Raw genomic sequence first — 257403 nt, 5'->3', positions numbered from 1 at the left:
GGCCACACGAAGAGCAGGGGAGGCAGCCCAAATCGCTGTCACTCGTGCAGAGGGGCTGCGTTCAGCGTAGCTGCGCTGACACTGATACGGGCAGCGATGCCAAAGCCAGAGGAGCTGCAGCCGGCGCGGTGCGTGGAGCACGCTGGCAGCATGCTGGGCATACCTCAGCCTCCAGAGATTGGTTCCTGCCCCTCGAGCTGCCCCGCCAGCCCCGGCCGGGGAGGGGGAAGCTGAGGCTGCAGTCTGACAACACACTTATTTAGACCTTTGGGTTCTCAGTGTGGAGTAAACATACCAGTGGCACGTGATGCGAAACACTGACCTGGGCTAAACTCCCTCTGCCAGGGAAAACATGGGGCCAGTCGGCTGCGATGGACAAACTTCGCACCAGACACACACACGCTGTCAACGCTGCTCTGTCTTCCTGCTCACCCAGTCTTGTTTGTCCTTCCACAGCTGATGTGGCAAGATAAAGAGACCCAAATACCAAACTGCAAGTTCCAGCTAACTCGGCAGAAAAGCCCACACCAATGCAAATTCAGAGGGCAGAGATCTGGCTGCATCACTGCTTCCAGATGCCCAGGGGACACCACCTCTGCTCTGAAGGATGCTCAACAGCCAACACAGGACTAGAGAGAAAGTATTTAGGTATTAGTGAAAGTTTTCCACAAGCAACTGCAAAAGGACTTGTGGAAACACTTGGTTGGGAGAAGAGGAAAGCAAGTGCTACACAGAGTGCCTTTGGTGACAGAAAGTGATTTCCATAGAGAACATCTCTAAGCAAATCAGATTTCCGATGTATGCAAAGGGACTGGGGTGCATAAGGGCCAGCAGGCTGTAAATATTTCCCGCAAGAGCAGTCATTCTTTGGTCAAATCCTTTTTCATTTCCAGGAATGCAAACTCACAAACCCAAACCTCCTTTGCCTGGTTTCTATTTTGATTCCTCATCCTCCAAAACAGCATAAAGGCACCTCTTAGATGGCTGCTGAAAATGGTACTTATCCCTAACTCACAGAGATGCTCAGAAATTCATCGCAGCCATATTCCCATTCCTCTCTACTCAACACATTTCAAAAACCTGTATTTGTACCACACACGTACATGCTTTCCTGAGTCAACAACATGTTGCTGAGTCCAACTTAGCAGAGTGGAGTATCTCCAGATTTCTACAATAAATACCTGGAAGATGGTTGTTCTGTCTCAAATCTTGCAATACAGATTTCTGCTTAGAACACAGACCAAACATAAGAATATTGCTCAGGGTGTGATGGCCATCGGTCAGAGTATTTAGCTCACTTGGGAATGTCCTGTTGACAAAAATGCTCAAAATCTGGGCAGAAGAAAAGTCTGTGGGTAAAGACTCATTGCCCAGCTATCATTAGAGGGCTCACAAACTCCTGCTCTCCATCTTCACATCCTCCACAGCAAAACCAGGAAAGGCTTTAATGTTGTGAGGTTACAAACCAAGTAACTACCACTTTCTGCAAATGCATCTTTTCAAAGATTGTTTGTTTTCCTACCCTCTCCAGCAGCAGTTCCCATCCAGCCGGTGGACGGAGGCCCGGGGACAGCAGGGATGGGGTTGCTGCCCCAAACGAGCGCTGCGGGTGTGGTGATGACCTTGCGTCTCTGCCAGCAGTTTGAGCCAACGCTGCAGCCCGCGGGGAGGAAGCTCCTTTAGCAACCTCCCATTTCCCCAAGGATTTGCACAACCACTGGCTCTCTCCCTGTCGGGCCTCTCTCGGGCAAAGCCGACACGGGGTATCTCCCTCGCACTGCCGCATTGCCTCAGTCAATGCCCCTCACTCATCTGTCCCCCAGCTAAGGGGTCCTTATGTCTAAACAAGAGGGTAGCAGCAGGCTCGGGAGCTGGGAAGTGCCAAAAAAATCCCACACAGGCTTCCCCCTCATCCTCCTCCCCTGCAGCAGCTTTCCGCAGGGTTTCTGCAGGCAGGTGCTGTGTCTCTGGCCCTGCTGACCCTTCGCAGGAAGCCCGGTGGAAAGTCCCCTCTTCCTGGGCAGTACCTCTGCAAAGGCAGCCGTGTGGAGAAACTCTCCCTCCGCAGGCTGTGATCTCCCTTGGCCAGGTTAAATTCCCCCATGCAGGTCCACGCCTGCCCTGAAACCTCTCTCCCACCCCAAATCCACCGCAGCCCACTGCCCTCCCCATGAGTAACGCTGCCGTCTGGAGACCCGGGCAGGAGGCACAGAAACTGTGTGGGAGCCCAGCGGCACCTCCCGGGATGCATCAGGCAGCGGGGTGCAGGACTCAGCTGAACATCATCCAGGGAAGGGCAGGCTGGCTATGGGCTGCCCTCTCAGGCAGAGGGGTGTCCTGGGGTGTCCTGGGTTGTCCTTGCTGGACTCAGACCAAGCAACACCCTGGAAATCTAATAACTCGGCTCCCCAAAAATGCCATAAAGTCACCAGATCTGGGCACACACCAACACTTCAGACCGCAGCCAGCACATCTCCCTAGGATGCTTTTGCTGCTGTCCAGACTGTGGGTTTCCCCTGGATTTGGGATGGTTAAGTCTGTCCTTAGTCAGACACTGAGGCCATCGTGTGCTGCTGTGCCCATGGCTGCAGAGGCTCAGTCGCCGCGGCTCTAGGTGGGCTCATTACTTCCTTCTCCCCGTGTTCACATAATGACGGAGCTTCACAGCCCCAACAGAGCGGCTCGGTGGCCTCTCCCTGCTGCCTACACCGCTTCAGAGGGAAGGGGAAGCAGGATCCACCAAAAAGGGAACGTGCTTTTTCTCACTGGTTCCCCCCGCGACTTGTGTTTTTCATTTCTCTGGTGCAACTCAAAGGATACTGAAAGATTGCTCAACACCACCTGAGTCCAACCCTTGAGAAATGAAAATGGGCCATAGACTTCAGTGGCAGCAGATCTGACCCCAGATGTTCCCCTTCCACCTCCCATGTAGGAGGTGAAAATGTAACCTTAAATGACCCAATCTGGCCAAGTGCCAAAGGTTTCCTGGCCAGCTCTGGGGTGGAAGGGCTCCAGCGCTATCCCACTTCTGGCAGGCAAATACTTGTCTGATCTGCACTTTTCCATTCTCCTGCCCCATGAAGGACTTGGGGTGCCTGGAGCAAACCCCCGCTAACTCCTGGTTCTCTTCCACCTCTTTCTCAGGTGCCTTCTTCCACAGAGAAAGTCTGATCCTGGTCTTGGGAGATCATGGCTCAGCTCCCCTGACTGCCACTGATGCCCTAGGGAACATTCAGCCTTCTGTGCCTCAGTTTCCCACCTGTGAGAAGGTGATGCAGTAGGTCTCACCCTGGCTGATTCATCCTGCAGCCCTCAGGACCATTTCTATTTTAGTCTCCGACTTTTACATGGCTCAAAACCACATGGATGCTTGCTGGAAGCCATTCACGCTTGTCACAGGGAGAAGCAAGATGAGTAAAAGTCTGGGTAAAACTTTGGTGCAGTAAAAACAAACATTTTCCCCACTGTAATATTAACAATTATAGTGGTCATTGTAAGAGAAGGAGCCACACACCCCTCCTGCCCCCATGGCCACATCACGCTGTGGTTTGGGTTTCCGAGCCAGCCGTGCATTGCTATGCAAGCAGCCAGTGCTCTTTCCAGGACACAGTTTGTAGCTGGCAATGAGTGAGGCAGAGCTCTGGAAGAGGATAGGGTGCTCTTTGCCTACAGGAGAAACAGGGAAGAACAAGAAAGGGGTGCAGAAATCAGAGCTGGGATGGAAACAGGAGAGTGCTGGAGCCCTGCACCAAGGCAAAACGGCTTCGCAGCCATTGCTGCAGACATTTGGCTGCCCTGTTCTGGAGCCTGCTGAGGACAGGGGATCTGCAGCATCCCTGGCAATGCCAGCATGGCTCTGTCCTTACTGCTAGAAAGCCTTTCCCTGTGCCAGTCCTAACCTGCCTGAGGCTAATAATTCCCGTGACTTCTCTTATTGTCTGTGGTTTATGGAGAAGACCGCTTCATCACACTTTGTGATGACCATTCCTTTGTGTCAAAACATCTGCCTTGGCTCGGTCCTCCCGCAAGCACAAAGCCCCGGTGCTGCCGGGTTTCCCACACTTTGCTCACCTGACTTCGCTTGGCCACAGCACCCAGATGGGATGCAGCACCATGGGGCCGTTCCCCAGCACGGAGCTGAGCTGAGCAGAGGGTTGGTTTGCACATCCTCCTGCCATGCCCCTCCGTTCAGCTCGGTGGGCATTTGCCCTCTTGTGCAAGAGCACGCTTTAGCCGGCAAAGATGCTCGGCGGCTCCAGCTGTGCCCGCTCAGCTGCTGCCCTTTCACCTGCTCCAAGAGCTGCATCCTGGCTTTACTCAACGACTGCTTGAGTAAGATGCTGCTGCAAAAAGTCCCCTCACATGCAGAGCTGGCCCTGTCCCAACCTTGCCTGAACAAAAACCTCTCTCCCAAAGCTGGAATCCCCTGTTCCTCACATTTCAGATCTTCCTCGTCTGCTCCAGTTTCCCCAGGCCTTTGCAGCAGGGTGATCCCTGGGCTGGATCGCCCCCCCGGGCCATCGGGAGCCCGGGCAAGGCGGCACCGGGCAGGGGCAGAGCCCTGGGAAGGAGCCGGGGCTGGAGCGGCTCTCGCACGGGCTGAGGTTTCCACCCTGTGTCCTGTCGGAGAACTGCAGGGATGGAGCGGGGCTGAGCGCCACTCGGGGGGTGGGGGGGCAGCTCAGCTGTCCCTGGCTGCACCCAGCTGGGCCATGCACCCCTAGAAGGCACCTCCCCAGGGAGGGCTCTGCCTCTGGCAGCTTTCCTGGGGTCAGCCTGGAGGAGAGACGATGTGAGGCCGGTGGGAGTTGGTGGGTACCGTGATAGCTGTGACCATGGTGACACTCAGCCCAGCAGCCTCTGTCCCAGCTGCCTCTGAGCCTCCAGAGCCACCTCCACCTTCCACGTACCAGAGCGCCACAGCTCCTGGTGAACCCCTCGGCAGCGATCAATGGTGCCAAAGCCTGGATTTGGGAGCTTGTTCTGGGCACCACAAGTTGAAGATGTAGCCATAACCAGTTGGCCTTGTTCTGTAGCATGATGGGGCTGAATAAACCTTCTGGGAAACCACCAGAGCTGGTTGTACATCGGCGATGGGCTGTGCTGCCCCCAGGCCTGGGGAGAGCCAGCCGCGCTCCTGGGCAGCCCACACATCCGGGTGTGGAGGTGGCAGTTTAAAGGATGCTGTGAGCCCAGGGCATCTGCAGTCTCTGCTTCTTCCCTGCTCACAGCCCTGACACCCAGGGCAGCCACGAGGTCCTCGAGGCAGCACCCACCCAGCCATGCCCACGTCCCTGCCACCCCTGCTGCCCAAAGGCAGAGGCACATCCTGAATGCACATTTTATGATGGACGAGGAAGGCATCAGGTGTGAATCTGAAAATCAGATCAGAGAGTAGAAACCACAGGTGCCTGTGTCCCTCCAGAGCTGGGCTCTGCTTCCCCCAATACAGGTGCCAAAATACCTCTGCAAGTCCCAGCCTGGAGGAGCAGGGGACAGCCAAGCTCCTCAGCCGGGATCCTTGGGGCTCTCCAGTGGTTTTGCTCCCAAATGAGCCTGCAGTCGGATCCAGGGCAGCGAGGCCAGTGACTTTGCCCCCTTCCCAGCAAGCGGGGGGGGCCCCTCCGCCCGGGGTGGGCCCCATCCCCGTCCCAGAGCTGCGCCGGGGGCTCGGCGCTGAGCCCCGGTAGATGGCAGCAGGGCCTCAGGCTGTTTCAGTGGATTTTTTTTTTAAATGAATTTCTTTATTTCTGTTTGTTTTAAATAAAAGTAGACACCCCCTGCAAATCCTCTGCAGATGCATCTTGGGATAAGCCAAACAGGGAGAGGGACATTTGTCCTGGTCGGCTGCGTCAGAGTCACCTATCCAGGTGACAAACTCAACATCCCCTGCAGGCATCTGAATTATGTGCCCAGATTAGCAATGAGGAGAAAATGGTATTTGTAGGCAGAGTTTATCTCACCCTCGGGTAGATGACCAAAATGGGAAGAGATCTCACCTTCTGGACACCCAATCCCACCCAACCCGACCAAAAGAGGCCCAAAGCGGGACAGAGCTGGCCTGTGCCAGCCAGGGGAGGGCTCTGCTGCGCAGGGATAGCTCCGGCTGCCTCCGAGAGTGAATTGGCGGCACAGAGCCAGGTAACACATGTAAAAGGAGACATGAAGGTAACAGCAATGCCATATGAGGTCACTGCTGTCTTCGATGGGAAAGGTTTGGGGCCATCCTGCTTCATCCAGAAGGACAAAGTCCATCAGCCAGAGGTGCTTTCAGCAAAGGTCTGGGGGGGACCTGACCTGACAGGGGCTGGGAATATGCAGGGGTTGCAGAAGGCAGGGAAATGCCAGTGCCCATCTCCTGAACAACTCCTAGCACATACCCTTGGAATGCAAAATCCCAGGGGAAACCTCCCACAGGCAGTGAGCCCTTCCCATGCTGGGAACTCAGCTCCCACTCCAGCACATGAGCCACTACTGAAGTCACACTGACTTCAACATGCATTCAACCATGTATTTAATGTTAGGTGTGTGCTTTAAGGGCTTTTCTGGAGGCGTGCAGGTGAAAGGATGCTGGGAGCTTTGGGGAAAGCAAACTGTGACAGTAAGAGCACCTCACAAACCTTTCAGAGATGTCCCCCCCCCAGCCTGCTTACCTTTAGCCCTCAGTCTGGAATAACTCCCATAAAAATAAAGGGAAGGGGACAGGGCAGGCAGCCGCATGCCCTGTGGACAGTGACTTGCAGGTCCTGGGCTGGGAAAAGCTGGATGTGGCGACTGGGAAGCTGGCAGCAGAGGATGCCTGAGAGTTGCCCCAGCCAGTACAGGTTCAGCAAGCCAGTCACCAAAACCGTCAGCGGCCTGCAAGCTGGTGGTGATCAGAGCAAGGCTTCCTCAGGGACACCGCGAGCGAGTGGCCGTAACCACAGCATTTTCCCAAGCCCTGGTGGAAACGCCATTTAACTTTTCTCCTGGGCTGCAAAACTGCATCAGGTTCACTGAGGGAGCACACAGCTTTTGGGAGCCTGTTATAAAGATACTAGAAAGTTGGCTCTGCCAGGTGACCCAGCAAAGCCCCTGGAGCAGCCCCTCGGCAATTCTCCTTTGGGGGCAACAAGGCAGGAGGGTCTGAGCAGGCAGGGTGAGGGGAGCCGCGCGGGTGGGCAGCGGGTAGCCCTGAGCAAGGACCACAGCAACTGCAGGACATCTCCAGGCAGGAGACCCCCCACGGACACTGTGCTGTCCTTAAATCCTTAAACTTCAATCAATTTGTCACACACACCCCCAGGGACTAGTTTCATCTTGATGCTCTAATTTTCATTTATAGTAAAGCCACTCCATACTCGGAAAATCCTCTGAGGTTTCGTTGGTGTTTCCAGGCTCAGATTTGCAAACTTTTGTCTTTAAACGAGATGATTATAAAACCAAAACCACTGGTGTATCAGAGGCCAGCAAGGGTGGATGTGTTACGGATATTTCCATGCTCTCCGGGTCTCAGGCAGTGCAGAGTTGTGTACCTTCATCTGTGTGTTCTGGGATGGCACAGGAACGGCTTATGCCGTATATTAACTCTCACAGCAGTAACATTTTATTACATCTGTCACCACACACCTATCAATGCCACCAAGTGACCAGGAGACCTGTGTCAGGGGCAGAAGGAGGGAGCAGTGGCACAGGCAGTGAGGTCCTGGTGTGGCGTTTGATGGACATGAGTTGGTCAGAGCTGGAATTCGTCCTCTGATGGGTGGCGTCTGCGTGCATTGACTGGGGAGACGGGGACAGGCAGGACCCTGGAGATAAGACTGTTTTCCAGCAGAATCAAACCCAGGCAGTGTGCTGGGAGAATGGTTTTTCTTTTCTCTAACACATGACAAGCACTGAAAAACAATAGGGGATTATTGAAGCCATAGAGGGTAGGGATGGGGCATTAGCGTGCCAGGACAGAAAAAGCAGCTTTTACCTCCTGCTACCCCTTGTTACTGAGGCATCTGGGAGCAGGGATGAGAACTGCAACCACCACCGGCTTCAGTCTGTAGCAGCCTTTGCTGCTACATAGAGCAAAGAGCTCTATAAAGGGTGAGAGCATCATTCCCCTGCTTAATATCTGGGGAAATTGAGGCTGACCCAGAGTTGCCCACTTGCCTTCTCTCACCATTGCCTCAATCCCCATCCTTCACACTTCTCAGCCCCTCTCCCCGCCAGCAGTCCCGGTGCTCGGGCACGCCGGGACGTGCGCGGCGGGGATCAGCTTGCAGGCGGGCGACAGTGCCGCTGAGCAGCAGTCGACAGCGAGGAATTCGGCTCGGCAGACAAGCGCTCCCCAGCTGCTTTGCCCTTGCAAGGGAGCCAGATGAGACAGGGCGGTGCCCGCCGCTGGGCACTGGCACCCGCCGCGCTGGGGCAGGGGGTCTCCCGCATGGGTTTGGGATGGTGTGGACCCCCCAGAGCACGGGGACGATGTGCGGGGAGTGCCGTGACAGGGCAGACATGGTGCCTGTTGGCTGTGCTGCCTCAGACGCACCCGTCCCCCACCGCCAACCGTCCCATGGGTGCAATGACACCGCTGGAAGTGTGGAGACAGCCCCTAGATAAGGCTCTGGAGCTCTGCCCCAGCACTGGGGTGGGCAGCCCTGTGTAGCCGGGGTCTCTGCGTACCCCAGCCTGGGGATGGAGCAGGGCCAGGGCTCTGTGTCCTCGGGAGGGAAACACAGGCAGGTTCCTCTGCTGGAGCTGCTGGTCCCATCCCCAACAGGCCGTGTCCAGGGCTCACGCAATGCTTCACTGCCTGGCCTGAGCCGTGCTCCCGCTGCCTGACTGGAAGTTCCCCTATTAAAGGGTTATAGCCACTCGAAGGCCACTTCATCCCAGCTTAATACATACTTAATTATAATTAGGTTAGGACAGCTGCCAAAAAGAGACCAAATTCTGCAAAGCACTCTGGGTAAGGCTCCTGAAAAACATGTTTCCCGTGGTCCTGCCAAGGTGACATGTCATCGCACAGGGCCAGGCACAGTCTCAGCAGCCTCCCTTTGCAAAGGCGGGTTGGGGATGCCAGGAAGCCCCCCAGCACCCGCCTCATGTCAAGATGATACTCTGCTTAAGGAAGGTACAAAACCTGTATGGCCATTTGCATGACCCTCTTTGCCCAGACCCATGGATAAACCCAGCTGTGCTGGCTCAGTTCCTACAGATCCCCCACTTCTTCCCCAAGGGGACAGGATGCTTTCTGGAATTTTTTTTTTTTTGTATTTTTAAACAAAGAAAGCAACGAAACACCCATCACATCGTCTGTGATGCTGAAATAAAAGTCTGCCCCAGGACTGCCACATGGAGCTGAGCCCCATGAGCCCACTCATCACTGCAAAGCAAATGCTGGAGAAGAGTTAATTATTTGGCAAAGGGAGTTACTAGGTGGTGGGAATTCAGAAGCTCTGGGGACCCACGTTTCAATAATCCTGCCCCTTAGGTAGCTGAAATACACCCAGTCCTGCCTGCCCTGGCCCCAGCCTCAGCCATGCACCCTCCCTCTCCCCCTGAAGCTCTGCCCAGGTTCCATCTTTACCTTACACTGGCTTAAGAAGATCAAATTCCTTTTCACAGCTCTATTCTGAATCAGCGGGGAGGAAAATTCCCAGCAAGAAGATCTGTGTTTCAGCTCCCCAGCCTTTCAGAAGTCCCATATGAAATTATGGTTTTGGGTTCTCCTAAACAGTGTCTGTCGAGGTAGGAAGTCTCTACATAGGCCATTTTCTTACACCAGAGACAAAGAGCACTGGACTGATATCACCAGTGTTCATTGTGTCCAGCAAACATTTCTGTAATGTAGGTGAGGAATCATCTCTGCTCAAATTAATTACTTTAAAGGAACATTAGTTATTTTAAAGGAACATTTCTCACTGTACATTGCTCACTGCCGTGTCCCTGCCCTCTGCAAGGCTGTGGTTTCACTGTCCTGGCTGCTCTCTCTTTGCTCTGGGCAACATTTGGCCGCTGCCATAACACTGACCAGTTTTCTTCTCCCTCTGGGTTCCCTTCGCACCAGAACTCTTGTGTCTGAGTTGCTGCTCAGATTCTGCTAAAGCGAGTCAGAGCAGCGAGTAAAAGAATCCATTTTCTTTGAGTAATACTGCTCTAAACTCAAGAGGAAGAGACTTTGCTGTTATCCTCCCTAAACAGGGCCCAGGGGCAGGTGCTTCTGAATCAAGGCTCTTTTCCTCCCAAAGGGACAGGAGGCAGCTCATGGCACCGGTGACTCCGAGCTGCCGTGTCAGGCAGCGCCGGTCAGGCAGGGAAGCCCTGCTTGGCTCTCGGCTCTGCTTTGCTCCCTTTCTGCAGGAAGCAAAGAAACTTTGCTTTGCTCCCTGCAAAGCCACTGCATGTGCAAGAAAAAGTAGTAATAATTAAAAAAATGAGATGTCAAGGGCGATTGATGTCTGTGGAGGTCAGATTGCACCCAAGGATCCCACCCTGAGTGTCTTCCCTTCTGCTCTGTTTGCTGCCAATTACCTGTAAATGAGAGTGGGGACGGGCAGGAGCAGGATCCCTGCCAGGCTCTTCCTCAGCGCAGGAAGGTCATGGTCACCTCGGGGCAGCCAGTGCCAGGGCGGTGGCATCCTCTGCCCCAGGGACAGCCAGGGACAGCAGCTGCTGCAAAAGTGCTTGAGCCCACCAAGCCTGGGTCATCTCCAAACACCACAGATGGGAAAGTCGGCACATCCCAAAGCCTCCTTCTGCCGGGAGCGGAGGGGCGGCTGGAGTAGAGACACTAAACCCCTGTGCAAAATGCATGGTGCAGTCAGAGCTGGGTACCTGGGGCAGGGATCCTCACTTGGAGTCCCAAACTGCCTTAAGGCAGGGGACAGAAGCTGAGCTGAGTGGTCTTAGGTGGGGTCCTCGGGGAGGTCTGTCTCCAGAGACCAGGGACAGCAGGGATTTGTGAATTGCTCTGCTGCCTCTCTGAGTCAGGCCCACAAATACAGAAAATAGTCCTAAAACCAGCAGAAAGTCTTTGCAAAGTGTGGGCTTGCTCCCAGGTCCCCTGAGATCCAGGTGGATGTTTTGATCATCTAAAAATGTCTGCAGAATGGCTTCTGCTGCACTGCTAAAGATGTGCGGGACAAACCCTGCTCATTTTTGTCCTACCATCTCTTCCCAAAGCCCCACAAACTTGGCAGAAGTCTCTCTGGATGAAATATTTTACTGAATAATTCAGCTGTCCCTATCCCCTCCACCCCATGCAGATTCCCAGCAAATTTTGTGCAAGAATCCGCCTCCTCCAAGCCCAAACCTGTTTTTGTCACCCTGCACGTCCCATATCTCAGCCTGACAGCAGAGTCTCCAGATCCATGAAAGTGGGGACACACCGCCTGTGCCCAGAAACATGCAGGGTTCCTTCCCTCCATCGGTGCAGGTGGTCCAGCCAGGCCTCCATCAATTCATTGTGGTGAGGTTTCTTCAGCTGTGCCGGGGCATTCCCAGCAGAACGAGCTCCCGATTCACTTCTGGTATTTTTTTCCCATTGAGCTCAGAACATTCTTGTAAGGTCACTGTGCTCCTCTTGTCCCACTCTTTGTAATATATTGCTCAGAAGAGTAATTTTACCTTGGAAATAGCTTGAAAATACAGGGTAGCCTTCTTAGGGGTGCATGAGCAACTGAAGTCTGGAGGGTCTGTGTGTGTTTCTGGGCTATGCCATGTAACATCCACTTTTTCACCTCAGCAGTATGTCTAATGTATGTCAGCATTTTCCGGGCTAAGCTGCATTATTTTTTGTTCTGCTACATCTGCACCCATCCAAATTAAACCATTGTTTCTGCAGAGAAGCACACAAATAAATCACAGCGTTTAACAATTTTACCATCAAGGAGCACCTCTGTTTCCTTGGGTATATTTGGTCCCTGCCCTGCTGTAACTCTCTGCAGTGGCTGAACCACCTGCATGTCCCCAGGAGTGCATGAGCCATTTGGGTACCCACTTGGTATGGCCGGGAGCTCCCCAGGCTGCTGCGTGTCAGGCTGGTCTGCTCCAAATAAATCAAATATTACACACAGAGCTTTCTAGTCTGCCTGCCCTAAAGAAAACATTTTGCAAGAGAAAATATACTATTCCAGAGGCTTATCTCACTTGGTGGCAATTCTGGGTGTATAATTGAAAACCAAGTTGATCATTAGAGGTTCACAGAGATGCTGAATAGCCCAGTGTTCAGTGGTCTCTGCCAGCCACGGCCAATTTACATTAAAGGCTTGATTCCTTCTACAGCCCACTTCTCAGCCCCTGGGAAATCTCTTCGTTGCTTATTCCTCTTTTGCAAGGACTGTCTAGTGTAAGGAAAAGTCTTGCCTAGCTCTGCTCTCATGCTGCCAGAAGTTCTGCCCACGGTTTCGACAGGCTCAACCGGGATGTCACTGGCCATGTGCATTTGCTGCAGAAGATTCAGCACCAGCCACATGCCCACCTGTCCCCCCACCAAAAGTTGATAGGCAGGCTCTACTCACTATTCCCTAAACAATTTTTTTGCACAAAATTTGTGCAATAGTTTGCAGAAATGAGAAGAGCCAGAGGTGTGCTTTCCCAGGAAGTGATGAGAAAACTGGATTACAGGCCAGGGATCTACAAAGCGATCAGGGGTTTATGACGAGCTGCACTTGTGTGGGAGGCAAAGCCTAAATATCAGCACAACAAGAATAATGCTAACTGCCTGCTGAGAGCCAAAGAGCTTTAGGGTGGGGAATTAAATGTCATGTGCAAGTGTTGTGATCTGTGCTGGCAGAAACATCAGTCCGGGAAGAGCCAGCGGTGCCTTCTTGCCTAATTCCCTTGGGACATCCTGGGGTACCGGCCAGCTCTTCTCTCCTTCCTGCGCGGTGTTTCTGTAACGCTCCCCCCACCCCAGTGCGGGCCGTGCCTCTGCACAGGGGCCCTCCGAAGCAGCATCCCTGTATCCCTGCATCCTCTCATCCCCGCATCCCTGCATCCCCGCATCCCCGCCTCCCTGCATCCCTGCACACATCCCTCGCCCTCCTCCTTCCCCCTCGCATCGCAAACCTCGCCGGCCCGCAACGAGCGACCGGTTGGTCTCTTTTTGCATCCCCGAGCGGCCCTTTGGAGCTCAGGGAACCTGAAACTCCCCGGGCTCCCTCCGCGGCGGCCCAGCCGACGGCAAAGAGCCGCGGCCGGCGTGGGGCGAGTCTGGCCGGGGCCACCGGCCTGCCCCTCCTCCGCCCCGGGGCCAGCGGGCGGGAGGCGGCGCGTCCCGCCGGGAGCTCCCGGAGCCCCGAGCATCCGCGCGAGGGACCGCGGCTGCGGCTCAGCCCTGCCCAGAAGCCCGCGGGGCCCGGCGGCCCCGGAGCCCCCGCCCCGCCGGAGGGAAGAGCTGCGGCAGCCGGCGGGGCCGTGCCGGAGCCGGGGAGGGGGGAGCCGGAGCAGGACCCCGCGGAGTCTCCTCGCCCGCTCCGCTGCCGCCCCCGCACCTGCGGAGTGAGGCTGGCGGGAGGCACCCCGGCCGCCCCCGGTGCCCGGGTTTAAAAGATCGCGAGATATTTTCACACCTCAAACCGCCGCCCCCCCCCCCCCCCCCCCCCCCATCCCCTCCAGCCCCCATCGCCTTGATTTAGCCCTTGGTAATTATTTGGCATTTCAGAATAGCTACTGGGCTGGATAATGGCCTCATCATCTCCCCAGCCTAATCTGAACAGAATCTGGAAGAAAAGCTTTCAGAAAGACAGAAACTGCCATTCGGCAACTGCTCAAAAGAACTGTCACTCCAGGGGAATAAATCGCTCCTGATTATTTCAACCCGGGTCTTCTCTGCTTTTCCAGCCGCTCCCGGTCCCCGCCGGGGGGACGGCCCCCAGATATTTGAGGAGGGGAAGATCTGGTTGGGTTTTCCCCCTCCCTTCTCCAAAACGCAAGGCCGGGCGGTGGCAGGGGGAGGTGGGCCCGGGGCAGCGCATTGTTCCCGGGGAGGTGGACGAGCTCCGGCACCCGAAGCGATTTGACTTTTAAAACAGGCTCTGAGCGCCGGGGCCGCCTTTCCCGGCTGCCCCCGGTGGGGCTGAAATAAAGCCCTTCTCCCTCCCGCTCCACCGGGGCTTCTCCCCAGCCAGACTCGGGGGGAACGGGCCCGGGCCCGGCCTCGGACTGCCCCGGCCGGTACCGCAGATACCGGAGATCTCCGCTCCCGGTGCTGGTACCGGCGATGCTCCGGCCCCGGTGGGAGCGAGAGCGCAGCGGGGTCGCAGCGGGGCTGCAGCCGGCGAGGATCCGTGTGCCCCCGCCCCAGCCAGGGCAGTCCCGGGGCTAGCTGGTGGTTAATGAACGGAAAATCAAACCCGAAGTAGGGGGCGAGCCGGGGGTGGGGGGCACGGCCCGGTGGACCGAGCATCTCCCTTCCTCCATCCCTCCGGGACGGCCCCAGGCCCCCCTGCCCCGGGGGGGGACGGACAGACTCGGTCCCGGGCCCCGGGGAGCTGCACCTCGTCCCCGCGGAGCTGCTTACATGCATTTAATAGCTCGAGGGCGAGGTAATTAGAGGAAAGCCTCAGTAAATCACGTTAATGACCGCAAGAGCCATTACAAACCCCGAGGGTTGTGAAACACCGACCAAGCCCGGCGAGAAGGGCAGGAGGGAGGCGGCAGCCCCGGCCGCCGGGCAGCCCCGTCCCCCCGCGCTCGGCAGCGCCGAATGGTTCTTAAATTAACACCCTGCTAATGAGATTAAGCAGCGCCTCGGCTTTGCTGGGGAGTTTCGCGTGGGTCGGGGTTTTTTTAGACACCCCCCCTTATTTTTTGCTGCGAGGCGGTAAAGACCAGTGTGGGCTGGAGGGGCCGGGGGGGGGGGGGGGGGGGGGGGGGGCTTTAAAAACTCTCACAGATTTTAAAGAAACGCGGAAATTTCTGCCCTGCCCTGCGGCCGGGGCCGGCGAGAGGGTCGCGGGGGGTCGGGGGCAGCCGGAGCCAAACCCGCATCTTCCCCCGGGGGAAACGCGGGTCCAGGCAGCGGCACCTGCCGCGCTCCCAGCCGGGCCCCGCGCCCTCCCCCCGGACACAGGAGCCGGTCGCTCCGTCCCTCCGCCGCCCCGGCACGGCCCGGGCACGGGCGGACGGAGATCCCGCGGGGAAGGGCTGGCCTCGGACACGCGTGGTCGGAGGAGAAGCACGGGGCGAGCAGAGAGCGAGGGCTCAGCCACGACGGGCGGGGATGGTCAGAGCAGGCACCCGGGGGGGTGACGGGCCCGGATTTGGGGCGCCTGGCTGGGCAAAGCGGTGCCGGGGGCCCGGCAGACGCACCGGCTCCGGCGGGTGTCACCTGGGCAGGCTCGGGGGGCGCAGCCCGGGCCCGCACAGCCGGGGCCGAGCCGGGGAGAGCCCGCATCGGGCGGCCGTGCCCCCGGGGGCCTCCCGCAGCCGCTCCCCGGGCCTGTCCCCGACGGCCCGGGACAGTCTGGTCTGAATTCCCCCCCCTCCCTCCTTAGAGCTTCTCCAGAGCTGGACGGTACCACCGGCACCCCCCCACCATCCTGCAAATCTGTCCGCAGTTCAAGAGCGGGGAGAAAAATCTCTCCGGGGCTGGGATCCACTGGGACTGTGCGTGTGAGTGACCCGGGTGTGCCGGGCTGCGTCCCTGGGCGGCTCGGGGGGGACCAGCAGGACTGGGACCCCCCCAGTCCCGGGCCGACCGCATCCCCATACACAGCCCCCCCTCTTCCTTCGGCGAAGGAACAGCAAAGGCACCGGGAGCAGGACGGAGGGGCCGTTTCCCGGGGAAGAGTTAACAAATCTCGTCAGTGGCGGGGCTGGGGGGGGGGGGGGGGGGGGGGGGGCGGGGGGGATCCGGGGGGAGCGATGGGGGCAGGGAGGCTGCGGAGCCCCCGCTGCCCTGCAGGGAAGGCGGTTGCATTGCCAAAGACGCCCCGCTGGGCTAGCAGGCCCGGGAGCAGATTAATCAGGCACTAATTCAATTTACAACAACCACTTTTATTCAGCTCGGTGGCAAGGAATTCAAAGCGGGGAGAGGGGCGGGCGGAGGGGAGGGGGCGGAGGCCGGCCTGGGGCTCGTCGCTGCCCGGGCAGCCCCGTCCCCTCGGGCCGCCCCGCCGGGGCTCGCCGGGGAGGGGACCGAGCCGCCGTGCCAGGGCCCGGCCGCTTGAGTGACACGGCGTGGGCAGCGCTCCGAGAGAGGGCACCTCCGTTGGAAAAATAAAAGTGCCCTTTTAATCAAGGAGGGAGGGAAGGGGGGCGAGCAGGGCGGCCGGGAGCCGCGGGAGGAAACCTCTCCGCGCCCTCCCGGCACCATCTCTCCGGGACCTCGGTACCGTCCGCCGGAACCGGCACGTCGGGGCGGCGGGGTCCCCCCGGCCGGGATGACCGAGCCGGAGCGGATCCGGAGGGAGGCAGCCGTCGGGGGGGGGCGGCCCGCCCGGCACCGGGGGGGCCGCTGGGGAGGGAAGGGGAGCCCGGGGCTGGGGCACGGCCCGGTGCGGGACAAGTGTCGCCCTTTAACCCCTTCCTCGCCCCTTCCAGCTGCGCACTGAGGGGGAGCGACGCGAGTCGCCGCGCAGCCCCTGTGCCCGGGCTGTCCCCGGGGATGTGCCGGGGCAACCTCCCCTTCACCGAGATCAGCCCCCTCAAACCACCTGCCGGGGGTGGCCAGGCCCCTTAGTTCCCGTGTCGTGCCTAAGGACTGGAGATTTCCCCCAGTTCAACTTCCCTGGCATCGCGGTTTCTTTCCCAGGAGCGAAGGCTCCGGGCCGAGACCCGCCGGGAGCCCTCTCGGAGGGGGCCGGTGCCCAAGCGGGCTCCGGGCTCCTGTACTGGACGGTGGCTCTGCCCCAGCCCCCCCTCCCAGTCCAGCTGAGGGGGTCAGGCCCTACCTGGCCTGGTAGAGAAGGGGAGGCCAGCAGCGACCAGCTGGGAGTGGGCCCGATCCTGTCCCTCTGGCGTCCCCACAGGTAGGCGGGGGGCTCCTCCCGGCCGCTCCCCCCCTCTCCCCGCCCCATGCCCCGGAGCATCCCCAGCTCCTGGGGCGGGGGCAGCCCCGGCCTCCCCCAGCCCCGTCGGGGCCACAGAGGGACAGGGGGCGGGTGGGGGGAGCAGGAGGACCCTTCCCCATCTCCTCGGGGCTGCTCGGGAGCCCCGCGGCGGCGCTGGCGCCCATCGCCGCGGTGTCGGGGCGGGCTCTGTCCCTCTCCCATCCCCCCCCCCGCCCTCCCCGAGGCCTGTGCGTGTCTCTGGCTGAGCCGCCAGTGGATGTCGTTGTTCTGTTCCTTGAGCGCGATGTCACTCCTTTAGCATGACCTCAAACGCGGCGGGGGCTGGGACCGCCAGTCATTCTCCGTGCGAGAGCCGGGGCGGGAGGCAGGCGGGACCCAGCCCCGCCGCCAGCCGCACTTTTGTGGTGCCGCCGCCGCCGCGGTCTCCCCTTTCTCCGCGGGGCTGGCCGCGGGGCGGGCGATGCTCCGGGCTCCCTGAGCCGCTGCACCGCGTCCGTCGGCCAAGTCGCCCCGCGGAGCTGCGCGCCAGAGCGGCGGCTCCCCTCCCTCCTCTCCCCACGCCGCGCGGAGGTTGCGCAGGATGCCGCGGAGGGGCGCGGAGGCGCCGCTGGCCCTGCTGCTGGCGGCGGCGTGGCTGGCGCAGCCCCTGCGCGGCGGCTACCACGGCGTGAGCATGTTCGCCGTGCAGACGGCTCAGCCCGACCCCTGCTACGACGAGCACGGGCTGCCCCGCCGCTGCATCCCCGACTTCGTCAACTCGGCCTTCGGGAAGGAGGTGAAGGTGTCGAGCACCTGCGGGAAGCCGCCGTCGCGGTACTGCGTGGTGACGGAGAAGGGCGAGGAGCAGGTCCGCTCCTGCCACCTCTGCAACGCCTCCGACCCCAAGCGCGCCCACCCGCCCTCCTTCCTCACCGACCTCAACAACCCGCACAACCTGACCTGCTGGCAGTCCGACAGCTACGTCCAGTACCCCCACAACGTCACCCTCACCCTCTCCCTGGGCAAGAAATTCGAGGTGACCTACGTCAGCCTGCAGTTCTGCTCGCCGCGCCCCGAGTCCATGGCCATCCACAAGTCCATGGACTACGGCAAGACCTGGGTGCCCTTCCAGTTCTACTCCACGCAGTGCCGCAAGATGTACAACAAGCCCAGCCGCGCCGCCATCACCAAGCAGAACGAGCAGGAGGCGGTCTGCACCGACTCGCACACCGACGTGCGGCCCCTCTCCGGCGGGCTCATCGCCTTCAGCACCCTGGACGGCCGCCCCACCGCCCACGACTTCGACAACTCGCCCGTGCTGCAGGACTGGGTGACGGCCACCGACATCAGGGTGACCTTCAGCCGCCTCCACACCTTCGGCGACGAGAGCGAGGATGACTCCGAGCTGGCCCGCGATTCCTACTTCTACGCCGTCTCCGACTTGCAGGTCGGCGGGCGGTGCAAGTGCAACGGCCACGCGTCGCGCTGTGTTCGTGACCGCGACGACAGCTTGGTGTGCGACTGCAAGCACAACACGGCCGGCCCCGAGTGCGACCGCTGCAAGCCCTTCCACTACGACCGGCCCTGGCAGAGAGCGACGGCCCGGGAGGCCAACGAGTGCGTGGGTGAGTCCCACGCCGCGGGCACGGACGCTCCGGCAGACGCGGGGGGAAGGACGGGGAGAGGGCGCTGAGGTCCCCGGAAGGGCCAGGGAGAGGGAGGGGAGAGCCAAGGACGGGACAGGGGACGGGGAGCGAAGGGCATGGGGACATCCAGGACCCGGCAAGGGACCTTCAGGGACAGGTTGCGAAAGGCACGGGGACACCCAGGACCCGTCAGGGACAGGGAGCGAAAGGCCTGGGGACATCCAGGACCCGTCAGGGACAGGGAGAAAAAGACCTGGGGACATCCAGGACCCGTCAAGGACAGGGAGCAAAAGGCCTGGGGACACACAGGACCCGTCAGGGACAGAGAGCAAAAGGCCTGGGGACACACAGGACCCGTCAGGGACAGAGAGCGAAAGGCCTGGGGACATCCAGGGACACGGAGAGCAGCGTGGGGACATCCAGGGACACGGGGAGCGGGACAAGGACACGCAGGGAGACGGGGAGCAGGACAGGGCTAGGACATGGAGGTACCCGGGAGCGTAGGGCAAAGGAGGGGACATCCAGGGACCCAGAAGCGCGGAGCAGGGGATGTGAAGGCACTCGGAAGCGCAGGGGATGGGACACTGAGGCGCCCGGCAGCTCAAGGCAGGGGACACTGGGGCACTCGGGACCGCACTGGTGACAACGCCGAGGGAACCCGAGGTGCAGGGCAGGGGGCACGGGGAACTGGGGACCACGGGGCAGGGGACAGGGAGGCACAGGATTTTGGGGCGGGGGATACCGAGAGAACCGGAGGCGTGGGACAGGGGACACCGAAGCACCCGGGATCACAGGACGGGGACAGAGGGGGACTCTGGAGCGCAGAGCAGGGGACAGCGTGAGACTCAGAAACTTGGGACAGGGGACAAGGAGCTCAGGAGAGGGGAGAAGGGGCACTCAGGAAACCGGGGAAACACCGTTCGTGTCCGGAGAAGCGCTGAGGAGCCCTGGCTGGCTGGGAGGGCTCTCCCGTCCCGGGCAGCTCCCGCCGGGGGTCCCGCGGAGCACGGAGCGGGGTCCGGTGCCGGGATCCCGGAGCTCGCCGGCAGCCCTTCTCCCTTTCCCGGGACACAGGCGCAGAGCCCCGCCGCAAAGCCTCCAGCTCGCCCGAGAGGCTCCGTCCCCGGACGGGACGGCGCCGGGCTCCGCTCCTCCGGAGGGAGAAGGCGGCCGGGCGCTGGGGAGAGCAGCTCGGCAAAGCCTGCGGCTCCCGTCGCTGCATCCTCAGGGGGGGCGGGCGGCCCCGGGGGGCGGCGGCGGGGATTCGAACGAACCCCAGGGCCAAATGAGAACCGGGGAGCAGCCGGTTCGCTCCGTCCTGGGAGAGAAACGCGCGCGGTCCTGGCTGAAGCGAGCCCCGGCCTCCGGGCTGTCCACGAGGGGAGACGGGGAGTCCCTCGCCTCTGCCCGGGGTGGCCAAGGGTGGAGGGTTTAGGGTGCTCTTCCCCTTGAGTCCCCGCACATCCCGCCGCCGGCTCCTGCCGATCTTCCACCCCCTGCTCCCTAGTGGGGTCCCCGTGAGCTGCCGGTCCCCTCCTCGCCGCGGTTTAGGGGGCCGGTGCCAGCCCCCGGGATGAGCCGTGTGCCGGGGGCCGGCGGTGACCCAGCCCCGGGGTCGGGGATGCGCCCGGGCTCGGCTCAGCTCTCCGCGCCGGGACCCCCCGGCCCCGCCGAGCGCGGCGCCGGCACCACCCGCCGCCGCCTTGTTTACGCGGAAAGCACGGCCCCGTCTTCCAAAATATTTGCAGCTCCGACGATAGGAAAAAAACCTCGCCGAGCGGCCGGGGTTGGGCTTTTTTTTTTTTTTTTCCCTTCTCCTTTTTTTTTTTTTTTCCTTCCCCCCAAATCACAATCAGATGTGCCCCTTGCAGAGAGAGCAGTTTCTCCGCCGGCGCCTTCAACACCGAGGCACGGCCAAGCCTGGGTTATCTGGCGGGGAGAGGGGGGCCCGGTCCTGCAGCCCGGTGGCACCGGGACACACGCGGTGGCGGCGCCGGGGGAAGGTGCGGGGGTCCCGGCGGCGGTGCCTGCCCCCGGGGCGATGCTCGGCCCCGCTCCGGAGCTGCGGCTCACGTCGGGGCGAGGCGGGCGCGGCCCCGGGGCGGCGGGAAGCGGCGGGGAGATGCCGTTCGCGGCGGGGAAGGCGGTGGGTGCCGCTCGGATGCGCCAACAGCGCCGAGCCGGGGTTCATCCCGGGGTTTGTCTTTCTCCTCCCCCGGCGGGGTCCCTCCGCCCGGCAGCGCTCGGGGACGGGACTCCGCGGCTTCATTATTTCCCACCGCCGCCCCAGGGCGGACCCAGCGCTGCCCCTGCGCCAGCAGCAGGTCCGGGGGAGCGGGGGGGGCTCAGCTCCCCCCAGGCCTCCGTCCAGTCTCACGGCGGGGACGAGCTCCCTGCGTGCAGAGTTACCGCTATGGGCGATGCCATAAAAATTGGTGCGATCTCGGGGTGCCGTTGGACCCCTGGTCTACTCTGCAGGGTCCTGAAGTCCTCCTAAAAATGCTTCCGTTCAGTTCTTATGCTGGCCCCGTGCACTTACCATCCTTCTCCCTTCCAATTTACTTCCAATAAAAAGGAAACAAGTTCCCAGTTTCCAGTAACGTGTGACTTTTGTGCCAGGCTTTGCACTTCAGACCATGCACAGTCCTAGCCACGTCAGACTTCTGCAAACGAAAATCACTCCGTTCCTTCCTTTTGCTGGGAAGTGAGTGTTTTGCAAGGATGAAGCTACCGTAAAATAATTTTTCTCAGCCCGTTTCGGCTGCACATTCCCTGGGGCCATACCTATCAGTCTGCAAAACCAACCATGGCCAAACAACTGCGTTGCCCTGCCAAGCCCACACTGCCTGGAATAATCCCCCTAGATAAAGATCACAATAACCCTATTCAGCTCCCACCCACTTGCTCATGACCATCGGCCCACCCTGGTTTCTCTCCTAAATCCGGAGAGAAAGTCAGGCTTTGCGGTCTCCGTGGGCCTCGGACCCAGCCCTGGCCAGGCAGAGGCAAGGGACGAGCGGTGAGTTGGTGGGGATGTTGCCGGCTGCACACTGGAGGGATCTTCAACCGCTTGAGCAGGAAGCCAGAGGAGGCCAGACCCTCCCGCGCAGCAGCACTGAGGGGGAGGTGAATTAGCCAAAGTAGCTGAATTTGCCTCAGCCAGTGGTGTGAGAACTGATTACATTTTTTTCACTGAATTTGCTCTTTTTTTTCTGGAAAATTGTTTTTTTCAACCAGGGAGAAAAATGATAGAATGTGTCTGCTCTGCTTAAAAATTTGGGTGTTTTCTTTGGTAAGCCCATTCCCCCTGCCAAAACCGAATCTTTGTTCCTATTCATGCTTATTTGGGGCTGAAAAAGAAACGCGCTGGTGTTTCTGACAAAAAGTCAAAATTTCCCACGGGAATGTTTTTCGCGAGCCAGATCTAATTTTTCTTTATCACTTCTTGCTGCCTGCATGAGCCCGTGCACTGCACATGGGGAGAACAGGGCCTGGCCCAAGGAGATGCTCTCCGGGGACCTGCTCCTGCAGAAGGAGCCCGGCCAGCAGAGCTTTTCACAAATTCAGGTTCCCATCAACTTTACCTGGCAAATAACTCATCCACGTAGAGCTTGGCCTTACAGTCCGGCTTGGCCGGGCGCCTAGGAACTAACATGCTCCAGGGAGGACACAGCTTGGAGACAAGCTTGGAGGTCTGTTCTCCATCCTCCCTCTCTCCAGCGCTGTCAGGCCGGCTCCATTTGCTCAGCGTTGGGCCAGCCCAAGCCCTGTGTCTCCAACCCAGTTTGTCCTGATGAAGCTTCCAGCTCCCCTGTGAGAGGAGACTGCAGCTGCAAAAGGCCTGAACTAAAATGTTGTAAGAGCTCAACTGCTGGTGAGCTTGTGTGGACACATGAAAATGCAGGCAGGGGCTTCGACCAGATTTAGCGATCTCAATAAAACGCAGTTGACACCATTCCACAGTTTCTCACGTTATTCTGAGTGCTGGAAATGAACCTGGGCGAGCACGGCTTTTGAATACTCCCTTTAGTTTGTGTAAAATACCTTTGCATTTGCCTTGGCCGGAGAAAGCGCTGCGAGACGAGCCCAGGCTGCAGCCCGCTGACAGGCACTTTGCGCACGACCTCCAGGCTCCGGTGCCGGCTCTGGGGCTCCGCAGCCCTTTTCCCCCGCGGGGCCGGGAGATGCACCGGCACCTGCACGTGTGTCTGACGTCAGTGGCGTTTGCAGGTGCTGGGCGCCTCTCGGATTTTGGCCCTATGTGATGCCTGGAGAGCGTTTAACAATAACAAGTGCGATTGCAGTGAGAGAAAGGAAACATATTGTGTTTTCAGATATGGGATTTGGCACAAGGCGCGCGCGAAGCCTGGTGTTAGACAGGCTCTGCTCCGCGGTGTGCGCTGCAGTAGGGTTCCCAGGCTGGGATGTGTCTCATGTCAGAGCAATTTGTGAGCAAGTCTCTCCTCCAGCTAAAAGGAAACTTCATCTCAGACACAGAGGGGACCAGGAACTACCAGAGAACAGCCTGCCAAACACTCCCAATGAAAAACTTCCTTCCAGACAAACCTGGGGTTTTATCATCTCCATGGTGGTCTAGGGAGGTATTTGCAGGGCAGTGCTTACTAAAACGGCTGGTGGGCTCCCCTCCACCCTCATCACAACCAGGGAAAGCAAATCCTTCCACAGCAGCAACTCTCCTCACTCTGGTCCTGCAGAGAGATGTAAAGACCATAGGATTTCCTCTCAGGGAGTTCCTAGTGTCCCCTATTAAATTTAGGTGATCTCCTTATAAAATATCGGTGATCCCTTTTCTTAGCCCGCATTTAGCATCTCCACTTAAAAAACCCTCCACAGTTCTCGGCCTGCCTGTAACCGTTTTCCACAGGGCTGGCACAGCGGGGTGTGGGGTAGCCCTATGAGATGGTTTCTTCCCATTCCCCTCGGCCTCCAAATGGGACAAGGAGTCAAGCTGGTGGTGACTGATGGCTTCAGGCCCACCAGAGCAGGTCTGCAGCCATTGCTCAGCTGGGTGAGCAGCCCCCAATGCCTGTCTGCAGAGTCACGCAGCAGAGCGGGAAGTCAGGGCAATCCCTGGGGCCACCAATGGGTGACAGTGGTTCATGGTGGCTGAGACCACCTATCAGGCCAGGAAGGACTGGGCTGGTGGGGGATGTCCTTTCTGTTGTCCTCTCCTGTGGTGATTTGGGACTTTGCAAATGGTCTGTCTCAGAAGGGGACAGAGGAAGAGCAGGCTCTCTCTGGGGCAGAGTGGGAAGTGGAGTGGGAGGAGGTAGGACCAGCAGAGCTGGCAGAGACCTGGTGGGACAGGGGCACATCCATTGCACCCTCTTCCCCTTTGGTTCATGACACCATGCTGGGTCAGGAGTCAGACAGAGGACTTAGGTGGTTTTGTAAATCCCTCTGTGAGGAGAAGGGGCCATCTGGGTATCCCTGGCATTTACCCTGCCTATCTCTTCCAGAGGGAGGGGGAAGTTTGCAAGCATCCTTTCTCACCTTGTGAAGCAACGACATTTCTTATCTGACCAAAGAGGCTCTGAGCAGCATTTCCGAGGTGCCCATGCAGGATCCCCAGGGTGTAGCACCCTCCACCTGTCCAAGACAGATGCTGCTGCCTGGAGCTGGGCAGCACAGCATGACTACGTCCCTAGCTTGAGCCAGCCAGGCAAGGCTGACAGGTGGGTTTTGGAGCTGCTGTGTGCTGATACTACCCATTACCTTCTGAGGATACTAGCAATAGTCATAATTTCTGATATCCAGGCTTGCCTTGTCCCCCTGTGCCTCAGTTTTCCCATTTATAGAGAGTAAAGGGAGGGTGTGCAAAATGCTTTGGTCTTGGGGTGAGAAAGGCGTGAAGCGGTATCATCACATCCTTGTGTCTAGGGAAACACTGCAGCTGGGGCAGCTCCACCAGCGACGTGGCACCAGCCAGCGACTGGAACAGGCCCCGTGCAGGCTGGACCTCTCGTGGGACCACGTGCTGTCCATGGAGCTGCAGATCCTTTGCACCCCAGTCCTGGGTCAGCTCCCGGCGGGTTGTTCTGCATGGGGAATTGCACGGGCTGTGGGTAACACTGTATTGCTGAGCAGATGGGTGCTGTAGCCATAGAAATATGGGCCCATAAGCTGCTGAGACTCCCATTGTAGCCTCCCAAGTGGGCCTTGCATGGGCAGAGCTTTCTCACAGGCTTTTATTCTCAGGAAGCTTAAAGTTAAACTGATTTCCAACAGAAAGGTTTTTACACCAACAAACAAACAAACAAAAAAGCGCAGTTAAGGCTAAAACAAAACCAGGCTTGGCACTCTGGGTTGGACACTTGCCTTCCCTTGAGCTTGTCCACGGCTAATCTCTGCCCTCCTCTTTCTGGGCCAAAGCATGTCATCCTTATTCAGCCTACGCTGTCCTCGCTTCGGCAAACTCCCCGTGACCGCCCGGGGGGACGTGCTGCCTCTCCCAGGACAGAGCGAGAAGCACACAAGGGCTCTTAAATCCCCGCTGCCTGCAGAGATCCTGCTTGTAAAATCACCCCTGGGGTTCTGGTTTTCCTACCTGGCTTGTGAAGTGGGGGCAGCTGGGATGTGTGAGCCTGTCTTTATATTCTTAATGTATCTCCCCTTCATCCTCGGGGATGGGGGACGGACTTTCTGACCACGGAGTGTTGCTGTCTTCTTTGGACCCAGGTCTCTTCTGCCTCCCTTTTGGGATGCCCCATTTTTCGCACAGTGTTTTTGGAGGCTCTTGCACTTACTACGGGCTATTGCACGCCAGGGCTGGGCTGTGCAAGCAGAGTTTTCCTGGGGATATTTTGGATTATTTTGGGGTGCTGTGATGTGTTTCTTCCCCAGCCAGTTTTGCCTTGGGGGACATGCAGGGCAGAGAAGATCTTGGATCAGGACAACTGGAACCAGCTGGTTACCTTCATAGGTTGCAAAGTTTGCACATCATTTCTCCCTGTGTTGCTGTCAAACAGCAGAAATAAACCCAAACCAGCCTCAGGACACACCAAATACCACATCCAACCTTTCCTAGAGAGCACTGACACAGCTGCCTGCAGCACAGGATGCACCAGCCCTCGATATACCGGGGGGCTTCACAGCCCCCAGACCCGACTCCATCTGGATCATTTATTTGTGATATGTTCATGAATGCACCAAACACGTCCCCCCGGTTTTTCAGGCAGAAGCAGAGGAGGTAGAGGTTTTGCTGCCGGGATCAGCCTGCACAGACAGCTTAGACCTGGGGAAAGGGCTCGGCAGTGGCAGAGCCCAGCAGTCACATCTGCTTCATCCCCAGGGTGTCTCCGGAGCGGTGGCTGCCGTTTGGCCTTTGCCACTGCCATCAGCAGGGGACGTTTCCTTTGCACGACCCCAACTCCCCTCCCCGAGCATCCCTGCCAGATCCCCGCTGCTCCCCGCAGGGCAGCGTGGCAGAGCTGGGGTGCCTGGCATGGCCGCGGGGCTCAGCCTAGCTCTGTAGCTGGGCGTTATGGGGAGATGGCGCTGAGCCTGAGTGGGAATCAAAGCACAGCTCATGAAAAACCAGGCCAGCTCCTCACCTGGTGCAAACCCAGCTCTGTCCAGTAGCACTGTCTCACCCCCTCTAACCACGCTCCAAAAAAATCCCCTGATGGCTGGGACAGGGCTGCCAGGCTGAAGTGATGGGCAGGCTTTTAAAAAGATATCTGTATAATAGCTTCCATTTATACGGGGATTAGGGTGCCCTGGGGACTGATAAGGAGACAGGGAGGCTTTTCCTGCTCTGAGCCGGTGCAGTGGTGGAGGCTGCTGAGGGGAGCGGAGCAGGGAGCTCGGCTGCTCTTGCTCCATCCCAGGCGGGAGCAGCCCGTGTTTGCAGCAGAGATCAGCGGCACGGAGGGGCTCAGCCACACGCCGGCTGGGAGTTTGTGTTAGGCTCAGCAGAAGGCAGGGGATTAACTCATGGAGAGGAAAAAATCTTGCAGTTTTTTTAGTGATACTGAAGAAGCAGGTTCTGACCTGGGAGAGCACGGGCACCTACGTCGGCAGCGCGTTGGGAATGGAGGAGGCACACAGCTCAGCTTGGTTTATGGATTTATTTTGAACAGCGCTGGTTTTAGTGGAGACTGGAGTTTAAAAACTGATGGAGTGATGTGGCCAGAGAGACGGTTTCGTCCCAGGGCTCAGCCAGGGGTGGTGCTGGGTGCCCTGAGGACTCAGCTGGCACTGGAGGGGACTGCTGCATCGACAGCACAAACTAGGCACAAAACTGCTGCTGCTCACAACGTGCATTTCCTGGGCAAAGTGACCGCTGCATCGCTGGGGAGTGCAGCAAGCAAAGAAAGCAATAGATGGGGAAGAGCCCGGTTTCATGTCCCACACACAGCTGTGAGAGCAGGGAGGGTGCAGGCAGGAGTTTTCCTTTCAAACTTTTTCAAAGTGTCTTATAAATGATGGGAGGATTGAAAATCCTCTCTGCATCTCCCTCCTTGATTGAGGGTTGGAGGATGGGGAAGGAAAAAACCCTCCATTTCACTCTCTCCTGGAAGTGCAGGATTTTTCTAAATTATTTCATGGAAGGTTACGGGCTGGCAGGGGACCTCTGGCTTTGCCCACCAGCCTTTGTCACCCAGGCTGTGGTACCACCCGGAGAGGGATCCCCTCTTGCGCTGAGCCTGGTACAGGGACAGGGTGCTCCGGGGTGCTGTGTGGGGAGCCGCAGCCCCCAGCCCCACTGCTGTGATGTGCCCCTGGGGATGGAGGAGCTGGTAATGGCCCAGGAGACCTTTGCCATCTTCTGTCAAAAATGAGCAGTGAGGAAGAGATTGTGTGGGCAGGCGAGTGGGAACGCTGGTGCGGGTGGGGGCAAGCAGCCTTGGGGCTCCCTGCTTGAGGGTGAAAGCTGCTGCATCTCCCCTGTTTGGGGAGAGGAGGGTGGAGAGCCAGAAGCCTACAGCTATCACCCCCAAATTCACTTAGAAAATGGCAAAACTGACATGAGGAGCAGGAGCAGCCGGGGTGCTGATGCAGGCTGTGAGCAGCCAGGCTCTGCAGGTTTGTTTCACAACAAATTTATTCTTTTTGACCTGCTGCGGGGAGCTGCAGGGATGGGAAATACTTTCGGATTGCAGAGAAGTAGACACAGTTTCGATGATGGTACTTGATGGAGCAGGAAGAGCACTCCCCAATTTCTCAGGGCACTAGGGAGTGGGGGGGGTTTCTTTCCCCCCACCATTCCAGGTGGGAATTAGAAGAAATGCAGGAGCAGAGCTGCTGGCTCAGCAGTCCCCGTTTTGCGCGCTCGCTCTCCGGGCTGTGTGCCATATCCATGCTGGGTCTGCGAGCTCCCAGCTTGCGTGAGGCGAAGCCCAGCTGTTCCGTCCCTGATCACCATCTTTACACATGCTTGTGTACTCCAAGTTCACAGATTTGGATGGAAAGATGGATGAGCAGTCCATGTCATCTTCCCCATGGTATTTCGGAGACATCCATCACCCAGATCCCTACCAGGCTGCACTCTGCAGCACTGCGTGGATTATGATCTGTGTTTCATTTTGACTGAGTATGACTATTTTCATGGCAGCTCCATGGGGCAAATTAATGTCCCTTAATGTCAGCCATTCTGGGTATTTAGGGTCCAGTCTTAGGCAGTGTGACCATAGTGGATGAAGAGAGCAAGAACAGTGCATCTGATCAGAAAAAGGGATTTTTTTACATCCACTGGGGATTACCCAGTGCCCAGCAGACCAGTGCAGCACCTTGGTTTGCTCTCACAGCTCCAGAAGTACTTTTCTTCAGGGTCCAGCATATGATCTTTGGTCAGGGGATGCTCTGGGAAGGGCTGAGCCACGTGTGCGGGGAGGTGGGAGGGGGTGAGGGAGACAGTGTGGGCAGGTGAGACCTGAATCTCCCTTTTCTCAGCCTCCTCTTCTTCATGCTAGACCTTCCCTAGACACCACTCCCCATCCAGGGAGGCTTCGGCTCTTCTTGCACGACTGGCCACTGCGGCATGTATTAATGCATAACCCGAAGGAGCTTGTCCCAGAAGCAAATGCAGTCCTGGGGATGTACAAGAGGTATTGGGACACTGTAAATGGAACAGGGAAGAAGGAAGGTAAAGGATGGGTAGAGTTATAGATGGGAGAAAATGGTCTGGTTTTAAAAATCTGCCATCGCAGCGCATGAGGTGAGCAGGGCAGCCCGTAGAGCATCCTCGGGATGGCTAAAGCCAGCTGCTCCCTCCTGGTGCTGGCAAGAGGCTGTTGTTTTCCAGCCTCATCTGATAAGCGGCGCAGAACCAGGCAGGCAGCCGTCATGCATCTTGCCTTCCTCTGGCATTGCAGACTGTCCCGAGCCAGGCTGTTTACTCGGTCGTCCACCCGCCCTTTTGCAATAGGGAGTCAGTTCTGGTTAATGTTGGAGATTGTAACGTGATTACCGAAAGTCTCATGAAATTAAATCACTTTGCTTCAAAGCGGCCGGGGAGGGGGAGCGTCTCTCTGGCAGCAGGGATGGCCGAGCGGATATTGAAAGCAGACTGGTAGCCAGTATTGCATCGCACACAATTGAGCTCTGACAGTGTGAAGGCAAATACAAACAGCAGCTTGTGTTTGCACACAAAGGCTCTGTGCACCAGTATCCCCGGCCCTGTACTTTACACCCTCGGCTCTTGGGCAAAAAGTCCTGGGAGGGTAGGAGGGAGGGAAACTCCACTGAATATTTAGAAATGAATTGAACTGTGCAAACATGCCATTGGGAAGCTCTAAGTGTAACGCTTTGGATCAGCTACCCGCCGGGGCTGGAACACAACTGCCGGACTTGAAAGGGCGACTTTCACGCTGAAGCAAAACTGGACAAAAGAAGATAAATGAAATGGGCTCCCGGCGGGGTTTGGTTTGTTTGTTTTTGTAACTCGGCTAATATTCCCGCATTGTTCAGCCCAGCAGCCCAGTGCCTGTCCTTCACACGCTGCTCGTAAATCGGGGCTAAGCAGGCAGCGCAGGCAGCAGGCAGTGTGGGGCAGGGAGGGGATCAGCTCCTCCGGCTCGGGGCCCTGGGGACCGTGGGGTTGTCCTCTGCGGCTGCCGTGGTGCAGGGAGTTGGATGCTCTGTGTCTACAGGGTTACAATCACTCTGCGCCGTGCCAGGAAGGTCCCAGCCGCAGCAGTGATGCCCAGCCCTGTTAATTCCTAGGTGAACCTGGATTTAGCCCCTGGCATTTTTGGGCACAGTGCATCACCTAGCCTAGCAGAGGCGGGATCAAGGGGGTCTGAGGGCCAACATAGCTTTGCTAATGGTTTGTTCTGCAGCTGAGTGTGGCATGTCCTAATGATTTTCATGGAGTTGGCAACAAACCTGCTGTGATTTGCCCGAGTGGGGACCTCCCAGACGAACTGTGGGTACTAGTGGTGATGTGGCAGCTGTCTCCATCCCGTGGTCCAGCAGCAGAGTGAGGAGCAGTGCTCACCCTCCCTGCGCCGTGCACGTGCCCAGGGATGTGTCTCTGCTGAGCTCGGAGCCATCCCGGGGCTGGGGGGATGCTGCTTTCCTGGGATGGACCATGTGTGCAGGATCGGGGCATTGCAGGGTCCCAAAACCGGCCCTGGTGGACACAGCCAGGTTAATACAGGCACTCAATTGATTTTAAGGTGAAAGGATCCCCAGATGTAAATGTCTTGAAAATTCACTTGCCTGCAGGATTTTAGGCAAAGAAGCAGCTCTAATACTGCGATATTTCTCTAGTTAGCACTGAGTCAGAGAAAGCTTAATAATTGGCTGCATAAAAGTCTTGATCAAACCAAATTTCAAAAATAGCGATGCCTTTAAAACATTAAATAACATTTAACATGCTCCGTAGCATTTACTTTTCACAAGCCTCTGCGAAACCACCAAATGTTCACAAAAATTTGGCAAACTGATTTCTCCAGAAATCCAGCCCCCCAAATGAGCTATTTGTTAGTCTCCACTTCACGAAGTTTTACTCAATCAAAAAAAAAAAAAAATCTCAACAAAACCCCAGACAGCACATCACGTGCTTGGGGCGACCAAAGAAATCCCCCGATTTGGGTTGACCAATGAATGTCCCCAGTAATGAAAAGCGAACAATTTGTCGGCAGCCCATGCACTTGAAAACGAATGATCCAAATTATTCAGCAAGTCTCCCTGGATAGTGAATCCATTGAAAGGGGATCGAGACAGAGCCATAAATTATTCATTACCCAAAAGAGAATGCAATGCATATAATCATAACAATAATAATAACAACAACAATCGCAACACTAATAATAGCAACAAGAATTCAGCCAGCTCTGCTGAGAGAACCAGGGAGGCATGAAGACTCACAGACTTTACTTTCCCTTTATTCCAGCAGCCCTTCAGAGCAGCTGTGTTAAAGAAAGGAATGTAAAGCGGGTCATCATTTGGAAGAAATGTATTTATTGCCAATAATTTGATTCTCTTGCCTTGACTAGGGGTGATGTAGTTTGTACTCTGGTCCTTGGCAGTGAGGAGGTCCATGAACTCACACGCATCACTGTTAATTGCTTAATATAATGAATTTCTCAGGGTCCTGGACTACTTCTGAGGAGTCTGTGGAAGTGGCTGCAGCAGAGACGTGTACTGTGCCACTGTCCCTGGGAAATTTATAGGTCTCCATGAACTGAAAGAGAAGTGGAAAGTGCTGGCCTAACACATATCCCTAGGATTCGACTCTTCCTGGCTTGAATGGGACCTTGATTGCAGAGTCACCCGGGACCCATTGAGGCAGTAAGAGAGCTAAGGAGAGGCCACAACACTTGTCACACAGCCCGTGAGTTTCCTGTTGTCGCTGGCACGCATGTTTTTGGCTGGGAAAACTCTGCTGCAGATACGCCGTGTGCCTGAATTTGGTGTGTTTCAGCTCTCCATCATTTTGCCGCCCTTGGGACCCGAGGTTTCATTTGGGCATCTTTTATTTGGGACCCTCTTCCACCAACCCCCCTGGAGGGATTTTCTCTAAGGGGAGTGCGCTGCTGGGCCGTGGCCGGGCAATATTGAAGATTCAAATACATTTACATGCTTGCACCGTGTTGTAAAGCGCCCAACTACAACTTTGGCATGCAAATGAATTCCTGTTCGCAGCGAAGGGGCTCAGCCATGGCACTCGGCCATCTCCCAACGGTTTCCCACAGGTTGCCCCCTGTTTGCAAGGGGGGGGTCGCAAGGGCTGTAGGGTCCCTTTGCCACCATTGGGCTTCCTCAGAGCTTTCTCCACCTGCACTATCAGCAAGGAGAGGGGAGGTGTCCTGCTGTTTCATGTACGCAGGAAAAAAGTGGTATTTTTTAAGGCTAGGAAGGAGCAGGTTGGGGCAGAAAGGAGCAAAGCGCTTTCCCCATATGGCTCCAACAGCTTTGGGTGCTGTGGTGGGTGCTCAGCACCAGCATGGTTTGGGTTGAATAGGTCAATGCTGCAGCAAAGTGGGGCAGGTTCAGCACGACAGAGCCAGCCTGTGGCAGCTGTTTTGGAGAACGGTGTGTCGAAATACATAGTCCTAGAGCCTGATTTCTATTTGCTTGCTGAAATAATCTGCAATTCAGGCTCAGCCCTGCTCAGGTGGGGGAGGTGTGAGAGGATGGGGGAGATGGGGGAGAGGCAGAGGAGGGTCTGGGGCTGGCAGGGGGCTGGCAGGGGCACGACGGGGTGCCCATCCCCTGAGCCTGGTGCCAGTGAGCGTTGGGGTTTCGTGGTGTGGTGGTGCCTCTCCCCATGGCTGTGGCAGGAGAGCCAAGCTCATAGATCCTCTACTGAAGGGCAGCTGTAATGCAAGAAGGAGAAGAAAGAGTTCCTGCTGGCATTTTTGTTGGAAGTCGACTGTGTATTAAGTGGAGCACGGTTTTCATTACCAGCTCCATTTTGGTATAATAAATCAAGAACTAGAAAACACACTTTTGGCCTAGATTCTGCCCTCAGTTATGAGTGGCAGTAACCAGAGGCAAAATCCAGCTTCGGCTTCAGCATTGCAGCCCATATGTTCACCTTTTGGAATTAATTTCTTCTGGTAATTTCTGTGTAATTATACAGCATTGAAGGCTGATTATATGCTTCCTCTCATGGGCAATTAATATTGCTGATCTAGTGCCAAGGGTGCACTTTGCACTGTACAAACCCATGAAGAGGGACAAGTTCAGCCTCCAGTGCCTGCTGCAAGGTGACAATCTGGACCCTGTTACCTTCAGCGAGGGGACTCTGGACCACCCCACTCCCCCCACCGAGTCCTCGGAGGAGATGGGGCCACCAGCTAGCAATTTAGCACAGACCAAGCACTTGCTGTTCAGCCGCAGAAAGAACATGGAGTGTTTGTGTGAGCTCCAGCTGCTGCTGAAGTATTTGGGAGGTCATTTCTGCCGAGCGGGCTGGAAGAACCTGTAATTGCAACAGATGCTATCTGACGGTGGTAGCCCTGTGGGTGAGCAGAGCAGCTCATCTCCCCAGAGCAATAATCTAATTTTATATCTCATAAGACAGTTTTATTTTTCTCAGTTACCAATGCCTTCTTCTGCCAGAGAACTGGCAGATCTGTGCAAACTCCCTGGGGCTTCGGCCGCAGCCCTTGCTCCTGCTTGAGACAGGGGGAGTGGAGAGTTGTAAAAGAAACTTCTCGCATCAGGTTATGGTGCCTATAAAATTAGCCCCGTTAGAAGCTGGCTGCCCATTTAAACAAGCAATTTAAATGGATAACAAAGGCATCCCCTTGCAGCTTCTGTAAAAAACCTGAGTTTAACTAGATGTAAAGGAGAACAGCAATAGGTTTGCTTGAGTCAGGATTCTGCGTGGCTCAGATGCTGCTGTGGCGTTTGGATTTGTTTGCTTCTTCCTGCATGCAAACGGCTTCAGTTCTGATGACGGAGTGAGAAAGCAAGTGGGAGGAGGAGAAATCATTTCTAGTTTCACCACTGGTTTCCATGGGCTTTGGACGAAGCCCTGCTCTCCCTCTGTGCAATTTGTTCTCCCCGCCTGGGTTTGGGCAGAAGGTCGGGCTTGGCTGCATGTGGGCTTTGCTCGCACTGATGAATTTGCTCCTGTTCTGCCAGATGCAACAACATAACCCCGAACGGGAGAGTCTGAAACCAAGCAGGGAAGGGGCTGCCTCCAGGAGTCTGGCTGCCCTGACTGCTGGGGTGTGGGGTTGTCCTTGCAACCACTCCTTTGCAGAGGGAGGGCTCCCCCAAAGGCAGCCCGCAGCATTTTGCAGGGCAGTGGGGCACGGGCCACGCAGCCACCAGCTCCCCCGCGGCTCCAGCTGCTTTCTTAGGCTCCTCAAACGGGAGAAGCAGCAATTTCACCTCCCTTGCTGGTTCCTGGGGCCGGCTCTGCATCCCAGGCGCAGGGAGACAAAATGCACTTGGATAGCAGTGCCCTTTCTGCTCACGCCTTGGTATAGTTCCTCAGCTCAGAGAGTCACTGTCAGGGGAAAATTAATAGAAAAATGTGGAAAAAGAGGGGAATTTTTCTGCATCTCCCACACATCCAGCAAAGAGCAGCTCTCAGAATCAGATTCATTTGGTCAGAGGAGTGCAGCCTCATCATGTACACACTCCCACTTCTGCGGGAAGTATTTTGTAAGTCACTCTGTCACATCTGTGCTTGGGAGCTTAAAATAAACTCCTCATGCTCAGTCCCAGCTTGAGATCCCAGGCAGCAAATACTACACAAGCCACAAGTTGTCAGTAGGTTTGAGAGTGAACGCTCCCTTGCAAAGGCGACAGCAGCTTGTCCCTGCTAGCTAGTGCCACCTGTTAGCTGTGACAGCATCACCCATTCTCAGATAGCTTTCACCCGCCTCCCCAGACCTCAGTTCCCAGGTTCACAGGCTCATATTTTCCTTTACTCCTTCCTCTCACGGCAGCAGAGAGAAGCTGGGAAAAACAGGTGCTGAAACCCACATATGGCAAGCAGAAAAAATGACCAAACCATCTCATAGGAGGGAAAACCAGTTGCTTTCACCCCACAGCAAGGCCGTGCAGCCGGGTGCTAAGACGAAGGGACAGTCCGAGGTCTGTCCCTGCCCTGGGGTGGATACTGGGGAAGCAGCCACAGCCACTGAGCATCTCTCCAGGCTCCCAGCTTCTGAACAGCCTCCTGAGAGTTTAATTTTTGGGAAGCTTTAACATCCCCAGCTTACCAAGCACTGAAAGAAAGGTCAGCTAATCCTTCACAACGTCTGAATGAATTCAGGCCCAGAAGTGAGATTACTAAACAGGGGAGCGGGAGGCCGGGAGAGCTGCATGGATACAGGGACCCTTCCCATAGTCAGGCCTGGCTTTCTAAAGAAATGGACCTTTTATTTCAGTTCTCATCCCCCGGTAGGAGGGGAGGGGGGTGGGCAGACATGGCCAAAGCACCCAACTCCCCTCCCCCAGCAGCAGTCTTGCAAGTGCAAGCGCTGGCAGGGCTTGGAGGGGAGCCCCAAAAGAGAGCTGAGCAAGGGTCCCCTCAGCTGGGGCAGCCGGGGTGTCCTGTGCACACTGAGCAGCATCCATGGCCTGAGCATCCCCACTGGATACCCTGCTCTGGGTCTTGGTTCAAGCATTTGGGAAGAAAACCCTGAAAAACAGGGTCCCCGGGTCCCTTCTAGCTGCTTCGTTGGCTTTTGACTCGTGTCTCTGAAGGCCCCAAGGTCCCAGCACTCCCTTTGCCAGGGCAGCAGGCACCCAAACGTTTGATGCTAACTGAATGGTGATGCTAACTGAACCCATGAATTTAAGGCAACGTGGCCATTTCTGTGCCCTCACCACTTGCTGCCGTGCTTCAGGTCCCCTTTGTGGGACACCCATAGAGAGCACCCAGGGGACCGAGCTGTGTCTGAGCCTGGATGAGCAGGGCGAGGTGGGTGCCAGGTTGCTCCTCGGTGCAACACCCCTTCCTGGGGTGCCCATGGGCGGTGGGTCCCTGGGCCATGCCGGGGGCTGTGGGGCAGCACAGGCAGCCCCTTTCTGGGCTGCACCCACACTCCTTTGTGAACCCCCAGGGCGATGACATGACAGGACCACTAAGGACTCGCTTTTCTTCTGCAAATCAACTGTCCTTCTCAATGCTGGAAGAGCGGAGCCCATTCAATGCAGGCAAGAAGCAGACCCCCGGGGTGTGGATGCACTGTGGATGAGCCATGGTAACCTGGCTACAAGTGTGACAATGCAGACACCCAGACCCCGAGCCTCCCTGCCAGGCTCTCGAGTCTCCCCAGATTGGGTATTCAGGCCACAGGGTTTTCTCTATTGACCTCAAAACACTGTTCTGCATGGGAGAATTTTCTTTCTTTCTCTCTTGGTAACTGCAGAATCAAGTGTTTGCAGTTGGAAACTTTTGCTACCACAACGGCAAGCCGGGCTTCAGCTGGGAGCTGCTTGCCCAGTGGTGGGCCTTCATTCTCAAGGTCCAGGGGCCAGCTAGGAGAAAATGGACAGGATGCTTTTTTCAGGCACTCTGTGATGGCTCCAGCAACATGGGATGCTGCAACACCACGAGCAGAGCACCCAATACCATCACGTCATGCAGAGTTGCCAGGTCCTACCCCCGTCCTGTCTTCCTTGAAAAGCTTTGGGTGCCCTTCCCCAACTCGCTGGGGATGTCTGATGGAAAAAGCCCATCCAGCCAACGGAGCTCCAGGTGAACAGCCCCAGGTCAGACCTTCTCCATAGCTTTGTTTTTCTTGCAGATGCCCTGTAAGCAGCTGTAGCAGTGGCTGAAATCTTGTCTGGCCATGTGATGTCATCAGCACTGGGTGAAGTTCATGGGTGCCACAGGTTTTCAGGTCCCATGGAATGCTCAGCACTTCCCAGCTACTCCAGGAAAAACGACACTGGGAGACTGACATCTTAGCCCCCTCTGGGACTGCACGGTGCTCCCTCGGTCCTGGCAGATCCCCCCCGTAGGGAATAAACTCCTGGTGCTGGGGAAGAAGGACCTGTATGATGAGATGTTTTAATAACAGCTATGGACACAGTCATACAGATCCGTTCTAGATGTAGCTGTGATGCTGTGAAATGCAAAGTTTAATTACATGGCAACTTGGATCCTGAGACTCCTGGACACTAAATACCCAAATTAGAGCTAGGAAATACTCAGCCCCAAAAGGTGGCATTCACTGGCAGGATCATGGCAGGGGTGCAAAAGGGCACTGGGATGTGCTAGAGCCACCAGCCAGGAGCAGTTTTCCCTTGGGTGTGATACCTGTCACAGGCAATAGGCAATAGGCCCGGTGCCACCAGAAGCATCTTTGAGAAGAACCTGCTGGGATTAGCATGTGCAGGCAGAAGGCAGGGGCTCATGCAGAGGGAGAAAGGTGTAGGGCAGTCATGAGCAGAAGGGTTAAAATAAGCCCCATATGTCTTTTGGGGAGATGTTTATCACTTAATTTGTGGGAAAGCTTCCAACTGCAGTCCTGATTAAAAACCAAACTGATGCTAGGGTATCTGAGCATGACATCTGGTGTGACATTGCACCACATGTACAGTACCTGCCCCGAGGAAAATGAGGCACAGGTCGGGGAACCAACCAATTAGCAACGCAGTGGCAACCAGAGAGGCTCTCTGGTCCTAATTCTCTCTTCTTTAACCTGATCCTGCACTGATGTTACTCAAATTCTCGATTAACTGGAAGGGAAGAGAGAGGAGATTCATCATCACTGTGCTGGGGAGCATTAAAGTGAAGCTTGAGGTACACGACATTTTGGGGGGTTCACATTTAGCTCAGCCTGATCTCAGACTGGACTGGTTTCAGGTATATCTGAAAATTTCCATCTGCCTCTTGCTGTGCCTAAACAGCTATAAATGTTAACCACAGGCATCTATGGGAGACACACAGCGAGTCGCCTATCATGAGAGGAGGGTGAGAGGTGGGGAGGGGATTGCCAGGGGAAGAGGAGAAGAGGACAGCTCAGTCTTAGGCAAGATCAGAGGGTCCAGCCCCTGTCCATGCCCCGTGTGAGTGTCCCCTCCTGTCCAAGCCCCATTCCCAGCCTCCCTGTCAATCCCCTACGCAGCTACCGCGTCCTCTGCAGACGTTGCCCCCAGCTATTCAACCGTTCTCCGGATCATTAAACATATTGAGCAACATCAGTCCTGTGACTGGTTAATTAGTAAAGAGTTGACTAATTAGTTAATCATGTTTACCAAGTGCTTTGAAAGTGCTCAATGTTATTATTTTTAATTATGACTCTGCCCCAGGCACTGTTCACCTCCCCACATGCCAAGCCTTGCAGGGTTCAAACTCTTTGTCTCTGCTACCCGAGGCTAGTTTTAAGATGGGAATTTGCCTCTTATCCTCTGGTTACCAGGTTTCCTTAACAGCCTCTTGTGTGGGATTTTAGAAAAGCCCCTCACAAAGTCTTCATATACCCTGGCACACTTAACTCGCTCTTTCAAAGCCGTCTTATCCATTAAGGAGGCAGGATTGGCTCTTGCAAAGCCGTACACAGTAGTGCCTTTGTGCACACCTCATCTCGCATCCCTCTCCTGACCTTAATAAAAGATCAACTGATATCCAGACTCGCTCTCCCATCCCAGCCTGGGAGGCTCCAATCCGCAGTGCCATGGACGCCTCTGTTTTGGGAGATTCCTGTCCTATGTGAGAGAAGCCAAAGTTTCCCACCAAAAGAATAACAAGGTTATTCCCACATCTGACTTCAGGCTGAACAGGAGAGGACAATTCTGGTGGAGGTCAGGAAGAGAAAGTGTACTGCAAAGATTTCATCTACTGAGAAGAATGAGAAGGGGGTTTGTTAGTCAGGGGAGAGTCTTGGCATCTCTGAAGAATCAACAAGTCTAATTGCCCTGGGACTTTCTTCATTCGTAAAAATGTCATCAGCTCATTAAACAATGTCATAAAGAGCCCGAGCCACCTCTTATCACTGTGCAATCTGAAGAGGAGTCTTCTAGCACCAGCTGCAGAAATAAGACCCAGCTCCACATAGCACTGAGATAGAAGAAAATCTGGGCCTTGAGCAGAAAATAAGCTATAAAACTCACACAAGGCTGCCACGGGAGCAGGGTTTGGGAATACTTCTGCCTGCGTGAGTTGATCGGGGGGCACGTGGCCAGCTGGAGTATATTGTATGGAGACTACTCCAGGATGTGGCTGCTTGGTACTGCTGCCTTCATCCAAGAACTTGCAGTCCCCAGGTTGCAGCTGGGAGCTCTTAGCTTATGCTCTCTAGAAAGTGGTATGTTGTCAGGGCTTACCATCTCCAGGTAAGGCTCACTGAAATGACTGCTGCCATCCTTGACCCGTGCTTGTGGTGATGTGGCTGCAGAACATGGACATGTTGGTTGGGAAGTGGGAAGATATTTCCCCTTGCACTCTGAATTTCCTTCTTGGAAATCCTCCCTCTTTTCATGGCTGCTAGTGAAGCCCAGACCAGCCACATGACTAAAATGGGCATCAGTTAAAATGCCAGCAATAAGTGGGGATGAATCCCAGTCTCAGGATCTGTAACTGGACCATAGACTGGCCATACTGGTCAGAAGAAAAGACCTGTTGGTGCAGGATCCTGTTTCCAACCTAGCAGCACCAGACTCCCTGAGAGGGAGTTTGAGTACGGGGCAATCATGTGGCAATAGCTGGCTGGTGTATTCTCTGTAATTTAGAGGTTTCTGAACCAAAGATGACATCCTTGTAAGTAGTTTCAGTAGCATATTAGTAGTAATAGTAGTTCAATGGCTTTTGCTTCCATGGATCACACATCTGGGACATTTTCAAGTTCTTTATATGAATTAACTGATATGGGATAGGGGCTTACAAGTGGTTGGGACCATTTGGAGTCCAAAAACTTGATCCTCATTTGTGTTGCATTTTGTGTACCCTTTCATAAAGGTCAGAAGGCTCTAAGGTCCCCTAGACTCTCCATTTATGCTACGGCCCCTGCACATTATCTGCCTTAAGAGTGACTGCCCATGGGGCTGCACAGCAGAGACTGTATTAGTGGTTGTATGGGGGCGTGCAGGAAGGGCAGCAGCACTGGACCTCAGTTTAATGTCTTGCCACAAGGTCAGCTTTCCACCTTGTCTGATCTTCTCCCCAATACCCTCCTCTCAGAAACCATTTTTCTGCTCCATGAAGCTCTTCTTGCAGCGAGCACCAGGAAACCTTACCCATCCTCCCCACCATCTCAGTGCTGGGATAGGGAAAACTCATTTTCTCTGAAGTCCTCCTGGGGCAAGGCAAGACCTCCAGCCCCGCTCCTCAGCCTGGACAGTTGATGGGGTGGCTGGAGTGCCACAGCCAGCCATCCCCCCTGGGTGTCAGAGCAGTCCCTCTGGCCCATCCCAGTTGTTGCCTCAACATTTCCATCCAGGAGGAGAGCCTGCTAAATCTCTTTTTCTTCAAAAAGCGAGAGAAGCCAAGGAAGTCTGGAAGGGAGGGGAGACAAACACATCTGCACCTGGGAAATGTCATGTTTGGTTTTTCAACTCAAAATGGGCAGTGACAGCAGCTCCGTGGGGGTGTAAGTAGAGGGAGCAGTGCAGATTTATAGCTGTGGGTCATGCTCAAGCTGAGCCAAGTATTCTGCCTAGCATCAGTTTTATGAACAAGATGAAGTGCAGAACCTCAAATGCAGGCGGCCTATTAGAGGAAAAACACTGGGAGAGGAGGAACAGGGAGAAGCCATCCTGCTCCTCTCTCTGCTCTGGTCTGGGTCTCTCATTTCAAAGCTGGATTTGGACAGGTTGAGGATTGCAGTGACCAAGCATGACCAGGCCTTCCCAGGTCCTGGGTTTGGTGCCACGAGCCCGTAGAAGTCATGCACTGTAAGCCATGAGCAAAGCAGCTGGAGTCTGAAGCAAACAGGAGTCAAGAACTGCCCTCTTTCAAAACAAAATAAAATTCACAGCAATTCCCAACCCCACAGGAGGGAGTAATGCTAGACCAAGAATTGAAACCTCTTAGACAACTTGAAATTCAACACCCTGTTGGGCATTGAAATTACCAGTTCAAGGAGATGCTGTAGAGATTGTCACAACACCACAGAACATAAGGACCCAAATGATGCCAGGGTTTCCCTTTCTGGCCAGATACCCAGACTGAATCTCTTGTAAATTCAGAACCTCATATAAAAGATTAAGCAAAATTACCGGAGGCTCCCAGTTCTCACTGAGATAAATGTGGTACAGACCTTTTTCATAGATGTGGGCGAGATTGTCACTTCATCACAGTCTTGTACTGAAAGCTGTGTTTCAGCTGGGCTTTGACATATAATTGATGAATGATGCAATGGTGTATTGTGACTGTAATGCCCCCAAATTGTCTTCTTTGGCAATGCCTTTTGATGTACTTCTTCAAAGAAGTGCGGCAAATCCTGCCCTTTCCCATATGAAGCGGTGACCAGGAAAGTCTTTGCAAATATGGAGAAAGTGCCTCTGGCATTGAGGCTGATTCTTCTTCATCCTAAGTCTTTAAACTGAGGCAGGTGATTTTTTTTGATTGATACTTTTGCTGTGGCTCCATTAGACCTTGTGCAGTTGGTTTAGATGTTGTGGTGGGGAACTCTGCCTTTTGATTTGGTCCTGGAGTCCACTTTGGTGTTTAACAGTCAGTGAATCTATGCAAAAGGCCTCAGCAGATAGAAAGGACCAGACTTAGCAGGGTTAGGGCAGTGTGGCACACTGTCCGATTCTGTATTTCAGTAGCTGTTTCAGAAGTTTCTGCCAGAAGAGCAGTATCTTGGTGCTACCACCAGAGACGGCTCTAGTGCTCAAATGTTCACCCTGAAACAACTATGTAAGAAACAAATATCTTTGAAATGGGAAAAATTCTGCACGCTGAATACTTGTACAAAACACAGGATATGTAGGGTTTCCACAGAAAGCTGAAAGCACCCCCTGAATTATTAACAGCCAAAGCTTGGATGCTCATGTACCCCAGTGTGGTGTGGTCAGGAAGCTGCCAACAGTGTTTGACAGCTCCCAGTGGGGGGGGTCTTTGTTTCCTCCAGTCACTGCTTGGGTATCTGTTTCTCCACTCTGCTAGCTGTATTCGTTCTTGGTTTATGTTTGGTGAGGTTGGTTTGACATAATTTGTCTGTGAGAAATGGTGATTGTTTCTACTGGAGTCGGAGGAAAGCAGTGTTGGCAAGGGCAGGAGGAGGCAACCTCATCAGCATTGTTGCATGTCAGTCTGTAACAGGGTGACACGGCTGTGGTGTTTCCCACCGCTGCCTGGACAGCAGAGCCCCATGGCCACATCCCTCCAAGGGAAACAAATCCCAGCCCAGCTGAAAGCACCTCTAAGTGCAGTGTCTGTCAGCGCGTCTGTCAGCTCTGTCCATGCCGCAGATGCTGGGCAGAGGCCAGGAGCGACTCTGGTTTGTTAGCTCCCTCCCTCCCTCCCTTTATTTTGAGGGTCTCCTGCTTCCAGCACCTCTCTGTTCACAGGGTGTTTCCCCAGCCCTTCTCTTTACTGTTCTATGTCTCTTCGTGTGGCCTTGCTCCCGCAGGGCTCCACAGCTCCCTATAGGTACATATATATTCCTATAGATAGAGGCTTACCCCTATATCTTGGCCTTCCCAACTTCTCCCTGTACCAGTTCTTCACGTGGCCAGTTTTGGATGCAAGAGCTGCCTGGGCTCTGCGTTCTGAACACCTGAGCGTGCAATAATGTCCAGGTTGGACGTTGAAGCTGCCTTAGAGTGAATTTTTCTATAGGTGCCCCATAACCCTGTGCCCTGGGCCCAGCTGAAGCTTCCCTGCAAAAGGTGGCTCATCTCTGGAAGGACAAAGCTGTGCTCTCCTCTGTGTGGTCTCATCACGGGAGTCACCCACAACTTCCCACATGCAGAAGTGGCGTCTCACCATGTAAAGTTGTGGGAGAATCAATTTAGTTGTTTGCCATTAAGTGCTTGATACCCACACAATATGCTGGGCAAACGAAGGGCACAGTGAGTCAGTTGTTAAGGAGTTAAAAATCCTACGAGCTTTGATGCAAAACAATATGAAAATGCTGTTATTTATTTATGGGCTTCTAAAGGCTTGTTCCGTGCTGGATAAATCTGATGGGAGAGCTGATGGCAGTCTCTCCTCTGGAGTTAATTGAAGCATCCCCATTGATCACAGTGGGAGCAGGGCAGAGCCCCGAAGGGAAAATGTCAGTGCTGGGTTACCTGCGCAGCTCCCACCATGCCAAGGATAAACAGAGCGACGTGTCTGAGCAGCGCCTGCTGTACAAACCGCAAAGGGCACAGCTCTCCAGGTGGCCCGTGGAGGTTTCCAAGCCAGCTGAGAGACTCGACAGAATGGTTTTATTTTCCGAGGAAGCCTTAGTCAGAGCTCAGTTCCCTCCAGCTTCAGTTTTAGCTTTTACTCTCCGTACCGCCGTGGCGCCTTGTCAGCACCGCTGACCTTCTGGCTCAGCGAGGCCGGCAAGGACCTTCATTCAGAGCCTGCCAAGGTGCTCTGGGGCCGGCCAAGCAAGGCGGCGATGCTTCTCCAGCCCAGCCAGGGCGGGTGGTGGTGCTCCTCCTGCCCAGCCGGGCAGGACAGCGATGCTCCTCCAGCCAAGCTGAGGTGGGTGGCAATGCCCCTCCAGCCTGACCAAGGCAGGTGATGATGCTCCTGAAGCCTGGACAACACAGGGGGTGACGCTCTTCCAATGGCTATGGTGGAGGCTCAAGAGCAGCCACTTGTCATGCCCCTGCAGCAGGATTTGAACCTGATGTGGGTGGCGGGGTTTCACACCCCCTGGACCTGTTTGACAAAGCCTGACCTGTGCAGTGAATGGGGCAGGGACAGTCTGTGTGGCTGGGGAGCTCATTTTTAAGCCTTCGAGCCATGTCCCCTACCAGCACCTGGAGTGGGACACGCGATGGGTGGATGCTGATGGGGCAGGATGGGAATGTGTGGGACTTCATGCAGGAGCTGGACGAACGAAGCCAGTAGGATCTTGATCCAAGTCAAACAGAAGGAGGTCATTCCTCCAGCACCGTGGGCAAGCTAGGGAGCTCCTCACCCTTGGTTGCAGTGGATGATAGAGGTTTTTATGGCCTCAGGGGGAGACTGTGGGGAAAAAGGGGTTAGTTTAGATGCTCTATTGACATCTATAGCTAGCCTGAGTCTCTCATTGTGTTTGTGCTGTTAGGAGAAAATTGAGCATTGTCCGCACACCTTGAGATTGGGGAAGGGGCCGGCCAGTTCAGCCTTGTTCCTCAGGAGCAAAGTCCAAAGAGGACTGTTAAGCAGAGGAAAACCATGTCAAAGGGGGGATATAATGGCAGATTACAGGGAGTTCCTGGGGTGGCATTGAGCTGACCAGCCCTGGTCAGCTCAGGCATTAGCATGCATTGTGCTGGCCATTCCCCCCAACCTCTGCCTCACAGGAAAACCTGAGCTGCCCCTTCCCCATAACCCCACCATTTGTGCTGGCATGGAGTCAATTGACAGGTTGCCCTTTTATTCACATGATCAGCTCCCCAGGAATGTTTCCGTAAGCATTTTGATCCCACAGCATGTCAATGGTGGCCCGGAAAGGGATGGACCCTGCCCCAGGGTGCCTGAGGTCTGGGAGAGCTGAAGGTCTATTCAGCTGAAGAATACCCCAAGCCAGCAGGTGGGACACGGGAACCCTTAATCCCAAATCATTTTTCTTTCTGGCATCCTTTTTTTGTTTTGAATTATTATTATTATGGTCAGCAGTGAGGCGTGGGCTCACTGCCTGGGAGAGCGATATTATTCGCCTCCTTTTGTGCATGGTACCATGTTTGAATTGAGAAACAAAGCTGAGCAGCTTGTGCGTCCTGTTGGAAGCCTTCCTATCTCGCTGGGGATCCGGGACCTTTTCATCTTAGCCCATACACTCCATAGGCTTCTGCTTCTTCCCATCTTTAAGTCTTTAGTAAATATCATAAAAGAGAAAATAAAGGCAATCCCCAGGGCTCAGGAGTCTTACCTTCCCTACATTAAAAAGAGGAGAAAAAGAGAAAGCAGACATTTAGCCTTATTTTATCATTTTTCATGCAGAGCTTGCAGACAGTAAATAGCATTTAGCCCCATTTTGCAGGCTGGAGGCACTTTGGAACAAGGTCTCTTTTACTCTTTGTGTATGTGCCCAAATTTTGGGGCGATTCAGACCCTGATCCAGGCTCCTGTGCCTGCAGCAGAAGTCATCAGATGCAGCTGTGAGAAGGAAAGCAAAGCACTGCCAGGCAAATATCAGCTTGGGTTCCCCCAGCCCAGCGATGCCAAGGCTGCAGGCAGGGTGGACAGGGAAAGGGGGTGCTCAGACCACCTGGAAACCAGCTGGAGACAATTCAGCTTTAAACCAGGCACCCTAAAACCGACCCAGCCGTTAGTGAAATGACAGCAGGCAAAGCAGGGGAGGTTGTGTCCTGGTGCTGGTGGGAAGGAAGTTACATTGCTGCTAATAAAGGAGCTGTTTGAAAACATTCAACTTCTTTTAATTTACTGTTTCAAATTGGATGTGAATGTTTGGAGGAATCTCTTCCCTTTCCATGAAGTTTTTGATTATCTGATGGAAGGCAATTCAAAACAGGACAGAAATATTTCCCTTTTTTTGTTTTAAATCCAAACTTTTGGCTTGGCTTGGCTTTCAAAACCCCAAATGAAACCATTTCAATCTGAAATAAACCCAGAAATGTTTCTACTACATTTAGATGTTTTTCACTGGAAAAACAAAAATGCTTCCTCCAAGAGTCTCCAACAAAAGGGTCACCCCTGTGATTTCTGTCTGAAGCACATATACTGTGTAATCAGTTTTAGGTTTGACACCCAGGCAGGTTGGCAAAAGCCATAACTCAACTTCCCAGCTCTGGTTGTATGCTCTGACAACAACTGCAGTTGCACAACTCCTTGTTATTTCCTATGCAGAGGAACTTCATGGCAGTAGGTTTCTTGGCACAGATATTGGGGATGGCACTTCTTTGTATGAATAACGATGTTCACATGTGGTTGTTGTTCATTCTTTACTCTGTAATACTTCCTTTCTTTCAAAGACATTTCCAGGCCAGGTTTTCAGTTACATTCATCGGAGATAGAGGAAGAGTCTGTCTGCAGAGCAGTTATTGTCCCTGGTTCTGCTGTGCCTGGAGAGTGGTGGAGGTGCTGGGTGGCTCAAGGTGGGTCAAAGGACCTTTTGAGGGACCCTCACCCACAGTGCCATGTCCCCTCTACAGAGACACACCACCTAAGGGATATTCATCTCCTCTCCAGCAATGTCAACAAGCTGGGGACTGGTCCCCAGCTCCAGGACAGCCTACTGCAGGAGATGTGGGGGAGGTTAGGGATAGGGTAACTGGCAAAGAGAGCTCTCCTGCCGGCACTGGGGCAGGCGGAGAGACACGGCAGCTGACGGAGGTCACGATCTCACACCTCACCAATATCCAAGCCTTGAAGTAAGCACACAGGGTACAACCCAGAAGCCAAAATTTGTCCATGAAAATAGCTGTATAATTAAGAGCTCACAGAAAAATAGTCCATTCCCAAGAAACCCCTGAGGAGCAGAAGGCCTTAAACTCCTCATGACTCTTATTTTCAGTACCTCATTCAGCTGGCATGAGCCCAGATCTCCACTGGTGCAAATACAACTGGAAAAGAAATGGGTTTACTGCCCTGATTGCTTAGAAAAGTTGCAGGAGAACACATCTTGGTCTGTGAGAGCACAGGAGGAAATCAGTGCTTGCTCTCTCCTGTTATCTGGCTCTCGCTACTGTGAGGGACAGACACCGTCAGCAGCACTGTCCTGCAGGAGATCTGCAATGCGCGGTATTGCTAATAACAAAAGCTATGCTTGCTTTAACTTAAAAAGTTTGCCTGGTATCGTTGGGTTGGTTTAAAGCTTTTCACTTGGGGTGTGTGGGCGAGGGTTCATGTGTGAGTGTTTACCAGTCCAGCAAGGAATGTAGCTTGAATGGTTTCTCTGAAGGTTTGGATACAGCTCACTAGAGCTCTGCAGGTTCCCCGAGGACTCTAATAATTGGTACATTTGGTTTGCTTTTCCTCATTATTTCTAAGTTTTCCAGCTCTAACGCCAAAGGAGCCTGTATTCTATGTAATTATTACTCAAAACTTTGAAAACATTAAGTAGGAAAAATAGGCCATTAAACAACTAAGAAGCAAAGTAACAAGTGTGAATTATGGCTCTGCCCTGTGGTTTGACTGTGATGGGTTTGTTCCACCCATGGAGAGATCTTGGAGAAGGGTAGGTTGAGTGGGTTGTTTTGCTTAATCTCTCTGCTGTCAGAGTTGCAGTCCCTGGAGAATGCAGATCTATAGAGAAATGTGCCTACCCTTTGAAACGCAGCGCACATGCCCAGCTTCCAGCAAAGAACTTTTGTTCTGCTCTGATTTATACAGTTCTCCGGGGCAAAGAGAAGTGGCTGTCATGGTTGCAAGGATTACTCGCTACTAGAGGGAAGGGTGGACTGTGCAAGAATAATTTGTTCTCTTGACTGGGCATGGAAATCCCACTCCCCCTTCCCCAGTCTCCATCCTGCTGCCCCCCGTCCCTCACCCACAAGGGAATGCTGGTCCCCAAGATCCTGCATGCTGCCCTGAGGCTGGCCAGAGCCGGCTCTGCTCCCTGCTGTCCGGGGGGTGGGAAATGCCTGACACAGGGTGATCCCCTTCCCCTCGCACTGAATGATAACCTGGGGACATCCCTGCCCCATGCTCAGGGCTGAAAGGGGGATATCGGGTCCGAGCATCTCACCCAGAGTGGTGCAGAATGGCTATTGCAGACAGCAGCTCATTGCACCCCTGAGACACCTGCCCAGGGGTGAGGTGCAGCACCCTGGAGGTGGCTGCTCCTCCCCTGCGACTCTGAAAGGGAATTTGGTGGAATGTGGTGAAATCTAGCTCAGACATAACCCACATGGCTACCAAAACACAGACTGTAAGGCATGGGGGCTTTCACCATGTCCACAGTTTTCTTATCCACTAATGCATTTAGTTCAAGTTCTCCATGATGAGCATCTTCTAAATATACACAGTGCTCAGCACAGTGTGGCCCAGCTTGGGCTGAGGTTTCTAAGAGCTACTTCAATGCAAGGAAAGCCTGTGGGCCTGCTCCTGGTGTAGGGATGTCCCAGGGCTCTCCTGGAGGACCTGAGCCCTTCTGGCCATGGTGGTGGGTCCGTGCCCACCCCATAGAGCATGAAAGCCTCAGAGGGCTCAGTTTATCTGTCCGAGGGTCACTTGCCAACAACGGTAACTCGTTCACTCCAACGAAGGACATGACTTCACGTATCTGCTCCCAGGATTTTTCTGCTTGTTTGTTTTGTTTTCATCATCCGAGGAGGACAGGGAGGGTGGTGCCTCCACATGCACAGGGCCAGTCACCTCTGAACCCCAGCACCAGAAGCCCTTTTCATGCTCTATAAATTTTATTGGAAAATCTGTTTCGCTTGGGGGGGTTTATTTTTTTCTCCCCCAGTAACGCACCATGAAAAGGCTCATTAAAAAGTGAGCTCCTCGTTCTGATTAATCCTTCCAAGCAGGCCGAGGTGACACATGCTAATGACATTTGCAGCCGGGCTTGTCCCCTGAGACGCCTGCTGCTATTGCAGGCCGAGTACTGCCGAAGGAGACAGCGTGTTGGACGTCGGAAAGGTTGCTCTTGGCTGCAGCATTCATTTGTAGTGGAGAAATGCCTGCGGGAGCCAGGCAATTTCTGTCTCTCCAGCAGGCCTAGGAGACTTTGTTCTCCAGATGCATCTCGCTGACTGTCTTCCTGCGGACATAGACTGTTCACGGCCTCCAGAAGGGCTTGGGAAGACGAGGAATGGACATCCCTGGCGTCTGCAGAGATCCCTGCGGCACGTACCGAGCTGCTGACTGAGGACTTCTCCAAGGCACCAGAGCGCCTGTCTACACCAGGTTGTTTTGTTAACCTCAGACTGCTGCTTGGGCCCTGCCAAAGCTCTGATGTTCTTGGAAGACGCCAGGCTAACGAGACGCCTTTCCAAAACAACAGCTGACTTAATGAAGCAGCCGGCCATTGGCTTAGCAAGCACTGATCCCCAGCAAACGGGAGTGAGGTGGATCTCCTTGGATCTCATGACATTCCCTCTCCCCATCACTGCCTGGGTTTGGCGATAGGGAGGTCTACCTTCACCCCAAACCCTTCTCCACTACTTTCCTTACAAGCTAAACATGACTTCTTGTGAAGGTCCTGGTATGCAGGTCCAGTTTAAGTGTGGTGAGAACCCAGACTTGAAAATTTATTCTGCCCCTTCCTGTTGGAAACCAAGATCCCTGTCCAACTGGAGAAAGGAACAACCAGGGATGTTCCCAGACTGGGTCATGGACATGCCTGGGGCCACCCAAGGTGTGCCGGATGGAGGGCAAACCCTGTTCAGGAGATGCCAAGCAGCCTGAGGTGTGCTGACATTTCTCCACTTGGACCCAGCTCCATAGTGACACAAGGCAGAAAACCATCAGAAGAAAGCTCTCGCATCCTGCCAGCTTCCCCTGCCCTTAGCAAACATGCAGTGCTTAATGCACGGAGTGTTTCATGTAAGCTTTGACATGTACCAGCGAGATGTACCCGGCACTGACTCTCAATGGCTTTGCTTTTCTCAGAGGGTCCTGGCCATTGTGGCCAAGAAACATAAGGGCTCTGTAATGCTTTGTTGGGCCAGGAATAAAGTGAATTTGTTGAAAGAAGGTTACCATGTTATATAAGTAAGAAAAGGGGAGTTGTATTTAAACTGGCACAGGGGAGTTGTTTTCACTTAAACAGAGCTATGCACAGAACATAGCTCATGGCTTCTTCTTCGGTGAGGTCTTGTTCATTTTGGCCTGAGCAGCTCCGGGTCAGGGAGGCAAAGCTGCAGTCCATCCATGGGGGAGGCAGGAGAAGGGGAGAGATGCAAAGGGCAGGACAGAGCAGTCCATGTGGCTGGAGCCGGGAACTCGTCTGGCGTGAGCAGACACAGCCCCTTGCCGGCTCCTTAGCTGCTAATGCGGGGTCCAGCTGGGGCTGATGCAGGGCAGTCCCAGCCAGCATTGAGTCCAGTGGCTGCCCTGAGCTTCTCCCTCCCGATCCCAGTCACTCCCAGCTTGGTAGCTCAAAGGATCCCTTGCAGATGAGCCAAGTTGGAGCATTCCCAGTACACTGCCCTGGTGTGAGTTTGAGGTGAATTCAGGCTCCAGCACAGAGAGGATGCTCTGGAGCCAATTTTACTACATCAGGGCTTTCACCAGTTGAAGGTGTTTGAAATCAGTAGGGGCTGGACATGGAGGTGGCGGAGCATCCCCTTGGCTGCTCAGCACAGTGAGTCCTCATGAGCACGGTCAGGTGAGCAGGCATGAGGGCTGCTGCTGCAGGCAGGGAGGCCACATCGCCCAGCATTGTGGTCAGCAGGCAGGGATTGCCCCTAAAACAGAGATGTGCTAGAAGGGTGCGTATAGCTCTTTTCTGGCTCCACATTGAGTAGTTTCTATACAAGCAGGGCAGCTGAATGCAGCAGGGGCTGGATTTGGTGGGTACGCAGCCACCTCCCTACTCAGCATTACCTTTCTGTGAGGCAGCCGATGTGCAGCTGGGGCTCAGCTCTGACCTGCCTCTGCATCCCCTGTCCACGTCAGGAGCAGCGCAGCTTCTCAGCCTCAGGACAGCAGTCTCGTCTGCCAAGAGGCCTTCGGTCATGTTGGGGGTCTTGGGAGGGTGCAGAGCAGCAGATCCACAAACCAGATCAGCCAGCAAAAGATTATTGAGAGTTTGCTGTCTAAAATCTTTGTAGAAAACCTGAACTAAAGAAACAAGGCTTAAATGTGATGCTTGGCATATTGCGCTCTCTGCCAAGCGAACTATTTCAAAAGGCTCACCTTGAAATTGCAAAAAGACACACTGTCTCAGCAGGTCAGTTGAGCTCAGAGCCATGCGTCAACATCTTTTAGATGAAGCCTACAAGGTGTCTCCCATTTATAGCCACAGAGATGTGCTACTGTCCCAAAGGGAGCGTTTATAGTTAAATGGGCAATGTAACTAAGGCTGGAGAAAAAAAATCAGATTGAACTTTGCCAAAAGAAGTGGTGAAAGGCACTGGTTGTGGGAGGGAGTAGGACAGGAGACCTTTTTTCTTCATGTAGTTGAAAAAGGGTGGCAAGAGCACGAGCGGCTTTGCAGACGAACCCCCCAGGGCCATGGAGGGGTCTGGTGGACCTTTCCTACCTCTTCCTTTGGGGTCCTGGCACAGCGAGCTGTGAGATCCTTGCCTGCTTTATCTTGGGTGGCTGAACCAGCCTGTGTTAAAAGGAGATGAACGTAATACAATAGAGTTCGACTTTGTTTCTGTGCTGTGCGGTTCATTCAGAGGGATTACAGGCGCTTTTCAGCCTGTTACCACCTGGAGAGGCAAATACAAGGGAACGCTGGTTGAAATAGGCTACCCACCGAGCAGCCTTAGTTCTGCCAGAGCCAAAGTTGCAGAAGGTTAAAAATGATCCGGGCAGGATCCAGACTGAACAATCGCCCAGAGCAGGGGGACGTGTTGGGCGCGCAGGGACGCCAGCCAGCACTGCCCGGGTTTGTTAGCAAAGGGTTTGGAGTCGTCGGCTGCAGACAGTCAAGGGGGCAGCTTGCTGCGGTGAGGCCCTGAGTGGGATGCAGGCATGAAACCGAGCTTAAGATGTCTTTAAAAGAAACTATCTCTTGCACTTTTTAAGGAAAAGAGAGTTGCATGAGGAGTAAGGTTGAAGATTGATGGGGCTGAGCTAAAGACCTGTATGGTTGGTCTGTTTCCTGCTGTGGGTATTACGGTTGAAGGGGTAGATGCATCAGGGTGTAGGGCCACGTGTTCAGACCTTGTCTCTTCTCCATGCTGATACGTCCCAGATGCAGTGTCTCTGTGTCCTACAAGACAGGATGGAGTCACCCCGAGCGCCTTGGGGTGGGGGGAGCAGGCAGTGCTCCTCCATTCCCTGTGTTGCTGGAGCCGACGGAGAGCATCCCAAAGGCCCATCGCAGGGTGGAAACTTGAAACCCCCTCTGACATAGACCAGCTGATCATCTCAGACCCATGGCCGTTCTCCTCACCTCCAGCCATTCTGAAAGCAATGTTTTTTTCATCCAGGTGAAGTCCCTGAGCTTCAGTTCAATAATGTTTGTTTGGGGCTGTTTTGCCTGGTTTTTCAGTTTATTAAAAATGTGAGCTGAGTGTCAGTGAATACAAATATTCTTTTCAAGGCTTTATTGCTGATGAAGCCTCACTAGAAGCCTGCATTCTATGTCTTTAGGGTGATACACTTGCAAAGTCCTTGAAGCCGGGCACAAATGAGACAAGAAGCAGGGCAAGCAACACCCCCTACCCCCCGGGCTGATGCTCTTTAGTCCACAATCCCTTCAAAAGGCTCCCAAACAAAATGTCCTGTTTGGGGCAACATCTATTGCTTCAGTCTCATCTTGAGCAGGGGATGATGGAGGGCAGACGCCTGCTTGTAGTGGAGGGGGCTTGTGCTCCTCTCTTTAGCCAGGGCTGCACAGGCTGTGGTTTCACAGTCCCGGGGGCAATTCTGCTCATTCTGCTGGCCACAGCCACACAGTGAACAAATCCAGGTCTGGAACCGGTGATAAATGACCCAGCAGAAGTTTTAAAAAAAAGAGACCAAAGTCTTGTTTCTCAGCTGGGATGCTCTCCATACAGCTGTCCAAACACAGGGGAAAGGACCTGCCTGTGTCCGTGCTGCTCCATCACCCAGGAGGGCATCAGGGGCACGGGCAGGACTTCTGCCCAGTCTCCAGCGTGCCATGGAGGTGCCCCATCCCCAGGACACTCTGAGTAGTCCAGCCCCTCTGCCTACACTGCCAGCACCGCACTGCACCCACAGCGGTCTGGTCCATCTGCAGGAGCAGCGCCTGGGATGAGCTGTGTGGCTGCAGAGGACTGCTGTGTGCCATCAATCTTAATCCAGGGAAGATTGTGCCCCAGAGACCAGCAGTTTGGAAGCCTGCCCAAGCAGCAGCCAGCAGTGAGTAGCTGTGCTACAGCACTCCCAGCCACCCACCACTGGTGCCCGGACAGAAACATCCCCATCCCATCCTTGGGGAGGGGCTCTGAGGTTGCATTTGAAACATCATGGGAAAACCTTAATTTTTATGTTTCCCCTTTGCTGGCAAACACAGCTGAAAGGACCTCGTGTGTGCTGCCAGCTCCAGCGCTGCTCGCCCTACGTGTCGGTCAGTCGGGAAGCGTCCTGGGAAGGGCTGGACGTCTGACGAGACTGAGCCGTACCCAGAGCCCAGCTGCTGGCACCAGCTCAATTCTCACCCACAGATGCCTCAGTGTGAGGCTGCAGTAGATACTCTGATTTCAGATTACAAGTGTCAGTTTAGTTTAGCTTGTTAACAAAAGCAATAAATAAATCCCTCTCACTTGCACTCCCCGAAATAGTGCAGCTGGAACAAATCTGCTTTGCTGCTTTCAAAGGGACAAGGGTTTTCTCCCTCTGGGGCAACGTGCTTGGCCATAGGTGAAGAAGACTTGAGCCCCTGGTGGGGAACATCAGAGAGCTTTAGGATGATTGTTCAAGCCTGGTTTTAAAAGAAGCAATGTTTGTCCTGGTGAAGATAAGTTTGTTGGACATTCCCAGGTCTTTCAGGTGAAAACACATCTGTTTTCCAAGTGGAGTCAGAAACCATCCCACTGTTGACTGCCAGAACCTCAGTCCAACACCCTGCATGGCAGACAGAAAATTCTAAGGGCCAAATTCAAGCCCATAAGAACTTAAAAGAGCTTCAACCACTAACGCAGGGCTGAGAGCCATGTCCCCTTTGCCTCTCAGCTTCTCCTTGCTGTACCACCCTTGCTAGACTGGCATTTGCTCTTGACCACTCCTGCTCCTCTGGGTCTGACAGAAAGGTGATTTGGTGAGTGTCATGGGTTCGTTTTCCTCATCTCAACCCCAGAGTCCCTGTTTTTGCGGTTTTCAAAGACATTGTTTCCTAATGTAGGAACATCCCTTTAGGCCCTGAGCGTTCCCTGACATCAGCGCGAGCGCGGCGCAGCCCGTCAGTTTACAAACATCTGGGTTCCTAGGAAATGCCGCGTATTCCTGCCGGTACTCTGCTGTCTGTTAACGCTTATAAAATTATGTTTATTTCCTGCTGTGGGGATCAGGCTTCAGCTCAGGGTTATTTCCAGGGCTGCGGCGAGCTTTGTGCCAGAGATACAAACCATGGCAAAAAAGTACTTAAAAGCCTTGTGTTCAGCAATGGGCAAACCACAGACACTTCAGAGGTTTCGCTTGGGAAACTGGTCGCCCGAAGGCAGGCAAGAGAATTGATGTGCACAGGAGCCCCTGAGCTGCTCTGGGGCTGGGTGCAGTGTGGGGATGGTCATCCTGCTCGGCTCCGAGACTGTGGCCGGTGACGTGGTACCTGGCCCATGTGGGACAGTGGCACCCATCACCCCTGGGGACATGGCTGGGCTTCCCCATGGAGATGGCTGGTGGTCCGCACAGCAGATGGCCCAGAAACCCAGCCAAAAAAACTTCTGTGGGAGGGATTTTGCACATCAACCCCTGCTGCAGTCAGGCTTTTGGAGCTAATATGTATCTGGGTCTCCCCGAGACGTCCAGGTTTTCTCTGGAGCAAGCAAAGGCAGAGGCAGGGTGTTGCTTCAGGCCACTCTGGCTCATCTGGCTGGGGTGGAAAGGGTGGGTTTTGGGCAGTCGCCTCTGTTCTGGAGGGATCTACCATCCCAGGGCGTAGCTGTGTGGCCCTGCACGCCTTGGGGGGGGAGCTGAGAGTGGGCGAGCGCCTGCGGCTCGGGCCAAGCTGGGAACTGCGAAAGCTTTTCTGTCCGGAGGTGGGCTTGAGCTCAAGCTTGTTTCCTTTTTCTTGCCAAAGCATCTGCTGTCTTGCACATTTCCCTTCCCCCCTTCCCTCCAGGATTTCAGGCCATAGAAATGTTTTATCTGATCCCCCACCTCAAAACTCCCTTTAGTTTGATCATCTGTGGCTTGATTTCCCTTCTCTGGTTGCCTTGAGGTGACCTTGGCTTTGTGGTGCCCTTTCACAGCGGAAAACCAAAATGCTGCATTTCAGAAATGCCCAGATGGGTATTTCCAATGACCTAACAGGAAAATCAGCATTTCTTTACAGCTCAATCACCATGACTTTGTGAGCAGCTCCAGCTGGTCCCAAGCTGCTTTAATCAATCGATAATTTGTTTGGCTGGAAAATGCCCCTGGCTGGGTTGGGATCCCGCAGTCTCAGGGCTGGTGGGTCTGGGTCCTGTGACGATCACTGTGGTCCAGCCGTGCAGGACTGCAAATTTGAAAATTGGGCTGTAACAACTGTGAATGTGTGATGCCCAGTGAGGAGCCTGTTAACCAGGAGCACTCGCAAGGCTGCTGGGGCTGAGCAAGTCTGGCTGCTTCAGGGGCATGGCAGATATTTTACCTAGCCAAGGGCAGGACTAGACGTGCCACCACGGGAAGTGGCTGTGAGATGCATCATCTCACACATCCCCAGCTGGCCACATCACTTATTCACGGTGTTTTCTGTTGAAGTCAGGGATGGAAATGGATGACAACCCCAAAATGCCCACTTCTATCTGCACTAGTACATATAAACTTCTGTCACCGTGTAGCCTTGGGCTGCAGGTGGCACAGCGTGCTGCATTTTGGGGGACATGTCCACTCTCGAGGGTGGAACTGGAGGTCTTCAGGCTCCCCTTCCCCCTGTCACTCTATCATAAACCCTCTTTGAGCTGCATGGCTCATCAGCAAGACATCTGGAAGGCCTCGCCTCCTGCTCATACCACGTACAGCTGTCTCGGGCCATGAGGAGCCCATTGCCCACACCAGAAATGCTCCTCAGCCCAAAACACTCACAGGGGCTTCAGGAAAAAGGACAAGCAGGGATGTCATGGATGGAGAGTTTGGGGAAAAAGGGAGAAGCTGAAGTTTGAAACACCAGAGAAATCACTGGCACAGCAGCACCATGGACCCAGCACTTGGGGTCTGCTCCCGAGGCGCTCAACATCCTCAGCCCCCAGCGAAGCCAAGGCAGTTTCCATCTGCCAGGATCAGGCGTTTCACTGACTATGTATTGTTATGGAAAGCCTCTTGCCGGGCCCTGTGAAGTCATTCAGACTTGTTTTGTGGCCATGCTGGAATGCACTAACCAGGAGTTGTTTTGAGGTCAGAAAGGAATAAGTCTTTTGCAGACAATTGATGTTGTTATAAAAACATCCACGAGAGAGGAGGGGGGAGGGAGTCCTCTTTCCTGTTTGGGAAATAGTTTCTCACTGCATCCATCAAGCAAAAGAATCCTGTATGAAAAATTAATTTTAAAATGTTTCTGGGGCACACGCGCCTGAAAATGAACCACAGCAGGATCAGAGGTTTGGCTCAGAGCAAAGTCCAAGACTCAAAAGTAGAGGTCAGATTAAAATACAGGCCTTCTCTCTCCCAGCCAGTTGCTGTAACTGGAGGAAATGCAGTTTCCTTAAAAGAAATGCAATCTCCTCTCTGCAACACTTGGGCAAAATTCATGAACTTCAGCTGAAACCTGGAGCAGGTCTCCCACTGAGACAGACTCGGCCTGTCTAGCGCAGCTGCTGGGACTGCAGGAAAGTGGGGATTGCTTCAGAAAAGAAAAAAAAATCCAAGATAAAGGGATTAGTACTGTCACCCTGCCCTCCAAATCGTTAATCTTCCAGCCCAGGGCAATCGGCTTTTCCAACCCTGTCCCGAAGCAGTACGATGTTAACCCAGGTGTGACCTGAGAAGCAGCCACATCATGTGGCACTGTCACACTGCGGCCACCCCCTCGCCATGAGAGCTAAACCTGGCTTTCCACACCACTAGAATGGCATGCTCCCTGGCACAGGGCTGGCCTGGACCAGCTTCTCCCAAGTTTCCAGACACAGTGTGGGGTCATACATCCAGAGACCCTTCCCATGGGCCACTTGTGGTGGAGAGGAAGGTGGAGGAAGAGCAGTCTGGACATGAGCTGAGAAGTGTCTCTGACAGGTTAGATTTAAGCTATAGGCATAACTTCAGGGTATATTTGGATGGGAATATGTTATAATGGCTGGCTTCAGGATCTGTGGGGATGTGGCTCAATTCCTGCCTGTGCCCAGGCTGCCCCATGTCCATTAAGAACATGCTCATGCTCCCTCCTTGCTGTCACCACAGGGATGGTCATGGACCAGGCTCAGATCCAGGACAGAAGTCTTCTCTCAAGGTGGTGGCATGGGCAATTTTAGGGCAAATGGCCCATCTCTTGGCTCGAGTGGCACAAGCCCATCTCAGAGCATCCTCTTTGCCATCACCAGCATCACCGCTCAGCCCTGTAGCTTCAGGGATGTTTACACATCTGCAGCCCTCATTTGAAAGGATCCAGACCTGAAGACTGTGCCGGGGCAGTCTGAGCTGTGGAGCTAATTGCCCATGATAAGCTAATTAAAGGGGTCTGATAAAATCTGCCTGGCAGTCCCATGAGCATGTGGCCCTGGTCTCCCTGAGGGCAGGGGAAAAGGAGGCTGCTGGAACAGCCAGCGCTCTGTTAGATCCCCTGTGCCATCCCTCCTCCTCCTCCCCTGCCCTCAAGAGGTTGTCAACACCTTTGCTTAGGCCTGGGGTTGACATTGCTCAGTCACTTCTCTGCCCCGGGGTGTTTTTTGGCAGTGACCCTGGGGTTATGGATGTGAGCACTGGATGCTGGCAGGGGCTTCATAGCAACAGCCCAGTGGAGAACAGGGAGCTTGGAAGATGCGGGTGATGTGACATTAGGAAAGGAGGGACCCCAGCATTGTCGTCCTACTACCAGGAAACTCACCCCTGGGCACGTTCATTCCTCAAGTTTTGGCTAAAATGAAAAGCAAAGGGTTTCTACAGCTGAAAACAGCCTTTGCTGTCCTGAAGCACATGCAGCTTTATGTGTTTGGGTGTTCATGTCAAGCTCCTCTCCAAAGACCTGCCCAGTTGCCATGAATGCTGTCACATCCAGGGATTAACCATGCTCTTCAAACAGTTCTGGTCTTTCCTGGACCCCCTGCTGAGTGAAAGGAACAGCAAGGGCCAGGCCAGCCAAGGGCTGTGGCATTCATGGGAGGTTCACCCCAGCAGAAAAGCTGGGAAACTCCTGTGTTTGACTAGCTTTGATCTGGATTAAATCCTTCAGAGAGAAACAGAGGAACAGCCCTGTGTGTTTTGACTTTATGCCATCAAAGGTTGCCCTAAGCGACCCTTAAAAGTGTGCAGGTAGCCACAGGCTCTGGCCTGGGCAGTGAAGCGCTGCTGCTTTTCCAGGTGCATTGTCCTTGCCTGAGGGGGGCTGTAGGGCCAGATTTGGTGGCTTTGCTTCAGGACTGAATACGTGTCTGTCTGCTTCATCCTTGGTTATGCTGAGTCAGTGGGATCACTCCCAGCCCCGCACCACCTCAGGGCTGGGCTGAGCTGGGCAGAGGCAGGAGCTGAGCATCCTTCATGGGTGTCCTCTGGTGCTGGCAGAGTGTGTCCAAACCCACCCATTCCCCTTGTCCTGCACCAAACATTTTTGCCATCTGTGCCCTCAGGACTATGCTCAAGCACTGGCTTAAGGTAGAGGAAACTTGGCTTGAAGTCCCTGCCCTACATTGTCCAATAGGTGCCATGGCCCCAAAGATACTTGTATTTCCAGCTTATCAATTCTTTCTATAAGGAGCCTAACACCTGTACAACCCCACACTATAACCTTTTCATGCCTTGGTTTCACCATTTATAAAAGTGAATAGCTGTTTGTGAGGATGAGCACAGGCAGACCATGAGACTCCTTGAGATGTTGGCATCTAAGGAGCAGCAGGGCTGCTGAACAATCAGGTAATAGCCCATCACTTACTGCAGCCCAGACCGTCTCTGGGGTGAACTTTCAGCCAGTGCAGACTATCACTAGTCAGCTGTGAAGCAAGTGAAAGGAAAAATAACGTATCCCATGGCAAGCAGAGAGAAAGTGAGAAGGTGAAATACCATGTTCCAGACGGACATGTGTGTGGGACATCAGAGCTGACAGCTGTTCCCCTGCAGAGGGTGGGATATGACCTTTTAACGTTCACAGGTGCTGGAGTCTTGATGTTAAACATTGCAGGACAGCGCAGGAGGGTCCTGTTCACGTGTGGGATCGCAGTGCTGCCTTCGCAGAGGCCTCTGCAGCGGGCAGAGGATGCTGTGCTCATCCATGTCAGCCGCCCACCCTCCCCACTCTACTCGAGCCCAGGCAGCAATCAACATTTTTGCCCAGAGCCTGTTACAGAAAACCATTAACAGTAGCACTGCTCCCCTGATAAGGCAGGATAAGTCTGTCAGCTTTTGATAAAACCCCAATCTCCAGGAAAACAAAATACACCAGTGCCTTGCAGGGGAGTCCTGGGACTGCCCAGCCTGGCTGGGGAGCACCGAGCAGAAAGCTGCCGTCCTGCAGCAGTGGGGGTAGCAGGGCAGACAAGCTTGTCCCAACACCTCCATGAAATACTTTCATGTCCTTGCCAATGATAACGCTGATTGGGAGGTCAGGCATATAAGCCGGAGTTTTCCTTCTTTCTCAGATCCCCCGATAACATCCCGGCGATAAGATAGCTCTGTTTACTCGGGCTCAGCCATGGCCACAAAGGAGAGCTTTGTCCATAGCCCCGAAGGTGCAAATTTCACTGAGCAAACACAGGCATCCCAAGCAATTCACACCTGCATGGGGTTTCAAATGCCAGCCCAGAACCAGTACAGGGTCCAGGTTAATGTGGGACGGGTGGTGGATGCTTGCCCCATCAGCCGCTGGGATTCATGTTCTGTACTGTGTGGTTGCAGCATTAGCTCAGGTTTTGGAAGACTTGGAAGCAGAGTTAAAATCCATCTCTGTTGAGGTTTCCCAGCTAGAGCTGAATTTTTGTAACTCTTCTAACATCTTTCTGCAGACCCATAGACAATTTTGGTTCCTGTTACCCAGAGCTCTTAGTCTTTCCCACAACAAAACCCTCCCAGGGTTCCTCTGAGGCATGTGCCTGCTTCCAGAACAAGGAAAGAGACACAGCGGTGTTAGGCAGCTTGCCCAGGATTGCACTGGGCTCAGTAGCGGAGCCATGGAAGTACCTTCTCTGCATCTGGTGGAGTTGGTTCATGTGCCAGAGCGCTGGGAAGAGGATGGTGCAGCTGCATTTGTCACCAGCTGTGATGGCCCAGGGAAGGGTGTGCCCACACACCCGCACAGTGTGCTTTGGGGGAGGCAGTGGTGGGCAGGAGTGGGCTTGGAAGAGGGGAGACCTGACTCTGCTGGTTGCCTCGGCATTGACAGCTCCTGAATTTTGGGGTGTTTGTAGAGCAGGAACAAGGGCAGAGCAGAGGCAACATGCGTGTGCCAGTGATAGGCTTCCCACCTTCCTCCAGCCATGCACTGGGGGTTGGATGGCCCTTGTTTTCATAGTCACTGTAGGATTGATTGAATGGAGATTAATTTGCCGCAATCTACTGCATTTTATTAGCATAACAGGGAGGTGTTATGTTGATGTCTAGCCCCAGGCTCCTGGAATGACGTTTCCCATGTACACTTCTGCCTCAGAAGAGCACTTTGCAGATTTGCAGGGCTCGTACCCTTTTCAGGGTTGGTTGCTGGTGAACCAAACCAGGCTGAAGTGATTAAGGAACCTCATTACCAGAAAAACAGAGACCCACCATGCAGGGAAGAACAAGACTTATTTTGGACCAGTGGTGCTTGATCTCTGCTTTTCAAGACGCTAGTTCTTCACTGCACAACGGCTGATGCAAGAAACCAGTCCTACAAAGCACTCATCTATATTGAAATGCATTAATTAATATAACAGGGTTGGAAAACATTTTCAAAAAATATGTGACTCTCAATCTCAGCTCTGGCAGCTTAGAATGGCTCAGGGCTTCGGTTTCTTGTCTGGACCTGTGTGTCCTTTTCAACATAGTCAGGGCTTTGTAGTTGGGGATGGCATGGGTAGAGATGAGTTTTTCTGCCCCTCCTGGTCTGGCCTCCGGGCTGGGAAGGAGCGCTGTGCTGGGGAGCATCTCCTCACCAGGGAAAGAGCCACCGAGCCAAAGTGGCCAAGTCCGGGCTGCACTGCATGGAGGGGAGACAGCCTGCATGACCAGCCTCTCCACGGCATCACAGATGCTCATCCCAGCTCTGCCGGGTGGAAACAAATGCACTGAGCTGCCAACTGCTCCCCTAAGCCAGCTTGGCCTCAGAGAGAAACCAAAACCCTTCCCGAGAGCTGTCATCTGTCAAGCTTGTGTTACTGTCTGGCACGTCAAGTGGCCAAGCCAAGATTTGTAATTCATGGGGAAGGGGAGGAGGCCGTGGCAAGTGCTCCCGAAGTCAACCTGTGCTCCATCTCACAGCGTGAGGCTAGGGCTCGAGCAGCATCTGCAGGCACAGGCAGCACCATCTCCCAAACAATGTGGGACAAGACAGAGGGGACCATCCCTGTGGAGAGTCCCTCTTGCTGGGGCTCTTGTCCATGCTGTAACACAGCAGCTCCATGGGTCACTCGTGGGAGATGCCTGCAGGGTATCGTACTTCCCCGGGTCTGAGAAGGATGCTGTCTTCTCAGGCAGGGGTCCCCTTTTCCTTGCTGGCACAGGGGTACGGGGGTCTGGGGGAGTGCAAATACACAGATGCAGCCACTGGCACTGCCTGGGGTGATGAGGAGATGCAATCCCTGCAGAGAGGAGGGAAGGCAGCATCAAACTGATGGCAGGGGAAGGACAAAAGGGTCATTCACAGGAGAAAGTGGTGCCGACTCATCCTGCAAGGGGAAATCCTGCAAGATCAGGTCTTCATAGAGGTGTTTCTGGCACAGGGACCCTGACTCCACGTCACCTTGGAGGGGATGCTGCTGGGTTTGGGGAGAGATGACCAGCCATGGGTTATGTACAGCTTCGTGACAGGCTCTGGTGCAGCCCGTAGCTCCCAGCCACAGGGTCCTTTTGGTAGCAGGTCTGGCTGGGGCCAGTTTAACAATTCCCCTGGCCCTGCTCCAGACAAGATTGGGAAATGATGTAGGGTTAAAAAAACACAACACGTTCCTGAACACGCTTTGTTTGTTTTTAAACTAGAGCCCGGCACAGCCTGACCTCACAGGCAGTTGAATGAGCACAACCGGAGAGGCAGAGACTGGGCACATGAGTGGCATCATTTTAAGCTGGGTCTGCCCTGGAGGAATCACAGCCTGAGCTAGTTTAAAACCGCTTTGCATTGCTTTAGTTTCCTGACTCCTTGGGGCAGAGTTAAGACTGTTTGTATCCCTGATCCTTTTAGGCTGAGCAGTTTTAATACAGATTTTAAAATCTTTTGACTCTTTGCTGGGTTGGTTGCATTATCAGGCCTTTTGCATTTTGAGTAACCTTTGCTCTGAATGTGCAAATTCTTTCAATATCTGTTTCTGCTGTGACATTAACCCTCAAGTGGCTGATAAACTCCTGCATCAGAAATGTAAGAAAACTTAAAGGAAGATGCCTTGGGCTGGGGCAGTGATGGCCTGTGTACTGGGTGTGCTGGCTCCTGTCCCTTGGTCAGGGCTGGAGCATCACTTTGAGGTTTGCAGTGCTCAGATCCCCATCACCATGAGCCCTCCTTTTTGAGCTGCAGGGCTCTGGTTTTACAGAAAGAGAAAAGTATTGATGAGACCAGGCACTCGGGGACTGGGATGCTGATTTTGGCACTTTGAAAAGCATCTGCTCAACCTGCAGCAGTTCATAGCTGCCCATTGAGGTTAGTAGACTGGACAGGTAGGAGGTAAGCACCACCATGGCATAGAGTAGGGAAAGGGGAAAGGTCTTCTTTGTAAAGTACCACAACCCCTGCAGCAGTCAGAGGAAAGCTGCTGCTAAGATCTGTACCAGATAAGAGGGAAACCACAAGGCCAGAGCCTAAGTGGATAAATTGTTCCCAAGTGGATTCCCCTTGGGCTCTAAATAAACATCGACACTTAATGAGCACCTCAGAGCTTGGTTAGGGTGGGCGGAGGGGGGGTGGCCATGTGCTTTCTCTGATAACCTGTAGGTTGTTGGGTGAGCTCTCCTGTTAGCTCCTGCCTTCGGATGGCATCTGGATGAATTGCAGGATGCAAACAATTCATTTCAAAGTATTTACAATCTCAGGAGGCTGGATATGGATGGTGCAATTAAATAAAGCAAGCTGATGACAGCCTGGAGTCATCTCCCAGACTGAAATAAAGTGTTCACTTCTTGACTTTTCCTTTCTCAAAAAAATTAATTAATTAAGCTCTTTCCAGGCTGAAGCTTATCTGCAAACTTCCTGCACAATACCTGATTTGCAGAGAAAATCTCCTGGTCAAATCTCACAGCTACTGAAGAAAACGGAGCTCTTGCTAGATCACCTAGAATGTGCCTGTGAGTGCCGTCACTTCACTGGCTGTGCTGGGACCTGAATGGGGGTTCAATGTGCTGGCAGGTTCAGTGCAGGCCAGAAGAGCCTGGCACATGCTCTGCCCATGTCCTTCCCAGCCACAGATCAGCCCCCAGATGAGGTCCAGCCCTCAGAGATGGTTCCTCCAGTCCTTGCTGAGGCAAACTCATGATGTAGACTATGAGGTTGGAGCCCTCATATCCAGACAGCTTTCAGAGGTGCTCTAGAAGGAAGAAGACTCCAGACTCTGTTGAAGAGCAGCCGATGTCCCCTCCCAGCACACTGGCTGGAGAAAGCAAGGACAATTTGCAGCCCATTTCCAGGCACTGTGTACAACCCTGTGTGCTGCACCAGGGCTAGGCTTGCTTTGTGATTTGCATCCTGTATTGAGTAAGACTGCTTTTGTCTTGGGATAAAATGCCTTGGGTGAGAGGCTGCCACAAATCTCAACATTTCAATGCAATACAACAGGCCCACAGGTTTTTCATCCATCCTTATTGCCTGCTGATAGACAGTCAACTGCCTGGTGGCTTTGAAGGAGCCATCGAAGGTCACTGGAGATGTCCCTGAGGGTTCAAGTCAGGAATACACAAGTCAGTGGGGCCTTGATGGCTTCAAGCAGCTGTTTGCCACGTGTGCCGCCTAGCAATGGGGAGATCTCCACTGCTCAGAGATTGTTAAAATCTGGCTCATAATCTGAACATCTCGAAGCTGTAAATCTCCCAGGAATAAGCCTTGCTCTTGCTCCTCTGATACTTCCTGCAGGGCCAGAAATACCATGTGGACAGCCAGGAAATACCTAGTGAGATTTCAGTGCTCCAGTCCAGTCTGGAACTAATAAATGTGGAAGCAGTTATGAAAATATTTTCCTCCTTGAAATTAATAAAAACATGTATCAGACCACAGTCAGGTTCACGTCACAGGTTAAATCACAAGTAGTGTCTGTTGCTGTTGAAACCAGTTCCCGTGGTTGGGGGGCTGCAGAGGGACGGAGAAGCAGCCACCATGCCTGGTTTGCAGCAGCTGCCGGGTGCTCTCCAAAGGGATCTTGTGCTATTGGGAAGAGCTTTGGTCTCACAGCACTGGAGAAAATTTGATAATTGTGAGTGTCGACAAAGTAACCCTCGGTAGCTGATCTGATGGGACTTGTTCTTTCCTCTTTTGGGTTTGATCTATGAGCAGCTCTGCACTTTCTCCCTGTATCTGTTCTCAAAACCAGATGCCAGAGACCACATACTGGTTGTCGGCTTTGCCAAGCTCTCTGCTGCCCAGTTTTGAGGGCCAGTATTTGAGCTGACTACAGGTGCTGATGGACAACTGGTTTACCATGGATGTGCCTGGTTTACCCCTAGTGTCTGCTGGGGTGAGGGCAATCCCCAAAACACATTCATGGATTGAATCCATCAAGCTCTGCTGTTTAGCATTTGCTTCTCCTACCCACTCCCCAGCATCTGCTGAAAGTTCACCCCTCCTGCTGACGGGCCTGTGGGTGACTGTCGCTGCTGGGGGGGTCTGATGTACGGAGGTAGATCTTGTACCAAAGGCAGGAGGGAGAAATGCGGGTTGGCACTGCTGGACTCAGCACCCAAGAGTCCACCAGCAGGACAAATATCTACTGCCCTGGCTCTGCAGGCATGGTTCTGAGCTTGGTTTGGCCAGTGAAAATAAGATCTTCAGGGAATTTAGCTGCAAAACTCCATCAACTATGACCGAACATGTCCCCCATTCTTCAGTGAGTTAGAAACTCAGCCGAGCTTGAGCAGTTCTTCCTAGAGACAGCAAAAGACACATCCCTACCAGGGAGCAATGTTTTTCTTTTTAAGCCTTGGCTTCAAATATAAGGGAAATAGATTTTCTTTAAGGAAAGAAATCCCCAAATTTGTTAGCATTGGCACAACACTGTATTTTTCACTAGCCTTGTTTCTCATTAGCAGTTGAATCATTTTAGCAGGAACTTTTCCAGAAATATTCAGCCTGAGTCACACACCCGGTCTCAAACATTTCAGCCCAGTGTGTTTGGCATTTTTTTATGTAAAAGAAAATGAAGGTCTTATAATTGGAAATCTCAGGCAGACGTAAATGTTGCTGTTACCAACTTGGGCCTCAGTATTGCAGAGCGTTGTTGTACTTTGCAGAACCAATGTTGACAGGGGGACGTCTCCAGGGCCTCCTGCTCCCTGGGGCATGTAGGGGTTTGGGAACTGGGCAAAGTGGGAAGTGAAGGGCACTTGGAGTGTGCAGCATCCCCAGGGAGGTCTTGGGTCACTCTGATGCCATCTTGTCTACAACTTTTCTGCAGAATTGCCATTCCTCAGGCTTTTCATGCATGTAAAAGTCTCCTGTTCCCCAACCCCTTTTTATGCCACCGGGAAGATTTTCTCAGCATGTTTCCCCACAGGATCCCTCTCTCTTGCTTCGCCTACATTTGCAGTTTGGTCTTTCCTTGCTCTTAGGGTTGTTTCTTATGGGTGGAGAGGGGTGAGAGGGATTTGGCCTTGCGGGGAGCAGGTCAGAGTGCAAAGCACTGCCCAGAAAGTCTTCAGCCCCAGCAGTGGGGGGTCTCTGGGATGCATCAGCAAGGATGGGACTTTCCTTCCCCCATCACCAGTGCACACTTACTTTTGCTGTAAGCCAGGTTTGTGGCTCCTGTTTCGTGGGCGATGCCAGCCATAGCTGCATATTTTGTGGTGCGTCCACACGCTTTTCTCCGTCTTTTTGCTCTGACTGTCGGGGAAACCTGGGGCCTGGCGCAGACCCTGTGTCTCCCCCTTGCAGCCACAACACCCCGATGGATTTCCCCCTCGGTGGATTAGCTTGAGCAAACCAAACCAATTTCCGATCCTCCTCCTTACTCAGACTTAACAGCGCACGCAAATGAATTTTCCTGAGCAAACGTTTTTGTTTAGTGTTGGCCAACTGGGTCTGTGGTGGGTGGCAGCGAGCCACACGGGACGGCACGGGGCCGCCTGCCCTGCAAACAGAGCTGGATCTGGCTGCTCAGTCCCTACGGCTCCAAGCTCCTGGGGCCGCGTGCAGAGGCTGTACTGTACAGGACTTCACCGCCGCCGCTGCTGGTGTTCATCCATGCTTTGCCATTTTGACGCAGCAAGCATGGACAGAAAGTCCCTCCCCAGGTCAGGTAGCATCCATGCCCCCCAGGGGACATCCACCCGGTATCATTCACTGGGCACAGCCCCACAGCCCAACACACCGCAGCCCGTGCTAGACCAGAGGGGTCTGGTGACATGCAGCGGTGCAGGAGCTCATCCAGCAGCTCCAAAACCTCAAACCAGCTGGCAGCAGGCTTGAAGGGACACGATGCTCTAGGGGACCAGGGACACCCTCCCACTGTCTGCATTTCTCTCTACCTCCCAGTCCAGCAAGCAGACAGGTCTCTCCATTGTCCCCTCTCTTTGACTTGGCTGTTTGCTTGACCATTATGGCCCTCAAAAATAATATCCCTGAAGAAATCTCCAGGGGTCCCCTGGGAGCAAAGGCCCTCCACAGATGGGCATCGGCAGGGTGCCCTTCTCAGCGGCTGGGACAATGCACGCGAGGCTTGTTCCTGCAGATGAGAAATAATGGCTCGGGCTGAGCTAGCAATTTTCTGGCAAAAAAACTTATCTGGGAAAGGGACAATTTTAAGGAGAATGAGACTATTCATAAATTCAAGTAAAATTTAGAGATTACTTTCAGCCCCTGGGTTCTTCTATCCTCCCTTTTCCCTTCCCCCCTCCCCTGAATTATTGTTTGCAAAAATTAAAACAAAATGTTTTGGGGTTTTTGTTTGTTTAAAAAGTAATTTGCATTTTTAAAATTGCCAAAATATAAGTTTTGGAAGGGTGGGGTCTTTTGAAAGGGCAGCATTGTCATTGCTGAATGAAAACTGTGGAGAGGAATGCGTCCTGGGAGACACAGGGCGCTGGGACGCGGGGCCCGGGGGACACGGCAGCAGCACAAAAGACCACAACCATAGCTCTCACTGCGCAGCTCCAGCCTGCGCCCCCCATTCGTGTATCTCCTTTCGTTCTCCCAAATGGAAGATCCTGTCCACCTTGACCTTCTTCGATGGATTCATTTGACCAAGTCACTGTTTTTAGTGTGGAAATGCCTGTGCTGCAGTTTCTTCACCCAGCTCCAAACTACATTTTTCCTCTTTTCCGTTCCGACTTTCTCCAGTTTTCTGAACATCTGCATTTAAGTGATATCTGGTTATTCATATCGGAGCCTGGCGGCCCAGGTAGAGACTGATGAAGCACTGTACATCTGTGCACAATAAAGTCAGTGAACAAAAGGCTTGTGAGGTCCTTGGCAAAATAAGAGAAAGAAGAGAGCAGGAGACATCAGCACCGGGCTTAGTCGAGCAACCGGAGCCAAAACCTTTCATCGGAGAGGTCTCAGCACCTGGCACATGTTTTGCCCATAGCTGGGTCTGCAGCCTGTGCAGGGGTGTCTTCCCCATGTGAAAATCAAAGCATGGGGAGTGTAGGTGATACCAGTATTGGGAAGTGATTTTTATTACAGCCAGCAAAGGCATTCATAGAAAGAAAAGATGGGTTGCTAAAGAGCCACTTACTGTGGCAGGGAAATTCAAACCAAGAAGCACTGGCTGGAAATTAAAGCCAGGCCAATTCATGTTAGGAACTAGGCAAAATGCTTTAACACAGCAGGGGATTAACCGTTGGGCTGAGGGAGAGGGTGGGAGGGAGCTGCGTTTCCTGAGTGCCTCCATCCAGGGAAAATGTGGCCGAGCGAGCCGCACACCCTGCCTGCGGTGCCCGGGGATCATGCACAGATTTGGAACTAGGATCCAAAAGCATCATGACCTGCTGCTGCGTCCCTGCTGGTCCTAACATCTGGCTCCCAGTGATAGCAGTGTGACCAGGCATTGCCACACACTTCTCTGGGCCCCCGCTGCCGATTTTCTCCAAGGCTGTAGCACCCGTGTGATGGATCCCATCGCAGTGTGTCCCAGCCTCATCCCCAGCAAGGCCTTTGACGCCTAGATGGGTCATTTATTGCATTGCCCTAATTCTTCCATCCCTATGCGCTACTGTCAGGAAAAAAATAGGATAGCTATTTTCCTTCAGTCAGACCAAGACTCTCCCACTGGGCATCTGCAAACACATCAGGCTATAGACGGATCTACCAGCTAGCCCTGGCTGGTGGCCAGTGTTGCACAACACTGGCCACTCAAGACCCACACTTAGGGTGAGCACAGGAGACAGTAATTTCAATTAAAACCATTCTCCTTGAGTCAGTTTGGCCCCTTCTGCCAGCACAAACAGGTAGATCAGGAGGGGGTGGATGATGGAAAAGCACCCGTGTACATGGAGTTAGGAGGCAATCGGTGCCCAGCGGATGTCCTCAGTGCCCTGGGAGTGCAGGTGGAAGGAGGGGACAGAGATAAGTTTAGGCCGATGGAGCCAAAAAAGCTGGAAAGTTACAGTGGAGGGGTGGCCATCACTCCTTGGCTGCTTGTGGTGCTTGCGTGGAGCTCGCAGGGAGGCCAAGTGCAGGGATGCTGGAGATGGAGAGGAGCTTGACCAGCCCACACCTTCTCCCAGCTCATTCACTCCCTCCTGGAGGGTTTATACCCTGAGGTATAAAATCACAATGCACAATCTTTATGTTGTTTTCTCCGGACGAGGACAGGGACGGCCGTTCTGGGGAATTCCTTGCAGCTTCTTGTGAGGTTCAGCTTCTTCCCTTCTCCAGACACTGGATTTTCCCATCCCTGGAAGATCCCAGGAGCAGGGCTGCGAGCAGCTCTGCACACTCCACTTATTCCTCCACATTCCCGCGCAGCTCTGCCCTGGTGGGACCAGCAGAAATATTTGCAAAGATCTTGAGAAAATCCCAGGAGCTCTTCTTTCCTGGCTTTGTAAAAACATTTCTGCTTATCAAGCAACCCAAAGAAATGCGAAGATTTTCACTCGCTCTTCGGGTGGGCTCAGCTTTGAATTTTAAAAAGGCATTTGTCAATGCAATCTTGCAAAATACTTGAGTACCAAGTCCAGCTCTTCTAAAATACAAGTTTTAGGAGGAGGTGAGCTTTCATGCTCTTTGGAAAACACACATTTCTGCCAGATTAAAGGAAGAACTAGGTCTTCTGTGAGGCCATGCCACCCCCTTGAGAAATGTCTACTCATGTTGGTCAACAGGGACTAAATCCTGCGGTTTGTAGCACCAAAGGCAGGGTTGCTAGTGAATCTCGAGGCTTTGAATGATGGAGGCGTGCCTGCACGGTCACAGCCTACAGCAGGGATGACAGACCCTCGGACTGAGGGACTTAAATCTTCTTTTCCTCTGCTTGAGCTGAGTCCTGAGGCCGTGCTGTTGATACAGGTGTTGCCTTGGTGGTAAGCTGTCACCAAGAGGACATCCTTCATGTTGCAGCCCTGTTGCACCTCTCAGCCAGTCCACGGCTGGGAGAAGGCTCTGCCCTGAGCCGAGGAACCAGCCCTCAACCCTGTACCTCCCGCATGCCTGGTAAAAGGGTTTAATCTCATCATCTCGGTTGCCTCTCTGTAAAACAAGGATTGGGACTTTAACAATGCCACCTCCTTCCCGAAAGCTTAGCTCATGAGTTCTGCAGGGCACGAATCACCTCTAACCCTCTATTTGTACAGCGCTGACTGCAGCGGAGCCATCGAGGTGGCACGCCGTGAGAAAAGGAGAACCCATAGCTGAGTGGCTGCTGGGGCGCTCCTAGCAAAGCACAAAGTGCTCTTCCTGAGATTAAGATGGAAAGGGAAAAACTCACAAGGGGGGATGAAGAAAGTGCCAAGTGTGTGCTCCCGCGCTTCTATTAGATGCAAACAGGCCGTTTAAGTGTGCTTGTAGTATCACAAATGTGTCTGTGAAACTGGCCAGATCTAAAAAGCAACAATTCCCTCCGCATGAAGGAGCTGTGTCTCCGGTCTCCTTGATGGTCGTGTCCTGTTTTGGGAGATGACAAATGCACCCACAGGCTGGTGGGCTCATCTAAGGAGAGGCAAACCGCAGTTCAAAGTCGTGGCCCCACTTGGTGTCAGGAATCTCACTTTCTCACGGCTGGTAAACTGCTCTCGGGCCACTCTTCTCACCATTAGCACGTTGGTGGCTGCTTCTCCTGCTCTGCCAGCGTTTGGTGGGACGTGAGGTTGGGCCTCACCATGTCAGCCAGAAGAATTCAGATGGCAAAGCACGGAGAGAACAATCTCCATCCCGCTGGTTGGACGTGTCCGGAGGATTTTGCTCTCCCCTTTGCTTTCATGTCATGAGTTAGCTGGGGATTGTTCCTGATAAATAATCCGGAACTGCACTGTAATTTTCTGGGCTGAAATTTGATAATTAAGCAAATATAGCATGTCTTTGTCTTGGGTAAGCACCATAAGGTAAACAGGAAGGAATGAGGGATTAAGACATCTCTGCTCTAAAGGAAGGTGACAAGCCCAGAGCCGTGACACCTTCGTGCCGAGCCGAGAGGCCCAGCTGTGGGTTGGCATTGCACAGATGCATTGTTCAGGGGTGAAGAGCAAATAAAAGCAAAGGGAAAAGAAAACAAGCTGTAAAATTCTCGGCAAAGCACAGAGCCCCAGCAACTGCCTCTTGATGTTCCTGTGACAGCTCTGGGGAGAGGCAGGCGAGGGGTCGAGCTTTTGAAGTCCTTAAGTTGTCCTTTGCGAAGGCCCCCTGTTAAAATAGTCCCTGTGTTGACATTAGGCTGCATATGGTGGAGAAATTGGACATCTCCCGGCAGGTTCAGTCACAGCACATGCAATCAAATCAGAGGGGGACTTTTTGGCATTTGACTAACTGGGTGTCAGGCTGGCCCTGTCCCAGTGGCAGGGTGAGAGATGCGGAGGCAGAGGTGAGATTTTATCAGCATGCTCAGGGCTGCAGACGCATAACAGAGCCTTGAGCTATGGGTACCAAGTGCAGGAAGGAAAGCTAGAGCAGAAGGTAGCTGGGAAGGTCTTGAAATGATATTTGGAGCTCAAACACACAGAGTGAGCATACTGAGGTCAGGCAGGTGATGTTGGAAACCCCCTTTCCCCCGGGGGGCAGACAGGGAGGCCTCTCGGGGTATTGGGAAGCAGGGGGTTTCCCAACAGGCTGGGGGGGGGATTTGTAGCACAGTATGAAGCACCACAGTGCAAGAGCAGGTGAGAAGGGAGATGAGCAGCGCTCACATTGGGCAAAGCTGTTGCAACAAAGCTGGAGGAGCATCCAGGGAGTTGTGCATTGCCATTTCCTAACCACGCATGGGCTCCCTGTGCTCGCAGCTCAGCCTGCACTCAGCCTGTGATTCACATTAAGAGCGGGGAGAGGCAAAAGGGCGTATTTGTTGCAAGTCACAATGGTGAAACGAGGTCTTGGTGACCTCAGCTTCCCCTTCAAAAAGCTGGAGTCACCACATAGCACTGGTCAAGGAGGGATGTGGGTTAGCAGTTGGATTCCCTTAGCCGGAGGTGCCACCAGAGCATCCCACCCTGTGACACCCCCATTGCAGTGGGGCTCCCCAGGCAGGACCTCGAGGGTGTCCAGCGCCATGCACACGGGCTCCCCCAGGGTTGGCACCTCCGTGGCTGGCGCAGATGCTGACGGTCTCCGCTCTTTGCCTCTCGCAGCCTGTAACTGCAACCTCCACGCCCGGCGGTGCCGCTTCAACATGGAGCTCTACAAGCTGTCAGGGCGCAAGAGCGGCGGCGTCTGCCTGAACTGCCGGCACAACACTGCGGGGCGGCACTGCCACTACTGCAAGGAGGGCTTCTACCGGGACCTCAGCAAGCCCATCTCCCACCGCAAGGCCTGCAAAGGTACTGGGTCGGGGGTGGGATGGCTGGGACCGCACAGCTCCTTATCCTCTGACCCCTTCCCGCTGCTGCTGCTTCCACAGCTCTTGCTCTCACCAAATTCCTGCTGCTCCTCTCTCTCCCAAACCAAGACCTTGAAATTACTTTTCTTGCCCCTACGTTCCCTTCTGTCACCTCTCCTTGGTCTCCCCAACCTCCCGGTGAGGACAAAGCCACCAAAATACAAAAAGTCCTCACTACTAAGGATGACTTTAAATTATTTCAAGTTTTAGCACTTATAAATCATGCTTCATCTGCTCCGATAGCCACAGCTAACTTGGTCATCACATATGTAAGGGCAGAGTTGCACAAAACCCCAGATACAGGTTTAGACTTAGTTTCTGTAATTCAGCCTCCTCCAAACCCTCTCTCCTGCTCCCACCCTCCACCCTCGCCCCCAGCACTGCTCGGGGCACAGGCAGTGCTTAGTCCATGCACAAAATATTTCCCTCCTCGGGATGAGGTGAGAACAGTAAAACAAACGGGAAACAATTTTATTTTGAGCTCAGCAAATGGAGTTTTTTGAGGTTTCCTCTTCGGCGGTGGATGTGAAGGCGAGCGGGGCTTCAGCTGGGGTGGGAGAAGCAATAAGAGCAAATCCTACAAATGAACTTTTTTAACTCTCAGCTGTCTGCTGGAAGAGATATAAATCCTGAACCTGAGACACAGCTAAAGGAATCAAGCAAACATTAAGAAGCCAGATTAGAAGATGCTGGGGTTTCCTGCAGAAAGCTTCAGCTCTTTTCTCTCTAAAGATTTGTTTCAACAAGAAACGGAAAGCTTTTTGGCCCGAGCCGGGTATTTTTGGCTGGAAAGCTTTGGGTCTTCAACATTTTCAATTTTTTAATGAAAACGCTTCTTCATGTTTTGTTTTTTTTTTTCCACTGAAAACAGACACTTTTTGCCAAAGCAGAAAAAGAAATCACTTCTTTAGACGGCCCTACTCCCCCTTTTTTCACCTTGTAAAAACTATTTCAACGAGACGTTTTCGACCCGCCCTGTGCTGAGGCTGCTAACAAGCTACAGCTTCAGCCGACGCGCGGGCTCGTGGGATGTGAACCCAGCCCGTGGCTCTGGCAGGGAGAGGACCTGTCTTTTCGGGGTCTGGGGAGCCAGAAGGCAGGGGTGCAGGGGGGCTGAGATGCTTCCACGCCAGCCCCAACACCCAGCATCCTGGCTGGACCCCCACTCTGGCAGCGAGCTGCCTGCGGCGCGCAGCTGCGCCTTGCCCCCCGGTCCCGAGCGGATATGTGTCGTAATAAAGTTCATATTTCTGCTTTCATGGCCGGGTCGCAGCTGAAGTAATAGCGCGTTAGGTTGAGGCAAACAAAGGGAAATTGTGAAGGCGTGGGCTCTCCTTGAGTGGGGCTGGGCAGTGATGCAGGCGGGCATCCATCACCCCCGGGCAGCGGCGTGCTCACAGAGGCACTTGCTGATGCCCAGAGCCTGATTTTCATTTACCTTCCTGCTCCCCAGAAAGGGTTTTGGGGTGCTGGGGCAGTGGGGGGGATTCACACCCCTCCCCGAGCACAGTTAACTCCTTCCCAGGGCTCTGATATATCCTGGCTGCCTCCCCCACATGGAGGCTCCTGGGGATGTGGTGGGATTTGGGGGAGAGGAGTGGTCTTTCCACGGGGTCACTGTGCATCCATAGGGATTCCAGTCCTCTGGGATCAGCACAGGGAGCACGGAGCAGGGAGGGGATGCTCAGCTAGAGGGTAGGGCAAGTCCCATCCCCTGTCCATCTCCAGATTTTACCTCCCGGGGAATGCAGTCCCTGCCCTGTGTTGGCAGTGATGGCCACGCTTAACCCCCTCTGTCTCATTGACCTTGACATTTCCCAGGACCTTCCTCACTCCTGCTTTTCCTAGCTCTCCTCCCCATCCAGGCAGCCTGCTCCCCCTCTCCTGCCCATTTATTCTTGCTGGTCCCTGGCCCCTCACTCTTGCGCTGCTCTCTGTAGCTGATAGCACTGGGGTACTACCCAAAAAGCACAACCAGGTGGCAGGTGGGAAATCTCAGAGCTATGCTGTGCCTCAGTTTCCCCAAGCGAGCACCCAGGAAGATGCTCTCTGGCCTTCACGAGGGACTCCGCAATGTTTTAAGGCTGAATTTCCCAGTCTCTGGGTCATTCACTCCATTAAATGCTCTTTGTAATTGTCGTTTTCTCATCCCCCTGCCTTCCCGAACCGCTCCTGCTCTTGAAATCTGAGATCGCCAAATTTAAATACTTCTCCAACCCCCCACGGTTTATAACAAAAATGTGGCTATTGGAGCTAACAGATACAAAGGTATGTAATAAATATGCTGGTGCATGAACAGCTCCCCGACTCGCAGGCTATTAGCACAATTTCACAGTAGTTGGAATGGTTTATTGTTGGCGTAATCCATCGTCCTATACAAAAGCGGGCGAAATGAAGTTTCCTACAGCAAAGGCATTCCTTTGAAAACTCGTTTTCCTGAGCTCTGTTTATGACACAAGGGATTTTATGTTCCCTCTATTTTTCTTCCCTGATTCAGAGACTGTTCTGAAATAATTGTTGAAAACAGGCATTTTTGAAAAACAAACCCTACCATCTAACAACTTCAGTCATTTCTCCATTGATAACAATATTAATTTATCATCTCACCAAGCCATCTGCCGATGGGCAAAGCTCTCCCAGAGTCTCATCTAGACCGAATGTGTTTAGAATTAGGGAATTAACCATCCTGTAGCATCTGCCATCTCCCTCACAACTGCCTGACATCTCATCTCACCCAGCAGATTGTGTTTTCTCTGTAAGACTTGATTCTTTCAACCACCGCATTGCTCCATTCATGTCCTACATGTAACACATTTAAACAAATGCATATAATAGAGCACTGGTGCCTTGTGAGCCGATAGAGAGCTGCCAAGGAAGCATGCAGCACACTTAACCACCCTGGCAAGCGAGCGTGAGCTCAGGCGAACTCACAGCAAATGTTCCATGAAAGAGCTGCTGCAGAGATTTTTGTATTAATTCGATTTCATTAATTCAGCCTAACAGACATGTCCAGCTAAACTGCCTTTCCTCTCACTTGTGTTTTTCATCTCTCGCTCCATCCTATGCACTAGGTTATGTACCTCCATCCATAATGCATCTAAGGTCAGAAAATTACAGAGGCATGAGTTGCATTGTTTTAAATGGTTGGTTTGGGTATTTATGCAAAAATATCACGTTGCAGAAATGTTTGCACAGTGACTACTTTTTTTTAACTTGGAGAAAAGGAAAATGCCACAAACTTTTGCACGTGTTGCAGGGCATGGTGAGAGGCTCAGGCAGCAAAAGGTGAGCAGAAAGTGGAGCAGGGCAATGCCCTTCTGCCTGGGCAGAGGGCTGGTTGGTTTTCTAACAGCCAAACCTATAATAATGTTTAATTAAAAGATTTCTTTAATGATCTGAAATTGTCAGGTGAAGGGCATAAATTGGGCTTTAAGGATGACTTTTACACTGATGGTTAAAAGTGACGCAGCCATGCCATGTTCCTTGCCTCTGCATTTGCTTCCGACTGTTTTCTTGCAAAAACGATAAAAGCAAAAAAGTTGCAGTGATCAGAGATGCCCCGTCGCAGAGCCACGCAACAGGCAGAGCATGGCATGAAGCCTGCAAACCACATGCAAAGGAATTGATGACAGATGGAGCAGGGATATTGCATGAAGTGGCAACGCTGGGTGCGCGCCAGAGCCTGCCAGGCTGGAGCCGGGAGCTGACGGACGACCGTGGCTGCTGTGGGTGGGTGGTCAGGCAAACCCAGGGACACCAGTTACTCAAGCGAGGGCTCGGGCTCCCCCGGCGTTTTGAGGTCAGACCGCACAACTGATCTCTGCGTGGCCCTGGACGGGGACTCTCAGGCTGGACAAGTCTGGCGGTAGTGCCAGTCCTCCACCGTGGGGGATGGCTGGGCTCATCCCCAGGGGCACTGGAGTAGGATGCCCTTTGCTCTGGCAGATACATCAAAACCCTGGTCCTGCGCACACCCGTTAGGTGTGAGGGCTGTCCCAAGAAACAACAAATCCCAGCTATAAGAAATTTTGCATGTTCCTCTTTTAAAACTCAGAACAAGGACAAAATGTTCCTCTTTTCTCACTGATTTCTGTGAGAGCATGAAGAGCTCCCAAAACGCTGAAGCCCTGCTTCCCGTTCCTTCTGCTTTCCCTCTGCTCCAAATGATGTTGCAAGTGACATTCCACATCTGGGTCCTGCAAACCTCCGTCCGCTCCGCTCTGTCGTGGGCTGCTGTAAATCAGGGCCCTGGTGTTAGTTCTTTTGATTAAATTCACTCCTGATATTTGCCAGATTATTGGCACTAATGTCATTCTATTGGAGCAGAGACTCTGCAGGGTTTTATAGCCTGGCTGTAAAACAGCTCTGCACTTCAGGGAAAGGATTTACACACTTTTTGATGAAAAGATGACAAATGATACGCGTTATGAATGCACTTGTGCTGAGGCTGCCAGTGTAAACCCCTTGCAGAGGGGCAGGATTTGGCACCTGGAGAGGTCACATTCACTAGGACTCAATGTTTTGGTAAAAAATGGGATTGCCTACCTCCCCCGTGCTGTTGCAGCCCCACACCCATGCCTAGCCTGGCAGACTTTTCCATCCGCATTGGAGAATTATTTAATGGCTCATGAGAAAAAAAAAAAAAAAAAAGCACTCCCAGCCTACCTGCCCATCCTGGCTTGTACCCTCAAGACTTTGACATTTGCTTTCTGAAGAGTTGGGGTTCAAGCAGAGAGAAGATGAATGCTGTCCCTGTGAGCTCAGCCTCTGGTCCATTATTTCATGGGTGCAGATGCAGGTTTTCTTCCCACCCAGCTGCAGGCATTTAGTCGGGGGGGACTAACGCAGCTGAACCCCTTTGGCCCCTTGTGCTGCCTGAAGAGGAGAGCAGAGCCCCTGGTGACAGGGACAGTGGGACGAGTCCCCCGTCTCTCTCCACTGACTATAGAGGGAGCTGCGTGACCAGCTTAAAGCAGAGAGCTCATTTCCACAGGGCTGGAGCCAGGGCAGATGTAACCTCTTCTTGCTGCCCGGAGCCCCACTGAGAAGTTGGGGTGCAGGAGGCAGCCGAGATAAAACCCACATTAGACAGCAGAGTCTGAGTATGAGCTCACTGCACCAATGTATTGCTGTCCCATGGGCCATGTCCCAGCGTCGGGCAGGAATATCAGCCCGGTCATGGTGCATCTCTGCGGGTTTCAGTTGTGGTCAGCACCCCTCCGGCCTCAGAGATGTCCCCTGCCACCACGGTCCCCAAAACACAGCTAGGTGGGGGTAGGCAAGCTCACAACTAACACATCCCAAAGCCATAGGCATGGTCTGGCTAAAACCCCTAAATCAGGGCTCCCTGGGGCAGCAGGGCCACCAGTGGTGGCTCCGGGCAGGGCTCCTGTCCCCAGCCTTTCCTTGTCTGCAGCGAATACCAGCTCCCACAGGCTCCCTCCCGTTACTGTAGGGACCCTGTCACTGCTGGACATCCGTGCAGGAGATCTACCCTTAGTGTCCACCTTAGGAGGCGGTGAAGTGCATCCTAAGAGAGATGCTCCTCTCCCCAGAGCAACTTCACTTTGATGCCCATCTCTAGTCCAGCTCATTTGTGGTTTCACAAGGCAAAGACCAAGGCAATACTTTCTATGAATTCCCCCCAGGGAGTTGTCCTTAATTATCAAATTTCCTTCTCTTCCTTTTCTCCTTTTCTTCCTCTTTGAAGACCAGCTGGAGCTACAGTTTAGACGAGAGTTGAGCCAACTCATAGTGCTGGCAGGGCTTGGAGCGAGTTCTTGTATCAAGGCTTGGTCACCTCTGAGAAATCACATCACTGGAGAAAATCCAAACTTCCAAGGCACTGATCTACCAAACACAGACTTTATCTTCTCCATAGGGCATGCTCTTCCACTGCTGTGAGAACAATTTTCTAGCTGTATTTCTATACTGCATTTGTTAGTGGTTATGCCTTAGTCACCCCCTTCCCCAAGGCCCCATAATTCTTTATATCGATATTATTCCAAGTGCTAAGCACTGATTTATGGTTTCTACATCTAAAACTTGTCATCAGCAACCCCCAGGCACACACAAAGCAGTCGGAGAAAGTTTATAGAAATGCAGCTTTAAACTGTCCCACGCACACGGGTCACTGCGTGGAAGTGTCACGGGTCAGTGCAGGAGGCTTGAGTGCCACTGCCACCCAGTGCCACCACCTCCATGGCACCTCCAGGACCCGGGGCAGAGTTGCACCATTCACCCGCTTGGGCTGGAAGGGTCCCAAAGCAGAGAAGGGACATGATTATTACACTTAAACTGTTCTGAGTGTGTAGTGTGAAAACATGGAAAAGGAGTGATTTATTTTTTTTAATGAAGACTTGAGCTCAACAGAAGACATCTACCTGGCTATGCCAGCTTTTAAACATCCACGATTTTAATGACATATGAGCAGCTATGTCAAATTAAGCAGCTGCTTCTGTGCGAGCCGGAGTGGGAAGAGTTTGCTGCATCGCAGCAGTGGAATATTCCTGTGGCAAACCCAGCGATTGAGACACTTTCTAATTGTTTCAAGCCAGATGGGGCTCTGTGTGCCAGCCTTCACCCTGCTCTCCCTTCCACGCGTGCCTTCCAGTTCCAAGGATTTTCTAATTAAGTCTGATCTATGTGAGCCATCAGCGAGGAACAAACCAAATGTTAGAGCCATGCACAGCCCTTTCCCCCAGCCCAGGGCAGCTCCACCACCTCCACGCAGTGCATGGGGATGATGCCACACACCGAGGCACACATTTAGGGACAACAAATATCACATTCCAGTTTCATATTCGTAGCCACTGGTGATCTGAAGGGGTCATACTTTTTGCTCCTCTGTGTATCTGCCCCTGGAAGTGCTCCAGTATGGGGGCTGGTTCTCCATTTTGGTGCAAATTAACTGGGACAAGGGTAAAATCCTGCTGTCTGGTCTTTCCAGAAACTCATCACTGACTTTCTCCTCTCTCTGGCTTACAAACAGAGCCACCTCCCGCAATACAGCAGCATCTGAACAAATATTTGCTTTCAGTGGAATATATTTTAGGCAGTCTGGGATCAAAACCTGGATGCTCAGAGAAAGCATAAAGGACTGGTAGGAGACCCCCCCTTCCTGGGGGCTGGCAGAGCACCAAGGAGCATTGCCGTGGGCAAGGAGACTCTGCCATCCATGTCCCAGATGAAGTGCACATACCAGGGGTCTCTGGTCTGCTACAGTCTCCAGAAGTTGGCTCCAGAAGTTTGGTCATTAACAAAAAAATAAAGAAATAAAAAAATTAAAAAAAAAAAAAAGAGAGGAAAAAAAGAAGAAAGAGAGCGAGGTTTGTCTGTGCCTGGTGATAAGATCAGAGCAAAATCACCTCCATGCCAAAAATTTCTTTAAGCTGCAGCTGTCTTCAAGCTCCAAGGAAGTCAATAATTTCACATATTGCTCCCACCCAGGCATGTTTTGCTGCATGATTTGACTCCCTGCAAGCCCACACTCTTGGGGCCGCTGGGCTGGGCAGCCCCACGGCACTGCCAAGGGAGGGGAGGTGCTTCTCAGCCTGGGCCCCCTGTTCCCCTCCAAAAAGCCACATCGGCACTTCCAGAGCCCTTTTCAACAAAGTTTCTCTCTCTTCCAGGAGCATCTTTTGGACTTTGTTGAATCAGTAGAGACTAACTTGCATTTAAAGGCAAATTTGAAACAGACCCAGTTTAGGGAAAGGGAGGTGAGGAAGGGGCATTTAACATATCTTCCGACAGACTGGGAAGACACCTGGAAATGCACAGACCATGGACTTGGCTCCACTTGGCATCCCCAGGCCAGGCAGGAGCACCCGCTCCCGCAGGAGATGCAGCCAGGGCCCCGGCCATGCCCCACGTGTCACGCTCCCGCGGACGCTCTCCCACAGAAGCACCCACCAGTTGCTTCTTCCACCCAACTGAGTAAAACCAGGACCCGAAGCGCCACCTCCCAGGAGAAGGACAACACCAGGTGAGCTGGTTTAGAGATACATCTCCGCTGCAATGGGAGACCTCCATCACTTTCAGCACAGGAGAGAGGAACAGCCCCACAAAGGGATGAACTGAAAAAGCATGCAGAAAGGGTAAAATCCATGGCAAAAACTGCCAGCACTGTGTGGGGCTCACAGAAGTTGGGGTGAAATGCTCTGCTGACTCCGGGGAGCCAAGACATGTGATGGAGGCATCTCAGCCAGAGACCCCCTGAAGAACCCTGAGCTCTCCATTGAACCATGGAAACCCCCAGCAACTTCAGAGGGCAGATACAGCTCACAGAGTCCCAAATCCATGTTAGACATTTGGATGACCTAGCTTATTAGGAAAATTTTGACAGTGCTGACTCCCTGACAGGAGCTCTGCATTTCTGAAAAATCAGATCCCTGCAATCATGGTGCCCGAGAGGAGTTTTACAGGCTAAATTCAGGGCCGACCACCTTCAAAACTGTGGTTTGGGTTTGGTCTTTCAGCAGAAATACATCCATGAGCAATCCTGAAGGGCAGGTTTGGACTGTGGTTTTTCAGAAGTGGCAGGGTTTGACACAATAGAGGGGAATTTGCACCCTATTAAAAACAACCCAACAAACAGACTAAAACCCAGTTCTCCATCACAAGTCTCAGACTAAGAACAAAAGTTGCTAAATTCATTTGTGTAGCCAGACCTTTGCATATCTCCAAGACAGAGGAAAGAAAAGGAATAATTTACTTTCCCCATAAATATTTTCAAACTGTTGAGATAATTTCCTGCTTCAGATCAGTTCTCAAGAGTGAAAAGTCCTCCAGGCCCTCAGGTCTTGAACATTAAAACAAAGTCCAGTCCTGCTCATTCATGTGCCCTGTTCTGATTTTAAGCATACTAAAATGAAAAGGCTTTTTTTCTGGTAGAAAAAGAGGCATTTTCCAGTTAGACATAGACTTCTCAGAACATCGCAAATCAGTGGCCTGGATTTGTGCCCCAGGAGCTCTCATTACAATTTTTCACAGGCACTTGGGGTATTGAGGGGCTCTCCCCACTGTGGATGCTTTAGTGTCTGGTAAGGGCTGTGCACACCAAGGGGACCCCTCTCTCCTGAGCTTTTTCTGGAGTTTCCCTCTCATCCACCCAACTGCCTCATTTTTTGAGGCTTGTGGCAACCTCATTATCTCTGAGACTTCTGCTCCATTGCCAGATTTGATTGAAATATTATTAGTGAGAGAATACGCTTGCAGGAACCTCATTTCCTCAGGAGCCAGGCTAAAAATGCATCAGGGGGAGAAAATGTTTGCCTTTTTTTTTTTCTCAATAATAGTATTTTCCAACCCACTCTTTCTCATGCAATGTCTCCCATGAGAGCAGGTTGAGCCTTATTTTGCTTTAGAGCCGTGAGGACACCATGCCCAGGGACTGTGCCCCACTAAGCTGCTCTCTGCCTGGCCAGAGCTGTCCCCTGGGGGTCTTTGACCAGACTTGACTTTTTTAGATGGAAAAATAAAAGGGATGGCATCCTCCATGACAAGACCCAAGTCCTGCCAGCAAAGCAGGGAGAAGGAAGCCCCAGTGCTCCATCCCTGAGTGCCTCAGCATCCCCACCACTCCTCCTGCCAGCTCCTCCAGCTCTGCTTCAATCGCTTGAAAGGTGGAGCTCCAAGACGACAGGGGAATTTTTAACAATTTTTTAACAAGAGGATTTTCAAGCATTTTGGAAAGTGCTGCCATAATTGTCTTATTGTCTGTATCACTAATTCCTGCCCATAGCACGCCTGCCCAAAAAGTGGATTTATTACCGTGGTTCAAAGCCCCCTCCGGATTAGCAGCGACTCTTGCTCAGTGGAGGCATTGTGGGCCCCGTCTGTTACTTGTTATGGAGAAGACAAAGACAAGGTCTAATCTGTGAAATTTGGCCCAAACCGCAGGGCGCCAAAGCCCTTGGCTTCCCTGAGTGCCAGTTCAGGAGGAAGAAATGGGAGAGCCCTGAGAAGTGGCGCAGGAGGAGGGACACTGTGAAACGCCAAGAGATTATTTGGCTTTGCCTGATAAAAGGGGGAATTCATTTTCTGCTGGCAAGAAACCTTTAAATCTCCAAGAGAATGTGCCGAGGGACATTGTGCGTGAACATGATCCTTTGGAGAACTAAATCCAGTTCACAATATCGCAGACAAGCTGACGATCTCATTGCAAAGCAGTTAACAGTTAATATTTAAAGCCATTATTAGTATTCAGAGTTAACACAGAGACATTTCGACCTCTGCTTCTGGTTAGCAAACTAGCTGGGGCCAGCCTGGGTGGGTACACACTAAATACCACAGTTTCTCTTCCACGTGACATAAATCTGTGGGATTTGCAAGACGTGCTGCCCATGGCAGAGATGCTCTGCCATTAAATATGGTCTCGCCCATCTCTGCAGGATCCTGTCACCAGAGCCAGCATAAACCTCTCTGCACCATTCAGGTGCACAGATATCAGATCATAATGCTCCTCGGCCACAGACAAAAAACCAGGGTAGGTCTCCAAAGGAAGGAGCACCGCTTGTTTTGAACTGTTTCCCCAAAGACAGGAGCCAAAGCAAATCCGCTAAAAAAAACCTGCCCCGGTCAGGTCTTTGGGACAGCTTCAAGGCTGGGGTCACCTTTGAGATGGATTACAGCTGCGGAGGGACAACTGAACCCACCCCAGGAGTTTCTCACACCTTGCATTCCCTGGGCAGATGTGTTCACTGGAACCAGAATTTAAAGTACCAGAGTTACTAAAGACAGTGGAGCAGGAAAAAAATAAGCCTACAACTATAAAAAAGCTTGCTTAAGGAATAATATCTGAACCATAGCTCTACATACTGAAACATAAGACTAAGTGAAATATGTTTACTGCATCAGGATGGCTCTGGCTGCATTATTGAAGCAACAGGCAAATTTCAGTTGAGTCATTTTGACATTTTGCTGTTTAAAATATTGTTGGAATCAAAGCGTCCACACAAGAAGCTTGATTTTGGTGCATTTTCTTCCAGCAGAAAGCTTCTGTAGCCACATTTTTAACTCCAGTTGGAGTCTTTGGAGGAAAGAAGGAAAGCAACCAAAGGGAGGCAATTTTGGCCATGATTCTGGAAAAGCATTTAAAAGCATGGTTAAATATAAATGTGTACCTAAGGCACATTGGCTATGTGGGACTTAAATTCATACTTAGAACTGAGCGTGATTTCCTGAAGAGGGTTCTTTCTCAATACAGGAACCTTCATCAATGACTAATACAAATTAAGGTGTTTTTTTTCCAGTTTAATGCATTGCTGGTTTACTGCTTAGTGCACAGAGTAACGTAAAGCAGTCACGCTTTGGGCTTTTAAATCTGGAAGCCCTGTGATGTATGTTATCATTGCAGATACAGTGTGACAAGAGGAAATCTGGACACCCTGCAAAATCAAGCCCTTTTCTGTTGTTCATTCAGATGGACTTTTCATCATTCTGAAAACCTCCCAAGAAAACAGCTTCCCCGAAAACAGGAGGATGCTAATTCTCAAAAAATGCAGGTCCTTTCAGGTACCTTCTCAGAAAAGGTCACACTTGAAGAGAGCTAAGCCTGTAGATTTATCCCTCTGTTTACCTTTCAACACACGTGTGGGGGGAAGATTAGCAGCTGGGAATACCTCCGACCAAAATTCAGGGGTGGAAAAATATTTGCATTTTTGTCATGCTATTTATCAACCCTCGGTGGGCCAGAGACACCCCAGCAAGTTCAGCCAATTTTCCAGGGCATTTTGTATCCTCTCATGCATGGTCCTAAGGTTTGCTTTCAGGTATTTTTTAGCCCAAATCCAGCCAAATCTCAGCTGAAGCATAGAAATGCACTGTTGCCTATGCTCGAGCGGACGATGGTCTGCCCCAGCAGATTCGTGCATATAATAGTGGCTTGTCTTGGAAGCTCCAGACAGAGATATAAAACTCTACGACAGACAGTTTTGCAATACCATGCCCTCAGGGGAAATCTCTTCCTAACTGCAGGCAGTTAGTAGCTGGCTTGGAGTGCTTATATCCGTATATATATTAATCCCAGCTAATGTAACTACAGATGTTCTCATTCATAGGCCTATCTAATCCTGTTGGGTCTTTGCCATGGTGTCTCGTAGCATGAGTTCTAGGAGTTAATTACGTGCAGTGCAAAGAAGCATTTCCTTTTATCATTGAAAAAGGTTGCCTTTTAAATGCATTGAATGTCCCTTTGTTCCTGTATTTTAAGGACTAGTGAAGAGGAGCACCTGTCTGACCTTCTCGGCGCTGTGCATTACTTGGCATCCCTCCATCGTCTCTTGGCAAGGCATTTCTAATCTTTTCCATCACCCTCAGATGGGTGCCTCTCCGTGCCTTTCACTCCAGTTTCCCAGCTGAGGACGTACTATTAATTTCTATAGTGTCATGATATTATATTCAGCGTTACTCTCTACCCCTTTCATAATACAACCTACTATCTTGTTGCTCTTCTGAGCTCCGTTGCAATCAGCCAGATGTTTCATTGACTCCTAGATCTTTTCCTGGAGTGGTTGCAGTTAATTGGGACCCTTCAGCATGTATGAGCCATCCTGTTCCCTTCTTCCAATTATGCCTCCTTCTGCGCACTGGTTTTTGTCTGCTATCCCCTCACCCATTTGGCCAGTGTGGGTAGGTCTCACAGAAGACCTACATGGTCTCCTCATGTCTGGACTAGCCAAGCTGAAGGTGGTCACCTAGAAATGCTGTTAGGTCCTGCTTTCCAGGTCATGGTTACTATATAAGAAAAATCAGCTTTTGTAGGCAGAGGCACCCCTATTGCTACCCTCATTCACCATTAAAACCCCACCATATACCCCTGCTCTTTGTTTTCTCCTCCACAGCCAGATTTTTCAGCTCAAAATATTTTTTGCTAGTAATTCCCGGTCATCTCTGCCACAGACACTCATTGAAGATTTTTCTTAAAGGCTTTCTGAAAGAACTAAATCCTGGCAGTTGTTTTCCTTCCCCCTGATGCTGTGTGAACTAACAGATTAAAGACACTCCGTTTTCTTACACCAACGTCATTCCTGTTTGCTCCTCTCCCAACTCACTCACTGCACCATTGCATCCTCCTCTATGGAGTGACTCTTTTAAGCAAGGCATGAGGATACAGTGGATAAATCAGACATTATCCCCCTTGTGATCTCCAGTGATGGCCCAGACACCCTCCTTTCCTCACCAGTGAGGTTTTCTCAGCTTTGGTGCCTCATGGTCTCCGCTCGGCTCAGTGCAGAGGACTGCTGATTATTCTGCATTGCGGTGGGTGACAAACACTTGCACCCAGGGAAGTTTGGGCATGAAAACATGCTATGTGAATCCAACTGTGCCTATTAGAAAGGCAGCGAGGATGCCAAAGGGGTGTTTGCCTCAATCACACCCCCTTTGAGACTCTAGTGAGTCTTTCCTCAATTTGGGGTTACAACGCAAAGGAATTTGAACAGTACTGGAAAAATCAGCACTAACCACCAGCAGCCCAGCTACTCCATGCCTGGGGAAGGAGAAGAGCCTGTAATTGCTGGCTGCAAGTGTTTGCACTGGCCAGGGAACTGCAAATTGCCTTTAATTGCTCATAATTGCTGGCACTGGTTCAGTTCCTCCGGGACAGGGACGGCAAATGTACATCTGCAGACACTGCTTAGACCACCTCCTGCCTCTCCACGCCAGGAGGGTTGAGTTGCTGCTGATTCAAAGAGTTTTCTGGAAGATAGAAAAGTCAAAATGGGGTCAGGTGTTCAAGGAGCAGAGTGCTGCTGCCCAGGGCAGTCTTCCTGGACTCACAGGGTCCTGTGTTGCAACGAAAAGTTGGCGACTGGTGACAGAAAGCACATCCCTACACCCAGAGAGGATTTTCCCCACAGCGTGTTGGAGCCAGCTATCAGCGATCAGCCAGGGGTTTCTCCTGGTGAGGTCCTGGACCAAGGGCTGGTGAGTCCCAGCTCCTCTGCCACTTGTCTACTCTGTAACCTTGGGCACATCACGCGTGCCCACGGGGACACAGCTAATACCATGCTGCAGAGTCCTCACAGGAGCCCGGCTTGGGGAGGGAGTAGACAACCTCAGACAGATACGGCTGTAAAAATAACCACGGCAGCTTTGGACAAGCTGTGCCGAGTCATTACCTCATGAGGGAAGGAAGCAGCAGCATCGCTATTTATTTATGCGGTGTCCAAAAGAGTGCTCTGTGCTCTGCAGCCCGTCCTCCAGGAGTCTGATTCTGTAAATCTTACTCATCATGAAGGCTTTTTTTCCTTTTCTTCCTTGTTTTTTCTTCCCTCTCTCATCCTAGTGGTCCCACTGAAATCAGAGCAATTCGTTCACATGGGGGAGGATTACTCACAGGATGGGGGTTTGCAGGCGATGCCTGAAACCAGCACGAGCAGCCCCAGAGGGGACGCCTGAAACATGAGGCATGTTCCTCCCCATCCTCCTGCCCTTTGCCTCTTCTTGTGTAACCTTTCCCCGATTTGCTTATTTTTGTATTAACTCCTGCCTCTCTGCTATTCTTTAACTCTTTTCTGTCCTGTTCCTTCTTCAGGCTCTTGCTTATTATATTTTTATTTCCTCTCCCCCAGCAGTATTGAAGCCATCCCTTGGGGCTGCAGTGTGCAGGTTTTCCCACCTAAATGTCGTTCTGCTCTGTGCTCATCACCAGCCACACTGACTTAATGCTAAAACTTTTCCTGCGTTTGACTGACATAAAAAGAAAGTTTTCTGCTACGAGAAGGTTTGCAAGTGGCTGGTTCCCAGAGGCAGCTCAAGGCAGGGAGGGAGCCTAGGACTTTTAATCAAAAACCTCAAATCAGAAGTGTTAGGGAAGGAGGAGAAAAGAAGCAAAAGCTTTGTTATTTGGTTGGGTTTTTTTCCCTTCCCATGTGAAAAATCATCAGGTTTTGGCAAGGTTCAGTCTCTTCCCGTCCAGCACTGGCGGAGCTGGGGGACGGTGGCAGTTTGCTCATGTTCTGGGGTGGGCTGCACAGGGACAGGATGCCCCGTGCAGGGAGGAGGGGATGTCCCAGTGCAGGGGGGCTCCAGGCACCATCCAAACCCTGCTGGGAGGGCGACCAGCCTGGGAGCTGCTGCCCAGTAAAGGTCAAACTGGGGCCTGCTGGTGCAGGGAGGAGAAGCAGGATGATGCTGGGACAGGTTGGAGGGAAGGTCCGGCCAAACACCAAAACTTGGACGTCCAACACAAATGAAGGTGAGAAGTGACCTGCTGTCCCCAAATGAGGCAGATTTGGGGTGTTTCAGAGCCACAGAGGGTGCAAGACAAACCAAGAAACATTGTAGGGCTGGCACAAACCCTCATGGGAGTGACATGCTCCATTTGGGGGATTTGGGGGTGTTTGAAAGCCAAGCCCAGCTGCTGGAGCACACGGAGACACCTTGTGCTGGTCCTGACCCACAGACCAGCCCCCTCCAGGTTTTGGGCAGTGAGGCAGGTTTTCCCCCAAACCCTCTTTCTGGCAGGCAGCTCCCCTGAGGGCAGAAGGAGAGCAGGATCAGTGCTCCCCAGGGAGGGTTTTGGCTGTCTCCTTCCCGAGGATGCTGCACAAGAAAAGGAAAGCTTTCCTGCCTTTCCCTGCCACCGCTCAGCAGGGGCAGACCACAGTCTGGCACGGCGCTTGCAGCTCTTAGAAATCAGGGCTGTTAACAAATGTGCGAGGCCATAATCCTTTTGGAGCAGTGATGATAACAAGCCCCGATGCTTTTTTTTTTTTTTTGGCTTTTTTTTTTAACAAACAGCTGCGCCGGTAAGTCCCACTGTGGGAAATGAGATGGTGAATGATTTCAAGTGTAGTATTTACATCCCCTGCCAAACCCTTCACATCTGCCCAGCTCTGCCGTCAAGCCTCCATCCATCTGGCCGGGAACAGCAGGTCCTCCAGCCTGCCTGCATCCCACAAGGGCATTTCCTTCCTGTGCCCGCCGTGCCAGCTGCCAGGGATGCTGCTCAGCGGGGAAGAGCTTGAGCAAAAGCACTGAAAGGAGGGTAGGTTGGGTTTTTTTTTTTTTGTGGTGCACGTGAAATGAATTGCCAACATCTCTGAAAGCAATTACTTCCTCCCCAAGATCTCGTGTGCTAAAGGAGTGATGAAATGCTCCTTGATTTTGTACCTCTTCCTTACAGCCCCCCCACTGCTTCAGGGAGCCCAAGGGAGTTTGAAGTTGACTGGGGTGGGGGCAGTGGGTGCTGTGGCTCCCGGAGTCCTCCAGCGGTGCTGCCTTGCCTGCTCCCCTCCTCTTCAAGTCCTGCAAATCCTTCATCACAGCACCCATGGGAGGAGGCTGTTGCGGTGTCCACGGGTGGGCATCCTTGAGTGGGGACATCCCATGCTGCCTCCCTGGATCTGTAGAACACATTGCTTTGTGCACGAGTGGAGTTCCATCTCCACAGCGGGACTGGCTGTGGCTGGGCCACCCCCTCTCTGGTGCCATCCCCTCTGTGCCCAAGTGACGGCTGCGCGCACCCCCTCTGCCAAATGCCACCTCTGTTTCAGGTCAGTGCAGTCGCTGGCTGGACGGGATGTTTGACAGAGGTCCAGTTCCAGCTGCAGAGAAGGTGGAGCTGTGCTGCGAGAGCTGCTAGCAGCCCGCGGTGCCTGCCCTGCTCCCTGCCGACACCCCAACGTCGCCTGCTCCCGCTCTCCTCTCCCCTGACCCTCTTGTTGTGTGTTCCCCCCACAGAGTGCGATTGCCATCCCGTGGGCGCCGCCGGCCAAACCTGTAACCAAACCACGGGTCAATGTCCCTGTAAAGACGGTGTCACCGGCATCACGTGCAATCGATGTGCCAAAGGCTACCAGCAAAGCCGGTCTCCCATTGCGCCCTGCATAAGTAGGTGGATCACTCTTTTGATGTCTGTAGATTAGAGATATTAACCTTTATAAACCCGCAGGAGCCACTGCCCAGGCTGGACGGCTACTAACCCCACTGCATACGTGCCAAAGGGCAGTGCTCAGGGGATGGAGCTGCCTGGGTACCCCTGCCAGCTGCACTGCCCGCAGTCCAGAACTCACCCCTAGCTTACAAGTAGTTGGTCTGCTTTATGGGGTGGGTTGTGTGAGTGCATCTACAGCCCAATTTGCTGGTCATTTGATTTTGCTTCACAGAGCAAAGGTGCTCCAAAAGCACATTTTCTTTGGAGTTCCACATCAGGTCTGGATGCTAAGACAGATTGTTATAAACAGGTTTTTCTCTCCAAAATCAGGCTGTGCTGCACTAGCACAGAGCTCAAATCAGAAGAGCTGCTGGTTTGATGCACACAGCACCTGGATTGCTAAAGGGGATCTTACACTCACACAACCCACCCAGAAACATGTTTTACCATTTGCTTCCTTGGGTTTGCTTTTTAGTTTGCCTTCCCAAGGCTGCTCTCATCTTCTGCTCTTAAAACAACAGCAGCAAGCACCAGGTGCAGCTCCCAAAGTCTCTCCGTTGCAACATTTGCTCTGCAAACACCCACATCCCCACTCAGTCCCTGTTGAGCACTCACTGCCTGGGCAAGGTGTGCGCTAGCCCAGTGCTTCTCTCTGCTGCCTGTTGGCTTTGCTGTTGTTGGATCAGTCAGTAGCTCGTGCACCTTGCGAGAGACATCTCCACCTGCCCTAATGAAATGAAACATCAAAATTATGGTGCCTGGGACAGGCTGGGAAGGAGGGGCTGCTCCCCTCAAGGTTGACTTCCTGCTTCTAAAAGGGGAAAAAATGCCCAATGGGAAAAGAAAGTGAAGGTTGAAAGAATCAAGTCTCTGTTGGGAACCCATAGTCTGCTCCTGCATTGTCCCCTCACAGCATCTGCCTCGCAGGATGGCCATTGCCAAATTATGGAGCAGATAACCTTTCTCCACCTTCTCCTGCTGTAGAAAACATACATTCCAGGGTGGTTTTTGGTCACTTGAGATTCATTCTTCCCCATGTCGCAATGGGACGGCAAGAGCTCAAACCAGATGCTTGTTTCCCCAAGATGTTACAGTCATGGCTCCGGTATGCTTTGCAGCAAGTATGCGCAAAGGTTTATCATTAATCATTCCCCAGGGTCATGGTAAATCACAGAGTAAATTGTTCCTTGCATCACCTCCCTTGGGATTCATTGCACTAAATAAAGACAGACACAGAATTTCAACACGGTCCAACCAGGCGTTCGGAGCTGGGCTGTGCTCATGCCAGCTGCCCAACTGGGGTGCTCAAGGCTGCCTGCTGGCGTGAGCCTGGCAGGGCTGTCCCACCCTGGTTTAAACCCAGACACCATCCCGGCACCCATGAGAGCCCCTTACTTCTGTGTCACTGCAAAACATCTTCTCCAACGGGCCACAACTTTTATTCAAAATGTGTTTCAAGCAACGCTCTGGCCTGGCTATCAAGCAGTTGTTGGAAGTTTGATCTGCACATACGATGCTAAAGCAATTAAATTGAGGATATGAGCAACTCACAATTCTCTCATCCTAGAAAAACCCAATCCAGCACATTTTCATCCTTGAAAAATGTCAGTCAGCATATATCTGTGTGTGGGGGGGATATAGTTCACACATATTTTGTACATGTGTAGTGGAGGGCTTTTGCTCTCCATCCCCACCCACACATCTGGCACTGGGAGAGCACAGGTACACTGCAGCTAGCGAGGGGCTCTCCACCTTGTCTGCAAGAGCACAGTTGCTCTCTGATTTACCACTGCTTGTATTTTCCTTGTCCCAAAGACTTATAGTCATGCAAAAATCACCTCATGGGGAACGAACAAGACACCAGGGGTGTCTACCTGCACTGCAGCCCACGCTGGCAGGCACGAGCACCCATCCAGCTGCCAGCTTCAGGATGGCTGTGCTGGTTGTTCATGTACTGCCTGACTACGCACCATGCATTTCACATGGGCTTGTGCCTGTGTTCAGTTACATGAGGGTGAACGACTCAGAAAGTCATCTAATGCTAATTGGGCTGCACCCCTGCAATCTGCTGTCACTGCAATGCAGACAGACCCCAGCAAACCCTGCCTCCGTGGCCAGGCAGGTTCCTGAGAGCAAAAGCGGAAGGAGGCAGATGCTGACCCCTCACTCATGCCTAAATTCCACTTTCAAAATGGACTAGTAGGGTGCTCCCGTGCCAGGATTCCAGGGATGCACAGACATTGCAGCACTGTGCCCTAAATGCGCAAAAGATGTCAGTAACGACGGCTGCGTATGTGCACTGGGGAAAAGTGATGATCTTGCCAAAGGTGGGACCATACAACGCGCTCCATCTGCAGTCCATCCTTTTTAACATCAGCAAACACAGTCAGACTTGGGCATGAAGATCCAGGACATTATGTGGTTTTAGCTGTGCAAAGCCAGCCCCCTATCAAAACCAGGGACCATTGCAGTGGCACCAGATATATTTGTTTCCTTTAAATGTGTGAGGTAACACTTACATCCCAGCAGACAGATGCAATACTTCCCCTGCATCCTACCTCACACAGAAGGAGTGGTAGCACTGCCTCAGACATGGATGGAAACAGCAGCTGGAAGGGGCAGCCCAGGGACAGGGAGAGGCAGCAATGCTCCCATAGCCTGCTGGGGCTGGGCCCAGCACAGCAGGCAGCCACACCACCCTGCCTGGCTTATGGACCCTCCGAGCCCCTGCAAGAGCATCCCTCACCCTGGGGTACAAACCAGGACCTAGCAGTTGCAGCAGGTTGTGTCTGGGCAGCACAGCAATTGCTGGCTGTGGCACCATACCAATTACCTGACTGGCTGTATCCTCTTTTATTTTTAGCCACAAGACAAAATATTTGGTTTAAAAAACCCTTTCCAACACCCTCTTGGGAGGCCCAGTTCCCCAGTGGGTATGGTCCTGGTGTGCTGGTTTCTGGGGCTCTTGCAAGGCTCCTTGCTGGAGGACATGGTTGGGAAACACCCCTTGCTGGTAGACATGGTTGAGAAGGGAAAATGTGGTGTGTGCAGGGGCCAGGTTCTTTAGGATCTGGAATAATACCTCCTTCTTTTATCTCCTCTCTTTTCCTGTCTGCTTCTCGGTGTCCTGCACAGAGATCCCTGCCGCTCCCCCCACCACCGCTGCCAGCAGCACGGAGGAGCCTGCAGGTATGTTGTCTCTTCTTTTAAAGCATCTTCATGGTAAATATCTTTTTAGCAATCATCTGCCTGAGATGAAATTGCATTGAATTAATACATAATTTCTGTTGTTTGTACTGGGACAAGTGGTTTCCTTTTATGCCCCAAATGTTCAAGTGTTTGAAACAATTGTGCAGCATCCCAAGAGATGGGTGTTTCTAGGAGCACGTGGGAGTGTAAAGAAGATGCAGAAAGATTTTCCTAGAGGTGCTAAATCTATAAGCCCACAGGGGTTACCCAATGTGGAACCAATGGTTGATGGAAAAGAGGTAAGGACTCAAGACCACCACTGGTTGATTATTGAAGTTTAGTGGTTACCTTCTCAAGAGGCTAAGAGAATTGTTCCACCAGGTTTTTCTGGTGGAGAAGGACTGGAGAACCAAAAACCCTCTAAAAGAGAACAACAAACCCAAGTGTTGCTTAGTGCTGCATATGAGCATTTCCTTTATTTGCCTCCATCTGTGTGTTTCTTGTGCTAAACAATCTTAGGAGCTGCTGTGACCTGTGTGTGTTACAGCAATGTGTCTCGTGTCCAGCTCTGCAGGTCCTCGGGTGGGACACAGCTGTGGTTAGTGGCATTAGTGGGGCCAGTTGTGCTCAGAGGTGTCTCAAGACCAGTGACTGTAAGAGCAGGGGAAGCATCTTAGCTCGGAGCGGGAGGTCCTGCAGCTGTGGGTCCTGCAGTGAAAGGTCCTGAAGTAGCGGCTGTAGCCTGGGGACAGCAGCACAGCCCTGATGGACTTGGATCACCCCATTTATGCTAGCTGCAGTATAGAGGATCGTCCTGAGAAAGCCTTGGCACATCACGGTGTGTGTATACTCCCGTTTCCCCCATCTTGTCCTTGCGTCAAACACGACCCATGCAATGCCTACCCAGGGGTCAATAGTACCTTCATACACCCCATCTCCACCACCACAACTGCACCAACACCCCGCCATGCTCCCCTCATGATTTACACCCATAGAGAGGTGGACACCTGCCCTGCCATTTCACCGAGGGACTTTCCTGTCCCCAGTTCCCTTGGGTCAGACAGGTCTGAGGAGGGGGGAGGAGAGCAGGAGCCAGAGGGCCCTGAGAAAGGGCGACTTATCCCGTTCTGCTGCCTGCAGATTCCCAGGGTATTTGAACAGTGCTGCAGCTGTGAAGCACACGAGGTGTAAAGGCTGTTTACTTTTGTCTCACCAGTGTAGGACGGTTCATAAATTAAGGATTTTGTACTAAAAGTGATGGACGTCACCTTGAATTGAACTCTGAGCCGAGGCTCATCGCATGGCAGAGCTTTTCACGCAGGCTGTGCCTGTTTGCTGTATGCTCAGGAGCACATCCCGGGATGGGAAACCCAGGGAGCAAAGGGACAAGGTCTTCAGTCTCCAGTGTCACAGGAAGATAAACCCCAGGGTTTTCTGTAGGACTGATTTAAAGGACAAGTTCTGCCACCTGTAAACACAGTAGCAGCAAGTTTTGTTTCAGTGTCTTCTCTTAGGCTGGTATGAGCAATAACTCGCAGCCTTGGCCTTGTGCCTATTGCTTCGCGTGTGCTTCTTAAAGTGCCTCACTGACATGCAGGGCTGAAAGGAGCATGGAGACACACCAAAACCCTGCCGCAGCCAGCGTGCTTCCAGCTCAGGTGCTGGTGATCAGCTCTTTTGCTGCTTTGCCTTATAAATTAGGTGCCAACATGAGATGTGTGGTTGGGTGTCAGTCACAGTGAGGTATTTGGCTGTTAGGAACAGAGGCTGTCCCACCTAACCTGAAGCCATGCAGGGACAGGTCTTCTCTTCCTTACAACACTATTTCCTGACAATACCAGCCTCTGCTACCTGCTTCCATTAGGACAAATCTTCTTCCCTAACTCCTCAGGAGCTTAATTACATGCCATAGTGCATCTCACCATCTTTCAGCCACAGAGAGCTCCTCCCCAAAGCTCTCATTAAATGTCCCATCTTGCCCTGGCTGTAAGGGGATATCCCCACCTTGGCCAAGACACTGGGCAGGCACACCCCGAGTCTTCTCACAAGCATCGTGAGAGCTGGCAGCTCCTGCAGCCTCTGCAGCTCTTTCATTTATCCCAACACCACAGCTCAGTGCAATGTGTAAGCGCATCCCAGCAGTGCCAGCTAAACGTGCTGGATGCATGAGCAGGGCAGGCTTCCTGCTCCCCAGCTCATTCTGTGAGAGCTAAATTTATGTCTGCAACTCCCTGCTTCACCCCTTGCTATAAAAGAAGCCCATGGCCTAGCCAAGACTTTTAGTTGGTTTTTCCCATCCACAGGGACTGTGCTGCTGATAGATGGAAGATTTATAGGCAGATAGAGTGTATCAGCTAGTGGTTTAAAGATCAGTGGGACCTCCAGAAAAATGTGCCTGCTGCACTGCTGAGTGTGCACTGCAGGAGAGGCTCAATCCCAGCTGGTCCCCTCTGCAGCAGAAGGTGGATGACAGCAGGGCGGGATCTGAAGGGTTTACCTGGATCCTACTGGGGTGAGCTCTGCTCCACAGTGTCATCACGTTAAATTAAGCATCTTCACCTGCCTGATTTACTGATGCATCTTTGGGGATGGGGCCTTTGGCACTTGGCATCACAATTTCCAAACTGAGCATGTTGAGTGGGGAGTCAAGCACTACTCAGCCCTTGCAACCCTGCGGGGCAGTGCTTTCACCCTCCATCAGGTAATAATAAACCCAAGCAATGTTTAAATACAAAAAGTTCAACAGATGAAATACCAGATTTCTCACGGGCTCCTGCTATTTAGCAGGGACTTGCAGACTAAATGTTCTGTCTCATGGCCTGGGAACACTGAGATTTTGTGCTCCACACCAGGATCTGTCTGTTCCTCCCCCCACAGCCTCCCAAACTTGCTCTGTTCCCAGTCTGCTGCAGGGATGGCAGAGCAGACCTCTTGCACCACGATGACACCAGGCTTATCACAGGCTCTGCCAATGAACGTGAAGGTTTGGCAGCCGAGGAGCTGCAAAGATGTCCTCTCACAGCCGTTTCTGCAAGGAGCTTGGCTCCTGAGATGAAACCCTGTGTGTGGAGCTATAGCACCTCCTTACTGGGATCTCCTAACACCATTGCTCATCCAGGGAGCAAAAGCAGCCTGGCACTCACGCTGGGGACCTCCCAGCCAGAACCTCATCCTTGGTGGACCCTCCTTTCCTTGGGTTCCTTGCTTCCAGGGGCCAGGGCACATCCCACCCTGTGCAGCAGCCCCAGCCCCTTCCTAAGGCAGGACCTGGCTTATGCCAGCCTCTCCCCGCTCAAGATCAGGTTTCAGGGCACAGGGTGCATTTCTGAGATCGCTTTGCCCATCGCAGTGGTGGGAAGCATCCCCGGGTCAGTTTTGCATGCAGCTTGCCCTGCTAAGCCAACCTTGGAGCTGGTGACACTTGAGCAGTGTGCCTGAGTTTGAACTGGCCACAGGGATCTCTCAATGTCTTTTTGCTGCTGTTAGGAGCTCATTTATCTGTGCACGTTTCTATTCATGAGTCCAAAGAGGCCTTTCTGAGGACATTCTCTATTATTCACAGTCTTTCCCTGCCAGTCCCCATGTCCTCTCGCATCTTGCCAGAGCGTGACCATGAGAGGGGCTGAATGCAGGCGAGGGCTTGGAGGAAGCAGCGTTTATCCACATCCATCAGCCAACATCCCAGCTTGAAAGGAAAGAGCTGCCAAAGCCCCAGCCTTGCTGCCCCCCATGTGTGAGGACTGGTTTGGGGGTGACACATCTCCCACCTCCATGCAGTGTGCTCCACATGGATGCTGACACAGCTGGGGAAACAGCTCCTTTCTGTGAACTTCCTGCACTGGCCTGGGCAAATGCCAACTGGGGCAGCTGCATTCGGCCATCCCAAATTCCACGTGCCACCTCGATTGGCCACAGCCCTTGTCAGTGCCTGCCCTGAGCTGATACGCTGTGGCAGTGTGACCCGCAGCAGCCCCAGGGTGCGAGTCACGGCCACCAGCTCAGCACCAGGCACTGTGGGGGGGTGGGGCTGGGGCCGGTGCCCCTGCAGCCCCTCAGCTTGCCAGTGAGCAGGGCCAGGGTGAGCAAGGAAAAAGCGTAGAGCCTGCAGCCAAAGGACCCTTGAGCAGGACAAGGGGGTGCACAGCCTATTTTAAACTCTGAACGTGGACACTTTGGTGAAGAGCAGGTCCCTGTGCAGCCGGTGGGGAGAGCCTGGTGCTCCCTGCACCTCCCTGGGTGAGTGCCGATGAGGATGGCTGTAGAAGTCAGAGGAGTGTCGGTCAGGACATGTTGCTCACCTTTGACTAAGGCTTTGGGTAGGTGTCTGCAACATTCTCCAGCCTTGCTACAAAGGGTCTATCGTGCCCTAGTGCTGCTGGCCTGCTTGCAGCCCCAAGTCCCATGCCCTGGCAGATCCTGGCAGCAAATGGCCCCGCCAGCGAAGGAGCAAATCCCATAACTCTGCATCCTTGTTGTGGAGAGAAGGTTATTTAGGGATCTGCCCCAGTTTGCATAAAGCCAGTAATTGAGAACATGTCAGCAGGGTTAGAGACCTCCTCTCAGCAAAGGAACCCCTTGCTGGAGGCTGGGAGAGGGTTATCTGCAAGCTGGGAGTGAACCAGGCATCCTGACAGCCTGCAAGCCATGAGAAATGACTTGACAGCGTCTCTTGGATCCCTGGTCCCTGGAGGGCCAGATGTCCCCGCTCTCTGCTTGGAGGGGCAACCAGGGACCAATCCATCTCACCAGGAACTGCTTGAGCCATCTCCTTGTGAAAGCTCAGCAGAGGCTGGGCCAAGCTGAACAACCTGATGGGCCTGGCATCCAATCATAATTCTTCTCGCAGTGATTTTTATTGGACTTTTTAAGCACCACTTTGTCCAGGGAGCTTGAACCCTCCATATTTCATCCTTCCCCTCAGCAGGGAGCATCAGGCGGTCCTGAGTCTTGGCATTGCTCAGCCACCACCACCACCCTGAAGCATCCTGCTGAAATTTGTGGTGTTTTCATGGCAGATCCTTAAATCAGTATGTCTGCGAGGCAGAGCTCCCATGGTATGGGAGCAAAAGGGTTAGAGAGATGGAGAAAGAAATTAGTGGGAGACTTTGGGTGCAGCCAGTGCTGGGAGGGATGCTGCTTTAATTTCTTTGCTCATAGCTACGCAGGACAGAAAGCACCTTCCTCGCCAAGAGCCAAGTTAGCATCACCACTACTCTGAGTCAACAAGAAGTAAATTTCAAAAGAGCAGGGGCCAAAGCTGGACTTGGTAAAAGGTGTGGAATAATGTTGACTTTGGTCTGGGAGGTCCTGCCTGGCACTGCTTAGTTCTCAGGTGTCCAAATCAATTTAGGGAAACAGTCCAAAACTGAATTGTTTAGATGAAATGCACTCATGCTCTCCCATACCAGGAGACTGGAGGATGAGGAGGGGGTGCTTCTCATTTTTGTGGCCAGATGAGGAAAGCTCTTGCTACCATCCCATCCTTTCCTGATCACACTCAGAGATGCAGAAGGGGCCACAGTGAAAGGGAAAAAAAACCCAAAACAGTGGGGGGGGGAAAGGTTTACAAACCTGCCAGTCAGATATTGTCTTATCTGAATCGAATCCAGATTGGCTTGGAAATGATTATCTTAGGTGGATGATTTCAGCTAGTGGGCTTAAATAAAAACAGGTGATTGGATTGATGCAGCTTTGCATGGTTTTTCCCTGGAAATTGGCCTCTACAGTTTCAAAACCAGATCTGGACTTTCCAAAAGTCATTTGGGCTCAAGGTGTTGTCTGGGCCCTTTTGTTCCTGGCTGGTGAAGAAAAGGCTGGATATAAGTGCAGAAAAGGGAAAAAACAAAACAAAACAAAACACTCAGCGATCTCTGGGGTTCCCTCAGGTGTGCATTGACCTGAAGCAGCTTGGCTGCAGGTTGCAGCATTCCCAGAGTGCAGAGGCAACCCAGCACGGAGGTGGATGCACGCCGCGGTATGCGAGGATGATTAATACCTTCCGGAAGCAGCTCGGAGAAGGGAGATGGGCAGTCAGTTCTCTGCTCTGGAACAATCTGGAATAGTCTCAAGGAAAAAAAAAAAAAAAAAACAACAAAAAACCAAACCAACAAATCCCATGGGCTGTCTGAGCCTTTCAAGACTGTTCCTGCTTCTGTGTCTCACTTAGAAAAACACACGGAAAGGTTATGGCTTCAGTCAGGGAAAATAGAGACTTTGTAGGAAATAGAGGAAAACATTCACTTGAAAACATTCGTTTCCCCAGGGGAGAACTCCCAATTTGCCTCACACAGCGGGGCAGCCCCGGCGCCATCATGGTGCCAACCCCCCCCACCGCATGCCACACACACCGGAGGCACGCTCATACCCCACCCAAACCTCCCCCTGCAGCCTCTGTGGTGCTCTCTGGACCCCTCGCTGCCCTGTACCCATGTCCCAGATTTGGAAACCCCCCTGATGCCTTCCCACCCTGTCCCATGGCAGAGCTGGAGGCTACGCATCCTTCTCAGGCTGCAGCTGGCTTTTCACTACTTATAGGCTTGGGCTTTGGGGTGAAATTTCAAAATTATAGCCAGAATCCTCCACCGAGAGACAGGAATAGGAAAACTGGCCTCTCTGATGAGTTGGTACTCCTGTTTCAGCATCATTTGCTGGTAGTCAGAGTAGTCCTGCCCTAAAAATGATGTTTTTCTTTTGTCTGAGGATCGGAAGCTTTAACTTTTTGCCTGCCCATGCTTAGATGAATTGAGGTGATGCAAAGCCACCCTCAGGGAATCTCCAGCTGCCAGGTACACACCATCACCCCTGGGGCAGCACAGGGGTGAGCAGCAGGAACAGGGTTTATCCATCCCACAGCAGAAGGGCAAAACGCAGATTTCAGAGGGTGGCCACAAGGCTTAGAGCCATCTTCGTACATTGACATGGAGGAAAAGGTGTCCCTCCAGTCTGCTGCCACCAGCACTGGCATCACCCCAGCAAAACCTCACCAGGAGTTGCTAGAAGATGAGTTAAATCACTTGCTCCCACCGCAGGTATGAGGGCTGGGCTTGAATTTCATGGCTTGGTCAGCTGGGAACCACCTCCTTATTTCCAGTCTCCTGGCCAGCTTGTACCAGTGCATGCCCATGGGAATGTGGTCTTACTGGCTCAAGAGCTCCACTCCCATGCAGAGGTTGTGGACCACTGTCCCCCCTGCTCACGGTCACATAAACACTGTGATCATCACTGCAGCAACAGCTTCAAGGGAAAAGTGACATTAGGAAAGGATTAAATGTACCGTAGCTCCTTTTAATGAGCTGCTGGAAACAAGGAGTCAACACCATGTGAGCCGCCAGCTTCCTCCACAACATCTGCGAGGGGTGCGAGGCTTGCTCGGAAAATGACAGCGTGGGGACAGGCCGCTGGCATTGCGCAGCGGCTCCGGTTGGGAGGGGATGTGGGGCCAAACCGCTGCTCCCCAGCCCCTTCCAAAACGCTTATCTAAACTGCTGGACCAGCTCCATCCCCTGGTGAAGTGGCAAATCTCTCCCTGGCATTGTACCCACAGGGGCAAAAGCAATGAGTGCCACCAGCCTGGCTCATCGCTCTGTACTTGGGCACACGCATGTGAACGCAACTCTTGGGTGGGCTCCTGGAAGGCTGGAGGAAGCAAGTCCCACACCATGCTGAAGTTCAGTCTTCCCTCCTTCCCAGAGCACTGAGCAAGCAGGGAGGGAATGGGGCAGCTCTGCGCCCACGTTGCACCACAGTCATTGTGTTTGGATGGTGACACTTGCCCTTGGCATCTTGCCGACATAGGCTCGCAGGCTGTGTCAGAGGGACCAGGGAGATGTCCCTTGAAACTCCATCTGCCCCTGCCTCCCATGGCCTTGGGCCCCCTAGAGGTGATGGTTGGGCTGGAGTCTCACCCTGTGCCATGGTTTTGTCTCAGAGGTGACCCCAAACCAACCCTGCCAGCGTGCGTTGAACACTGCAACCTTCCCAAATCTCAGCTGGGCAGCCCCAGGCACAGTCACCCCAGCAGCTCCAGGTCTCTGCTCAGGCTGGGCTGGCTGGCTATGAGCCTCAGCTGCTGGGCACGGCACAGCCACCCAACCTCCTCCAGCCTCCTGCCAGCCCCCGGGGTGGCTGGCCCAGCCGGGTGCTGTGCTCCCCAGGGAGCTGCACTGCCACAGGCACCCTGCCCCATGGAGGAGGGATGCTCTCCACCAAGCAGAGGGAGCACATGGTCCTGTGGGAGGCTGATCCTTGGGGAGATCTTTATCAGAGGCAAAATGAAAAGAATAGACAAAAAACCCCCAACTTCTGTAGCACCTTGCAAATTTAACATGAAAGGGACTATCAAAAGACACTGTATTGACGTTGTTGTATTGTACAGCAGGAGCAGCAGAGTGGCGCAGCGGGAGCGTGCTGGGCCCATAACCCAGAGGTCGATGGATCGAAACCATCCTCTGCTAGCCGGTCCTTCTTTGTTGCGTTGACATAACACTGGGAGCTGGTGGAGTTGAGAACAGACAGTGTTAGTTTAATGGTTGGACGAGATGATCCTCAAGGTCTTTTCCAACCTAGAGGATTCTGTGACATTATGCTTTGAGAAGGAAAAGCCGAGGAGGTGTCTGATTTCAAATTAGATTTGTCTCCAGACTAACAAAGGAAATCACAAAGCCTTAACTCTGTAGAATTGCAAGCAGACTACCAGCTAGCCTTAGTTTTTCTTTGGATTTGAAGTAGCGACGTCTTGATCATCACCCAGCTCTGATATTCATGAAGAGGAGTGTGCGTACTTGTGTTAGGGCTCACACATCTGGAGGGGATCAGCAGCACAGGGCCTGGCCGGAGCTGGGTGCAGCACTCACGTCCTGCCCGAAGGACTCCCAGCTGCTGGCTGGACTGGGGATGAGCTGCCAGGCTGCGGGCACAGCCTGTGCCTGATCTGTCTTGGCAAGGATGCTCCCAGAGCCTGGGATGGGGTAAGGCCGGGGAGGACTTTGCACTGGTAGAGAGAAAAATCACAGCTCTTCACTCTAAAGAAGTGCTAACAGCAAGCAGGAGCTCTGCAGAGAGCTGGGAGCATCCCACAGGCAGGGAATAAAGCTCTGCATAGCTGCCTGCAGTACAATCAGGAGGCGAAATTCTCATTTCAGTACCCTGGTGTAAGTCTGGGCTCAGTCTGGGGGCTCCAGCTTTGTACTCATCCAAATGAGTAATTAATTCAGCCCTGCATGGGTATTCTCTCACTTGTCTCAGGCTGTAAGCAAGGTGATGGATTGACTGTGTGATTGATTGACTGATTGATCGGCTGCAGCATCCAGCTCCCTCCTGAAAAGGGGTTTCTCATGGTGATCTGTAGTGAATGGCTGTGAGTACAATAGGGGTGAGGGGCTTCCAGTGAGGAAACTTCTGGTGACTTCAAAATATTTCAGAAAGCCTGTGAAAAAAAAAAACCAACACAAAACCACCACAAAACTTCTGCTGAAAGGCAGATAAGATTCACACACAACTGCATTGTGCCCTTATAACCCCATCTCAAGGCTTCCTGCATCCCCACATCCCTCCATCCCCACATCCCTGCATCCCTGCTTCTCTTCATCCCTCCATTCCCGCGTCCCTTCATCCCCATAACCCTCCATCCCTGCATCCCCACAGCTCCAGGATGCTGCCATCTCAGGGACGATCCTTCTGACACTGGGGGGACCTGGGGGCCCACAAGACCTGGGCACCTTAGCCAAGCCCTGAGCTTCAGCACAAGGACTTGCAAGTCCAGCATCACTGTCAAACCCACCTAAAAAAATTAATGATGATTTTGAAGTGAAATGAACTGATTCTCTCCCCATCCTGGGACATTTCCAGATGCTGTTTCCCCTTGGCAAAACAAAGTGCTTGTCCCCAGCACCGGCTCTCCGTTGCCGTGTTTCCCCTAGAGCGGAAAGTCTGATTTGCCCCGGCTCTGGTTACATCCTGCCCCCGCATCCCGCGCAGCGCCCGCTCGGCCGGGGAGCTGCTGTCAGGCCGGGAATTTATAGGGTGGCCAACGCTCCCGAAGACAGATGGTTTCCTATTAACGTATTTAATCATGTCGACTGCGGCTCTCGGCAGGGCTGTGTCCTGGGGGGTGCTGGGAGCGGCAACCCTGGAGTTCATCAGCGGTCAGCGGCTGGGGACACATTTGCAATGGGGAAGTGTTGGGTGGGGATGAAGCGCTGGCGGGGACAGCACCCCACATCCCCCGTGTCCCCTGGGGCTCAGCACTGGGTTTGCTCCTGCGGGGAGGGGTAGGAAACGTGCTGCCAGCCCTGGCTGCCAGCTGCTCCCAGGAGAGGGGCGAGGAGGGTGCAGAGGCAGGGGCGGGTGAGCCATAAAGCGCCTGCGTTTGTGTGGTGTTTTCTAGTGCGTGAAGTGTCTGGCACAGCTGAGCTGTCCCCACTGTGTCACCAGAGGCCGTAGCCTGTATCCTCCCTCCCTTTATATCTGGGAAAAATTGGGATACTGGTGAGGTCACAGCTGCTATGGACACTCACGTCCCAAAACATGGAAAATTGCTCAGGCCCCTTCGCTCCCATCCCAAAGCTGGCATCAAGCAGCTAAAGAAGCAGGGAGCAAACTTGCCCTGATCCACAGGGGGGCTCGGGTGGTGCCTGGGGGTGGTTTCCCCTCTGAATGCAGTGGTCAGGGGTCCCAGGGCCGGACCAAACAGCCAGGGCTACTCCTGAGCCCTGGCAGCATCCGAAGCGTGCCCAGACCCTGCTGCCGGGGCAGCGCATCGGGCCACGGCTTGAAACGGGGTGGCCAAGCGTGGTCCGCCCCAGCAAGGGCAGCTCCCCAGAGGTGGTGGGCAGCCCCGGCCGCATCCTGCGGGGTGCTGGTGCTCTGGCCAGAGGGGCCGGTGCCAGCTGCCCCCCGAGCTGTGCTGGGTGCTGCAGAGGCAAGAAGGGGGCTGCGGGCTCTTGCGAAGCGCCCGCCGCCGTTCTCCACCGCTCCAGGCAAGAGGCTTTAATCTAATTACATGCTTTATTTGCGCCAATTTGTTTTTCAATCAATCTTGTTCAGCCAGAAGAATGGAGGCTACTGTGGGCTCATTTGCACCTTCTTGTTCCAAGGGAGAGGTTAATGGCAGTTATCCTCGCTGGAGATGCCTGCGGAGCTGCGGCAGGGCTCTCCCTTTGCAGGGGCTGCCCAGCCTGGTGCACGGGAGGGCTTTGCCCATCCTTTCCCCCAGCACCACGCAGCAAGTCCCCAGCCTGGCCACTGCCTGAGGATGTCTTTGAAACACGCTGTCTTGTGAGGATCCTTTGCAGCCAGGGACCTGCCAATGGCCCAGGCTGTGATGTGCAACATGGGCTGCAGGCAGGGCTGAGGATGCTCCTGCCAAGTGGTCCCAGGGAGTCCTGGCACTGTCCTGCAGAAAAGATTTTGTATATCTATTGCCAGGATTTTCAACAGGGTCCCAGGGAAATGTTATGATCTACAGCACACCAAAAAAAAAAAAAAAACCCAAAAAAAAAAACCTGACCACGCTTTTCCTGTCCAGACAGGGCTGGCAGAGCTCGCTGCCACAGCAGCTGTGCTCGTTACGGGGTAGGGTTGCCCTCAACACCCCACACACATGTGCTGGGGCAAAGTGCTCCTGAGCCTGCTTCAGAGACCAGAAGATGCTCCGGTGCCTGAGCAGGTGCCTCTGCCTTTACACGTAGAGCAGCCGGGTCACAGACCATCTCCGGGGCTGTCCCAGGAGCCGATGGGTCAATTCCCTGCCAGCTCCTTTTCCCAGGGCATGCTGTGGGCACCACTGCTCCGAGGCCAACTGCCCCAGGCCCACTTAGGAGGTGACCAAGGACAGACAACAAAGTCACACGGACACGTGGTTAAATGCAACCCCATGCCAGAGGCTTGCTTTGCACCAGGACTTTGCACAGACCCTGTGGGAGCAGACCCAGGCCCTCAGGTTCCCCATCCACAGGCTGAGGAAGGGACTGCTCCAAGTGTGGGGACCATTTTGCAGATCACACAACGTGCATGATTTGAGCAGCTCCGTCCCTGCTCATCCCAGGTCCAAGGCTTGCAAATTATGTGCCTCTCTGTACCAGATCCCAGCTGTGCTGGAGAGATGGCCAAGGTCACCCAGCCAGAGGCCCAGCAGCTGGCCCCAGAACGAAGATCATTAATTTGTATGTTATATTTGCAAAGGGCATCATGCACGATAGCTGGGTATTGACCCAGATGTGGGTAAGAAGAGCCAATTTAGTCATAACAGACCCCCCTGCTCCATTCAATGGCTGGACCAGGGAAGGGGGCTGCTGAGGATGCAGCAGAGCACAGGAGAAGAGATCACCGATCTCCAGTGAATAACCTGGGATGGATGCTCTGCCTTAAATTTGCTTTTATATTGAAGAAGCTCTGAGACAAAGACACTCGCTGGAGTCCAGCCCACATTAAACTACAGCATCGAACCCTCACAGTCAATGTGTGCTCTGCAAGCCAGATACATCGCAGCCCCTGCCATTCATCCCACGGGGAGAAGCCCATCCATGCTTCCTGTGCGAGGAGAGAGCTGCTCCAGAGCATCCTCTCCCTCGGGACATGTGGTCAGCAAAGGCCAAGAGCTAGAAGCTTGGAGCAAACATGTTTGGCCAGCAGAGCTGGCACTCTCCAAAATGACTCTAACAGTCATTTGCTGAGACTGGTGGAGGAGATGTTAAAATAATCAGGATGGAAGCAAGCGGTAGCTTCAGTGCTGTGGGAAGAGAAACAGGATTTCATGGTCACCTGGGAAATGTCCAGAAGTCCAAGAGCCAAAGGCATCCATGCTATAACTGCTGCAGGCCAACCCTGGCACGGGGTCATCATCTCTGCTGTCCCGGTGCTGGGCAGTGGTGGATTGCATTTCATCCCCCGTGTCACCCGGGAGCACGGTTCCAGCTGCCTTTGGGATGTTTTGAGATGGTTTATAGAAATGTTTTCATGCCCAATTTGGCCACATCAACCACCCAGATGAGCCCGTGCTCAACCACAGAGCAGAGACAATGTTTCTGCCCCTGCTCTCCCCAAAGGCTGGCTCCCTTCATGCACACCCCTCCTGCTCCCTGTGCTTTTTCCCCATGCTCCCAGCTGCAAGCTGAAGATGCTGGGTTGCTGCCTGTAAAGGGGTTGAGGATTTATTTCCACAGCCTGAACAGTTTGGAGGAGCACTCAGTCCCATGGGGATGGGGATGAAGCTCTGCAGACCCGTGGAGTTGTAGGCTGCTGTACACATTGCCCTGTACATCCCACAGGACTACAGACCGTAGCAGTTCTGTGAAGCACCTGGAATAATTCTGTGGTTGTTGGATGGACTCAGGAAACATCTTGATGCAGACAGCACCCACATCAGGGCTTTGGTTGAGAGCACTGTTGGCTCAGCTGCGAGGTCTGGGCACGGACTGCAGCCGAGAGCTGGGATTACCCGACTCCTAGTGAAGGGAGGGTTCGCTTGGCTTCATCTTCAGCATCGCTGTGATAGCAGAGCTCACAAAAATGCAGCAGTGAGACATTTACCTTCCTCCCTGTGGGCACTCGTGCGGGTTTTGCAGCGCTGATCTGAAGGTCACATCCCTCAGGTGGGGGCAGAGCAACTTCAGGAGCTGTCAGAAAGCCAGAAGCAGCAACAATGCTGGAGCACAGGTTTGGAGATGCCTGCAGGGGAGAGGTTTAGCTGTTCTGCACCAGAGCCAGCATTTCCAAGCACAGATTCACCCAGAGCTGGTGGGGACCTGGATGCTGCCATGTCCCGCCACGGTCACCGCTGCTCTCTCCCACAGCCCCATGGCACAGGGCAGCTCATGCACCAGCTCTGTGCAGGGACACCACAGCCCGTGAGCAGCCCCCGATGGAGGATTTCTGACCGATAAAGCTGGGGAGGAAGACAAAAAGGAAGGGAGGTGAAAGCTGTTCATCACCATGGTCTCCTTGCATTAGAGCAAATCAAAACAGTTCCATTGATCTGAATTGCCCAGCTCTGGGGGTATTGCAGACCCCAAGGAGACCCCCACTCCCATCTTCTCAGTCCCGCTCTCTCCAGCGACGGTCTCACCGATTTTGAATTTGACATTTGGATCTGCACCTTCATTTTGCAGCTCAGTCTGGTTGCACATCCCACCCAGTGCCAACAGGAGATGGGGACACCCAGGCCCCTGCCGCAGAGCTCCAACAAGCAGCGCAGCCCCTCGGGAGCTCGCAGACAGAAAGCAGACAAGCACCCTTCACCCCCTGAAATGCTGAGGCCAAACTGACAAGGCTGGGTCTCCCTTTCTAAGCCACAACACCTCCACTTTGGATCCCAGCCCGCAAATGTATTTAGGGCCCTACCTGGGGGAAATCAATAGGAATTTAGCTGCATAAATTGGGATTAGAAATCTGAATCCCCTTGGGGATCTAAGCCTTATATCTGCATTTTGAGTTAGGTACCCAGGCCAAGAAATGTGGCTTTAATCGTTCTATCATGTCAGAATCAAGGGGCCTTTAATTTCCGTTACCGACATGTGGCTTTCACAGAGGCTTAAAGCTCATTTTGGAACTGCAAGCGCAGCAAGACACGGTCTCATGCAGCGTCTTCTCGGGAACACCACTCAGCACCCTGAGCTCCAGCTGCCGGCACCTTCATCCTGCCCAACCCCAAAAGCATCAGCACTCTGGCAGGAGCGGGGTACATTAGCAAAGCGTGAAGTGACCAGGGCCCCAGCGTCCCGCAGCTTTCAGTCTCAGGCTAGCAGCCCCAGTCTTGCTCAAACAACCCCCCAAAATAAAGACGTTTTTTAAAAAAAAGTAAAATGCAACGTTTGCAAAAGAAAAAAAATTAAGCAAAACAAAGAAGGTGTTTAGCTGTGAAAACTCTTTGCTCAGCCAGAGAATTAGTTATATCAAGGGGATGGGCTGAGCTGCAAAGCTGCTGAACGCTATGCTGACACATTTTACTAAGCTGCAACGGACACGAAACAGCCGCCCGCCACCTGCTCCCAGCCCTCTCCCAACAAGTAGCGCCAACCGCCTCTTCCCAGATCCCCTCCCGCTCTGTTTATCCAGGAAACACAGAAAGTTTGTGCTTTCCTGCAGGGAAGCGCCGGTCGCTTCTAGCTCGGGGGACGCGGCAGGGGAGCGTAGGATGTGTCCCCTGTGGGTCACGGCACGTTAGGATGCGGTGATGAAAAAAAGCACTAGAGTCCGGTTGTGCTTTGGGTTTGCATCTCTGAAACGGGGATTTGCACTGAAATATTTGCGCAGCTGAGCAAACTCGGGGAGGAAAGTGCTGGGAGCAGGGGGAGGAGGGTGTTCAGATATCACCACGGTTCTGTAGCCAGGGGTGTTTGAGTCCTTCAGAAGGGGGTTGGCCAGGCCAAAAGCTGGCTAGGAGGGACTCGGGGAGGTTTCAGGGTCTGTTGAGGGCAGGCAAGCCCTGCCCAGGGCCAGGCAGACTGAGAGGACAGGTCTGTCCAGGAGGAAGAGCAGGGCAGGACAGCACCAGGGTGAGGACCAAGCCTTGCTCTGCACCCCCCTGTGCAGGGGACACCTGTGTGCACCCCGATGGGGCAGCGAGCTGGGGCTGGCCCCAGCCACCAGTCTTGGAGGGCAGAGCCAAGTGGTGTCCACCCCTGTGGGACCTGAGTGGACAGGACCTGGACACTTGCCACCCCATGCTTCAAGTGCCAAGTTGATCCTCATCCCAAAGGAGGCTTCACTTCTTCAGGCAGTCTCCTTTTATTCTCAGCCTGGCCTTTTGGTCAGACTCTGGCATCACCTTCCAATGGCAAGTTACCCCAGGCTGATCCTCTGCAACCCCACGGAGATAGGCAAGAGGGACCTGCAGGACAGGAGCCTCTCATGCAGCCAGGACAGGCAGCACCTGTCTTGAGACTCTGTAGGTTTGTAACAGAAGAATTTGGGGACAAGTTCTGCAATAGCCTCACATCACACACGTGTCTCCTGTACACTTGCAGGAGTCACTAAAAGAGCCTTTAGAGCATTCCAGGCTCCACATCAAGTCTCTCCTCCCATTTCAGCCTGCTGCCCCTTCCTCCCCAGCCTTTGAGCTTGACTCTGCCATCATTTTCTATCAGGGGACCAGCAGATCAGCAAACCTTCCCCCAGAGCCTAAACTGATGAAATGTCACTTGACAGATGAGAGCAGGGTCTTTTCTAAGCATTAGGCAGCATTGAAATAGTATCCTATAATATCCCCTCCGTGCACTTTACCTAAGCAAGCAGTGATCTTGCAGCATCACCCCACGCTGCTTACCAGCAAACACAAACTCAGTGCTTTGCTCTGAGAAATGTCATTTGCCCTCCCAAAGAGGCCCCAGAGGACCTCCAAGTCACCCAGGAGGCAGGAGAGCTCTCCATGCAGGAGACAAAGGAAATGAAGTGGGGCAAATCCCCCACCCATGTAAATCAGCCCTGGCATCTGGTGATTTATACTGATTTATACCAGCTGGCTCTGGCCACATCAAGTTCAATTTAAACCAGCTGAGGCTCTGGCACAGTCTGTGGGGTTGGGAGAAAAAGAAAGAGAAAGCACAATAAGGGTTGTGTTAATAAAAGCAGGGTCAGACCTGGGCTGTAGCTGGGTGTCCTGAGCTGCAAACCTGGTTCTGGGTTTGCACCCTGGGATCAAGTAGAGGCTGGGGGAATGAGGTGCTGTCTGCAGGGTCTGGGAGCAGCTGGGTGGTGCCTCATCACCCCACAGCCTCCCTGGATGGGAAAAAGTGCTGGGATGGGTTCCTAGCAGGTCAGTAATCTCAGACAGAGTGGAAATATCATGGCAATAGTGTAAGGATTGGGAAGCTCAGATGTGGCTAGGGATGTTTCTGTGGGGAGAGGTTGCTGAAGAGACTTGGGATTGTTCTTGTGAGTGGTCTGGACTGAAGAGCAATGTTTTCTGTCTGATTGCTATTTCTTGTGACTAGATCCCAGAAGCAGTGTTCAGTTTTGCTCACTCCAAAAAGGCCATTGAATGACTCGAGCGTGTCCAGAGAAGGGCAACGGAGCTGGTGCAGGGTCTGGAGCACAGGTCTGATGGGGAGCGGCTGAGGGAACTGGGGGGGGTTAGTCTGGAGAAGAGGAGGCTGAGGGGAGACCTCATGGCCCTCTGCAACTCCCTGAAAGGAGGGTGCAGAGAGGGGGGATGAGTCTCTTGAGCCAAGGAACCAGCGATAGGCCAAGAGGGAATGGCCTCAAGCTGTGCCAGGGCAGGGTCAGACTGGCTCTTAGGAAGGATTTCTTTGCAGAAGGGGTTGTTGGGCGTTGGAATGGGCTGCCCAGGGCAGGGGGGGGAGTCCCCATCCCTGGAGGGGTTGAAGAGTCGGGTTGACCCTGCGCTGAGGGATCTGGTAGAGTTGGGAACAGTCAGGGTGAGGTTCATGGTTGGACTGGAGGAGCTTCAAGGGCTTTTCCAACCGAGATGATTCTGGGATTCAGTGCTGTGGGGCTGGAGGAGGATCTGCTCTTGGTGAGCTCTGCCAGGCTGGCTGGTGGAGACCCCCTTGCAGATCCTGGGACTGAGCCATGAGACATGCAGGTGGGAGCTGCTGCCCACCACTACTGCTCCGAGCCAGCTGCTTGCCAGCATCTGTTTGTCTGACTTAGGTTTGGCCAGGGGAGGAGAGATCTGCAGCCAGAGTTGCCAGGTGCTTGCTCCCTGCCTGCCCTTGTGTCAGCCTCTTCTGCAGATCAGCTACTGCGCAGGGGCTGAGATGTAGCAGCAGTGATAATATCTATAGACATTATATCTATAGAGCTCCAGGATTTTTGTGCCAGAGAACCATCATCATATTTATCATAATCACGTTAGTGTCCTGAAAACATCATCAATATGCAGTTAAGAAGAATAGTGCCAGCTGTCTGGTGAAGCAGCCCGATGGCCCGTCTCTTGTCAGTCCCCTGCTCCACCAAGCAGGTGAGGAAAAGCATCCCTGAGCTGTTAGGTCACTGCATGCACATTTATTTTCCTTATAGACTTTTCGTTCAATGTTTATGGCCAGGAACATCTTACCAGTGAGTTATTTCTGTTCCCTGGGCTTGGTGACACCAGGCAGCCAGGTCCCCACTGCATGGTGGCTGGGACATTGCTAGCAAATCTCTATCATCTGAGCTACAGTTTTTATGGCATATTCACTCCTTTTTCAGTGCATTTCAAGTTTTACTTGATGTTCAGGGTTGTGTTAGATGAGAAAAGCAAAGTGGAGGCATTGGCTGCTAGAACCCCTCAGTTGTGAGCTCAGCTCCTGGGTTTCTAAGGGCTTTGGCTGCGTTGTAGCCAGACAGAGATCTCAGCTGGGACTCTTGGAGGAGGAAGGTGCCCCACTTCATATTGTAGCTTTCACTTTTGGCCCTGGCTAGGTCATACTGGAAGAGTGTGTTACTGGGGGTGCTCTCCTGAGGAGTGGGAGCAGCAGGCAGCGGTGGGGCAGGAGGATGGTGCTGAGATAAGGTGACTCTGCCTGGCTGTGTTGAGAGGGGCTGGGGCATGCATGGATCAGAGGAGTTGGTACTTAGGTGGTACCTGATGATCTTGGAGTGTGCAGCTCTCTGGGTTTCCTTCTTCACTGAAAAAAAAGCTGCTGCTTGGCTCAGGCTGGGTTTGGCTCTGCTGCTAATGGGGAGGGTTGGATCTGGGGTCCATGAGACCTTCTGGAGCATCTCCTCTCTGCCTGAAGAAGCTCCCCATGTTTCTGAACCCACCTCCCACTCCAGGGACACCTCCTGTACTGAGGCTGGTGAGCTGAGAGGGTGCAGAGTACCCCATGCACCGTGTCTGCAGCCCTCGGTGCCCTCCTTGCTTGGGCTGTCTCTGAGCATCCACCACTGGAGACCACCTCCTCCAACATGGCTCTGTCCCAGAGCTGACCTCATTCCACAGCCCCTCCGGACGCAGCAGAGCTGCAAGCAGAGCTATGGCCAGGAAATGCTGGAGCTGCTATAGCTGTGCAGCCACCTCCCAACTCTGTGCCTCGGTTTTCCCCTCCCAGTCTGCTCAGTGTCAGCTTCTCTAGGAAGGAACTGCTTCTTGCAAGGACTCTCGCAGTACATAAGAAATGGGGCCCTAAGCCCTGCTGAGGCTGTGGCACATGCCACCCTGGTGTGTGACACAGCTGTGCTAAGGGGGGACGCAGAGGGGGATGCTGCACAGCTTCTCCCCCTGGGGTTTCAGGCCCCGGCCACCCGCAGTGTGGGGTGTTGCATGGGCAAGTGTGGTTCTGCTCTGGCACTGCCAATGTGGCCTGGGGCAAGATATGGGCACCCTGTGTCCGCTGGGTACCAGCAGCCCCCTCCCTTCCCAGCACCCCACCCTGCTCACAGAGCCCTGGGGGCCCACTGTGGCGTTTCAGCAGGTTTTCACACCTGGTCTCCAATGGTGGCTGTGGAGGAATGGTGGACAGTTGGGAGAGGTGGAGATGTCCAAGGCCTCCTGCTGTGGCCAGATGTGTCCCATTTTCCTACAAATATGAGGTTTCCATGGTGCTGGGGGATTCTCTCTAGCACCCATGGGTGCTGAGGAGGCATGGGATGTGCATGGACAGCATGCCCATGAGCCAGCCCCCATTCTGGGAGGTGGCACATCTCCAGCCACTGCGGCACTGCCTGGCCGTGGTGCCGTGGGGTGTTCCCAGCAGTGGCTGAGGGCACCGACCACACGACGCCGTCCGGCTGCGCGATGCCATCCAGCCACATCCCGCCCGGGAGCAGGTCCCCGGGCAGCAGCAGCTACCGGAGCAGGGCCCAGCATCCTCACAGCCGCCCGGGACCGTGGCCCGGCTCCAGTCCCACCAGCCCCGCGGCGCTGCCAGGCTGCCGTGCCAGCGCTCCCGCCTGCTCGCCGCTGCGCCGCCCCAGAGAAGCCAGCGTGTCCCAGCAGTGGGGGCCCATTAGAAATGAAATGTTCCTACTGGGGTATTTTATTTGCACACTTCAGTAGAGTGGACACCAAAAGGCTTTGCTAATGCTTCATGGGCTGCTAATTTCCTCTCTGACCCGCATTGTCGGAGGGTGACCCCAGCCCGAATCTCTCGGCAATGAATGCCAAAGGCTGACACCGGCCCGGGTTAGGGGTGACAATGGGGCCTCTGTGGGCTCCGGGCAGGCTCCAGTTGGGAGCTGGAGAACAGGGGGAATTTGTGTGGCTCTCAAAAGCTCTGGGTGGCACAATAAGGGAGGCCCCCGGGGTCTCCCAGGAAGACAGAGGCAGCCCAGGGAAGCTGGGCTGGGGGAGGCGGGCGGGAGGATGGTTTCCTTTGTGAAAAGCTTTCTTTAGAAAGGAAGGTTTTTCTGAATGCCCCCTTAGACGACCCAATCGGGGCCTGGCAGATGGATATCACAGGCATGCTGCTTATTCATGGCAGGCTGCAGCTTTGAGCCGTCCCCCCCCCTCCCCCAGCCTTTTATTCATTTTAAGGCTAATTTGTTTTGTTAATGTTTTCTTGCCCTCCCCCTCTCTCCTGTGCAGATTGTGACTCATACTGCAAAGCCTCCAAGGGGAAACTGAAGATCAACATGAAGAAGTACTGTAAGAAAGACTATGGTGAGTCGCCCCTCTCAGCCACTACTTCCCAGGGATGAGCGGTTGCAAGGCAGAGCAGCAGCATCTCCCTCCCGGGGTGTCCCCAAGCCCACCCAGCGCAGCCGGGGCCAGGCAGCTCCGCTCTGCTTTGCGGCAGCTGCCCCGTGCTGGGATGGGTGCAGCCTGGGGTATGGTTTGTGCTGGGTTTGGACAGCGGGTAGTGATGCTTGGTGGAGCAGCGATGTAATGCTTGGAAAGTAGGAGTCTGCCTGCGGATGCCGAGACAGTCCCCAAACCAGGGTCCATAGTGTCCTCATCCCACAGTGTCTTCTGGGTTACGATGACACCGTGTCCTGTCTCTTCTCACTGTGCTGTTACGTGCAGCAGCTTTTAAAAATTGTGCTTTGTTGTGGGGACAAGCAGCAGGTGGTGCCCTGTCATCCGGATCCATCCCCCCTATAGTTCCCCAGCAAGTTCAGAGGGTGGTGCAGCCCTGGGACAGCCAGGGAGGCTGTGGGATCCCCATCCTTGCTGGTACTCGAGATCCTGAGCATCCTTCCACAGCTCCGGCTCAGAGCAGTGGCTTGGAGCAGGCATGTCCTGAGCTCCCACCCCACCTCTCTGCTCCTGGGATTATTTTTAATGTGGGTCCATTCCCAGCATGGTCCATGCAGGAGGTGCCCAGGGTGACCTTGGGAGGGGATTTTCTTCCAGCCACACCAAGAAACCCCTTGAAGCCCTCCCTGGGACTCAGCAGCCCCTCTCCACCCCAGCTCAGCCATCACGCGCTGACAGGGGCAGGCAGGGAGGGATGCTCCCACCTGCCCAGAGGATCACCCCCTTTCGCCAGCCGTGCCAATGCTGGTGGGATGAGCCGACCATCGGGAATGGGACTGACCCAGAAAAAGCAGGTAGAGCTGCTTAAATACAGACACTCTGTGCCAGGGGATGTTTAGCATTGCTGCTAAATATATGTAGGGGCTGGAAATTATCTCACCCCACCATGGACTGTAGTGGGGTGGGGACCAAAGTGTCTGCAGGAGGGACCAAACATGAGCCTTTGGGTTTGACCCAGGGATGGGGAGCAGGCTGAGTGCAGGTGAGCCTGGCTTTGAGCTGAGCTGAGCTGTCAAATGTGTGAACAACCAGGGAAATATGAGGCACTGTGGGACAGGGTTTAGCATCTGCTGGGGCTGCAGATGCCCCAGTGTCTGGCAGCCCTTCCCCTCCACAGCAGAGGAATACATAAAATATATATATATATGCATGTGTATATATGTATCTGTGTGTAGATATATATTTATCTGTATATATATTTTCACCAAACTACCAAGGGAAAAAACTCTCATCCCATCTGTATCAAAGCATCAGGAGTGGGGATACCTCCTACCTCCTTCAAACACGCTCACAGCAGCAGCTCAGCATGTCCGGGAAGTGTTTTTGAGAGCAGAACGAATTCCCATTTAACAGCCCATCCCTGGACAAGGCGCTTCCCGGCAGGGCCGGCCAAAGGATGCTCCGTGCTGGCTTTGTGCTCTGGCACCTCCCTGTGAGCTCAGCGGAAGGAAGAGGGCTTGAAGGCAAATGTTTTATTTGCATTCCCATTTATTCTTCCATTATCCGCACGGCAAAATGGTTGTGGAGAGCATCCCTCGGTAAGGATGAGCTGCCAGGGCTGGGGCGTGCTTGTGGTCCCCGTCCAGCAGGGCCACGCCGAGGTCTGGCCACACTCGTAGGAGCTGCCGGAGGTTCATCAGATGTTGGAAAGGTCCAAAGAATGTCTTTTCCCTTAGAGAAAAGGGTTTGATTGAGTGTGAGAAAGACACTGCTAAAACATGAGGTTATTAAAGATGGGAGCAGGGCTAAGGACCAGCCAATTAAAGCCGTGGGGTTTCTTGTGGGTGGATTCTCTGCTGGCTAATAAGGTACAAACGCATTTTCTGCATGTAGCACGTGCATCCCTTCATTTTCCCTTCTCCAGCACCTCCTAAGGGCTGAGCTCATGCTGGAGCATTTGCTCTCTGAAGAGGGGAAGAAGCAGCCACTCAGTTGCAAGGAACTTGGAGCTGTCATGACCCAAATTGGCCCTGGGGGTTCAGATGATGATAGGGAGGGAAAAAAGGCACGTGCATCCCCCTCGAAGCGCACTTCCATCCGAGCAGTGTTATCTTTCCCTGTGGCTCTTGGGGTGAGGGTTGTGACGCTTTGGTGGTGGCAGTGCTTGGGCTTTGCTCCAGGGGCAGTCCCAGCGTGGTTTCACTCCTTGGCTTGTCCCATCTCGCTGGGGAGACGTTTCTTGGAGGTTCAGGTGAAAGCTCATGCTGGGTTTTGTTTGAGGCTGTAACATGGGTTTCAACAGACCCTGGGGAGATAAGGGCACCTCAAGAGCTATCTCGGGCAGGAGATACCCCTGGAGCAATGAATAAGGGTGCAGGAAAGAGCTTTTCTTTTCTCTTTTATCACACAGCATCATTTCTGTGAAAGCACAAGTGACCCAAAGCCGTTTGCTGGGGTTGGTTTGGGGTGAGCGGGTGCAGGCTGTCCCAGCATGGGAACCGGGGTGCTCCCACCTTAGCCCTCCTGGCCTTGGGGGGGGTCCCCAACCAGCCCCACAGCCCCAGCCTGTCCCACAGCCACAGCAAATTTGCTTTTTCAGGGGCAAACCAGCCTGGCAAAGCAGCAGGGTAAGAGATGTCGCAGCCCAGCCCAGCCGTGCCGGGGCAGCCCACGCTTTCGGCAGGGCCAGAAAGGGTTGAAAAGGTGCGGGGAGGGATAATAAAGACTTTGGGACTGACACCCCAGCAGGAAGCCAATTAGGAAGCTCTTTTCCTCACCGTTACGCCGGCATCGCTGGGCTGAATGTCCTAAAAGGCCCTAATTAGCTTGAACAGAGTTACTTCTCCCGCGGGCTCAATCGGGAAGCTATCATCCGCCCCGCGCTTCTCAATGGGGCTTTTTAGCTCCCTGTTTCATTCAGCAATTCAAAGGGGATATTTTCCCTTATTTATTTTTCTTATCTGTTTGTTTTTGTTGGGTTTGTAGGGATTTTTTTTTATTTTAAATTGGGCTCTTTCCCGCGAGATGGGTTTTGGTGCAAATATTTGGATTGAAACAGGGCTCAGGGAGGGCAGGCTGGAAGATTTTTGAGAGGCGGGGTGGGGGTAGGCAAGAACAGAAGCAGAAAAGCTTTTTCTGGGTTTATTTTGGCTGCTTGATAGAGTGCAGGGGTTGCTTGGCTCCCAGAAAACCAGGGGTAGAGGAGGGGGTTCACTGGGTTTGGGGCAGTTAAAATTAGCCTGGGGAAGCAGAGGGGGGATCCCTGCTGAGGATGGAGATTCCCCCATGGCCCCAAAGGAGAGGGGATTATTTTGGTAGCGCAGGTGATGCTGGTCCAGGGGAGGTGGAAGCATCTCTCACTTGCTCGGGTGATGCTGTTTCAGCCCGATCTTTGGGGCTTTTCCCACTGTCTGTGTGGTGTGGTTCATCCAGGTGGGATGGGTGGCTGTGATACAGGAAACCCAGAGCTTTTTAACCTCCGTTTTCCCCCTGACCCTGGGATTCCCCACACCGTAGCAGGGCCTGATCCTGTGCAGATGATGCTGGAGCTTTTTGCTGGGTACCTGCACCGTGGTCCCAGACATTGCCTCCGCACCCTCCCCATGTCCCCAGTGCAGCATCGGGGAAGGGATGGGGGCGAGGAGCAGGATCCTCATCTGAAAGGTGAGATCATCTGCTCACTTCGTCCTTTCTTGGAAAAAAAAAAAAGTTGAAAAAAAAATCCTTCCTTTCGCGGAGACTTCACTTAGTCACCCCCTTTGTCGAGAGGAGCTTGGCAGAGGCTGGTGGAAAAAAGCAAAACGTGTTTTCAAAAGGCGGCTTGAAAAGAGAGAGGGGGGGAGAAAAAACCCTGAATCCACAGAAAAACCCAAGGCGGAGGGGAAGCACCATCCCTGGCTCATCCCCGGCTCGCAGCCCCTTCCACCACCCTGGAAGGTGGAGAAATCCCATTCCTGGAGCGGGGAAGTGCTGAGCAATCCCTCCCCGTAAACTCGTCCCGAGGGAGTGAGCCGGGGCAGCGAGGGGTCCCCTGGCACCACAGGGAGGGACCATGCCAGCCAGGCTCACCCAGGTCAGCCGGGATTAGGGGTCATAAATCTCCAATATTAAACTAGGAGGAAATTGGCAACCAGAGGCAGGCAAAGCCACTGCCATATAAATTAAAAATTAAAAAATGGGGGGAAAAAAAATCCCATTTTAACACTTTGCTCCAGAGAGGATCCAGCCCTTTCCATTCCCAAACCCAAATGGTGTTGGGGTCACCTTTTGCTGGTTGTTGGAGTAAAATCCACACGGGTCTGCTCTGCTCGTGCAGCAAGAAGGGACCCGAGTCTTTGGAAAGCCCCAGCTCAGGCTGGGCCACCTGCATCCGCAGCCGCTGTCCCAAGCTGCTGTTTCCATCTATAAATATTAAATACTCTCTTGTCTCTCCCAGCAAACCGCTCTGCTCCTGCTGCCCCCTCTGTGGTCCTGTGGGATCTTTCCCTTGGGCCAACGCAGCGATGCTCCCCATCGCTGGGAGCTCCACAAAACCCCAGCTCAGTGCATAGGATGCATAGGTTTGTCTTGTAGCCCAGTCCCAGGTCAGCTTTGGCAGGGGAAACCTTGAAATCAGGAGATTTATCACAAGCCCCCAAAGTAAATAAAGAAGAAAAAAAAATTTTTTTCCAGCCTCACTCTTTTCATGGCAATCTCATGATTTTTGGGCCCCTGACTCATGGTCTCTGAATGCTGAGAGGCGCTGCTTTTATTTAAGCTTTTACACAGCTGCCCTCAAACATGTTGTTTCGAGGGTTTGGGGTTGGTTTTTGGTTTTATTAACATCAAATCCTCCACCCCTCTGCTTTCATCTGCAACATCAAGCCTTCAGGTCTTTTTTTTTTGTGGCTGGAGGCTCCCAGCCAAGCCTTGAGGAGCCAGGCAGCATCACGGGCCCAGAGCTGAGCACTGGGGGTAGTTCTGCCCAGCACCCACTCCGGGGGGTGCAGGAGAGGACCAGGGACACCCCATCCCTTCCCGCAGGCCAAGGACTACTCGGCCACCTCTTTTTCTTAGAAAGAATCATGATGTGGCGAGACTTAAGATGCACCACCTGGGCTGGTGTGACTTGTAAGGCACCATCCAGGCTGGATTTGCAGTTCAGCAGCTTTGGTGTCAGGGGGGATGCAGTTATGGGGCAGCCCCTGCACTCACCAGGGCTGAGCATTTTCCCCTTGCCCCTTGAGCCCCCGTCCCCCAGCTCTCCATGTCCGTTTGGTGGACTGAGGCTCCCTTGGGGCTGATGGGGAGCAGAGCAGGGCGCAGAATAGAGAACCTGGAGAAAAATCTCCAGTGCTAGGGGGGTGCCTGAGGGGTGCAGCCAGCCCCAGGCTGCTCCTGTTTGCAAAGCACTGGGAGGAGCGGGAGCAAGGCACAGGCAGCCCCTGGGCACCGCCGGGCTCGGGACCCAGCCTGGAGCCCACCCTCGCTGGAAACCGATGTCACCGGCCCTGGCTGGAGCAGCAGCACTCTGGAAGCTGCAGCTCTTTGATTTTGTTCTCCCCCTCTGGGTCAGCATCCTCTCCTGGGGGACCACAGTGAGGGAGCATCATCTCCACCGCCCACTTGAATAACCATCATCCCTTATTACGTCCTTGCAGCTGGTTCCCCCATAGAGACTTTCAGGGATGTTTTTCTGGGGATGCAGTGACAGGGACAGTCCTGAGTGCGGCTCAGCCTTGGTACAGGGGTTCAGTGGGTGCCTCAGCAAAGTGAGAGCAGCTCAGCCAAGCTTTGCCCTAGGAAACAGCGGGTGAAGGACAACACCAAGCACCAAAGCCAGCTTTGGAGTGGTCAGGTACAGCTGAGCCTCCCCCACCGAAATCACAAAGGAACTAAAACCTTCTCTTTCACAAGAAATGAGTGCCTAAATCCCTGGAGATTCACTCAGGGCAGCCAGCTTAGGTGCTTCCAAAAATTCCTCCTGGCACCTCTCTGCATCTCCGCACGTCTCATGTACCTTGAGGGCTGCTGGAGACCCCACCCCACCACCAAAATACCCAGGCAAGTCATCGCTAAACTTGGGCTCTGAAACCAGGCTCAGGGGAAGCCACGCGTCCTGGATGCAAAGTTACGGGCAGAAAACTCACTGTCAGTGAAGGCAGCTGCAGCTGTGCCAGCCAAGCCTTCACCGAAGCTTTCACTCCTTCCACTTCATTAATAAAAGGGGAAAAAAATAAGAGACGGGGGCCTTGACATCAAAAAAATACAGACTGTGTATTTTAGAGCAGAGTTTCCTGTAACCACCTCTCTCCGGTTCCTTTTCATTCATTTTCTCCATTTTGTCAGTGTGGACCCAGGCAGGTCAAAGGTTTAAGCTTTTTTGGAAAGATTTGTTTCCAAAAAATAAAAATTGGCTAATCTTCACATTTTGTTACCTTCACACCAGACTGGGAAATACATGGTCAGAGCTTAGGGTTGTTTTTTTTCCTTTTTTTTTTTTAATGAAAGCATCTGGCATCCATGACATGCTCTGAAAAAAAAACCCAACCATGTATTTTGCAACGTGTTAAAAAGCCTTGCTGGGCTGCAGAGCCCCGCTTCCTTCCATAGCTTGAAATCAGTTTGCACGTTGTGGTTTTAAAGAGAGGGTGATGCTCCTCCACCACTCCAGAGGGGTAGAATTGGGTTGTTACAGGGCAATTGGAAGAGTTTTGCCTGGCTTTTTTTGAGGTTTCTTCTCCCTCTGTTAATTTATACCAGCAAAATTGGACCCAGTGGGACCGGCCAGATGGCTGAGACAGGCAGGTGGATGGGCAGGGAGGTTATAGCTCACAGGGCATGGAGGGGAATGGGGGAAAAAAGGGAAAAGCTCAAAGATTTGGTCAAAAAGCATTTAAGTGATTGCACTGCTCCAGCCTGCACAGAGCCGCCGGCCCTTGCCTGCTCTCCTGGCCAGGGCATCACCACCCTGGTTCTTCCTTCTGTCTCTGCTGGTGGGGATTCCTCACCCCACAGTCTGCAAACAAACACAGGAGGGCTGGGTAATCACTTCCTGGTGAAGATACTTTCCTGGAAGGCAATTTTTAGTGAGGAGGAACGTTCAATCTCCCCAGAGGATGTAATCTTGGCCAACTGCTTCCCCCATCCTCCCCTGCTGCCCCTGCACCGTGACAGACCACTGCCGGGAAGCAGCCCCCTGGCACGGCAGGAGCTGCCTCCAGGCCTGTATCTCCTCCTCCTCACCATGCTGTGGGGCCAAACACTCCCTTTCCCATGCGGGTCTCCATCCTCCCCTGTGGTTTGGCCCCGAGTCTACGGATGTCACCTGGGAAGGGCACAGCAGTGCCTGCTGTGGGGGTGGCCAGGAGGCACGGATGTGGTCCAGCATGGGTGGGGTGCCCCAGGAAGCAGCCTCATGGAGGAGGGAGGAGGAAGAGCAGGAGGAGGAGGAGGGCTGGCAGAGGTCACCATTGCCTGCTCAGGGACACCTGGGCTGCAGCCCAGGGCTGTCCCACAGGACAAAACCATGGTGGCTCCAGGGGCTTCTGAAATCAGCCGTGAACATACTGGTGTCCATCACCATCCCAGCTCTGCAGCACCTTTGCAGACAACCTCGCAGAGTCCTCTCCCACCCAGGTCACGATGCCAAGCCACCTCTTCACTCTGGCCCTACGGGACCATGGGCCACCGCTCCTGCACGGATGCTGGTGGGCGCAGGGATAATGTCACATATGAGCCGTGTTTCAGAAAAGAGCAAGGGGTGGAGTGGTGGAGGGCTGAGTCCTCTCCAAGTTTTCTCAGTTCATATGGCTACAGATGAGCTACACAACATCAGCCACAGATTTGGAAAACATCATCACCTTGCTTATGGATCACAGTTGTCCTCCCATCTCAGTCTTGCTTTGGGAGCTTGTTATCTCCCAGTTATCTGCCAGGACACACTCCATACCAAGATAACCCCTTGAAGCCTGATGTTGCTATTCAGTATTTACAGAGATGCTCAGGTGAGTCTGCCAGACCCAGAGGTCAGCTTGGACACTGCCACTGACCTCTCCTTACGATCCCTCAGTTCTTCACCTGTGCTTTTTACCAGCAATGTCTTCTTCCACAGCAAGCAATGAACAATCTTGACTCAGGAACATCTCCTAGAAACACACGAACAGCAAACCTCCCTGTTTCCAAATCCTTTCGTAGGTTTGAACCCGTTCAGTGTCCTGCTCCAAGGCTGGGTGCTCACGGAGAGCTGTCTCCTTGCACTGACCCCAGGCAGACGTGCTGGAGGCCCCTTATGAGAGGTCTTTCCTATCTCCAGAGGCCAAGTGCTTGGAGATATGGACCAGTCCCAAGTGTCTCACTCCAGATTTTGACTCATCTCCTCTTAAAACTGGGGCTGCCTTAGGGTCCTGGTGCAGATGCACCAAGCTGCTGATCCAGCAAGGAAGGGAGAGCAGAGGGGCTAAAGGAATGGCCCATGCAGAAACCCATCCTCTGGCTGAAGCATTGCTGCTCTCTGGCCATGTGGGTCAGGAAGAAAGCTTGTCCCAGCTCCTACGGTTTTGGCACTGCCGATGGGGACAGGCACCGCCCTGCCCTGCCCGCTGCAACACACGCCTGGCACACAGCCCTTGGACCAGCACCTGGGGCTGGAGGCACAAGTCGTCTCTGGGTTTGCTAACTTTCTCTGTGCTTCCTGCTTCAAGAGAAAAGGCAGGGCCCAGTGTACATGAATCCACCTGATTTTTAAAGATCTTTTTGATCACTTTAAGAGTTCGCAGGTGCTGGTGCAGATGTTGCTGTACCAACAGCCCTGGGGAACTGCTCTGTCTGTGCTTGCTTCACAACCATGTCCTGGGAGATGATGGTCCTCCCCAGGAGGAGGCAACCCGCTCTCCACCACTGCTCTGGGTAAGCCCTGTGCCATTCCCAGGGCTCCTAGCACAAGGAGTGCCATGGTTCCTGGTGTACAGCCACTCCCAGCCTTCCCTCCCCTCCCCTCCTGGGGGTCCTGCAGTGCCCGTGGTCCTTGGGTAACCATGCCCATGCTCACTGGGGACCCAGAGAGCCATCTTTGTGACGGCCAGAGCTGGAGAGCATCTCCCAAGCCTGTGGTGGTCTCAGTAGCTTTGCTGAGACCCTCTGCCACCAGCACTGGTGGCTCATGGCGGATGGCCTGGGGACAGAGGTAGTTTTTGTGCAACCACCACCCTTGCTTGTGGCCCCCCAGCCTGGGCTCAGGAGACAAAAATCTCTTTTCCTCACACAGCCTGTTAGGTAAGACTTGAAATTAATTTTCTTCTTGCCAGCTCAAATCGTAACATCTTTTCCTCTCTTGCCTCGTGCTTTTTTTTTTTTTCCAGCTGTCCAGATCCACATCCTGAAAGCAGAAAAAAATGCCGACTGGTGGAAGTTCACCGTCAACATCATCTCTGTCTACAAACAAGGGAGCAACCGGATACGGCGCGGAGACCAGACCCTGTGGATCCACTCCAAGGACATAGCGTGCAAGTGCCCCAAAATCAAACCCATGAAGAAGTATTTGCTGTTGGGCAACAACGAGGACTCTCCCGACCAGAGCGGCATCATTGCAGACAAAACCAGCCTGGTGATACAGTGGCGGGATACGTGGGCTCGGCGGCTCAGGAAGTTCCAGCAGCGGGAGAAGAAGGGGAAGTGTAAGAAAGCCTAAAGGAGGAGAAGGCAACGGAGCGCACCAGAGGGAGAGACTGACTGTGCATGCTGCTTTGTGTAGAGCTGGGGCGGGCAGGGACCGGCGATGGGGACGGTGGGAGGAAAGTCGTGCTGTCGGGGCGGGCGGGGGGGGACGGGAGGGACAGCAATCATGGCTGTGGGGCTGTTAGGTTTGCACCTCGAATTCTGGGAGAAAACAAAACAAAAAAACAACAAAAAAAATTGCACACGTGAATATAAAACAAGAGGAGTGTGGGTGCGGGCGTGCAGCACCCGGTACGCCCCGGCTTCTTGCTGCCCTGTTGGCTGAAGAAATCAGAGACACCAAACTGCCTTCCAGCTGCTAACATCTGCTGCTTCCAAAGCATGGCATGGGAACATCAAACCTGTAAGAAACTAATCAACAGTGATGATGGAAATTAACTCCCCATCCCCCAAAATACATATTTTCAGCTTAGGTTGAACAAGACAGTTATCTTAGAGGAAACTAAACAGAGACTTATCACTGAGGACAGATCTGAGGATTGACTAATGGGTTACTTGAAGACTCTTTGGTATCTGATAGGTGTAACGATCAGCTGCTGTATGGTACCGAGGAGCGGCCGAGGTCTCCAGCCGTGGCAAAGCTCTGGTCCCAGGTTAGGCACAGCAAAGAGGGAACCACGTTAGCGGGTGACCTCCATGTGGGCAAATCTTGGGGAGCGACTCCTTGCTCCAGCCCCCATCCCCTGAGGAACACTGGCCCCCAACACCACGTTGATGGAGCGTGAGCCCATGGGATGCCCTGGCCTTCTCCCAGCCACCGATTCACAGTCGAGGAGTTAATAACCAGGATCCCCAAGGAAACACCCAGACATTGCAACAAAATAAGTTGGCATCCCGTTCCCATAGGTGCCCTGGAAGATCTTTCCCATCGCAGTCCCTGAGTCTCCACTACGGCCACCCCTGAGACCTCCACCATGGGCTTGGTCTCTGCTGCTGTCAGCAGACTGATGAACCCTCAAATGATAGAAAATCCATGCAGATGACACCCAGGTCCTGGCTGGCCACTGGTTTCACTCCCAAACTCAGCCAGCTCTCCCGAACACACACCAGCTCTGCCCTCGCTCCCTCTGGAGCTGCAGCTCCCCGGCAGCCCTGCGTGAGGTGGCCAGCCCCCTTGGGAGACAAAGGAGGTGGGACAGCGAGTGCCAAGGGACTGTCCCCATGGGCAGCAGGGCCAGCACAGAGCTCTAAGGCCTGGCCAAGTTACAGCCAACGCAGCGCAGAGACGTGCCCCAAGGGAAGGGCTCTCAGCCAGGGACGGGATAAGCAAGGTGTGACCCACCTGGAGCTCCCCAAACTGTTCTCCTCCTTCTGCTGGGGATGAAAACCAGCAAATCTAAATTTCCCAATCTCTAATCGCTAATGCACTAAGCAAGGCAGCGACTGCCTCACCTCGGTCTCACAGTCTCACACCCCACGCCCCAGCCCAAGGGCTGGAGTATCTTTCCCCAGGGCACTCTACGGGCAGGACCGGCGGTTGTTTGTTACCCAGACGTTGTGTCCCAGTGCCAGGCTGCTCCCCTGCCACCCCGGCCCACAAGGAATGGGGATATCTGAGTTCACCTAATCGATGGAGACAGGCAATAGCCGGGGCGGAAAGGCAGGGAGGGCAGGACGGGTACCTGGAGGAGAAGCAAACATTAGTCGCTATGAAAAGCAAAACCTCCCTGACATTTTTCCTTTTAGGAAACTTGGAAACATCTATTTTATGACATTTTCCAGTGGTTTTGCCTTGTTTTATAGCAATTGACAATATTTATATAATGACATAAACCACCATAAAGCGAGGCAGCCATGTAAATAGGTGTAAAGTGGAGGGCTCCCAGGGAAGCACCGGCCAGCGCTGGGCTGCTGGAGACACCACCCGGAGGGAGCGAGCGCTGCTGAGCCTCCGCCTGCAACCACAACGGCTCCGAAATTAATTTGGCTATTAGGAGAGAAATCCCACCCTGGATGCAACGCCCCCAAGACCATGTTTTCTCCCCTTACCCAGAGCAGACTCGGTTTTCCTTACTTCAGAGCTCAAAGAGAGTCAACAGTTTTGCAGGCAAGAGAACCCAAGCCACCAAGTTTTGAAGGATTAAATCTGACCTCAAGTGTTTAAATGAAGGCTTAAAGCCCCAGAGTGGGGCTTGGACGCTCTCCTGCATCAACTGCAGCTCCTGCATCAACTGATGATTTGAGACAGCTTGGCCTCAGTTAACTGGATGCCCTTGAACCATGGGAGACCTTGAAATGTCCTAAAAGCAACCAGATCCAATGCAAAGCCAGTTCTCCACTTGGAGAGCAGGAAGGCAAGGCCAGGGGACGTGGGGACTTGGGAACTGCCCACCGAGCACGCCTGGACACCCAACAATCACTCCCATATTCCAACCTTGGCACATGCAGCCGTCGTCCCCAGCACAGCCTTGACACCCACCAAACCCACCCAGGGACAAGCCCCAGCCCCTTCCCCAATCCCACTGGTTTGGAGGCTGCAGAAGAAACACCACCCACTCGGTCCCATGGCCAGACCCCTCCAGGCACCGACACAACCCAGGAAATCAGAAGGAAATGGAGTTTGCACAAGATGTGAAACAACTCGGAGCCCACCGCAGCCAGGGCGATCCCCAGAAGAGAAGTCCCCCATCCCCGTCCCACCAGGACCCCATCCCTTGATCCCTGCTGGAGTTTTGTGCTTTCCAACCAGACTAGAGAAGCCCCTTCACTCTGTCCACAGTCCCCCAGTGCCCCTTGTGCGCTCCCAGTAGCCTTGACCTGCAGGAGCTGCCGGTGTAACTGGTACACAGCCTTCCTCCTCTGGGGAAGGCAGAGCAGCCCCGTTTTCGGGGTGTCCGGGGATGCAACTCTTCCCTGCAGCCACCCCTGCTCCTGGCAGGACACCTCTGTCCAGTCACCCAAAGAGGGACAAGGTGTCACCCCTAAACATCAACCCCCATGGCTGGGTGTGCAGCTCTGTTGGGGTACCAATCGCTTTACAACCAGCAAGGACCCCAGGCGCCCACCCATCGCCCTGGGGACAGGACCGAGGTGCTTGTGGGGGCGGAGCGGGTGGCCGGGGAAGGGGATGTGGTGCCTTCAGCGCGGCTTCGGAGAGCAGCTGAAATGCCAAAACAATCATCACTCGACGGTAGCACCTGACAAAAGTCGTTTCGTCTCGTTTCTGTTCGTTTCGTCGTGTCCGTGCCCTCTCCCCGCACACCCGCCTCCTCTCCCCTCAGAAAACCTGTGTTTGTTTTGGGGTTGGCTTTTTTTTTTTTTTGATTATTTCTGTTAATATCTTGAACTGTAAATGTTGTTTAGTTATGACCATTGCATACTGCTTTGGGCAATGTTTCTTTACAATGCATACTAATATATTATGGTTATTATATATGAATATATTTAATGACACGTGAAAAAGTTGTGGATTTTCTTATTGTTTTTCCAAGTTGTTTTTTTCTTTTTTTTTTTTTTCCTCTTCGTTTGTTTTGTTAGATTGACTGTAATTGAACCTGAAGGAGCTTGTAACTGTTCAGCACCCACTCGGTAGAACTAAAGTCAGAAACCAGTTGAATAAACTCTTGTAAACTGTAAAAATCTCCAAGGATCTCTGCTTCCTCCTACCCCATGGGCTGGCAAGCCCCAGGGATGGGGACCTGGGCGAGGAAGTGATGGTGTCCCCTCCACCTCCCTAGGTCCCCTCGGCAGGCTCCGAGGGGTCACAGCTATTTCTGACCCGTGTGTCCCACCAGCACCCTCCCAGCAGCGCTCCCCGCCGGCGGCCACGGGGACACTGGGGTCACGGCAGGCTCACAGCGGGTGGGATGGGGGGTCCCCACCGGCACCCTTGGGCTCTCTGGGATTGCTGCGAGCTCTGGACCAGTGTACACCCTGCCAGGCTCCCCATCCTTCCTCTGCTGCCAGAGGAGACTGTGCCCTGCAGTGGGACAGAGCCGGGGTACACCGAAACCCACGGGACCCCGCACGGGGGGTGGACAAGTGTGGGGACGGGGGACAGCCAGAGCCTAGGGTCAGGGGAGCTGCCAACCCCACCCCAGACCCGTTTTCTGCCCCACCCACAGGCTGCTTGCCAACGCTGTCCCATCCACGGCCGGGGGTCCAGGCTCCATCGCCCATCTCCCACCAGGCACCAGCAGTGCCAGGCGCTGCTGCAGCAGCCGGCACTTGCAGACAAGGGCTAGAAAGGAGGCGGGGGGGGAAGTGAGGCAGCAAAACACTTCCAGAGAGAAAAATACAGGCAAAAGGTCCTGCAAACTGCCGAGGGGTCAGCCTGCCTGACCCAGGCCCTTAGCGTTCCTGGTAATTTATGAATTTGAAAACATCTCAGAGGTCAGAAATCTCAGATCTTTATTGCGGAGACAAACGGGTCACAAGTGCCACCACCTCTGCTCCGGGGCTGTCGCCTGTGGCTCCGCAGAGAAGCAAATGGGTTTCCCAGATCGCTCTGGCTCCGCGTCCTCCTGGCAGGCAGCTGGTTGTCCGAAGAAGCCACGATGGCTCTGAAAAGAGGGGAAGGACTCCTGGGGAAGGAGCGTTTGCTCTCAGCCTGGTCCCACCAGGCAGCATGGGAGAGCAGCCGCCCACTGCGCCCAGCTCAGCACTGAGCCCACACCCAACCTCCAGAAATAAAGGCACGTGAAAATAAAGGCCCAGCAGCCTTTCAAGATCATCTTTATCCTCACGTAGGAGCTAGGGACTTCTTATCAAGGGCACTTGGACATGTAAGTGCCTCTAACACATAGCAAGCCTTACCCCAGCACTTGTATTTTTGATGAAATAACAACTGGAAGCAGGTAAACTCCTGAGCACGTCCTCCGAGAGAGAAATGGAGATGCGCGGGAAGGCAAAGCCTCTCCAGGCACGTTCCAGGGGAACAGGGGAGACCTTTGCTTGGAGAAGCCACGGCAGTGACTCCAGCAGCCCCATGGCACAGATTCAATGGGCAGCTTGAGCATCCTTTGCCCCGCGCCTGGAAATCTGAGCAGCCAGCAGCACGGGGAAACTGCACCGGCCCCAGCAAGCTGGGCTCTCCAACCCCGCTCGCTCAGAGCCAAAACCCAGCAGTTCTGATATTTTAACCTTCCTTTTTCTTTGGTGGGGCAGGGAGACAGAAGAGCATTCCGCAACACAGCAGAATGCTGCCAAATCCACTTCTTTTTAATAAAACTCCTCACCCACACGACACATTAAATGTTACCTAAAGGGCAAGTCTGAGAACCCTTTTGTTAGAGATTTCAGCAGAGCAAGGCCTCGCGTTTCTACCTTTCCTGGGCACTAACAGAAAAAATGTGTTTGAGGACCCAACAGGTCAGAAAACATCTTTTTAAAGCCTCTATCAGAACAAAGTCACTATGTCACGTTGATCAGGATGAATTACGCATCCATCCTGCACATCCTGGGAATTCAAACAAAACCTTAATTCCCTTCGTAAACGACAGTTTTAATTAGAAACCCAAGCCCATAGTCTCATCTCAATAAACCATGTGTTATTCTCCTGCTGTCACCAAAGATCCATGGGGCTGCAGTGGAGCCCTGAGTGAAACCCCGTGGCAGGGCTCAGGCACAGGCTGCTCTGAGAAACAACTCCAGGAGTTTCCAGTGTTGGTCCCTCCGCAGAACTGCAGGAAAACACAAGTTTTGAGCACATCTCCGACGTCACCCGTTATTTGTTTCCAGCTGCAGCAGCCTTGCTCAAAGCTCCATTTCTAATCTGAGATCAAGCAATAAACTAATCAAAAACCTGTTGTGTCCTCTTGAAAACCACGAGAACATAAAACAATCTTTTTTCTCCCCTCCCCTCCTCTGAAGACAAAGCATCTCTACAATGAAAAGCAAGCAAGCAGGCACAACCTGGATTGGACTTTTAAAGGCTTCAAGGATTTTTCTCCAGCAAAGCACGTGGAGATGTGTGGAAGACTCCACTCCATCCCGGCCATGGGCACCATTTTGTGTCCTTTGCCAGCAGAACATGGTCTCCAGTTACTCGCCACAAAGCCCAAGCATGGATCTCCCACCTTTGGTGAACACCAGACAAGGATGCCGAAGCCAGTAAAGCACAGTCCGCCTTGCCCCAAGATTTCGAGTCCCTCCAGAGGAGCTGGTCTCTCCTCCAGCTCCAACCTTTGGTGCTGAGCATCACCAGACAGGTTTGAAGCCCGCTGCCCACAAGGCACAGCTGTATCTACTGGGCTTTTTCTCCACCCAGCTCCTCTCTGCACCTATCCTGTGCCCTTCCCAGGAGCACACAGACAGGGCAACGCTGCTCTTCAGCTGCACAGTGTGGTTCCTGTCCATGAGAGGTACAGATTCGGTGGGGTACAGCCCCCTGCCTCTGCTTCGTGCCAAACCCCATCTTCTCCCACCATAGCCAGTTGTGTCATTTCCACCTCAGATCTTGGAGCGACTGGCTCAAGGCCTCAGCTCCAGCCAACACTTGCATGCTGCAAGAAGAGCAGTTTTGCACTCTGATCTGCAGGTCAGCAAGCGCTTAACAACAGGGCCAGTGCCCAGGTCCCAGCTGATAGATGGGGAAACAGCCCAGAAGAGCAAAAGAGCTTCATGTCCCTCAAGAGGGGATGCAGCACCAGGACACCCCTGGTTTCCCACCTCCCAGACATGCCACCACCTTAGCTGTGCCAGTGGAAGGCGGGGAGAGGGAAACGAGTGCCAAGAGCCAGCCGAGAGCTGTGCAAGGCTCCACCACTGAAGGTGAGGACCAGCCCAGGGGTGGCAAGTCTTGTGGATCCACCAGGAAATGTACGTCATGACACACATGAAGTCTGACAGGAATCGTTTTTTTCCTTCTCTGTATCAGCTCTTAGGAAATGGAAGCGTTAGAAAAATTGTTCACACACAACACAAGATAGTAGGAAACAATCAAAATCCAGGCAGATAAATTGTATATAAATGGATCAGGTTTTATTCAATATTTATTGCTTGCTCTATCAATTCTGAAATCAAACTGGCACATATAACAAAATAATGATTTTCTTGGCCAGAAGCGAACATTCAATACTTCTTTTTCATTCGTTTTGAAATAGGTAATCCTTCCTCTCACTTTTAACAGCGTGTGAAAAGTTATAAAAGAAAGAGGCAGACCTCGATTGCGGAGATTAGTACCTCAGTGCCAGCGCGTGTCCGGCGGTCAGCCCGGCAGAGCTCAGGGGAGCACACCTTCCTCACGGGCACCAGCTGGGCGAGGCTTTCCCAGCTTACACACCTGGTTCGAGACCCGCTGCTGTTCACGTTTCTACCTGGGGAGATCAACACCAATAACTCTCCCCCCAGGGCCCAGGGCTGACTGACTCGCAGGGCTCCGCGTGCGCTCGCTTCCCATCCTGCGAGCGGCCGAACGCAGTCGCTCCCCCAAACTCGAGAAAAGTAAGCATTTTCATTCTGAAGGAAGGTATCAGAAAGCAAAGGAGCGCCACCGCTGTACTCCCAAACCACACCTTTATTTTAGTATTTTAAAGCCCTCGGGACGACCGACGGCCCAGCCGAAGCGGCCGCAGCCCGGGCAGGCAGCACCCCGACACCAGCGCGTGCTCAGACGTGGATGTCAAGACGTGCTTCTCTTGTACAGCCTCCTGAATGCCAAGGGAAGGTGGGAAGAGAGTCCTTTTCAAGTTCCAACCCTTCACATCATGCAGCGCTCTTCAGCGGTGCACCAAAGGAAGAACGGATGTCTGCCGGCCACAGCTTCATTCTAATACTGTTGAGTTTATTTAAAACACCGAAGGTCTTTGCACAAAGTCGGTCTCTGCTCCGAGTCCTCCGCGCTCAGCTGCCGAGCAGCAGCTCCGACGGGCCCCAGACCCGCGTTAGTGTGTCGGCCAGACAGCCACCACAGCAATGGCAATCAGCAGCAACACAATCACCACCAGCATTCCTGGAAAAGATGAAACGACGTTAAGGTTGCTGCCTTCATCTTTTACAATTGGTCTTTTGCAATTAAATTCTTCCTCCGAGTCCTGCTCCTCCTCCCAGCTGAGACTGATTTCCCCCGCTGCTCACCCCGTGCGTGCCCCTCACCAGATCCCTGCACGCCGATGACCCGAACAGAGATGTGGACTCAAACTCCACATTGGTAGAGCAGTTCTTTCTCTTCCTGACCCTTCAAATTAATTTTTTTTAACAGTGCCTGAAGGGTATCTTCTTACTCAAACATCTGCCTTGCAAAGATTAAGGGATATGTTTAACTCATGGCAAGGCCAGTTAAGCTTTTCTAGAATCCCTCTGTACCATCCCACTGGGGCAAAGGATTATTCAGAAGGAAATCCAAATTGCATCAGGAAATTGTTTCCAATACAAACGACTCCTGCTTTCAGACAAAACTATTTGCAGAGCAGAAGCAGGGCTTTCGTGTATGTACCTGAGTTGGGAGAATGAAGATCAACCAGCATTAAAGAGCCTATCAGTGCTCTGCCCAATCGTGCAGCTCCGTGTGCTCCATCCTGCCCCAGAACTGTACCCGTTGCTATGCAGAAGTTAATGACTAATATGATCTTACAAAACTTCACAACTACTTTTTAGGTCAGGCACACCAAGCTGCTCTGAAGAAGGATGGTGTTAAAAAAATAAAAGTTATGGATCGTTTTGAAGACTGATCCAGAAAACCAGCAAAGCAGATTTTCTCTCTCTCGACTGAACGATAGCGATAAGGCGGTACAGCTGTCAGACGCCTGCTAGAGGGAACTAATTCTTCTTAGTTCCCCCCTTCTTAGCGGGAACTCTCCCCTTTTTCTCCCCTTTCTTAGAGGAAAGGAAGAAATGTTTTCCTGAGAATGGACTACATCCCTGTGGTCCACCCCATCACCTCCCTGAGCACCCCAACACGTGAACTCCTCGCACACCGCCTGGACCACTGCCCGCTTCAGGCACTGGCATCACGCACACAGGCATCCCCTGGGGTTAAACGATCTTTTCATTAGGAGGCTTTTGTTTTTGTTTAGTATCTGCTCTGTGCTATCCCCCTGCCTGAGCTGTGGGAATATGTTAGGCCTCTGACAGCGGAAAAAATGTCCCTTCATTTGGTCCGCTCACAGATGACTATTACTCAACCACTTACAATATTTACAAGTCCAGCTCATGGCAATTAAGAAAGGATGTATTAAAATAAACTCCTCTTTCCAAGCTGGAAAAGGATATTAGACATTGCTTTTTGTAAATAGTGTCATGTTTTCTGTGCAGAAACTGTTTCTCTGCCAGGGGTCCAGGATTTTTTTTTCCAGGGAAATAAGAGTTGCCACCAACAGTATTTTTTTCTTTTATGCTCAGCTGAAACAATTTGTTATCTGAAGTGAGCTTGAGCTGTGCTCCACTGCACTGGCTCACTCAGGTCTCAGTATTGAGCTTTGCTTTTCCTTGTAGGAACAGCTGACTGCAGAGGGAGACGGCTCCGTACGCCCCACCCGGGATGCCCGAGGGCTGTGGCAGGACTCAGCACCGCGGTGGGGTGTGGGGACAAGCTCTTTGGCCAGGCAGGGACAAGTCCTGTAAGCTGAATGGTGTATAGTTACTGCATCCTTCGGAGTAGGATGGTTTGGGGGTGATTTTTTTAGAGCTTCAGGCTAAACCTGGATGAAACTGCTTATTAATCACATCAAACTGGAATAAACTAGTAAAAACGCATCTGTCTGTTCCTGCTGCTCTCTTTGCACCCCTAGCAAGGGCTTGGGTTTGGCTCTGACGCCAGAAGGCACCAGAACCGCGCTGCCCAGCGCTGCCCTTCCAGCTGACAACCACCCTGCTTGCACCCAGCACCGGTGTCTGGGCTGGGACACCCGGGAAACCAGGTCAGTCCCAGCAGCGCTCCCCAGCACCCACTCCCTCGCAGGTGAAGTCCCCTGGGAGCAACCCAGACGATGCTCCTGCCACTGGGCTCCCGCAGAGCCTAGCCTAGCTCCAGATCCTCATCCCAGGTCAGTGTCTATCCGTGTGAGTCCACGTGTATTTGACCCAGCTGAATCTCACACCATACACAGGCTACTTGCTCCGACCCACCAGAACAGCTGAGACAGGGATATCGTTCCATTCTCAACCTCAGCCAACCACTCAACATCACCCGGCAACACAAACTGTTAGATTAATACATTGAGAACACGATCTATACTTTTACCGTGTTTCTAATCTCTCACTTTTTACATCTTAATATACACTTTGTAGTCTTCAACAGAGCCAGAAGCAAATAATTTGCTTAAATTGAGAAGAAACAAGATCTGATAGAACTGCTGCATTCAGATTCTCTGTTATGTTTTGCACTGGAGGGAAAAGTTTTAGTGGGTGCAAATCCTTAGCACAGTTTCAGTGTAACACAGTTTATGGACTTCAGCAATTAAGAGACAACTGAGATCAGTTGCTTGGAAAATACTCAATAGGTGTGAATTAGTAATGATACAAAGTGGAGTTAATGGGGCGTAATTATTCTTTGACAACTCCCAAGAAAAATTGCACATAAAACCAGAATTATTACACAGCACGAACAGGGGAAGGTGGGGGACTAATAAAGTATTGCTAATGGGCACCAGCAGAATGAACAGGAAACTTAAGAGGACATTCAGGGCAACGAGAGCGGGACAGCATAACGAAATAAACTTTGTTTTATTCCTGGAAAGAGACTGGTATTAAAAACCTGGAGCCACTTTTCTGTTTCCAAAAGCAGTGGTCAAGTACTTACTCCCCATGTGAGAGACAGAGCAGCAGAGATGGCACGTGTCGATGCAATATAAATCAGCGATCCGCCAGTATTAAAGGCTTATCTGATCCGTGCGATGTGCACAAAAAGAATAGGACGGACATAAATTGGCAATAGCACACAAATTTCAAAGTACCTCTTGCATGATAGAGACCAGATGTTAGGCACATTTTTTCCCCCTATACTACAGAATAGCAGATTAGAAGGATCTGAAGCTTTTAAACCTGGGTGTTTCGCAGAGTACAACATGCTTTCCTAACAAAAACTGTAGATAGGATCTGACAGTAATTATGCATTCTAGATTCCCTGCCTGCTTTGCCTTTTTTTGCTTAAGTCCTAAGAGATATAAATATTCCCCTTGACAAGAACTCCTCAAAGAGAAGTTCAGGAATCAAAGCCACTAACAAAGTAAACAGAAGTCAAAGAAGAAAAAATAAAAGATTCCTGCACAAAAGAAAACAGTGACAGGAATACAAATTTGAAATGCATTTCTCAGGGAAAGGTGGAAAGTGCAAGCAGAAGTCTATGTGCAATTACAGAACAATTAATTAAGGCAGGTTGGAGAAAGTGCAACGCTCTTGAAGCTCCATCTGCTAAAGTCTGAGCCAGTGCTGCTGCTCCAGCTCGGAGGAGCGGTGCAGAAAGGCAGAGGGCAGGTTCTCAGCTCTCGCCGCGTTTCAGGGCAGGGCTGGCAGGACACGGGCCCTCCCCGCTGCTCCCGGGAGTGCTGGCACTCACGCTGCTTCGCCGGGTTGGACCTCACTGCCGAGATCAGCTGCGCCTCTGCTCAGCACCCCCATCCCGACGCTCCGCTCCCTGGGCAGCAGGGGGGGTTCAATACTCCAAACCTAGCAAAGCCTCTTCCAAAGAACCAGCTAAGATCAAATTTTCAGATAGAAGATGGAAAGAAAAGGTTACAATATACATAATTTATCACTAGGTTAAGATTATTGGCCTCACCTGCTATCTGTCCAGCCGTGAGACCAGAGGATCTGGGGTTCACACTATACCCCACCTTTCTGGGGTCACCTGGGGCAGCCCTTCTCCAAGCCCCAAATCTAATCCCTCTCCCCAGCATTTATCAGCTTTCAGGGTCACTGGTTTGGGGTTCATCATGGACACCCTTCCCAGAAGCCCCAAGTTACTTCTACGCGAACAGCTTCCCAGCTGGGGTTCACATGGAAATGCAAATAATTCCTCTGGGACTGAATCTGCCTGAAGGAGTTTGGGCATCTAGAAGATAACTCTCCAGCCCCGGTTTATAGCTCAGTTTCCAGGGGGTTAATGAGCTGTGTAAATACAGGTGATGGCTGAGGACTCCTAGTCCCTTGTGCCTGTTCAGCCAGGTAGGAACTAGCCCTACGCGGTCGGGATTGTGTAACTCGAGGGTGTAAGTTCTCATTAGACCCCACTTAAAGTCCACGCTCTCTGGTGCACTGCCAGCCACCCTCGGTGATGACAAACACCAGTCACATAGATGACAACTCCAATAAATCATCTCATTTCCCTCTCTTCATCCCAACCTTTGCTGTTTTCCCATCGCAGAGACCCCAGACGTGGCTTAGAGCCACCTCACGCCGAGCAGCGTGCAGACCATCACACAGCACATCCCTGCCCTCGAGAGCATCCCTCTCCTCTCGGTCCCGAGCCCACGCTGCAGGCGCTGCCCGTGTGTCACAGCCTACGCTGCGCTGCCGAAATCCTGGACGTGCTGCAGAGCTGAGAGAGGACAGAGAGTAATTAACATTTCTGGTTTGCGTTTGCATGAAGTTACAGGGTGCCATGTACTAAATAAGCCTATTTGCCTCAAATAACTGTTATGAATCACAAATAACACTGATGAATTGGTTTCCTCGGAGAAGAGCGGATACCTACCGTCAGCCAGCAGCCGGCTTTTGTGTTTGTGATTAATCATCGAGACTTTCCAGTTCCTTCTGCTGACTGTTCAGATGGAGGCAGCTGAGACTCAGCGATCTGCTGTTTTCTTTAAAGTGTTTTTAATTCCTAATGCTAACGACGGCTGGAGCCCAGCAGAAATTTCTGCTCACAAGCCCCGCCGCCGACGGAGACGAGCCCTCGCAGCACCCATACAAAGCGGCCAATTGTTGCTTGTCAAATGGGTGCTTATGCCAGCTTTCTGACAGGGCAATATTTACTGTGAAATATCCACTTATTGTGCTGAATATAACTCCTGGGAATCTGAGCGTGTTTAGGATCTGGCAGGGGTTCAAGTGCCTTTGAACAGGCAGCCAGGAACTTGGTCATAAATACATCGTGTTTTGACAAGTCCCTCTTGAATAAGTGTCAAAAGATTTCTGGTCTGCTTCTATCAGACTATTGATTTACCATTAAAATCGCTCCGTAGCCACGGAGTGGTGGCCACTCAGATTTAATGTTGTATCAGTTAGAGCACGCGGGTTCCTACAAGGTGTCTCCTGTTACAACTTCACGCGGGGAAGCCCCCGCAGAGGAGACCGCTGCACCTTTCTCCTTGGCATCCCCTGCTCCAGTAACAAGATCCTGGTTACATTTTTATAAATGCACACTGGCAAGGTATATTCCAGGGACTGAGGATACCCTTGTTTAACGGCACAAGCGATGTCAGCCCCCTGGCAGCCAGGCACTCCTATGCGCGAGGAGCTGGCACTTGATGTTGCTTCACAGGGCTGCCCAGCACCCCAGGCCAGTAGTGCAGCAGGCAGGTTGTCACCAACGTGCTCCAGCCACAACCCTGACATTGAAGAGTGATGCCTACACTCACCCCAGCACAGCCCCGTCCACTGAAGGTAGGGATGTGAAAGGAGCGGGTAGCGGCTGATGCACCCAGGGCTTCGCAGGTCACGTTAAAGATCTCCAGTGGCAACACTAATCCGTCCTTCTGCCTTGGAGGCATCTTCCAGTTGAGCACCAGGTCCACTCTACTACTCTTTGTTCAACCGCAAGGCCATCAGTAAGGACACAAGATATCCACATCAAGTTGCTCACCCACTGCTGTCTCTCTGAGCATCAGCCCAGCGTGGGCTGCCACTGGAAATACCCAATCACTGGGGAGAACATCCTAAATGCTTTCAAAGCATGCCAGGAGGGTTTATGAACACAAGTGCAGAGTGAATTTGCCTGCGATAGCTGAGGTCTGGACTCAATGAGCAAGGAAATCTCTTCCAGTTCCTGCTGCTATAATTAGTGCACAAAGTATTGGATGGTCCTTATAAATAGTATAATTAAATATGAGCATATGCTAAGGGCTGATGTCTCGTTTTCACGAGGTTTCTCCTTCAGGTTTGAAGCAGACTGCTCTGGCAGCAGGGCAGACCCTCCCAGTCAGGGAGCAGCCACAGCCTTTTGGACATGGACTTGACCAATGTGATCCCCATCTGTCATCCTCAAATCTGCGTCAGCTGGAAGCCCTGAGATTTGGGAAGCGGCTGTTCTCTGGGTGAGCTGTACGGCTTTGTGGGCTCAGTGCTCTTTCCGAATATTGAGCGTATTCAGAAAGCAAACACAACCACGCGTTGGCTGCTTGCTGGTTTCTGGACAGTGAAGTAAATATTGATTTCACCTGATTAAAAAAAATTTCTAAGGCATGTGCATGTGTGTGCATGTCCGAGTCATCTGCCCTGACTTCAAAAGCTGAAAGGTTACATCCAGTCCGTTTCAACAACGTCTAAGTTGCAGCTGGCGAATCCCACACAAACAATGAGATGTGCCCCGGCGCTCGCTGTCTGCAGAGAGAAGGCACGAGGGAAGGAGCCCTGCCACGAGCCCCGAGCATCCCTCACCACCTTGTTGGTGACTGTTTCTGGGAACGGGAGTTTTGCTTTCCCTGTCTTTTCTGATTTGAGCATAGTGTCATTCTCAGTAACGGTGAAGGTTCAGCATTGGTGTCTTTTATAGATTATAAAATAATAATAAAGAGCATGCTATGACTTTAAAGAGCCTGGTATAGCATTACATTATCTGGAAAAAGTGGCTTGTTTTATGCCAAGAAAGTTATATTCCCACAGAACTGTCTATCCAGAAGTTTATGAATAAGTCTTCTTTTATAAGTGACACGGAGCGCTAACTTATAAACACATAATAGTTGTTTTATAGGGTAGGAGAGAAGCAGGGAAAAGATGGGAGTTTCGAAAGAGGCTGTAGAGTCATGGCTGCTTTCTTTAAGGACTTGTTTTAATGTCACAGTTTAAAAAAAACCCAAACTTTATCTGCTTTTTCAGTAAGCTAATTTTAAGTCCGTGTTGCCAGATATATGGCAGAAACCCTGCCCAAATCTGTTCAAACCCCTGATTTTCAAGGCAGCGGAGAACCAACTTGGAAGGCTGGCTCCGAATCCAACGCACATACCTAAAGCACTACTTTAACATGGCAAGCACCCGAAGAAATCCATCTTGCTGTCCTTTATGTTCCCTAAAAAAAGCCAAACACTTTCTCCCCCAAAAGCTATAAAAAAATCTTTCCTTCTAACATTTTCCTCGTTTCGAGCGAGACGGGGTATTCAATTTGTATTGCATTAAGAACCACTTTAGCATAAATCCCACGCTATTAAGCTGGCTTGTATGTAAATACACTCCCCAATTCCTACACCTGCATCATTGAAACCATCTCTCTGGAGGCTTGTTCTTTATTAGTTTTGTGACAGCCAAACTTTTTCTTGGGCGATACGTCTGTGTAAAACGCTGCGATCGCACATTATCCTACGCCCCCGCCCGCCCAGAGGAACCTGGACGTTATTGCTTTTGACCTTCCTTTTCAACTGGTCTGACTTGAGAAATTTAACACTACAGTTGTACCTCTCAACTCTGACATCAAAATCATTGGCAATTCTCAAAGAAATCAAGAACAGGCTCTGCGAACAGTTATTAAAGGCTCCAAACACCCATGTGTTTCATTGGGTCTAGAGAAGAAAAAAAAAAGACACTTCTCAAAAAAGCTGAGCTCTTTGGAAACAACAACTATTGCATTATTAATTCCTTATTTGGAAGAAAGAAAAACCTAGGTCATTCCTATGTAAGATGAAAAACCTCTTCTGAGTTATTCCACATTTGAAGCTATTCATGAAAAGCTAGATTAATCTGAAGAAACGATTTATCTGAGACAAAGGTATAGACTTTGTTTATACACATTAATTCCTCAGTCAACTTTATTTCTCATATTAAAAAATTGTATTTTTGTGTTTTTCTGTCACGTCAGGTCGGAGCTACGCTTCCCTCTTGGGCACACGGATGAGTTTGTTGTTAACACAAGCCTTTGATCAGGGCATGAAGATACCTTACATTACTGACAGCAAGACCTGTTGGCAAACAAAGCGTGGCTAAAAACCAGCAAGATAAAAACCACCACTATCGGAAAACAAATGTCAGATTCAGTCCCAGAAGCAGCACGGAGTGAGTTTACATCCAAAACGTTTATTGCTTCAGCAATCAAATAATCCCGAGTGTTTGGGTCCCAAACCACATGCGCAGCCCGGCTGAATGAAAGGAAGTGAGATAAGTGTTTCTCTTAATCCTTTATTGTTATACTTCAATTTGCTTCTTTTTTAATCTATTTTTCAAATTACAAATGCACGCCAGATAGTATATTGAACTACTTCCAAGCACAATTGCAAAGAAATCCCATATTTTTTTCAAGAAGCGATACACGTTGTACAAACCCAACCTCACATGAACCGCCACAGTCAGAGGAACAGCTCAAATGAATTTGGTCGCAGCCTTCAACTGCTGCTCACGTTTCAACATCTCCGATGCTCAGCTGGTCTGCGTGAAGGTAATCTCCTACCTTTGGCAGTGGTTGGAAGGTTTCAATCCAACAGCTTAAGATGCTGCATAAATACACATTTGACTGTATGTCTGTAAATCTACACAATTCATTAACCTCTTGCATTGACCTGAGAACCAGACCAGAAGAAGGGCAGTTGAGAGACAGAAAGGTTTCCTAAGGAAATTAGGAAATATAAATAATTTTACCTTCTGATCCACCAGAAGTGAAGCTCAGAGACAGGCAAGACATTTGTTTGGATATAAAGTCAAGTCAAGAGCACGGCAAGAACTAAATTGTCACAAGTTTTAACTTTCAGAGAAGTCTGCGGTAAAGGGAACACTTTGAGCTAAATTTGTATCTACTTTAAATAGCAGAAGGTAGTTCACAGAGGACAACCTAGGAGAAATGGTTCCATGTACCACTGAGACAGAATTACTGAACCGAAGAGCTTTAAAGCAATTTATACACATACTGAATAATACCTTTCTGCAAAAATACTCGATAATAAAATCATTTACTGGACTCATCGCTGCACAAAGAGCAAATGTAAGAGAAAACAGCTTATCCAAGTTACTTCCCACTCCAAAAAACCCGACATTAACTGGACCCTTTATACTCACTGGTATACCAAAGAAAAGATCAAATGTATTTAATGAGCAATAATAACTCTGCAGCAGTTTCTCTCTAAGTTTGTTAACAATGCTAAAGGGAGGTTAAAAGAAAGCCCCTATAGAGCACAAGCTGTCTTTTGGGGTAAATGTGTGCAGGACCTTGCACCCGTGCCCAGCCAGAGTTGACAATTTAAGGCTGCATGTCTCCTCAAGAGTCACCTTTTGGTGTTTTCCTACATGCTGTCTCTTCAACTCCAACCTGGCAACCTCTACTCATCTCTGTCTGATGCCCTTTTCTGATGGGTGTGCTGGGGCAGCACCAGGCACAGATGTCCAGAGTTGAGCAGGAGATCACCCAGCTCCCAGCAATCCAGAAACTGGAAATATTCTCATGCTTTTTCCTTTTGTTCTTCTAGAGTGACTTCACAGACTTTCCTTGCTCGTCCCCACACTGCTATTATCAAACTATTTCCAGCCCCAAAGGTCATCGGCAGACATGGTTACTGGATTTTTTTGCATGTGGCTTATTTTTCTTCCCCCCCCCCCCCTTTTTTTTATTAAATAAGCACGCACACTTTCCAGTTTTCCCTTCTCCAAACTCTAGCATCCTTTCCCTTACATAAGCGATGCCAAAAAACAAGATCAGTCAAGCAATGTGCTGCATTTCTGAACAACTGTGTTACAACTTGGAACGGGACTTGTGAAAGTTTCAAAAACCTCAATGTGCACTAAAGGTTTCCCAGAAGAAAGGAAACAAAACAAGCTCAAACAAGATCACAAAGGTTCTACAAATCTTTGTCTTTCAGAGGAGGTTCACCTCAGGTGAGCTCAACCAAGCCGTAAGTGTCACCTGAACCCTTTTGTTCTGGCATAAGCTCAGCAAAAATCGGCAGGGAAGGGTGAGAAAGCGCAGGTTTAACTGGGCTTAGGGCTTACCAGAAGTTACCCTCCCCACACCACTGAGGGTGATGAGCAATGAGGAACAGGAGAAGCGTCTGGCACGGCCCACGGCTTCATGAACCGTGGTGGAGAGAACAGCCGGGCGCTGGAGAGTGTGAAGGAGAGTCAGGTGAAGCTTTCTGTGCAAGAAGGAAATGACCTAAGAAAACCCAACGGTTACCTGCCATCAGGTGGTCCTTCAGCTGCACAAGTCACAGGTCACTAGAGACTTATTGCATTAGAAACGTCGCGAGATTCAGCAGCCAGCTGCAGCGCTGGCACAAGGAGACACCAACCTGGGGCCAAGGTGGGTCACACCCCAGAGGCAGGGCGCTCGCTGCCTCCCGCAGTGCCCTGACGGCTGCTGCTCCTCCTCACACGCGGGTCCCTGCGCCTCCTCCAGCTCAGCGTCACTCACCAGCCCCTACTCTACGAGGGATGCAGAAGCCGCAGCCCAGCAGGCAAACTCAAAATTGTTTTCCTGAAAGAAAGAGTCTGGCCAGGCAGCAGCGTACCCCGGAGCCGGTACCTGCAGCAAGCAGGGAAAAGGCAGAAGACATGACAGATGATCTCAGCAGGGGACTGTTGTTCCTCCACTACTTTCTCCAGTAAAAACAAATGGGAAAAAAAAATAATAAAATGAAAGGACAGCTCTGCTGGCCTGGCACAGAAGGGGACATCTGCCCGCGTCCATCTGCCATCAGCCTGACACCCCGGTCTTTGTTTTTGGTAGGGTCAGTTTTCTACCATTATAGCTCCCTGAACTGCCTCACCAGGACACCAGTGCCAGTACAAGGAAAAAGACGGGAACATGGGGAGAGGTAGCAGGTAACCACTAGCCCTGCTTAGATGCATCAGTAAATTGTCCCATTGGGCTCTTAAATCACTTGAGAAAGTATTATCTTTTGCCTCTTCCTTTGTTTTTCACTCGAACAAATGCTGGGATTACTCACTCCCTAGTTAGATGGATATATTACAGCGCCAGAACACTTCCAAAATGTTTAAAACATCAACAACTAAAGTTACACGTGAAAAAAAATGAAATAAAAATAATCACAGCTCAGTCAAATGAGTGGAATAAGCTGCAGTAACAAAACTACAGTTTTACTGGTCTGTCTGAACCCGCGAAAGGAACTCCACTAGCCAGGCACTGATAAAGAAGAAAAAGTTATAGCAGAAAAAAAAAGCATATAGTGTTCATACCAAGTCATTTAAGGTCAGATTAAGTGTTCTTGAAGTCTGGTCCATGTGTCTTCTATTTAAAAAAGTGCCCTGCTTGCACAGGAATTGTAAGAACTTTTGAAAATGGGATGCTGGCTCCTAAGTCCCTTGGATACTTGACCGCGTGGTCAGGAGGGTTGAGATTTACATACAAATTGCAAAGCTTCTAAATGGCTTCCTCAGAGCAAGAAATGGGGGTGGAAACGAGAGAATATTTAATGATTAGTTCCTTATGGCTCTGACATTCTTGAAGCATATTTCTTGCAGTCCCTGGAACACTCCTGCATTCTTGATTGCAAAATGGCAATAAGTGATTTCCTTTAAAAGCCTTGTCTTTTATTGGAATACTAAAAATACCCCACTAGCCCCACTCCACTCCACTCTCTCTCTTTCCTGGACAGGCACCATCAACCCTGATGTATTCTATTTTGAAGACGGCAATAAACATTTCAGCATGGGCTGTTCAATCCACTTCATAATAGATCTTGCATTTCCAGTGGAGCCCCTACTAGCACCATAAATCATCTTTACACAGACTTAAGTATGAGAAACTCCAGCTCAAAAGCAGCAAGGTTTTTTTTTTTCTTTTTAAAAATTAAAAATGGGCACAAAACAGTCAAGAACTAAATGACTGGCAACTTTAAACATGACACTGCTGGGAGGACCCTGTAACACAGGGCTGTTGTGATGGTTAGAGCCACACTGTGCAGCGCCGCTCCAGTCAATTCACTTGACATAAACCTACCTGGAAGACGATGCTTGGTGGGGTGAAGTTCAGAAAAAATTGTCTACATATCCATTATATCTGAACAAACACGGGTTTCAAATCTGGGATAATCTGTCTGTTGCTGATTTTAAAAGCCACAGATGAAGATTAATTACATACTATGTCTGAACTAGTTACACACATCTAACGCTACTTTTGTTTCTCCAGTCTATATGGACTTACAGTCTGAACTGTTCTCCCCACTGCTTCGCTCATTATGTCTCTCTCCATCTGCTACAGACCTTGGAGAATAGCTCGTACACGACGAGGAGGCTACTGCATAAGCCAGGATTTTATCATTAATGTTCTTAGCTGAGTTGAGGAGCTTCTCCAGTAAAAACGTGCAATCACGTTCAAGAACTAAGATCAGGTAAGTGCAGGACACAACCAGCCTTCCTCAGCCTTAAACATCAATGTCTTCATGTATTCAAGAGCCCGAAGGGACATCACTCAGAGCCCCGGTGCTGGCTCCACAGTCCAGCAGTGGGTGATGAGAAGGGTTTCCCAAGCATCCATCTGTCTGGTAGGGGCTTTGGCTGGACAAGGTGACCAAGTGGCTCCCAAGCCAACCCAGCGGTGTCGGCCCTGGCACGAATACTTCTTTCCACATTAAGGGAGTCTGTTGGGAAATCTGACCTCACTGAACAAATCTGCTGGTCACATCATAACTCTGCTACAGCAATTGCCCTCGAGTCACTCCACAAACTACATGCAGCTCACCAGCCACAGGCTGATGCCCCATGTATTGGATAAAATACAAGCTGTAGCTTTCACTTGAACACAAGACTAATAAAGATGGGAGATGATTATTTTTCTACTTTTGAAGTCCCAGAGGGAAGTGAAGCTAACTTTGTCTGTTGGCAAACTCGGTTTTGATCATGCTTGTGGCTGGATAGTCTCATTACCTGCCAAGTGCTGTCACACGGACAGTAAGCTCTCCGCTCCACGGGATACAGTTAGCAACAGGCTTTGCTTAGCAGCAGCTTCTCTTTCTTGGATAAATCACACTTCACTGAGCCCTTCTCCACCTGCAGCAGGTCTCAAACAGGAGAGTCTGTGTAAGGAAACTGCACTTATTTTTGGTTGACTTATCCCATGAACATGATCTGGGTGAATCTAGTACTCCAACAGCAAGATCTGGTGACCACAGCAAGGAGATGCTGTTCTGGCTCTGAAGACAGACAACTGGAGTCATCAGGCTGAAAGGGACCCCAGCAGGTTCTAGTGCAACTCACTGCTCCAAGCAGGGTCAAGTTAGGGAGCTGGACTCGATGATACTTATGGGTCCCTTCCAACGTGAGATATTCTACAATTCTAAGACCAGACTCAGACCAGGTGGCTCAGGCCACTCAACTTGAGTCTTGAAAACCTTTAAGGGAGCACACACACTTCACGGATGAAACCAAACCAGAAGATCTGCTTGTTCTCACAAATAGGTAGTGCTACTCTGAGAAAGGTATTTACTAATCCACTAAAACTACTTCAGGAAGAATGGCACAGTACGGACAACCCAAAAAGGTGACACTGAAGTGGGGAACTGCTTACCATCTCAAATACAACGCTGAGAAAAAGGAGAAAAACCTTGACATCTTTCAGTCTGGTTCTTTTAACGTGCAACAAGATGCTTAGATGATACTTCATTGATTTTAAAGTCAATACCAATCAGGACAAATAAAGTGTTTCGCCCTAGTTTATGCAGAATTGTATCAGCCTGCATGTAAAATTCTTGACACAGATATAGCTTTTTTGTTGAGAACAGTGTTTTCACAATTCAAAGAACAATCCTTCTTTTAGAAACTTGCTCAACCTTTGGCAATCCAACCTAATCAGCATACAAAACTGCAGAAACCAGCAACCAAATACTTATTAATACCATTTACAGCTGCTAACAACTATAAGAACCTTCTAAAAATGCCAAGGGAAACAGGGTGGGTGAAACAATCCCTCACAAACAACTGAGCCAATAAATACAGAACTGTGATAAGAAATTAGGTTTGACTTGCATAATCACTTTTAAAAGTTTTTGGAAAATGTAGTCTGAAGAGCAGGAGGCTGATAAAATAACATAGTTCAGTAGCAATGCGCAAGTCTCAGGCCGATGAAGTAGGGAATTCAATCCTTGTTGAATTCTTGAAATAATTTAGATGTTAACAGAAGTTTCTTCTCCAAAAAAAGAAGGCAAGGCATCTCTTAAAGCCCACACACAGATCTCTGACTCCTATATGCTGGTGTACTACACAAAACTATTTTGGTTTTGGAAGACTGCATTGTCTCAAGTGTCAGGACGGCTATTTTATTTTATTTTACTTTTTAACTTCTGACTTGAGCAGAGCCAAACCTGTACAATTTATACACATGCAGTACAAGAGGTCCACTCTCATTCTGTATTAAAAAAAAAAAAAAAAGGGAGAAAGGAGGAGGAAAACCAACAATATCATTTCATCTCAGTACCTTCCTAAAACTTGAGAAGTTTGTAAGCTCTTAATTCCAGTTCTCTTCTTTTGCCTTCCCACATGACGGCTACAAGCTGCCACAGCAGCTGCACAGTAAACGTCTTCAAAGGAAATAAGGAAATAATTGCTCTCAGAACAAAGTGCACGGGAGGGAAAACCAGCCTGGGTGTCATGAGCACTGCAGGGCTGAGCGGGCTGCACCCAGGGGAGAAGAGGAGGCTGAGGGGAGACCTCATGGCCCTCTACAACTCCCTGAAAGGAGGGTGCAGAGAGGGGGGATGAGCCTCTTTAATCAAGTAATAAGTGACAGGACAAGAGGTAATGGCCTCAAGTTGCGCCAGGGAAGGTTTAGACTAGATGTTAGGAAGCATTTCTTTACAGAACGGGTTGTTGGGCGTTGGAATGGGCTGCCCAGGGCAGGGGTGGAGTCCCCATCCCTGGAGGGGTTGAAGAGTCGGGTTGACCCAGCGCTGAGGGATCTGGTGGAGTTGGGAACTGTCAGTGTGAGGTTCATGGTTGGACTGGAGGAGCTTCAAGGTCTTTTCCAACCTAGACGATTCTGTGATTCTGTGAACACAGTGTGTGTCACAGCTACAAGCAACCTCTCTGCGTACTCACTCGCCAGAGGAGGCTTTTGCTCGTGATGGAGAAAGGCAGCAAAAGCAGAGGAGCGCTGGGAGAACCTGCAGAAGGCAGGATGTTTCGGAAATCCATCTTCATATATTTTGCATCATATTCTCCTGTTGGAGAATGTTTCCTTTTTTCAGCTCCTTAAGGTTATTACTAGACACATGCGGGGGTTGACACAGAGAAAAAAAAAAATAAAATGAAGAAAAAAAAGGTCTGTGTAAGGAATGTAGCCTGTTATCAAACAAACAAGGATAAAAATACTTGGGAGCAAAAAGAAGTTGCCTGATTTATTAAATATTTTTTTCCTTAAATCTAATCCTACAGTTGAATCTACAGATCTTATTCCCCTCACACTTTCAGGGGGAGAAAAAGCCCACATGGCAAAGAGGCATATAAATCGCCCTGGATCATTTGTCTGAATCCTGCTCCTGCCCCGAAAGAGGGACGACGCTCCATATGCTTTTGCAATAGCTCTGTTTTGATAGTATTACCAGGAGTGTCCCTTATTAATCATGTTGCCACTAAAAGTCTCTCTGGAGTATTTGCTTATTCTATACTTTTCCAAACTGTTTCAGTTTCCTCTTAATTTATTAAAAGCCCACTGAAGATGACCATAGTTAAAGCTAACCTCTGCTACTACAAAAGTAGAAGGAAAAAAGGGGGGGAGAGGGGGAAAATCACCTTAAACCATGAATTTTTCTCTATTACCCAGAAGAAACTCCCCCCCAAACATGCTGTTTCAGTCTTTGTTATATTTCTCTGACCAATTCAAATTGTGAAGCCTGAGATATTGCTGTTTAAGGTAGCATTAACATTCAAGAAACACTTTCCTGGATGTTACTATTTGAGTCAGGATCATTGGAAGAAATTTGGTATTGGCTCAATCCTTCAGTGCCCTGAAATCAATGAGCTTATTTCAGCCTGTAAAGTGTTCTTAAAGACATGCTTAAGGGCTTTGCTGGATGAAGAACAAAGCACTTGGCACCCCGCAGAACTGAACCCTGCTGAGGTGCGAGGCGTTTCCAAACATTTCTAATTAACTAAAAGAATCCACAATTAAGAAAGTCGCAGTCACTTGGTTGACAGAATAAAGGCAATGTTTTGCAAAGCATCCCGTGTTCCCCACTCCGGCAACATGCACTCCTTCACAATACCAGACACGGGAAAGAGAAATGTGTCCAACAGTAGGTGGGCTATAAAGAGCAAAAGAGTATCTGGGTGTCCTTTGGCAATTCGGCAGCGGTGCCCAAACCCAGTACTGAGGAGACGGCGTTTGCTTGAGCTGACCACCAGACCCTGCGAATTGTGGCTTTGTTGATGCCATGGATCAGCAAGTCCCGCAGGAAAGTTCTGCTCACTTCAAGTGCAGGCAGTCCCCACCTTCTTCTCTTAGATCCAAAGATGGGCCTAAAAGGAATGAAAAGCGGTCTCTGCAGTGCAGAAGAAAATGTTAGGTATGAAAGCTTCAGTCCGAGTACATGTGGTCTCTGGCTTTGTATAGATGATCGGGAAGATCCCCATTTATCCCCCAGATTTTGCATTGTTTTGAGGATTTGCTGCCTGCAAAACATTAACTCAAACCAAGTCGTACAATTCTGCTAAAATTACATTTTCAAGCCAACTACGTCTTTCTGAGTCAGAAAACAAATAGGCTTTTCAATGCACTTTTACAATTGCAACATACATTTCATTCTTATTTTCATCCAGCTTATACAAAGATTAGATAAATTATTTTTCATGTTTATCTTTTTCCATAAAAAACACAAATCACCTTGGTGCTATGCTAACAAAAGCTGGACTTATCTAGGCACAGGACATCAGGGAGAGGCCATTTGCTCTCCTGGCCCTGATCCTGCAAACAGATGATAGGCAGCGGCTGACCCTGCAGCCTGGGCAGTGTCCATCTGTGGTCAGATGGACTCCACGTGGGTGCAGCCATTCAGGGTGGGAACAGGAGGCAAAGCCCCGAAGACCTGTGAAATCTGTGTAGAGGATCAGACCACCTTCAGCTGGAGAACTCGAGAGGGATTTCCCACCTGTGGTCCACAGCTACTTCTAAGGAGCCCGAGGACAGCGGTCAGAAGCGAGGCTACTCTAACCGGGGTCCGAGTTCAACTATAAGGATTGTCTGTCAATTTTCCAGCACAAGAACAGAAGCAACAAATTAAAAATAGGTTGGAACCAGAAAAACCAAGCTAGCTCGGTGTTAAGAAGAGGGGGCTGAACCTCAACATCTACACCGACCTTTGTGGCAGCCCTGAGTTGGAGAGTGGGGGGATAGGGTGTAGGGGAGAACTTTGTAGAGTCGGGCTGATGGTTGGACTCGATGATCCCAAGGGGCTTTTCCAACCTGAATGACTCTGTGATTCTGTGACTAGAGTGTGGCTTAAGGAGACAGATGCTGATGTAGAAGTGCTTGCTGCTCTGCACGCGTGTGAAGCTCTCTGAGATGATCTCCCCTCTCAGCCAACGAAGGGAAATTTCCTACACTGCAACTCCTGCATAGTGTCGCCAGGTAGAGCCATGCATGAACAACTCTAAAAGAGAATTTTAATTTTTTTAAGGTTTCATCAAATCCTGCCTCAATCACTCCAAAAGCTTCAGACTGCACACACAGCATTATGGCAGAAATACGGTCATCTGCGAATGGTTAATGTAATGCATATTGGGTGCAAACCACTGGGACTACAGTAAGATGCTTGGCAGTATTTGATTTCAAGCAAGCCACAGAACATGACAGTAATTTAAATAAAACCCGTACAGTTTATCCAGAGCTTCCCATCCCTTTGCTCCTACACAGTCTCTCTTTCTGTCTCCTCTGTTCCAGGTGCAAGCTTGCACAAGCTGACCACATATCATGGAGCCTATCTTGAAGCAGGAATTTTATTCGCAGCATTGGCTTTAGGAGGAGGCAAATTAAGAACAGAGACGAAGGGATGCTTATCCTTTTATTTTTAGCACAATGAAGGTCTCATCTGAGGGGATCCCAATAAAATTTAGAAGTCAACACTTCTGATGGAGCATCCTTAGTTGCTTTTAAAAAGAAGATGTGGATGCAGTGATTAGTTTTTGCTTGCTAGGAACTTTTTTTTTTTTTATTTAAACATTGTCCACTGTGATTTTAATGGCTTTGAGGGGAGATTTTTAGTATGATCAGCTGCCAAGAAATATCTCCCAGTTAGCTGCTTTGGTCATCAGTCAGTAGCTGCCATTAGCTCAGCAGTTTCTATCTGCAAATCCAATAATCCTAGAACTACCAAACATAATTTTCCCTCAACATTAGTTTTGGTGGAGAAAAACATCCTTTGGAAGGCAAAACACTTTTTTTTTTTTTTTAGCATTTTAGCTATCAAAACACATGGTGCAGCCTAGAATAGTACTCCCCATAAAAGCCGTTCTCCAGCTCCGCTCCTCACCCAGCCTGCCAGTGAACATGGGAAACCATTAACTCAAGCTGCTACAATTAACTCCCAGCATCTTCTTCAAAGACTCAGACAATCCCCAGCTACTTGTCATGCAAACAACCTGTGAGATTCATTCTCCTGGCAAAGTAAAAGGAGGGGTAAATTACTGAGTTAAGTAGATTACCGGGGAAGGAGTCACACTCAGCAGCCTTATGAGATGATTAGACCCTGGGAAATTCATACTCCAAATCCCCAGGCCCTGATAGCGCACATTCATTACCAGTTTCAGGATCAACCGCAATCAAGAACCTTCTCTGGCAGCATTAAATATTCTTTTCCCAATGAACTTTCATTTAGCTTTCCCCTAAAAAAGGAAGATTATGTTTAAAATTTTACAAGGGAAAAAGTTGTAGCAGCGTTTAGCGACGCGGCAGTTCACCACTAAGATGACTCTTTATTTCAGAGAAGCATCAGCATTTCTGAAGCCACGATGCTACCAGCACCACCATTGACATAAGCGTTAAAAAACGGAACGTCGTTGCTCTGGGGGTGTATGTGTGCAGCACTGCCAACAGCAGCACCCAGGGTCTGCAGAGGGGTGTCTGCAAAGAAGACAGAGAGCAGCAGTTATCTGTCATGTGCATTTAATAAATCCAACGTAGCAGAGCAGCTTTCGCAATCCAAAAGAGGAAAAAAAAAACAGATTTGTGGCAAGAGAGCCAGCTGCTGTAACAGCAATGGGAAACGGCCTCGTGCCTTCTGGAGGAAGCTGCAGGAGCGAGTTAAGACGACGAGTTCCCCAATTAGGGTCCGTTTGCCCTCGTGGTAGATGAGTGATGCCTATCTGGGTACTTCACCATGATCTGCCAGAGTGCACGGACTGAGGCTGGGAAATTAATTGCCCAGAGTATTGGGTAAACAGGCAGCAATCATTATTTTTACCCCACTAATGACATTTTGTGAGGAACACTGCTGGTAGCGGCAGGCTGTGAGAGAGGCTGTTCCACGGAGGCTTCAGACATGGATTTATAATAATTTTCTTTTTAAAAGGCTTCTAGTTTAACACAAGTCTATACAGCATTATTCACCAACCCTCCATTATCTAAAGAATTACAAATTCCCTATTTTCTTGATCTATATAAAGTAAAGGGCGTAACCCCATCACGATGGAGAAGGTGAGAGTGTGCTGTGAGTTCTCCCTCCTACCTGAGGTATTTTTATCAAAGAGATGTCTTTAAAAATATCTCTCAGAGAAAGTCTCTTATGCAAGAAGTTAGACAGTTGAGGACTACTGAAGTGCAGTCTAGTTTGATCAAAGGAAACTCCACCACAAGAGACTATTTCATGCCCTGGTATCTCAAAGGAGGCCATGATAAACTGCAGAAAACCAGATGATCAACCTGATGAGAAGGGCTAATCTTCTCAGAAAGCTGTGAGAGGCATGATAGCTATGAAGAAGGAAAGTATAAGGATCTAACAGCGGTGATGGGGGCACCCTGAAAAACACTGGGTTTACCAAGCCATCAGATGAGGTGACTAAGACGCATTCCGTCACAGCTGAAGTCATCTCGGCAAAGTAACACGGAAAGGAGCCCACCAGCAGGCTCTACTAAGTAGGCAAGCCTGAGAATCAGCCACGTCCACACATCTGTGGCTAAACTACGACTGTTAATGCATCAGTGGTGCCTGTCCACCTGCAGCAGCAGAGGGTCGATAAACTCCAGGTCCCCAAGGAACGGTTTCCTCAGTTATCCCCACGCTCCCAACCTGCAGGATCCCCCTGCCCGGACCTGCTGCCACTCCACACAGAGGGCTACAAGCAACAGCCAAGGGGGTTTTTTTAATCTCAGACTCTTCATGTGACAAGCGCAGCAGAGACAAGGGGCTGCTCTTGCCTGCTGCATCCACACCTTGACCTCGGGTGGCATTAAGAGAACGTGCCTGCGGCTGTGTCAGCAAACTGAGAAGAAACACCCAAGCAGCCGCTTCTGCAGAGCAGTCTGGGAAGGACAGACAGGTTACCTCACAGGTATTCACAGCTCATCTCAGCAAAGCATGGCAAGTTCTGGATCACGTCCCTGAAATCTGACAGCTTAACTCCAATTCCTCCAGCACCTCAAAGTCAGATGGTTTGAGAACAGGCTGACAGTGATGATGCTCCAGGCGGGCACAGAGGACCCGAACACAGCCAAGCCACAGGCGCTCAGATGGGGACAACAGCACTGCCCTGTTCCACAAAGGACAATATATATGGTAAGGAGCTACTAAGACAGGTCAACCACGGCAGGATGGGGCCAGCGCTGGCCTGGCAGCAAAGGAGAGCAATTCCTCACAGCAATCTCTCCACTGTTACTCCCAGTTCCTCCCTTCATCCCTTACGGCCACGAGGTCTTTTTTAGCACTCACCTTCCAAGAACCTTGGCAGAAGAGCACAAACCCTACAGGGAAGGCAGAACCAGCCACATGAGTCCACAAAGATGGGAAGCCTGCCTAGAAATAACACATTTCCTGTCTTCCTGACACCCCATTTCTTTCTTGACTAATGCTGAATGAGGGCTTTAAAAGGAGACAGGGGTCCTCCCCACTATCTCAGAGTTATGGAGCCAACTTGGTGTCTCAGGTGAGCTAGACCACCACTAAAACCAGCCACTGAGCAGAACGGAGCCAAAACTACCCCTTACCTCACGCTCGACTCTCCTGCGAACCTTGCCAAATTAAGCAAGGAAGCAGACGACTGGAGCTTGTACGTTGTAAAACTTGTTCAGTCATAACCCATAAAAATACCTGAATGCCCACCTACGGACACACCGCGCCTCCTTTGGGCACTACCACATCAGTCAGGCTACAACCAGCTCAGCTTAATAAGCCATTTAACACCTAAATACTCCCCAATTCCAAGCCCTTTGATGACTTAACCACCTACTTATTGCCAGAATTAGCAAGACAAAAGATGACCACCAAAAGGCCATCAGCACCCCTTGACCTTCTCTTTTACACAGCAGCAAATGAAAATCATTTTAACTCTTGTTTCCTTGGAAGATGATCTCTAGAGTTTGGTTCCTCTGGCAGCCAAAGCCATGCATCTTTGCAGTGGGAGCAAGCCACCTGGACATCCCAAGAGAAAATTCAGAATTTCATGCAGTTACAAAGTATCAGAATTCAACCTTCCTTATCTCAACAGGGCATGCAACAGAGCAAGCCTCCAAATTCACCAACTCTTTATTTCAAGCAGAATTTAAAGACCTAAAGCATGACTCTCCTCCTGCATGGACTACACCACAGCCTTCAGAGTAGCTCCATGGATACAGCCTGGGCTGGAGCAAATCCCGTCGCAGAGAAGTCCCAGTGGAGGATCCCAGCACAGGAACAGCTTTTCATCAGTGGGCAAGGCTGACTGATCTAAACTCAAGATATTCATTTTCAAGAAAGTTTCTCTCATAGACCATTAACCACTAATATGCACGCACAAATATGATATGAATGCTTAAATGCAGACAGCAAAGTACACAGGAGAACAAAACTTATTCTGCATTCATCTACATAATTGCATTCAGCTACCAAAGCAATGAGCATCTTTGAAATACCAAAGGTGATGGTAAACGAGCATTAAACACTCGATTACGTAGGAAGCAGCATAGAGGACACGGCAAAGTAGCCGTGCATCCAACGGAAATATTAATAATGTGGTTATTAGCAAAGTAACCAGTACAGCAGAAGCAGCAACACCGGGAAAGACGTGCAGAAGTGAAAGAATTTTAATTTCAGCAAACGGCTGAGGTGCAAGATGAAGTTCTGAAAATCCACTTCTCCACCTCGTCTCCCATCCAAACCTGAAGTTCTAACAAAAACTGGAGATCAACTTTAAGGAAACATTTACCCAGCTCCCAAGGTATTTGAGTATCTTGTCAAAACACCCCTCCAAATACAGTGTTTCTGAATCAGAAAGCACAGACTGCAAAATTCACAAGAAGAAATCAAATCGTCTCATCTCAGGAAATTGGAAATGTTACTGTTTATAATGCTGCGTTCCCCCTGAAAGCATGCTGTAAAACACTCAGTATGAATCATTTGGCACTGCTAGTGTTTTTGTAGAAGGCCTAAACATTGGGCTTTTTTCCCTCACTTTTGAGTCTTTAATTCAATATCAAGGTGCGAAATTAATATTTTTGCATTTTATTTAAATGCCAGAAAAACATTTGCTGCTTCTCTAGCAGGAATGAGTCACTTTGGCTCTAATAAGGTGCTTTTCCGAAACATTTTAGCAGTACTGTCGCCTTGCTAATGCTCTAGAGCTAAATACAAAACATTGTCTGCTGGGATCCCCAAAGACTTCATAAACCACGCAGTAGTGAAAAACCACCCAACCCTGCAGGAGCTGGAAATCTTACAGTGCTAAATAAAATCACCAAGCGCAGGGAGAAGCAATAAAGCTGGGAATCTTTTCGGTTCTGGAGAGCTTATACTTTCCAAATTCCTCAAATTTGGTAGATTCGAGAAAGTTATGCAAATATGTCTATTATGTTCAAAATCTAACCCTCACGATATGGCATTGTGTTGTATAAAATACTCGTCTTTTCTCATGGGTAACCAGAAGCAAGTGACAAAGCAGAGTGGCAGAGGTCCTAATACCAGTATAACCTACAGATTCACTCTGCTCCTGCCTGTGTTGGTGCACAGGGGAGGGGGCAAGAGAAAGCAGTTATCACCTCCACATAGGGAACCACTTCACAGGATGTGTATCACATCTGAATTACAGCCACCATTCTGGAATTCCTCAGCTGAGAAATTAAAACAAGCTTACAGAAATTACTGATGGGTGAATGCCATCCCCACTGTACTCTGCCTCACATACCACCCCCAAATCACAGCTGGCAAGTCGTCATCCCCAACTACCTCTGCCAAGCCCCGACAGGCTACGCTGGGTGCTCTCCAACGCGCGTAAAAAGTTTCTTGGTCTCAACATCCATCACAAACTGCTGTCTGGGCTCCGTATCTCCAGGCAGCCCAACCATCTCCCTCGCCCATCCCAAACTGGTACCAAGGCTTCTCCTTGGGTTAATTCGCAGTCTCTCAAAAAAGTAACAGAGCAACATGATGAAGACCAAGTGTTTCAGTTTGGATCCAGAGACACGAGGCTTCTCCAGACACACACCAAAGGCCACCTCCAGCTGCTGCACCAAGAGTACTTGGCCACTGGGCTGGGAGCAAAGGGAGTTGATGGCTGTAGATCATGCAGCCCCAATTAACCACGAGGCTTGGAGACACACCTTGAACTCGAGTGGAAGAAACACTTCACTAGACACTTCTTAAGCCCTGCAAAAGTGCAAAGACTACAAAAAACTTAACTTTAGTAGTCCTGTGTTTTCCTCCTCAGGTGAGCGTATTTTGCTCCTCATTTTTGAACCTTAGCAGCTGACTCTGTCGGTGCGGAGAGCCTGGCCTGACTCTGGCCTGCTCACTGCTCCTGTCTGTCTGTGCTAGCATTAAAGTCTTCTCTCCGGCTGTCAGCTAAAAGGAAATCAAATCAGTGTTGACCATCATGATCAAGAGATCTGAAGACGATGAATACTACAAAGGACTGTGGCATTTACTTGCAACCACTCTGGGCAAACAGGGTGCCGATGGCAATGGCAGGCACGTTTGCTATACCACAAACTTGAAAACAAGCCTGTTATTTTGGGTAGGTTCAATTCTTTTAGGTGATTTCCAAGGCCATTAGCATCACCCATGCTCAAGTCATCCCTCCAACAGCTAATCATCTGGCCAACCCATGAAATTTCAAAGCTGATATTCCTCCCAGTGTAAATCTACACACAGGCATCAGCTACTTAAGAACTAGCATTTGCCCTTTTTTGGTGTAGCCTCTGACCCCCCATTAGGACTGATGAAGGATGCTGTGGCACACGTACAAAACCCTTCCTACCCCCCACGAATTATTTTTGTTTCCCCATACAGGCAGCGTAGGAAGGTTGGTTGGCTCTGGGTCTCTCAGAAAGGCTTTCTGCGGTGGGAGGCGGGTTCACTGCTGCACACAAGGGATGACCTCCGGCAATGCCCGGCTCGCACTTGCTACTGTCTTCAGTTTGGCAACACGGCACAAAAGCGGCGTGCATGTGTGTACCCCCTCCCGCCCCGGCCCCTCTTCGCAGGGGGCCGGAGCTTCACACGTTAACGGGCCCCCTCGAGACAAAGCCCGCGAGTTTCTTAATTAAGTCGAAGTGAAAGACAGCCTAAAAGCATCCCACTTACATCCTCGGAGTACCTTCAGTCTGGACTTCAAACGCAGCAGTGCACTGCCTGTCAAACCATGGCCTTAATAGCCGGTCGACGATTTTTCTCTTGTAAATGGGGAATGCTGTGCCTTCAGCCCAGCCTCTTCAGCCTCCTCTCATCTTCCCTCCAATTTTAGACATGTCTCTGGGTTACAGAGGAGGAAACAAAGGGACTGCTTGTGTGTCAGAAGCCCTCCAGAGGGTCTGCGTTTCAGTCCACCCTTCTCCAAAGCAGGGCAGTGTCTGGAGAGCTCTTTAGCAGTTTTTGTCTCATTAACATTTCCATGAGGGATCAAAGAATATATTAAAAAAATATCTAAGTACAATTCCTGCTATGGAACAAGAATATATAAAAAAATCTGCTCAGATGCCTTTCCCTGATCCGTTGCATTCTTATTAGATAATTGTCTCTTCATAAAACCAGCTTTTATTCCCACTGAACCCCGCAAAAGTCTCCACAGATCCGTCCCACCGAGCCCCTGCTCCCCCGTACTTTTTCCATCGTTGGGGCTGGGTTGCTCTATGTTCCTCCCAAACAGAACCCAATTATTCCCTGGCAGTAAGTCACCGGGAGCAGGAATTGCTTTAATTTTGTCCCTTTGAGCAGCTGCTCGGGGTGGGCTGGGAGATGGCTGCGGCCACGGAGCTGGGATGAATACTAAAGAAGCACTGAGGCATCGCGTCCTGCGCGGGGGGTGACGGGGTAGGATTTTCTCCTTGGAGGAAGCAAATCAGTGAGCTTTACGTGTCCAAAATGAGCGTTTTTCTTCCCCCTCCTTGGATATTTGCATGCCCAAACCCTGCCAGTGTCAGAGTTGCAACGCACCTGAGTGCCTTGTGACATCTTCACCGGTGGTGCTGAAGTGGGGAACCAGTGCCCACCGCCCCGGCCCCCATCGCTGCAATTCTTCCCCTTCTCATTAGAAATGCCCAGCAACATCCCGCAGACAAAGCCACTGCAAACAAAGTGCAGGGAGAAGGGGGGAAGGGGAGAGGAGAGGATTTTTTTTTTTGAAGAAAGGAGTGCGGAGGAATTCTTCATTCACTGATCTGTAGAATACATTAATATCCCGAAGTGTTGGCACAGCCTCCAATGCTCGGGGGACCAACAATGCAAGCAATGACTCCGAGTCTGGGATCTTCAAATAAACCACCCCTGCTGTCATGGCCACCGGGAAAGAGAATAACAGCAATATTAGCTGACCTTCATTTTGTTGTTTCTCCAGACCTGACTGCTAGACCTCTGTTTGCCTGTTACTAGGATTTCTTGGCTGAAAAATGTGAGCATTTCCTAGACGATACAAGAGGCAGTTTATTAGGTAAATAAACCAGGCCCTAAGCAGTCGCTTCTGCTTGATAATGAGGAGGGAAGGAAAGGAACAGACCTCCCCGCACCACCTAAAATAACCCCAATCAAGGCTCTATAACTACCAGCGCATGCATATTTTTCAACAGACAGTTAATGAACAAGAGAAGGTCATTTTAGCCCAGCCAACTTGTGAGCAAAACCATTTGCTCAGAAAACTATAGGCCATAAAAATCACAGCAGGCACTGTCTGTATCGTATAAAACTGTCCATCTATGGAAGCAGAAAGATGTTTAAAATAAGCGTACTCTTTCAGGCTTCTGACAAAAGAAAGCATCAAGGGGAAAATGTTTCTAGAGGAGTCTTGCACGGAGGGCTGAGAAGGCGAGCGCATGGGACACCTCGCGCCGCTCCCTTCTTAGCTCATCTCCAGGAACCACAGTGATAAACGCAATTAAATTATCAGGCAGACAACGACCCAGGGACAACAATTAAGGGTGATTTGCAAGCCTACAGCACCTCCTGCAAAAGGCTACTGCAGCAAATTAGAGGCAAGTTTTACAACATTTCCCAAAGCATCTCACAGATAAATGTAATAACCAGACAGTTTTAGAAAGCATGGCTCGGAAAATGAAGTTTCCACTGAAGCAGAGCTAGTGGCACTGTTTTCTTTGCCAAAAAGGCAATGCTCTGGTGCATTTTTTTAATATATAGAAGATAAGTATTACACAGTAGCTACTGTGTGTTACAGTCCAAGTGGGGCTGTGGTACAAGACAACCATAATGCATCAAAAGCCACACGAGGCACAACACCTGCAACTCATCTGCAGATCCCAGTACTCACTAGAATTTCACAGCAAAGTCGCTAGCACAAGCTGATCATCCTGCAGCAGAAAAAAAACCCTTCCCTCCTTCCACCCCAAAGCAAAAAATTATTCCTGAAGCAGACAGGTTGTATATTGAAACAGTGAAATCCCACTTTGCTGCTGCAGACCTGCGCACAGGAAAGCGTTCCAACATCCAACCCGGTTTGCAGACAAGTGTGATACTCTAGTGACACATCTCTGCTTTCACCACAAAGGTTTAGAAGTCACTGCAAACCCTAGATCCAACACCGGTACAAGAGCATCAACATGAGCCCTGTGTGTCACCTGGCAGCGTGACACTGAGCAAAGCGAAGCCACGTGAAGCCTTGGGCAAGCAGACAGCTAGCCCACGCTACAGCTACCTTAAAGGCTACGTTCACCTTCCAGCCACAGCAGAGCGATGCTGAAGTCATGGACTGTAATCTGCAAAAACTACATTTAAATACAGTGTTAAAACTGGGGCTGGTTTATTAAGCTCACGACTTAAAACCTCATGGTTGTGAGTTTGGAGAAGCAAACTAGGCTGTGATTGCACGTTCCACCAAGAGGAGGGTGGTGAAGCACCTTCCACAGGCAGCACACACGCTTTGACCAGCTCGTGGCAGCGAGTCCAACTCAACTCATTGTTGCCAGACACGAAACTGCCCTTTCTGTAGCTGTACAATCTTTTATGAGCTTAAGTCAGTTAAAAAGCTTTTCCCCTGGAGTCCCAGCAGGAGGTTAGGTGGCTGTGGGTGCTCCTTCAGACCACACCTCGTGCCCTGCTGGGAGGTGGGTATCAAAGGGGATGGTCCTGTTTAAGCCACCACCCTCCTCTGCGCTGGGTCTGGCGATCCTGCAGCAACAGCACAAGTTGCTCCTGCGGACTGACCCGGTGGAAACGTCCATCTGCTCCGCAGCTCGCCCAGAGACACCAGTGTGAGGTCCCACTCGGGACAGGCAGCAGGACAGCGCCTGCCAGCAACGGCAGCTGCCCCCTCCGTGTGAAACAGCACCCTCCAGCACCCACACACCAGCCTGAACCTGCCTCCTTGCTGGTGCTTCTGAAACCCTCCGTGGGGCTTTTCCCACACAAGCCCCAGAGCCCCAACATGAGGCTGAGCTGCTTTCAGCAGCACCAAAGACGGCGCCGGAGCACCGACACTCTCCGGTTACGCCTGCTGCCCTGTGCCCTCCCAACACCAAACCACCAATCCCAGATGTGCAACATGGGTTAATTAACACTGCTGCTGGACGCCTGTAACGCCTGCCACTTGAATGCTTCAAGACCAACGCTGCATGAACATATTTGATTTTCACCTTAATATTTTTTTTAAAGTGACACCAGAGACTTTGGCCATCCCCTGTCAGACCTGACAAGCCACCCCTTCAAGGGCAGAGGTTTCTTACTGCTCTTCCCATCTGCCTGAGGACAGTTTTCCTCCAGCCAGAGTTAGCACGATTGCTGGATTCCTACTGCATTTCTGCAAAACAAGAAAGATTTGAGATCAGAGCCCCTGTTGATTTATATCCCCAACTTCTGGTGGAATCAACATCCTCTACACATCTCAGAAAGCCCTGGAGACAGCATAACCACTCGGTCCCTAGCAAACTAATTTCTCCACTGACCACATCCTCCATGCATTGTTGTGTCCCTCGAGTGCCCGGGGCCTGTGAAGCAGGATTCCAGATGCTGGACCCTCTCTCTGCCCGGACACTGTGTTTGCAGCAGCGTTCTGCTCAGGACAGCATCTTTGGTTGGGGTGGATTTGGGGTAAGAGAATCAAGACAGGCTAGAAATGGCTTGCTTGGGTATTTGGGAGCCAAAGATTAAGGCAGAATTTCAAAGTTGTAAGAATTAATACAAACAGTTAACCCAGATAATTTCCCCCCTAATTTAGTTTTAACGTGGCATGAAATCCCCAAGCCAGAACACCGTTGCATTTCAACTCCAGATTGGGTAGAGCAATTATTTTGTCAATGAGCATGTTAGGAAAGAAAAGGCAGAAGGAGGCAAGTCTCAACCTCTTTGGTAATGTACAAATTAACACATTTCAGCACCATTTTCAGAAATATAAATTAATGATTTAATTCTGCAACATGTATCCTTGGAAACCAAGCTGTAAGCAGTCGCCCTTGGATATTTCACACAATTCCAATTTTTTTCAATATTCAAACACAACTAATTGCTTGCCCTTTTGGAGTGATGGACAGCTTGGGTGAGCAGGGTGCCCAGGGGCTTATTTTACCACCAGATTTGTACAATCCCGCTACATGGGTTGACAACAGCTGCTCTAAATCTCCTGATAGGTATGAACAAGCATTGATGAAGTTCAGTCTGTTTGAACAGCTGCATATGCAAATGTAATTAAGAAGATGTCTACTGCCTTTTGCTCTTCCTATCCATGCCCCCCCTCTTCTCCCTCTCCCCTTACCCTGTCTCCTAACGGGGAGGGATGCCATTTCATAGCTTCAGACTTGAACCCATGCCTGACTTACATCTCACAACTGAATCCCAGAAACGCCGCCCTGCAGCCCCCTCTACCATCATTTGGGGTGTCCATAAATTTAGGGCTCAGCTACTGAACAGCCAATTATTCTGCAGCCTCAATGCCCACGCATCGACACTGTCACTTGAAAAGCAAACCCCTCAGTGTATCGCAGCAAAGTTATTTTTCCCCATCTCATTTTACGCTGATCAGTTTGTGACTGCCCTTCATCCCTTATTTATACTATACTTGGTGTGCAGCCTTAAGTGAACCTTTTCACTTGTGTCTCTATCTGCAACAGTTATCCAGGGAGATACTCTGGGGGTCACCACAGCCAGAAAAAGGCACGTGGGAAGATGTGGCACAAGTGTAGAAGACCCAGACAAGTGATCGCTGGTTGGATCCGCCAGCCCAGTGCTGGGTGGGAGGCTGGAGACGGCTGCAGTGGTGCTGGAGCGGCTCAGGGCTCCAGGGCAAACTGTCATTAAATGAAGCAAGCTGGTTAACGAAGCCAGGAGGACTGATGCACACAGAGCTTCAGGTCTTTGCCTTCAAAGTGAACGTTATCTGGGATAATCCCAGAATGAGGTGGGCTGAGCTGCAGCAGCCTGTCCAGCACCAGAGAGGAACCGCGGCATCCGCACAACCGCACTGCGGAAAGGAAAAAGTGATGTGAGCAACCACAAGCCTGTCCAGTTAACCTCAGCAGGATGAAGGCTCTAAAGCAAACTGAATAAAGACTAATTAAAACGTGAAACTAAATGGTAAACAGGGTAGAAAACAATGGGACCGTACTGAAGGGAAATCAGATCAAACAGAGCTAATCAGGTTAGCCCAATAAGATAATGAATTTTCTAGACAAAGGAAGCGTGATAGATCCCATCCACGCAGGCTTCAACAAAGCATGTGATATAGTGCCATGTGGGAAATTATTAAATGAAAAAGATGGGGATTATCAGAACTGTAAAGCCAGAAAACTGGTGAAAGGCGAAGCAGCGTTGAAAGAAGGATCAGAATGGATGGAGGTCACCGGCAGAGCTCCTCAAGGAATGATCAGGAGGCTGATCTTATTAAATATTTTTATTAATGACCTTGGCAGAAAAAGTAAGTGTGCTAATGAAATTTGCTGATGACACAAAGTTGGAAAGCAGCATCAGCAGAGAGGAAAGCTGGGACAGCATATAGGAAAAAAATGGGTAACTCTGAAGATGAATGGAGGAAGGTTGAAATTCAGTGGGATGAAAGAGGAAGCCATGCAGTTGGGACAAACAATAGTTTTTGCTACGAGTTGGAAAGAAAATGAACTTGGGTGGAAAATGTTCAAGAGTGAGAAAGGCCCAAGCAAACAGCTCAAACCAAAACTGACTGAGGCACCAACATGCTGTAATTGAAGTATTTCCAGCGGCCAGAGAAGTGCTAGAGCCAATGGGCAAGTCATTGTGAGAAGGCTCCAGGGATGCTGCGGTCAGTCCTCACAGTTAAAAATCCAAAAACTTTAAGTAGGAAGAAGTGTAAAAAAGGGCTTATCAGAAAACAGAGAGATTCATTTAGGAGATTAAAATGTAAAGACGCTTGTTCAGCTCCACAAAACAGAAGCTGGGAGGGAACAGAATGATCTCTTAGACACACACATTTGGGGGAGTAAAATAAAAAAGGGGAAAGAACTATTCAAGACACCAGAACAAGGGTTGCACGTGGGCAACATGAAGTATCCCTGACAAGTCTAAGCTGGAAATAAGTTTATGATCATTGCAGCCTTCCAATAGGAGTAATGGGGGGGAAAAAACAAGCTTGTTCTCAGAAATTTATCTTGAAGGGATTCTATGACCCAGAAGGCTCTTCCTGTCCTTTCCTGCTAAACACACACAGAGCTGACACCACCACCAAACGCTGTGGTCCTTACCTGGAAAGAAATTAATAAAACAACTTCAAACAACCTCTTTTAAAAAAAATAAATGTTTATGACTGTTTAGGTCCATCCTCTTTCATCAGCTGAGTCCATTTCAACATCTCAGTGCGAGCAATTTTAAGCCAAATATTTAAGCTGTGAATACAGTGTCTGTGAGGAGGAGGAGGCACAGAGAGGCCACGAGCTGGCTGGAGGGTACAAAGGTTCTGGGGGAGCGAGGCTGCTGGGCACATGCCACCAGCAAAGGTATTGTCTCAACACCACGACTGACCTTGTTTCAGCAATTTGCTGAACCCTTTGGGATGCTTCTTCACACCGTTACTTATCCCGTGAGCACCTCACCTGCTCCTCGGGAGCTCAGAGATAACAAAGCCAAGGAAAAGTGTTTCATATTATGGGGAAACAAGATGGCAAGACAACAAATGAACCAGAAGTCTTAGGTTAGCAATGCCCTGAAATTACTGGACCAGTTTGTTTAAAAGTTGTTCTATTAACATAATTAACGAAGTCACGTTTCCCACAGTGTCCCTAAGCTAATCTGCTTTGAGGCTTCTCTGGTGTCTAATGAGACTTGAGCTCACCCTGCCTTCCCCTCCTCAATGGGGCCCTTAATTGGGTCTCCCTAATGAGGAGAGATGCCCAAGTAAGCTTGTAGTAACTTCTTATCTTTGCGACCTCTATCTCCAACTAATTTCAGCTTCAGTTAGCCAGCAGGTTCAGAAGTCAGTGGGGCAAGGTGGGAGGAAGAGCGTGGCCGCACATGCGCAACGGGGCTGCCAACCCATGGGTTCCTCCCAAAACCAGGCTCACCTCTGGCAGACCCCCGCCTCCCCCGCGTGCAGCTGACCTGCGCTCTCACGGGGAAGGAAAACGAGCTGCATCAGAGGAAGAAAACACTTCAGAGAGCTCAGACGAGAACCACAGCACAAAGGAGGATGATGCACAAGGTAGCAAGAGTAGTGGAAAGCTACATCATGCAGCAAGGTCTGCTGGACTCCCGATATTCCCCTGGCTGGCAGCAAGCGAGGGCTGCAGGAGAAGGGAATGAAGAGACTGTAGAAAAGCCCAGATGAAACTCCACCTTCAGTTCAGTCACTGGTGGCTGCCCCTCGGCCACCTCCCTGGGCTGCTCTGGTTCTAGGAGGATGGAAGTGTCGGTGCATTTAAGACACTGGGGGTCAGTGAAGACACCAGCAACAAGTCCAATTTAACCAACAGATTCATCATTCTTCTGCTAAAGTTTCTTTTCAAACTTTTCTCACAGCGGTAACAGCTCAGAGCAAACTTTTCAACATCTAATTGCTTAAAATGGAAGAAACTGAAGGAAGGAAAAAAAAAAAAAAAATCAGGAAAATACATAACTTGCCAGGCCAAGAAAACTCATCCCATAGAAGCACGGACAGGTGACTCAGAGCCAGTGCCGTTGTCAGAGCAGCACTGGGGAGGAATATCGGTGTAACTTCTCCGAGAGTCAGACTGCAGGAAAGGTTGATTTAATGGCACACTACCCCAGCTTCTCCACTCCACTGAGAAAAAAATAAATGGATGAGGACTTGCTCATCTAAACACACAGCGTACGTCACAGGAACAAACCTGAGTAACTGCTATCCATAATTTATAAAACAAATTAAATCCATGGCAAAAATAACCATAACTTAGAACAGAGCAATCGTAGAATCTGGCAGAAAAAGGCCCCAGCCTGCATGAATCATTATTTTCTAGAGGGAACCTTATATAATCCAAGCTACTCTGTTTTAAAACAAATTAAACCTTCCAAAAACTCCAATTAATAGGTTTAGCAAAGCTCTGATGTTAATTCAGGTATTTTGGCGATTTGCTAAGATAAAAAAAAACTACCTGGTACCAACTAACTTTACGGTACACCCTGCTTTCAGCATCTCCAAAAGCCTCCATCTGAAGGCAAAGGGGAGATGAGAGCATCTACCTGGGCCCGGAGGAAGGCGATTAGATTGCAATGCCATCTTGTGGAATAGGAGAAAACGAAAGACGAAAAAAAAATTGCTCAGCTGCCACTTTGCAATTGTATATTATTTTACAGGACACAGATACCGGCCCAGCAGGGTGTATTCGGTGGTTGTTTCTCATTTTCCTCATTTCTCTGAAAGGTTAGAGGGATGCACGCAGGGATAACCTCAAAGACACGGTCTGCTTCCCTCACGCTGCTTGGAAGGGGATGGGTAAAGCTGTCAGAAATAGTTTGCTCTTTTTTGCTTGTTTTTACTATGACAAAGTCATAATCTTCTGTGTTGCTTTCCCAGGAAAACAGCCTTTCTCCACGGCTGTGGGAGAGCCATCAGAAAGAGTGACTTGGGTAGGATCAGCAGTAGGACCACATCGATCCCCCACATCCCCTCCCCAATTCATGGTCTGGCTTAGCAGGACCTGAAGAACATTTCTGACTCCATGCATCGCACAGCTTGGCTGCAACTGCCTCTGTGGACGTCGCATCTGATAATCAGGCTCCCAGCTGTGTCCTGTGTTACTAAAAACCCCGTATCTTGTTCAGACACACACACTTCAGGACGCTCTTATCACAAACAAAGCCTGGTTTAACCATCCTTTCTGTAGGGAGATGCCTACTTATGTCTTTAGGTAAAAAAAATATAATCTACAAAACTCAAGGATGGGGGAAAAATTAGCAGAAAGCACCATCCAGGTAAGCCAGGATGTAGCTGTGGACAATGACAGACTTTCTCCTCTGTGATGAGGCCAACTGCAACCCATGGGCAGGGAGGAACAACCATGGACTCTTTGCAGACTCCTGACTAAAACTAAATGCTTGAGCCTCATGATGAACAGAAAAGAACCTAACCTACATAGCTGCGTATTGCACTGAGCAGCCATGTTTTGGGACCCCCACAAAACCTGCACCCACTTACTTGCAATGTCCCAAAGCGAGGAACTGTACCCTGAGCCCTTGGGGCCCTGGCGCGGGGGGGCCCTGGTGCTTGGGCTGCCTCAGCCTGGGGACTGCCAGCACAGGGGACGCTTTGGCGCTGGCGGGCTGTGCTCAGGGCTGTGCTCAGGGCTGTGCTCAGGGCTGTGCTCAGGACGGTGCTCAGGGCTGTGCTCAGGGCTGTGCTCAGGACGGTGCTCAGGGCTGTGCTCAGGATGGTGCTCAGGACGGTGCTCAGGGCTGTGCTCAGGATGGTGCTCAGGGCTGTGCTCAGGGCTGTGCTCAGGACGGTGCTCAGGGCTGTGCTCAGGGCTGTGCTCAGGGCTGTGCTCAGGACGGTGCCACGGGCGCCACGGGATCAGCTGATGCTGGAGCCCAGCGCGGGGCAAGAGAGGATTAAAAACCACAGGAGCTGCACAGTGAAGCCAAACAACAGGGCTGCTGAGAGTCTGACAGCAGCACTCATTTCAGGGGACTCATCTTCCTGTAAATAATTTCTTTTTTCAAAATTGGAAATTTTGAAAAATTTTGGAAAATGTGTAAATTTTTTCCAATTGGAATTGGAATGTGATGGGATCACAGGCTATCTCTACCCAGGAAAACCAAAAATACTGAAGGAATCTCGAGTATTGCATCATTAAGGTATTGTGGCATTTGCCACATCATCAGGTTGTTCCAGCTCAAGGGTTTGTTTGGGGCAAATTTGTTTCCCGCCCCCATGCTGGTTTTGGCTGGGGCTGAGTTAATTTTCTTCATAGTAGCTAGTATGGGGCTATGTTTTGGATTTGTGCTGAAAACAGTGTTGATAACCCAGGGATGTTTTCGTTACTGCTGAGCAGGGCTTACGCAGAGCCAAGGCCTTGTCTGCCTCTCACCCCACCCCACCAGCGAGTGGCTGGGGGGGCACGAGGAGCTGGGAGGGGACACAGCCGGGCCAGCTGACCCCAGCTGACCCCAGGGATATCCCAGACCATATGGCATCGTGCTCAGCAATAAACTAGGGGGAAGGTTGGCTGGGGGCCCCTCCCCGGGGACTGGCTGGGCATCAGTGGGTTGGTGGTGAGCAATTGTTTTCATTTGCATCACTTGTCTTTCTTGGGTTTTATTTCTTTTTGTTATTTTCCTTTTCATTGTATATTATTATTATTATTGTTGTAATTGTTATTATTTTTCAATTATTAAACTGTTCTTATCTCAACCCACTAGTTTTCTCACTTTTACCCTCCCGATTCTCTCCCCCATCCCTCTGAGGGGGAGTGAGCCAGCAGCTGTGTGGCGCTTAGTTGCTGGCTGGGGTTAAACCACAACAGTCCTTTTTGGTGCCCAGCGTGGGGCTCGAAGGGTTTGAGCTAATAACAAATTGACCAGAGTCTATTAGAAGGGTTTTATACCCGTTAACAGCTGCAGGTCACGACACTGATTCATCTGTTCTCGGTATTGTTTATCCGATCTGTGCCATGCTCTTTTTTTTGCTGCCCGTGTTAAAGATTGGTGTTGGTTTTGCACTTCGCTGTGCTCTGTAGTGATTAGTGACGTTTTGCCTGGGAGATTTGTTGTTTAGACACTGACCTTGAGCTTAATTTGGTATTTGGGCTCTGTACTGAAACCACTACTGTATTTCAGGTACCATCTCATGGAGACAATTAACAATTATACTTCCTCTGAGAGGTTTTTTGTGGAGGAAATACAGAATGGCACCTTCACTACCTTCTTCTGTGGTGTTTTCTCCCTCCTTACAGTAACTTCTCAGTATCTTGAACATCCTTGGGTAGTTAAAATACTTCTATTGGAATTTCTTAGGAATATTGCTTCGGTTTTGTCTAAGGTTAACAAGCAATTTAGGAATACAACCCAGGCTCTGTGAGGTCGTGGGTAGCACAGCACATGGGCAGGTATCTAGAGAACTTCTCACCTCCAGTGGTCTGGGACCTCACCCCCGAAGAACTACAGGATCCTGATGAAGTGACAGAGTGCTTGAAAAAAAATACTGTGGCTATTCCAAAGAGGCACAGCTTACCACACTGTGCTGGGCCCTGGGCAGCATCTACCACACACTGCTTGGGACCCTCAGGGAGAAGAGAGGGAAAACAAACCAACAGACACTATGGCTAAACCAGACACTATATCAGTCGCCCCTATACCTAAAAAGAAACAATGGAAGCGGAAATCAGCTCGATTAGTAAGGGATGAAGAAGCTTCTCCCAAGAGGGAGCAGGAGAAAGAACAAGAAGAGGCAGCCTGTTTGGCAGCAGAGCAGCCACAAGACCAGGAGGAGGAAGAGACTGAAATCATAAAGGAGACAGAAACCACCTGATCCCTATCCCCAAGTGAGCTGTGAGACATGCAAAAAGATTTTCTCAGCTGGTTACTCCAACACTGGGATATTGGGGGCAGTAGTCAGGAATTAGAGGGCAAGGAAGCCTGGCAGCTGGGATCCTTTGCTAAGGATAAGGCCACTGGCAAACGGATTGGAAAAAAGGCAGGACTCCTCAGACTCTGGCAGCAACTCCTGTCAAGTGTGAAGGACAGGTATCCCTTCAAGGAAGAACTTGCAAATTCTCACGGCAAATGGACCAACACTGGGGGAGGTATCCAGTGTCTGAGGGAATCAGCTGTGGTTGAGGTGACCTGTAACAACCCGGATGACAACCAGGCATCCAAAGACCCAGATGAAATCCAGGGCACACAGTCCATGTGGCAAAAGTTTGCCCAAAATGCACCAACACGATACACCCACACCCCGGTGATAATGAGCTGGACAGACACGGAGGCACCAACTACAGATGAACTGGTCAGTCAACTCCGAGAATACAAAGATAATCTCGCTTCCTCCACGTGGGCTTGTGTCTCAGCTGTGGACAGACTGACCCAAAAAATGTCCAAGCAAGCCAAGAAGGGGAAGTCTTCCTCATGCACTCCAACCAAGGCCTCAGCTGCTACCAGTCAGCCTTTTTCAGTGGTGCACACCATGTGCAACCTTGAGGTTCCTTCCTGCGTGACCAGGGGGAGCACATGAGGAGGTGGGTGGTGAGAACCTACCCAGAGGCTAGAAGCTCAGGCACAGGAACTGCAAGGAAAAACAACAACCAAAAAGCATCCATCCAGGAAAGTTACTGCTCCAGTGTCTGCTGGGCAGAGCAGAAGGGCTGACTGTACTTTTGACCCGGATGAAGGGACTTCTGTTTTGCAGTTACAAAAATCAATTAACAAAGACTCCGACCAGGAATAGAGGGGCCCTGCCTTTGGCCAGGCGGAGGAAAGGCACAACCAGGTTTACTGGAGTGTGTGGGCTCGGTGGCCTGGCACATCACCCCCCTGGGAGTATAAAGCTCTAGTGGACACTGGTGCACACTGTACTCTAATACCATCAGATTACAAAGGGGCAGAATCCATCTGCGTTTCTGGAGTGATGGGAGGATCCCAAGAACTGTCTGTGTTGGAGGCTGAGGTAAGCCTAACTGGGAATGAGTGGCAAAAGCATCCTGTTGTGACTGGTCCAGAGGCTCCGTGCATCCTTAGCGTAGACTGTCAGGAGAGGGTACTTCAAACACCCAGAAGGCTACCGGTGGGCTTCTGGTACAGCTGCCTTGAGTATGGAGAAGATTAAACAGCTGTCTAGCCTGCCTGTTCTCTCAGAGGATCTGTCTGTGGTGGGCTTGCTGTGGGTTAAAGAACAGCAGGTGCCACCTGCTATCATGACAGTGCACTGGTGGCCATATTGCACCAGTTGAGCCTACCTGGTTCCTGTCCGTAAGTTGATCCAGCGACTGGAGAGTCAGGGATTGATCAGTAAGACTCACTCACCCTTTAATAGTCCTATATGGTCAGTGCTAAAATCCAACAGAGAGTGGAGCTAACAGTGGACTATCAAGGCCTGAACAAAGTCCCACTGCCACCGAGTGCTGTCATACCAGACATGCTAGAACTCCAGTAGGGACTGGAGTCAAAGGCCACAAATGGTATGCAACAACTGATATGGCCAACGTGTTTCTCTCAATCCCTCTGGCAGCAGAGTGCGGGCCACAGTTTGCTTTCAAATGGAAGGGTGTCCAGTACACCTGGAATCGACTGCCCCAGGGGTGGAAACACAGCCCCACCATTTGTCACGGGCTGATCCAGACTGTACTGGAACAGGGTGAAGCTCCCAAACACCCGCAGTACATCGATGACACCACCCTTGGGGCAACACAGCAGAGAAAGTGTTTGAGAAGGGGAGAATAATAATCCAGATCCTTTTGAAAGCTGGTTTTGCTATAAAACAAAGCAAGGTCAAAGGACTTGCACAGGAAATCTAGTTTTTAGGAATACAATGGTAAGATGGGCGTTGTCACGTCCCAGTGGATGTGATCAATAAAATAACAGCTATGTCTCCACCAACTAAGCTTTCTTAGGTGTTGGAGGTTTTTGGAGAACACATATTCCAGGTTACAGTCTGATCGTAAGCCCTCTCTATCGAGTGAGCTGGAAGAACAACTCTGAATGGGGCCCTGAGCAGCAGCAAGCCTCTGAACAGATTAAACGGGGGATAGCTCGTGCAGTAGCACTTGGGCCAGTCCGGACAGGACAAGGGGTGAAAAACGTGCTTCACCCCTCAGCCAAGGGTAACGGCCCCACCTGGAGCCTCTGGCAGAAAGTGCCGGGAGAGACTTGAGGTCGACCCCTGGGGTTTTGGAGCTGGGGATATAGGAGATCTGCAGCCCGTTACTCTTCAACTGAAAAAGAAATATTAGCAGCATATGAAGGAATCTGAGCTGCTTCAGAAGTAGCTGGTACTGAAGCACAGAACCTATTGGCACCTCGATGGCCTGTGCTGGGCTGGATGTTCAAAGGGAGGGTCCCCTCTACACATCAGGCAACTGATGCTGCGTGGAGTCAGTGGGTCGCGCTGGAGTGGGGAACCCCAACTGCCCAGGAATCCTGGAAGGGACCAGGGACCAGCCATAGGGCCGAAACTTCAGAGTGTTGCCACAGGATGGGCCTCTCTGTATAATAAACCAGCAGAAAATGAAAAGCAACATGCCCTGTTTACAGATGGATCCTGTCATATTGTGGGAAAACATCAAAGGTGGAAAGCTGCTGCGTGGACCTACGCAACAAGTGACAGAAACTGCTGAAGGAGGTGAATTGAGTTGGTCTGCAGAGGTGAAAGCCATCCAGCTGGCTTTAGATACCACTGAACAACAGCCAGTGGTCTCTATACCAACTCATGGATGGGTGGCAAGTGCTCTGTGAGGGCGGCTACAGCAATGGAAGCAGAGCAACCGGCAGCGCAGAGGCAAGATATTGCTGCTCGGGTAGAGAACCTGGTTGTAAAAGTACGTCATGTAGATGCTCACGTGCCCAAGAGTCAGGCCACTGAAGAACATCAAAACAATGAGCAGGTGGACCAGGCTAATTCAAAGAGAAGTGGCTCAGGTGGATCTGGATTGGGAACATAAGGGTGAGTGATTTATAGCTTGATGGGCCCGTGACACATCAGGACATTTATGAAGGGATGCAACGCACAGATGGGCTCGTGATCGAGGGGTGGACTTGACTATTGATGCCACTGCACAGGTTATCCATGAATGTCAAACCTGCGCCACAATCAAACAAGCTACGAGGCTAAAGCCTCTCTGGTATAAAGGACAATGGCTGCAATATCAGTAAGGGGAAGCCTGGCAGAGGGATTATATCACACTACCACGAACTCGCCATGGCAAGCAGCACATGCTTACGACGGGGGAACTGACTGCTAGATAGTTGGAAACATACCCCATGCCCCACGCCACTGCCAGGAATACCTTCTTGGGCCTTGAAAAGCAAGTTTTACAGAGGCCCAGCACCCCTGAACAAATTGAATCAGGCAACAGGCCTCATTTCCAAAACAACCTCACAAACGCCTGGGCCGAGGAGCAGGACACTGACTGGGTGTAGCACATCCCCTATCGGGCACCAGCCTCCAGGAAAATCAAACAGTACAATGGACTGTTAAAAACGACACGGAGAGCAACAGGTGCTGGGACACGAGCACTGGGGTACACGTTTAGCAGAAGCCACCTGGCTAGTTAATACTAGAGGATCTGCCAGTCGACCTGGCCCTGCCGGTCAAAACCGCTGTGCGCTGTGGAAGGAGATAAGATCCCCATAGCACAGGAGGAACTTGTCGGGAAAAACAGTCTGGGTCATTCCTTCCTCAGGAAAAGGTAAACCTATTCACGGGATTGTTTTAGCTCAAAGACCTGGGTGCACTTGGTGGGTAATGCGGAAGGATGGGGGAGTCCGATGTGTGCCACAAGGTGGTTTAATCCTGGGTGAAAAAAATCCATGATTTGAGTTGTATGTTATGGGAATTACTATAGCAGGAGCCCCTTGCTGTCAGGCTAGGAGAGAGGGGGGGAGTTCACTGCAGTGTGAAACCCTATAACCTGGCCCAAAGGGACCAGGGGTGGAGACTGTAATGGAAATACCTTTAAAGTGTTGTAACCTATGATTTGAGTTGCATGTTACAGGAATTACTATAGCAGGAACCACCTGAACCAGTGGAGGACAACCCTCGCAAGCGCACAGTGAGGCCTGAGGCACCTTTGGTGCCCAGTAACTCCACTCAGTGCACCACCCCTCCCGTCCTGAGTGACCACCACAACAGATGGAGCCCAAAGTCACGGACCACATGAACTCAGTTGACATCTGTCAACATTTTACAGACATTTCAAAGGGTGGTCCAGAGACTAAGGGAATGATGTCTGTGTATTGCTCCAAAGGATGGGAAGGGTGGTGGGGGTTAATGAGGATGTGTTGGATAGTGTGGGACCTGAGCATGGTGTAAATGGTATGGAATAAGGGGTGGAGAATGTGCTGGTTTGGGCTGGGGCAGAGTTCATTTTCTTCGTAGTAGCTAGTATGGGGCTCTGTTTTGGATTTGTGCTGAAAACAGTGCTGATAATACAGGGATGTTTTAGCTATTGCTGAGCCATGCCTACAGAGTCCAGGCCTTTCCTGCTTCTCACCCCATCCCACCAACATACTTGCTATTTTCATTTGCATCACTTGTCTTTCTTGGGTTTTATTTCTCTCTGTTATTTTCATTATTATTATTATAATAATATTTCAATTATTAAACTGTTCTTATCTCAACCCACAAGTTTTTTTTCACTTTTACCCTTCCAATTCTCTTCCCCCCATCCCTCTGCGGGGGGCGGGGGGTGTGAGCGAGCGGCTGCATGGTACCAGCTGAGGTTAAACCACAATACCTCCCCCCAGCATCTCAATCTTAAGTATACTTTCATTTCTTTGCTTAATTTTAAATGCACTTTTTAACAGGACATTCTGAGGGTTAGTTTCTAATAAAAAAGTCAGCAAGAAATAGTTAATGAGTGTTACTCTGTGCAAAAAAACCCCCTAAAGATATGCAAACTGAGAGAATGGGGACAAACCAACCCAAGAGAACCAGTGGTAAAACTGAAAAGTCAGGATTGTGCACGCAGACGTTACTGTAGCAAATTTGGCAAAGGCAGCCTAACATTTGATTAATGATTTGCACGTACATTTTGGTGAAAGCTCAATGCAAATTTCTGAAATCTAAGAAATATGTATGTCCTAACATCCCTCCTAAATGCCCAGCATACGACGAAAAGAAATAAAACAATGCCAAGCAGCGTGCAAACATTTGCCTGCAGATGACTTATGATTTTCAACAATAATTTCATAAATGCAGCAAACTTGAGTATATCACATGATTATTCTTCCTCTGCAATCCCTGGGAGTTCCCACTGACACCAGTGTGGGGCTGCCCAGGGCCACCAAGGGAGATGGGCTCCAACCGGGGCAGCCTCCACTGGGCAGCAGCAAGGGGTGGGATTGTCAACAGCTCTTGAGTCAGCAAGATAAACAGCATTGAAAATAAACTGCAAATGAAACAACCCACCCGAAACAACCTGAAGGTTTCTGCCAGGACTGAGCATGGCCAGCGGTGCAGACGCTGCTCTCCGCAACGCTTCTGCACCCAGCGATGCCTGGGCCAAGCAGGTAGCACCGAGGGCTGGCCGGCCACTGGGAACAACCTCCAAAGCCTGAAACGGTGTTTGCATGAGAGCAAGATGTTGAAATATTGATTAAAGTTGGATTTCATCAGCAATACTTTGATTTTATTATTATAATGGCTGCTAACAAAGACACACCCATTAATGCGTTACATTCTTGCTCATAAAAGGGTGATTATTCCACTGTTCACGCCAGGCCACTCTGCTTGTATCCACAGCCAGCGGCTCCAGTACAGGCACTCACCAGAAAAAAAACAGACATTATGATTACAAAAATGAGGCAAAAACATGGAAACAGGCACATGCTGGAATAGTGCGGAAACTAGGTCCAAGCAAACGTCTGCATCCCGGGGAAGGAAGGGGTGGGCAAGGGGAAAGACTGAGCACTTCACCCTGTTTAGATCCAAAGTAACATGCTGAAACTAAAGAGTTACTAAAGATTTTATCAATTTAAATGAAATGTTGGAGGGGGAAAAAAAAAGCACTTTGAAAAAATTACCAAGCAGGTGCCAGTTTCCCCACTGCTTGGCTTTATTCAAGGAATAACTATGCACGCAGAGGGTTTTTCTGATCTTAGTAAGCTAGTTGATTTTCAGAGCCAGGGATAAGGGTGGAAAAAGGATGGGAAGAATGCCATTAAAGCCTGTGTCTTCCAGCATTATTGTTCTAAAACTCATGCTCAGGCAGAATAAAACAGCTATCTGAGGCAATATAGTGTTTACATATGCCCAAATTGTTATGCAAACGCAGGAAGACCTATTGGAGCAGAGGGAACAGGCAGTGAGAGGCAGCGCTTCTCACCACCCCTTGCAGAAAAATGTTTTTCAGTGTGGAAAGGGTGAGAGAGGTCACCCCCAAGGAATCCAGCCCAGGATCCTCCCAGCCTTCGCCTCTCCCATCCTCCTCCTCCTCTCAAATTCCCCAGCGCAGCCAGCATGGGCTTCAGAGTTAAAGAGACAGGCTCATTATCCAGCAACTTTGTCTGGAGGTGCACTCACATGAGGAACCTAAAAAGGGGGGAGAAATACCCAAGGAGGGGGAAGCTGTCCTGTAGGAAAAGGGATTCACCACCTGCCCTGCACAGGCATTTTGTGTTGTGCTTCCCTGTCTCGTGTGGAAAATGAAACCACAGAAATTAAGGGGAGACTCCAAAAGCACACAGGGGTACTTGGCATCATTGAAGTGCAATTATTTTTTGATTAAATCCATCTTGTGTCAACATTAAAGATCTAAACCAAAAAAATCAGTCATGAACTCTGGAGTCATGCCTTTAATTCTATCTGTAGTTGGTACAAGAGAAATTATAAACAAATGCCTCTGACATGTCAACTTTAACCTCCAGAAGAAGCCACAGATTTTCAGCAACCTTTATCAACCAAACTTTCAAAAAGTTATTGGTGATGGAGAATTAAATAATCCCTGAAATATATCCTCAGTGCTTGAAAAATGTCTCACTACCAGTCTGAGCTCAGTCACTTTTGCTGCTAGATCATCGCTCCACAGAATAAAAGCCTCCCACCAGCCAGCCAGTCAACTTCTCTTTACTAAACTACATAAACCAAATTTTGTTAACTTCTGGCTACAAGTCAAATTTCTGCCGAGCATACATGATTCTTGTTTGCATTTTGAATCCTCTGGTGTGCCGAAAACAAACCACGGACACCAAAAGTAGAGATGCTATTTCCAGAAGAGTCTCACTACCCCCACCTCCCCATGGACATCCTCCCCTCAGTGTCACTCATCCTCCCAAGATAAAGACATTTGCTGCCATCACCCACAGCATCCTCCCAAAAACCAGGAACCCTGCATTCGCTCTACTGAGATGTATAACCTCGCTTTGGCTATATGAAATGAGAGTCCAATTTAGCTTTACTGTAGCTTTTACAGTCTGCATGGAGCTTGAAGAGCCACCAGCAAGGATTTCATGTCTGGCGGGCTGTGAATGCCACTTGGTTGAGAACACATTCCTGCAGGACACCGCCAGAAATGTCCCTGCCGCATCACTCCCCGCTGTGACCAGTTTGTGAGAGCTGGTAGCTAGCAAATTTTTTAAACCTAATTAACATGTACCACAGTCATTTCATACAGTTCTACAATTTCCAATCAGAATATTGTGCAATGCTGGAGTCAAATGGCTGAAGGAAGTTAACTATAACACCACACAGCATGCGCAGCGAGTCGAACCTGCAACAGCAGCTAAGATCATGTTTGAGTTGGGAGAGGTGGGGGTTTTTAACTTTTAAAAGCAGCTGTCCTTGGGGGGAGCGCATTGCACACACCCTCTGAGCGCTAGACTAGTTTCTCATCATTTAATAACAGGGCAGGATTTTGTGCTCAAGCCATTTCCTACCACAGGATGTTGATTTCTTATCCACCATCTTCACATGCCGCGTCTGGTTGCGAAGCTTGTCATCTGTGTTTTCAACCAGGTTAGTGAGGTCGTCGATGATCTCTGGGGAAAGAGAAACACGAGCATTAATCTCCAAGCCCTGCAGCATCACTGCTTAACAAGCACGCTCCTGCTGGAGGCTCCAAAATGGAAACCAGCTGCACCCTTTTATTCCCCAGTATGACAGACCAGTGATCCACACGCACTGAAAGGTCCAAATCCTGGGAAATACTACAGAAGAGACTTCGACTTCAGCTGCAGTGCACTCCTCCACTGCAAGAGTGGAGGAAAAAATTACAGCCTGAAACAGCAGGATCAGTCTAGGCAGCCACGGAGTATAAGATGATGGCAGTCACAAAACACTAGCCAAAGTAACAGAATTAGTGCAAATGCTACAGGAAATCTGAAATTTCAGTCCCTGGAACAGAGCATCTCAACACTTGGCCATTAAAACACATCCAGAATCACCATCTTCACAACCGCTTTTGAGAACATTCGGTGCGGTCCCAACCAAGCGACCACGGAAGATACAAAGTCCCACTCGGGTCAGTTACTGAGATGTACAGATGGGAGTTCTGCTCGCAGCCCAAATGATCCTCTGGGAAAAGGAAAGTGAACAAAATTTCTCCTACATCTATTTTTAATAGAGGAGAAAGGAAAATTTCAAGCCAGCCCATCCTCAACCTCATACAACTGGTGACCTTATTTTGGTTAGGGAAGTGGGACCAGGTGCAAGGCTTACACCAAGATTGGTTCTGGGGTTGGGGTTTTTTAATGCTAAAAATTAAAAGCCACATTCAGGCACCAAGTTTCTTTCTTGTTGACTGTTACGCTCTAATTTTCTTGAAATACATAGCCAGTGCTTCTTGCTGGGTGTATGAATACACTGCGTTTGAGTTGCTTTCTACTCTGCAGGTAGGAATGGCTTTTTCTGTGCATGAGAAATCAGGAGGAGGATAGCAGCCAAAACCTGAATGCTACTGCAAAGCATCTTGCTCTGGTTACACTTCTAGCACTTTCCCTACTATTGATCACTGTCTTAATAAATCTGGTCTGCCTTTTGAGATCAGGTCGGGGACAGCAGCCATGCCAGCTGGCGGATGCTGCGCTCTCAATTCATTTGTACCCCGGCAGATCCCAGCACTGCATCTCTGCTGAAACCTCCCAGTTTAACGGACTGTAAGCAAAAGCAAGAGCGCACAGTTTTCGGTTAGCAAGAGATACTAATATTCTGCTCATTTTTATGCATCATAACCCTATACACATGCTGGTTGAGGGCTAAAGAAAACTAGTCCTATCAACAGGCAAAGGCCCTTATTAATTAGCCTTTATTGTTTTGACTGTATTCCTTCAAACAGGATTTCCCAAATATTTCTACTAGGAAGAAGGGGATGACGCTAAGAAGGGCATTCCTTGTACTTCCAAAGCTTCCCTGCAACGCTAGAAAAAACCTTGTGCTTGCAAGGGTCGTGCCAATATGTAACATCCATTCCTGTAACTTCTCAAGAGCACCTGCACACCTCTCCTGGCTGTCGCTTTTACACCAGCACTGAAAGGGAACAGCTTCCTCCGTAATTCACCTTCCCACAGCAAAAGATGTTAGTTATGCGGGGTGTTTATGGCCTCAAATCTTACCAAGCAAGATTGTATCTAGATACAGAGATAAAACCACTTTGATTGCACATATGGGTAACCAAAAACAAATACGAAGTAATCAAAGTTCTAAAGACACAGAGGAAATTTTCAAAGGTATATGTAGCACCGAGGTTTTACTCTCCCCTGGAGATGGGAGATTTAAGTATCATCCTTCTAATGCATGCTTTTTAAGTCTGCCCCACAAGCACTCTATCATCTCCAGTGAATCCCTATCTAAAATGATATCTGCATCTAAAAAATCTTGTACTTTGAAAATACGTATCTTTCTTAAAACGTAAGCTCCTGATTCATGTCCTGCAGTCTAAACCATCTAAGTATTCACATGAAGGGAGGGCAGAGGGCAAACATCAACTGCTTCTCTGTGTGTGCAGCCTCTGTTTTATCCGATAGATCTAAACCATCCACCACTCCTGTGGTTAAGCAGCATCACCCCACCAATACTGCCCTATTCCAGGCACAAACTCACATACTTATTGTTTATAACAGTCAAGATTTTATTGCTCATCCTACACCAAAACACATTTTCCCAGCTGATGGAAGGTACTTTATTTGAACTGCAGCATTTGTTCAGTTTGTAGTTCAGATATTAATTCTCCTTACCCTCCCACCAAGCTTTCCCAGGTCTAACATCTGCAAAGCCAACATCATTTTGGGGAAACTTTATCTGTCTTGCATGATTCAGCACACAGGAAAACCAGTACAATGCTGCCTGCAAAGGCAGACTTTCTCATGTTTGCCTCTAAATGAAAAAAAAAAGTGCCGAAAGTTCCCATCGTTGTCAAGGACAAAGTGATAAGCACGCTTGGGAAATAAAAGACTTTGCCAACACTGACCAGACCCTCCTTGAAAAACATCCTGGTGAACAAGCTGTAGCTAAATGAGAACAAATGCAAGGAGGAAAATTTTCTGTCATCATTTCAAAGCCCAAGGCATTGCAATTGGGACTATGTGTAGAGCCTCTCCTTTCCCATCCCCCTGCACAAGCAACGCATTCCCCTGTCAGACCATCCAGCAGGAGCCATTTCTGAACCAGAGAACTGGACTCTATGGCTTGGGAGAAGCATTTCTCCATCTCTGTATGTCTCTTGATACGGCCATATTTCAGGGGAGCTAGCCACTTCACCAAAGCACGTAGCCCAAAGCTCAACAAGCAACCAGTCCTTTGATGTAACACGCAGTCGAGACCAGGAGAAGCGCTGGCGTGCTCATGGCACAACCAGGAGGTCTGAGCAAGGTCTTCCCCTCCACAGCGGTGCTGGGGCTGCTGTGGGGAGAAAGCCCAGGGAGGTTCTTACCCCATCACCAGTTGACTCAGAAGTCCAGCCCAGCAGGTTCTCCAGGCCAGAGTGTCCTTGCAACCACCAACACCCTGCACAGAAACACCCACTTACCCCTCTACACCCACCCACCCCCCTACCCCTATCAACATGCTGTTGTGGTGACACTCAGGTTCAGAGCAGCTCTCGACTTTTATGTAAATTAAAGCATTTCTCCCCACTCTAAAGCAAAGGAAGTATGTGCTGTATAAGGCAATAATGAATTTCTAAGGCAAGCAGAACTGCTGCCAGAGAAAACTAACTCCACAGCTAAGAAAGTCTTCAGAGCACTAACAGTCCTACGTTAGCTCTCAGCAGGCTCCTGAGGACACCTCTTCTGACAGATGACCCACCTGCAACCCGCTCTGCCCTTCAAGCTGGCTATTACATTCCGGATGAAAAATTTTCTATCATCTCCCATTTACCTGACAATGCAAGGAGCAAGTTAAAAAAAAAAAATAGTGAGAAACCTGAAAAAGGGGAAGAAGTGAGGTTCCCCCGTTGTGAGGGAGCAGACGGGAAAAGCAGGCTGACTGCTGAAGGGCTGCCAGTGACCTTACAAAGGACGTTTCTGTAACACTGCACTGCAAACTACATTTAAACCAGTAACACAAATGAAGCCAAGGTCTTCTTTCAGTGAAGCAGAATCTTGAAGCAAAAGATAAAACCTACTGCACAACCAAGCACTAAAACTGGAGTAATTTAAGCCCAGCTGAAGTGGGAGAAGTTTGAAGGTTGCTCATCTGTTGGAGATGAGCTCAGACTTAAAAACTGGTGTCACAGGCTTGCTCATCCCTGCACATGTGACCCTTTGCTAGGGTGACAGCCATCAGCCAGGCAGGCACACTGGCTCCTGAGCTCACCAGCAGACAAAGCAGCCAAACACACCAAGCACAAAAGCAGCAGGTTTCTACAGGAAGGCAGAGGTAGGTGTGTGGGCATTACCAGTTCTCCTCACCTCACCCCCGTGAGGCTGCAGCAGTGAAACACAAACCCGTCTCTCCAAATCTGGATGCTTTTCCTGGTGATCAAAGCTATAACATTTGGGCTGGAGCCCTCCAAAGGGCAGGATTTCTTCAGAAGCCTGGTATATATCAGACAGCAAAAATAATGGTGGGCTTTACGGATCTGAGATCAATATGTGCATTCCTTAAACCAGGACAAAAGTCATGGAAGGTCTTAATTTTGTGTACACAAGTCCATCTGCAGTCCTGCCCTCGCTCCTCTGGCTATGGGGTCAGGGATGGAGAGGCCACAGGCAGCCCTTCAGGGAATCGGGATGAATTCCATGCAGGGGATTTACAAGCAAAGAAAATGGGCAGTGAGGAAACAGCGAAGCAAGCAGATGACAGGAAAAAATGTAGGCTAATATATTCTGAAATATCTGATTTTTTTTTTTTTTTTTTTTTTTTTGGTAAGAAAACCCACAGCAGCAGGTTTTGATCTTCGGCAACATGTGTTTTGGAGCAATGCAGAGCAGCCAGGCCGAGCATGGGCGCAGGTGGGAAGAGGTGGAAGCAGCATCCCTGGAGAAGAGGTGGGAGAGGCTGGAAACAGCAGCCGTACGGTCAGTCAGCCCTCTCCAGTTCCAACACTAATTCTACCTCCTGGGGAGGAGAGAGGTGTTTACTGCAGTGAGTGCGAGCAAAGTAAGGAAAAGTTCCTTCTGTTTATTTTTTTAAAAAAAACAAACACCAAATAAATTTTCGTTTTGTTTAACATTTTGCATTAAACTCAAAACATATTTTTGCCCATAAAAACAAATACAAAAATCATTTAATCAGACCTGAACTTGTCACTGCATCAGCTATCACAGCCAAAAAATTAAAGCTCCTAAGCTGCAACTGAACAGGAAGTGTTGAAAAAAATTGCTCATTGAATTGCTTCACTGGTCACAGCAAGTCGAAGCACTATCAATGCCTACAGTCAACTTGTAACGAATCATGAATCCATTGACTGACCTAGATCAACACAAGACTACTCAGAGATATGAGCACACAGGTGTTAAATATTCCTTCTCAAAGTTTTATTGACATGGAAAATGAAAAGTGAAGCAACTGGTCTGAACCCTGGATCGTAAGCACTTTCCGCTTTGCCTTATCATGCTTGGCTTCACAATCTCAAATGATACAGTAAAGGTTGAGAAAGATGATCTTTATAATATCTCTGAATTAAATGGTTGCATTATAAGTCACACTAGCATCCCATTTTGCTGCTTTCTGGGGTCCATTCATGTGCATTTGTGTGTGTTCAGAAGGACTGTGCTAAAAGTGACTACCAGAACATAAACACCTTTCCTGAAACTGCAGTGGAAGAAGCACCTGGTAGAAGCAGTAACAGGGGATTTATACATATCTTTAAAATCACATCCACTAATAGCTAGAAAAATAAAGATTTATGCAAAGGACACCAAGAGAAGACACATGATAAAAAAACTGAGCTGAAGAAATTATATGTAATCCTAGGAATTTCTCAGGAAAAAAGCTCATTCTTCATATCCCTTTTCCTTCGAAGACTTTGCTGCTGCCATGAAAATGAGAAATGTTCTGTTTTAATTCCTAAAAACACCTATGCCTTCTCTAAAAAGCTGGTTCTGCTTCTCTCCAGCCACGGCATGGATAATTTCAGAGCCTCCGGTGAGACGGGAATCCCACCCGTTCGAGCCGTAGGTCACCTCCCCGGGAAAGGGCCATACATCACGCTGCAGCCGGGCTCCGGCGCTGCGGCCTCGCGCCGGACGGGAAAGCAAAGCCTGAGCTGAACCCAGGCCAGGTGCTGGAGCAGTCGGCTGTGTCCAAATGGACCCTTTGGCTTTATTCCTCTATTCCTCCTCAAAAAGGCTGCGAGCTTCAGGCACTGGATTTGCCCACAGTCCTGTCAAGCAGCACAACACAGAGAGCACAGGTCCTCCATCACGACCACCATCTGCCTTTCCCATATTCCCATCTTCTCTGTTGACATTTCTAACAACCCTTCCTATGGGTTTGAAATCGGACTTCTCTGGCAGCCCCATCTTCTGTGTCAACTCAGCCATCAAGTCATTCTACAGCTGGTCAGAAGTTTTCCAAGGGAACAGTTTCCACTGGAAAACCGTTTGACAGATGATAAAAACAGTGCATCCCCGAGCGCTCTGCACGCCTGCACCTTCAGCCTTTCACCTCCTTGATGATGCCCTTTATGCTGAAACACATCCCTGATCAGCCTGAAGCGAATAACCAGCTTTCAGCTTGCAAATGAAATTCTCAGTTTTCACAACAAAACGAGAAGCCCAAATGTTTCCAGAGAGCAAAAGCCCCTTTTCCAGCCCGTTCAGACACTCTATCCTGCCTCCCTTTCTGGCCCCGGTGCCAAGACCCCGCCAGTGCCCAGCCAGTCCCGCTCTGCTCCAGCAACGCTGAAGACAGAGGAGCAAGTCAACTGCTAAGTCATGAGATCATGCTAAGACATAAAAATTAATATTGCATCTTTTTCTGCAGGGACTAAACAGCAGCAAGCTATGCCAGTTATGGCACATGCATCAATGCTGCATGTTTTAATCAAAAAAGGCATAATTTATGAGATTACAAGTCACAACATGAAGTGCAGCACGCAGACGTGGAGGAGATGATCCTCCCTAACAGCGATGGATGCTGCTGCTCTCACCACCATGAACCAGGCCACCGTACCCCAGAGCCCCCCTTGCTGTTTCTCCCATTAAGGAGCTCATGAGAGAAAGGCAACTCATTATGGAGAAACGTGAAGCAGTCCATTAAGGGAGTGAAAGTCAGGCAAGAGCTGGGCCATTTCAAGGAACACTTTTATTTTGCAGGAAAACACGTGGGTTTTTTCCTACTCTTTTTCCACTCAAGAGCAGGAAAATTATCCGGTTGCCTTTCCCTCTGATGTCTCCCTGTTTCTACCCATACCCCACAGGTGCACCATCCTGTGAAGGCATGGGATTTTTTTTAAAAATCATTCTCCTTAACTCATGGAGGCCCTAGAAGGATGAATGTCTCTTCCCATGAAGTAGAACAGGCTCTTGCACAGCCAGAGTTCTGCTTTCATACCTGACTTTACACTAATTGATTTTTTTTTTTCGTTTATTTAAAACACGTAAAAAGCCTCACTTGGTTTTGGCAACTCTATCTTTGAGTTACACTCATTCTTCTGTGGAGTAAGAAACCCAAAAGCCAAGTAAAAGCGGCCACATGAAATACAGCACAGGCAGAGAGCAACAAATCTGGAGTTTGATTGCAGTTTAGCAGAACAGTGCTGCTGACCAAACATTTCCTTGGAATTGTTTGGATTTTCTGTGGATTTAAATTTACAGATCACTCAATAGTATTTACTGATGAGTAATGCATCTCCATGGTATACCCCACTGTGAGTCATGGAAGACTGCAGTCAGCCTTAAGAAAAGCATATAGAGAACTAAAATCCACAATGGTTTATGCTATGCAAAAAAATTACAATAAGCCTGGAATTTAGTAGAGAAGCCAAGCAGGCTTTCCTTCCCTCCTTCAGGTCTCTGGTGCCTCAAGAGAAGAGCTAGATACCAAAGAAATGAATCATATATTGAATGCCAACCTCTATATGTCCAAGCCCCATAATTACATGTTAGTAAGAAAGCAAGCATTGTTCAAAATGCCAGTGGTATGAAGCGAAGATTGCAACTAATATAAGTACATCAAAAAAACCTAAAGAACCTTAGCACGATGTGCCAGCTGTAATGTCAAGGCAGAGTGAAAAGAGAAAAACACAGTAAAAAATACAAAGCCAAGAATCTTAATTTCTCTCCATCGCTGCTAGCTGTGCCCTGTTTTTGCAGCCTCTCTGACGTGCACAGCTCTCCGTGCCACAGGCAATGCATTAGTGCAGTCATGGGCTGCTTCTCCTCACTGTTCAACTCCAAGGTAATACTCAAAATCCCTCGGGTGTTCACGCTGATCCAAGCTCTGTGCTGCTCAGGATGCTGCGATACCAACACTTTCTGCTGTGATGAGTTTTGCATTTCAAGCAAAGACCAAGATTCCTCCCCCACCTTCCCAAATTTAACTGATGACATTTCATCTCTTCTTTGGCAGAACTTCATATAAGTATTAAAAAACCCCCAAACTACTAACTTCTCCAAGGGAGCAAACCAACTTGTTCCTCTGTTTCAGCTGTCTCCCTCTTTAGCTCTTCTAATTTACAAGGGCTTGATGGTGCTTGGAGACAGGTTCAGAAGAGCTCTTCTGGCCTCCTGTTGGGGATGTGTTTTACAACATGCCGTGTGTACGTAGCAGTCCCACTGCTACAGGGAGGCAAGAGTGGATCTCACCTCCCGCTGCTTCCCTGCAGCTCTGCTGTGGTCCAGGCAGCACGGAGACATCGCTCGCCCTTCCCTGTTTCCGCAGGGCTGGGCAGTGGCTCTGCTGACAAAGCGGAGGGCAGCTGGGCTGCAGGATCTCGAGGCAGAGTGGGGCAGGAGCTGGCAGGCTTGGTTTGTGTCCAGGAGAGCAGGCAGGGAAGGACAGCTCTTTCCCCTTGTGCAGCTGGTGACCAGCCCCAGCCTGCCCTCCATGTTCACTTCAGTAGCCCAAGGCACTCGATGCATCAGCCATGGCAGTAGAAACTCGTCCTCCTCCCAACATCCCCCATGGTCTCCAGGCCATGCCAGCCCTCCACCCTGAGGAATCCTTGCAGATGAACAACTCCTTCAGGACCTGCATCCCCCAGTTCCCTGAGATCCTGACAACAGTGAAAAATGCACAGACTGGAAAGAACAAACTGCTCCAGAGTCCTACAACCTCTGCCTGGCCTTTGGGAAGCAAGAGCAGCACGAGTGCCCAGCTCAGAAGGCCGAGGACCAGCATACCTCCAGCATAACCCTCTCCCACTGGTTCACCAAACCTTCAGCATCTTTAAGGATAACACTTGCTGAAACAAGAGGAAACTATCTGTTCTGCCACAGAAAACCTTGCCATCTGCTCCAAGGACTAAGAGGACATGTCCAGCACCACCGTTTCTACCACACACCACCCTTCACACTGCAGCCAAGCAGCCTCACTCATCCATCACAAAATATGTAAGATTATATCTGGGTCAAACTTTGATACCCGCAAGCAACACAGAACGCTTCATCCTCTCAAAAGCGGGTCCGGAGGCAGCAGATGGTGATTTGAAAATACACAGTAGTGACAAAGAATCGTCCCAGGCCATCAGCTGTGGAAGTGCTCATCGGATCACTCACAGCAAAAGAGCAACACTGAGAAAACAAACAGTGGTATCGATTCCAGCAAACACAGTTATTAGTTAGAGTTGTTATTTTAAAAGCACACACTGAGAAGTTTTCCCTTTTCCAGCTGCTCATTTTGTTTTATTCGAACAAAACCCATGGACATTAATTTTAGCTGTACTTAATTGAATAATTTCTCTGGGGAATAGTTCAGGGAGAATTTTAAAGCAGCCTGTTTCCAAGAGCCATTACTAATTGGCATATACCACAGCGTCAGTGTGCCAACCAAAATAGTACGCTTTAATGTTACTGGAACTACTCTCAGTCCAGATGTGTTGAGAACTCGCAGTGATATAAGGCAGGCAATAACTATATTCACATGATATAGTATTTTGAGTATCCTTCCCCAGTTATCTGGAAGGAGATAACAGTCTCCTTCACTAGCGGTACTCGAGTGTAAAGCCAGGTCATTTGTTCCTCCCCTTTACTCCCCACAAGCAACCTTTCCTTTTGTTTACCGTGTTTAAAGCAGACCAGCACAGTTACCTGTTATCAAATGGACATTAATATAAGAAATTCCTCTTGTATCCCTCTTGTGAGAATGATAAAAGGTTGTCTCCAATCTACAGCATTCGCTGAAGCCAACACTGCCACAGACCCACCGCGCTCCGTTCAGTAGTGACACACCAAGCCCACAGCACGCACTGGCTCCTTGTACTTGTAGTCATCTCATTTTCATTCAAATCCAAAATCTGAGTGGTCTAGCAGCACAAACAGATTTTTAGGCCAGATGATCAAAACTTCCAGCAAAATCTTCAACTTACAGGGACAGTGTCATTAAACTATTTTTCTACAGACTTGACTTTGAGAGAAAGCAAGGAAATACTGCTAATAGATAAACCAATCATAAACTGTGCATCTCTAGGAAAGCCCAGAGCACTTAACAGACTGGAAGCCTACTTACATTCATATAACAAAACCCTGCCAATCAAAACACTTTTCCTGTTATATGTTTGTTTTCTGCAAACTTATAGCAGAAAATGAAAGGACAGAAGCTACTTCAGACTCCATATTTGTTTGGTTTCCCTTCATCCAAAATCTAAGCTGGATTTTTAAAATACTGCCTTCAGAAATTCTTCATAATATTCACCCCTACTTTCTTTTGGTAACTCTAATTTTTCCCAAGTTTGTACACTATTGCAATACTTTTCCATAAATATCAATAGCTTTAATTATAAATACACATCAGTTGCCATAATTACACTAGGGTAGAAGGTATAGGAATTTCCCATAAAACACCACTTGGCTACTAAACACTGCAAGTTTAGGTTTCCAGTTCATTTATCAAAAAAAAAAAAAATCCCTTAAGTTATACTCCATGCAGCCGTTGTCACTTTAAGATCTACTTGATAATTACTACTTCTACACCCCTTAAACTGTGGGCCCATCACAGTAATGTAACATAACGTAATCTTTGCGGGTACTAAAGAACCAGGCCTTAGTGCCACTGGAAAAAAAAAATAAATAGTGAGACAGAGCATCTCATCTACTCAGGTCACAGCCATCTCGATCCAGATACACACCTTTCTTCCATGAGATAAAAATCAATTCTCATCCATTTTCACAACCTTGGCAGTAACCGTAGTTAATGCATCTACGGGAGGACTCTCTTAAAAGTCAGCACGTTGCCTACTAAGGGTTTACTCACAAGAGGTGCTCCCCATAAATCCACCCTCAGCTTGCATGCCATCCGTCAGCCCAACAATACATCACAACTGCCCGACCCCAGGCCGGCCAGCGAGACAGGGCTGTGAAGGTCTCTTTGATGAACTGGGGCTGTGAAGGACGCGGCAGCACGCTGATGGATAACCCTCCCAGGCCGGCTCCTTCCTCCCGGACAAAGGCCCCGTCACTTGGGAGTCGCAGCAGAAGTTTCCCAAGCACCTTCGAAAGAAAAAAACCTCATTTCTCAAAACCTGCCTAAGAGACAGCCCCAGCTCTAAGGCGATTTAAAGTGATGATTATAAATGGCTAATGTCATTTTGTCCCCAGGAGAAAAATCACCAAATTGTTCGGCTTTGCTGGGAGCGAGGCTGAACAGAATCGCCCCACTCTGTGGTGAGCGCCTTCAAAGAAAGAAATACTGAAATTCCTGAGATGTCTAGCAGGCTGCGCAGGATGTATAAACTCATTTCTACTCAAATTAAAGAGAGCTCAATCCAAAAAGCAGGACCGAACCATCCCTGAAGTGTTAACTGTAACACTATTTCCAACCCACGAGAACGTCCCACATTTTTCACATTAAAAAGCTTAAAAGTTAGTGAAACACTTCACTGCTGCCACGGTCCCTACTATTGAGAATTATTCAACAACTAGAGATTAAGTGCTCTTGGTTTCGAAGCAGATTAAGGAAGATTGGAAAAAATGACCAGCAGTGTTCTTGCATAGCTGGAGACCAAAAATATATTACATGGACTGCAGTTTGGGGAGCAAAAAGGGAATATAGCTCAACATGCTGATGTGATGCTGACTTTAGTGGTTCAAGCTTAAGTGGCACGTTCCCTTCCTTCCAGTTTCATTCATTTTGTGAACGGGCAGTGCCACTCTCAGGTGGTACAGACACACGGACAGTGACCTGCCACACTCTGGAGGGCTCCTCAGGGTGAGCGACACGGCACAGAGCTCATCCCCCACCGTTAACCCGCACCCTTCAAAGGAAGATGGGTTTTGCCGTTTGGGTTTTGTTTTGGTTTTTTTAAATGCACTTTAGAAATTTGATGAGTACCCTTCCCCCAGACAGGCCAACCTAACCCTATACTCTGTCTCTGAACGAGCGGCTCAAACGCCCTGAGCTCCTCATCAATAACCTCTGCAGAACCTCAACACCACGCAGCAGCAGATGCAAAATTTAGTTTTAAAAAAATTCCACCCATCAAGTCCTGGCTCCTAATCATGGGAAGGCTTCCAATACCTCAGATGGGGCTAGAAGTTCACATAATCTTTTGAATGATCTTAATGTGTAGCCCTAAGGAAGATGCCCTTCAGCATGCCCATACCCAAGTGATGAACATCAGTGGCAGCATACTGGGAACACGCCCAAAGGTTTTATGAGGCCAGGTGGAAAGATTTTTTTCTCACCAGCCCATCCCTTATACCCATAGCTGACAAGAACTCCAGGAGAGTTCACCAAAACCACACTCAAAACAACCAACCACCTCTGCCAACTGCTAAAAGCTTGTTTCTACCAGCCAAGAGGTACTGCCAGTCTTCTCCGCTCTATATGTCCACTAACCTCCTCTAAAATAACTCACTCTCACCTGAGCATTAAGAGACTCATTCAGTTCTGCTCAAGGTACTTTGAGAAGAAGGAAACACAGAACCATGTATCAGTGAGTTGTCAAGCCTACAAAACACAACTGCCATTTTAATAAACATTCAGATTGGTAATAAGCCAGCAGAGCATCACAGTATTCACCACAAGAGCATCATGCTGTGGACAGCTGCATGGCATTATCCTCTTGGATCACAAGTGAGGAGGAAAGCCACTTTAGAATTGGTCTATCAATCATGGGAGGAACCAGAAAACTTGCAAGTGCTTCATGGTTACAGTATTGAAAGCAGCTGATAAAGTGAAGGTCAACCCAGGCACCTGGGACTAATCTCCAGCTGACATACTTCATCAAGCTCTACTGGAATCAACAGTAAATTGACTAAATTAGCAAGAGGAATACATCATCTAACAACATGTTCAGAGCTGAGCAAATACCAGGAATCAGACACTCTGCAGTGAAGGCACTCCTCTGATATTGCCGGAATTATTTGTGTCCCACCCGCCCAGTCACCTGCCCAGAAGTCTGAAACAGACCAAAAGTAGAGAAAAACGTCTCTCGAGCTGACAGCTCAAAAATATTCCATTCCAAGTCTGCAGTCATGGAAAAAGTTTAGATTACTCAGAGAAGTGGTTAAAACAACAGAAAGGGTGGAAGAAGAACTTCCACAGATAAGACGACCTCAAGTCTACGAATCCTGGTTAGTCTTAGCTAATGATTTTCTTTCTTCCCACTTCCTTCCACCAAAAGTTGTGCCAACTTTCCACATGCCCTCCCATGGATTTTCTGCAGATGTGGCTGAACACTTACTGTTTAGCGTGGCTCTGTGCCCGTGGATTTTTGCAGAGCAAGGAAAGGCTGTTATACAGAGGGAGCCCTTATACAGCTGCTCTGCTTCTCTATGATTTTCTCCTTTCTACAGTTCATTTGTTGGAAGGACCAAAAGTGATTAATTGGCAAAAGCTGCACAAAGCTGAGGGTTTAGTGCCACTAAGCAACATGTCTGTAAGACACTTCAGAAGACCGTGGCTAAATACTGGTTTGATCTCAATGCACGAGTTCTGAATTCCAGTGTGACGAACTCCAGCGCAGGAAGGAAACCTTAAGCCTCCACTTTATCAAGCTACACAAATACACGGTTTATCAAACTGAAGAGATTACTAGTGCTTATTGTGCTTCTCCTGCAACTGTTTGCAGAAGCTGTTTGATTGCTCTCAAATGTATGGGAACAAGTCAGCACACTACCTTACTGCAGCAGCAGTTCATACAAACAACATTTCCTCCAGCCAAACTACTTTGTTTCAAAAAAAAAAAAACCAACAAAAAAAGACAAAGAATGTGAATACATACAGGGCAAAAAAAATAACTCCTAGCTCTGTGTGCATTCTCAAAGTAATTATTTCTAATGACTCAACTTACAACATCCCACTTTTAAAAAAAATACACAATAATACAAAAGGCAATTTTAGCTCAGGGGTTTTATTTTTTTCCTAATTTTTAACTAGGGAAAATGTAAGCCATTTTTGTTATTTGTTAAACCCAGTTCTTAGCATACTTGTACTAATCTGCTGTTCCACAACATGGTAAAGAGGCAGAGATCTTCCTGACAAGAAGAAATATCAACTGAATATACAAAACATGCCTCTTCTACTTGCAAAATCGCTGGTCTGCAAAGGCTTCCTAAATCTGATCAGAAGAGAACACCAATCGGATTATTAGTCCCAAAGAAAAAGCCACAAGCTTTTTAGTTTTACAACCCCAGTTTTAATAAATCACAATGCAAAGCTCTGCCATCTCTACCTCATTGCATTTCTCAAGGCAACTTGAGAAAGATCTGCCCTTTGTAACTTGTGAGGCTAGGAGTTCAATTTTAAGACATCTGGTAGTACAGGCTCCTAACGTCTGCTCTTTCCATATGGGCTGGGAGAAAGTTACAGATGTTTTCATCTTTTCTTTGAAAGGACAATGAACTTTTGCTTCATCATTTCCAACCCAAATAATTCTGAAACCCAAATGGATATTAATTGATAGATGCATTGTACAAATCTTCATGAGCACAAAGGATCAGATTCAATGGCTTGGCTGAGGCCATTATGTTTCTCTCAAACAAAATGTTTTGGACATTAACCACCACTATTATACCCTTTTCCAATTCAGTGATGCCTTAGAGAATCCCTGTACTCTGGTCAGACCCTTCACCCTGCAATGGGGATGATGGTGAACAGCCGCTCCAGCAGACCTGCACCACCTGGGCCTGCTTCCCTGCACCCTGAAAACAAGGATAATCCTATTTATAGGCCCCCTCATGAAATTGGGGGGGTGAGTTTATCAAACCAGAAAGCACGAGCCATCTTTACTGGTGAATATCGGGGAGACACTGTCGTTTCCAAGTGAGCACCCACAGTCGTACCCACATCACTACACAAGTTCTAGCAGAAGCAATGCCCCAACCATTCTTTAACCTGCACTAACTGCATGAAGATGCATAATTTGATGATTTGACATTTTGTAAAATCTTAGGAAGCATTTGATACGGGCAGTAACAGGTGTACCGAAAGCCAAAGGGGACCTGCAGCCTGGCCAAAGATGACACGCTTTCAAGTCTCCAGATTTTGAAGTCTCACACCACCAGCTAACAGCAGTATTTTGAGACTTCAGATGTTAGGTTCTGGGCGTCAATCTTAAATTATTTTTTCAAACCCTCTTAAAACACATTTAATCCTTTGTTTTCTTTCCGAGGAGAAAGGTTTCACATCTGGACTGTCAACCTGCATTCCAAAGTATTAGCCTGGCAAATTAAAGCAGTTGAGCTGTAAATCTCCAGAAGAGGACTTGTCATGGAAATCGCAACTCAGCATTAACTACCAGCCCAGTTCAGCAAGAAAGCCAACATAAAAAGCCCAACAATGCAGGCAGCCCCAAGACAACTTAGAAAATGAATCCTGCTGTCTGATAGAGAGCGAGCTAACCTAACCAACCCAGACTTGTAGCAGCATCTCTGTACCCGGCTTTGATCTGAAACAGTCACGTAAGAGCCCACTGCGAGCGACCACCAGTTACACAGCTGAATTCTGAAGATTGTTTTTTTACAACCAGCCCCCCAATTTGATGAGAAGACTGTCATTTACAAACATGCCTTCTCAGAGCTGAATGCTCAGTCCCCATGAACTCTAAGAGAGCCAAGGTCCTTGTTCCCTTGGACTGCCACCTCTAACGGCTCTCTTCTGGCTATGAATTACACAAGCAATAAGATAGGAAGCAACCAGATAAGCTCCCAAGAATTAAATTCTTCCAGCCAGGCTTCAATGGAAATCCAAGCACCAGCAATGCAGACGCAAAGTGGAACCAGCAGAAAAAGGGTGCAAAATGGTAAAACTGATAAAAATAGAAAAATCATAATCTCCCCAGCGCCCCAGGATAACGGCATGTTACTGAAGTGTCTCAGCTAATGTAATAAAAAAGTGTTAACGTAACATTTTTTGATCATTGCACCATTTATTTATTCAGATTTTTAGATTTATAAGTTAGCTGCTAAAAAGAATTCCATTTTTGCTATTAAATTTTTTTATTCCTTTAGAGGGAAAGCAGTTTTGGAAAAAAACAACTTCAGGCTTAATTCAGCTCTAGAGCAGCTTGGAAGAAAGGACTGGCTGATGCACAGAAGACATCTAAGCAACAATGGTCTGGTTGGTTAACTCTTCTGTCAGCACTCACTTCACAAAACACTCTACAGTCTAACTCAATTACTTCTTATACTTTATACTAAAGTACTTTATTAAATCTCTCTTCCTACCAAACATACAATGCAGATCTTTGTGCGTCGGACTCTTAAGATTATTTCACTCTTTCAGCTCTAGTTCCCTGACTGGATCTCTACTGATCTAACCCACACCAAGCGCGAGTTCATCTCTTCACCTTCACTGCTGAACGCCACGGCCAAGTCCTCTTTCTTCTTCCAAAAACTGGACAAACGTCTTCATGATCAACTCAAACCAGTTCTTCTGTTGAATTAACAGCGTTACTGCAACGCTCTGCTGCTGCATGAAGTCTGCCAAAAAATACCCTTATCCTATAACGACCGTAACTGTAACGTAGCCAGCTTGCTAACATATACAGTTACTAGAACCACATCGAGTCTTTCCTGTCTGGTTCCTAAATGAACAAGAACACACAGAAGTTTTGCTCCAAACTAAGACAAGTACTATTATACAAATACCTTGATAGCCAAAGCAAAAACATTGTGTAGGAGCATGTTGTTATCTACCCGCATTACCCTCAGCATCCTGGGCCACCACAACAGCTTCCTCTACTATTTTTGTGATATTACCTACCGACTCTTCCCACTCGGCTCCCCATCTGTACTCTCCACCTCCCCTGCACTGGCTCGGTAAGCTCCAGGCTAAACCCACACGCGTGTCCACGTCCGCCTGCTCCCGAGGGCGTCGGAAGCGAGAGGGTGGGGGGAAGAGCCACACACGGCACCTGACTCTCGCCTTCCCCAGAGGTGATCCTGCCGTGACAACGCTGTGTGCATCCTTCTCTGGGAGGGGCTGGAGGATTACCCAGTGTCTTCTATCTGCAGATCTCTCAACAAAAGACACTATTATAAGATTAAAACCTAGTGGAAGTAATTGTGTATGGAAATTCCTTTTATTAGGGCTGTGGATCGAGTCTTATCAGGTTTCACGGCTCAGAGCAGACTCTGGCAGCCAGGCACGTCTGTTAATAGCTATTCCAGCTGCAGCCAACGATTGCTGCTCACCTGGTTTTTGTCACAACAGAAAAGACACACCACCATGTTCTATGATAGATATTTTCGTTAAAGCAACACATTTCTCCATCACTTCATATCAAGTGCTCAGCATAATTAAACTGGTTAACACAACACCTCTGCCATCCAGCACGCACAGATACCCCATTCACTACTCCTGACACCAGAGCACTGTGGCTTATTCCTGGCACAGGTCAGAAAATGGAAAAAAAGACGGATAAGCTGCTAGAAGAGTATCTGCTCCAGTCTGCAGTCCAGAAGCAGCTATCCAAAAGTTCAAGTCAACGCTTGAAACAGGACAAAAAGCATTACAACAGGCAAAGGACAATAAAGCACAGGCAAGAATCTGACCAAACACCACAAATGTCATGGTGGGGTTATGCTCCTGTATCCTCTATAGAGGACTGCACTACTGCAGCTGAGAATCAAAGCAGCTTCAAGGAAGCCCTCCAGGCCAGGGGCTTCTGGCAGGCTAGGACACTTACACCAGCAGTGACCACCTCTGTGGTGGTATGCAGTGCCCAGCTTAAATCTTGTCATCACCAAGGTCTAACACTATATTGTACTATATAGGTGAGCCACCAGGTACCAGCTGGAAGGTATATGTACCATGCCACAAGAGAGACAGCAAAGAGATAGGAAACAGCAATATAAACATGGAGAAAAACAGAGAAGAGAGGGTTGAGGAGAGCAAATACGCTGGCAGAAAGAAAAGGGATGGCCTAGCAAGAACCTGGCACGTTCCCTGACCTCAAACTTGACTGCCCAGATTGGTTCAGACAGTTTGATTTTCTACCTCAAGCTGTGATCACTAGGCATCAGTTCCTTCTCAAGGAGGCTTAAACAGAGCACTGAAAACCCACCTGTCAAAGCCTGACATCCTCCTACCAGCATCTGAACACACAGCCAGCCTGAAACACATTCCTCTGAGGTAATACCCAATGCATTTTGAATCTCAGCTGAGCAAAACCTTCAGGTCACCAGCTTCCCTTTCCTCTCCTACCATCACCTATTTTCCAAACTCTGAATGTCCTGGGGATGCTGCTTACAAGAGAAGGCAGACAGAAAACACGCTGTCTGCTGAACTGCTCTGCTGTCAGTGTTATAATGTGCCACATGAAAACCTAAGACAGCACAGCCCAAGCCAGACAGAAGATGCTGCTTTTCTCAGGGGGCTTCAGCAGCCTCCAAGAGAAGACTACTCGGAGCATACCTCCACAGAAGCACAGCAATTTTTCTTATTTCTAGTCCTCAGTATATTTACAAAAAGTCCAATCTGGCTTCTTAGATGCCATTGTCACCATCACGTGTGGGGTTCAGCTACTTTACATGCCTTTAGAAGTTGGTTGTTCTCACTTCCAGCAAGTTCCTCACCATCTACTACAGCTGAAATTTTAAAATGCTGGAACACCACATACAACTTCACATAACCCAGCAGGATTTAGCGCTTAACATCCTTGCAGAAGAGGAAGGCAACACAAGGCCATGTAACAATCCCAGAGCTCATCCCACAGAAGCCCCTACAGCCAAACCAAACCCGCCAGGTCCCAGGTTAGTACTACAGCAGGATGCAATCCACAGTACCAGCCCAAATCACCATCAGCATCACATCCAAAGGGTCACCATCACTGACATACACTGTGCACCACTGCCCGGAGTTCAGGCACCTGCCCGGAGTTGCATCTACCCCAAGCAGTGCTAATGAAACCAGAGGCACCAAGTTTCCGTGTTTCAAGCTCACTAACACAAGCTTGGGCACCTCCACTCCATGCAGCCCCAAATAACCAGATATATGCCCTCAGAGGTCTTTGAAACTTTATCCTTATAGGTTTAGGGCTGCAGGTGTTTAAACAATTAGCAGAATATCATACATGCTCTAAGCATCCTTCTTGCTTCAAGTTTTCTTCAATCTCTTGGCCAAAGGAGCACGACGTGCGCACCCGTGGATGCAGGGAGCAGGTTAAAGCCCTGAATCAGCCACCAGGTTAGCTCAGCACACAGGCCATCTCCTCCTGTACGGACCGATAGCCCTACTTGTACCGGCCCATCATAATTCTGGAGTAAATGAAAACCAAACACCAAAACGAGCGCTCATTTTCTGATGTTTATTGGCTGAGGTAATGGCTCCGAGCAAGAAACGTCGCTTTCACAGGCAGAGCACACTGTTTATAATGCAAGCTTTTGAAGTCCAGCAAGAAAAAAAAAATAAAGAGGGTTTTGTTGTTTTGTGTGTGGGGTTTTTTCCCCCCTTCTTTTTCTGAACGATGTGATACAAACCAGCTTGACACACAAATTAGAGGTGATCTCATCAGTCCATTAGCCCAACTAAAGCAAGACCATCACTTGCGATGGGATGTGCTGGCTAGATACTACTGATTGGCCTGTGAGAAGCATTAATATGGGGGTACAAATGCAGCCTTCATTACACAGGCAAGGCATGGCTCCCAGCTTTCAATCTGCTGCAAACAGTTTCACTGTATTGAAACGTGGGATTTTAGAGTAGCGTCTCACACTTACCGCTCTAGTATTTAGGCAGAGACTATGGCTAGTATTGCCACCTCTCTCGATAGAAGGAAATGACCTACAGACATCATATGCATCGCTGATTCACACGAAACAGATGCCTTGTACAGAGTGTCAGCCCCTGAAAGGAGGGGAGGAAAAGCACTTGAAAATTCCGTAAGAATAGTAAAACGTGGTTTCGAAGCTTCACCCTTTCATTTCTCATAAACTAGAACTCCATCACATCTTTCCACCAAGTTTCTTTTGATTTCTTTGTTGTAGAACAAACAATGCTTGAAAGCTAAGAAAGTCTCATTTCTAAGATGTTTCTGTTTTCAATCAAGCAGCAGAACTATTTATTTTCCTAGCCAGTGATGGAATTAAACAATTTGTCTTTGAAAACTCTATAAGCCTTCACCCTGACAACCCCCCCATCTGCTTTTCAGATTAAGGTACTTTGATTTTTACCAGCTAAAGGTTTATGAACTGCTGTATAAACCCAATTACTCTCATAGTAAATTATTTAAAGCTTACATGTTATTTTTTAAATTTTTCCCCACGGAGTACTCTGGAGATTCAGAAAAGGAAAGGCTCACTAGGGCATTTCGAATTAAAAATGTGTAACAGGGAAAACCATGGAGCTTCCAGAAACTCAGAATAAAACAACCCTCAATGCAGTTAAGTGAGGATGAGACACACCCCAGGAGAGACTTTTCAGTGTAGGACTGTTAAAAAAAGAAAAAAAAAAAGATCTATTTCAGTAGGAGGGAGTTCTTTAAAAACAGATTAAGTTTCATCTGAGTAGTATTTATTCCTTAGCTGGTCTCTGCCTCACTTCCTGATTGAAAACAGGGATGGGAAAGATCTTAGTGTACTTGGTTTGGATGTCATCAGCAGAAAACACACAGTGGACAGTGTTTCATTTAAAAGTAAAGCTGCCCTTGGTGCTCACTGTCTCTGTTTTAGCTGTGTCCACAAAGTCCATCCCAGGAGCAAACAGGCCAGGCTGGAGCCCCACGTAGGACAATGAAGGAGGCCACGTGGAGCATGGGACAAGAACTGAACCCACTACTGCCCCTCTGAACCGGGACTGACCTAGGAGAAAACAAACGAGTCCCTGGGAATAATCACAATTTAATGCCAGCAGGAGCTAATTCATTTTCTGGTCACCAGTACTGGGACAATTTGCATTGCCCAGAGAAAGTGGCAGGACAGGCAGCGTTGCTGTCCCAACAGCAGCTCTCCTTACAGATCAGTTCCTGAGCCCAAATCCACCGTTCTCTGAAACTACTCTTCTCCACTGGGGCACAGAAATGACCACAAAACCTCCCACTGGCAGCCACAGTGCTTTAGCAAGACGACTGCAGGGACGGTATTTCCTTGGCTATGGTACGATACAGCATTATTTGGAGACGACTAGCAATGCACCTTTATCTTCTGCTATACAAAAGCTAAGGAAAGATTCCCAAATTCAATTGTTACATTCTTAGTTTTAGGACAGTGAGTAACTGTTCACATACATTAGTATTGGTCACATGCAAGCTGTTAAAGTTATAGTCCTAGGCAAGTTAACAAGAGTAACCAGAAGCTTAGAAGCGTCCTTCAGGATGTACCCAAACCAGGGCACACAAAGGGAAGGCAGGGGAACACCCCACTTTTAAAGAGCTGGCATTCACAGCGATTTGTTCTGCGCCGTTCTCTTCCGGTACGTTTTGTCATTTATGCACTCAAGCACAAAAAAAAAGTGTGCTAAAACAGCATCACAGCAACACTGAGCGATTCACTTGAGATGTCTGGTCTGCATGTGCATGTAGTGCAAAAAGACTGACTGACGTGACCAGAGCACTGATTTCCAGCGTCCCAACCTACTGGTTACTCTCCCTTCTGCCACTGGTACAGCACAGCTAAGCAGCAGCCAGGTGAAATGACTTAGTTATTTAGATTAATTAGGGAAGAACAAGCAACAGCACTAACTCCCAAAAGTGTAACACAGCTAAAACAAGCTGATGCTTTCCTTCAGAGCTGGTGACTTCCCTGAAGCTTAGCAGGGCTGACTCCAGAGGTTCAGTGCCGTGTCCCACGCGGCGTTAGAGGAATGCCAGGGAAAGCACGCGGCTCGGACAGCGCAGGGACCAGACCTCCAGCTGCAGAATGATAAATAGTTTCTCAAGAGCTGCTTGCTGTGAGACTGGCCCCTGCTGTCAGACCAGCATCAACCGATTTCAATTGGGGGTGGTTACCCGCCAACTGGCCCCCGGACAAGGAAGACCAAGGTGCCGAGTTCAAGAGCTGCAGCTGGTTCAGGGAAAGGCAGCGCTGCTGCCAGCAGAGCCAGTCTGCGCCGCCCGCCCAGCCCTGCAGAGCCACCTCCTGGAGGCAGCGGTCCCCGTGCCCCCAAGAGGCACGCATCCCTGGTGCCCGTCTGCAAGGCAAAACAAGAAGGAATTTTCAGTTGTCAGTTTTCTAACGTAAATCGCTGGCATCTGCATAGGAAAGAGCAGGTAGAGGGGAGCTGCAGCAAAGAGGGAGGTCTGAACAGTGGCTGGAGGACAGCAAGGAGCTGCGAGCCACAGAGATGTACTCCGTGGCACTGAGCTCGTACCAAAGGCAGGCAGCTTCCACCCCTCCACAGCTCCCCATGAGAAAGGTTCAGAGGCAGAGCAGAGCTCACTTCGCATCTTCTCTTTATGGTAACCACCTACCAAAGACAAGACGTGCTGCACAGCACCTTGCTTTTCCAGGCTGGTGTCTAGAGAATGATAAAAAAAATAGGAGAACAGTTTAAAAGATCTTGAGAGCACATGAAACCCAAGAGAGGATGACCAGAGCTCGCTGCACTTTGGCTGCACTGTGCCCTCTGGCCAGCCCCAGGTTCTCCCCTGTTTGGGTCCCTCCCCTGCTGCCACCAGACGCCCCAAACCTCAGCTCAGCTGCTGCAAGGACACAGCTCCAGACACTTTCACCACCTAAATTCTGGGGTTCATCTGAATGAAACTGAGCCTATCACTCTGAACCGATCTTTTTTCCTCTCTTCCCAAGCCTTTTTTTTTTTTTAATTTTTGAAAAATGGAGTATTTTGGTATACTTGGTATGTTCTCTCCTTCAATTCACCTACACCTACTACACATCCCTTTGTTTCAGATCTCTCATCGCTAGTGGGAGTCAGGCCTCATGAATTTAGGACACCAACAGAACTTAGCACTTGTCCAGACCAGGAAAGGAGTTGACAGCACTTTAGCCTCTGACCCCAGCACAGATCCACTCAAGATTAAATCGGTTTTGTTGGCTGGATTACCTTCTGACAGCTAGTCTGACTGAGGCCAAGGACACTGATGCTGGTCTGCAATACTGGGTCACGTACTTTTAGGACTGACGCATCCGTGTCAGCTTTCAAAATTTCTGCAGAACACTGTGCATGCTTATCACACTTTTAATAAAAGCCATGATGTAATATGTTTCCCAGAGCAGTTGCAAGCCTCCTGCCAGGGCCCCACAGAGAGCCAGCGCTCTGCCAATGTTTGTGCCATTTAAGTTCCATTAATCTTGTATTTGCAGCAATACTAAGTTCACAAGAGATCATATCATTAGGGTCTTCCCAGCTATGATTATCTCTCGAGTCCTTGAAACTCTGACCCAAGAGAAGCCCATCTCTGCCAAAGAGGGCGGTGTGCCAGAGGCGCTCTGCAGGTTTGCTCCCAGCCCTGCAGCTCCCCAGGCTGGGCAGAGCCATTGCTCACCCTCTTGCACACCACCACCACTGAATATTGCTCTACCTTCAACTACTTCAGAGGGGTTTTTTTGCTTCAGGATCTACTGCTAAAGCTTCTATCTTTAAGGCTCCTCCCAACGTAGCTTACAGTCCCGGTATTCTCTCCTCTCTTCCATTAAGGCTCCTCTGTCTTGCACTACAGGAGAAAAGCATACCAAGTATTCCAAAGTATATTTTGCAAGACAAAATTAATATTATACAAGCACCTCTATTATGCAAGCATCATGATCTTGATGCCAAATACGTGTCTCTAGTTTCTAGCATCTGCAATGACCAAGTTCAGCCCCTCTATCAACTGAACCTCCTCTCAAATCCCCAATTAGTGACGGGAGGTCCTGTCCGTGCCTCCCTTTTGTGTGCTCTGCTCTGCTCACAGGAGCCTTTTAGGAAGTTTGAAAAAAAATCACTGCCATGGCAGTGTCAAGCTGTCAACATAACCACAAGCCTACTCTGTTTATGAAAGGGATATGCTGTAAACTAGCCTCTGCAACAAGGTGTTACACTGCAGAGCACAGCGCTCTACAGCCCAGGACAGCGCTTCTCAGCGGCTTGTTAGGAGGACTGAAAACAGCAATTCTTGATTATAAAGTCAAGCCCACCTACCAGCAGTAAGTATCAAAAACTGATACGGACTATGAGAAAAAGTGTTCTGGAAAAGGAAATAAAAAGCTTTTGAGCTCATAACTTAGGAGAGATTTGAGAATTGGAATACCTACAAAAGTTTGGTTTAGCCACCTAATAATCTCAACAAAATATTTTAAGTAAGCTCTATTTTAGCTAGGAAGGGTATGACCACCATAGGGAACATTTAGCTGCTGGGGGCTAAAGGTGCCTTACAGAAAAACCCAACTCTTCCATGATGCTGCTCAGAAGAGACAGGAGCGGTCACAGCACCTCTGCACCTCCCTGCCCACGGGCCAGACAGCAGCAGCCACATGCAGAAGGGCCACACGGACCAGGACCACGCAGACACTGCTCCGGGCACAACACAAACCCACTAGAAGAGACACGCTTGAAAAAAATAAAACATTAAGAATAAAGCAAGAGGAAATATGTAATAAAATATTAGAGAGGCGGCAAATTAAGAGAGGTCTCCCCTTTTTTTTTTTTTTAGTTTTTTTTCCTCTTTTGAAAAGAGCAGGAAAGTCATTCTCTTATGCAAGATGTTTTAATTCACATTATCATCCTGACATCTCATTCACAGGCCCACCAAAACAACACAGGGAAAAGGTCAGACACTGTGTAATAGCTATACATTAAGCAGCAATGAAAAACAAGAAACATCCCACACTGAGGACACGCTAATGGCTCTTTTGAGTCAACACATACCTAATTCATTTTTTAAGACTTTAAGTTGCAAATTTTTATTCAGCTTTCACAGCACAAATAGCCACAAGAAAGCTACCCAAAACCCCAATTTGCCAAATCAGGATTATTTGATACGAAGGTCACTTCCTCCAGCCCCAGGCAAACTGCTTGAAACCCCTTAACAGACAGAAGTAAAAAGTACAAGGAATACTTTTATCGATTTTAGGATACAAGACACAGGTCAAAGACTGAGTGCACAAAGATAATTCACGCTTCTAGAGGAACATAAAAACACTAAATACTCAGAAGCGCCCTGTGCTGGCATCAGTGGGGTGCAACAGTTAATTTATTAAGACAGATTAACGCACCCACAAAACCTACAGTGCTAAGGCAATTTTGACCTCTCTAGATTGGCTGCCAATATGATATAGGTCCGAAAGAAATTACCCTTTTCTGCTGCGACAGAACAATAAATTGGCTTCCTTGAATACAGTGGTTAAAGAATCCAAGTTCCTGACCTTGAATGTTTTACTAGTAGTATGCTGTGCTGTAGGGAACAATCAGGATGACATTTGCTGAAATGTGTGGGATTTATGATATAATAGGTTGCACATATGTGCCAAAAGAGAAAAAAACCCTCTTAAATCCAAGCAAATCAAGATTAATTAGCTATTAAAATAGCTAAGAGAACACAGTGCAGTACAGGTGGTACAACAAACCATCTTACTTTCTGTACACAGTGACTAAATTTATTTTTGAGGTTACATCGTATGCGTATCTTCGATCACACTCTCACTGGGAAAAGCAAAAATTGCTGCTCCTTTGTAAACTTTTTGTAATTCTGTAGGTTTGCACTTTCATAAACAAACACTATGCAGTCCTTTTATAGGAAGCCCCACTAAGACCACAGGAAAATCCCATATTGTCTGGCTTTGATCACCAAGACAGACTGAAAATTAACTCTGGTATTTTCACAATGATCCTCGTATTAAGGGAGAGGACACGCCGCACACATTCACCTCTCCACTCTAGATTCACTCTAACTTTTCCCCCTTTTCATCCAGCCTGGTGACTTTTTGTTTTGTTGTTGCTAATTGCAATTACAGGTGTTCAGAAACCAACAGCCTGACCGATGCCTCATACCTTAAATGCCACCCCCGCAGCCCAGCGCTCTGCTGTAGACCGTGTCTCTCCAGCAGCACCGAGCAGGCTGTGGGATCACAAAGCAAACATTCTTCTTTTTTTTTCTTCCTACTGCCCCAGGAATGCGAACAAGTTGTTAATACCCTGCAATCTGCTCGGTTTCCCTCTTAATCCTCAGTTTAACCAAGCCTCTCCTTGCAGGAGATCATATCAATATGTCCCTAGCAGTCAAACAATGCGGAAAAGAGCCAATGTTATTGTGAGCCTGAGGTGGAACGACTCGATTCCCAGCAGGAGATCAATTTGTACAAGGAACCAGTGAGTTTTTCTCTAGCAGGGGTAACCACTTCACACGAGTCAGACTCCCTGCAACAACAAATATCCTCGCTGGGACACGGTCAGCTAGCAAAAGCTCACGTACAACGGCTGCCGTTCCCTTTCCGCAGGTCAGGAAAGCGAGGCGTGCACATCAACCCTCCTCCTGCACAGGTCTTCAACCAAGACACCTTTATGCAGCTTTTCACATCCTACGGGCATCTCTTGACTCTGATCAGGGACCACATCACAGGACAAGAGGTCCCACAGCTGCATTAACCCGCAGCCTGGAAATCTGACCCACACCCCTCCTTGCAGGTACCTTCGCTCCAAGTTTTGTTATTCCGCAACATGGTGAACTACCCATTGAGTTTATTTTCACACAACTTTTAGCAGCTCTCAGTTCCCCACCAACTACACAGTTAAATTCAAAGACATTTCCAGCACCGACTGCACCTCCCCAGGGCTACGCACGCCTTGGTTTGCTGTACACAGCCCAACCGCAGCATCCAAGAACACCAACAGAGACCAACTTACTGACGTTGCAGACCTGCGTTGGCCATAATACCCTTTTGTTACGTTACTCCATCCTGGGAAAACTGAAGTTATTGACAGATAAAATAATTAACATGAAAATAATTATAGAGCAGACTGATGACTTGGAGAGGCAAGGAGGCCCAGCTGATGCAGGGCCACTTGGGTACCAAATCAGTAAAACCTGAGCAAGAGAAAGTCCCTCCTCTCCAGGCTTTCTGAAGTCCCCTTTAATACTCACTTAACTCTTTTCATTCAGCTGTTTACAGGATAGTTGAACTATTTGTTAAAGACTCAACATCTTTCGCCACTCAACCAGAGAGTGGAAAAACTGCTTTATCCACCCTTGTAGGTACCGAAGTACCACCCCGAGCAAGCTAGGACTTGATTTACACGAGAAAATAGCTGCTCAGCAAAAGCCTCCCACGTGAACACCCTGATCCCGGCTAAGAATATTGACAGACAAAATTAGCACAGAAAAAGCATTACATTTTCACCAGACCTGATTTCTGTAAAGGCTTCCCTGTTTAGGGAAATGTGAAGGGGATGCAGTCAAAGTAAATACCGCTCCATCACCTGAATATTTTCAAAACACATTCTCATTGCTCTGCATTTCCCAAAAATACAACAAAAAAGCGACAGAGAATTCCTCATTACCCAGTGCGACTGTTGAAGAGACTGATGGAGAACAGCGATACGGCAGTACCTATACACTGGTATTACGATGTTGTTACTCTCAGAATTGACAGACATATTAATTGGAGACAGCTGCAAGGAAAAATATCCTAACGACATGATTCATTAGTTTTCATAGATAATTACATCTGCTCATGGCCTCACAGTGAATCATTCATTTAGGGAATTTTTGGGGTATTAAATTTAAATGCAGTAATCAGATTTGTTAATCTGTGGGACAAGGCAAACCAAACAACATTTTATTCAGGGAATTGTTTATACTTTCAACATTGACATTAATTCAGCAGCAGGAAAAAATTAGCAGCATAATGTATGCTCATGTAGGTTAAAAATTATTAACGGTAATCTCCTTCGCTCCCTCCAGTGCCTGTAACGAGACTGTACAGATTTCTTCAAGGCAGCCTGGACTGCAATATTTTTCCCTGGGTGCATCTTAATGCATTACACAATCCAGTGGCCTTTTAAAAAAAAAAAAATATTTTTGATAGAACGAATTAAAATAATTGATACTTGGTTTTGCCACTCTATAGACTCAAAATACACCTGGTTTTCAATTGCTGTTGTATTACACCTTTAAAAAATGAGTTAAAAACATTATTTAGCTGGTTTTGTTACTCTGAAGTAGCAGCACATATCCTCAGATAGAAACCCTAGAAAAAACTTGCAGATGCAGGCCAGTTCCCTTCTTATCAAGTCACATAAACTCTTCAGTGAGCTGAACTCCACCTTAAAAACAGATAATTTTTTGCCCATTTCTTCTCCTGGAAGCCAATCTGGAATTTCCTATCTCTCAGTTAAAAAAAAAAGCAATTTTCTTGTCTGTGGTATTTATGGTCAATTTATTCCCAATTTTTCTTGAACCAATATTCATCTTCAGCTTCAATAGTCCTTTTTCCCTCCCCGATATTTTACTGCCAAAACACGAACAGAAAGCAAACCATATCTCCTATCCATCCACATCTGGTCAGACTACACAACCGAAACATCAGAGCCTCTCTCCATGCTATAAGCTTTCCTTCACCCTCCACAGCCTTCACTTCTCTGGGCCCATTTCTCCTCAAATCCATTCTTCTGGAACACAGATTTGAAATGTAAAATAAACTTTCACAAAGCTGTGTCCAGGTGCAGTGACTCCAACTGCTACGGTAGCCCCAAGCACACTTGTCACCTGCTCCACATTACACTGATTCTCTCCCCATTAAACCAGCAAATATTTGGGTGGATTTAGGACAAGCTGAGGACACAGTCAGTCAATTGCTGCAGCTCACCAGACCAAAGATAAACTCAGGGCTTCATCCTCACAACCATATTTTAGGAATTCCACAATCATCAGATGATGATCTGAACCATGTTGAAGAAAACATGAAGGATCAGGCAAGAGGTATCTCATGACATATCAAAGAACCCCACACACCTTTAGCAAACTAACTCCATACAGCTTTCAGAGAAGAGCAGCTAAGGTTCACAACCATCACAACAGGGGAAATACCTTTTTTTTGGGTCAAGAAAGAAAGAGTAGCACCTTCCCCAAAGACATGAAGTGAGTCCTAGAGCAAGCCAAGAATGAAAGTCCCAAGTTCCAACCACCAGACCACAACTATTCAATAGCAGCCACAAACAGAGTTGTTCCTACGTGTATGGGAGAGAGCACCTTTGACACCACAGCTTGGACTTCTCTAAATGCATGTGCTACTGCTGAGAATCAGAAATCAATGTGCAACTTGGTATCTTCTGCTTTGGTGAAGCTGCATCTACGCAGTTGTATTTTTCTTCACTGAGGTTTAGGGGACAGGGGGTTGCTCCATAGAAGCTGGAACAAATTAATATTTCCCTGAGAATTATTATTTTAAGAGAAAGAACCAGCAGAAGTTAAAAGGTAAGCCAACATCTTCTGTTTTCTTTTAGTTAAGCGTCTGACAACACACAGTATATTTTATTCAGGATCTAGGCCCAAACACTATATGGTGATAAGCTCCTTGTTAGGCACACTCTGTTACTGGAAAGCATCCCAGGCTCCGCAATAACGTCCCAATTTTTGCAATACCTACAAGCTTAACGCCCATGTCACAGCCGTGACTTCGAGAAAGACCTTTCCCAAAGAACGACATTCGGGGTCTCCGCTCACCTCTCCCAAAAACATGCTGTTCAGCTTTAGCTAGTGCAGCACCACTTGTTTGTGTAACTGGAGAAGTGTCAAGCCCTCTCTTCCAGTGATTTAAACTCCTCCAGTGTTAGAAGGAAAACAAAGAACAAAGATGCTGAAATATCCATCATCTTGCAGAGCGCCCACAGGGAGTAGCTGGAGGAATGCAGCGCGCCGTGATCCGCTGGCCTCGCTTCCAGGTTACCGCCCGCCCGGCGCACGCAGACTCCCTTTCCTGTGCGTACGGAGAGGACTCAGGAAAGAATTCACCTCGACGGCTCTTCCTGACCACGCAGGGCTCAGCATCCCCAGGAGAAGCTGCCTGAGCTGAAGGCATCAGGGACTGCTCGGTGCCGTACGGCCACAGCAGGCTGCTGGACCTTGCACACCGCACAGGCAACTTGTGCTTCTGCAGAGAAGGCAGAGGCATGCCTGTATTATTCTTGTAACAAATTCAACAACTTGAAAACAGCAAACCCAAGAGCTGTTTGCTAAGAAGGGCTTTGGTTACTAAATGCAGAAACCCACACAAGACATTTTTCTCTCATTCCCCAAATTTGGAGATCACATACACATATTTTATTAATACCACCAGCTACACAAATGCCAAGAAGAGAACTCATTCCCAGTGACAATTAAGGATACCAACTTCCCTCTCACTGAGAAAAGGAAGTACAAGCAGGGAGATAACTAAAATAAATTAGATAAATTAAAAAGAAACACAGCAGCAAGCACACTAAGCAGAGCCAAACAGGGGTCAAACACTGTCCTTGGTAACCTCAGCGCACAAGGGCCATGCTAAGCACCAATAGCTTCAGGATGGGTACTCCAAGAAAACGCAGGCACAGCCACCCAGTGCTCCGTGTCCCTGTCTGAAAGGGGCACGAAACAACCACACAGCCTTTGGTCAACAACTCTCAGTCCCCATCAGTAGAGTCACACTGAGCTGAGAGCAGTTTAACTGAGAAGACATGGATGCAGAACATTAGTCCTTCCCTTATTTACTTTATTGCGTTTTGTCACTGGAGAGGAATTCATTGGCGACAGTCATAATTCAACTCAAGGAAGAAAATAAACCACTCGGAGCTGTTTTCAGAAGCAGCAGAATCAAATGAGCAGAGTCACGCTTCTGGAGGAGCTGAGCCACAGCGTTTGGGAGACACACAAGTGTTACAGCAATGCCAAAACTTTGGCTCAGCACACTGCAACGCACACCCAAGGTGCATTAAGTGCATCCCATCGCCAGGATGGAGAAAGAGACCCAGGAGACCGGTAACCTGCTCCCAGGGTAAGACCGGAGGGGAGAGGCTCTTCACTACCGAGTAGCTGGATGTGCTGACCCCACTGCGGCTTCTCTGCCGTGCCGCACTCGGATGGGAAGCAACGCTTCCATCTCTGCCTCCACTCCAGACAGCACTTTTTTTTTTTTTTTTTTAAACAGTTGGGCAATTGTTTTAAGAAGTCTAGAAGGGGAAAAACACATTCCTCTGAAACAGCATCACTGCCAGCCACCGGACTGCAGGATCATCAAACCTGTAGCCACTTGCTGACCCCATACTTAAAAAGCACCTCAGAAATAACATTGCCTGAAATAATGCATTACATATTAAGAGCAAGAAGAAAAGCAGTGCCTTCTTTTTACAAGGGATAAAATACACCTTTTGATTCTTAACTCTCCTCTTTAAACGGTTTATTCTGTGCTTCTCTCCCACATGGAAAGGATGAAGAATGACTGGGGAGGGTAGTGGTTCAGGACAGTTTAAGTGTGCATGAAACGGCTGTTCACTCTCAGCACACCACTTGTGCTCTAGTGAGATCGCCACAAACCCATGACACCGCTCATTTGTTCAACAAAGTTTCATGAATTCCAGCTGGAGACTCCTTTTTTCTTCCCCCAGGGCCAAAGGGAAACTTACTGATATTTTTCATGTTTAGGATGTGGGGAAAAGCACACAGGAACATGGAAACATATTAAAATGTTGGATTTCTCTTCCCCCAGTCCTCCCCCTTTTTTCCAGAAGAAGGGAGTCTTCCAACCCCTAACACAGATCAAAAAAGCAGACTGCATGTGAATAGCATCAGCCAGCACTGAATTAATTCACCCCTCTGAACCCTCGTTCGCTATATAGAAGTTACCATACACTCACAGCAGCAACAATCAGCTCGACTCCCAACTCCTTTCAGCTGGCATTAAACAAAGATTTAGTTTGGGGGTACAAGAACAAGAGCATCCCCTGCGGGAAGGGACCCAAAACCAGATTGATACACCAGTGATCACTGCAGCACTCATGACTGCAGCTAATTGGTTTTCAGCTTCGGGCAGAAAAAAAAAGCAGTGTCTGAGCCACTGCCAGCAAGGATAGGTCTTCCTAATTTACCTAGGACCTTCTGAGCAAAGCTAGATTTGGAAGTTTCAGTGGTTACCACCACCCCTTTGATCTGGAAACACCAGAGGATCTGATGGGAACTCAGCGGAGCAGCGACGAACAACCCCAGTTATCAAGGATGGTTTGGGCAGGACTACAACTGTGCAGTGTCTGCAGCTTATTTTCATATAATAACTGTTAGCGAGGACTGTTGGAAAGCTTCCCCCCTTTCACAAAACAAGTCTCTCACTAAAGTGAACAGCACCAGTCAGTTTATTAAATGTTTTTATCCCAGAACTGAAGAATGGCTTTCTGCTGTGTTTGTGTTTTGGTGACACCAGTACATTCAGATTACTTTAGTCAGACAATATCTGCTGCTTTTAATGCCCAGCTGCTCTATTTAATCCCTGTTAAAACTGGTTTTCCCCTTCAAATTTCTTTAAACATTGTATTGGGAGACTTGTTTAAAACATATTCCTTATAAAGGCTCCTGGCAACTCTGAAATGAGTGTTTTTCTTAATTTTCTTACTAACTTCAGAGGATAAACTGTTCAGCTGTCACAATTTGACAGCGTGGACAACGTTAATAAGTTGGATGAGAAGCCAGACCACAAAACTCCTGAGGTCCCACACCACTTCCCTCTGTCTTGATTCAAACGAGGTCTACTGACGTGCTCTGACAGACCAAGTGTCACGGAGTTGTGCAGAACAGCCGAGCACCTTCAGTCCAATAGACAGACAGCAAACATTTACTAATTCATATCTACTAATTAAGTTCCTCTTAACCGGGTAGATGACATTAGCAAATGTCCACCAGGGCTTGTACAGCAGAACAGAAAACAGTTCCTGGGCATTTTGTGCATGAAACTATTTGCCTTCCTAGAGAGATGACTGCTGTACCTGTCTGACAGTTAGGGACAGGTTCACACCTGCATTTTGCCTCTGTAGATAAGACTGTTGATCATCCTTCAATTCAGCTGCACATCAAATACATAACCACCTTTTTATTTAAAAAATATCAACCAGGCAAAACTCCACACACCCCCTAAATGATATAATTCAGCTTGTTATCACACACAAGTTGAAAACGGCACCAAGCCTGGCACATGCTCTCTTTAAAGGTCCCCCAGCCCCCATATTAATGGGTTTTTTTTCTATTTTTCACAAAAATCTGAAAGCTTCTCTCTCAGCAGGGACTGAGGAGCAATTATTGCCTTCAGAATAAACCCATATAGAAACACGGATATTCAGAATAGCTGTTGGCTATCACTGATCTGTAGCCTGAGCACCACACTAAGAGCAACAGAAGACAGGAAAGTTGAGAAACTCTCAGCTGAGGCTTGGTGACGATGTATGTCCTACTGAAAACAGTGAATTAGCACAGCCGTTTTGAGAATGGATAATTTGAGTTTCTAATGAGCTGGAACATCACTTTTCCTACCTGTCAGGACTCCTATTATAAGGAGGTCTCTCAGCCTCGAAAATTTTGGTTGAAATGCCACCACAGTTGCACTGTGACTACTCAACAGAAAGCAGAGAGATTTGCCTTATGCTTACAATAAAGCTATAAGAGCTCTTTTGAATCAGCTTTGATTATTGAGTTTGATTTGTTTGTTTCTGAGGGGTGCAAACTTCCACCACTTAACAACTTCTCTTGCCATTCTCTTCCAACATGAATTCCAGCTTGATATAGAGCCGGTGAGGAAGCATACAGCGGATCTGGGGTTTATTTCCATTTCAAAGAGTTCCCTTACACTAGAAGTGAAACAGAAACACGCTATAACATCTAACTACAACGTGAGAAGACAGATCACAAGGGATTCTGTCGTGAATGCTGACATAAGTCAGTGCAAAAGTGGACTAAATACGCTGGTTTCCTTTCTCCAGCAGCTTGCCCTAAAGATAAAATCTGTTTCAAGTGTTAAGGGAAGGTGGAATTGGTCTCCAACTCAGATGTTAGTCTCTCTCATTTGCTTTCTGTTTTTTAGAACAGCCTTCCAAGTGAGAAGGTGACACAGCACTATAAAAACTGACCCCCAAAATCGCCAACACTGTTTACAGTCCTGCCAGGCAGCAAAGCTGTAGTTGGCAGGATTCAGTGGTCCCTTGCTGCTGAGGAGCCAGCAGCAGCAACGCCACACTTGCAACTCTCACGCTTTAACTAGTATTACCACTGCTGAAAAGCCATGCTAGAACTAGCAAGTATAAACATTCACAAAATGAGATGAGAAAGAGAAGCCTGGACTGCCACCACTCCCTCTCTACAGCATTTCTAATCATACTTTTTGGAAAACACGAAGAAGGAACCTGAAGCAGCCCCTTTCCCAGAGATGGCTGGAGACCCCAGAAGAGGGGACCAAAGACCGTGCCTGCAAACGAGAGCATCCTTGCACACCTTCCGCTCCGCTTCCCTGGGGGTTCTTTGTGCCCCATCACGAGTGGCTCCATGGTGAGGAAAACGAGTTTATTTGCTATCAGTAGCGCCCCAGAGGCACAGCAAGCCCAACAGGTTGTCAAGTGCTGTGCTAGGAGAAGCCACCAGCCAAGACTCAACAAGCAGCACTAGACCGCCTTTCCTAACAGACCTTACCACACACATTAGTCACCCAGCCCACCTTAGTCCTGCCACATCTACACATCAGCAGACTTCAATTTCAACAAATGGATGCTGAGTAAAGACCCTACAATCGCCCGGCCTGCCCTGGAGGGAAGCAATACAGAGCTCAGTATGGAAAACCAATGATCAGGTTAAATGTGTTGTCTCTAAGTTCTGGTCTAGCAGACAAAAACTTTGAAAACAAGTTACAGAAAGCAGAGAACAGAACCAGAGGGGAGGGGAGGGATTAGACAAGTCTCCGAAATGACAATGAATTCGGGAAGAACAGGAGGTTACTAAGAGTCATTTACTAAAAGTCATTTTCAGAACACAACACCCAGATGTGAAGAACCTCTCCTACCAGTGCTGTTCTACCTCCTCCATGCTCAACATCACTGAATATTCAACCTCTCTGCTTTAAGAGCAAGCACCAACCATTGTGGATGAAGGTATAACCCTGTAACAAAAAGGAATACATTGATTTTACATACAAACCTTCAGACCCTCCCTTACTAAAGTCCTGTGGTCTCCAACTATGACAGTAATTTTCCTTTCATTGAAAACACACCACCCACATTACCCATAAGCAAAACTATTATAGTTCCTATTGTAACAAAGCATCAAATGGAGTTTTTCAGTAAGAAGTTAAGTCACAACAGCTTAACTAGTGGAAAGTACTACATTAAGCTAAATAGGCTCTATTCAAGTTTGAGCACCACTACAGTTACCTATGATTAGTGAAGTAGCCTAAAACAGCAGGAAAAACCCAAGTGGTCAACACTGACCCCAGCTGTCACACAGATGCACCAGTACCAGCAAATGCATAATCCAGCCCAAATTCTCACAAGCTCTTTGATCATTAGCCCTGCCATAGTCTTCTCTATCCACAGGCTGGTGCTCTGAGGCAGTTTGGTCCCAATAATAATTTCCAAGTGAAAATACTTATTTATAATGGGAACTGTTACATAAAAAGTAGTCTATGTCCTAAGCTCGACCAGAAGGAAGCTTTCCTCCCAGCTTATCTGATTTTCTATTCATTTAAAATATCATGTTTCGGAAGGCCACTTTAGAGTTCAATACACACTGCTAATTTTCTTTGGCAATGTTATCTACAAACACTGGTTGAAAACCCAATTACAGTAATGTGATACCCACACCCCGTTGCATAGCAACTGGATACACAGGGATACAGAAAATGTTGATATTCCAAAATAACAGCAGGTAACAGAGTTACTTCTTAACTGCAAGCAGAGCTACATGAGTAAGCTGCCCAGGTGGAATGCAGGAGTTCAGGAGGTAAGGAACATCAAAATTCAGAGGTGCCAGCCCAGTTCCCCAGCTTGTTTGGGGCACTGTCCCAGACCCCCCAAGCCTGGAACGATCCCTCCTTGTGACACTGTCCCAGCTCACAGCTCATTCCTGCCAAACGCTGCAGCGCCAATGGGCATCTCCTGCTTTCTCTCCACCTGCTCCACACTACCCCAGCCTCTGGACCCAGGAAAAAAGGTAAGGTTCTACTCACCCCTGCAAGCCCAAGGCAAAGCTTGCTCAGGGAAATGTTAGCCAGAGAAAACGCAGTGGACAAATGAACAGGTCTCCATCAGAGCGACTTCAAGGAGACTTCAGAGCTCTGTCAAGTTGTGATGGATTTTTCCCCAAACTAAGGACCATCTCAGAGGCTAGCATCAGTCCCCTCCACCATTACATACCTATGCTACAGCACAGATACCAGACCCCGGCAACATAAAAGCGATTACAGAATCACAGAATTGTCTAGGTTGGAAAGGACCTTGAAGATCATCCAGTCCAACCGTTAACCTAGCACTGACCGTTCCCAACTACACCAGATCCCTCAGCGCTGGGTCAACCTGACTCTTCAACACCTCCAGGGATGGGGACTCCACCACCTCCCTGGGCAGCCCATTCCAACGCCCAACAACCCCTTCTGCAAAGAAATCCTTCCTAATATCTAGTCTAAACCTGCCCTGGCACAACTTGAGGCCATTACCTCTTGTCCTATCACTTATTACTTGATTAAAGAGACTCATCCCCCCTCTCTGCACCCTCCTTTCAGGGAGTTGTAGAGGGCCATGAGGTCTCCCCTCAGCCTCCTCTTCTCCAGACTAAACCCCCCCAGTTCCCTCAGCCGCTCCCCATCAGACCTGTGCTCCAGACCCTGCACCAGCTCCGTTGCCCTTCTCTGGACACGCTCGAGTCATTCAATGGCCTTTTTGGAGTGAGGGGCCCAAAACTGAACCCAGTCATGGAGGGGTGGCCTCACCAGTGCCGAGTACAGGGGTGAGATCCCTTCCCTGTCCCTGCTGGCCACACTATGGCTGATACAAGCCAGGATGCCATTGGCCTTCTTGGCCACCTGGGCACACTGCTGGCTCCTGTTCAGCCGGCTGTCAGTCACCCCCCCCAGGTCCCTCTCTGACTGGCAGCTCTCCAGCCACTCCTCCCCAAGCCTGTAGCGCTGCTGGGGGTTGTTGTGGCCAAAGTGCAGCACCTGGCATTTGGCCTTATTCCCCAAATCACCATTTTTTCCACTATAATTCTCTTACACCAAAAACAAAGCCCTTGACAAACAACCATTAAGAAACAAAAAAATCTTCTGTCCAGCCCCAAAAGTAAGACTTTGCTCTGCAGTCTTTGCAAAGGGAGGAGTTAGGATGCTGATCACCTCTCCGCAGTGCTGCTGCAGGGCATCACAACCTCGTGCATCTGCAACCTGGTACTAACACAGCGATTTGGCTGGCTTTGTCAATGGTAGTTGGCTGTCTTGTGTCACTGTTCTCTCTAGTTTCAACATGGTCTATAAACACAAAGGTCAGAGTTATATCGAAAAAAACATTTTAGGAGTTTATGCCAGATGTCAGCTTATTTTTATGTGGGGTCTGCCCAACACAGACCAAAACCAACCTTCTGAAATCTCTGGCAGTACTTGAAGCCAACGCTCCTTTCAGCGTTTCTGCTAACACCAAGAGGAGATGGTGCAGCAGGTTCAACTGGGTGGCCATGGGGAGCCCTGGAGTCTCTGGTCCTCAGGCCAACTCCTCAGGCATCCTGCTTCAGGACTGGGAACCCCGTGGCCTCGCTATCCCAGGGCCAAATTCATCCCTTTATCACAGACAAAGGTATCTCTTGAATTCCTACCCTGAGCTTGGAAAAAGGCCGTCAGACCCAGATGTTTCAGTCTAAAGACTCTGGACACAAACCAGCATTTTTCAGCAAAACTTGGTTCTATAAGAAAATTTCCAACAAAATTTTGAGATCAAACACCACTGAAGTTATTTCAGAACAATGAAGTCTACACAGCCAAAAGATATATTTGATAGTGCCCCAGCATTTTGATGCCAGCCGGTTCATATTACGGTATCTTTTTCCAAGCATGTGATTTACTCCCTTCGTGCTACAGTGTTTCTTACAAAACTCTGTTGGGAGAAAGTAAAGAGGAGTTTTTGTCTGCTTCCATGTCCAAGACTGGTACTACTGTCATACTGGAAGATTATTCTAGTTCTCAACATCTAACAAAAAAAGCAGCTCACTGGTGGCAACAAGTACATCACATCCACACCCAGAGGTCATCAGGGCAACAGAAAAGGACTAGAGTTGGGTTGCAAGGCAGAATATTTTTCACAATACGTGGCACAAACCAGGTAATACCTATATCATCTGATTTATTTTCAGATGCATAGGGATAAAACATTTTAATACACCAGCAATTCAAAAAAAAGGTTATGCTCATAAGACTTACTCTACTCAAGTTTGCGAGGAAGTTATTTCATTTTTTTTATTTATACTAATAATTATAACACAATTATTTTATCTGTTTTTAAGTGATCTCAGGATGCTTTAAGATATCAACTTCACCATTTTAAAAGAATCTCAGTTTGTGTCACATTAATTACGTTTACGGCTGAAATGCAGCTTTGAGCAAGCAGCTGTTCCCAGCACTCTGATTTCTGCTTACACCTAGTTGCGATGAACTCTGTAACGCATCCTGCAAACGGGTAGCCACAGGGCCAGCTTCAGGGTCTGAGCATAGCCAAGTACTACCTGCCATTTCCAGGCTGGATCTAACAGCAGATTTTACAAATATCTAAGCAGTATTTAAAAAGCAAGAAAGCCACATTACCCATTCAAATACTGCACAATAGAGATCCATCTGCACGCAAGCACTTAGAGCAACCAGCTTTATCCTGCTTTCTGCTCTTGCTATGGTTAGAGCATTGCAAGACATTGCACTTCATTTTCTGGTTTTGAGAGGTGCTGATTACCAAAGCGATTCCATATGTTACATTTATTTATTGCAGAACAGATCAGCAAAGAACTGAAACTGCCTGGTGACTGATAAATGCGATAGGGTCTATCAATTTTCAATACAGATGCCACAAGCAGATCTGTGTTTCAGGTCTGCTTGGTAAGAGAGCAGGGCTGGAGCAGCTCAGCACCAGGCTGGAAGGGATTTTCCCCAGCACTGCTGGGAGTAGACGGTATCACCCTCCCGGCTGCATCCACCCAGGCTCTCACCTGCGGCCGCACACACTTTGAATGCTTTGCTATACATCAAGCACAACCCCTCCAAGCTACAGGAAGGGTTGCCCTGATCTCAACCCACCTCCAACTCAAAACCCGAGCCCTGATAATTAACAGTATATCCTGCTCTACCACCTCACCTCCACTCCATACCACTGTATCCAAGCTCCTTTTCACACTATAGCTACCTGGCACTAAAGAAAAAGGTGTAACACAGAAAAGGTTAAAATTCTCCATAAAAAAACACCTCCCACAAATCCTACAAGCAAAACTCTGGCACTTAAGCTTTCTTTAAACATCCAGCACTTAAATTGCATGACAGATCTGCCCACAGTGCTGCACCCCTGAATTGTTTCTGTTGCCTTACTCCAAGCCCAACTTCTTCGGGAGCAACAAATGCTGCTTGATATTCTGAGTTGTGTTGGACAACAGCCTAACGTCAAACAAGTTAAGACCAGTGATTTCGGGCACAATAAGCCATAATAACCAGAGGACTCCACAACATAAGCACTGGACAAGCAATATATTCTACTGAGTGTCTAGGAAAACAGGAGAGAGTGCAGTTTCTCCATGCAAAGACAGGAGAGATGAGCTGGAAGCACACTTGGAGGTAATGGGAAAACCAGGAGAATCTACTGGAGAGCACTCGCCAACCCACTCGGTGGTGAGTAAATCCAGTTCAAAGCACTTTTCAGATTCCAGCAATACCTCACGATAACAACATGCCCAGAAACATGGTTTTCTTATTCTCTCCTGTGTTGTAACCGTTCAGGTTTTGACCCTACAAGCTTTCTGGGAAATCTATTAAAAGCCTATTAAGCATCCAACAGCCCAATCACTGAAATCACCATGACGCAAGAACATATGGTTCCTACCAAGCATGACTTTCTTTTAAGCCTGAACATCACATTCTTCCAATAATGCCTAGACAAGCAAGTTACGAACTGATGAGGGACAGAGCAGTCACCTACTTCTTCTCCCAATAAATCCTCAAAAAGTCTTCTGAAAAGGGGAAGGGACAGAGGAAGCACTAAAGTTAGAGTCTTTTAAAGTATAAGCAAGTATAAACCCTCAAGATGCATTTCATTGCCACAAATAGCAAATATTTAAAAATAAAACATTATTTTTAGGCTAAGTGGTGCTTAACGATTTGAGGATAAAATATTGCCCAGAGACAGCAATATGTCATCATTTGAAAACGCTGAAGCAGCCGCGTCCTGTGCGCACTGAACACCAGCTTACGGTGAGGAGCGAGAAAGCGTCTGGGACCTGCCTCTAACATGCAATTAAAACCTTCCCTGATCCAGCCAAAAAACAGAGGGACAGCACTTAAGGAAAATGAGCCAGATATAATACCTTGGTATTATCTATGAGGGTAAAATAAATAAAATTATACAGAAACTCCCGTAACAGTTTCCTAGATCTTCTAGCAAATGCTGTTCTGCAAGGGACAATTTATTTCCTGCCTTTCTTTTCTGCAAGCAGAGACTGCAAGGTCAGGATATATAATTTCAGTTGCTCACAGACAGGTATGCGATTTACCAAAAAGGGGCTGTAAAGGAGAACAGACTGGATTTGTGCCTTTCTGCTTCTTTACGATGCATGACAGACAGCCACCCTAAGAAAGTAGGAAAGCAGGCTAGGAAAATAAATCCTCTCTCTATGGTCTCGATTTGAGATTTTTGAACAGGGGGAAAAGCTAAATTAACACGGAAAAAAATCATCAGAGTGTTGAAATATCTACAATTACAGCTAGGTTTTGTTTTCTTTTTAAACAGTTTAAATCAAATGCCTGAAGCAGCAGATGGGAAACTCTTTTGCTAAAAGTTGAGGCTTACATCCCTACTAGAGCTCTCCATAAGCGCTGCTAGAAAACCAAAGATGAGACTTAACAAACAAGATGTTTAAGAACATAATTCTTATCAAAAAATGCTGAAAGACTTAAAAAAAACGTTAGAAACTTATTTTTCCTTAGCGGTAATTTCTCCAGCATTTCTGATCACCGTGAAGACTGATGAAGGAAGACAGCTTCCCCCCTCCCCACTGCAGTGTGGGTGAGGTAGGGATTGACTAACTGTGGAAAAATCCACATAATTGAGAAGACAAATGTTGAACAGTTATTTTACGGCTTGAACTATTCAAGGAAAAACGCTAACGGTGCCAAGAGGCCAGACAGACTCATTGTGCGTGTGTGTGAGTATGTAGGAGCCCAGGCACATTTCAGAAGCCCAATGCTTTTATCCTCATCCAGGTTGTGCCTTGCTGGTTTATCTGTTTCTGTAAGCGCTGCGTCAAGCTGTAAAAAAATACTGAAAAAAAAAGTATCATCACCCAGTATTATGTGCACATAGAGTGAAACAAAAATACACACACAGGCTCGGTAGCATGACTTGCTATTAAGGCCATTTGTTGCTTCCCATGAGAAGACCCTATTTTCGGTTGCTTAAAACGATGAAAAACTTTAACGACTCAGGCTCAAGATTCCCAACTTGGACGTCTGCTTCCAGATGAATTAAAAAAAAAATAAAATAAAGTTTCAGCCAAAATATCTCAGCCATTTCAGAACAATGCTGGTTTTTACACGTTAAGACTCTCCAGTGGCCTCAGGAGCTACAGAACCCCAATGCTTTCACATTAAGACACACAGAAGTTAGAGGGAGATGGAAAAGGACCCAGAAGGGGAACTAATTGAGCAAGAATGCTGGAATACTGATGGGCGGTTTCAAAAGTGAGGATTAGACATTCAGAAGGGGAGATTAAAGATCAACTCAATAAAAGCAGCAGAATGAGAAGTCTGAAGGAAGCCAAGTTGTAGAAGAGAGAAGAAAGAAAGAGCTAGAGAAGGCCACAACAGAAAATAAGTTGTCTAGTGCATCTGCTGCTGTAACTCAGCTTAAGCTGTCAGCAATAATACACGTTCTTAAAGATGTCCCACAACAGCGACTTCCCAACCTCCTGACACGGGCCACTTCACTGCTGTTGGAAGAATTTTCCTGTTCCTTTTGACCTCGACTCAAACCTAGTACCAAAAGCCTTCTCCCTCCCCTCTCAAACGAGCTCATTTCATTCTTCAAGAACACTGTGTTCCCATCTCAGCCTTTTCTTTAAACTCAGCTACCCCAGCAGTTCATCCTTCCTGGTGGTCACACCTCAGTGCTTTACACCATGCTTTGGCCTACCCTCTGGGCCCTCTCCCAGCTCCACGTTACCTTGAAGAGTTCTGGCCCAACCTACATGCTGTCTCCTCCTCGGTGCCAAGCGTAATGAAGGATCACATATTCTCCAAACACTGGCTCGTACAGAGCCTTTTCCACAATATTACACAGTTCGTTCATGTTTAAGAATTGACCCTATACACTATACTCATTTTTAATTTGATTAAACCTTACAGAAGAGTCATCCTTTGCAGGTAGCCTGAATTTCACTCTGGTTTCTCAAGATCATTTGAGGACTTCAGCATTACTCCCAACACAGCTGCAGTCTTTCCCACCTTTGTGTTACACAGGAGGTGGAGTAAGCACATTGGTACTTCAGCATCCACAACCTTAACAACAATGCTGAACAGAACCAGACCGACCCACGCAGCCCAACTCAAGACATACTTCTATTCCAACTATGTACAGCCAGTTCCTAATTTCTGAGCATAATTATGCAGTCAACAACACATCTATTGAAGATTATTCATTTGAACCCATGCTTCCATAGACTACTTACAAGAAGTTCTCATGAGACAGCATTAAAACTATTAAGTCAAAATGACACCTAATTCTTCTCCCCTACTCATAAGGCTCTTCCACCTATTAAGTCCAAACTCATTTGACACAACTGACTCTTAACAAGGACCTACTGCAGACTTGTCATCTCATCAATACTTACAAATAGTTTGGTTTGCTGTACCAGAGCTCTCCCAGCAGAGTTTGACTGCTAGAAACGCATCCCACCAGAGCCTGAAGGGGAGCACAAAGATGGTTATTTCCTTATTCCTACCTCTGCTGTCAGCAACCGTACATGAAGCCCACAGGCAAGACATCTCACACCTCTCGCACGCTGTTCCACATCATCCAACACCGGTAAAATTACCCTGTCAGCCTACGTTGCAGAGGTCCCTGTGTAGGTGTTCTCATCTGGCTGCTGACCCAGGCTTGGAGACAGATCCATACTGCAGTGGCTTCCCTAATTTTTTCAGTTTTCTTTTTAAAAATACCAGGAAATTTTACAGATAAATAAACACTGGAAACACTGAAGCAGCAGTCATGTACTTAAAAGTTTCAGAAACGCTATAAATAATACTGTTTTGTGTAGATACATTTTTCCAGTCCAATGCAAACTCAGTGTAACCTTGGTTTTCATTACACAGCTCCTTCAGCAGGCAGCACAGGCAGGGCTTACTTCCTTGACAGATACCGAATATTTTGTTCCTCATCACCCAGCACCAGGCTGCATTCCTTATGGACTGCACACAACTCCAACTCTGAAGAGTTAAAAGCTTCCTCCCAGATCAACGATGGCCCTCCTGACAGTAAGTACAAGTGTATTTTGATTTTTGACAGCTTCCTTGGGAGATGAAACACTATCATCCCCAACTCAGAAGGAAAAATAAGAAAATTAATAGTTAAGGTTTATTTTGAGTGTTCAGTAAAAGAGGGTTTGAACCTCTTTTTAAAAAGCCACATATAAATCAAACCTTATCTATCCTTCCAACCAAGATTTAATATAGTTTCATATATTTCAAGGACATGGTTTAGTGGTGGTCTTGGCAGTGTTAGGTTATGGTTGGACTCCCTGATGTTAAAGGTCTTTTACAACCTGAATGATTCTATGATTCTGTATTCCCCAGTATTCACGGGGGATGCACTAGATGATCCTTAAAGATCCCTTCCAACCGAACCATTCCATGATTCATTACACCCAGAGCACAGCCCACACCAATTTCTGTTAAGTGCCAGTGCTCAAAACATTGGCAAACCAGACCCTGCGATGCCAAGTCGGACACACAGAAGGGAAACACTTCTGAAAAAGCTTAGTTAAGATAGGTTTCACAGAGCCCCTGGGCAGAGCAGAGATAGTTTTATGCTCTAGGGCAACATTTATCTGCTGCTGCCACCACAAAAACCTCTTACAGCCCTTGCCTTAATCACTAAACATTTTCCCACACCTGGAAGGAACGAGACAGAGACCTTTCAAACAGTTTTTGTCAACGTGTATGGTCAATTCAACCCGAGAAGAGATCAAGTCCTACACATAAAATGAGGCAGGACCTGCAGAAAACAGCGTGCAATTCTCTTAAGCCTAGAAATACATGCAAGAAGTGCCATCTAGCCTCAATGTTGGCATTCCTCAAATTCTGAGTGTTCATATTGAGACTAAGTATTCCACTATTTAGATCGCTCATTACAAAAAGCAGTATTTTAACACGGGTGTTAATTTTTCCCCTAAGAAGGGTTAAATCCAACTCAACAGCATGCAATAAAGACAGATCATTTCCCCAGTAAAACTGAAGTAGTTTCTATTCCATACAATAAGCTCGGGAAGCAAAATAAAAATCTATCTGCATAGTATGAGGTCAGTCAGGCTGTGGATGGTTATTTTACATCTGAATATTAAAAACACATGCTTCTCTGTAAAGGTTTTTAGAAAACCTGAACCTGCTGGTGCTCAGCCTTTCTCAAGGAATGCTGAACACCTACCTTCAAATCTCAGCAACCAGCGGACTTGAGCCATCTCAGAAGGGGGTCAAAGCATGCAGAGTTGTAACTCTGTATGATGAAAACAGATTGTTTAGACAAGATGGTGAACATTTTTTAAAAATTTAATCTTTAATCATTTCTTATTTACAAACTAATCCTAACAATGATGTAACATGTCCACAGCCCCATTGGTTTTAGCCTCATAACTCAAACATATTCCATACACAATGCTAATTAGTTTGTATTATAGCAAAAATGTTCTTAAACAGAAATGTGAAACGACTTCAGGGTTCCTTTTTTGATTATGCAATAGCCATGTAAAATAATCTTTAGGAGAAGCATTTACTGTACATATACTGACTGGGCTATCTGCACCAAAAGCGATAGACTTGTGGTTGAACACTGCCCTAGGAGAGATTAATCGCGTCCCTGCTGCACTGTAATTTCTGATGCTGTTTTCAACAAGTCTCTGCAACCCCAACAATACTTTCACTCACTTTCTTTGATTTTACAGGAACACTTCTCTAGGTGTATACAGAGCAACAGCTAGAGCAGGGCTCCAGTCTCAAGTGGAGTCTCTAAATCGCATTCTGATGGAAGCATGTCAGGTTAACCAAAATCATATACCAGGCAAGTCACAGGCTTTGACTATTGAACTGGCACCAAATGAAAGACAGAGCTGAGTCCACCTCCGAGGCTTGTGTGCCACCCACTATGACCAGAGTGACACGGCAACCTCCAATTGCAAAGCTATTAAAAAAAAAAATACATAATGCTTCAATTTTTGGTTGATTTTAGAAATTTGATTTTGACAAGAAATTTTAAATGTTACATAACCATGTAATTAAAGTATCATTATGAGAGATCACTTACTTAAAATGATCCATTTAGGTTAAGAGCATCCTGGATATTCACTCTGTGTGCAGCATTCTCTTGACCAGTGAAGTGACATAGACAGGTCTGGTTTTGCAGCTTATCTACTCATGAACATATTTATGCTCGGGCATAAATTTTAATGGAGGCAGAAGCAAAAGAATCCCTCCTCAGTGGTGTACACCAAATGGAGAGCAATGTGGTAAAAATGCCAAACATGACAAATTTTGCAAGCTACCAATATTTACCATCCATCACAGAGTACTATATTCTCATGCAAGCATGTCACAATGAGAAAACAACATCTCTATAAGGGTAAAACAAACAGCATTCAGAATTTCTGAAAGCATTCTTCCAAAATTATTGCACTAGATTAGATTGCCTCATCAACAGGGCCAGAGGCCATTTACACTATTTTCTTTTTTTTTTTTTTTTATGTAACAGATGAAAGGATTACAGAAAGCTTTCTGGGGCCAAATTTGGAACTAATGATGGGAAAATTCTTTTGCTAATCCCCCATCTCTCCCACTGCTAGCAGACTCCTGAGGCCGAAAAAAAACGTCTTCTGGTACCCTGCTTCTACTTTGCTCATCAGTGCAAAATACTACGTACTCAGGAGGTTTGAAAAGGACCATCAGCTTTGAGCAGAGCCATAAAATCGCAGGGACAGAGCTATACTGAATATCTGAGTAAAGAACATGAGACTCCAATTAAAACTTGGACACATTACAACGAAATCAAAGGATGAGACTCATCTGCTCAGGGCAGATGTCTGCAAAGCAGCCACCTCCATCCGAGCCCGGGCTCACTTTATGATCAGTGGGGAAACACGGGCTTTTCCAGGCCAGGCTGTGCCCTGCCCCGAGGCAGATGTGTCAGGCAGGCTGGAGGGATCACACCTGAGCAATCCCTGTTGGTGCCTACGGAGGAAGCTTGGAGAGATCGGCCAGAAGATGGGCACTGCAGGGCTGGAGAGCACAGCAACCACCACAGGCTGCGGGATGCCCTCTTACAAACCTTGGACCTTACTCCTCGTCACTGCCTGTCAGCCCACCAGTGAAGCAAAAATAGATACCGCCAAGTAACTACCCTTCTAAAAGCAAAGTTTAATCATTTTTCAGTCATTTAACAAACACAAAAGAATTTACATGTACCAAGTCTACTCGAGAAGTAAACTTTGCATAATTAATCAGGATGCCTCCAATACTTGTGCATCTGCAAATGCACAGCTACACCAACTGGCACTCAAGGGAAAATGCCACAAGCCACCTCGAAGAGCTGGGAAGTGCAAATATCTCAACCGAACAGAGAGCCTGAGCTGCGAGGGAAGGAAAAAAGAAGGCCTGAATAACGACTCATGTAGAAAATAAGTACAGTTATGCAGCTGCCTGAAGTCTGTTTCGGTAACTATCAGACATTATCAGCTACTTCTGAATTAAGCCATATTTCATCATAACTCCAGAACAAGCTAAAGGCACCTAATTAGTTGCAGAAGGTGGGGACATCCAAAGCAGGCCAGGGAAGTGGAAGTCAAACTTCCCACAGAAATGGGCAATTTGATGGAAAATTTGACTTGAATAAAAAGAAATACTGATGCAGCACTTAATGAAGATGAACTTCCCCTGCCTCCCCACAATACAGACGATGCCATTATCATGCAGCACTAGGAAGGAAAGAGATTCCAAGTAAGGGGAAATTACAGGGCAGTTATCCTCATCAGCCTGACCATGTAACGGTGACACGAGATTGGCAGAGCGCCTGAGAAAAGTCTGTAGATAGTTAAGCACAGGGCACGAAATAAGATGTGCAAAGGCAAAGTAACCCCTGGAACATATTGCTAAGGATTTCAGCTTTTCCAGTGTGCCGGTGGCAACAAAATGCCTGACCATATCCCCCTGTATAAGCAAAAAACAAAAAAAAAAAAGGGGGATTGCATAAAGTCAGAGAAAACATGGGAGTTCCACTTGCTCAGTAGTGATGAAGCCAAGCCCTGAGCAATCTGGTCGCCCGTCTGTAGTCAGACTATTTCCCATCTTTTTCAGAATGCTTAAAGATCTACAAACGACATGCTCTACATGGCTGGCAGGTTTTATTCTCGTGGTTCTAGGACAGTGAGAAGCAGAGGCAACTCAGTGTTTTCTCCTCCCCCAGGACCTGGCCTGCCGTCAGCAACAGGCAATCCTCACTTCTTACTCCAAGCACTCGGGAAAGTTTCCATCTTTCTCAAGAGCTGCCTGTAGCTCAAAAAAGAGCTCACATGAAAACATTAAGAGTTTTGCTCTAGGCTTTGTAACTATCTGTAAGACAAACAAAACTGGCATTATTTGCAAAAAGGAGGGTTAAATGCATTCCCAATTTCACAGATGTTCCAAGGCTTCATCGCTAGAAAAAGTCTGGCAGGGTCACGCAGAAATGCGATGGTACAATACACGTTACCTTCAGGGTCCCAAAACCATGAGGATTTGGGGAACCTTCCCCTACCCCCAACAGAGGGAAATAGGACATAGATCATATATTTTCCTGATGAGAAACCAAGGTTTCACAGAGAATTAGTAAACATGCTCATGCTTCCCACCTGTTTTCTATTTAGAGCAAAAAAAAGCAATTAATATGACTTTTTAAACAACAGTTAATAGAAGAAACTTATGAAACCGAGATTTCTAATTGAAAATGTCTTTACTCGCATGAGGCAGAGGATCAAAAACTGACAAGACCACTAAGCATAGTTTCTCCCAGCTGCGCAAACCATTTCTTAACAACCTTAAGATTAATAAACAAAGACATATTCTAGACATTTCATATCCCTCCTGGATTTAGCCATGTACGAAAGGCAAACATGAGAAAGCTGTCCTCTTACTTCACTCTCAGTTGGAACGGAGCTCCCAAGTAGTACTTCGTGTTACGTGATTGTTAATACGGGAACCCCCTCACTCTGAGCAGACATGCAGAGAAATACAAGGGGAAAAAAATATAGGTCCAGGAAGAAGCCGATTTAAGCGTATCATTTATTAGCAAGTAAAAGGACATTTACCTTCTCAGTGGTTAAGAACAACACAACCCAAGGATAAACCATATGGCTCAAGCCTTTGTGCAAGGGAGAAAGCTGGCAGGGTTCCAAGGCTCTAATTGAACTATTACCATATTGTAAGAAATGAAAAAGTCAGAAAGACTGGAGGATCTGCTCTCCTAGGGACAGTTTATGTCATGCGAACAATTAAGTGAGTAACAAAGCATATTTAACAGGAGAGCAATTCCACCATTTGGATACTGGCTCATTTTAAAGAAAAGAGGTACTCTTCTAGTTCAATATTGCACTTAATTTGATCCTGCATTCAATGCCATGAAACCTTCAAAATCCAAATCATTTGTAGCTAACAATGCAACATTTCTCCTTTAATCATTGGCTCAAGACTTTTCCATTTAGTTAATAATGAAAGACATAGAATAAGAATGCTCCAGTGAAACCCAGCAACACATAAAAGCTTACCTTAAAAACTGTCATAAAACCGAGAAATGCAAAAGATCGAGTACAAAATTAATTTTATACTTTGTACAATAATCACCAGTCTTTTCTTTCAAAAGGCAGGCTTGATAAAAATATACCGAGTGTTATACATTGTACACGCACAACAGGTTACGTAGTGAAACACAATAAAACCACCAGGTCATGAATGGATGGAATCTGTAGTGGTTGTTCGTACATAAATCCTTACAGTATTGTCTTGTTACTTTGTGGGCAAAAAGCAGCACAGTTGTATCAGTGAAAAAAAAAAAAACAAAACAAAAAACAAATCACAATCTTACATAAAAATAAGGCAAAATGAGTCTCTATGAATCTTGTTCTTACCGTTTTGTTCATCCAGCTCATTCCCAATTTCCTGCCCCATTTGCTTTTGCCGGGATATGATTGAAGAAAGAGCATCAAGTCCAGCATCTTGCTCTGCACCAGAAAAACATTTATAAAATTATATGGAAAAAATTGCTGATATGCCAACCTATGAAAGATGTAGAAGTGAAGAAAAAGATCTACCCCATGCTTAAACAGTTAAAATGTATTAAGAAAAATACATCAACACAACATGAAAATGAATCCTTATGGCAACAGCACTCTTAAAATAATATGAATGATAGCTAATTAATTTGTCTGCTCTGGCTGGGACATTTAGCTGAGGGTGTGTGTGTCCCAAAAAAAAAAAAAAAAACAAAAATTCAACATTCAGCTGTTAATCATAAATGCAGGAGATTTTCTGGCACACACAGAGAGATCCCTGATTAGCCTTTTTAAATTTTCCAAGAAACTTTTAACATGAATAAAAGACAAACAGGTGATGCAAACGCCAAAGAATTCAAATAGATTTTTAAAGCTGCAAGAGGATACAGAGTGCATGGAAGAGAGCCTGAGAGAGGGGACACAGGGAGGGCAGCTGAAGTTTGATGTACTCCCCCAGCTCTGCAGACACTCCTTTATTAAGAACTGTATCACCTCTGCTCTTCCAGGTCACAGGTACCACGCAGTCCTTAGTAAGCACCTTAACCAAACTGTGCAGCCATCTCTGTCCAAAGCTGTCAAGCAGGACAAGAAGGGATGTGGGAGGCTGGACTGTCAGTGGTCTGACAAACTGCAAAGCAGCGATGTCACACAGAGCAAGACTGCCAGCCAGCTGTGGTCCAGGAGCCAAAAACGGCACAGGGTGGCCAGAACGCCCTTCCCTGCAACAGGATGAAGGTCTGCTCCCCAGTACCTCTCCCAGCCTCCCCAGACAATACCCACGGTGTAATCAAAAACAGGAGCTTGAGGTTTCTCCTGGCCCATCCAAACAGAGTTTACACCATTCTCCTGAACTGTAGCTACAAACATTGCTTCTCATGCAGACTGAAGCAGGCCTTATCTGGAGACTGATTTCATTTGATCACTTCCAATACTTTAATTGCATAGAAATTACCTCATTAACTACTTGATGGCCTCAGGCTGAGGTCTTCCAACACCTCCAAAGTTAGAGATTCCTTACGAATGCTGAGGGCTAAAAATCTAAAGACCCTTTTTTAGATTAGTTAATCCTTACCTTGTTCCAATTCAACAATACATCTAATGCAGCCCAGCCTGAAGCACAGCAGGAATACCACTACACTCAGTGCGGTTAATGAGATCTCTACTGCAAACCAAAACCGTGATTATGGTCAAAATCAGGGATGCCCTGTAAGGTCTTTGAAAATCTGATTTAAGAAGATGCTTCCAGTTCAGAATATTGTAAGCACAATAGTGCTGCAAATACAGAAGACAACTACCTGGAACTATTAAGTTTGACATCTCCAGATAATAAAACTTCAGCACAGGTTATTGTATTGACTTTCTAATAAGGGCTCCTCACAGAGTCCTGGAGTTGCTTAGAAAAAACAGAAAGACTCTTCTACCTTCTATGATCCTTCTCTGCTGCTGCCTGAGATCATCGAAGCCAAGCCCTCTGGTTTCCTCAGATTCTTCCAAGAGCCATGGGTTAGTTACACCTCGTTTGATCCCTCCCGTCATTAGGCTGGATCTGAAAATAGCTTCAGTGAATAATTTTCAACACAAAATCCATTCCTCATATAATTTGCGCTTACAAGACTGGCTGACAGAGCAGAAGTGTACGTATCTGTTGCACTCTATGTGATTCTCTGCAACCACAGAAGAAATTAGCCAAAAAGAATCTAATGATCTCCAATAACAAATATATCTCACAGGCTCCATAACACTGCCTAGGGGTGGTAAAGCAGGGAGAGAATTAATTTTGCATTGAATAATTAAGCTACATGGTGAAATGTATGCCATATATTCATATTCAATATTGTTTGCATGTAGAACACACAGCATTCAGAACTGCTACAAAAAGAAGAGGGTTGCTGGGAATACACACACTCATGTATTTGCTATGTGATCAAAACACAAACTGATAAAAACAACGAGGTACAGGCTGAAAGATTCCAACAGTAAAAGGATAAACACGTGAATCCAGATGCAAATCAGATGAGACTACTCATTTTCTGCAATCCTGACCAAACCTAAAAGGGAACATTTCTGCATTTCAAAAACTGTAGATGGAAGTCACACAGTTACTCTTCTGCATTTCCTAGTCTGGCATCAACATGAACAAGCAGCCAGGCACACACACTCTTAAATGAAAGAGTAATCAAGTTACAGGTTTTCTTTTAAAAGAATTATGACTTGAGGTTGTTCACATTATAGACACTTCCCTGGTTACAACGGAAAACAAGTTTTTCATGTCCAGGGCACATAAATTCAAGCAGTAAAATGAAATGGCACTTAAATATTTCTCTCAATACCAGACTTCTGGTTTCCACCCTTCAGCTTTTCATTGGTTTCTCCCACAAGAAAAATATATGACAGACTGTGAGCCACTCGAACCCAAAACTGCGACTCAGATTTGGGGTAAGAGTCATCATAAGATCAGTTCCTCAACAGCAGTACAGAAATAAGAGTTTTGGCTTCCGGTTCTGCTTTTTTCAAACTTTATTTCATTCTCATTTTTACTTTTGCCCTGTTCTCTTCCAAAGCCCTTCCACAAACAAAACAAGAACAGTGAGCATTTTTAGGATCTCTCAGATTCTCAAGTTTTTTTTCATTACAGTAAGACCTACATTTTAGGGTTTTTTAAATTGAGTCCAGGTCCCCTCTTTGTGAGGTACATTCAAACACTGTGTGGGACACACACACACTCAAAATCATTTTGTGGTCAAAACCCTGTATCAAAAGAAGTTAACTCTGCACAAGTATCAGAGGAGCTAGGAGGAGTTAATGCACCCTGCCAACACGGGGTCCAGCTCCCAGAGGGATGACTGAAGTCTTACAGCCAGGGCATTCAAGCAAAATCCAGAACTTGTTTCCGGAGGTCCTTGAGGAATTATGGTGAACTAGAGACATCTCCTGGCCATGAGATGAATCAACACTGCTGAAAAATAATCATCACCACGTGAGTTTTGGGCCATCCATAAACTAAAGGCTCATCTGTTTGCAGAGCACTACACACTTCATACAGCCAGTCACATTCAAGAACACTTAACCTCTTCCCACTTAAAATTTTAACATGTTCATTCAACTTCACCTCAAGGTAGTAGATTTGTCAGAATCAAAAGAAAAAAAAAAGAACTTTTTTGCTACAGGACTATTGTAAATCACCACCTCTCCCTTAAGCATCCTGCGGACGCTGGAACAGCACTCTGGAGCAGAACCCAGCCCACCCCGTCAGGCCAACAACCAGCTGGTGCTCAGGGGCAACATCCCACGGAGGAGCTGGGATTCTTCTGTTTTCCAATCCTTTGCACCACCCTTAAAACTTACCAGTGTTCATCGAGGTAGGGAATCACGCTTGATTAGACAAAGCTACACACCTGAAATACAGTTTTACACATTACCTAGCTTTCTTCATTGCTTTGGGGGATTAAATACACTCTTGTATTTTCTGGTCTCACAATGACTGCTACCAGGCTCACAAACCCAAACACAACAGCAGCAGTACATTTCTGAAGATGCAAAGATCATTACAGTCCACCCACTTCAGGAGTTCAATTAGCAAGCACTCAAAATCTGATGTTAACAACATCTGACAAAATTACTTAAATAAAGCGAACGAAACAAAGCTCTCTGCTTGCTAAAGAGAGCATAACTATTTCTGCCTGTTAAAAAAAATTCAAGGCAAGCAAATTTGAAATAATTTGCACCCCTCACTCTCTCCCTCCCCCCTAATAATCTGCCCTATTCTTGTAGGTTGGGTCATGACAACTGGTCTGCTCGTTACAATAATCTTTTTGACATGTTTGGTAACTGCCTTCCCACACAACACAGCATAACTTCCTACTTCCTCTGATCTTACCATGTTTCGCTTTGGTGGTGTGAAGATTAAAGCTTATCCAATTAGCCACCCACTGCCTCCGCCAAGTTAATCACGTAAATCTTTGAAACCGTCACAGAGCAGTGGAGTGTGCGGATAGCTTTTGATTATAGGAGCAGATTTAACTAATTATGAGGCTTAGCAATGCACCCAAGTATAAAAGATGATGGGTTTTAAAATCAGGGAGCTATGTCACTGCTTAACAAGGAAGGGCTTATCTTCCAGAAGGCATTGTTTCACTGATAATTCTTATAAAACTTCCCAAGTAACTTAGATTAGTCAAGCAGCACTTACTTTAGACCAAGGCCACACATCAAGGCTTACGGCTTTAGAAGACTGATCAGCAAGACCGAATTTTAAACAAAACCTGGGTCATATGACAATTGGTTGGATGATCACTTGAACATTCCCTTAACGATACTGTTATACAGTGGGGCTCTTTGAAGTGCCCAGGGCACCCCAGCTTGGCTTCACAGGTCAATCTCCAAGGCCACGGTGAAGAAGCAGGGGTATTCTCTCACTTACGATTTAATTGCTCACACTGGCAAGCAGTGTATTTTAGGAAGCTCCAAGCTAGTAAATAAAACAAGTATAATTTTAACATACAAAACAAAAGGTCTCCCCCCCTCAAAAAAACCCCAGGAGAAGCCACACGAGCACAAGCACTTCCAAATCCCCTCCAGGTACCTTCCCAGGTGGAGACCTCCCCACAAGAACCGCTCCTGATGGAAAGCCTACAGAAGGGGCAGCGTTTCCTGCACTTGGCAGACGACTTCCCCAGCTCCACCAGCACAAGACCCAAAAGCAGCACATCTCGTGTTCAAGGAAACGCCGTGTTGCTCTTGACACTGTTTACCTGTGGTGTTAACTGGTCCCACTGGCTTCAGTGACTGGACATTGCACAAGGCAGCAGGATGCCGGACAGCGACTGGCAGAACCGGCCACTTTGTGGCACCTCCAGGACCACTAACTCCTGTCCACAATGCAGGCACGGCTGCTTCTGCCCTCACAGCGCAGAACAAGCGGCTCCCAACCACCTCGGGCCCGTGCAGGACAGCAGGTGCGAGCAACATGCTGGACGTGTGTTGGGCACACTTACCTCGGACTAACACGTCCGCTCAAAACGCTGAGTGTCTGGGTGGTGGGGTTGTGGCAAGGAGCTACACAGTTGAGGTACCCCCACACCTGGGTTAGCATCCCCAGGGAAGGTTTTAACAACATTTACACTCACATTTTATTTCACAGCAGTCTCACTTTCCTATGCAAACCCTCAAAATACACACCACAATAAACAGTTTCATCAGAGATTAATCTTGCTAACAAATATTACCATTTTCTTTCTACTTTCTATGCAAGACTGGATGTAGCACAATACTAAATAGCTTACATAGCCCTCATCAAAACAGTCTCACTTCTGCAGTCCACTTGCACTCCTTGGGAATGAGAATTATGAAAAAAGGAGAATTCTTTCTAGAAAGAAGCTGCACCTTGTATAATTACATCCAGAGAAAAGGTCAAGGGACAGATCTACTCCTGTGAGACAATCTGTCCCATTCACAAATGATCAACTTCATCACCTGCAACTCAACTCTGCACCCAAGGCGATGGACTCCCCCCTCAGTGCCATTCTGAGGGCTCCTTTCGGGACAAGACGCAGCACTAAGCTCATGCTGGAACGTTTGCTCCCCGCGCGGCGGCTGAAGCCTGTCTGACCACAAGCAACAGGCACACGAGCCTCCAAGCAGGTCTTGGCTTGGCATCTGTTGTCTCTACAGACCCAGCACACCCCCACCAGAACACAGTGACACTCCTGGCACAGAAACAACCTCGGGCAGGAAACTCCAGGTAGATTTGGGCAAACATCACAAGGCTAACTGCATCCCACCTCAGAACGCCACAGCCAGGAGGGCTTCCAACAGTGACTGGTAGGGAGGAAGGAAATCAGGAAGCAGTTTTAAAGGCATCTAAACAACTATTTTTAATCTTATTTTCCAAAGAGCATTTGCTCCTTCATAAACAAGAGCCAGATTCACAAAAGCATTTAGGCACCTAATGGCTTATTGATTAAGTCGGGCACTCGATGGCTATTTTGGCATTAGGCAGAACACCCGTTTGGATTAAGACCAAAATACCTGTCATCTGACAGAAAAGTATTTGAACAGAAAAAATGGTAACCCACATTAAAGAAAAAAATATGGACTCTTCTAAAAGTTATCTAGGGTAGCTATTACTTAAGGTGTTTTGTGTCCCACAAAATTGTTCCCCCTTTGAATTTTGAGAAATCCAAAGAAACCAAAAAAAGGCACGTTCAAGGACACACAATTTATTCACTGGTGATTGACATATAGTTCCACACACTGACTACCCGGTCAAGCAGGAGGAGGAATATTCTTGACTCCTTTGCCTCCACAAATATTTAAAGACTCACAAAATTTTGATACTGTGATTTCTAGAAAGTCAACGTTTTTAGCTGCTTTTTTCACTTCTCGCTTTCAAATAGTGTGAAACCATGGGGATTTCTACTCCATTAAAATCTGTTAGAATAACCTGCACAGATCTCTTTCCAAGGAAAAAAGAGGGGAAAAGATACTGAAATTGCCTATTGAAAACCAGTTAAAGAAAACTTAACTGACCCTGCTCAAGCGGAGTCACATAAACAGCACAGCCTTTCCCCTGGAAAATTCCAGTTGCATCTTAATTAAGGCCGACAACGCCGGAAGGTAAACTAATGCTATACCAAAGTAATGTAGCGTCCTGCCCGGTGTTCTGGCCCAAGTTGTCAGTTAGGATAAATACTAAGAGCATTAAGGCCACTGTACTTCACAATCAGAAATAGCTTTACAGCAGTTTTCAAAGGATGTAAAACTCACTGAATGGTGACCAAATATAAACGAAGATTAATTCTAGTGAAACCCTCACTGTTATAGGCCATGGGGACAATAAATATGTGATCAGTGGTGCAAGAAGGTTAATGAAAGGAATGACTGCTGGAAAGAAAAAGACTTCTGAAAATGCGTGCTGTCACATCAGAGATGGATTAGATACAGAAAACCAATACAAAACCAGAGAAAAGTGTCACTGCTAGAACTTAATCAAACAATATGTGCTGATTTTTCTAATGCAGTGGGAAAAGCTGGCTTTCAGGACTTCAGACACGCTGAAGTAGCCTTTACCACCTACTAAAATCCAAAGCTGTTCCAGAGCTCTGCAACGATTTTAGAGAAACCCAGTGTTGTAAAAAGCTGCTTAACCCTACCAGAAGCTGTTGTCTTCTGCCCCTACAAGCAGTAGGGCACGCAGGGGAGACAAGCTACAGACCCACATGCAGGCCAGGCTCAGGAAAGAGAGAATGGTTGGACTTCCTGACACAAGATTCAGGCCCTGGCTACATCTCAGGACTGAAAACAAGACCTACACGGGAGAATATGGAAGGGGTGTGAATTCACCATGCAGAGAATAGTTGGCATAGTCGGCACTTCTAATTAAAGAAGTTAAAAGAGAACTATAAAACTTCAAGTCTTGCAACACTAGCAAATAAATACTGTCTCTGGTGTTATCTCGTGCTGGAAAATACAGGTTTCCCTGATCACTTCTAACAGAGCTTGAAATTATCATGGGATTTTGATCTCTTCCTCCCACCTGCCTCGACACCTTTACGCCAGGGCAGCTCTAGGTTGAATCCCTGCCCTCTGTCCCTCCACAGCAGCCACGTGTCAATGCTGCCCTGCCGCAGGGCCACGCTTCAGGTCAGAGCAGTTTATGGACTGCTCAGAACAGGTGACACACACGAGCTTTCTCATATTGTCAGTCCCCATAGACATTTTGTTATTTGCTATTTTACAGGTTTCAGTTGACTTAGCAGTAGGTGTAAAAGCCAGCATCAATGCATCAACTGGATTTGCACTGCGCTCTGGAGAATGCCTGGTCTAGAACAATTAATGGATTTGATCAAAGTCTACAGTTTTACCATCTGCAGCACGTGTTGCGTAACCAGATGTTGTCAATGCAAAGACAACAAACCACAAAGTGAAACACGTGCTTTAGCTGTACCAAACACCGCACCGGAGAACAAAACCGAGCAGAAACCAACCTCTACACCATGTTACTGAACAGACCCTCACAAAACATGAATCAGGAAACCATCAGTTGAACTTTGAGTAACTCTTATACTCGCTCCAAGATACACAAAGGAAACAAGTAGAAAAAAAAATATCTTACTTTCAACAGTTATGGTAGGACACAACACTCACATTGGTACCCAGTTTTGACTGTACAATAGCTTCAAAACTGTCTCTACCTTTTCCAAGAGCCCAGCACTGAAAAGGGACTGTTTCTCAAAGAACATCAGCAAAAAGGCTCACGTATTTCTTCAAATGTCTGAGGAGTTAAAAGTATATGAAGCTTTGTTCTGTTCTAAGACTGAGCACTGACATTGCACAAAGGTAAGAAACTTTCTCAAGAGGGCTCTGACACTCTCCCTCCCACATGTAACTTTATATGTGCGCGTATAAAATGCAACACTATGTGCTACAGAAAAGGTCCAGTGAATATAGTGTATTAGAAAATGCCTGTCACCTAGAAGAACAAGCTAAAATTTTTTTAAAAATATGTATTTCTATCACATGTCCGTATCGCAGAAGCACTGTTGTACCATTCAGGGCAGATCTCACTACACCACAGGTCAGCAGAGGTGAGGAAGCTCTGCTCAGCCACATCGTGTGACCCAGACCACACGTGCAGCGTTGTGCAGGGCTTACAGGGCAGAGCACGGCCCCTTGCATGACCCACAGCCAGCCTAAGTCTGTGCCTGCTGCGTTAAAGCTTCCCACACACCAATAAAACAAGTGCCCGGGGCCAACAGCTGTGATTTATATAAAATTTCTGAGGATGTATGTTCACTTTTTCAAAAATGAGGCTTTAAACCAAAGTTTTACCAATTACAGTCTACACTCAAGAGTAATTTCATTGACCATGGGAATACAGCAAGCTCTGCAAACTCAGAGACTGCAGCTCCGCTCCTCTTCTTTGCCACTTTGCAGGACAGACGATTACCTGAATCTGCAAAGGAAAAATTAGGAAGAGCAAATGCAGTTACTGTGCTGGAATTTAGCCAGAACGGTAACTCTCACACAGAGCAGTATTTAGTGACCTGCATGGTGTCAGGAGGTAGGTTAAGACACACTCTTTGATAGAAGGGCTTTTCATTTTTTGCATAAATGTTGGCTCAGGGCTAATAGAGATCAAACCATATCAGCCAGTGAATCATGAGGATGCTTCTGAAGCTGTTCTCCAACACAATTCTGACATACCACGTGCCATGGTGGTAGATCTGCTACCCTTTTGCTTGCAGACGAAGGAGGAAATGGCAGCTTCATTTTGTTGTCTGCAGCCTGGCTACCAGCTTAGGAACAGCCTCATTTATTGCTACACCTTTTTTCCTCTCTCTCCTCCAGCAATTGATTAATTGGGCAGTTTAAACATGTGGAAAGAAAAAGGAGTCTCAAAGAAAAATCAACTTTCACAACACAGATGGAAGAGGCAGAAGAGACAGAGCCTTGTTAGCAGAGCCTTTAGACCATCTGTAGCATGTGCAGAGCTCCAGGATGAACCCAGGACACCCTCTCAGCCAGCGTCACCCATGTCACTGAAAACACAGGGGGAAAGAGGAGGAACGAGGAGAAAAGTGAGGGTGGGTTATGCTACTGGAATTAGGAAAAGGAAAGAGAAGTGTAACAAATCCACAGGAATCTCTCAATTCTGCTGCTCAGCAAGCATTTTTAACTCGGTATTTTAGTAAGGCATAAAAGCTCCTGGATGTAAAATAGCTGCAAGGAACTCCTCAGCAAGACACTGGCATGCTCACGCAGAAACTAAAGCTACCAAAAACTCCGAAGTACAGCCAAGGGGAGCAAGTACTCGCAAGAGAAATTCCACAGGCAAAAGCTGGTGCTAACTGGAAACGGACAAAATTCAAAAGGCCATTAACAAAGCACTAGAAACAACCCATCCTTCTTTATTCCCCTGCACACCAAGGTTTCAGGACTGCAACGTCTGCAGTAAAAGATGTCTTTTTATATAATTATGTACCAAGTCTATGCCTAATATGGTTTGTATGTTCCGGACACAGCACCTGTGTGACTCCCACTAAACCCAACTTATGCACTGCTAATAGTTCATTAACTCAGGCAAGAGGCCTGAATTTCACACTTCGGGAAAAGGCTCTGCCTTTCTTCCTGATCAGAGACCACCAGGGATGGATTCTTTCTAAGAACCTGTTAGAGATGACAAATATAACTCCTTCCACTAGAAAGGGACATGAGAACTGCATAAGGAGAGCACAACTTGAAGGCTATTAACTGTAATTATTTTTCCCAGCTGTGAAGGACACACCAAAATGGAAATTTTAATGTATTCTATTTGAAGGCCCCTGCTGACTGCTACAAAGTATGATCACTGGGGACTGTTTGAAGCTTAAGCCTCATCCTGACATTTTTCCTTCCAACAATTCACACAGACCTTGTACAGTGGGATCCATCACTCCAACTCAGTGACCGACTCTACTAGATCACTTAGCTATTACCTCTTCCAAGCAACTCTTCATTCCCTCGTCCTCCCCAGCTTTGTAGACATATATGATACTGTCACTAAAAAAAGAACTTGATTTCTAAGCAAATGAAACCGCAATTTGCTACATGTAGAGGTAAATTAGTTCAATGGATGCATTTAACATTATCTTCAGACATACTCAAAACACAAATCACAGTGTTCACTGAGGTGACAATGCCATACCTTATCACATCTGGTTCTGTGCCTTCATTCTTGTAAGATGCCTGAAGCTGTTTCTGTCGTGTGAGAAGGTCATCCACCAAGTTCTGCCTCCTGTCTCCCTCCATCTGTGTGCTGATGATACTTGGTTAAGGACCAAACTCAAAAACACTGGAAAACTGTTTTGTTATATAAAATAATAGCTGTTATATGTTCTTAAAATAAATCAGGCCTCCTGATCATCAAAATTAACTAAAGTCACTATTTTAACTCAAGAAAAGTCTGTAACATGTAAGAGAAGGATAGGTCACAGGTTTCTGAATGAAATCTGCTGTTATTATAAATGTGTTTCTGAAGTTTACGTATCTCAAAGAAAAAGTTTCATACAGTGACCACAGAGTGATCTTCAGGTCATCAACTCAAAGTGATAAAGAGAACTGGAAGGCTATTTACTGCCAAGTTAGCATAAGTATTAAGAATAGCATTTCACCCTCCAAAATCCAACACAGTTTTCTTTCATTTACTCCTAAGAAGTCCCACACAGCTGATCTCTTCTGTAACACTGAATGTACAACAGTACTGCAGGGGTTAAGTTCGGGAAGGATGATGCTTCTCAAAAGAGCTCCAGTTTATACTGCTATGATATAAACGGGGCAGGCCCAAACAGAATAGAGCTTTTAAAATCAGCAGGGTACTTCCCATCTTATTTCACTGGAGGCTGGTAACACAGAGCAGGTGAGCAGCTCCCAGCCAAGTGACAGGCAAACAATCAAAAAGTTACTTTGAGTATCTGTTTCCATTTGCAATTCCACAGCGGAACACCCCAAATAGCCACTGGTGCAGCAGAGAAACAATTCATGCAGTATCTCTGGACAACAAGGTGCCCTGAAGTGCTGCGGCTTTGACAGAGAACATGTGTTTTCTCTTTTTAATCAAACTTAGTGACATTTTGAAGGACTACTCTCTTCCAAGTACTGCTGAGTAGATTATGCAACAGCTGAACTGATTTCTGTATGTTTTCTGCCACAGCAGTAGTATTCATCTGCTCTCAGGCGATCACTGGGCAGGAAAGTTTTACCCCTGGCCATCAGCACAGCACTTGGGGGGTCTGTGCTTAGAAGGGATTTCTGCTATAGTAAGCTTGAAATTAAATAGCCCTTCATTAAACCAGATTGCTGCTGGGTATCTTCAGGGAGATGGATGTACTTCTCTGACTCCTTAAGCCTGACTATCCCGGCATTCGGAAGGAGCAGCAAATCCAAGCCAGGCCACAGGGCAACACCCCAAGAAGAAAACCTCTGATTTCTTTCTAAGGGATATTTTAAATTGTTTTTGACATCATTCTGAAGATGCAGTTCCATTGCTCCTTAAGTCAATCCAAGTCAGGGCTGCCACATTCCTGCCCACACCCTGAACAAGGCTTCATCCTTCCTTTTTGCAATCACTGGCACTCCCGCAGCCAGGGACTGAGCCAAGAGAAAATAACAATTAGAGAGTTTTCTGCTAGACAAATGATCTTAGCTCACAAACCAGCCTCTCAGTGTCAGCACAGTGCATAGGCAAGATGATGGCAGCCCTCAGATTATTCAGACCATCTTGTTAAGCTTCTCTGCGACACAAAGATAACCAAGCCAGCTTCATGGCCACCACACCAGGGCTGCCCAGGCTCCCAACTCCTCCTGCACTACAGCTGCAATGAAAACATTAAACAGCAGCTTGAACAGAGTCTTCTAAAGACAGAATGAAGGAAAAACCCTAACTGCGTGGCAGAGCAATTAAAGCATATTTTTCCACTGTCTCCCACAATACAGAGTGAGTTGATGTTTACACAGATACATTTGGTGTGTTGATACAGCCCGAAGCAGTAAATCCTTCAGCTGATCAATCTTCTCTTTGAGATTCTGCAGCGACGATCTGATAATCACATTGAGCTGAAGGGGAAGAGAGAGATGTATTTTTTTTTTTAGTCCGAGTTATATTTGCATAAAATTTAATACTACTACATGCAGGTGACAATATATTTAACTTCAGCTATACTGGCGTGCAGGACTCCATTCTAAACCAAGAAAGCTGGCCTCAGAGCCACAGAGGGAACGGTACAGTTAACTGGTCTGGACTGCTTACAAAATAATGAGACAAATAGTACTAGTTTCGCAAACACAATTCTAATGCATTAATGCTGTTTAACATGGAGAGCTTTCTTTCAAATCTTTATAAACACATGCCTTTATATGGGCAAAACATTTCAGCACATTAATAGTTTCCAGTTAGTTTTCCAGTTCTTTTCTCTGATCTTTAATACAAATACAGGCGCCAGCTTCTTCTGCCACCAGGTTTCTTTCCCAGCTCCCAGGATTAGAGGGAAAGTTGCTACAGGTTCAGACACTCCCTCCACTGAATTCTTACAGACTTTAAACTAAAGATCCCCCAAAAATTCAGATTTCCTTCATTTCCCTTCTGAGCAGCACCTATGACTCCCAACCCTCCCACAACTGACCTGCCCAAAATTCAGATGCATCTGCTCTTACTAAAGACATAGTTAAGCCATTCACATTCTTCCCTGCTGCAAGCAAGCCCAAGTTTTGTGGCAATCCTCCTCCTCGCTCCCCACCCCTTCCCAAGTTAGGCTGACCTTATCCTCTGGGTTTTTCCTCTTTAAATGTTATTTCTTTTCATTCCAGTTATGTAGAACATACTAGGAAAAAAACATTGTAACTGCAATCAACTATGCAAGTCATCCTAATTAAGACTTTATGTGCTTCTTGTTTACAAGATATTAGCCCTGCTGTGGGTTTTAATGGTTAGCAACCTCAGATGTTCTGTGTGATGAACTAGTAACAGAGAAGAATATTTGCTTTGACTCATTCCTGAGCTCTTGAAGACACAGAGGCAGCGGCCAGACACCAGAGTCTCACTGAACGGTCACTGTGCTGCAAGGATCCTGCCTACAGCTAAACTGCACTTGATATCTGCACAGGGACGGAGCAGATGCCAAAAAAAATCCTGATAGCATCAGAAGTTTAAATTGGCAACTTGTTCTCAAACACTGCTGAATACAACGATGAAAGGAGATGCAACCACGCTGAGGCAGCCTTGAGAGAACGAGCCAATACCCACCTTCAGACCCAAAGCAGCCGAACGCTACAGCAACATTTCCAAAGCCAGGATGGGGTATAAATGCTGCCAGGAAAGTTCAAGCTGCTGCATATCCTCTAGCTTTGCAATCAGGTAACAGGTCTTTTCATTTCACATGTACTCATGTCCAGGTGAAAAATGCTGCATTTAATTGACCCAGAACAGCAAAGTAACATAAAGGTATAGAATGTCCAAGAAAGTCATCTAACATACAGACACCCTCTGCTACTCTGGCCAGAAATTGCAGTGTTGTTACAAAAGATTCCACTTCCATTTAAGAAAAAAAAAAAAAAAAGAAACCAATGGAAGTTTTAAGATCAGCGCCATAGCGCAGAGTTCATAGATGGTAAGTGCTGGCTTGAAATCTTTCCCTATAGGGTTTGGGGTTTTTTCCATTTAAAATTTTATGATCTATTTTTGCTCAGCAATAAGCAGCAAGTTCTTTTATTTTTTATTGCAATAAGCAATAAGTTTTGTTTGGGGTTTTTTTTTTTTTTTGCTAATGGCAAAATACGATAAAAATAAAAACTTGTTTACATTCTCCCTACCAGGCAAATACTGTACAAAGACTTTTTCCTCTGTTAAAACATTCAGGAGTCATAGAATATATGACTGCTCAGCCATGGATTTCTCAACATGCATTTGTTATGAAAACAACTCGCTCATTGTTGGAAACTTGTTTACAGTAGAATCAAACACTGCCAAATATTCATCTTTAACTGTTAATGGATTAAAGGGAAACTGCACTTGGAAAACACAGGGCACGGAACAAATGATTTTATGAAGAAATAAGTCAACTGTGTAATGTTTCCATAAAACACAACCTAGGAGAGTTACAGTACAAGAAAAGCTTCAAACAACACTAATACAACATTTTGTTGGGGTTTTTTGGAACACATCACAGATTGCAGTGATGCAAATAAAGAACTTTGTCCTCTATAAAATACAGATGGATTAAGCAGCCATCTTTATCAGTCTTCTATTGCTCGAGTATATCTGTACAATTTCTAGAACTTCATCATCTTGAAAGCAGGGAATTTAATCACCACCTCTAAACACTCCTCACAATTCTACAGCTAGAGAAAATATTTCTCTCAAATCCCACTTATTTGGGCGTTCTGAAACCTCTTTTCAATTCATGCCAAATTTGAGTCATTCATTAAAAATTATTGTACGAAGCCTACACAGTTTTCTTCAACATTTCTTTAAAGGAAACACTTCAAAAATGACATTTTATTTTAAAAGCTATCGGCAAAGAGACTGGCAAAGAAGATACAGTGATCGTGTGTCACCCTGCTATAAAGAAGGGCAGAATCTACAAAATAAATCAGCTGGGTTTGAATTATGCAAATTATTATAAAAGACTAACTCAAGGGCTTGCACGCATTTTCATCTTAATGCAGTCAAGGGAGAAGGTAACGGCACGATCCCCAGGGTGTGTGATCAAGCAGGCTCCTACGCTTCTTCAAGGGAAGGACGAGGCTTTTAATCCTAAAGAAAGCAGCCTCCTGAGAATCTTTTTATTTTACTTTTTAAACAGGACATGAAAAGGTGGAGAACATAATATTCTTGGGTAAGATCTAACTTCTGTTTCTCATTCATATTTAACTCTGGTCTTATATTTTGCTTGAAATGTATGAAAAAATGCTTCAAAATTCATATTTCATCTGATCTACAGAAAGGAAGCAAGCCAGCTTCGTGTGGAAAAGATATCTATTCAATATTTACACAGAAAAGAGTACACAGAAGCTGACGTGCATCTCAACATCTCTTAGACTCAGGATCTCTGAAGAAAGCTCTGTTCCTGGCAGCGACAGCCCTGAGCAGTCAGCAGCATGTGCCCAACACTCCCATGGCTTCTCCTTTTCTCTTTTTGTAAAACCAGCACTATTGCATGCATAAAAGATCCATTAGTGTTAAATCCAAGATTATTTTTATGACACTGCAAACCTACTGTTAATTAAGAATCTGTATTCTTGTTTTCTTTACAGAAACCTTAAAGAACATACCATTAACATCAGGTTCCTGCCATTAAATGTGACTTTTAATCTGCAGATTCCCAGCTGGCAGCGAGGATGACCTGACACAGCCAGCACTAACGGGGTGCAGGAGTGTCACCCCCTCCCCGCAGCACTCCCCGCCATGTCACCGGGCTGTCACACCTTCCAGGCAGGACTCACTTCCCTCTGCGGCCAGAAGGGCAGGAAATTCAGGACTTGCAGCTTCCTAAACACACCTGACTGATGTAAATTTAATACTTAACCAGTATTTCCAACAGTTAAAAGCGAAGTCTAACTAACAACAAAAAAAAAAAATCCATGTTCACAAACTGCAGTGAGTACCTTGCCTGGATTCTCCCCGGCCCTTTGGCACCGGTTACGCTCCTGGATTTTCTCGGCGACCTCCTGGGCGACGTGGCAGGCGGCTCCGTGCAGCGAGAGCCTGGAAGAGAGGCGGCAGCTGAGCCCCCGGCCCTGCGCCTTCCCCCGCCCTGCGCCTTCCCCCGGCCGGGCTTCGCGGGGAAACCGCCTGCGCGTCACCACCGCAGGTGGAAGAGCCAGCGGCACGGTTAGAACTGCTCTTTAGATTTACCTACAAGTAGCTTTTTTTGGGGAAAAAAGCACTCTGTAGGGAAGGGGTATCCCCCAAACCTCCCCGCCAAGCGCTCGCAGCCGCCCGGCTGACGCTGCCCCCCCCCCCCGACACCGGCCCCGGCCCAGCGGCGGGCCCGCAGCTACCGCGCCCCAGGGGGGGAGCTCGGGCCCGGCTCGCAGCGCCCGCGGGCGGCCGAGCGCTCCTGAGGCGGGCCCGGGAGCCCCGGGGTGGGAGCGGGAGGGCAGCGGCAGCGCACCCAGCCCGGAGAACCGCGCCCGGCGCTCACCAGGGATCCGGAGCCATCGCCGCCGCCGCCCGGAAGAGCCCCGCGCTTCCGGCTCGGTCACATGACGACGGCGCCCGTCGAGGCCCAAACGCCGCCGTGCGCAGGCGCCGGGCGGGCTGAGGGGTTCAGAGCCACGGCTGTCCCCAGCGCTGCCCCGGGCCTCGCTGTCCCATGGCCCCGCTGGGCCCGATGTGGTGGCCGAGATATTGAATGACTCGAGCGTGTCCAGAGAAGGGCAACGGAGCTGGTGCAGGGTCTGGAGCACAGGTCTGATGGGGAGCGGCTGAGGGAACTGGGGGGGTTTAGTCTGGAGAAGAGGAGGCTGAGGGGAGACCTCATGGCCCTCTCCAACTCCCTGAAAGGAGGGTGCAGAGAGGGGGGATGAGTCTCTTGAGCCAAGGAACCAGTGCCAGGACAAGAGGGAATGGCCTCAAGCTGCGCCAGGGCAGGGTCAGGCTGGCTCTTAGGAAGGATTTCTTTGCAGAAGGGGTTGTTGGGCGTTGGAATGGGCTGCCCAGGGCAGGGGGGGAGTCCCCATCCCTGGAGGGGTTGAAGAGTCGGGTTGACCCAGCGCTGAGGGATCTGGTGGAGTTGGGAACGGTCAGGGTGAGGTTCATGGTTGGACTGGAGGAGCTTCAAGGGCTTTTCCAACCCAGATGATTCTGGGATTCTGTGAGATGTGGCTGCTGCCCCGAGCTGCCCCCTCAGCTGAGGCGTGGGGTTCAGCTGCCCACACTATGGGCCGAGGCCGGTGCAGGCCGGGAAGGAGGGGTAGAGCCCTCCCAAGCATGGGGCAGCTGAAACCCCTCATCCCCAGCCATATCTCCAGAGCATCGAGTTTAATCTGCAGCCAGGGCCCCCTTGGGAACCTTCGCAATCTCTTGGGGCACTGCCGGCACCCCCAAAGCATTCGATGCTTTTCCTAAAGCCCAAGGGGGATTTGGGATTTTTGCAGCACACACTCAGTGATGCTGCTGCAACGGGAGGGACGCAGGCCTGTGCATCAGGCTGGGCCTGGGGTGTGGCACACCTCTGGCCTTTGCTGCTGAGGAAGAAGGAAATCCTTTACATTTTCAATTCTGGATGTCAGTGGCGAGCTTTGAACTTGGCAGCAGCTCCCCAGGGCACTGACAGTCTCTGCATGCAGCTTGCCTCTGACTCGGGTGCCTTGATTCTGTCGGGGCACCTGTCTATTGCTGTTGTGGTAATAATATTATGGTCTGGATTAAAATGTACAGCTATAAGCATGGCAGCGAGGGAACCTTCAACCCAAAGTGTGCCAGGGGAGCTTTGGCACAGTGGGTTGGAGAATAACTGGGACAGAGAAAACCAGGAGGCAGAGAAAGCGCAGGGACACAGCTGGTGTCCTCCAGGCCGGGGTATCCCCACACGCTCTGGAACCTGGGAATGGCAGAAAGATGCTTGGGTCAGGAGCAAAACTGCATCCAAGCCCATTGCTTCTTCCTGATTTTCCAGGAGCCCTTCTTGAGCTACCAGAAAAGCACAAAATACACTGGAAGATGCAAAGATCCAGCCCAATGAAAGGACCAACTGCTCAGTGCTTAGGCAATTTTCCCAGCCTCTGTAATTCTGTGAAATAACAGCCCTGAGCGTCAGAACAGTTTATTTTTGAGCAGTGAAGTCTGGAGGGACTGGAAAAGTGCTGGGAAGCGGGAATCAATACTCTGCATCCCAAGAATGATGTTATCGCATGCCGGGATCCACTGCCGTGATTTGCAAGTTAAGAAAGGAGTGGAGTCTTTTATGGAAAAAAAGTTGCAGAAAAAAAGTTGCTTTATTTTTTCTCAGGGTTTTTGCACCAGTGTTGAATACCTGCATAAGAGAAGATGAGGAGCCTCTATGCCTGATGCCCCTGGAGGGTGACTCCTGGGACCAAGCCCTGAGACCATCCAGCACCGTCCAGCACCACGTGGGACATGTCCCGACGTTGCGTCATCCCAGAGGGCTGTCTGCCTTGGTTAGCACCTCTCTGCAGCAAACCCACCCTCCTTTCTTCCCCTTTCCTTCCTGCCTCCCTCCCACCCTTCCTTTCCTCCCACCCTGCCCTCCCTCCCTCCATCCTCTCTCCATCCTTCCCGCTTCCTCTCACCTTCCTCCCTTCCTTCCTTCCCTCCTCTCCCCTTCCTCCCTTCCCCACCATCACATGAACCCAAGGCCCAGCAGTGGATCTCCCCGTCCTTTTCCCACCCTGGTCTGCAGCTTCTCATGTTCAAGGGTCACTTTAAAAACACCCCCATGGTGCCACCCGCAGCGCCCCAGCACCTCCCCATGCCACTGGCCCCTCGGGCAGGGCTGCTCCAGCCCCACGGGCTCCCCGCAGCCTTTTCTCCCTGGGTCCTGCCTTTCCCTTCCTTAAGGCAGCTGCCATTTCCATTCCCCAAATCCTCGGCCCCATCCCCTGTCCCTGCCCACCTCCAGATGGCCATCGCTGCCTCCTCCTGCCCATGCCGCTGTCCCCTTCGTCCCTGTCCCCCTGCCAGCAGCAGCGGGCAGGGCTGGGCTGTCGGGAAGCTGCTGTGACGCTGGACGGTGTTGACACTGTCAATGTTTTGGCTGCAAAGGGCTCTGCAGTAACCAACCGGCTTTTACAGCAGCCTCCATCCAAGCTTTTCCCACACCTGATCTGCCAGGATTTGGCCTCTCGGGTTGGGTTTTTTTTTGGGTGCGGCTGATGATGCAAATCAATGCAACATCAGTACAGGTGCCTGAAAAGCAGCACAGGCACTGACAGTGATGTTTTATTGCCCTCACAACGTGGGGTGGCTACCACACTGCTGTGGCATGCCCCGGTAACGAGCGCATCCTCGTTGGGGTATTCACAGGCGGCTGCAACACCCGCTGTGCTCCCACCTGGCTCAGACCCACGGCGAAGCCCCTTTGGCCAGGGTGGCTTTTGGGCGAGGAGCAAGAGGAGCCGCAAGCGCGGTGGGGTGCAGTGCCACCCGCGGGGTTGGGGAGGTGCTGAGCACCCCCAGGCACCGCCTCGCCTCACAGCTGCTCCCCTGCAGCAGTTGGGCAGGGCTGGGGACGTGCTGGGATGGGGAGAGGGGACACGTCCCCCCCCTGCTGTGGGACAGGGCTGCCGCAGAGGGGCTCAGATGATGCTCTCGAAACAGGCGCTCAGCACTGGGGAGCTGTGGCTGAGGAGGATCCACGTGCCAGGAGTGTCCTGGGCAACAAGCGAAGCAGCGTGGGGCCGCTCGGGGAGCCCTGCTGGCCATGGCAGCCCCCCGGTCTCGGCTCCATCCTGGGGTGAAGCTCAGCTCTTTGCACATCCGAATGGGGCTGGCTCCTCTCGCAGGCAGTTAGCATGAAACATTTATGGTCTTCAGCTGTGTGGCTTGTCCGGAGCCCGCGCAGCCTCTACATATTTAATTCTTTCACCATTAAAAACACATGAAGCAATGATTCATTTCACACGGTCCCTAATTCACTTCCATCTCCTCTCTCGGAGCAGAGTGTCTGCCGGGGAGCAGGCAGGAGGGTGGTGGGGGAGGGCTGCAGGAGGTTTCAGAGCTGCTTCAGTCTGGCAGGGAGAGGCATCTGCTGTCCTAGAAAAAGCAAACAAGGAGAAGACAGCCAGCAAGGTCCTCTGGAAAGGCAGGAGGACCTGCTGCTGTACGAGCCTGAGCAAAAGGGTATGAGTTGGAGAGAGAACAAACAACCCCTCAGCACTGGAAACCAGAGCGGGGTGCAGCATGGGGACCCCCCGGGAGCCCCAGGAGCTGAGCTGGGGGTCATCACCACCGCTTCAGATGCAGCGTGTGGAGCCCAGCCACCCATGGAGTGCACAGACAGACTCTGGGTGCAGAGGAGGAGCCTCCCGCTGGGAAACAGCCCCTTGCCTCCCTCCCACCCAGCACAGCACCCTGGGGGGCCCTTCGCTGACACAGCCCCTCGCCCCCACTTCCTCAGGCTCCCAGCTTGCCAGGAGCAAAGGGAGGAGAGGGACAACAGGACAGCCATGCCATTCTCATCGGAATTTGGCACAGCACAGAGGAGAAGCTTCATCCAGAAAGGAGAGGGTCTGCGGAAGGACCACTCTTGCTTGGCAGCAGATGCCCTGAGACCAGTGGTGCTGGCGGATGCTCAGGGATGTGCTGCAGGTGCAGGCAGACCCTGCAGACCCACAGGCAGGGAGGCAAGGCAGGAACAACCCACAGTTACTGTTATCACAGGAGAAAAAATCCAATTTTTTAAGGAAAAAAACATATTTTAAAACTTTAAGATGCCTATAAAAATGCCCACTTTTAAGTGCAGTCTGAACTGTGGGTTCTCCAGGTAGCAATGTGGATCGGTGCCATGTTGCTGGGAGTGTCTCTCAGCTGTTGGAGGGTACTTTTCCTTCAACTCAGCTCTTTTGTCTGTGAATACAACATACAGTTTGTCATTCTGCAATGCATTTTGAGGCTGAAAGTCAATCAATAACCATTTCAGAGGGGGACAGATTGGAAATGCTGAAGCACCAGAGCTGTGCCTGCAACAATCACATTTCGTGCTCCCGCTGAGCAGCTGTGTACATAGGAGGCCCCGGGTGCAGCAGGGTGCACGTCTGCATCGCCCCAAATTTCCCCTGGTGGTTTTGCCAGCCAGTGCTAAAGAAGTGCTGCAAACTCAGCTGGCACATCCCCGACACACCCATCCCCAAAAAGCGTCCCTACGGGTGTGTGAGGCGGTTGCAGAAGGGTGTCACGTAATCCTCGTGGCCCCAGTGTCTCCCTTGTCACCCGACTCCTGGCACTGGCTGCTCACATGCTTCTCTTTCCGACTCCCCCGGGACCATCCAGCGGGAAGCGGTTGCAAACCCACTGTTTGTGTTGATGTTTCCTTTGTTCAAGGACGGGTGATTGCCGTTGGCAGGGCTGTTCAGCAGCCCTGGCCCTCCCTCGCCCCCGCAGCACCCTCCCTGCCCCGTGACGCTGGCAAAGGGAGTGAACCCCAGAGTGGGAAAATCAAGGTTATCCTTGGGAAAAATAAATGATTAAATTTAACGGTTGTGTTGCTGGTTTGATGGCTATCGCATCCCACGGGGTGTTTATGTCCCCCTCCCCAGCCTCAGCGCAGAATTGGGGCAGGAAGGGGTGACACGGGCGTAGGAGCTGCTCCACCCCTCACCCTATTTACACCAAATAAACCTCCTGTGCTGGCGGGCTGGCACTTGCCTTAAAAGCGAGGGCAGGTGACAGGGACAAGGGGACCCGGCAGCAGGGTGCACCGGAGCCTGGACACATGATGCAGGTGGGGCTCAGCCTGCCTCGATCGCCTGGGGGGGCGGCCGGTGGCTTCCCCGTGGCCGAGCCGGCTGAGGGCCATAACACGGGCAGCGGGCAAGGTGAGTGAGCTGCAGCCAGGGACAGCCACACGTCTTGCGCTGGGGAGGATGCAGGAGGCTCTCACTGGCCCCGCTCATGCTGGGGCCACAGCGGAAGAGAGGGGCTGGAGCAGACCCACATTTCCTTCCCCAACACGTCCTGGGGTGGGCAGAGCTGCAGCCACCAGCCAGCACTCTGGGCTGGGGCACCGACAGCCGGGTGGGCTCGGTTGATGCTCAGTACTTCGGGCAGGGCAGCATCCTCATGATGTGGGCAGCTATGAGGACAAGGGGAATCTGGGGACCACAGTGATGCAAATAGGCCTGCTGCAACCCCAGTGCTTGTTTTAGCCTGGTTTCTATGGCTAAAAGCCTGTGTGATTGTACTCAGGGTCTGACTGTCTTCAAAGCAGGGAGTCAGCAACCCGTTAAAACTGCTGCCCTTTCCCTGAACCAGAACTGAACCTGATCTGCTGGTTTTGCTGAACTTGAGCAGGGGCCAAACTGAACTGGAGAGCAGGAGCCAGAGCTGGACTCAGCCTGGGAGCAGCCCGGCTGCCTGGACCCCCTCGACGTGCCACCATGTGCTGCCACGCATGCAGCACACGGGGTCGGGACCGTGCTGTCCCTCCGTGTCCCCTTGGGGCCAGAGCTGAGAGGTTTGGCTCAGCGCAATCCATCCTAGCCTCCCCAACCCAGCTGAGCACATCCAATACAAGTACATCAGAGAATTAATGTATGAACTAACCGACTTTATCCTTGCCAATTTATCACCGCCCAGCAGAACTCACCCATGCAGAGATAACTCCCGTCTCCTTGTACAGGGTTTGGAGCTGAGCTCTTGCAACCCCAGGGAAAATGCCGCTCACTTCTCTCTAGGAGGAGCTCAAACTCTGCTCTTCCCAGCACAGGGCTGACGGCTGTCCCAGCCTTGCCTCTGTGCTGTGTGCCGGAGCCTCCCCCGAGGGTCCCCCGGGGACCTTCTGTCCCCAAGGAGTTCCCAGACGCTCGCCAGCCCCTGCGTGCTGTCCCCTGGACGGGGTGTCTCCAGGTGCACAGGGGCATGCGGGAAACGGGGACCCTCTGGCACCCCGCAGACCATCCTTGCACCCTTGGCGAGCCCCTCTCACTGCAGCATCTTCTCCTTGCACCTTCTCTCTGACACCCGAGCGGCCGGAGGGGTGGGGAGACTGTTGCGGGAGGCAGTAAGAGGGAGGGCAAACACCTGAGGCCGGCTTTGCCCGCTCTGTCTGGGCTCGTAGCAGCCTGGTCCTGGGCTGCCAGGCCCGGACAGGACATTACCCCTCTGCCCCGCTCTGTCCTTGGGAGGCGACACAATGCAAATGGTCCCTCTTGGCCTCAGCATTCCTTGAGCCCCCACTGCCCGTGGGGTCCCTCCTCGCCCCTGCAGAGCTGGGCTGGGACTGCTGCTCATTTTCCTCAGTTGTGTAACACTGCTGTCCCACAGTCATCCCTGGGGGACAGGGACTGTGTCCCTGCTCTCTGCACCCCCCTCTCAGCAGGTCACAGGCTGGGAATTCAAGAGGTTTTTTGAGGGGTGCAGACCCCCTCTTGGTGTGGAGAAGCAGCCCTGACACTCAGCTGGTACCTGGCCCTGCACTTCCCTGAGCCCCTGGACAGCGGTTTCACCAGGGGGCTGAGCTGATGTGAACAGGCGAGGGCAAAGCAAGCAGCTCCAGCCAGGCAAAGCCTTCTGAAAACCTTCCCTTTGCAGGGGGGAGAATAACTATTGAAATACAAGACGTTGCTGTAAGACTACAAAGTGCCATCAGCCAGGGTGAAATGCTGAGGTGGTGAAGCGTATTGAATAAAAGGTCTTTGTCCTACAGAGATGTTTGGCTCATCCCCAGTCACTGTCATGATCACATCCGAGGCTGACACCTGGGACATCGATGCCTCCTCTTGTCTGGGCTGTGGACAGTTTGTGGATTGGGACAGGATGCCAGACCTGGAGCAACAGGCACATACACCCCAAGACATTCTCAGCAAGCCCCTGAAGGAGCTGAAGAAGCTGGCAAGAGAAGGCTACTGGGCAACGAGCCGCGCTCTCAGAGCTCAGGTCTACCACCAGCTCATCCAGCAGGTCGCCTGCCGGCTTGTCACCCCAGATGCTCTCGTCTACAGGGACGTGGCGAATCGGCTCTTTGGGAAGCTGAGTGTGAGCTCCCACCCTTTGCCCGAGTTCCTAGAAGGATGCTCCATGCCCACGTACTGCCTCAACCTGGAAGGGGTCATGGCCTTGAAGAAGATCCTCATCTGTGTTGGCAACGTTTTCCCTGACATAACCTACAGCCCAATCCTCCCCTCTCTGGTGGCTCTGCTGTTGCACTACAGTGAAGATGAAGCTCAGTGCTTCGGGAATATCTCTCGCCTCATTGCCAGCAACGCTCCCCACACCAGCTACATTGACCAGTCCTTCCTGGCCCACCAGGCCTCCTGCATGACTTTTGGGGATCTGGCCAACAAGCACTGCCCAGCAGCTCACAAACTCATAGCCAGCACCTCTGAGAACGTCTTTGAGGTCTACTCTGAATGGCTATCATGGCTCTTTCACGACCTCCCCTTCAATTACGCCATCCGCGTCTTCGATGTTTACCTGCTGGAGGGGCAGAAGGTCCTCTACCGAATTGCTCTGGCCTTGCTGAAGCAGTACAGGCTCTCGGTGACCTCTGCTGAGCTAGAGGGGACTGACATCAAGGCAGACCTGCAGGCTTTCGTGCAGAACATTGCTGAGCACGTGACTGTTGACAAACTCCTAGAGAGAGCCTTTGGCATCCGGCTGTTCTCCCGCAAGGAAATCTGGCTTCTCCAGATGGCCAACAGGAAGGCGTTAATGGAGAGGGGCATAACCATGGCGCAAAGCAGGTAAGGAGACCTCTCTGCCAGCTCTTGGGGCTAAGCAGACAAAATATGAGTTAAAGTGGAGATACAACCCGGGGGGAGCTTCAGGTATCTCCAGTAGCTTTGGCTATGCTGGGTGCCTCACAGCCCCCCGTGGGGACCCTGTTAGGAGGCACTGTACAGTTAGAACTAGCAACGTTAACAGAAAGCTCACAATGAAAAAAGTATGACAAACGTAAGCCATGGGGCTGCACCCCTAAAAGCAGGCGGTCACCCCAGCTTGGCAGTAATGGACGTCCTCCCTCGCACAGGCAGCCCTTCCACCTGGCCGTGGACATGCAGAACTTCAGCTCCACCATTGTAACGACTCAGGAGATGCGCATCGTCTGGTCCTGGATCCCTGAGCGCTTCTCCCTCTTCCCCCCACTGCTGCTCTTCTCCACCTCAGAAGATGGGTGCAGCCTGCAGAGGTAAAGCATCATCTGCCTCTCGGGTTAGGTGGGGTCAGGTGGGCCAGGCGTAAAACTGGGGAGAGTTTGGTGATGTAGAAAGAAGCAACATGTCCGTGGGGTACATCTGAGGTCTCCTGGGGACTCACCTGGGCTCAGTTCAAGATCTGGGCCCATGCTGGCTGTAGACAGGGCTGAGGCTCAGTCAGATGGCAATCAGCAACTCGGCACTTCACGGGGGACATGGAGCCCTGCGGATGTGCTGTGCAGGGGGACGTCCCGACGTGCCACGCCATGCCGGGCGGGCTACAGTCGGCCAGGTGCAGCCAGCACGCCATTCCCAGGGCTCCAGCTCCCTCCCAGCGGCATGCAGCATGAGGCTCAAAACTGAGCTGGAAAATGAGTTTGCCATTGACTTCCCAGGCTGTGATGCAGCAAAAGCCTTCCAGTGGGATGAGGCTGCCTCTCCATGAATGTTTCCAGGCAGGAAACCCAAACCTGCTCCTCTGTAAGAGCACGTTAAGCTGAGAGGTTGCACTTGCAGAGCAGACAAAGCTCAGGGCAGGTACATCCTGCTATGGGGAAGACATCAAACCCTCTAAATGCAATTTAAGAGAGCCCAGGTGTCATGACCAATACCCAGAACTGCAATACAAAGACCAGTGTCAGTGCTGGAGTCAACCCAGGGCCCAGCGGCACACACTGCCACGGCCATGGAGCAAAGGGTGTGGGGGGGCGTTTCTCTACTGAGATGCAGCTCAGTGCAGACCGGGACGGGATGCCAGGCTGTCCAGGGATGGGATGCTGCCCATGACACCCCGTTTCTCAGGGCGGTGTTTGAAGGTGGGGCTGTGATGGTAGCATCTCCGTTAGCACACGAGCGTGCTCCCCCAGCCCACGAGAGGCGAGCAGTCGCCCCGTGGCACAGTGGTGCAGCCCCATCCTGGGAAGCACAACCCTGCACCTTTCCAAGGCAGCAATGTGGTGCAGAGCCCAGATTACGAAACACATTCGGATTAAAAGCAAACTCGTTTGGTAAAGTCCCCCCAGGAAGCATCCCCCCCAGCCTGGTGCCTAAGGGTAGGGTGGGAGGATTTAGTGCTTGGATTAATCTGAGCTATTACCTGCTTCACCAAGCAAAAATGATGACTCGAGAAGTCACATAAGCCAACTCCCTCTGTTCCTGCACAAACACTGAAGCTGGTCGAGCTACATGATTATGAGTTTCTGCTGCTGTCCTTCCTCGAGCTCCCTCGGGCCAGCTGCCAGCACAGCGATAGGCTGAGAAGAGCCACCACCGTCCTTTACAGCCTCGTGCTCTCCGCACGCCCGGGCTCGCTGCGTGGCATTCTGCTCCTGGGTCTCAAAACCCCCACCGACTCAGCCTCCTTCTTCATCTCTGCAGGTTTTACGCATGTTGTGAAGGCTACGAACCGACGGTGCTGCTCATCAAAACAACAGAGGGGGAGGTAAGTATTTCCCAGGCAGAGAAGTGGGCTGCACTGGTGCCCACGTCGGGAAGGGGACAGGGTGATTGACCCCACCGGTACTTCTTGGAGCAGCCACGGGGATGAGTGGTCTCTCTCCTGCCCTGCTCCAGGGTCTGTCCCAGCTCCCAGGAGAGGACAAACTGCACCCCCTGGCACGAAGAGCCACCTTAGTCACAGGCTGGTCTAAAGCGTGCTGCTGGGGGGGAAGAGGGGAGGAGTCAGTGAGATGGAGGGAGGCCACGAGCGATACTCTTTCATTGCAAATACAGACTAAATCATGAAGTCCTTGCTAAGCAGACTTTCCTGAAGCCAGCAGATGCTTTGCCTGAGCCAGGACTTGCTTTCAATGCACTAAATACAAGTATCTCTCTCTAATTGCAAGAGCAGCCACACAAGGGAAATGGAGGAGAAATAAGGACAGATTCTACGATACTTGAAAGTCGTGAAATAACTGCAAAAAACCCCGAGCCAGGCCTCTTCCCAGGGACTCTGAGCATGGCTCATAAACCCATATTTTATCCCTCATTCTTCATCAAACAGCAGAGGCAAGTTCTGTAAATTGTTCAGGCATCCCAAAGATTTATTGACCTACCAGTCCTGGTTTCCCGAGCCTGACACTTCAGCGTGATGCAGAGATAAACACCCTGCCACCCCCTAGGGCCTTGCGCAGACAAGAGAAGGTGACTTATAAAACCTTGTTTCCTACACATTTTAGCTCATTCTATTCCTTAGCTAGTACCAAGGACGGGCACGAGTTCCCACCTCTCAGTAGGTCCCCTGCAGCCACAGTCAAGCCAAGGACATCCACACCAGGGTCAGCCTGACTGTGTGGACCCCTGGGACTGGTTAAAAGCCTTGTAGGTAAAAAAAATAGTGTTACCTGAGTCTTTGCCATTTTAAAACACATTTTCTCTAAAGACTCATAAAACAGGCAACCACCTTGCCACCATCTGGGGGCCAGCTGAGGACAAGGGACTCCTAGACCCCCGTCCACAGCGTGTTGCAATACTGTTCACACACTTTGAGCCACACAGTTATTCCTTTCCTTTGCCAGGAGCCGGACTGGGCTGGGGGGTGGGAGGCACAGCTCCTACTTCGGAGCCCGGGCCAGGGAACACACCAGCACAGCCGAACCGGCTCTGCTCAATCAACCAGCACGTAGCTCACTGCAATCACCTCTGCTGCAAAAGAGCAACCCCCCAAAATGTCCCAGAGCCCCCCCTTAGGCACTGAAGCTGAGCGGACTCACATCCATAGCACCAGGGACTTGTCAGTGCAGGATTTAGCGGGTGTAGCAGAATCTGGCTCCGATTCCCCCAGGGGACCTCACAGAGCCTTTGCCCTCCTGCACGCACATGCGGTGGCCGGTGGTTCTGGGCCCTGCTCTGGCCCCAGGCGTCTGCCCTGCTGATGGCTCCCTGTGCTCTCTCCCAAAGGTGTGTGGGGCGTTTCTCTCCTCTGACTGGAGTGAAAGGAAAAAGAGCGGCGCAACGTCGGGCTTTTTCGGGACAGGGGAGTGCTTTGTGTTCACCGTAAGTCACATTTTATTTCTGGGTTTACGCTTATGAGTTTGCTAATTACTTTTTCCTTTGCCCCTCTGACAACTCAGGGCATGGTGGCACTGAGCTGCTTCCTTACCACAATCCCACTGCTGCCCTTTGGCTCTGGCTGGAGGCAGCAACACAGAAATTGCTGTGCTGGATCAGAGCAAACAGAGAAAAAACTCCTGCCTTGGGTGAGCCGGCTTGCCCCGAGCCCCCAAGGCAATGTGCAGTAACCACAGGTGGGTCTTGGAGCATCCTCCCAGGATGACAGCGGGGCAGCACGTGTGGCGGGGCGGGTTTCTGCCCTGTGTGCTCAGGGCAGCTCCTGGATGGAGCGTTCCCAAACCAGCCCCAGCGTCCCTGCAGAGGGAGCAGGCCCAGTTGGTCCAAGAGATTCTGGGGGCAAAGTCCAGCATCCATCCAGTATCCCACCAGCATCCATCCAGCACCCACCCGGCAATGCGGGCCGAGCACGTCTGCCTGTCTCCAGCAGCGCCTGGCAAAGACAAAACCAACTTCTCAGTCACAGACTCCTCCAGAACAGCCCTGGCACTGCCAAGACACCTTGTCCCTTCCCTGCCCCAAGTGCAGACCTAGCACACAGCATTTGGCCCCCAACCTGCCTGGCCAGGCAGGACCGTCTTCCCCCAGTGATGGAGAGATGTCCCAAAGGACAGAGCTCACCACGTGTCTCCTGCTTTCCAGGTGTGCCCCGAGACAGAGAGGTATGAGTGGGTGTTCATCAAGAAGCCAGAACTGGCCAAAGCCGTGCCACGCTCACGGCAGCGGTCGCCTTCCCCCTCTCCCGCATCCGTCCTCAGCTCCTCCCCGGAGGGCCGCAGCACCAGCTCGAACCGTCTCACCGTGCCCACACCGCAGAAGAAAGGCCGTCTCTCCCCGTTTCTGGCCATCAGGCATTTCCTTCTGCCTTCCAAAACAGCCTCCATGTTCATGTCTGGGTCACGGGAAGGGATCGTTATCGGTAATTACTGAATGGTGGGCACCCACCCACCAGCACGTCCCTGCTTCGGCTGGAAAGGGCTCTACTCCAGATTATAATTCTGTAGAGGCAAAGACCTCCTGGTTTACGATATAAATTTAAAGTCTGGGAGATGAAGTCAGCCCCCTCTTCCTCAAATAAGCAGGAGAGTGCAAAACTGCACAAAGGCAAGGATGCTTCTTCTGAGCGCCCCGGAGGGGCTCTTCCAGCCGAGGGGGAGCACCACAGACCAAAACCTCCTGGCGAGGTTTGCACCCTTGGGGCTGGCGTGTCCTTTCCCAGTCCTTCCCTCTGCTCTGTGAGGGATGCGGAGGAGCAGCAGGTGGGATCAGCCCGAGGAAGGGCCGGGCACGGTCCCTCGGAGCAGACATGCCAGCTGCCTGCCCACGCTGCCGTCTGCCCGGTCAGGCTTGGGCACAGGGTTGAATCTTTGTGCCCCACCACTGCCGGGGAGGGTTCAGGAACGCCTGCAGCACAGCCTCTGCCTGCCTTTCAGCACTCGGGAGCAGGTTGAGGGCAAGCCTGGCTGCGGGTATGCAAGGAGCTTTTCCTTGTTCTCCAGCTCTCTAAGCAGTTTAATAATTCAGTTTGTGCTGCCAGGGCAACCTCTCGCGCTGGCTGCCGTGTGCCAGCTGCCCTGCAGAGAGCTCTCCAGGGGCTCTGCCTCCGCGCTGACATCCCGATTAGCAGGGAAGGCAGCTCAGGGCAGCCCCAGCCCAGCTCTGCGCTGTGGCCAAAGGAAGGAAAGCAGAGAGATGAGCACAATCCTGAGAGACCTCCGTGGCTGGGCCTGCCTGAGCAGCGAGGTGGGGCGAGCAGATCCCAACCGTCTCGCTTGCTTTTGCAGGTGGAGGGGGAGGCCAAGCTCTGTCCCTCGACGCCAACCTGCTCTGGGGGCGCACGGAGCACTGCGAGACCTTCGACAATCCTCCGCTCTGCCAGGAGAACTTCAAGGTGCAGCTCTTGGAAGTGTGGGGCTTTCAGAACGCCTAGGTGCCGTGGGGGACAGCCCCTCCCAGACCACTGCTGCGGTGTCTGCTGGCAGTGCAGAGCACCTCCACTCGCCATCCTCCCCTCCACGGTCAGCCGTGGTGGCGGTGTGGAGAGAGGGGCAATGCGGCGCCAGGAACGGGACTGCGGGCGCTGCCTTCGGGGACATTTGAGGTCCCCTCCTGCAGTTTAGACCCAGCCTGCTCCACCCAGTCTGTCCCAGTTTAGGATGCTGGAGGGGAGGTGAGCCACTCCGGTGTTTCTCACACCTCCCTGGCCTGTTTGCAGCTTGGGGCTCAACAGCAAACCAGTGGTACCACAGCACAGGCAGATTTTATAGAAATTAGGCAAAACCCAACACCGAGGTACAAAGCTCACCAGAAACACTCTCAGGCCCCGCTTCCCGGTGGTCCCAAGCCCAGCACCACCCTTCAGTGCAGAATTTTGTAGCCTCTGCGGGTTACCGTGACTCCCCTGGGATCACACACTGATCACCGTCCAGCACAGCGCGAGACACTTTTTGTCCATGGCTGAAACTGCTGATCAGTGTCAGCAAAGTCCCACCTGGTGTTTATACACCGGCAGCCAACGAGAACCCCCCAGCTGTGCACCTGCCTTGTCATTTTTGTATTAAATTGGAGATCTATATTCGCTGCAAAGGGCTGATGATGTAAGACCGCGAGCAGTGAATACATATGAGCCTTAACCAACGTGCCCTGACTACCTGGGGTCAGGACAACGGGAGACGTGACATTTTAAAACACAAAATGTGAACGTGTACGTGTAGCTCGGTCAGACAAGGCAACCCTCGCAGGAGGGCTGTAGACCATAGAGATATCATTCTGGCTGCAGGATGAGAACATCTCCCACATCCAAATATACTTTCCACTTGTGGTTTTACCTTTCATATATCCCCCTTTCCGAGCTGTTCAGAGCAGGAGGTATCGTTGCCTCGTTGCTTCCAGTGATGGCAGCAGGACGCAGGCAGGAGCCGGCGATGGCAGCAAGCTCACACAGTGTCAGTCATGCAGCAGACCTAGGAACAGCTTGTAGCCTTCAAAGGGCACCCAGGGAGGACGTGGAGGTGAGACGCAGCCCTCCGTGCCCCTGCGCCTGGCTTTCGCCCACGGAGCTCACATGAAACAACACCGCAGAATTACCCTTTCCCTTCAATTAAAAAGCTCTGCTAGGGTGTCCTTGGTATTTCTTTCCTCCCGTGATCACGTACTGGGCTTCTGTCCGGCTGAAAAGGACAAAAAGGCCATTGAATGACTCGAGCGTGTCCAGAGAAGGGCAACGGAGCTGGTGCAGGGTCTGGAGCACAGGTCTGATGGGGAGCGGCTGAGGGAACTGGGGGGGTTTAGTCTGGAGAGGAGGAGGCTGAGGGGAGACCTCATGGCCCTCTACAACTACCTGAAAGGAGGGTGCAGAGAGGGGGGATGAGTCTCTTGAGCCAAGGAACCAGCGCCAGGACAAGAGGGAATGGCCTCAAGTTGCACCAGGGAAGGTTTAGACTAGATATTAGGAAGGATTTCTTTGCAGAAGGGGTTGTTGGGCATTGGAATGGGCTGCCCAGGGAGGTGGTGGAGTCCCCATCCCTGGAGGGGTTGAAGAGTCGGGTTGACCCAGCGCTGAGGGATCTGGTGGAGTTGGGAACTGTTAATGTTGGATTGATGGTTGGACCGGATGATCTTCAAGGTCCTTTCCAACCTAGACGATTCTGTGATTCTGTGAAAGCTTCCCACAGCAGCCCCTCTGCCCTCCCAAGAGGCTGTTTCACCTCTCTGCCCAGAGATGCACAGGACGCACGAGACGCCTGGCAATGCAAAGCCCTGCGTTAGCAACCTGGCCTGACCTCCTCGCAGACTATTTCCTTGTAAAGGGCGAGCAGGCCTGGCTAATGTATTAAAACACCAGGGGCTGGGGTTGTATCGTGCAAGCCGTGGGTGTCTCTGAGGCGGTGGCAGAGCCTGCGCGGCCCTTTGAGGCCGAGCCTGCGCTCCCGCCATTAGAGCCGCGCGTCACCATGGCTGTCAGGGCACTGACTGCCTTCGCCGCCTGGAATCTGATGCGTGCCTCTGCCATTTCTGAAAGGGACGCTGCAGTCCTTTCTTCTTACGCTTTATTTCATTACTGAATGTTATTGATTACTTGTAATTTAGTGGGAAATAACCACTTCTCAATTTTTAGTGATCAATAAAATTTTATTAGCAAGCAGCGAGTGAGCAAAACAGCGCTGGGTGTGCCGGGAGTCTCTGCTCTACCAGCACACACCTCACAGGACAGAACTGAGTCCCTCTGCAGTGTAGGCTTCATCCATATTCATGATGGGCGTACCCTGAGGGGGCTGCAAAGTTGTAAACAACTTTCGCGGGCTTTTCTCCGGTTTTCGCGGGCTTTTCTCAGGTTTCCATCAGAGAAGGGGGGATGACTCAGCACAGGGGTTTTTGTGGTGGCTTGAAGATGGGGGCCATTTTAGCTCCCTTCTAACAAGTGATTTTAACAACTATATACATATATCTTA

The 257403-nt window shown here is 49.9% G+C and overlaps 3 protein-coding genes, 1 long non-coding RNA gene and 1 other non-coding gene across 11 annotated transcripts; 4 read left to right on the top strand and 1 right to left on the bottom strand.

Annotated features, from left to right (window-relative positions):
* The first annotated feature begins 17236 nt into the window (after window positions 1–17236).
* Window positions 17237–122246, top strand: NTN1 (netrin 1). The gene is made up of 6 exons (XM_074847104.1): window positions 17237–18592; window positions 71577–71765; window positions 88511–88660; window positions 91839–91892; window positions 112357–112431; window positions 121806–122246. The coding sequence occupies exons 1-6, from the start codon at window positions 17569–17571 to the stop codon at window positions 122132–122134; spliced, it is 1821 nt and encodes a 606-aa protein (XP_074703205.1). The 5' UTR covers window positions 17237–17568; the 3' UTR covers window positions 122135–122246.
* On the top strand, window positions 100274–100345 carry TRNAM-CAU (transfer RNA methionine (anticodon CAU)). Its single transcript has one exon. It is a non-coding gene; the product is annotated as a tRNA-Met (tRNA).
* A 4268-nt stretch (window positions 122247–126514) lies between the features above and the next one.
* Window positions 126515–241276, bottom strand: STX8 (syntaxin 8). 7 transcript variants are annotated; one of them, XM_074847600.1, is made up of 8 exons: window positions 241213–241276; window positions 240674–240773; window positions 237033–237127; window positions 235221–235331; window positions 225958–226082; window positions 224393–224485; window positions 174768–174869; window positions 126515–126683 (listed from the first exon to the last, which is right to left on the bottom strand). In XM_074847600.1, exons 1-8 carry the CDS (start codon window positions 241227–241229, stop codon window positions 126532–126534), a joined length of 795 nt encoding a protein of 264 aa, XP_074703701.1. In that variant the 5' UTR covers window positions 241230–241276; the 3' UTR covers window positions 126515–126531. The 7 variants fall into 7 exon arrangements, with proteins under 7 accessions (XP_074703701.1, XP_074703706.1, XP_074703707.1 ...); XM_074847605.1 differs by lacking the exon at window positions 126515–126683 and adding an exon at window positions 129081–130072; XM_074847606.1 differs by lacking the exon at window positions 126515–126683 and adding an exon at window positions 138263–138808.
* A 41-nt stretch (window positions 241277–241317) lies between these two features.
* Window positions 241318–246224, top strand: LOC141932890 (uncharacterized). The gene is made up of 2 exons (XR_012625951.1): window positions 241318–241479; window positions 243022–246224. It is a non-coding gene; the product is annotated as an uncharacterized LOC141932890 (long non-coding RNA).
* A 219-nt stretch (window positions 246225–246443) lies between these two features.
* LOC141933036 (TBC1 domain family member 24-like) lies at window positions 246444–256071 on the top strand. The gene is made up of 7 exons (XM_074847311.1): window positions 246444–246565; window positions 248395–249430; window positions 249718–249876; window positions 251261–251324; window positions 252782–252877; window positions 253595–253871; window positions 254737–256071. The coding sequence occupies exons 1-7, from the start codon at window positions 246463–246465 to the stop codon at window positions 254880–254882; spliced, it is 1881 nt and encodes a 626-aa protein (XP_074703412.1). The 5' UTR covers window positions 246444–246462; the 3' UTR covers window positions 254883–256071.
* The last annotated feature ends 1332 nt before the right edge of the window (window positions 256072–257403 follow it).

The sequence above is a fragment of the Strix aluco genome, chromosome 21 (assembly GCF_031877795.1).
Source record: "Strix aluco isolate bStrAlu1 chromosome 21, bStrAlu1.hap1, whole genome shotgun sequence".
In the NCBI taxonomy this organism is placed as follows: Eukaryota; Metazoa; Chordata; class Aves; order Strigiformes; family Strigidae; genus Strix; species Strix aluco.
Note: the sequence above shows the minus strand (reverse complement) of the source record. Positions and strands in the feature narration are given on the sequence as shown.

Coding starts and splice junctions, on each gene's coding strand:
- LOC141933036 (XM_074847311.1), top strand. CDS start 246,463: ATGATGCAGGTGGGGCTCAGCCTGCCTCGATCGCCTGGGGGGGCGGCC. Junction 249,877..251,260: donor GATGGGTGCAGCCTGCAGAG/GTAAAGCATCAT, acceptor TCATCTCTGCAG/GTTTTACGCATGTTGTGAAG. Junction 253,872..254,736: donor ACGGGAAGGGATCGTTATCG/GTAATTACTGAA, acceptor TTGCTTTTGCAG/GTGGAGGGGGAGGCCAAGCT.
- NTN1 (XM_074847104.1), top strand. CDS start 17,569: ATGCCGCGGAGGGGCGCGGAGGCGCCGCTGGCCCTGCTGCTGGCGGCG. Junction 88,661..91,838: donor TCCCATTGCGCCCTGCATAA/GTAGGTGGATCA, acceptor TGTCCTGCACAG/AGATCCCTGCCGCTCCCCCC. Junction 91,893..112,356: donor CAGCACGGAGGAGCCTGCAG/GTATGTTGTCTC, acceptor TCTCCTGTGCAG/ATTGTGACTCATACTGCAAA.
- STX8 (XM_074847600.1), bottom strand. Junction 237,128..240,673: donor CCGGGGAGAATCCAGGCAAG/GTACTCACTGCA, acceptor CTTCCCCTTCAG/CTCAATGTGATTATCAGATC. Junction 224,486..225,957: donor GCAGAGAAGGATCATAGAAG/GTAGAAGAGTCT, acceptor TTTCTGGTGCAG/AGCAAGATGCTGGACTTGAT.